The sequence below is a fragment of the Phacochoerus africanus genome, chromosome 2 (genome assembly GCF_016906955.1).
Source record: "Phacochoerus africanus isolate WHEZ1 chromosome 2, ROS_Pafr_v1, whole genome shotgun sequence".
NCBI lineage: Eukaryota > Metazoa > Chordata > Mammalia > Artiodactyla > Suidae > Phacochoerus > Phacochoerus africanus.
In genome coordinates, this window is record NC_062545.1 from 149,753,490 (window position 1) to 149,985,829 (window position 232,340).

The 232,340-nt window shown below is 46.2% G+C and overlaps 2 protein-coding genes across 9 annotated transcripts in view; one reads left to right on the plus strand and one right to left on the minus strand.

The window, feature by feature from the left end:
• The window catches only part of GALR1 (galanin receptor 1), a 16,409-nt gene extending 14,914 nt beyond the window's left edge, over positions 1-1,495 (minus strand). The window contains exon 1 of the mRNA XM_047766918.1: positions 1-1,495. This exon is cut by the window's left edge and continues 177 nt beyond it. Coding sequence (XP_047622874.1) covers positions 1-489 — 489 coding nt within the window. The 5' untranslated portion in view covers positions 490-1,495.
• A 107,921-nt stretch (positions 1,496-109,416) lies between these two features.
• Positions 109,417-226,740, plus strand: MBP (myelin basic protein). 8 transcript variants are annotated; one of them, XM_047766927.1, is made up of 10 exons: positions 109,417-109,581; positions 131,847-131,922; positions 158,607-158,694; positions 190,543-190,979; positions 198,053-198,130; positions 213,842-213,949; positions 215,411-215,446; positions 215,852-215,884; positions 219,842-219,964; positions 225,407-226,740. In XM_047766927.1, the coding sequence occupies exons 2-10, from the start codon at positions 131,872-131,874 to the stop codon at positions 225,449-225,451; spliced, it is 999 nt and encodes a 332-aa protein (XP_047622883.1). In that variant the 5' UTR covers positions 109,417-109,581; positions 131,847-131,871; the 3' UTR covers positions 225,452-226,740. The 8 variants fall into 8 exon arrangements, with proteins under 8 accessions (XP_047622883.1, XP_047622881.1, XP_047622882.1 ...); XM_047766924.1 differs by lacking the exon at positions 198,053-198,130 and adding an exon at positions 120,217-120,296 and having other exon boundaries at positions 109,419-109,581; XM_047766922.1 differs by lacking the exons at positions 109,417-109,581; positions 198,053-198,130 and adding exons at positions 109,724-109,847; positions 120,217-120,296.
• The last annotated feature ends 5,600 nt before the right edge of the window (positions 226,741-232,340 follow it).

A 232,340-nucleotide genomic window follows, 5' to 3' on the forward strand; every position in this document is an offset into this window, starting at 1 on the left:
GGACAATGCCCAGATGAAGCCCACGCCCAGCAGCGCGTTGCGGGACACCCGCAGGGAGGAGGAGCGCCGAGAGTGCACGATGGCCACATAGCGGTCCACCGACATCGCCACCAAGGTGAAGATACTGACCAGCATGGACACTGTGAAGAAGTAGTGGATGAACTTGCAGATGAAGGCTCCCAGAACCCAGGTAGGCAGAGCGTACACCGTAGCCTGGAAGGGGATGCAGAAGAGCAGGTAGGCCAGGTCGGCGATGCTCAGGTTGAGGATGAACAGGTTGGTGGTACTGCGAGGCTTCCCCGGCTTGCTGCGCGCCAGCACGGTGATCACCAGGCTGTTGCCCAGCACGCCGAGTGCGAAGATCAGGCCGAAAACCACCAGCGTGATGAAGTTCTCGACGCCGATGCCAAAAAGCGGCCTGGGCTCCAAGGTCGGGGGTTCGGGCCAGCTCGCGTTCCCCTCGCTGAGGTTCCCGGCCGCCAGCTCCATGGCCCACGGGGTCGCCCAGGGCGCGCAGGGAGAGGTGCGGGCCGGGGAAGGAGGGAGCCGGGAGGGCGCGAGATCCCAGCCTTGGCACGCAGAGCGCGAGTTTCCGAGCCTGAGTCTCCCTGACGGGCACGCGCCCCGGAGCCTGTGCCTAGGGGCACCGTCTTTTTGTACGGAGCCGCCGGAGAGGGGCGCGGGCAGAATCTGGACCTTCTCGACCCGGGCAGCTGTCCCAAGAGGCGGGAATCCCCCTACCCAAGCACCACCGCCCGTTGAGTGGCAACAGAGCCGAGGAGGAGGGACCTGCCCGTGCAGCCCTCGGGGTAGAGAACCCTCTCTGCGCCTTACCGGCTCCGAACCCCTGTAGGTCGTTTCCCTCGTCCCGGGAGTGGCTTCGGGCTGCACCTGTTGCTCTGAGCCGCTGCCTTTCCTCGGCGCTTAGGAGCAGAGCCCCGCGCGCAGCGACGCACCGCGCGGTCGCTGGAGAGGGCTCCCAGCGCCTCCCAACCTGCCGGCGCCTCTCTACCCTCGCAGTTTTTGGCCAACCGGGCCAGCGCAGTCTGCGCACTCGCGGTGATTGGCAGGTTGTGCTGGGGGGTGGGGGGCGGGGGCTCTCCAGTTGCAATTGGGACTTAGTGAGGGCTCGGCCGGACTGAAATACGCGCCGCTTGCGGGGGCTTTCCCATGCCACCGGAAAATGAGGCGCGCTCAGAGACTGGACGGATCCTAAAGGGATGGGTCGCCGCCCACCTCCTCGCTGAGATCAGCTGCGCGCGCTCGCCTCCGCTCGGTGCCGACCTGCCAGCGTCCTGAGAAGGCAGCAGGCTCTTGGTGTGGCACCGCACCGGCACCGGCCCCTGCCCGGGGCCAGGGAAGCCTGGCGCGCTCAGTGTGCGCTGGGCGGGGAGGCCAGTGGCACGCAGGCCTCCCACCCGTCAACACGTCCATCTCTCTCCCTCCTGGGGCGGCGGTCGGGGAGAGTGCTCCCCGCCCCAGGAATCAAGCCCAGGAAATTGGTGATTGGCCCTGGTGCTCCCTGGAGTTTTGTAAAATCCCTAATCCCCACTCCCACCCTGCCCACTGCTAGGGAGGAAATAAACAGGAAAGAAAAACAAGCGGACTGTTTTGAGTCTTCTGGATGAACGTGGATGAGACGTAAGGGGAAGATGTTGTGTTTACATCGCTCAACTTGAGATCATCAGTTTTGACTTGTGTTATCCATCTGAGTGACATAAACAGAAGACTTCTAACATTTGTAAGGTGAAAAGGATGCTTTTAATACCACTGTTGCGAAATGTGGACCGGCCAACAACAACAAAAAGAGCTGTTTTAAGTCTAGATTATAAATATTATCCTTGTATATAATCTCTCTAGTTCCCAACTAGAGAGCTGAACTTGATTCATTCATTTTCTGTGTTTATATGATTTGTTCATTTTCACTTTCAAGAACCTCAGTATGCTTCCAACCTTCTCCAGATGCTGTCTATTAGGCACCAGACACAATGCACATAATGCAGAGATGAACAGGGTACAGCGTTCCCTCCAGCAGGTGTTGTAAGGGAAGTGAGGCAAGGCAGTCTTTGCGCCGCGAAGTTTGGAAAGTAAGAGCTATATAAGCCCTCTATCTTGCTAGTTTTATTATTCCACTTCATTTCCAGAAAGATTTTGATGCAATTTATTGAACACCTACTATGTACCAAGTACTTTACCTGCATCGTTTCATTTAATACTCACAATTCCCTTGCTATATCCACACATAATTCCCAGAGGATGAAACTGAGTTTAAGTAACTTTCTTATCCAAGTACCCTACTAAAGCAAGAATGCCCTTGCCTTTCCTAAGAGGATGCCTGGAAACCTCATTCAGTTGTCTTGTCCCTCAGTGTCACTTTCCTTCCCAAGAGGCTCTCTAACCTATGCATTCAGAGGATAGCTTGTTGGATAGCCTGTTGAATCAAAAGTTGTTTGTCATTAGTTTGGAGAAGAGTTTTCTTATTATGAACTATTTTCAACATAGTTAAAAACAGATATGATGAAACTATATCAAATACTTATATACCCAGCACACAGCATAGAATAATAAAAGAGTAAAAAAATTGAAACCATGTTTATAAACTTCCCCAATCACAACCTCCACCTTCATCTCCACCCCCACCCCCAGGTCCAGGTAACCTATATGAGTCATCTGTCAGTCATTTACTTATACAATTACAGCACATGCATATGTTCTTAAATAATATACTATGGGGTTTTGCCTTATTTTAATATTGTGTGGTTGGTATTATAGTTCCCTTAAGATGTAATCTGCCTGTTATAACTGTGGATATACCAACATTCTTTTTTTCTTACTGGCCTGCTCTACCTTCTGCAATCTTCCTGTGTTCTGTGATTTCCAGGTATTTCTTGGAAACAGAACATAACTGAATTACTTTAAAATACAACTTGATAATCTCTAATTTTTTAACTGGTGAATTTAATCTGTTTACATTTATTGTTGTAATAAGTTATTATTAGTCAATGTGGACTTATTTTTAATGCTTAATTTTATACTATTTGTTTCTTTTCCCTCTCTTTTTTGACTTCTTCAGGATTGAGTCTAAAGATGCAATCACTACTCCCTCTTTTTGGAAGGGAAGGAATGGGGTCTATTTTTATTCTTTTACTAGTTACCCTTTAGCTTCTGCTATGTGCCCAGAATTGTTTTAGGTTCTAAAGATAGAGCAACCAACAAAGCCAAGTCCCTTCCCTCATGGATCTATTTGATCTTTTATTATAGAGAGAAGATATTAACTTAAATAAAGCTATAATACACCATATGGAAAATCCTATGAAGGAGAAGAAGCCAGGAGAAAGGGTGGGATGATCATAGGGTGCAATTATGTAGTATTCAGGAAATAGGTCTGACATTTCAGCAGGAACCTGAAGGAGGTAAAGAAGAATGCCATTTGTCTTAGTCTGTTCAGAATGCTACAACAAAATTCTATAGACCAGGTGGCTTATAAGCAATGGAAATATATTTTTCACAGTTCTGGAAGCTGGAAGTTCAGGGTCCAGGCACCTGCAAATCTGGTGCCTGATTTCTGGTTCTTAGATGGCTGCCTTCTTGCTGTGTTCCCAGATGGAGAAGATTGAGGAAGCTCTAAAGGGTCTCTTTCATAAAGGCACTAATCTCATTCCTGGGGCTCCACCCTAAAACCTAATCACCTGCCAAATTCCTCACCTCCTAAGACCTTCACATGGGGGACAGGATTTCAACATATGAGTGAGGGGGCACACAGACATTCAGGTCGCCTTCTGTACATTGAGGGTAGACCATCCTAGTGAGTGAAAAAGCATCAGGCAGGGACATGCTTGAGGGACAAGTACACGTGGCATGTTTGAAGGACAATCACGCCTGCACTCCTAGTGTGTAAATAGAAATATCTGGGCATTTTATAAGTCATGATGTCAGAAAAGATCATATGGAGAAAGTGGTAGGGATGCTCCCGGACCTTGGAGATCAAGGAAAGAGCCTTGGGGTTTATTCTGACTCAGACGGAAAACCACCAGGGCACTTCTACCTGCATGTTAGGATCATTGCTCCGCTTTCCAGAACAGACTGCAGAAGAACAGAGAAAGAGAAGGAAGATCAGCAAGGAAGTCTGCATAAATCTAGACAACAGGAGGCACCAAGAGTATCAGGAAATTTCAGATTCAGGATATTTGAAAGGTTGAGCCAGCAAGATGTGTGGGTGGGTGGTTTTAAGATGGGAGAGAAGGAGCCAAGAAAGGATGGTCCTAGAGTCTTAGCTGGACATCCAGACAGCCTGGATGGGGGAAATGACATCTGTTGAATCAAGACAAAGAGTGAAAGGAATGGATTTAGAGATGGGGGAAATCTATTAAACTTTAAATGTTTATTAGACATGGCATGGGTTGGTCTTGAGTCAATGGGAGAGATCAGGGCTGGAACATGGGCTTAGAAGTTACTAAAACCTTCATAATTGATAGAAGGTAAAGTCATTTGCTATCATGACCAAACATTATAAACAAGAGGAAGTACAGATCAGTCACCCTTTCTCTTCCCACCTTTCCATTCTCAGTCCTGCTTTGTTGTGCAGTGTTTCAGTCCTTGAATTTCCCCCTTATTAGCCATTATCATGGTTGGGTCACACATCAGTGTCCACCTTATGCAACCAAGTGCTTGCTGATCGACATGTCCACCCTTCTTTGTGCTTTCTTAGGCCTTTGGGGGAGATTGTGTTCCTTCTTCTTGAAGAATATATTTCAACTCTACTAAACTGTTGGTGGGAATGTAAATTGGTACAACCACTATGGAAAACAGTATGGAGGTTCCTCAGAAAACTAAGGATAGAGCTATAATATGATCCAGCAATTTGACTCCTGGGCAGCTCACCAGACAAAACTATAATTCAAAAAGACACATGCATCCCTATGTTCAATGCAGCACTATTTACAATAGGACATGGAAACAACCTAAATGTCCATTGATAGAGAAATGGGTAAAGAAGATGTGGTACATAGATACAATGGAATATTAGCCATAAAAAAGAATGAAATAATGCCTTTTGCAGAAACATAGATGGACCTAGAGATTATCATACTAAGTGAAGTAAGTCAGACAGTGAAGTACAAACATCATGATATTGCTTAAATGTGGAATCTAAGAAAAGGACACAAATGAACTTATTTGCAAACAGAAAGAGGCTCAGAGACTTTTAAAAAATTATTATTACCAAAGGGGAAAGGTTGGGGAAGGGATGGCCTGGGGGTTTGGATAGGCACATGCACACTGAGGTATGTGGAATGATTGGCCAAGGGCAACCTGTTGTACAGCACAGGGAACTCTACCTGATATACTGTGATACTCAGTGTGGGGAAAGAATCTGAAAATGAATGGATGTGTGTGCATGTATAGCTGAATCACTTTGCTATACAGCAGAAATTATCACAACATTGTAAATCAACTATACTTCAATAAAACTTTAAAAAATGAAAAAAGAACAGATTTCAAATTTTCCTTTAGTAGGGGCCAGTGATAAAAATTGCTCGTTTATTCCTAAAGCTGTGGTTAGCTGGTGCTTGTCATGGACTGTTGGTCGGCCAGAGGGACAGCTCTTGGCTCTCAGCACAGCAAAGAAGTTATTTGACCTTCCTCTGGCTTGTATTTCTGCACTTGAGAAGTCAGCTGCCATGTTATTGCCATTGCTTTGTAGCTCACTTGACTGTTTTCTCCATTTTTAGTATCCTCTCTTTATCATCAGTGTTTTTGATGCTTTTCATTTTCTGTCCTTCTTGGGGTTTATTGAGATTTTGAGGCTGGGGATTAATTTTTTCAAGGTCGGCATCCTCGTCCTGGGTTTCAGAGAGACAGGGCCAATGCCTCTTCATTCTCTGCCTTGGTGTCTCTTCATCGCTTTCTTGTCAGTTCAGTTCCTTTCTTGGCCAATTTGTCAGTTTTCCTTAGGCTCCACAATCCTCTCTTCATCTTCTCCCTTGAGTTCTCATAGATATTTTTTTTTCGAATTCACCAGAACTAGTTTTATAAATTGTTTCTTTCTCATCACTCATGTTTCTAATCACTTCTCTATCCTTAGAAATAATAATTACTCAGATGTCTGAAACGTGCTAGTTTTATATTCTGCTGAGAGGTGGCCACAGTCCCCTGCAGCCTCTGCTGAAGCCCTGGGCTCTGTCCCACTCCGTGTACCCTGAATTCCCTTTCTGCTCACACTGGGGCCTCCTCAGGACAGCTGTCTGCTCACTCCCGTCATCTTCACAGGGAGGGTGCAAGCTGACCTAGGGCCCCTGCTCCCCTCCCCACCCCAGGACCAGAGAGGAGCACAGCCCCACCTGCTCTTCCACTACAGTGGCCTCTCTGGGCTGCAGGGTCAGATGACATGATATGACAGTGGCTGTGACACCAGTCCTCTGCCCCCGAGTGAGCCCCAGGTCCTGCCACCCAAGGCTCTCAGCAGGACCTATTCCATTCCATGTGTGGAATTCTTAATCTGACACTGTTGGTACATATTTGGGGTGTGCCTGTCCTGGCAACTGTAAGGTGGTTGCTGTCTTCTAGAGAAAATGCCCTGTGAGGGCATTGTGTAGAAAACCCCTGTTGTGACATGTTTGATCTGCCCAGCATCCCTCACAGGGGTGAGCAGCATCACCTTCACATTCTGTAGTAATCCTGACTGATCCCTCCCACATCCTCATCCCGCGCCAGAAAGAGCACCTGTCCATGCTTGGTGGGTCAAGCAGAGAGATCTACACAGGTGAGAACTGCCTTTCTTGTCTTGGGAAGTGCACCCCTTGAGACCACAGATAACAGCCTAGAGAGGAGCCCTGACCACAGTTCAACAGCTGCTGGATCCAGCCATGTCTAAAGACCAACCAATCACATAACATAATAAACTCCTGTTTTGTTTTGTTGTGTTTTTTTAAGTGAATTTTAGTTCAGTTTCTGCCACAGAAAATGGCCTGAGATAGACTGATTCATGGGAGATGTACATAACAGGGCTCGGCTATTTAGATATTTAGCTTAATTGGAGATGTAAGATCTGTGTTAAAGAGCAGAGGATGTAAAAGCCGATGTACTTTAAATGGGCAGATACTTAAAACCAGTTATTTTTGGTCCATTCTCCAGATTAAAAATTTCCAGTTTTTATATTGTTTAACTTTTTGTTCATTTCTCTTTATTCACATAAGGTAAACATTATATTTACTCTTAGCATTTCTAAGGAAATCAAGCTCAAAAAATAGTGAGGAGCTACTCAACATTTAATTTAGAAGTCACATCTTTGGAGTTCCCATTGTGGTGCAGCAGAAACAAATCCCACTAGTATCCATTAGGACACGAGTTTGATCCCAGGCTTCGCTCAGTGGATTAAGGATCCAGTGCTGCCATGAGCCGTGGTATAGGTTGCAGACGTGGCTCAGATCCCGTGTTACTGTGGCTGTGGCGGAGGCTGGCAGTTGTAGCTCTGATTAGACCCCTGGGAACTTCTATATGCTGCAGGTGCAGCACCCCCCCCAAAAAAAAACCCTCCTTCTAAAGAAATTTTTTCCCCTAATGCATTCCTTCCTTCATTCATTCACTCCCTGAAGGAAACCACTTGAATCAGTGCACAGTCCCTGCACTGGGAATGAATACAGGCCATTTACATGAAGAAGGGATTATGCCATGAAATTAGAAATCAACCATGGGAAAAGGAAAGAGAAAAAACCTACTGCATGGAGACTAAACAACATGCTACTAAAACACCAATGGGTCAATGAGGAAATCAAGAAGGAAATTAAAAACTACCTTGAAACAAATGATAATGAAGACACAACCGCTCAAAATCTATGGGATGCTGCGAAAGCAGTGCTCAGAGGGAAATTTATAGCAATACAGGCCTTTCTCAAAAAAGAAGAAAGATCCCAAATGGACAACTTAACCCTCCACCTAAATGAATTAGAAAAAGAAGAACAGAAAAGGCCTAAAGTCAGCAGAAGGAAGTAAATTATAAAGATCAAAGAAGAAATCAATCAAATAGAGACTCAAAAAACAATAGAGAAAATTAATAAAACCAAGAGCTGGTTCTTTGAAAAGGTAAACAAAATTGACAAACCCCTGGCCAGACTCACTAAAAAGAGGAGAGAAAGAACCCAAATAACCAAAATTAGAAATGAAAAAGGAGCAATCGCAACGGGTACTGTGGAAATACAAAAAACCATAAGAGAATAATATGAACAACTATATGGCAACAAGTTTGACAATCTGGAAGAAATCGACAATCTTCTAGAATCTTACAGCCTGCCAAAACTGAATCAAGTAGAAACAGACCAACTGAACAGACCGATCACTAGAAATGAAATTGAAGAGGTCATAAAATCACTCCCTACAAATAAAAGTCCAGGACCAGATGGCTTCACAGGTGAATTTTATCAAACATATAAAGAGGAACTGGTGCCCATCCTCCTTAAACTCTTTCAAAAGGTTGAAGAAGAAGGAATACTCCCAAAGACATTCTATGATGCCACCATCACCCTCATTCCAAAACCAGACAGAGATACCACCAAAAAGGAAAACGATCGCCCAATATCATTGATAAATACAGATGCAAAAATTCTCAACAAAATCTTAGCCAACCGAATCCAACAACATATCAAAAAAATTATACACCATGACCAGGTAGAGTTCATCCCAGGTTCACAAGGATGGTTCAACATATGCAAATCAATCAGCATCATACACCACATTAACAAAAAAAAAAAAGTCAAAAATCATATGATCATCTCAATAGACGCAGAAAAAGCATTTGACAAAGTCCAACATCCATTCATGATTAAGACCCTCGCCAAAGTCGGTATAGAGGGAACATTCCTGAACATAATCAAAGCCATTTATGATAAACCCACAGCAAATATAATCCTCAATGGGGAAAAACTGAAAGCCTTCTCACTCAAATCTGGAACAAGACAGGGATGCCCACTCTCACCACTGCTCTTCAACATAGTTTTGGAAGTCCTAGCCACAGCAATTAGACAAACAAAAGAAATAAAAGGCATCCATATAGGAAGAGAAGAGATCAAACTGTCACTGTATGCAGATGACATGATACGATACATAGAAAACCCTAAGGATTCAACCCCAAAACTACTTGAACTGATTCATAAATTCAGCAAAGTAGCAGGATATAAGATTAACATTCAGAACTCAGTTGCATTTCTGTATAGCAGCAATGAAATATTAGAAAAGGAATACAAAAATATAATACCTTTTAAAATTGCACCTCACAAAATCAAATACCTCGGAATACACCTGACCAAGGAGGTAAAGGACCTATATGCCGAGAACTATAAAACTTTAATCAAAGAAATCAAAGAAGATATAAAGAAATGGAAAGATATTCCATGTTCCTGGATTGGGAAAATCAATATTGTAAAAATGGCCATACTACCCAAAGCAATCTACAGATTCAATGCAATCCCTATCAAATTACCCAGGACATTTTTCACAGAACTAGAACAAACAATCCAAACATTTATATGGAACCACAAAAGACCCAGAATTGCCAAAGCAATCCTGAGAAACAAAAACCAAGCAGGAGGCATTACTCTCCCAGACTTCAAGAAACACTACAAAGCCACAGTCATCAAAACAGTGTGGTACTGGTATCAAAACAGACAGACAGACCAATGGAACAGAATAGAGAACCCGGAAATAAACCCTGACACCTAGGGTCAATTAATCTTTGACAAGGGAGGCAAGAACATCAAATGGGAAAAAGAAAGTCTATTCAGCAAGCATTGCTGGGAAACCTGGACAGCTGCATGCAAAGCAATGAAACGAGAACACACCCTCACACCATGCACAAAAATCAACTCCAAATGGCTGAAAGACTTCAATATACGACAGGACACCATCAAACTCCTAGAAGAAAACATAGGCAAAACACTCTCTGACATCAACATCATGAATATTTTCTCAGGTCAGTCTCCCAAAGCAATAGAAATTAGAGCAAAAATAAACCCATGGGACCTCATCAAACTGAAAAGCTTTTGCACAGCAAAGGAAACCAAAAAGACAACTTACAGAATGGGAGAAAATAGTTTCAAGTGATGCAACCGACAAGGGCTTAATCTCTAGAATATATAAACAACTTATACAACCCAACAGCAAAAAAGCCAATCAATCAATGGAAAAATGGGCAAAAGACATGAATAGACTGTTCTCCAAAGAAGATATACAGATGGCCAGCAAACACATGAAAAAATGCTCAACATCGCTGATTATAAGAGAAATGCAAATCAAAACTACCATGAGATACCACCTCACACCAGTCAGAATGGCCATCATTCATAAATCCACAAATAACAAGTGCTGGAGGGGCTGTGGAGAAAAGGGAACCCTCCTGCACTGTTGGTGGGAATGTCAACTGGTACAGCCACTATGGAGAACAGTTTGGAGATACCTTAGAAATCTATCCATAGAACTTCCATATGACCCCGCAATCCCACTCTTGGGCATCTATCCGGACAAAACTCTACTTAAAAGAGACATGTGCACCCGCATGTTCATTGCAGCACTATTCACAATAGCCAAGACATGGAAACAACCCAAATGTCCATCAACGGATGATTGGATTCGGAAGAAGTGGTATATGTACACAATGGAATACTACTCAGCCATAAAAAAGAATGACATAATGCCATTTGCAGCAACATGGATGGAGCTAGAGAACCTCATACGGAGTGAAATGAGCCCGAAAGAGAAAGACAAATACCATACGATATCACTCGTATCTGGAATCTAATATCCAGCACAAATGAACATCTCCTCAGAAAAGAAAATCATGGACTTGGAGAAGCGACTTGTGGCTGCCTGATGGGAGGGGGAGGGAGTGGGAGGGATCGGGAGCTTGGGCTTATCAGACACAACTTAGAATAGATTTACAAGGAGATCCTGCTGAATAGCATTGAGAACTTTGTCTAGATACTCATGTTGCAACAGAAGAAAGGCTGGGGGAAAAATGTAATTGTAATGTATACATGTAAGGATAACCTGACCCCCTTGCTGTACAGTGAGAAAATAAAAAAATTTAAAAAAAAGGAGTTCCTGTCGTGGCGCAGTGGTTAACGAATCCGACTAGGAACCATGAGGTTGCGGGTTCGGTCCCTGCCCTCGCTCAGTGGGTTAACGATCCGGCGTTGCCGTGAGCTGTGGTGTAGGTTGCAGACGCGGCTCGGATCCCGTGTTGCTGTGGCTCTGGCGTAGGCCGGTGGCTACAGCTCCGATTCGACCCCTAGCCTGGGAACCTCCATATGCTGTGGGAGCGGCCCAAGAAATAGCAACAACAACAACAAAACAAAACAAAACAAAACAAAACAAAACAAAACAAGAAGGGATTACTCTCCATGGATCTTTTACTAAGAAATATTTCTTACTGAATTGTAATAAATACACACCAAAAAAGTGTGCAAACTATAAACTGACAAATTTTCACAAGTTCTTTAATGAAAGCTGTATTCCTAAGCCTCCTGTGAAATGCAAGTCCAACATGCTAGATGCTGATGGAAAATCAAAGATGAGAAAAGCATGGGCCTTGAAATTAAAGTCATTTGCACGTCTAGAAAATGGCCTGGGTCCTGTGACAGGCAAAACTTAGGTGAGGCGGAAAGCAAAGCATCCTTGAACAATGTCACTGCTACCCTGACACACCCCTTTAACCTCATCAAAAGTGAGCAAAATATTCTTGGAGTTCCCATTATGGCTCAGTGGTTAACAAATCCAACTAGGAACCATGAGGTTGCGGGTTCGATCCCCAGCCTTGCTCAGTGGGTTAAGGATCCGGCGTTGCCATGATCTGTGGTGTGAGTCACAGACATGGCTCAGATCCCGTGTTGCTATGGCTCTGGCATAGGCTAGTGGCTACAGCTCCGATTAGACCCCTAGTCTGGGAACCTCCATATGCCGCAGGAGCGACCCTAGAAAAGGCAAAAAGACAAAAAAAAAAAATAAAAAAAAAAATAATAAGTGAGCAAAATATTCTTGCAATAACTTGGGAGACCATGATGTCATTAGTGAGCTGTCCCTACTCCTGGCTGCTAATGCTCCCGGGGGCAGGGAGTGGGCCAGAGGTCTTTCCAGCATCACTTGATGTGCCCACGATGCCTGTCGCCTGCTGCGGCTCACAGACACTTTCTGGCTAATTATGCTGAGGAAATGCCTCCGAGTCCACTTACATAACTGGAACTCGATGATATCTCACCTTGTTCTTTCTGAAATACACATCTGGCTTCATTATTTTCTTTCTTTAACATCAATTTGCATCCCACTACTTAGAAGGCGTGGTTGGTTTCATTTCTCCAATTCTATCATAAATGTACTCCTTTAGCCCCTCGGTTCCAGGCTACGCTTCTGTTAAAGCAATTGTGGGGAACACAGTCCTTCATTTCACCCCAGCACTGAGGAGAAATGTCCTCCCCTGGCCTGGATTTCCCTCCATTTCTCTAACACCTAACCCAGGATCAGGGGTCGGGAGGTGGCCCTTCTGAGAACACTAAGGACATTTGATCTAATGAAGGCAGATCTGCCTGCCATGGAGACAGTGCAGGGTAACCATTTCTGGAACCATCTAAGCTTTAGAGCATTGCCAAATGTGTAGATGTAGCTGTGGCCACCGACAAAGTGCAGAAGCAGAGGCTACAAAACTTAGGGTTCTGTTAATCATGTAAAGAGGTCGTATCTCAGAGATGTAAGCCCTTGCGTATTTTGTGGTCTCCTGATCCATTTGTTAAATGAATGAAGACAAGCTTTCAAATAGCCCTACTTGGATCTGTGGGCCATGGTTTTATTTTCCTAAGGGACACAGTGGGTAGAAAGAATACGAGATTCAGGGCCACCATGACATGGTTTTCTGGAAAGACGTTTTAGTTGAGAACTTCACCGACAGCCAGCCATCTGCTTAAGTTAAGGAAAATCGTTTCCATCTGCTGTTTTCCTATATAAATGTTTACCTTCAACATTTTAGGACTTACTGCTCATAAAACCAACTTCAGCTGCACAAAAGGTTTTGTGCCCCTGCTTTCACTCAGGTATTGTGAACTTTTCTTATCCCCTCTGCCCAGTTCTGTCATCAATGTGCATTATGTACTCATGGCCCTGTTGTTCTCATGACTTTCAAAATCCTCATCTAGTGGAGATGGTTCCTGAAAAGGACCTGTGTCACTGCTCTCTCTGGTGACAGAGCATGGCCTTGGGTGGGGCTGGGGCATCCCAGAAGGACGACCACACAGGGGTCCCATCTCCGAGCTGCTTTTATTTATTTATTTATTTATTTTTGTCTTTTTGATTTTTCTAGGGCCACTCCCTCCTCATATGGAGGTTCCTAGGCTAGGGGGTCAAATCTGAGCTGCAGCTGCCAGACTACACCACAGCCACAGCAACGCCGGATCCAAGCCCTGTCTATGACCGACACCACAGCTAATGGCAATGCCGGATCCTTAACCCACTGAGCAAGGCCAGGGATTGAACCTGCAACCTCATGGTTCCTAGTTGGATCTGTTAACCACTGAGCCACAAAGGGAACTCCTCTGAGCTGTTTTTAAAGATGAGAAAAGTGAAGACTACCAGTGCAACGTTCACCCCGAAACTTCAGGCCAGCCTGTGGCTGTGTCTCCATGGCCCACCCCTCAGCCCACAACACCTTTAAGACATGGGATCAAATTCTCTCATCTTTTCCAATTAAATTTTGTATTTCTGTTCCTTATTCTACTGTTAGAGTCAGTTTTAGGTTAGTGGTTTATTTAAGTCCCAATCTCAGTTTTTTAAAAATCAGGAAGTTCCCACTGTGGCACAATGGGTTAAGTATCTGGCTTTGCCACAGCTGTGGCTTGGACTCCATTCCTGGCCTGGGACCTTCCATATGTCATGGGTGCCACTGAAAAAAAGAAAAAAAAAATCAAATGACAGTGAAACCTAACAATCCCCATCTAAATATGAGCGTTACTTGGATGAAATTTATTAAATAATAAATTCCTGTTTGGTAAAGCACCCACTAAGGACCTATTACAGTGTTGACTATATCACTGAAAAGATACTTTCTCAGATCTGTTTAAAGCATAGACAAGAATGTATGAAAATTCCAAATTACATATTTAGAAGAGTTCATAAAACACTAAAGAGAAGAAAATGAATTATGGAATCAGAAAAGTCTGGTTTAGAATTTATTTGGACATACCATAGTCCTGCAATATAATTCATAGACATATTCAAAGATATGTCTATGAATGACAGTACTATAAATGATAGTTTTCATCCTTACCTACCTTACCTAGACGATCCTATTTATCTTCAAAACAATTCTAAAAGCTCACTGAGTCTACCCTTTGGATAGCTGAACTTTCCCTAAGCCTTTCTCCATATGTGATGTGGAGACACTTACACTAGAAACTACAGACTATAACCAAGAGACTCACCATGGGGCCGGTCAGAGGACATGGTTAATAAAACACATAAACATTTAACAAGAAATTGTTCTGGTGAACTCTTTTCATCCTGTGTGATGCCAAAATGTGGTCCACATCTGCAGGTTGAAGAGTCGATATTTTTGTTTCCTTCACAAGCACCGGAAAGAGAGGCAAAACCCCAAATTTAGCAAGAGCTATGACTCATTACAGACAAATATTAAGGATGTCAAGTGTAGGCCTATAGTCTTTCACTTTATTGAGACTTTTCCCCCAAACTTCATCTTTCCATCAATCCCACCCCATAACTCATAGAGTTTAGAATGGTATCTTTGAGGGGCGCAAAGGAGCCATAACACTCAGACCTGAAATGGCCAAAGCTTCCTGACCAACAGAGGTTTGTGCTAATGACCCTAGGACAGGACCCCTTCGATAGCTGCGTGAGATCGGAGTCAGCTGTGATGTGCTGGCGAGGAGGCCGAGGAGGGGCTGCCGCTCTGTGAAGGAAGACCCTGTTCATCTTGAGAAAGTACTGATCATGCCAAGGTCTGTGACTGCGAGAACAGAACCACGACTTCTGGCAAAGAGGAGCTTTCCCAACAGGTGACTGCCTGTGGGGACTGCTGGTGAGAGCCTATGAGCCGTCCCCTTTCCCCTCGTCCTATATCACTGATCCGTCCTGACATATTGGCATCTCTAGGGACCTAGTGATGAGGGTCAACATCAAGGTTGCATCTACGGACCACAGACCCAGGGCCTGTCCCACGATGTCAGGGCTCATGAGCATCTTTGCTAATGGAAAGCGAAGACTCTGATGGTCAGCCTATCTGGTTCAGGAGTCTCAGCAGTGGAAAAGCCACTCCTTCCCAGGCTCCCGTGAAAGGTCACAAGCCCCTTCCACAAACCCCGAATTCCCACAGTTTGGTTATGACTGAAATCCACTTGGGCCTTTGACCAGCTTCCAAGGGCTTCCATCTGTCCCCCAGGCCTGGGAGCTGGGACTTAAAGCAGGAGGAGAGGATGAGCGGGAGGCAAGAGCTCTACATCTCACCAAGCCACGCTCCCCCTTCCCTCCTGGGTCCTGAGTGTCCCCACTGCTCTCAGGACTCCGTGCCACCTTGCTGCAAGGCTGTCAACTGCCTCATGCACTGCATCTCCTTGGCATCGCTGACCCTGGCCCCAGCCAGCCTTGCATAGCGGCTACTACTCAACACAAGCCATCAGCATTCAACCCTGGCCCCCATGCACCTGGTTTCCAGCATGCACTGGGGACAATCAGAGCTGTATGTCCCCACTGGGGGAGCACACCTAACTCAGCACATGTGATGTCCATCTGCCCTGCTCACAGAGAGTTGGCCCAAGCAGTCACCTGGGCCAGTTAGAGGAGAGGGCTGGGCCAGGACGTCTCTCCTGCACAGGGGGTGGTGGAGAGCATGACACCCCTGCTTAATAATGCAGCCCCAGGTGCTGTCACTGTGGAAGGTGCAGACTGAGAAAAACCAAACAGAGGCATCTGGGTGAGCCATCCTGCCATCTCACACATGTTATCCATGGATGCGAGCAAGCAGCCCTGTGACACAGAACTTTCTCCAAATCCTGAGCTTGGCCTCCTGACATCCAATACCAGCTCGCTCCTTCTCTGTGTCTGAGTCATGCAGGGCAGTCTGCTCAGGGCAGGGAGGCAATGGGAAGCTCAAAGCTACACACATCAGAGGACCTGATCGTGGGCATGTAACCCTTGCACGGTTGCTTTGTAACAGTGGTTCCAGGCACAGCTTGCTTTGCTGTGCTTCGCCGATGCTGAGTTCTTTACCAACTGGACCTGTGTGGCCGCCCTTCCCTGAGCAAGTCCATCAGCTGCATGTTCCCAGCAGCATTTGTGTCTTTGCGTCACATTTTGGTAATTCTCGAAATAGTTCAAACCTTTTCATTATGATGATGTTTGTTATGGTGATCTGTGATCAGTGCCCTTTGATGTTACTTTTGTAATTGTTTGGGGGGCCATGAACTGTACCCATCCAAGACAGCGAACTTAAAGGGTTAATGCAGTGGGTGTTCTGACTGCTCCACAGACGGGCCTTTGCCCCATCTCTCTCCTTCTCCCCAGGCCTCCCTGTTCCTTGAGACACAATGATATTGATATTAGGACAATTAATAAACTTACAATGGCATCTAAGTGCTCAAGTGGAAGGAAGAGTTGCAGTCCTCTCACTTTAAATCAAAAGCCAGAGATGATTAAGCTCAGTGAGGAAGTTACATCAAAAGGCAAGATAAAAGCAGAAAGCTTGCACCATGGTCAGCCAAGCTGTCAATGCAAAGGGAAAAGTTCCTGAAGGAAATTAAAAGTGCCCCTCCAGTCAACACACAGATGGTAAGGAAACAAACGGCCTTCTTGCCAATGTGGAGAAAGTCTTAGTTGTTTGACTAGAAGAGCAAACCAGACACAACATTCCCTAAGACAAAGCCCAATCCAAAGCAAGGTCCTAACTCTCTTCAACGCTATGAAGGCGGAGTGAGGTAAGGAAGCTGAAGAATGAACGTTTGAAGCCAGTAGAGGTTGTCTTATGAGATTTAAAGAAAGAAGCTGTCACCATAACATAAAGTGCAAAGTGAAGCAGCAAGTGCTGAGGTAGGGGCTACAGCAAGTTACCCAGAAGATCCAGCTATGATAACCATGAACATCACTAAACAACAGATTTTTCCATCTAGATGAAAGATCCTTATATTGGAAGAAGGTGTTACCTAGCACTTTCATAGCTAGAGAGGAGGAGTCAGTCCATGCCTGTCTTCAAAGCTTCCAAGGACAGGCTGACCTTCTTGTTAGGGGCTAATGCAGCCAGTGACTTCAAGTTGAATCCAGTGCTCACTACCCTTCTGAAAATGCTAAAGCCCTTAATGATTACATTCAACTTACTCTGCCCGTGCTCTCTAAGGGGAACAACAAAGCGTGCATGACACACATCTATTTACAATATGGTTTACTGAAACCCACTGTTGAGACCTACGGCTCAGAAAAAAAGATTCCTTTCAAAGTATTACCACTCTTTGACAAGGCACCCGGTCACCCAAGGGCTCTGATGGAGTTGGGCAATGAGATGAATATTGTTGCCATATCTGCTGACATCCACTCTTCAGCCCATGGATCAAGGAGTCATTTCAACTTCAAGTCTAATTGTGTAAGAAATACATTTCCTAAGGCTATACTGCCATAGACTGATTCCTCTGATGGATCTGGGTAAAGTAAGTTGAAAACGTCCCGAAAAGGATTCACTATTCTGGATGCCATTAAGAACGTACATGATGTCTGGGAAGAGGTCCAAATACCAACATTGACAGGAGTTTGGAAGAAGTTGATTCCAACCCTCATGGATGACCATGAGGGTCTTCAAGACTTCAGTGGAGGAAGTAACCGCAGACATGGTAGAAGAAGAAGGGAACTGGAATGATAAGTGGAGTCTGAAGATGGGACTGGGCTTCAATCTCATGATAAAACTTTAACGGATGAGAAGTTGCTTTTTACAGATGAGCAAAGAAAGTGGATCCCTGAGACAGAATCTACTGATGAAGATGCTGTAAAGCTTGTTGAAATGACAAGAAGGATTTAGAACATTACGTACATTTTGTTGGTAAATTAATGGCAGGTTTTGAGAGAACTGAGTCCAATTTGGAAAGGAGTTCTATTACGGGGAAAATGCTATCAAACAGCATTGCAGGCTCTGGAGAAATTGTTCATGACAGGAAAAGAAAACTGACACAGCAAACTTCATTGTCGTCTTATTTTAAGACATTGTCACACCAACCCCAGCCTTCAGCAACCACCACCCTGCTTAGGTAGGAACCAGTAACATCCAGGTAAGACCCTCCACCAGCAAAAATATTATTCATCAAGGGCTCAAGTAATGGCTGACATTTGTAACAATAAAGTATTTTTAAATTATGTACATTGTTTTTTAGACATCGTGTTATTACGCACTTAATAGCCTACAGTGCATACAGTACAGGGAACTTTTATATGCACTGGGAAACCAAAACATTCCTGTAACTCACTTTTTTATGATATTTGCTTTATTGCTGTGGTCTGGAACTGAACCCGCAATATCTCTGAGGTGTGTCTTATTCTCATTGTATGTACACAGTACAATAACTTGCAAAAGAAACTGTGGAAATGTTCATTGTGATGAAGCCATAGAAGCACAGCAGAAAAGAACATGAACTTTGCACTTGGCAGATGTAGATTCAGGCCTCAGCGTACTCATTGACTGCACTGGGATAGCCGACTCAGTTTTTCTAAGCCTCTGTTAATTGACCTGTGTGATAGGTTTGTTTTAATCATTGCAGGAGATAATGCACACGAAACACCTTGTGAGTGGCACCCAGGGCCATCCAGGAGGTCATCAGCAGAGGCAGCCTCTTCCTCAGGATGAGACTGCCACCTTGGACAGTGCTCACAGCTCAATTCAGAGCTGATGCCAGCATCGTGGGTGCAGCAGGAGAACACAGGGGGCCAAGGAAGCCAGTAAGACACAGAGCTCACCTCCTAGGGTCTCCTGCAGAGGATGCACATTGGAACCCAAGTTCAATACCACGACCTGTGAATACAAGGTCCTTGTTTCCAAAGAGAGACTAAAGCCAGAGCCTGAGTGTGAATCAACAAGCCGTAGCTGTAAGATTCCACAGTCATAGAATTAATAGACACACCCCCCCCCTCACTAAGATCAGACAGATCCTGGCCTGCAAGATGTAACAGAAAGAAATTAATTCCTGGAGTTTCTGTCATAGCTCGGTGATTAACAAACCTGACTAGTATCCAAAGGGACATGGGTTCGATCCCTGGGCTTGCTCAGTGGGTTAAGGATCTGGCAGTACCATGAGCTGTGGTGTAGGTCACAGACATGGCTCAGATGCCACATTGCTATGGCTGTGGTACAAGCTGGCAGCTATAGATCTGATTTGACCTCTGGCCTGGGAACCTCCATATGCCACTGATACAGCCCTAAGAAGACAAAAGAAAGAAGGAAAGAAATCAACTGCCTAGGAAATAAGTATGTATGGAGATCTGAGGAAGTTCCTTGAACTTTATACTCAGCATCTGTAGAAAGTTAACTTCACCAAGATAATCCTTAAGTAAGATATTCACCAAGGCAATCCTTCAACCTTACATTTATATTTTTGTTTTTGTTTTGTCTTTTTGTCTTTTCAGGGCCACACCCTTGGCATATGGCAGTTCCCAGGCTAGGGGTCAAATTGGAGCTACAGCTGTGACCTACACCTACACAGCCACAGCAATGCCAGATCTGAGCCATGTCTGCCATAGCTCACAACAACACTGGATCCTTAACCCACTGAGCAAGGTCAGGGATCGAACCCCCAACCTCACGGTTCCTAGTCAGATTCGTTTCTGCTGCACCACAATGGGAACTCCGAATTTGCTTTTTTGTTGTCGTGTTTTGTTTGTTTGTTGTCTTTTTGTCCTTCAACCTTACATTTAAATCCTTAAATCAGAGGTTTCTTGATTTATTGTTTCCAGCTGGTTGCTGAAAATAAGCTCTGCTAAGCATTAACCAGAAAAAGTATCTGTCTACTATCACTAAAACTTCTGGCAATAAACCTGGTGAAAGGTACACTTCAGCCCAACAAAGCATGTCTCACGCATAAAGAAATAGTGATTGCCAGAGCAGAACAAAATTTCTGTCAAATAAGACAGGATTTCTTGGAGTTTTCGTCATGGCGCAGCAGAAACAAATCCGACTAGGAACCATGAGGTTGCAGATTCGATCCCTGACCTTGCTCAGTGGGTTAAGGATCCAGTGTTGCCATGAGCTGTGGTGTAGGTCAAAGATGGGGCTCGGATCCTGCATTGCTGTGGCTGTGGTGTAGGCCAGCAGTTGTAGGTCCAATTAGACCCATAGCCTGGGGACCTCCATATGCCGCAGGTGCAGCCCTGAAAAGACCAAAAAGAAAAAAATGAAGACAGGATTTATTGCCTCTGAAACTGGCCATCACTCAGTATTGCTTGAAATTTTAACTAGTCACTTCATTCATTTGGTTCGAGGCCTTGATTCATTTTTAAATGGATCTGGGAGAGAAAGAACCCGAAGAGGGAGAGAAAGAAAGGATGGGGGGGGGAAATGGCCCTGAATTGTGACCCAAAGTATAAAACAAATATCCTTAAGATTAACTACCTAGAAGTGTGGTGAGTTTATATGCGGTGCTTAGAGCCAGTGACAATTATGCCATCAAAAATTATCTATTATTTTCTACTAATTTATTATATCAAATCCTTTCATTTAGTAAGGTAGTTTAACAATTTCATTGAAAGCCATGGAATGAATCGCTCACGTTTCATGACCTAATGTTCTAATCAGCTTGTTATAATGAAGTTTAACTTAATTAATTGCTGCATATTAATGCGATAATAACCCCTTTCCTTTATGTGTGCAGTGACTTGCCCAATAATGTAACAGGATCACTGGGAATTACACAAAAATGAGTGTCTTCTTGTATTTTGAAAGCAATGGTACATTGGTTCACTCTCTGACCCAGGTATATTCAATTATCTTACCAGGGTGATTTTATAACAGAAAAGCATAAGTAAGAATTGAAAATGGCCCATAACTTTTTGCCCTGATAATCATGCTGACATTCTGTAACAAATGAAAGTAACACGTGCACATGGTTAGAAAATTCAAGTCATGAGGAAAGACGTAAAATTGAATGTACCTAAAACAGGTCAATTCCTGGAGACAGGAAGTAGATTAGAGGTTACCAGGGGCTGGAGAGAGACGGCTGGATAGTTAGTGTCTAACTGGCACAGACTTTCAGTTTGGGATGCCAAAAAAGTTCTGGAAATGGAGAGTGGTGACAGCACAGCATGGCCCATGTGATGAATGTCACTAAATTATACACTTAAAAAACAATTAGAAAGGTAAAATTTATGTTATGTATATTCAAGCAAAACAAAATAAACGTTAAAAGTTGGCAACACATAAAAAGTACCAAAAAATGGATAGAAAAGCCTCCTCCCCTTTAGTCTTTGCTTTTGCCCCCAAGAAAGCACTGAAATGGTTTAAAAATTACCCTTTGAGAAAAAAACATTATGCATATATAAATATACAGCATAAACATATTTTTATTTAAATGAAGGAGGAGATAACATATACAAAAAAAAATCTGGATTTTGGTTCTTTCCCTTAATATTCCTTAAAAATCTTTCACATCAGTGAATGAATATCTACCTATTCTTTTTCTTGCCTGTGTCTTTGCCCATCATATGGATTATCATAATTTATTTCATTAGTCTACTCTAGTCTACTGCCAATGGATATTTAGATTTAGACGCCTTGTTCATACGATGATAGATGTAAGACAAATGATAGATATTTCCAGGTTGCAGTTGTGAGGGTTATTAAATGATACTGATGCCAAGATGGGAACCACTTCCATCTTGACAATGCCAACACTCACTGATTGCTGTTTTGACAGTGAAGATGTTATCACTGTTAAGTGGCTATTTAGCTCCCCAGACAGACTCATATTAAGAAGCAATTGGATCACATTCAAGGCTCCCTCTGGTTCTGCCTCTACTGAACAAGAACTATTTACAGAATGCCTGGCATGTGTCTATCTGTGTCTTCACTTTTGCAACTACAGGATTTAAAATCATAAAGCCCCCACCCAGAAGGGGTATGTGTTCTAAGGCGGGCTGACCCCAGAGGAGCACGTTTGAAGGAGAAGTGCAAACATGTGCCTCCGACATGGTCATAGTACCCTATTGCACTTTGGCCGGGAAAGACTGGGCTTGCTCTAATATCAGCAATGAGTTCAGTTTGCCAATGAACACAGCTTGGACTAGGGGTCATAGAGATGCTGTGACTATTTGACTTATCTCGGAGAAGACACCTCTAAAATAAGCAATGTGTGAAATAAGTCATTTGATCAGAATTGCATGACATAGAATGTTGACTGTTTAGGAAAGGACCATGACAGTAAAATGCTGTCATATCTGAAACCTACTTCTGACCAATTAAAATACATGCACTTTTGAAAAAAGCAGTTAAGTCACTGGGAATAATCAATTGCTCCCAAATATTCTAGAGCTGGGGAAAAGAAACAGAAAAGGGCAACACACAGAATCACCTTCTGAGAGTGACGTTTTTACTGGCTGCATCCTGTAACCAACTTTATTTTTCCAGCTGCTGGATTGAGAAGATATTTCAAAGACATTCATACTATTCAAAGTGTTTAGCAACCTCATTCTGTGATATTAGTCTTAGTCCTGAGGGTATAAGACAATATGTCACTGGAAAAAATAAAATTTTCAACAGGTTGAGTGTAAATCACTTCATCATCAGACCATCACTAAAATGTTTACTACCATATATGGAGAGTCCTGTATCCCAGATTTGGGATAATGCTTTTAAGTTAAATAAAAGGGGTTTATTAATGAATCAAAACCAGGAGTTCCAGTTGTGGCTCAGTGGGTTAAAGATCCAACATACTCTCCATGAGGATGCAGATTCGATCCCTGGCCTCACTCAGTGGGTTAAGGATCTGGTGTTGCCACAAACTGCAGTGTAGGTCACAGATGTGCTTGGGAACTGGTGTTGCTGTAGCTGTGGTGTAGGCCAGCAGCTGCAGCTCCGATTCAACCCCTCGCCTGGGAACTTCCATATGCTAGGGTGCAGCCGTAAAAACAAGCAAAAGAAAACAAAACAAAAAGCCTAAACTATGCAAAGCCAAATCTCAATAATGACAAGAGATCTTGAGCCCTGAAGGTAATGACTCCATACTGTGTTAGTTTCTTGCCCCTCGATTCATTTGTATCTGCTCCCTACTCTTGCCTCCTTCGTTTCTCCTTCATAGATTTTAACAAGCGAGCATTGACAGAAGCAACTGTGGTATCTTTATTTCAGAACAAATTCTGCTGAAATAACTCAGATAAATAAATAACCTAATTAATCTTGACATTCAAGATTTTGTGCTTTCAGTAAAGAGCTAATATTTTCTCAAGTTCTAAGGGACATTCACTTCACTTGCAGCCTCTTAATAAAGTCTCTGCCAAATTGCGACAGAATGCAAAACGTTTCACAACACCAAAATAGAAGACCGACAATCAAATTCATGTCAAAACCTGGCAAGAAATGAAAATAAGCAAAAATAAGCCTAAACATTTCATGACATATCCCTCCTAAATGAAATCACCTAAAAAAATTAAGTGGAGTTGGCAGAGTCTTTATAAATCTCAATACACACTGCTCCTGGCATAAAGAAGCAGAGGTAAAAGACACTCGGAATCTGGACAGTTGTCCCCTGTCCCTTCCCTTAAGCACTGAGCAGCGCTCTACCCAAAATACCCCGTGGGGGCCACTGCTTCCACCAATTAACCCAGTCTTTCTACACCTGGGTACAGCAGATCCCAGACTTAAAAAATCTGGAGAAGAAATGAGGTGAAAGGTGAGACAGAACATGTTAGAAAACAGACAGGAGTCACATTCAAAGGGCAGTTAAGATGTTGGCACCTGGCTCTGAAGTAACTTGTGGACAAGAAGCCTAAGATTTTTAATTGTCACACACGGAGAGTATAAAATACAGAGACATCAGGGCTTGAAAATGCTGTATCTCAGCAAATCTCAGTGGGAACAGCTAAGATAAATTCAGAGGCGGACTGGCAGCTGTGGGGATGAACCCAGAAGGGGGGTGTCCATACGCAGGGAGGGAGACCAGGCACCTGACACAGCCGCTGCCTGCGCGTGCGCGTCTCCACTTGTTGGAGGAGGAAATGTGTAGTGAGATTGAGACACCAGCTGTCCTCTGTGGTATGATTCACACAGTCTTGAAAATCAATCCAGCGTGAATGGTCACCAAAGATGTGTGAAGAAAAGCGGTGACCTGGGAAAGAAGGATCAGTCGACACTGACACAGGGAAAACGGAGATAACTCAGGGAATGGGAAAAAAATAATTACAAAGAGATTCAAGAAGATGTTACATTCACAAAATGAGTTGGATGGAACAATCAGAGAAGAAAAGGGCTATTAGACGTTAAAATACACTGATAACTGTGTAAAATACAGTGGGGGCTGCAAAATAGAGCCAAGGAGGGATTTCAGAGTGAAAGAGGAAATGAAAAACTAAGGAGGAGAAGGGAAAAGGAAAAGAGAAAGTAGGCTCCCTGGGCTCCAGTGTCAGGCTCTAGGCGACCTCAAAAGAGGGAATGGGGGCAAAGAAATTGCCAAGAAATCATGGAAAGGGCCTGTACAGCATATCTGAAAGAGAAAAATTCTTCATCTTGAAAAGGTCCCCTTTTCAAGTAAGATGAAATTTTATTGTATTTATTTATTTATTTATTTTATTACTCAATGAATTTACTACATTTATAGTTGTACGATGATCATCACAATCCAATTTTATAGGATTTCCATCCCACAACCCCAGCACATTCCCCCCACCCACTTATCTTTAGACACATCCTGAGAATTTTGAGATAGAAGGAGAAAATGGCAATTTCCATAGAGAATAAAAGGCTGACCCCAGGCAACCAAGAAAGGGCCTGGTGGAGTTCCCATCATGGCACAGCAGAAACGAATCCAACTAGGAACTATGAGATTGTGGGTTTGATCCCTGGCCTTGCTCAGTGGCTTAAGGATCCAGTGTTGCCACGAGCTGTGGTGTAGGCTGCAGATGTGGCTCGGATCCTGTGTGGCTGTGGCTGTGGTGTATGCTGGCAGCTGTAGCTCTGATTGGACCCCTAGCCTGGGAACCTCCATATTCCATATATATGCTGCAGGTGCAGCCCTAAAAAGCAAAAAAACAAACAAACAAACAAACAAAGGCCTGGCATTGATGGTATAAACCAATAAGCACAGGATACCTTTGTATGGCACAGGGAAATAGAGGTGTTATTTTGTAAGAACTTTAAATGGAATATAATCTATAAAAATATTGAACCACTATGTTGTAAACCTGAAACAAATACAATATTGTAAATCAACTCTACTTCAATAAAAAAAATAAAGTAGTTCAACATAAGATTAACAAAGAAAGCATAGCTTTCTTATGAACTCATTTCTTTGTATATGCCAAGTATCTAGACACAGATGTAAAAAGACAACAGACAACAATGGTGACAGCCCTCTTTAGTATTCCCCCCCACCACCAAATTAATCTGTAATTTCAATGCACGTTCAATCGAAACGTCTTTGGAGTTGTAGGTGAGTGATGGGGGAGCTTGACAAAAACGGTTCTAAACTTCAGCTGGAAGAGTAAATTGTAAGAAAGGCCATGCCTTTTTCTGAAATAAGCCTCATGAGTGATCTCAGTGAGGGCAATGATTCAAGTGGGCTGTCCCTCTTTCAGGAGTCATTCCTACAGAAATAACTAAAGGTCAACGACTTCATAGGAAAGGATGCTCACTGCTGTACTTTGTAACAGTAAGAAAATTGGAGATTATCTAAATGCCTAACCAAATTATGCTGGAAAAAGTAATTATGATACATGCCTTCTATGGCCTTCCATCTGCCCACTGGAAAGGCATACTGAAAAATACTAAGATGACATATCCAAGTCTGTGCTAACAGAGAATGCAGCAAGAAATATACTTAGTAAAAAAAATCTATTTACAAGACAGTATGTATAGCCTGGTCACGTTTTTAAAAACATCTCATATATGAACATAAATATTTCTACATGTTTACAGCCACGTCTGTACGTGAATATGGAAGGACCCAGGCCATCCTCTGGGGAAAGCACGATGGGATCCTCCACATTTTACTAAATAACCGTATACTGTGTGATTTTATTAACTGAGTGGATATTTTGTAATGTTTTAATGAAAAAGAAATGTTCAATTATTCTGTAAGTTTTAAATATTATTCTAGGTACCAATATAATCAATTGCTATTCATTGCCTGCTCTGACAAACAACTCACCAATCCCAGCTGATAAAACGCCCTGAATCTGTAGTTGCCACAACAAAGCCAGCAGAGGATAATTCTGATTTTTCTGAAATATGCCTCTATGACACACAAAAACAGACAGACCATCCGCCGGCTCTTTTTCGATAGTGGTTCTATAGCGCCCCCTTGAGTTCGTTCCAAAGAAATCTCTAGAGAAGCGCAAACAACGTACTGAACCGGGTGGTTACTCATGGCGGGGATGTTTCTAAAAACCAAAAGCCAGCGTCAATCCCCGAAAAACCTTTATCTGTCAAAAGTATTTATCTGAATAGTTAAAATAATATAAAAAATACTTAACTAAGAAGTATACTTTGGAAAGAAGTAGTACTTATTTGACTATGTTGCTCTCGGTACAATCTTGGCACCAAGTAGCTGATGACTCCCTGCGGCTTAAGACTCCAAGCCCTGCTCCTCACAGAGATCATCGCTCTCCCTTGGCCTCCAGTGAACACGCACACCCCTGGCTCTGCCGCGTCCAGTTCCCCTCCTCTCCAGTACAGCGAGAGAACCAGGTTCTGCATCTACAGCCGTCTGCACCACTGCCCTTTATGGTGACACCCCTGCCGTCCACGCCCAGCATCCCGTACACAGCTGGGACGTGGGGTGTCCCCTGAGTCCCCCCTCAGAGGGCCGAGGCCTCCATCAGTGCCTTTGTCGGTGAGGTTGGTGCCATCAGAGTGGGAAGGCTAAGTGGAAGCCTCTGAACATTTCTCCCAATTTGGAAGAACAAATCAAAGATGACACAGGAAGTCATTGCTTTATATGGTCTGCTATGCACAAGTGTCAGGCACCACACTTTACACATCAGCGCCCCCCCGTGTATTAACCAGTGCCCTTTAGAGAAACAGAGTCAGGAGGATGTGGGCACATGTGTATGCTTGTATTTGTGCGTGCACGTGTGTGTGTGTGTGTGTGTGTGTGTGTGTAGATGTAGAGGTAGAAGAATGGAGAGAGAGGAAAAGAGACATGTGCTTTATTTTAGGCACTGGCTCATATAATCTAGGGGCTGACAATTCTAAACTCTGCAGGGCAGGCTGGCAAGCTGGAGAATCAGGGAAAAGCAGACATTGCAGGCAAGTCTGAAGATAGCCGGAGGCAGAATCCCTTCTCCCAGAGCCTCAGCTTTTCCTCTTGAGCTTTCAGGAACTGTGGAACACAATCTGCTTTACTCAAAACTCCCAACTGTTAATCTCAACTTAAAAAATACCTTCACAATAACATATAGATTGGCCTCTGACTAATACCTGGGTACCATGGCCTAGCCAACCTGGCGCATAAAATTAACCATCGAAACTAAAACCACATTCAAATTTCAGTTACTGCGAACAATGAAATGTGAGTAACTGTATGAAGGGCAAATATCACTAATGCTCTTCAGTCCACAAATCACTGCATAAATAAGATGTGCCTTGTGGTCAGCGACCAATCACATTTCTTCTTTCAGTCCCTGTTGGTGATTGGTCACTGTGCATCTGTTGTGGAGGTCACGCACAAACAGCAAAGTGGGCAGAAAAAGCATTTGTCAAAATTAAACCCTCTTTAATGACTGAAAATACATTCAACAAACTAGGAATAAAAGAATTTCCTCAAACTGATAATGAACACTCAGGAAAAACCCACTGCTAACATCATGGGTAATACCGACAGACTGACAAAGGTAAGAATGCAACTCTCACCACTGCTATTCAAAATTGTACTAGAGGGCAACTTGGCAAGAAAAAGAAATTAAAATCCTTCATATTGGATATGATGTGGGCAGGTGTTTCTCCAAAGAAAATGTACAAATGGCCAATAAACACATGAAAAGAGGCTCAATATCACTTGTCAACCGAGACAGCAAATCAAAACCATAGGGTACAAAGTAACACCCACTAGGATGGTTAAAATCAAAAAGACACATGGGGGAGTTCCTGTCGTGGCGCAGTGGAACGAATCAGACTAGGAACCATGAGGTTGTGGGTCCAATTCCTGGCTTCGCTCTGTGGGTTAAGGATCCAGTGTTTCGGCGAGCTGTGGTGTAGGTCACAGACACAGTTCAGATCTGGCATTGCTGTGGCTATGATATAGGCCAGCAGCTACACCTCCGATTCCACCCCTAGCCTGGGAACCTCCATGCTCCACAGGTGCAGCCCTAAAAAGACAAAAACAAACAAACAAACCAAAAATCAAGAGGACATATAGCAACATATCAGAGAGGATGTGGACGAATCTGAATCCTCTTACATCACTGGTGACAAAGTAAGATGTTGCAGCTGCTTTGGGCAGCTCCCCTCAAATGGTTAAACATCAAGTTTCCATGTGATGCAATAATTCCACTCCTAGGTATATACCCAATTAAAAGAAAAGCATACATTCACAGGAAAACTTGTAATTGAATGTTTCTAACAGTAGTATTCATAATAGACAAAAAATGTGGTCTGCCTATACAGTGGGATAGTAGATAGTATTTAAAACAAAACTGAAGATCCTTGAAAACATCATCCTAAGTAAAAGGAGCCAGACACAAGACGTGCATATTGTATAATCCCAGGAGATGTCGGAAGCATATAAGAGTGGCTGGAAGCAATGCACCTGGGACCCAGACCAACAGGAGAGTGAGTCTTGCCGAGGTCAGGAACATTCATTCTCACCTTTAAGCTTGTGGACTTTTCTCCACACTGACTGTGCTTATTTTTATGATACTTTAGATAGACAATGGAAACAACTCCTTTTTAAGGATTTGAAAATTCTGTCTGATTTTCTATTGCCTTAATATTACTAAATCCCCCATTAGTTTGAAGGGCGAACTTGAAAATAACTTGAAGGCAGATCACTGACTCTTTGGAAGGTGGGTCATGGGTAAGAGAGAAAGGAGGCCACAGGCTTTCTCTTTTAAGGACAAGGGGAAAAAAGAATCACCTCCTTGTCTTTGACCTAAATTAAATTTGAGACTGGGGTACCTTTGCTCCTGGTTTCTCTCCCATACCCCACCCCCAAAATGTACCAAGAACTCGAGTAAGACAAATCCTGGCAAACAAGGAAAAGATCCTCCAAAGAGTGTGACATACTTAGGCAGAGGGACAAAGAGCTGAGTCCAACCAGCCAGCCAGAAGCAGAGGAAAGGGTCCCAGAGAGGAGCAGACACAGGCTGAACCAATAAGCTCCAAACAAAACAGACAAATAATTCAGCTAGATTTTTTTGTTCTTTTTTGGCCTCCCTGTGATATACAGAGTTCCCAGGCCAGGGATCAGTTCTAAGCCACAGTTGCCACCTTCACTGTAGCTATACCAGATCCTTTAACCTACTGTGCCAGGCCAGGGCCCGAACCTGCACCTTGATGCTGCAGGGATGCCACTGATACTCCTTACTAGATTTCTATACAGATTTAAAGGCATGAAAGGGGGATTGTTTTTTCTTATTTGATATGCGAAAGATGTGACCTATCCAGCTAGAGTTCAAATTTTAAATAAACATATGAATTGCTTAATAAAGGGCTTGGAAATTTACAATTTCTAGCCTCCAATTCAACTAAATAGTTCAGTTGATTAACTATGTCTTCTTGTCACCATTTGAGGGCCACCTGGTTAACTTGCAAGGGCAGTTAGGGACGCTAGCAGCTTCTATACCCATCTATGCTGGCTCTTACAGAAGTGACCTCAGAGCTCAAGACAGTTCCATGGAAATTCACAGGAAGAGGAAAATTATTTCAGACCCTCCAGCATATGATTGCATATGCTGGCCCATGCTTTTTAAAAAAATCAAGCAACACTCCTTGGCATTCTCAGGAAGCAAGGAAGAAAAAATTGCTGGCTGCCTGCAGAAAAACTTTAATTTGTCTAGCTGCCATAATTGAATTTTTATTCACAGCAGTACGTCGAGAATCATAACGGAATGCACCTAAATTAGGTTAAAATGATATCTTTGAAATGTCATTTGCAAAATTTGCTTGTAATACACAATATTCTCCTGGCCTGGTGGTAAGTGGATTTGGGATGATATGTATCAAAGCGAGTTTCCATTGGAAATTTTTAAGTCTTACCCTCCCTGAGATTCTCCATGTGGGCATGTTGTCCAGGGCATTTATCTCTTCCTTAGTTTTCTTTCTTTTTTATATATTTTGTATTAAAGTATAGTTGATTTATAGTGTTGTGCCAGTTTCTGGTGTACAGCATAGTGACCCAGTCATACGTATTCTCATACTGTCTTCTATCATTTTCCATCACAAGAGACTGGATATAGTTCCTATGCTGAACAGCAGGACTTTATTGCTCTTCCATTCTAAACATAATAGTTTGCATCTGGTAACCCCAAACTCCCAGAACATCCCACTCCTTCCTCCTCCCCCTTGGCAACCACGAGTCTGTTCTCCATGTCTGTGAGTCTGATTCTGTTTTGTAGATAGGATCATTTGTGTCATATTTTAGAGTCCACATATAAGTGTTATCATATGCTTTTTGTCTTTCTCTTTCTGACTTACTTCTCTTAGTATGAGAATCTCTAGTTGCATCCATGTTGCTGCAAATGCCATTATTTCATTCTTCTTTATGGCTGAGTAGTATTCCATTGTGTGTGTGTGTATGTGTGTGTATGTATATATATGTATATATATATATCACATCTTCATCCATTCACAGATTAAGTATTCAAGGAGGAACAGAGCCTAGCAGGTGCAGCTGTGACAAAGCAAGAGTGAGTCCTCTGCAACATGCAGTCTGGGTGGTCCACCTTCAGGAGAGGCCCTTGATTCCAAGAATAAACCTTTTATTAGCCATTGTAGTAGGGTTTTCCAGAGACACAACTAATGTGTGCATGTGTGAGTTTATAAAGAGGCGTGCTCTAAGGCATTGGCTCACACTGTCTATTAAGGAAGCTGGAGGACAAGGAAAGCAGGTGCATTGTTTGAAGGCCTGGGAGCTGGTGGCCTGAGGGCAAGAGATGAACATCCCAGCTCAGCCGGTCAAGCAGAACACATTCCTCTGCCTTTCATCCTAGACAGGCTCTGCACAGACTGGAGGAGGCCTGCCCACCCAGGAAGGACCGTCTGCTAAACCCAAACCCCTATTTCAAATACTAATCTCTCCAGAAACACCTCGCAAGCATACCCAGAAATCATGTTTAACCAGATGTCTGGGCATCCATCCCTTGGCTCAGCCAACCTGACATAAAATGAATTGTCACAACCAATGTTTATTCCCTGGATTCTAAGACAAAGTCCAAGTAAAGAAAATGGGCATCACTGTTCAGAACGACCCACACGAGTATTTCTGTGTGTGGAAAATTGAAAGTGACGGAGTTTGTGAGCTTCTTAACTGTATCCTGCAGTAACCCCCACCACCAGGGCCGCAAATGGAGACCAACACCCCACTAATTCACAGGCAAGGACAGCCCAGGGTTACCCTACACTCAGAACATCTTTAAGTCCTCTTTTGTACTAATGTCAATAGTTACAGGGCCAGATGCCAAGGACCGCAGGCCTCAGAGGCACAAAAAGATGAAGCAGAGACAAAAACACACCTGCTTTGACCTCCACGCAAAGAGACCCAGGTTCTAGGGAGAAGGCCTCCTTGTTGCCTCCGACGGACACCCCGCTACTGGACCACAGGTCACTCCAGGGGCCAGTGATGGGGATTCAACTACTTTTATCTCCTTGAAAATAAATTCAGGGGAGGCCGAGTAGGGAGCCCCACCCCTCCAGCTATCAATGGGCAGAGGAGGTGATGGGAGGTGGGCGGGGGGGGGGTACCCTGCCTGCTTCCACCCACAAGCCAGGGAGCTGGGCTTACCCCATGGCTCAGAAACAAGGAGGCTGAGGGGTGAAAGGCCCACCCTGGGAAGAACTCAGAGAGTGGGGTTGGGGAGAGTGATCCAGAATCGCCCATCAGAAGAGCCAGATAAAAGTAGCTAGGATGGTAAAGAATAATCAACAGACAGGAAAATCCAGGAGTTCCTGTTATGGCTCAGCGGTGACAAACCTGACTCGTATCCATGAGGATGTGGGTTCAATCCCTGGCCTCACTTGGTGGGTTAAGGATCCGGTGTTGCCATGAACTACAGTATAGATCACAGACACAGCTCAGATCCCGAGTTGCTGTGGCTATGGTGTAGGCCGGCTGCTGCAGCTCCAATTTGACCCCTAGCCTAGGAACTTCCATATGCTGCAGGTGCGGCCCTAAAAAACAAAAACAAAAAGCAGACAGGAAAACCAAGATGAGCCAGAGGTGGCACTGCCCAAGAAGGATGCGAGTGGACCATCCTGATGTGTTTCAGCAAGTGGAGAATTGTTTTCACTTGGCACTCATGGCACCTCCCAGGGGTTCACCCCAGCCCCCGGGTTCTGGGGAGGGGAGCAGAGCTAGGCTCTCAGGCATTTCTGGAACACCATGCACAGGTTGAACCAAGCGGATCCTGCCTGTACAACCGTGTCCCACACCCCGTGTTACTGGCCTAAAAGTAACAGATAAGTCACCTGCTTGTCCAGCCAGAACCCAAACAAGTCATCAGCTCCAGAAATGTCCTATCTCATCTCCAGTGAAAGGAAAGGTCAGCAGGGTCAAAGGTGCCGTCACCTACCAGGTTCCCATCTTCATTCCAGGAAGCAAAGAGAAAGCACTTAGAGAAGGAGGTGGATGGTGGCTGGAATTCTCCTAAAACATTAACTTTTTCCTGAAAGAAACAATACATTTGCAAACCAAAATAAAAGGGCAAGTATTATCCAACTGCAGCCCACTGCGTACCTTGTCTACAAATGTTTTCAGTTCTCACCTTTATTTCCTCAGAGAAAAGTTTTTATTATATTATATATTATATACTTACAGCTGCACCTGCAGCATGTGGAAGTTCTCAGGTGAGGGGTCGAGTCAGAGCTGCAGCTGCCAGCCTACATCACAGCCACAGCAACGTGGGATCCGAGCCTCATCTATGACCTACACTGCAGCTCATGGCAACGCCAGATCCTTAACCCACTGAGCGAGGCCAGGGATCCAACCCGCATCCTCATGGATACCATTCGGGTTTATAACCCACTGACCCACAATGGAAGCTCCAGTTTTTATAATTTATATAGGCTTGAGATGAACTTTCATTTATAGAAAAAAGAGCAAAAACTTTAAAAAGGCATTCTCTGAGTATCAGGAAGCTTGGAGAAGCTGCCAAATCGTCCCTAATTACCCACTGTTTATTTTTCTGTTCAGCACCCTGGGGAAACAGGGCTTATATTAAATAATTACTGAGACAGGCTTGCTGAATGCGCGCCCATCATTCCCACGTACATGATGTACTAGGAGAAATTCTCTGCATGTGACTGTGCTTGGTAACATCCTAGCATTGACCTTACGAGAAAATTGTTTCTTAATTCATTTCTTCCCCAAGTTCTTGGTGAGCATCTACACCGGAAAGCCTCTATCAGACTCGACTCCTAGGAGACCATCTATCAGAGGGCACACTGCATAGAGGCAGGATTTTGCCTTGTTCACTCTAATTCATCAGAATCCAGACCGTTGCTGATACAATACTCGGCAAGTGAGAAGCGCCCTATACTGTAAACCCAATAAGGTAGCGTCCAGGGGGCATTTGCCTACTGTGAATGAGACTAAATTTGTAATTTAATTTCAATTTCCAAAAATTTATTTCTTTGTTTTTTAATAACATTTTTATTACTCCATTGAATTTATAGTTGTACAATGATCATCACAACCAATTTTATAGTATTTCCATCCCAAACCCCCAGTGCATCCCCCTACCCCCCAACCTGTCTCATTTGGAAACCTAAGTTTTTCAAAGTCTGTGAGGCAGTATCTGTTCTGCAAAGAAGTTCATTGTGTCCCTTTTTTAGATCCCACATGTAAGTGATAGCATTTGATATTGGTGTCTCACTCTGACTGACTTTGAGCTACGGGGCCACCATCACCCTGGTACCAAAACCAGACAAGGATAACGCAGAAAAAAGAAAATTACAGGCCAATTTCACTTATCTCTTTGTTTTGTTTGTTTGTTTGTTGGCTGTACCCACTGCATGTGGACATTCCAGGGCCAGTGATCAAACCCACGCCACAGCAGTGACCCGAGCCTCAGCTGTGACAACACTGGATCCTTAACCCACTGAGCCAGCAGGGAATTCTGATTTCATTAAATTTAAACAGCCAACTCTGGCTGGTGGCTTTCTGCCTGGACAATGCAGACGTGCCTGATACACAGCCTGCCTGAGCTCCATGAATATCATCGTTAGAACGAAGAGGGAGGTTCTCCTGCCCTCAAGGAGCTTATGGGGAGAGATGGATAATAGTCAAACAGTGACAAAATGAAGCTGCCATTTCATATCTAGCCTTTGAAAAGTGCACGGAGCCATGAAGGAGTGTGACCTGGGGACATGGGGAGGCTGAGGAAGTGCTGTTTGGGGCCAAAGTCAGAGCAGCAGAGGACTAAGCAGAGGGGAAGAGAGAAAGATGGAGAGACAGGGACAAAGGGAGGGAGGGGTGGAGAAAGAGAAGCATCTACACAGGGTGCGGGGGTGGGGGGTGCGCAGGGGCTTCAGAGACACATGTCTGTGGAAAGCCGCACCAACGCGGGGTGGGATAAGCAATCAGGGGGTGGGGGGTCAAGGGGCAGCCCACTCTGAGGGAGATTCCCCAGTGTGTCTCTTCCAGAAGCCACTGCTCACCAAGTTCTCAGTGAGGCACTAAACAGGTGCCTGTGCTGGCCTGACAGAGTGCAGTTCACCGAGGTGGGTGTAGACAATGAGGACCCTGGAGAACTGGTCCCAAAGTCCAGAGACTGACGGAGAAATGACATGCTGGCAAAGAGAGCACATCTGGAGCCATCCTGGTCACCACACCTGTGAAAGGCGAGTACTGGCCCCTGGCGAGTGGAAGTCACTGATGCTGCTGTCAGGACACAGCCCAGGACACCCCCTCAAGTGACCTGCCCCAAACAGTAGCCATACTGCGCCAGAGGGGTGTGATGGCAAGAACCTGTCCCCATCAGCCCTGGGGCGGCTGGTGTCAGGCAGTACTGTGAAGCCTCTGCACATGGCGGATGCAGAGTCGGGAGTGGGCCACACACACACACACACACCCCCACAGTCCCCAAAAATGGGGCCTCCCTGCCCTTCCCTCTGCACCCTAGGACTGGTCACCTTATCCATTTCTCAGGTGATAGTTGGGAATCAGGGTGATGCTTCACTATAGCCACAAGCTCATCAGGACAAGTTTGAGGCCCCCTGCCCAGCCCTGCTTTTAAGAATCTGGAGGAAAGAGGTCCATGGCTTTGTGCAAACTTGACAGATGTGGGTCTCAGTGGTGATGAACCTCCAGCTCAACCAGCACTGCGCCAGACCTGGGCACTTCTAGCACACACAGTAAGACAGGCAGCAACAAGCCACTAACCCATTTCTTCCCAATATAATAAATTCTGATATGTGATTCTGTGATTTTATAATAACCTTTAAAAATTGTGAATCATTATGTTGGCCACCTGAAACATATCATATTGTAAATCAGCTCTATCTCAATTAAAAATAAAATAATCGGGAGTTCCCGTCAAGGCACAGTGGAAACAAATCCAACTAGGAACCATGAGGTTGCGGGTTTGATCCCTGGCCTTGCTCAGTGGGTTAAGGATCCGGCATTGCTGTGGCTGTGGTGTAGGCTGGCAGCTGTAGCTCCAATTGGACCCCTAGCCTGGGAACCTCGATATGCCATGGGTGTGGCCCTAAAAAGCAAAAAATAATAATAATAATAAAATAATCAACATTTATAGCTTGAAAAATGTCAATAAGTGATGTCAATTTGGCAAAGACGCCTCTTGAACAGGCAGACAAAAATTAATTGAAGACAGAGATTTCCATTTGAAAATTAAAAGAAATTCTTTTGGAAGCATCCACATGGACTTAGCCGGCTGAAAGGCACTCTGGGCTCCAGTGGTCAGGTTTGTGATGCTTGTTGTTTTCTCCTTTCATCAGTAAATTTCCTCTGTGAAAATGTACCAGGCCCTTCCAATTTTAGTTTGGCAGAATGAACACATTTATGACTTTTCAGAAATTTTTCCAGTAGAATAAAAACAAGAAAATAAACCTGGAGTTTCATGGCTCATTGGATAATGTACCCAACTAATATCTATGAGGATGCATGTTCAATCCCTGGCCTCGCTCATTGGGTTAAGGATCCAGCATTGCCATGAGCTGAGGTGTAGGTCTCAGATGTGGCTCAGATCTCGCGTTGCTGTGGCTGTGGTTTAGGCTGGCAGCTACAGCTTTGATTCAACCTATAGCCTGGGAACTTCCATATGCCATAGGTGTGGCCCTAAAAAGACAAAAAAAAAAAAAAACCTAGGAGAACATCTGTACTAGCAAATCCTAAAGTATGAAGGCAGACAATGCTGTGCAGAAGTGGAAAAAGACCTGGGAGAGAGAGAAAGGGAAGACTCAGGTGTTTGCAGAGAATTACCCTTAGAAAGGCCTGGAATTCAGAGCACAGATGGTCGCCAGGTAGGACATAGGGTTGAAATAGGTCCCCACCCACTCCCAAAATACTGGAGTCATCACTGCCCTTCTCCCACTTTTCAAAGGTTAGAAAGTAGATTCTCTCAGAGGATCTAACCAGAGAAGAAATTGAACCAGTGCAGAAAAGCGCTCATCTGTAGGCTGGCACACAGCTGATTCCCATTACAAGTATCCCACATACCCTGTTTTGGGACCATTAGAAACACCTTGCTGGGAAGAATTGAAGATGATTTTTTCTTTTCAAAACAGATGGGAAGATATTCAGACCAATGGTTCTTAGTGGGGGCTGGTTTTGTCCTTCCAGAGAAGGGCTGCTACTGGCATCTAGTGTATAGAGCCAAGGGTGCCACTAAACATCCCACAGCACACAGACTCTCCCTATAGCCCGACAAAGGATCATCCAGCCCATATCTCAACAGTGCCATGATTGAGAAGTCCTAGTTTAACCCGATATGCTTTGGAGCCAACTCTCTGATACGTGGGCTAAAATAAAAGCATGCCGTAGAGAAAAAAGCATCATTACCCTGTTGCCATGGGCACTATGTATTTTTATCTGTTTCTGACTCATACTAAAGGCAAAGGCTAAGATGGCATGACTAATTCACCATGAACTCCTTCCTTGTCTGCTTGAGTAATACCTAAAGGCCCAAACAGCCCAATAACCAGAACACGTGGTTGGATGAGCTGATATAGACTCAGTGCTTTAAAATGTCCGACTTGGTAGAACATGCAGAGAGAATGAGTTGGAGAATCTATGGTATTGAAATGTACTCATCATCAGGGAATGTCACCCTAACTCCTTGGCCACGTGGTTCCACCATCTGCTGAGGCCCCCACACCCCAGCCTGCCTCAAAGCCAACACATTCAGTCAGCAAACAAAGAAGAGCAGCTCTCCCAAGTCACATGGGGCCTGCAGAATCTGCCAACATCCAACTTTTGAATTCTGTTGTTACTTTCTTTAAAAGTTAAACACTAATAGCTTCAACGTTGTCTCTAGAGCAAGATAAAATATATCCTATAAGAAATCCTAGAATGAGAAATCTTAATTTTAGAAACTAGAAGCTATAAAATAAATGTTTTTCAAATGAAAATTATGACCAGAAATTTGGTTCAAAAAGAAAGTATAAAAAATGGGGGGAATTATTCTTGTGAATTAAATGAGCTATGAAAAGTTATACTGCAATATCTCAATTATGTAAGGGGTCCTTTTTTCTGCCTATTAATTATGTGTATATAACCTCAATCCAAAATTTTATCCTATATTTTTATAATTGGGCAGGGTGGGGGCAGGAATCAGAACACCTGCGGTGCTCCAAGCTTCACCCATTGCTCTCTGTATTTCTTGAAGAAAGTTACATGTTTCAGCTGGACCCTGAGTTCTTCAAGTGTAAACCTGCGAGTAACCACTAAAGTACTAGGAATGAGGGTCCTTTGCAAAGTGTTATGCAAGTGGTTGTTTATAGCAGCTTTATTTATTTATTTGTCTTTTTCGAGCCGCGCCTGTGGCATATGGAGGTTCCCAGGCTAGGGGTTGAATAGGAGCTGTAGCTGCCGGTCTACACCAGAGCCACAACAACACCAGATCAGAGCCACATCTGCAATCTACACCACAGCTCACGGCAATGCTGGATCCCCAACCCACTGAGCGTGGCCAGGGATTGAACCTGCAATCTCATGGTTCCTAGTCAGATTCATCTCCACTGTGCCACAATGGGAACTCCCCAATAGCAGCTTTATTAATAATTACCAAACCTGGAAACAACCAAGAGGCCTTTCGGTAGGTGGGTGGATAAACTGTGGTCCATTCAGACCATGGAATATTATTCACTGATAAAAAACAAATGAGCTATCAAGCCATGAAGAGACTTGGAGGAAACGGAGTTGCAAGTGACTAAGTGAGAAGCCCACACATTGTAGGATTCTAACTATACCATGTTCCAGAAAATGCAAAATGTGGAAAGATTGTAAAGATCAGTGGTTGCCAAAGCTGGGCAAGGGGTGTGCGGAGGGATGAACAGACTGGGAATAGAGGACTTTTAGGGCAATGGGTGGTACAGCTGGTACCAGCTCATTAGCAAGAGGTGCTCAAGTCACTTACCAACTCCATATCCACAAATTTCCCACGGTGAATTACAGACACCAAGCTGCAGGTCCAGGAAGAACAGAGCCCAGCAAGTGGGAGACACACACAAAAACACACACACACACACACACACACACACACACACACACACACACACACAACTCTATACTCAGGCACACCATATTTAAAGGAGACAATCTTTTTAAAAGCTAGAGGAAAAAATGTCTTATGTATAGAAGAACAAAGATAAGAATTACAGGAGAATTCTTGTCAAGAATTATGCATGTAGGAGTTCCCGTCGTGGCGCAGTGGTTAACGAATCCGACTAGGAACCATGAGGTTGCGGGTTCAGTCCCTGCCCTTGCTCAGTGGGTTAACGATCCGGCGTTGCCGTGAGCTGTGGTGTAGGTTGCAGATGCGGCTCGGATCCCGCGTTGCTGTGGCTCTGACCTAGGCCGGTGGCTATAGCTCCGATTCAACCCCTAGCCTGGGAACCTCCATATGCCGCGGGGAGCGGCCCAAGAAATAGCAACAACAACAACAACAACAAAGACAAAAGACAAAAAAAAAAAAAGAATTATGCATGTAGAAGCATTGGAATGAACTATTTTAAATGTTAGGCTTTCCCTGTGGCACAGAAGGGTGGTGTTGTCACTGCAGCAGCTCTGATCACTGTTGTGGCACAGGTTCAATCCCTTGCCGGGGAACTTACACATGCTATGGATGAGGCCAAAAAAAAAAGGAGAAATAAGGACTTTTCTCAGACAAATAAAAATGGTGGAAATGTTAAAAGAAGTTCTTCAGGCAGAAGGAAGATGATATAGGTCAGAAACACACATATGAAAGAAAAAAATGGGCAGGAGCATCAGAGAAAGAATAAATGAACATAAAATAAAATATTTTATTTTCCTTATTATTAATTGATTTAAAATGCTGATTTAAGATAATTAAAGCATGACTGGATTGGGAAATTATTGTGACACAGTTGAAATAAATGACACAGAGGATGGGAGTGAAGAATTGGGAATACTCTGGCATTAGGAATCTGTGATATACCTGTTATGTGAAGGTGGACTTAGATTAGTTAAAAATACTGGAAACTTTAAGGGAGTAACTAAGAAAGGAAAATTCTTAAAGGAATGCATTTGATATGCTAAGAAAGGAAATCAACAGAATCATATAAAATGCTCATTTAAAACAAGGGAAGGTAGAAAAAGTGACTGGGGCAAAGAAAGAACAAATGCAATGACTAAAAGCAAACAAAATAGATACTAATCCAACTGTATTAATAGTCTCTTTATTTATTTATTTTTTATTTTTTTGTCTTTTGTGTTTTTAAGGTCACATATGAAGTTTCCCAGGCTAGGGGTCTAATCGGAGCCGTGGCCATCGGCCTACACCACAGCCACGGCAACGCCAGATCCAAGCCATATCTATGACCTACACCGCAGCTCACAGCAACAATGGATCCTTAACTCACTGAGCAAGGCCAGGGATTAAACCTGCAACCTCATGGTTCCTAGGTTCCTCATCGTTCCTCGTGGTTCAGATTCGTTAACCACTGCACCACAACACAAACTCCTTAATAGTCTCTTTAAATGTGAATTCTCTGGATATACCGATTAAAAGGGATTGTCTAAGGGAGTTGAAAACATAAGAGCTAACTATCCCTTGTTTATAAAATAAAATAAATTAGACTGTCAAAGACATTAATAGATTTCCAAAGAGCTCAAAAACATCAAAAGTACATCCCAAATGGGATTTGGTAAGTAATTTGTTGATTTATGTACTGTTTGTTCATTGCCTCCTTGCATGACTCTTTGCTTAGGACACAAAGCCCCTTAGGACAGGACTGCTCCTCTCTCTTTACTGTAAGGGGTGACTATGTAAATGAATGTGTGTGATAAAGTTTCAGAGGTTTATGGAAGGTAGGTACAGGGTACAAAGTTCAGAAGGAACCCAGAGATGCCTCGGGCCACTAGGAAGCCACAGAACTGTGATTTCAAGGGTCCCAAACCCTCTTCTTCTGTAACAGCAGGACCAGCTACCCCAGATAAGCAACCTGTGCAGCTCCCTTTCTTGCAGGCTCCTCACCATCCATCCTTTGTCTGTTCTTCCACATTCCCACTGCTCTGTCTTCCTGCTGTGCCATTTTTCAGGCTCTCATAAGCCCTTGCCCAGCATGTGTGACACGTAGCCCCACCCTACCTCTTTATCCACAGTTTCAGTTACCCTTGGTCAACCAAGATCTGAAAACATCACATGGAAAATTCCAGAAACAGTTCTTAAGTTGGACATTGCTAGCCATTCTGAGTAGAGAGACAAAAACTCCAGCTGTCCCACTCCATCCTGCCCAGGACGTGAAACATTTCTCTGTCCAGCTTATCCACACTCTATACACTTGTTACTATGGGAAAAGATATGATGTCTATAGGGTTTGGTAGTGTCTGTGGTTCCGCAGGGGATCTTGGAGCAGATGCCCTGTGGATAAGGGGACTGCTAATAATCTGACTTCATCACTCTGCCTCCAGTCCTACCCAGCCCATATATAGCAGTCAGAGATTTATCTAAAACCCTACATTTATTTCATGGTATAAAATTCTCTATCGGTTCCCCGGAGCCTCTGACGTGCATTTCCAACCCTTTAGTGGCTAAAATTGCCGTCCATCCTGACACAGTCACAACTTCCCATTTGTTGGCACAGCCACCTGCCAGCATTTCCCCCACATAACGCCACCTACATGGACGTTGGGCTTTTGTGTACCCTTGCTGTCACCTGTGCGCTCTCAGTGGGGATTTCTGCACAAGTAGCTGCCAGTAAATACCTGTTGGATGAGAAAATGGATGGATGAGTGAGTGGACCACCTCCCTGGATTTATCCAGCTTGGCCTTTATGCTCACCTACTGTGTGCCAGGGAGCCCAAGTAACCTTCACTCCCGGGACCTGTTCTTTCACCCTCAGGAGCTCTTGGCTTGGCTGCTGTTGGCCTGGAAACCCACCTGACCTCTTTCACTGGACAATGCCCATACCATCCCTCCTGGCTCTGCTTCAATCACAGCTTCTTCGGGGACATTTTCCCACTCACCCTAGGATATAAAATGGCTGAGACTTAGTTGTTTGTTTTCCTATTGTGAACTCAATCCTATATGGCCACTCTTCTTTATTAAGGCATTCTGTTTCACTTTCCTTTTAATATCAAACTTTGTTTTTCAACAACAGAGTGAACTGAACTTTCAGATTTTTTGTGTACTACTGGCTTCATCTTTAGTATTAATTTTTTTATTATAGTTGATTTAAAATGTGCTGTTTCATCTTTATTTTTTTTCTTTTTTATCTTTGTTTTCTGAAATTTTATTTTTATTTTTTACAGAATAAAATACATATATTTAAACACAATTACATTCACACAGATTATTATATCATGGATCTTAAGAAGCAGATTAAGTGACTTCCTCTGGAGAAGCGGAATGGAAGATATGCTGAGACAAAAAGGAAATTTTTTCTATACTTTATCCCATTTTGTGTGGCTTTCATCTTTACTATTTAGTATTGTCTACTACATTTCAATTTTTCTTTAAAAATTAGCATTATATTAAAATTGTGTAAATTATGCAACTAAAATTTATAAAGAAGAAAGCCTTATATACCATTAAATATTTTATATAGCACAATAAAAAGAATAATTTCACTGGTAAGAATAACAAAAATAATATACCCTCTGAAAATAAGTAAAATATAAAATGCATAAATTGGTTAAAAAACAATGTAACTATATAAATATGTCCTCACAATTTGTTACATCTTATTGATTCTTCAACATAGGCATTACACCATTCTAAGTAATGTGATAAACAAGACATTATAGACCTTACATTGTACCATGGAGAGAAATGCTTATTAGTAATACAATTATAGAACTGTATTATTTAATTGTACAGTTGCATTATTTAATTATAATTATCATAGATTCTTTGATGGAGAGGAAATCAGAATCAGAGGTAAGAAGACTTCAGCATTCCAAGAATCATGTCAAATGACCCCCTTCATGGTGGATTATGCACTTATTTACTATGAGATATATTTCTCCTCCGGAGATTCCTTGTTTGTGTATCAGTTGTAGATTTTTGGTTTGCAGTTATTCTAAAGTTTTGATATAAGAGTCTGTATGTATATGAGATTGTTTTAAGTTGTTGATCTCTTAATTGCAAGTTCATCTCCAGTGTCCTGCATTTGTACCCACCTCTTCTCACGATTTCGGATTTGGGTGGCATAATTGTGCATGGATGATTTCGTATCTTTACTGTATGTATACCTTTACTGGTGAGCCTTGTCATTTGTGGAATTTTTGTTCCCTGTGGCTGTCTTGTCTTTTCTGCCTAGAGAAGATCCTTTGGTATTTGTTGTAAGGCTGGTTTAGTGTTGCTGAATTCTCTCAACTTTTGCTTCTCTGTGAAGCTTTTGATTTCTCCTTCAAATCTGAATGAGAGCCTTGCTGGGTAGAGTAATCTTGGTTGGAGGATTTTTCCTTTCATCACGTTAAGTATATCATGCCACTCCCTTCTGGCCTGAAGAGTTTCTGCTGAAAAATCTGCCGATAACCTTATCAGGGTTCCCTTGTATGTTACTTGTTTCTTTTCCCTAGCTGCTTTCAAGATTTTCTCTTGGTCTTTAATTTTGGTTAGTTTGATTAATAAGTGTCTTGGGGTGTTCCTCCTTGGTTTATTTTATATGGTACTCGTTGGGCTTCCTGGATTTGAGTGAGTGGTTCTTTTCCCATGTTAGGGAAGTTTTCAGCTATTATCTCTTGGAATATTTTTTCTGTCCCCTTCTCTCTCCCTTCTCCTTCTGGCACCCGTGTAATACGGATGTTGGTGTGTTTCCCGTTGTCCCAGATTTGCCTGAGACTCTCTTCATTTGTTTTCAAACTTTTTTTCTCCTTTCTGTTCCGCATCCATAATTTCCACCAATCTGTCCTCCACCTCACTTATTCGTTCTTCTACCTCCTGTATTCTGCGGTTAGCTGCTTCTAGTGAATTTTTTATTTCAGTTATTGTATTTTGCATCTCTTCTTGGTTAAGGTTTATGTCTTGTATCTCTTTGGTCAGTGTTTCCTGTAAGTAATCCATCTTTGCCTCCAGTGTATTTCCAATGTCTTGCATCATCTTCAGCATCAACAGTCTAAAGTCTTTTTCCTGGAGGCTGAGAATCTCCTCATCACTTAGCTGTTTTTCTGGGGTTTTTCCTTTCTCCCTCATCTGAGTTATAGTTCTCTGTCTTTTCATTTTTATAGGTTTTTGGTGTGGTGACCTTTTTATAGATAATAGCGTCATAGCCTCTCTTACTTCTGGTGTCTGCCCCCCTTGTGGCTGAAGTCAGTATGGGGGCTTGCTGTAGGCTTCCTGATGGGAGGGGCTGATGCCTGCCCACTGGTAGGTGCAGCTGATTCTAATCCCTCTGGTGGGTGGGGCTTAGTCTCTGGATGGGATTAGAGGCAGCTATGTGCCTGAGGGGTCTTTCGGGAGCCTGTTTACTGAGGGACAGGGCTTTGATCCCACCTGGATTGTTCTTTGCCCTTGGGCTTCTCAGGCTGACTCATGGGTGGGGCCAGATTGTCCCAAAATGGCCACCTCCAGAGAAAGGCAGCTGCTGAATATTCCCAAGAGATTTACCTTCAATGTCCTTCCCTCACAACAAGCCACATTCACCCCTGTTTTCCCAGGATGTCCTCCAATAACTGTAGTCAGGTTTGACCCAGGTTCCTATGGAGACTTGGCTTTGCCCTGGGACCCAGTGCACGTGAAAGTCCATGTGTGCCTTTTAAGAATGCGGTCTCCGTTTCCCCCAGTCCTGTGGAGCCCCTGTACACAAGCCCCACTGGCCTTCAATGCCAGATGCTCCAGGGTCTCTTTCTCCCAGTGCCAGATCCCCACACGTGAGGGTTTGATGTGGGGTTCAGAACCCTCACTCCTGTAGTTGAGTCTCTGTGAACCAGTTAGTTTTCAGTCTGTGGAGCTTCCCACCTGGGAGGTATGGGGTTGTTTATATCGTGAAATCGCCCCTCCTACCTCTTGATGTGTCCTCCTCTTTTTCTTCTGGAGTAGGGTATCTTTTTTAAGGTTTCCAGTCCATTTGGGTGGAGATTGCTTAGTCTTTAGTTGTGAATTTTGTTGTTTTCAGGCGAAAAGTTGTGCTCCAGTCCTTCTATTCTGCCATCTTAATCCTGTCTCCCTGTTTCATCTTACTTTCATCATCAAGCTATTTCGAAGAGGAAAACGGATAAGGTTAACCAGGCCCAGAATTTTAAAAGCTGTTCTTCCTGATTTTATACCATTACAGTAAAATCCTATGTATGTTTTTCTTTTATTAACTTTCAAACCTCAAGGGTCACTTTGGAAATGGCAATCTAAGTAATGACACAACCACCTCACACCAGTCAGAATGGCCAACATTAATAAGTCCACGAATAACAAATTCTGGAGAGGGTGTGGAGTAAAGGGTACCCTCTTACACTGTCGGTGGGAATGTTAATTGGTACAACCACCATGGAAAACAGTATGGTGGCACTTCAGAAAACTAAATATAGAACTACCATATGACATAGAAATCCCACTCTTTTGCATCCAGAATCAAATCCAGACCAAACTCTCCTTGAAAAAGATATATGCACCCACATGTTCATCGCAGCACTATTCACAATAGCCAGTACATGGAAACAACATAAATGTCCATCAACAGGTGAATGGATTAGGAAGATGTGGTATATATACACAATGGAATACTACTTTTTCATAAAAAAGAACAAAATAATGTGATTTTCAGCAACATGGTTGGAACTAGAGACTCTCATCCTGAGTGAAGTAAGTCAGAAAGAGAAAGGCAAATACCATATGATATCACTTATATCTGGAATCTAATATATGGCATAAATTAACCTTTCCACAGAAAAGAAACTCATGGACTTGGAGAACAGGCTTGTAGTTGCCAAGGGGGAGGGGGAGGGAGGGGGAGGGAGAGGGAGGGAAGGGGATGGACTGGGAGTCTGGGGTTAATAGATGCAAACCACTGCAAGTGGAATGGATAAGCAATGCACTGGGAATCATATCTAGTCACTTGTGATGAGCATGATGGAGGATAATGTGAGAAAAAGAATGTATATATGTATGTGTGACTGGGTCACTTTGCTATACAGTAGAAAATTAACAGAACACAGTAAACCAACTATAATGGAAAAAATAAAAATCACTTAAAAATAAATTTTAGGAGTTCCCGTCATGGCGCAGTGGTTAACGAATCCGACTAGGAACGATGAGGTTGCGGGTTCGGTCCCTGCCCTTGATCAGTGGGTTAACGATCCGGCGTTGCCGTGAGCTGTGGTGTAGGTTGCAGACGCGGCTCGGATCCCGCGTTGCTGTGGCTCTGGCCTAGGCCGGTGGCTACAGCTCCGATTCAACCCCTAGCCTGGGAACCTCCATATGCCGCAGGAGCGGCCCAAGAAATAGCAACAACAACAACAACAACAACAATAACAACAACAACAAAAAGACAAATAAATAAATAAATAAATAAATTTTAAAAATTAGCTTCTCCACTAAAAATAAACAAATAAATAAAAACACTCTAAAATTTTTTGAACTAAAAAAATAATAAAATAATAAAGTAACGACACACACACAAGGTGACAGTGGGAGGCCAAGAGGAGAGCCACAAGTTACTTCTAAAGGCTAGGGTTACCACATCAGACCCTGCTGCATTAATTCTCTGCTCTATAGGTGGCGAGTTTCACACCCCATATGAAACTTCCATAAGTGAGCTAATAGGCATGCACTGTCATGACAGGTGAGCTCCAGGTTCATGGGTTTACCCAGCAGCTCTGCCAGAAGGAAGCAAAGCTGATCAGACCCCAGAGCTCCTTGGGAAAGGAGCTTTAGGAGATCAGGCCAAGGCAAGATAAAATAAATGTGTTTTCATCATTGTGGAAGGAATTTTGCATTGCAGCTCCATCTTTCTCCTGGAGGGTTGTGAGGAGTCTTAATGCAGTGAATGAGAGTATTTCTGCAGAGAAATAAAATCCAGCCACGCCAGGAAGATGTTTATGTTCTGATTTCAGAAACCCTTGCTTTGCATATGGTTACCTTCCTCCGTTACCAAGGAAATGAGAAGCTTTGTAGCCCTTCTTCAAAAGCAATGTGAAAACAGTTGTTGAATCAAAAATACACAAAGTCTTCCACCCCCAAATCTCCCAGAATCTGTCCCATAGAAATTATATGGCTAAAACCAAGGACAATTGTATGAGATGTTGATGCATGGTTTATGCTGACAAGAAACTGGAAATAAAAACTGGAAAATAATATCCCTCAGTAAGGGATGGCTGAACAAAGTAAGTTATCCTACCATAAATAATTACCCAACCACAACTAAATGTATTACAACTACATCAGGTTTCCCAGAGAGGTTTCCATAAGATAGTACTAAGTGGGAGAAAAAAAAGCTGTTGAAATGTATGATTAATATGATCATAGAAAACAAAAGCGGCTGCTTCCCTTTTATGTGCACAAACTCACATGTGTGCATGTGTCTGTGTGTGTCTGTATATGCATATGTGACTATGCAGTGTTATATCCATGTAGAAAACAGGCAAAAGATGTGCACAGACATGTCATCAAAGAGCATCTATAAATGGCAGTTAAGCACCTGAAAATGTCTTCAGCATTATTAGTTATCAGGAAAATGCAAATTAAAACTGCAAGGAGATATATGTATACCTCAATAGAACACCTAAAGTTTGAAAAACAATCACAACGTCAAATGCTGATGAGGAAGCAGAGAAACTGGATCACCTGTGTATTGCTGGTGGGTCGGATACTCTATAAAACAGTCTGGAACCTTCTTAGAAAAGTGAAATGCAATTACTATGTGACCAAGTACCTTGGGTATTTATCCCAGAGAAATGAAAACTTGGGTTCACCTGTACACCTGTTCATAGCAGTTTTGTTCATAAAAGGCCCAAACTGAAAACAGTCCCAAGGTATTCTGACAGGCGAGTAGTTAGACTGTCCCATCCCTATGGAGAAGTGCCACTCTTCAATACAGAGATGGACTCTTGATGCAGGCACCAACTGGGATGACCGTCTGGGGAACTACAGTCAATGAAAAAAGCAATCCCAAAAGACTACATGCCGCCTGACTCTGCTCATGTAATATTTCTGGAATGACACAATTTTGGAAATGGAGACCAGATCCATGGTTGGCAGGGGTGGGGATGGGGTGGGGCAGCGGTTGTAATGGCAACACCAAGGATCTTTGGTACCTTGACTATGGCAGGGTGACACAACCACATGAAGCTAACACACATGAAAACCTGGGAAGATTTGAATAAGACTCCCGACTAATGTTCATAAGCTGTTTCTGATTTCTTATAAGAATTTTGAAAAATGTTGTCACTGGGGCAAAGGAGGTAAAGTGCATAGGATCTCTGCATGATTTCTTACAACTGCATAATGATTTCAATAAAAATTTCAAGGGGGAATTCCCGTTTTGGCGCAGTGGAAATGAATCTGACTAATATCCATCAGGATGCAGGTTCGATCTCTGGCCTCACTCAATGGTTTGGGCATCCAGTGTTGCCATGAGCCTTGGTGAAGGCAACAGACTGGGCTCAGATCTGGTATTGCTGTGGCTGTGGCGTAGGCTGGCGGCTGCAGCTCTGATCCAACCCCTGGCCTGGGAACTTCCATGTGCTGTGGATGTGGCCCTTAAAAAAAAAAAAAAAAAAAGGCAATAACAATTTCAAGGAAATCTAAACATAAAAACCACACATTCAATCATCTTAAACCCTTCTGTAAAAGTAAGCTTATGTGTAAGTATATGAATTTTAAAATTAAGTGATTTAAAATGTACAAGGAAACATTTAGAATGGATAAATAAGCAACGAGGTCCTACTGTACAGCACAGGGAACTATATCTAATCTCTTAGGACAGAATATGAAGATAGTAGGAGAAAAAGAATGTGTGTGTGTATACAAACACACATATATATACACATATATATGTATGAAAGAGTCACTATGCTGTACAGCAGAAATTGGTACAACAATCTAAATCAACTATACCCCAGTTTTTAAAGAGTTGTTTTTTAAAAAAGAAAAAGGAGAGAAAACGTGTTTCATCCTTCCTTGTAATGGGCATAGCTACCTCTTTCACTGGCCACTAAATGACTGGGGTTGGGGGGGTTCATTCTCTTGCTACTTTGTCTGGCTGTCCTTGACTCATGACCCCCAGGGCCATACATCATTTAGAGGCCCTGTTGGGGCCAGAATTAGATGCCCTGTATTGGGCCCTGGCCTGCGAGTGACTGGCAACTTCTGCCCACCAGCTCAGATGGAGCTCAGGGTCTGTCAGGGTTTTTGCAAAGATCACATGAGATTGCCTGTGTGAAGCGCACCTGACTGAACAAGGCACTCAAGAACCATCAGTTATTATTTTTAAGTGAAACGATGCACAAGAAGCTCTTAGAGAGCTGGCAGGCAGGCCACTTGACCCTTTGGGGCTGTGGGACACTGGGCCCCCCTGGACATGGCCCCCCAACAACAAAACTCACCAAAATATTCAGCAGAAAGGAGTTATTTCAACATGGAATTTTTTTTTTTTATTGCAGGTCGGAGTTGCTGTCATCACGCAGCAGAAATGAATCCAACTAGGAACCCTGAGGTTGCAGGTTCGATCCCTATCCTTGCTCAGTGGGTTAAGGTTCTGGTGGTACCATGAGCTGTGGTGTAGGTCGCAGAAGTGGCCCAGATCCTGTGTTGCTGTGGCTGTGGTATAGGCCAGCAGCTGTAGCTCTGATTTGACCCCTAGCCTGGGAAACTCCATATGCCTTGGGTGCAGACCTAAAAAGCAAAAAAAAAAAAAAAAAAATATATATATATATATATATATATATATATATATATATATAAAATTGCAAGTCAATTGTCCATTGTTATAAGTAATTTCAAGTGATGCCAACAAATGACACACTACTAGCTCAACTGCAAGACTGCTAAGTAATTAATTTACAAAAATTACTAATATTGAGGTTTCTAAGAGTGGGAGAGCCGCCATCCCAGACTTGCTTGGAACGAAGCTGCTCCCACCCCTACATGGGAGGGCTAAGGCCTGTGGGTGCCTGGGTCTCAGGCCACAGAGACCAGACAGGATGAGGGCTGATCTTTCCAGACTGAGTTAAAAGTCCAGCCAAGATGCTTGAGCTACAAGTTCTTTGGTAGAGGGGATGGCTCTGCTCACATCACCATGGGGAGAGGAAAAAGCCGGTTCCATGACAAAGGTTGAAAACCTTTAAAAAGGTTACTTAATCTGGAGCCATTCCCAGCACCAAGCCACTCAATGAAAACAATTCCTAATAAGAATGGGCAATAGATACCTTTCTAGGGGGCATGTAAATTAAGAAAAATGCTGTGCTAGCACCCTCTTTTTAATGCTACATAGCTTTTAAAGTGTGTAATTGATTGTAAATGTAACTGCAAACCTGCAATTTTAGGATATCTGGGTTTAATTTGTTAAATGATGAGAGTAGAAACTTCAAACCCTAAGAAATATCTACATTAAACTCTTGATTTTAGTTCAAGGAATACCTTTCAAGACTCCTGTATATCCCAATTCATGACTGTGAACATTTGTTCTAAGAGGAAAGACGCATTAGGTGATTGGCAGGGCTCTCTCATCAGCTTAGGGACTTGCTTCTGGGACTTTCATGGTCAAGGCCATTTAAAATTCAAATTGCTATGTGTCTTGAACCTCTAGGGCATTCATTGATAATTAAAACTACAAATAATAAATATGTGAATGCCAAGGGCCTACTGAAACTTGGCACTAAATAGTCAAAATAATTTATCTGGTCCCATTTAATGAGAAAGAAACAAGTGAGCAGGTATACAGCTCAGGATTTTTAAGACTTTGTACTGCTATTGAGACAGAATATTAACTCAAGTGGTCAGTGTAGGAACATGGGCTCCACACATTCTTTTTTTTTTTTTGTCTTTTTGCCTTTTTCTAGGCCACTCCCATGGCATATGGAGGTTCCCAGGCTAGGGGTCTAATCGGAGCTGTAGCCACCAGCCTACACCAGAGACACAGCAACTTGAGATCCGAGCTGCATCTGCACCCTACACCACAGCTCACGGCAACACCAGGTCCTTAACCCACTGAGCAAGGCCAGGGATTGAACCCGCAACCTCATGGTTCCTAGTTGGATTCATTAACCACTGAGCCACGTGGGAACTCCTCCATACATTCTTTTGATATGGATATTGATTAACATTTGTGGCTTAAGGCCTCCAGGGATTAACACCTCCACAGGTCCTGTTTTATTATAGGAAATTCGAATTCCCCACAGACTTTGTTTACTATAGGAAATGTGAATTTCTAGTCCACTCCTCAACTGATAAAAAAGGAATAAGAAGAATGGTGACTTAATCTAAGGAAAGAAAAGGACAAAAAAGCCCATAAAATTTTCAGGATATTTTCAACCCTAAAAGCCCTATTGAACAAGAACCGATCTAAGTAATGGAGCATGGTCAATGGGAGAAAACCACATCTTTCTGGACCCCATGTTGGTACCCACCCCCATCTTTAAGGAATAAAAACCCCTAAAGAACAGTGGAAAAATGGGGGCTCTTCTCCCCCCTCCCAGCAGCCCTGGGAGCTATTTGCTTTTCTTTAATAAAGACTTTGCTTGCTTGCTGCCTGTGCATTCACAGAGTTCATTCTTCAACTGCCATGAACAAGAACCCAGATTCCTGTATCATCTTTCCAGTATCACTACCAACACAGAGGAGGACTTTCTACATTTACAGCTACAACTGACATTCATGTAGAATGCCCTGAGGCATGGAGCGAGTCTAATGTTTCCACTTTTTCCCCACTTACTTAATGTAAGTCATTTGGCTGTAAAAAAAGGTTCTGAAGTGTTTAAGATTGTCAATTCAAAATAGGCAATCTCCAAATTGGAAGAGTTTTATTTCTTTTTTCTAAGTTTGGTAAATTGCTTCAGTTTTGGAGTATTTTTCCCAAACAGAATCCTTAAGAGACCTTGTTGTGTTTCACAGGATCCGCTCTCCCACTAGCTGGGTGGCCTAAGAGAGCCCAGGATAGGGAAGGACGCTTCAGATGGCTAAATCTTCAGAAATTTGGATATCCTGACAACACAGTTCTCCATAATCCATGAGAATAAAGTGAAGCCCAGTTACATAAGCTTACCCAATACAGTAACTTTCCCAGACCATTGGTGTGCCATTCTGAGCCAATCACCACAGTGATTCACTTAACACAAAGGCCAGAAGTACTGCTGGTCCAGGGGTGTTGTGTCTGCAAGTTCAGCCTCTATGGCAGATAAAGGACTCCTGCATTTTCCTAGCCTTCCTAGATTTATACATTTGTCCACAGACAGACAAAATGGGCCCAAAGCCAAGAGGGAATGCCTCCAGAAACTCATTGTAACATAAGGTCTTTTCTATCAAAGGAAATCTTGGTTACTCCATTTTGCTCTGGTTTCAGCTAAAATGCCCCTGCAACCCCTTCCTCTTTACCTCTTTTCCCAGCAACAATTTGTTTCAAGTAGCCAACTGGGAAGAATGTGCACCATGACCTGACCAATGGGAAGGGGACAGGTACATCACCTGCATTAGGGATAAATAGGAGAGGGTCCTTTGTTTGGTGCACACTTTTTGGAGTACCCGTGCCCTTCTGCAGAAGTAAAGAGATTTTTTGACATGTCTCCTTGTCCACGTGTCTCACTTTCTGACACTGATGACCTGAGCCAGAGTTATCTTAATTTCCAACAGACTTGGGGGCTTGTCTAGGATTTGGGGTCCACTGGAGCATGGATTCTCAAGGAGGGGAGATGCGTCCCATGGCCTGTTGCAGTGGCCCTAAATTGAGAAGTCCAAGCCTGTGAACTTCAAACCTGTGGAGGGTTCTTGACAATGCAGGAAATCGTGCGACTGACCAGGCAACTTCCATCAATGGACCAAGGTAGGAAAGATCTTGGGTGGGATCGAGTACCTCCTTGGTGGTTGGGGATGGCGATCGGTAAGCCTCAAAGTGTCTCCGGTGAGACTGGCAGTTTTGGGTGAAACTTGCGATTTCAGGTGAAATCATAAAATCAGAGCATGACCCACAAAAGGTCTCACCTGAGACCAGTGATTTGGGGTGAAATCAGAGGATCAGAACATGATCCTGAAAAATGAAGATCTCGGGTGAGACTGGTGATTTTGGGTGAAATTGGAGGATCAGAACACAATCCTGGGAAATGGGAAGTAAGTCTTCCCAACCCGTACCTCCACTTGGAGGACTGAATGGGGGAGGGGGCCAAATTCCTCCAGACCATCCCTCTGGGATTGATATTAAAGTATTGGGGTGACAATCCAAGGACAAAGGACAAAAAGAAGGGAAGAATGATTAAATATTGTTGTTTTATCTGGACACAGACACCTATTCTCGCCCCATCAATCTTTGGCCAAAGTCAGATCAGATGAGGATTGGGTCTGTCAGCTGCTCATTCAGTTTATCCAGGACAAGGTACTGGGGTCTAAGGAAGAAACTTATTATGCTCCCTTTTGGCGGCAAGAGACTGGTGGTCTTATTTCCCCTCAAAGCATGGGACCAAAAAGGAAATGAAGAGGAAACTCAAGAACATTCTGGGACCTCCTCTCCTCCATGGCACCCCCTTGGCTCGCTGCTGCCACCTTACAATCCCCAAAATGGTGCTGGCCCCCCTCCAGCCACAGCCACCACCACTGTGGCTGCCAGGGGAGTGGGGGAGGGGCGGGGTGCAGAGCCCACCACTCAGGTTCAAGGGCACTGCCGCTGCTGGCAGAATCAGAACAGGAGGGTTAGGCCGCAGGCATAAGCATGCTGCCCCACCCATGAAATCAAGGCCCACAACCTCAACAAAACCAAAGGATATGGCAGGGCCTTATTCCAGACTTATGCAAGAGTTAAAACAATATCAAGAGTTCCCTTCATGGCACAGTGGAAGCGAATCCGACTGGGAACCATGGGGTTTCAGGTTCAGTCCCTAGCCTTGCTCAGTGGGTTAAGAATCCGGTGTTGCTGGGAGCTGTGGTGTAGGTTGCAGTCACGGCTCAGATCCCACATTGCTGTGGCTCTGGTGTAGGCCGGCAGCTGCAGCTCCAATTGGACCTCTGGCCTGGGAACCTCCATGTGCTGCAGTTGCAGCCCTCAAAAGACAAAATAATAAGTAAAAATAAATAAATATATATATATATAAAATAAAGGATTAGAAAGACAAACTATTAGAGAACTTACTAAGAGAGACATAAAAGGTATATGTGAGAAGGAATGAGGAATGGAACTCTATTTTATCCAGGGAAAAGAAGAGTAAATCTGTCTTCTAGCTTGTTTTAAATGGAAAATGGGGGACAAACTAATGAATACAGAACGTGCTGGAAGGTTTGTGGGAAGTAGGCATTGAGAGAAGGGTTATACATCGTCAGGACTCAGTTTAAAATAAGTTTAATTGAGTAAATTAACTTTAAAATTGAAAGGCCAGTAGAAAGAAAATCCCCCTCTTGGAAGAGGCGACACCCCAAATCACTCACGAGAAGCGGTCTTGATGCAAACAGCAAGAGGATTTTTATTCCAAGCGCGCTGGGGCCCACAGTCATACGCCACGCCGGGGTAGAGGACTGCGGCCCCGAGTGTGGAGTCGGGACAGCTTTTATGGGGTTCACAACAAAGCCCGCGCTTTTACAAACTAATCATTTTAAAATATCACAAACCAGTCAATTCAAAACTTCGAGAGCCCGCGCTTTGTGGACCAATTAATTTTAAGTTGTTATGGAGTTACGTGTTTGTGCCTGTCCCTGGGTGGGGGAGACATATTGTCACCAAGATATATTTATCAGGATTTTCAACATTTTGTGGCGCACCCGATCTTACTGGGGTCGGTTAGGGATTAACTTCTCCTCTTTTTATCTTATGCAAGCAGCTTTACAGAAGCCAAACAAACGGTTAGGAACCCTTTTCCCTGTTATCTCAAGCAGTTTCAAGAAGTTTCATGCATAGAGGCACATACTCAGGGGCCTGTTTTTCCCTTTCCACATAGTTTTGTACAGAACAGAAAGCAAGCCCTAAAACAGCAAAAAGTATGATCTTTTACTTATAGGGAACAGGGTCTGGCATTTAGAGCTTCTTATTAACTTCCTGGGTTCTGGGAGGGTCAGGTTGCATTTTCATCCTTTCAAAATAAGGTGGCACAAAACTTGAACTCGGCTTTTCTTTGTTAAGAAAACAAAGTTTCCTTGGAATGCTACTTTGATAACAGATTATATAATATTCTTTTAAGTGATCTGCTGTATTTGCTTTTGAGATCTCTTGTAACTTTGGTTAAGAAAGAAGTATTATCCACAGCAACCTATGATTCTATCTGACCAAATTAAAAAAAATGATTTATTTATAAACTATCAAATTCTAATTAAAATGCTTTTATCTCAGCTAACTTTAAAATGCTTCATGGTATCCTTGAGGAATTCAAAAAAAAAAGAGTTAAATTTACTAAAATTATTTGGAATGTTAAAATACATAGAGAGTATTATAAAATGAGTGATAAACCTCAGACTATATAGATAAATAGATGTTTTTAATATAGATATTCTAGAATTTTAAAGTTTCTGAAATTTGGATATATACTGGTACTATGTTATAATCCTTTTTCTTTCTTTCTCTAGTTATTTCAAATTGATATGTCACAACAGTTACCAAGTTTCATCATCAATTTGCATTGCAATCAGATTTAAAATGTGCCTTAAGTCTTTTGTCACTGTTAGTTAATGGCTTTACTCCAATACCTTTGCAAAAATGTTTCCTTTTCTAGAAGATCTATAGAAAAAACTTTTTTTTAAGAAATACGAGTTTCTGACTTCCAGGCCTTAATGATGAGCTGGGTAAGGGAAAAAAAAAAAATTCTAAAAGGGCAATTGATGATTTCATAAACAGTTAAACAAAAAGAATTGGTTATATTGGACTGTGTGAACAGGTAAATATGGTTATAATTTTGTGGTTTCTATTTAAAATAATGCTGGCTTTTAGTCTGTGTTTTCCAGGTATAAAGAAATTCTCCCCAACAAGCAATTTGGTAAATTATACTTTTGTAAGCAGAACTAAATATTTCTCTCTTCTCTACCTGATTTCTTCAGAGAATGGAAACTCTCAGGTTCCCAGAAGTTTCATCAGATAATTAGGAAGGCCACCTTGTATGTACCCTGTAAAAACCTTAATGTACCTGGGTTTTTTAAAGGGAAGGAATTCACTGAGAACTTTAAGATAAAAATCTTTAAGACAAACCCTTGGCATGACTTTCCTAGCCCTGAGTTGCCTTTTAAAAGCTTAGTCTAAGATTCCTTATAAAGTTCTAGCAAAGCCAATTTAAAAAAAAAATCTATATGATCAATTTTATTCACTTAAATTATCAGGCCAAGGTTGTTGACGCCAGACTTAATTGGCAAATAAATTAGTCTTGGTTTGGCTAATATTTGATAAAAATGAGAGTGGTTTTAGGGAGAAAGAGATGTTTCAATGAAAACTTGCTAAATCTGTTAATCTCATTCTTTTAATCGTGGTCAGTATCACTAAGACTTACTTCCTAGATAGTTCTTTGCTATTATGTTATATTGCTGCAAAGTTGAACTGAGTTTCTAAAAGAACATTCTAAGCGTGTTTCTAAAGTTTATCTCAGTAATCTATTTTTGGATAAAAATCAGATGCCCCAAAACCTGCAACAAGGGGACTATGCATACTAAAAAGGACGTAATATAAAAGGACTATTTCCAAGCTTGTAGAGGAAGACCCCAATCCCTTACTATGGAGTCAGGAGGAGGTACAACAATTTAGGGATTTAAGAGAGGTGCTGACAGGTGCCCCTCTTCTGGCTCAACCATCCTTTTGATAAACCTTTGCATTTATTTGTAAGCATGGGCCAGAGGATGGCTCTAGGGGTCCTCACACAGAAACATGGGAAAAACCACCAGCTGGCAGCCTTCCTTTCCTGTCGCCAGAGGATGGCTGAGTACACATAATTGGTAGCCGTCACTGCCCTACTAACTAAAGGAAACAGAAAAATCACCTTTGGAGGAAGGCTGACTGTGAGTATAAAAACAGGATATGGTGACACAAATGCCTGGTTGAAATGGATAAAATATTCTGTGGACACACTACACAAAGGCAGCTGTTATGCTTGTGCCACAGGGAGACTGGAGGCCCAAGTGGTTCCCTTTCCTCTGGGATGGTCATCAGACCCACAGGGTCTTGAATATGTGAAGGCCCTCCTCCAGGACAAAACAGCTTGAAATAATGACTCCAGTCAGATTGGTCACTGCTATTCCCTGAGGTCAAAAGTTCTGTGGGTCATGGAGTTCCTGTCATGGCTCAGTGGTTAATGAATCCAACTAGGAACCATGAGGTTGCGGGTTCGATCCCTATCCTTGCTCAGTGGGTTAAGGATCCAGCATTGCCATGAGCTGTGGTGTGGGTTGCAGACGTGACTCAGATCCTGCGTTGCTGTGGCTCTGGCGTAGGCCGGTGGCTACGGCTCCGATTCAACCCCTAGCCTAGGAACCTCCATATGCCACAGGAGCAGCCCAAGAAATGGGAAAAAGACCAAAAAAAAAAAGAAATTCTGCGGGTCAGCCCCCGAGAACTGTTCAGCAGCCAAATGAAAACGTCAACTCTAAAACGAGAAGAGATAAAGGTGACTTCCTTAGCCTGACCAGGTGCAGTGAAAGCCAGTCCTACATCACCTCAACAATAAATCCTGTTCCAAGTGCCCCAGGCAGATGTCTCGTGGTATTATGGGAGTCCACTAATGGGCATCCTTCTGGGATATCAAAGTGACATTTGTACTTTGGTGCAATTGGCCATCCCTTTCACCCTGGCATTTAGGCCCCAATCTCAAACTCAGCCAATCCTGCGAAAACAAGACATCACCCCCACAGGGGGTGGTGGTCCTTTGACCCCCAGGTCTATATTGACTCAATAGGTGTTCCAAACAAATTTAAGACAAGAAATCAGGTAGCTGCTGGGTTTGAATCTGCTGTCTTTTGGTGGTCAACCATAAACAAAAATGTTGATTGGATAAACTACATCTTTTACAATTAGCAAAGATTCATTAATTACACTAGAGATGACATTAAAAAAGAAATAGTTGAACAGTTGAACAGCTGGGGCCAACCAGTCAAATGGCATGGGAAAATAGACTTGCTTTAAACATGATGCTGACAAAAAAGGGTGGAGTCTGTGTAATGATTGATATCCAGTGCTGTACATTCATTCCCAACAACACCACCCTAGATGGCACCATCCCCAAGGCCCTACATGGATTAACAACGCTAACAGAGAAGCTTTCAGAGAATTCTAGTATTAATGACCCCTTCACAGACCTTTTAGAAAATTGGTTAAATAAATAAATAAAAGGGGGTTAATAGCTTCAACCTTTACCCCTCAAATTGCTGTAGTTAGTGTCCATGTCTTAGCTGCATGTTGTATAATTCCTTGTGCCAGGGGACTTATTCAAAAATTAATACAAATTGCCCTAAGAAAACAACTGGGACCCTCTCCCCACCAAGCTAATATACTCCTGATAGACACAATAGAGCATGAGAGCCAAACCATGCTCAAAGAGTTTGAAGAAAAGAATATTTGATTTAAAAAAATGAAAGGGGGGAATTGTGGAAAGTAACATAATGTCTTTTCTATCAAAGGAAATCTTGGTTACTCCATTTTGCTCCAGTTTTGGCTGAAACGCCCCTGGAACCCCTTCCTCTTTACCTCTTTTCCCAGCAACAATTTGTTTCAAGTAGCCATATGGGAAGAATGTGCACCATGACCTGACCAATGGGAAGGGGACAGGTACATCACCTGCATTAGGGATAAATAGAGGAGGGTTCTTTGTTCAGCTTGTGTGCTTTTTGGAGTACCCGAGCCCTTCTGCGGAAGTAAAGAGTCTTGTCAAGATTTCTCCTTGTCCATGTGTTGCACTTTCTGACACTGACGACCCAAGCCAGAGTTATCTTAATTTCCAACACACAGCAGCTTCAGTGACAATAGTGAGGAACAACATCTTCATATTTAGTCCCTGGAGCTGTTAATATAAGATAATATCAAATAATGTCAAAGGGACTTTGGGGACAGTTCCCATTGTGGCTCAGCAGTAATGGACCCAGCTAGTATCCATGAGAATATGGGTTTGATCCTTGGCCTTACTCAGTGGGTTAAGGATCTGGCATTGTCATGAGCTGCACTGTAGGCTGCCGATGTGGCTCAGATCCTGCACTGCCATGGCTGTGGCATAGGCCAGCAGCTGTAGCTCTGATTCAGTTCCTAGCCTGGGAACTTCCACATGCCACATGTACAGCCCATAAGGCAAAAAAAAATTTTTTAAAGAAGAAGAAGGGGCCTCTGGGGAGTTTTATTCCTTTCCTCTATGAATGCCAGACCACCATGTGATGACTAGTATTATTTCTCTACCAGCCCACCTGATAAAGCCCAACCTACCAAATGCCATAGCTGATGGTTCATTCTCTTAGCACTATAGGACTAAGCACTGTTCAGGTCAAGGCTTCAACAGAAAATACACACGTTACAGGGGTGTGCCAGGATCACATCTTCCTTGCCATCCACTGTGTGGACTCCACAGGGGCAAAGGGCTGTTAGAAAAGGGGCTGAGGAAAAGCAGGTCTTCATTTGCCCTTCTCAGGATGGTGGGCTCAGCTGTCAGCTTATCCAGAGCATCTGACCCTGCCACTCCAGGCTGGTTAGTAAATACTGACACCATGACTCCTCTTCCTCTAGGAAAGTTGGATTTGACTGAAACACCTAAAGATTCCCAAGGGAAGATGATGATAATGAAAGGATACACTACAGGATTCAAAAGCTTAGCACCCCACCCCCAAACCACCCCATGACTCCAATTTCCATTCAACCAGATTTTCAACTTATGAGAATCTCCTTTCAGCCTTACCAGCTGAGACAATTCAGAGAACAGTATGTAAATTTTATTCCATCCTATACTGCATATTATTTGTGCATTGAATTGTATATTGTGATGATGGGCTAAAATATGGTATATTTTATGGTTTGTTGCTTTAAGATCTGATGCATATCACTTACTACCCTAACACCTATACATCACTGCTTGGGAAAAATGAGCCCTTAAACAATGGGGCTAACTGAGCAGCCTCACTGCAGCAAGAGAAGGGGATCCTCATTGATTTTCTAGAAAGCTAAGCTAGGGATTTGCAAAGCATGAAGCTAGCTAAAAGAAACCACTAACACAGAACTTGTTAAATGGATACTTTGAGGGAGCGATAGAGGAATATCGGCAAGGAATGGCTTCACTTCATTTTTACAAGCCTAGACTAAGGTACTGGTTTATGAAGCCTGGCTGGAAAGGACCACTTAGAAAGCCCAGAAAATATAAGCACATGTGCACCCACCTCCAGCCATGTGTCACCTCAGTGCTCATGGGTTTTGTCCTGATGTTGGGAATGTAACCCCAGAACACACAGATGAGGATGAGGATAAGATCTGCCTGCTGGAGAGAGACAGTGGCCAGCCTCCCCCTGCTGCATATGCTCATCCTGCTATGACGGAGCTGGGTCTGCGCCCTCACCTACCTCATTTCACACAGACACATGCTCTGTGGAGTCAGGCAAATGTCCTAACTGAATTAACACAACACAATCAAATCTCAGTCAACAGATGGGAGGCACATTATTTGTCATGAAACTATTGTCCTTTGCTGCACAGTAATCAGGTTGATGGAGGGCCATCTAAAGAGCACTTGCACTTTTCCAGAAGTATTCACAGAAACAGCACAATTTCTAAGACCTCTGATAATTTTTACAAGTAGAAGTCAATTATAATCCTAAAAGGGCAACCGCATTTCATGTTCCAAAGAAGAAAAATTTAAGAACTCAAAAGAGATTGGAAAGAGGGATTTCAAAGAAGTAGTGTTAATGTTATTAACTGAACTATGTAACTAACATCTATTTCCCTTGAACCTGATCAATCGGCTAATCACTCAGCAAATAGGTGGTAGAGTCATTCCATACACAGGGGAGAGGGTCTTTGTGAGCTTCTGGGTTGACCTCTCCTTCCTCAAAGGAGGAATCTGGGTCACAGAGGAGATGTGTCATTAGCCCACAATCATGAGCCTTCTGCTGGCTGCTGAGCGGTAACAGGCCACCACCTGTAGCAGGATGCTGGTTATACCTTTTAAAGCGAATGCTCATTGAACATGGTTATTTTTAGCTTGAAAATGTCTGTTCATTTAGAAGACGCATTCAATGCCACAGATAACAGCAAGAAATATCTTTAAGAGGAGTTGCAATATATGCATATTTACATATAGGTATTGTGCTCTCATAGATATATTGGGAGTCTTCCCTTCCAAAATTTCATAAAGGAGTCAAAAAACACTGTCACATAACACAGAGCAACCTAAAAATATATATACACAAATCTGTCTGCACAAGATAGTTTATCGTTGAGAAATTATGGTCTCTCTAGCTTGGAAACAGACAAATTCTATGGGAAGCACCTGCAGAAACACAAAGTAATGGAAAGAAGATTAATATTAAGCTGTCACACAATCTTGAGCTCACACAACAGCAGCCCCTTCCATTCCCTCTCAGGGTTAAATGCTCCTTTCTTATGCTCCCCAAGACAAACTAAGTGACCCCACTGCCACAGGTGTTGGGCCAGAGAAAAATGATGATCTTCCTCATTGTGGGATCTTTGGAGTGTCCATGAAGTGTGGCTTGGCCTTAGAGGAAAGCTGCTAATGGCATCCACGTCCTTGGCCAACATTCATGTTAATGATAGAAATGAGCCAAGATGTGATGTAGAAACATTTGAAATTCATTTCGGCTCATCTCTTAATTCCCTGTGTGGTCTTGATTGAGGCAATGGAAGATGATCTCATTAATGGAACATTAGCTCATTAACAGATCAACAGGACTGGATTTTAACATTAAGCATGAAATGACATTGAGAAATGGGAAACGAGTGAGTGGTTTTTTGAATAATAATGACTATTGTTGATATTTAATTATTAATAGTGTTATTGTTACTTTATTTCTATCATTATTATTATTTTCTGAAACTGTCTATTTTGGATTACCCTAATAATCTTCAAGTTCTCATGCCATTTGATATTTTTGTGATTAGTGAGATGTGATAGTGACTGAATAATGGCTTTGCACATAGATTCCTCCAATTCAACTTAGAATCATTTAATCCCATGTCAGATTCAATACTACAGAAGGATTTGCTCTATTCTGTTCTATTTGTTCTATCTGTTTTGCAGGTAATTGAAAAAGAAACTACAGTGGCCATTTTGTGATGGAATTAGATGAACTAAAATACCCTAAAATACTTGGGGTATTTTGATGTATACCCCAAGTAGTTTTAATCAGATTTACAAAGCGTTTCTTCTGGGAGTTCCTGTTGTGGCTCAACAGTAATGAACCTGACTAATATCCATGAGGACGTGGGTTCAATCCCTGGCCTCATTCAGTAGGTTAAGGATCCAGACTTGGTGTGAGCTGCAGTGTAGGTTGCAGATGCAGCTTGGATCCTGCCTTGCTGTAGGCTGACAGCTGCAGCTCCTATTCAGCCACCAGCCTGAGAACTTCCATATGCTGCAGGTGCACCCCTAAAAAGAAAAAAAAATTTTTTTAACTGTAGCACTATTCACAATAGCCAATACCTGGAAGCAACCTAAATATCCGTCAACAGACGAATGGATTAAGAAGATGTGGTATATATACACAATGGAATACTACTCAGCCATAAAAAGAACAAAATAATGCCATTTTCAGCAACATGGATGGAACGAGAGACTCTCATACTAAGTGAAGAAAGTCAGAAAGAGAAAGACAAATACCATATGACATCACTTATATCTGGAATCTAATATATGGCACAAAGAAATCTTTCCACCGGTGGGGGGGGAACTTATGTACTTGGAGAACAGACTTGTGGTTGCCAAGGGGGAGGGGGAATGAGTGGGATGGATTAGGAATCTGGTGTTAATCAATGCAAACTATTGCTTTGGAATGGATAAGTAATGAGATCCTGCTGTGTAGCACAGGGAACTATATCTAGTCACTTACGATGGAGCATGATAATGTGAGAAAAAGAATGTATACATGTATGTGTGACTGGATCACCTTGTTGTACAGTAGAAACTTGACAGAATACTGTAAACTAACTACAATGGGAAAATAAAATCATTTAAAAATTTAAAAAGTAGGTTTTTGATAGAAGAACATCCCTTAAAACGTATGATGAGTCATCCACATGTTATGAAGAGATGGCGGAGGGTGTAGTTGAAGAAGGTCTAGATTCCTGGGAATCAGAAGAGACTGCTGCTAGCACATACCTTGTTTTATAGATGCCATTGCTCTTGTAACTGATGCGTGAGTGTCATTGGACATTCTGTGATGTGCAGAACTTGTGAGGGTGTTTGTTCCATCCTAATATGTCTCTACAGATTCAAAAGCCAGGAGTTTCTTCACTTTGCCATCTGTTAAGCATCTTCCTTTTGGTACATTTAGCTCCAAATAGACAATAAAGTACCTTAGCAATTATTGCCTGTTGTACAAGTCATTAACGACAGACAATAACTAGATTCATAACTGGATTTTTTGGGAAAGTACTGAACATGGATATCTAGCTTTGCGCCTTACCTTGAGGATGATTCGAAAATCTCTAGATCCCTCCTGCACTGGACTTCACCTTGGTCTTTATCGCAATGAGTCATCTGTAGGGAGCTGAGTGTGGAAGCTTCATCAGTAGCTCCCTACAGATGACTCTGGAATGTTTTATAAATTGTGAATTTTAGTAACAGAATGCTCCTCTGTGGTGTCTAGCCAGGATGAAACTGACAGCAGCCACTAACAGCCATCACTGGCTGATGCCCGCTATGAAGAGGGTAGCTGAGAGTCTTGTCAAGGGCTTAGAAGTTTGTTCCTTTCATGTCCTGTGGCTTTCAAGCTGAAAATGAGGACTGTTGAAAAATCACATGCATAGAACACTATAATTAAAATAAATAGAGTAATAAATGATAGGCTGCCTAGATTTTGTATAATTAATTCCCCTTGCTGATCTCTACTATAAATGCAACCAGCAGAGATTTTAAGTGAGCTGAAGCTCTTCACCAATCAATTCAGTACAGTCCCTGTGCTGTGGTGCTTGTGCAAAGTACCCAGCACCCAAGCAGCTGTCATGGTTTCACAGAAATCAGCTGTCACAGAAGCGATGGTTACAAGAGCTAACACGCTGCCCAGAGACAATGGGCCACTCAAAGGCAGCTTCAGTGAAAGATAATCAGACAATTAAACCTAAAATCCTTAACAAGAGGCTTCTTTGAAGTGGGCTTGAAGCTAACGCTGTCATACTTGATAGTTGGAGCCCTCTGCTCAAAGCTCACATCTTGCGATTCTTATTATGAAAATATGCGAACATGGACTAGAATTAGAGGAGTATGCTATTCTAATTAGATGAAAAAACTTGCAGAAATATATGCCCTTCTCTTTTTCCCTCACCTCCACTTTCATTAGCAAAGCCCGTGTCTTCCTAGATGTACCCCAAATCATTCAGGAACCACTCCAGAGTCAAATAACTGGGAAAGGCAAATTATTAATAAGCAGAACATATAAAAGTAGAAGAAGTAGAGAGAAAAGCCCTGGTAAGGGCTGTGGGCATCTGTGCCCAGCCCAGTGGTGTGGAGCAAGTGGGCCCAGCATCAGCCTCCTTGGCCAAGCCAGCTGGATAAGAATCCTGGTAGGAGTGTTGCCAACAGAGATGCAGATCTGGAGGGGCTGAGAAACATCCATTCTTAAGCAGCCAGGATTCCCCACTTAGGGAACCACTACTCTCATTAGCTCCTGTGAATGTTCCTTTGTCCCAAGTTCAGAGTTAAGCTGCAGAAAGAACCTTAGCTTAGACTCAGAAGACACAGGTTCAAGTCCAAACAATGACTCTTTGGGTGAACTTGAGCATGTACTTAACCCCCTAAGCCTCAGTTTCCCCAGAGTAAACCAACACACTATTACACACTGATCTAATTTCCAGGAGAATATCATTACTGTTGCTATGATTAATAATAGAGTGTTAATTAATTTTTCCATTATTGATATTAATTACATTAATAAAATTGGTATTTGTTGAGAACCATGTGCATTACCTCATTAAATTCCCATCACAATCCAATGAACCAAATTCGAGTCGTCCAATTTGTAGGCTAACAGAGGTTAAGTGGCCTGTTTTTAAGATAATTGTGATGAATTTACTATGAAAGTGGAGTATGTCAACTCTGAAGATAAAGGCTGACCTGATTTGATAACATTTTCCCTCAAAGCCATCTGCCTGTATTGGTCCGGTTGTATGTTCAACCAGCAACTTTCTCATCTAATCAGCACCAGTGTTCCTCCAGGAACTGCTGGCCCCACCAAGTGCCTCAAGACCACCAGTTCCCTCAGCCATAGGACCTCCTTTTCTGTCCAAAGGACAACAACACATCACCATGGCAACAGCACATCTCCCAGTTTAGAAGGCTCCACTCCAGGATGTCTAATCTTAATCCTGCAAATGGAAACTCAGCACCATCCCCTTTGGCTTCTGACCTTTGCACTTGGTGAAGCAATAAATTGGGCTGTTTAGTAACAGACTAGCCCTTGTGGGTTATTAGTCCCTCGCTGGCCTCAGTCCCGTCTTTGTCAATCTAGATGATCCCTTTTCAAAGTTACAAGACATAGGGGAAAGCTCCAGATCTACAGGGAGTGAGGACAGCAAACATCCAGGCAGAGGTTCAGACAGGAGGTTCGGACAGGGGTCCTCAACTAGGGGCAACTTCACCCCCAGGGACATTTTACAATGTCTGGAGCCATTGGTAGTTGTCACAACTGGGTGTGTGGTCCTGACCTCAAAGGGGTGGGGCCCAGGTGGGGCAGAAAAACCCGCAGGCTACAGGGCAGCCTCACTGCTGAGAAGGATCCAGACCCAGTGTAGACAGAGCCTGGAGTGAGACGGGGCTTTAGGGTTACTCGAGCCCCTACATGTGCCCTCCCTCTGCACCTGCCTCCCCCCACCCCCCGACATGTGACATGCAGATCAGATGCCCCTCACTGGGCTCCATGGGGCATCTTTGGGGTTCACATCTATATCTTTTGAGAATCCTACCTAATTTCTAGTCCCCACTGACCCAGTATATACTACATAATTGTGTCTGGAATAGGTGTTTTAATAAAAACTGTATTATGTGTACCTCTAAGACAATAATATTGTGAAGAAATCGATCCAATGATAGGTTAACATGGCCATTCCAGGTATAAATGGGAAATCCTAAGGTAAAAATGTCAGTATTTCTATCCCAAAGATAGGAGTCTGAACCCCTCTGTAAGTTTTTTTTTTTTTTTTTTTTTGCTTTTTAGGGCTGCTTCCGAGGTATATGGAAGTTTCCAGGCTAGGTGTTGAATTGGAGCTACAGCTACCAGCCTAAACCACAGCCACAGCAACACAAGATCTCAGCTGTATCTGCAACCTACACCACAGCTCACGGCAACGCTGGATCCCCGACCCACTGAGTGTAGCCAGGGATTGAACCTGCATCCTCAAGGATACTAGTCAGATTTGTTTCCGCTGCACCAGGTTGGGAACTCCCGGCATCATTTTTAATTTAAAAAATATATATATCCTAAAGGGTTATCTTTTCTTTTCTTTTCTTTTCTTTTGGTCTTTTTCTTTTTATGACCACACCTGCAGCATATGGATGTTCTTAAACTAGGAGTTGAATCCAGGCTGCAGCTGTTGGCCTACACCACAGCTCACAGCAACGCCGGATCCTTTTTTTTTTTTCCCGCCCGCGGAAATGCCGGATCCTTAACCCACTGAGTGAGGCCAGAGGTCCAATCCAAGTCCTCATGGATACGAGCCGGGTTCATTACCACTGAGATATGACAGAAAGTCCCATAAAGGGTTAAAATGATAAAAATGAGTCTTAGAGAAAGGAGACAGAGTTAACTTTGCCAAACATTTCATCATCTGGGTACCAGGAGGCCCTTGCGGTTTCCTCAGTACACACCTGGGCACCGCTGTTCTTGCCTGCCTCTTGTTCATCGTCCAGGGAACTGTTCACGGCTCACCCACAGGCCACGGTCATCTGCACACTGTGCTGAAACCAGAATTAAGCATAAAATGTGGTCTCTGCTGCCCTCGGGGAGCGCATGATCAAAATGGGGAAAACAAAGATAGTCATTAAAACCTTATGCTACTGAAAAGTGTTTTCATTTGTTTCATATGGGATGAAAAATATAAACACACTTTAAATCTTGCATCGGCAGGCTTCAGCTAAGCAGAAGTATTGAATGTAACTGCACACATTTGAGAAAATTCTTCTTTATAAACATATTGCTTGTTAAGGTTCAAGAAAATACATCATGGCCTGGATTATTATGCACAAAATGAGAAATTGTAAATGGGTATTCATGCATAAATGCCAATTTATGCCTCTGCCTCTCCATGTAATGATGTTAAGAGAAAATTGCGTGGAAGCAATTAAGTCAGCATGTTTTAAAAATATTTCTTCCAGACATTTATAGGGAGAACCTACATTCTGTATGAGAAAAGTTATTATAGAGCTCTCAAAATTAGCTCACTGATAAATGAAGTTATTAGAAAAGTTTCAAATTGCATTAGTTTGCTTTAGAAGTGCAGACATTTTGCGCAAATCCCAAACCATCCAAAGTCCTGATGCTCACTCATTGGCACAAAACGCCCTTGAAACAAAATCTATTCATATTCTCTAAACCAGGGCACAGCACAACAAAGACGAGTCCCCATTTTTAAAAAATACTCTGTTTGGAGTTCCCTTCGTGGCTCGGTGGTTAACGAACCTGACTAGGATCCATGAGGATACAGGTTCAATTCCTGGCCTCACTCAGTGGGTGAAGGACCCCGCATTGCCGTGAAGTGTGGTGTAGATCTCAGATGCAACTTGAATCCCGTGTTGCTGTGGCTGTGGTGTAGGCCGGCAGCTGTAGCTCCAATTCGACCCCTGGCGTGGGAACTTCCATATGCTGTGGGTGTCGCCCTAAAAAGCAAAAAATAAAACAAACAAAAAAATCTTTGCTTAGTTATGTATCTTCTCTTCAAGAAAAAAATCAATATTTTGAGATGGCTCACAGTAAAACAAGTGTATAATAAGATAGCAAAACAAAACTTTTAGTGTAGAAACAATAAAATAAAATAGTCACCTCTTCCCTCTTCTCTCTAAATTTACTGTTAGTTCTTTAGAGGTGAGATAACATTTTCGAAAGCCTTAAAAGAATTATTTTCAATGGAAATCTAAATTAGGTCCAACTATGAAACATCACTAAGAAGGCAGAAACTTGTTTTAACTAACATTTTAGTGAAAAATAAAATTAATTGGTCAACTCCCCAAAGTACGATTAAGCTAAATAGCCCAGAGGTCCATCGTCTGAGGAAATATAAGCAAAAGATGGTCCATCCCTGCAACAGAATCCAGTTGGACAATAAAAAGGAATGAAGTACCAATTCATGTTACAAGGGAAATGCACTTCAAAAATATCATGTTAAGTAAAAGAGAACAGCCGGAGTTCCCGTCGTGGCGCAGTGGTTGACGAATCTGACTAGGAACCATGAGGTTGCGGGTTCGGTCCCTGCCCTTGATCAGTGGGTTAACGATCCGGCGTTGCCGTGAGCTGTGGTGTAGGTTGCAGACGCGGCTCGGATCCTGCGTTGCTGTGGCTCTGGCGTAGGCCAATGGCTACAGCTCGGGTTAGACCCCTAGCCTGGGAACCTCCATATGCCGCGGGAGCGGCCCAAGAAATAGCAACAACAACAACAAAAAAGACAAAAAGAGAAAAAAAAAAAGAGAGAGAACAGCCACAAAAGATCGCAGATTGTACGATTCCATTTATATGAAAAGTCCAGAAAAGACAACTCCATAGAGGTAGAACATAGATGAGGATTGCCTGGAGCTGGCGGAGGGGAGGGAAAATGAGAGAGTAATTGCTAATAGGTATGGTTTTATTTTGCAGCATAATGAAAATGTTCTGAAATTCAATTACAGAGATGGTAAATATACTAAAAACCACTGAATGGTATACTTCAAAAGATAGACAGTTATAGTATGAAATTATATCTCAATAAAACTTTTTAAAAAATACAGTTAAACTTTAAGGTAGGTTGCAGGGGTGTCTGCAAGCACAGGTAAGGTTTTCCTCGGGCTCTGTCCCCATGCTTGAACAAGTGCTTGTTCAGTCCCCGTACGCTGGCCATATGCCCAAAGAGCACGACAAGGTTCTTTTTAGATAAAAAGTCTTCCCAACCAAATACCACCGCTTTCTCATTCAGAGGAGGGACCTCAGTAGAGCCCCCCACCCCTGCCCCAGCTTCCTATTCTAGGCCACACGACTTCTTCTGCCCATTGATGGAGAAAACGTTCACATACTTAGCTATAGGGAAGCGGTTTGGGCTTAGACATGGTGCAGGCTGATTTCTGTGTGAACTGAAGCAGCTTGACTCATGGCCTGTCAAACACACACAGCACACCTGCCTGCACCATTCAGGGAAAAACTGTCCATTTCTAATAGAAGGATCAATAGATCCCTTCCTATGGCACCCATGTCAACATTCCCTTAGCCTTATCTTAGGAAGGCTAAGATAAGGCTCCCGTGCCAGACACGGGGGTCCTGCTGCTTTGCTGTGTACATCCTAAGTATCTCTCTTTCTCTCTCTCTCTCTTTTTTTTTTTTTGTGTGTGTGTGTGTGTTTTGTGTTTTTAGGGCCGCACCCATGGCATATGGAGGTTCCCAGGCTAAGGGTCGAATCAGAGCCACAGCAATGTAGGATCTGAGCCGTGTCTGCGACCTACACCACAGCTCATAGCAACGCTGGATCCTTAACCCACTGAGCAAGGCCAGGGATCGAACTCAAATCCTCACAGGTGCTAGTCAGTTTTGCTAACCACTGAGCCATGACAGGAACTCCTCTCTCTTTGGAAACCTTGAAGAATGTGCTCTATCACGCTTGATGTTCTCAATTCCATAAAGTATAAGATGGGGTGAAAACCATGCTTCAGTGGAGTCAACCTCAGATCTACTGAGAGTCTGCCTCCTGGGCTATAGTCCTCAGCTTGGCTTGAATAAAACTCTTTTCTAGTCCTTATTATGGATTGGTTATTGATTTTTTGAGTCAGGAGCACCAAGAAGAACAATCCCCAGATTTCTAAAGAATCGTTACCTTAAGAAATTATTGACTTTTCACCAGTAGTGACTTTAAGAAGATCTGTCTATGGCTTCCATGCATTGTTCAGTCTGTCCAACATCCCCAGGTCTGAGATGAGCACCCTCTTTTCCTGGAGCTACTCCCAGTCACATTCTATCTATGACTCCTATGAAAACTGCTGCTCTTATTCTTGACTCTGGTCCCAGGATTATTGGGGGGCGGGGGCAGAACCTGACTCTAGACCAGATAATTACAGCATCTAACCTGGCTAGTAAAAGGGAACTCCATTCCCTGGAATGCCTAGGCTTGGGCTGAGATAGGAAGAGCCCTTTCTATTTTGACTAGCTATACAATGAAAATCTAGAGAACACAGAAGACAGTGAAGAAAATGGGGCCAGAGTGAAGGGGAAGCCAGTATGATGGAGAAGAGGAGGAGATTCCAACAGCACCCAAATTCCTGATCCAAGTGAGCCTTGGGTCCATTTGCATTCCCCATCCTTCTTACAGCTTCACTGGGTCCCATGGCAAAGATGAGCACTTGCAGTATTTCGTTATTTCATTAAATCTCCTTTTCATTTGTCTTGTTCCAGTTGGGTTTCTTTCCCTTGGTAAGAAAAGTTCCAGCAGACAGGAGTTCCCGTCGTGGCGCAGTGGTTAACGAATCTGACTAAGAACCATGAGGTTGCGGGTTCAATCCCTGCCCTTGCTCAGTGGGTTAACGATCCAGCATTGCCGTGAGCTGTGGTGTAGGTTGCAAACGCGGCTCAGATCTTGCGTTGCTGTGGCTCTGGCGTAGGCCAGCGGCTACAGCTCCGAATGGACCCCTAGCCTGGGAACCTCCATATGCCTCGGAAGTGGCCCAAGAAATAGCAAAAAGACAAAAATAAAATAAAATAAAATAAAAAGGGACTCTTCTTAAAAAAAAAAAGAAAAGAAAAGTTCCAGCAGACAGACAATCAAAAATGATTATTTTGGTTGTACTGACATTAATTCATTTAACTATGGCTTACTGAGTGACTGCCTTGTGCTGGATGCTATTCAGGTACTAGGTGTATAATCCAGGAACCAGACAGAAAACGGTCTTACCCTGAGTCATCCGCCTACAGGAAGTGACTCTTGTACCATTCACTCACAGCTGCTCTCTGAGCCCTCATGAGCAAAAAATTCATTCTTTCAGTAGCACTGGTTGAGTCTCTTGAAGCCACTATGTCCATGCTCTTAGTGATGTCATCCAGGTCTTGATGATGTCATCCACAGTCTTGGTAATGTTATTTACTATCTGCTGATGTCATCCATGGTCTTGGTGATGTCATTCATGGTCTTGATGATGTCATTCATTATCTTGATGATTTCATCCACAATCTTGGTGATTTTGTCCCTTGTCTTGGTAACATCATCCATGGTCTTGGGGATGTTATTCACTATCTTGATGATGTCACCCACAGTCTTGGTGATATCACCCATGGTCTTGGTGATGTCATTTATGGTCTTGGTGATGTCATCCACAGCCCTCATCACCCCTCACATTGAGGACATGCAAGGCTAGAGTGTCTCACCAAATTCTCTCAGTGACCATTCAACAGCTTGTCATGAGAGCATTCCAGCCAGCAATGGTCAGCGGTGGGATGAGTCCCTCCAGTTCAAATCAGACCATTAGCTCTCAGTTCACAGGACTTCCTGAGGTACTGCAGAGACACAGCTTCAAGGCAACCTGGAGGCCAGAGATGGCTGTTAGGTTTAGTCTTCAGTGACTTCAGATCAGGTGAAAGTGAGAAAAAAAAAATGAAAAAGGTGTTGGAGGATTGCAACCAGATAGTGAAGAAAGCTGGGAAAACTTCAGATTTGAAAGAGTTGACAATTTAGGTAAGGTAAGAAGAGCTGTTCTGATTTGCAAATAAGTATTAAACCTGTTTTTCCCACACTGAGGCCAATGAAATCCCCATCACACAAGGAAAAGTCTGTATATCCATCAGTTAACTGCAACTTACAAAAATGTAAAATGGTTTAAAGACAATAAACAAAGCTGGAATCTGACAACTCAGAAGGCTGTGCTGTAGAAGATGCACAATCTTCTACAATACAAAATCTCTCTCTACAGCCCTTTGACCAAAAGTAAACTCAAAGAAAGACTCTTCCTGTTTACGAATTAAAGCTAATCTCCTGAGAGTTGGATTAATTTTTTACTTAGGTGCTGCAAGAATGGGAACTTACCATAGGCCTTCTTAATATTGCTTCAATGAGAGTTTTCATACAGAATCTCAGATTGGATTAAAAATCCTCTTGAGGCAAGAAGCCAAGATAAGAACTAGACATCAGAATTCACCTGCAGGAAGATGGTGGGCTAGAAGGACTGGAGCACAACTTTTCGCCTGAAAACAACAAAATTCACAACTAAAGACTGAGCAATCTCCACCCAAATGGACTGGAAACCTTAAAAAAGATACCCTACTCCAGAAGAAAAAGAGGAGGACACATCAAGAGGTAGGAGGGGCGATTTCACGATATAAACAACCCCATACCTCCCAGGTGGGAAGCTCCACAGACTGAAAACTAACTGGTTCACAGAGACTCAACTACAGGAGTGAGGGTTCTGAACCCCACATCAAACCCTCACGTGTGGGGATCTGGCACTGGGAGAAAGAGACCCTGGAGCATCTGGCATTGAAGGCCAGTGGGGCTTGTGTACAGGGGCTCCACAGGACTGGGGGAAACGGAGACCGCATTCTTAAAAGGCACACATGGACTTTCACGTGCACTGGGTCCCAGGGCAAAGCCAAGTCTCCATAGGAACCTGGGTCAAACCTGACTACAGTTATTGGAGGACATCCTGGGAAAACAGGGGTGAATGTGGCTTGTTGTGAGGGAAGGACATTGAAGGTAAATCTCTTGGGAATATTCAGCAGCTGCCTTTCTCTGGAGGTGGCCATTTTGGGACAATCTGGCCCCACCCATGAGTCAGCCTGAGAAGCCCAAGGGCAAAGAACAATCCAGGTGGGATCAAAGCCCTGTCCCTCAGTAAACAGGCTCCCGAAAGACCCCTCAGGCACATAGCTGCCTCTAATCCCATCCAGAGACTAAGCCCCACCCACCAGAGGGATTAGAATCAGCTGCACCTACCAGTGGGCAGGCATCAGCCCCTCCCATCAGGAAGCCTACAGCAAGCCCCCATACTGACTTCAGCCACAAGGGGGGCAGACACCAGAAGTAAGAGAGGCTATGACGCTATTATCTATAAAAAGGTCACCACACCAAAAACCTATAAAAATGAAAAGACAGAGAACTATAACTCAGATGAGGGAGAAAGGAAAAACCCCAGAAAAACAGCTAAGTGATGAGGAGATTCTCAGCCTCCAGGAAAAAGACTTTAGACTGTTGATGCTGAAGATGATGCAAGACATTGGAAATACACTGGAGGCAAAGATGGATTACTTACAGGAAACACTGACCAAAGAGATACAAGACATAAACCTTAACCAAGAAGAGATGCAAAATACAATAACTGAAATAAAAAATTCACTAGAAGCAGCTAACCGCAGAATACAGGAGGTAGAAGAACGAATAAGTGAGGTGGAGGACAGATTGGTGGAAATTATGGATGCGGAACAGAAAGGAGAAAAAAAGTTTGAAAACAAATGAAGAGAGTCTCAGGCAAATCTGGGACAACGGGAAACACACCAACATCCGTATTACACGGGTGCCAGAAGGAGAAGGGAGAGAGAAGGGGACAGAAAAAATATTCCAAGAGATAATAGCTGAAAACTTCCCTAACATGGGAAAAGAACCACTCACTCAAATCCAGGAAGCCCAACGAGTACCATATAAAATAAACCAAGGAGGAACACCCCAAGACACTTATTAATCAAACTAACCAAAATTAAAGACCAAGAGAAAATCTTGAAAGCAGCTAGGGAAAAGAAACAAGTAACATACAAGGGAACCCTGATAAGGTTATCGGCAGATTTTTCAGCAGAAACTCTTCAGGCCAGAAGGGAGTGGCATGATATACTTAACGTGATGAAAGGAAAAATCCTCCAACCAAGATTACTCTACCCAGCAAGGCTCTCATTCAGATTTGAAGGAGAAATCAAAAGCTTCACAGAGAAGCAAAAGTTGAGAGAATTCAGCAACACTAAACCAGCCTTACAACAAATACCAAAGGATCTTCTCTAGGCAGAAAAGACAAGACAGCCACAGGGAACAAAAATTCCACAAATGACAAGGCTCACCAGTAAAGGTATACATACAGTAAAGATACGAAATCATCCATGCACAATTATGCCACCCAAATCCGAAATCGTGAGAAGAGGTGGGTACAAATGCAGGACACTGGAGATGAACTTGCAATTAAGAGATCAACAACTTAAAACAATCTCATATACATACAGACTCTTATATCAAAACTTTAGAATAACTGCAAACCAAAAATCTACAACTGATACACAAACAAGGAATCTCCGGAGGAGAAATATATCTCATAGTAAATAAGTGCATAATCCACCATGAAGGGGGTCATTTGACATGATTCTTGGAATGCTGAAGTCTTCTTACCTCTGATTCTGATTTCCTCTCCATCAAAGAATCTATGATAATTATAATTAAATAATGCAACTGTACAATTAAATAATACAGTTCTATAATTGTATTACTAATAAGCATTTCTCTCCATGGTACAATGTAAGGTCTATAATGTCTTGTTTATCACATTACTTAGAATGGTGTAATGCCTATGTTGAAGAATCAATAAGATGTAACAAATTGTGAGGACATATTTATATAGTTACATTGTTTTTTAACCAATTTATGCATTTTATATTTTACTTATTTTCAGAGGGTATATTATTTTTGTTATTCTTACCAGTGAAATTATTCTTTTTATTGTGCTATATAAAATATTTAATGGTATATAAGGCTTTCTTCTTTATAAATTTTAGTTGCATAATTTACACAATTTTAATATAATGCTAATTTTTAAAGAAAAATTGAAATGTAGTAGACAATACTAAATAGTAAAGATGAAAGCCACACAAAATGGGATAAAGTATAGAAAAAATTTCCTTTTTGTCTCAGCATATCTTCCATTCCGCTTCTCCAGAGGAAGTCACTTAATCTGCTTCTTAAGATCCATGATATAATAATCTGTGTGAATGTAATTGTGTTTAAATATATGTATTTTATTCTGTAAAAAAAAAAAAAAAAAAAAAGAATTCACCTGCAGTACCTGTAGATTTGGGTAAATTCCTTCTTTTCTTGAGATTCCTGAGTCTGCCAAGAAGTGACCACCCTTACCAGCTTGTCCAGCTAAGAGCCCTGTAAGCCAAGGACCAGACAGTTTTTCCTGAAGGAATTTGTAAGCATCAGCCACACAATGTCAACCTTAGCTCCTTAGAATGACTCAGGGTGTATCATTCTCAAATATGACATTCCAGTCCAAGTCTTGATTGCATAACCAGTGGTGCTTCTAATTACGTCCTCTTAACAAGGAAGACAAACTCTTCATGAACTGTGAAAATAACTATATTGGCATGAAATAAGACTCAAGAGGAGGTTCAGATTTCTAGAGGTGTCAGGCAGGAAGAAATAGATGTCATTTAAATGTTTCATTTCAGGGAGTTCTCATTGTGGCACAAGAGAAATAAATCCGACTAGTATCCATGAGGATGCGCGTTTTACCCCTGGCCTCATTCAGTGGGTTAAGAATCTGGCATTGCCATGAGCTGTGGTGTATGTCACAGATGAGACTTGGATCCCGAGTTGCTATGGCTGTGGTGTAGGCTGGCAGCTTTAGCTCCAATTTGACCCCCAGCCTGGGAATTTCCATGTGCCACAGGGTACAAACCTAAAAAGCAAAAAAAAGAGAAAAAAAATATTTCATTTCAGTTTACAGGAGCAGAGCCTACTAAATTGTTAGGAATTACAGGTAGCTTAGAGGAAAGAGAAAGGGAGCTCCTTGTCTACCCTGAAAATAGAGCATGGAAAGCATCAACAACATTCCAAACAAACCCCACGATCATCCTTCTTCAGCTGATTTAGTCCTATGTCATTAATTCTTTTTTGATTCCCTCTCAGATTAACAGTCACATGAAGCCATTTGTTTCCCATCTAAATTTTGGCAATCCTGACTCTCACCCCACTGGTAGGGTCTTAGAACTGTTTCAGTGATGCTGTCAGAAGCCTGGGGCCAGGCAGTAACTGACAGGTAACTGACACAGTGCCATCACTGGGCTCTCTCTTCCTGTGGGTGATGGTGAGCTCTTTTGGGAAAGCATCAGAGGAAAACAAAAATTATCTACAAGTGACAAAAGACTCAAAATGACTGTGCCTCATTTACTACTGCTCATCTTCAAAGTAACAGGTCTGATGAGTTCATTATAAGAATAACCAACTGGCAAGGGATGTAGTTGTTTTTGTGGCTTGCCACACAAGAAAATAAAGTCTGTTCAAATGAGTTTCAGACAACGTATCTATCAACATAATGATTAACAGTATATTCAAAAAGAATGGATATTGCATCTAATTGTATGGACACAATCTTTACAAAGAAAAGTATCCTTAGACATAACCTATATAATCCTGACATACAGCATCATGAATTTGCTAAGGTGATATCAAGATTATCAAGTAAATATTCCATGACCCTGCAGTAGGTCCCCAACCCATGAATACTGAAGCCTGTGCAGCTTAGTGATGCTAACCCAGCTGAAAACCACTGGCCAGGACAATGCTAGGTTCAAGTTGAAGAAGTGAAATTGTGACAAAGCTAACCTTTTCAGTAGTCATCGAAACTATGACTTCTAGCATTACATATGATTGAAACTATGACTTCTAGCATTACATATTTGTCACCAATTTTCAGGCCAGCTGGCCAGGACTCTTGTGGAAGGTGGGGCAGCAGCCATTCCCGGGGCACCTCCCAGACAGCCTGAGATACTGATATATTTGTGTTTACACCACTTTGCCTGTACACATTTCACCTACGGAGGGCTGGGTAACCCTTCTTATTGGCCAGTGCTCACCAGGCAAATCATCAACAGTAACACATCAAATAAGCCTAATTATGCCTGGCACCTCTATTTCCACAAGACGAAGAACAAGTACCCTGTGATTTCCAGGGGCCCTCTGGGAAGTCTCAAGGCAGTGTTAGGTGCCAATGCTATCATTGATGATTTGATTGGGGGCAAGCAAAGTACGAAAAGTTGTCAGGAGACTTAAACACTTGATCAAGATAGGATCGTGGTTTACTAAGAAGCAATACTTGGTGACCCATTTAGCCAAAGTGGCAATAAAGATTTTTAAGAACTTAAAGGAGGTAACATGACTATAAAACCTCTTAGCTCAGAAGTTCCCATCTTGGCTCAGTGATAAAGAAACGGACTAGGATCCATGAGGACGCAGGTTCGATTCCTGGCCTCACTCGGTGGGTTAAGGATCCCCCATTGCTGTGTGCTGTGGTGTAGGATCCTGAGTGGCTGTGGCTGGTGGCTACAGCTCCAATTAGACCCCTACCCTGGGAACCTCCATATGCAGCGGGTGCGGCCTTAAAAAGACAAAAAGACAAACAAAACAAAACACCTTAGCTCTTCCATAAATAAGAAGCCTATGTTTTCTTCCAAAATAAAGGGCATAATACAGTCAGCATAGCCATAGAAGGTTATTCTGGTAAGACACAGACTCTGTTATCTAGGTAGATTACACAGAAGGTGAAGGATAATCTTATTAAGAGCAACTTAATAATCCCAGAAAATTTTTGTCATCTTAACAGAAAACTTAATTTTACTTTTGCATCACTATATTTTATATGAAAATTTTTATTCGTGTATTTTGCTAATAAATATCACAAATAAAACTCAAATTCAGCCAGGTTTGAGCACTACAAATAAAATACCCTTTTAGTGAAATCGCTACACATTTAAACATTTTTTAAGCTTTCTTTCTCTCTCTCTCTCACCCCCCCCTTTTTTTTTTTTTTGGTTTTTGTTTAGGGCTCCCCTCATGGCATATGGAAGTTCCCAGGCTAGCCTAGGGGAACTCCAATTCCTACAGGTCGAATCAGAGCTGCAGCTGCCAGCCTAAGCCACAGCCACAGCAACACTGGATCTGAGCCACGTCTGTGACCTACATCACAGCTCACAGCAACACCGGGTCCTTAACCCACTGATCGAGGCCAGAGATCAATCCCACATCTTCATGGATACTATTTGGGTTTGTTACCACTGAGCTACAACAGGAACTCCCTACAAATTTCCATATTTATATACATTCCTTAAGGTAAATTTTTTTGAAATGGCAAAACGAACACATTTACTAACAAGCCCAAATAGATATAGCCACTCTGAGGGTAGAAAAATAAGTGAAAGTACATAAACTTAAGTTATGGTTAATAATCAACACTTCAATATTCTATTTTACTTATAAATGATATATGTATCCAAAGAATATCTGTTTTCCACATCTTAGAGTATTGATAATAAAAACAAAAATAAACAAATGGGACCTAATCAAACTTAAAAGTTTCTGCACAGCAAAGGAAACCCTAAACAAAACAAAAAGACAACCCACAGAATGGGAGAAAATCTTTGCAAGTGAATCAACTGCCAAGGGATTCATCTCCAAAATTTATAAACACCTTCTGCAGCTCCATACCAAAAAAACAAACAACCCCATCAAAAAATGGGCAGAAGATCTAAACAGATAGTTCTCCAAAGAAGACAAGCAGATGGCCAAGAAACACATGAAAAAGTGTTCAACATCACTCATTATTAGAGAAATGCAAATCAAAACCACTATGAGACACCACCTTACACCAGACAGAATGGCCATCATCAAAAAGTCTACAAACAGTAAGTGCTGGAGAGAGTGTGGAGGAAAAGGAACCCTATTACGCTGTTGGTGGCATTATAAATTGGTGCAACCACTGTGGAAAGCAGTACGGAGATTCTTCACAAAACTAAAAATAGAACTACTATGTTATCCAGCAATCCCACTCCTGGGCATCTATCCAGAGAAAACCACGACTCGCAAAGACATATGGACTCCGATGTTCATTGCGGCAATATTTACAATAGCCAAGACATGGAAACAACCTAAATATCCATTGACAGAGGAGTAGATCAAGAAGATGTGGTACATATACACAATGAAATGTTACTTAGCCATCAAAAGGAACAAAATACCAGCATTTTTAGCAACATAGATGGACCTAGAAATTATCATGCTAAGTGAAGTCAGTCATACAATGAGACACCAACATCAAATGCTTTCGCTGAGAAGTGGAATCTGAAAAAAGGACACAATGAACTTCTTTGCAGAACAGATGCTGACTCATAGACATTGAAAAACTTATGGTCTCCAGAGGAGACATTTTGGGGGATGGGGGGATGTGCTTGGGTTGTGGGATAGAAATCCTGTGAAACTGGGTTGTTACGATCATTATACAACTACAGATGTGATAAACTCACTTGAGTAATTAAAAAAACACAAAGAATATCTGTTAATTAACTCGATTTAGTATCAGCTCAGGGTGTTTAAATTACCCACAAATTTAGACATCACCTTTATGTTAACATAGTTACTATTGAAATAAAGTTTGTCAGAATGACAATTCCATTTTGGTTAAGTGTAAGTTTGCATTTTTCATAATCTTAATCATTTATTAGCAGCAATGCTGGCCTATTCAATAAGTCCTGTATAGGTTTAGGAAGACTATACTTACATTGTACTTAAGTACAATCAGTAGAATCAGAAAGGACACTTAGATTGTACTTAACACTGGTAACTCAGAGAACATAGTTTGTTTTTATTAAAATATATTAAACGAGTCTTGTTTGCCAAAGACCTGTCTAAACATGTGAGCTTGAATTCTTAAAACATGTTCAAATTAGTTTCCAAAAGAATAACTTTTTTTTCAACGTCAAAAGCATTCCAGGTTCAATTTCTTTAATTCCCAGGGATTTTAAAAATTGAATCTGGGGTTAATAGATGCAAACTATGGCATTTGGAATGGATGAGCAATGAGACCCTCCTGTATACCACTGGGAACTCTATCTAGTCACTTGTGATGGAGCGTGATGGCAGATAACATGGGAAAAAGAATGTGTGTATGTATGTGTGACTGGGTCACGTTGCTGTAGAGTAGAAAATTAACAGAACATTGTAAAACCGACTACAATGGAAAAAATAAAAATCATTTTAAAAATCAAATTGAATTTATATCAGCACTTATTTATCTGCAAACCAATCAGGATAGAGTTCCATTAAGAGACTTTATCAACTCGTTTGGTAATATCCTCAGAAAGTAAGAAAATACCAATACTCACACAATAAAAACCGTAGGCCTTTCTGAATTAGACATCTAAGGTGGTAGACACAGAGCAAAGGCCGACAGCTTCAGTTCTAAAGTTGCAACCATGGATCAAGCATGAAGACAGAAAATACAAAATTCACCACTTCCACCGGGCATGAAATTCTTAACTGATTCAAGTATAAAATAGACAAAGAGATCACCAAGTGGTCAGACCATGAAGTGGAATGAATTCAGCATCCACAACCAAGCAAGTACTCAAAGAATCAAGCTGGAATCCACACCAGTCTATGAATGGACGAGGGTCCACCGGACCAGGAGGAAAACTCACCTTCACCGGGAGCCCCAGCAGGAAGAGCACACAGGAGCCTGAGAGCCTTGTCCCCTGGGTGGAGAAATAATCCCAAGACAGGTCCAAACCCTTCAAGTGACAGCACCAACTCTGAAAGACAAAAATGCACCAGTCAGTTGAGGAGATGGTTTTATTCAGGCTGTCATGACAGAGAGAAGAGCAGTAATGAGAGTGGTTTCAAGCAAAGGGAGGATCCCTGAGGTTTTATGAAAGGAGAGAGCCATCAAGGCCCGTGGAGGTCATTCTGGTCCCAGAGTATGTCCTCAGTCACTTCCCACCATCGCAGGGGAGAACAGGGCTCAGGTGAGGTTCAACCTTGTCAAGGCGAAGAAAGCAATTCAATAAGGCTATGCCAACAAAAAATAAGCCAGTCCATCTAAGAAAGAAGTGGAAAATTTTATTCAAGCCAAATTGAGGATAATACCCTGGGCACAGCATCTCAGAAAGCTCAAGACCCCTTCTGCCCGTTGGAAGTCATGGCTCAGTTCCATAAGTTTTTTGAGGCAGAGGGCTGTATATTAAGTGGTGTATTATTGACAGTTTGAACAATCCAGATCTTCAAAGACAAAGCGGTGGGTCCTCATGGTCCCTTAGAAGAGAAAGGAGGAATGTTATCTTTAAGGAGTCATCTTGTTGATGTAGAATGTTGCTCTTTACAGTGGAGCAGATATTTCTGCTAATGGGGAGGCTTGGTTGATGCACAATGAAGACACATGAGGCACAGTGCAGGGAGGGGGGTCAGAGGGCAGAGAAAATGTTTGCTTAAATATTTCTTGTCCTGCTATTAAATAGGAATTTCACAACAGGTACGACTGTCACATCTGGCACCTAGACTTCCTGTTGTGGCTCTGCAGGGTAAGGACCACACAGAGTGTTGGTGAGGATGCAGGTTCAATCCCTAGCCTTGCTCAGTGGATTAAGGACCCGAAGTTGCCAGAAGCTGAGGCATAGGCTGCAGCTACAGCTCTGATTTGACTCCTAGCCTGGGAACTTCCATATGCTGCAAGTGCGGCCATAAAAAGAAAAAAAGAAAAAAAATAATCTGTCACCTGCTGACAGTATTTCAAGGAAGTGAAGACAGAGACATGGAGCAGAGGGAACCTTTGCAGATTTCAACTGTTAGACCAGTTTTGGTTCCAAGGCAGGAGTGAAACCTCCCAGAAATTATCAATTGTACATAATTAATGGTAAATCTGCTTTTCCCTCAGTCTTTTGAAGTCTGGAAATTGAGATGTCCTACTGTCTTTATTTCTAATATTTTAAAATTGGCCTTATGTCATGACTTTCAGGTTTCCAAGTTTATACAATTTATATTCTTCAATTTTTTAACCACTTATTCTGGCCAAAACACTCAGGAACAGACAACAGTCACACAGCACATTATTTAAATGCATTATTTTCTGTCGTGTTTGGATGGGACTTACTTTCTATCATGGGTATTATTGCTAAGCAAAGAACAAGCTTAAAAACTACCCAAAAATCCATACTATGATTCATATTCCTCCTGGCTGCTGACTTTATAAGGAGTTAGAGGATTAAGGAACGTCATTCTGTAGCATTTAAATTTGCATTTTAAGAAGAACTGCCTGAAAAGAGGAAGCATTTTTCTCACACAACCATCATTACACAACAAAAAAAGAAAGTGGTGATCACAATGCCTTGCATTTAAACCCCTCTTTCTTCAGAATTGTACAGTCATGGGAGTTCAGTGGACAGGGACTTTGCAGAGGGAAAATCAAGGTCAACCTATCATTTAAATGATGGGAAATTGAGGCCTAGAAAAAAATGAAGTGACTTTTATGGGTTAACTTTACCTGATAATGACTGGGAATGCCTAAAATAAATGAGCTTCCAAAAAGTCTTTGCTTGAGAAGTCATGTAATTAGGCTGTGAACATTATCACGTTAATTCTGAGTGACAGAGGAAAAAGGTTAGAAACAGGTGAAGATAACAGGTATCCAAGTTACACGGTAGCAAAACAGGAGCTCGGAATTCTTGCCTCTTCTCTAAACGTGGTGACTGAGCTCCACTGCAGTACTGAGGCCTTAACCAGCTTCATGCAAGTGGTTGACTTAAAAAAATATGCACAACCTGAAAGTTGAGAGTTGAGTTTTATTTGGGGCAAATAAAACTAGAGCCTGGGGGAGGGGGGGCAGCATTTCAGAGAGCTCTGCAAAAACGCTCTAAAGAGGCAGGGGGGACGGTCAGTAGAGATGTGATTTTGGTGAAGGGGGAGGTCCATGCAACCAAACACATATTTTACAGAAGGTTGCTGCTGGTCTCATGAAGGTTACTGTTAGTCATCAGGAGCAGACATCAATGTGGAGGATTTTAGTGTTTTTCTAGATACAAGGAGATGCAAGAACTGGGCTCCTAAAATCTTCTCCTGACAATATCAAACTATCTGAAGACTTGTTCTGCCAGGTTTCCCAGAGCACAGAGCACCTCACTCCTGATCTCCACCCTGAGCTCCTTTCAGGGGGTGTTGGGGGTCAGCAGCTGCAGTGGCTCATGATTCAATCCATGTAGAGGCAGATGGCAAGGGCCAGGCTCCAGGTCACAAAATTCACCATTTGGTTTTCTTCAGCCCCACTCTTCTTCGCTTTAGGATGTAAAGAGGTGAGGATGGACAGTTTGCATGTCTGTTAATCACCATTTGGGGACTAGGTGAGAATACAGAATCAAACACTATTTACAGATATCCCTACGTCACAATGATGCTTCTTTAAAAATTGAGAAAGCCTCGCTAAAGGATGTTGGTAAACCCAGCTGCCAGCAAAGGCTTAAATATGGTCAAATATGCAGAAACACCAGCAATCAATCTTTATTTTCAAACTCTTCACCTTCTTCTTTCATTCTGGGAGCCCCAAATAACATATAATAATTATAGGATATTGTTGCTGGAGGCCAGCTCCAGTGGCCAGGGAGTGTACATTTTCCCAAAGAAGATGGACGGACGTCGGCTTTTGCATCGGAGACAGCCTCTTTGTCCCTTCTTTCAGGGTGCTGGACTGCTCAAACTTTATTGACAACAGTGGTTGATTATATAGACAGTTTTTCATTACAGATTACATTGCAGTGTTAAAAGTACGTTGGTTAACTATTACATGGTATAGCAGCTATGCATCCTGTTTTAAGAGCTCTATCTTAGCTAAACTTAGTGAGTACTTTGAAGAGGCCATAAAACATAAGAATTTGGCATTTACAAACTTTGTAGACTGGTGCTTATCTTCAAAGCATTATGGCAGGGAGATAAGTAAGTAAATATAAACCAACTTAATTAAACTAGCTATCACTTAAAAGCTTTTAAAATCAAAGACAAAATTCACAGCTAGGTTTTTTGGATAATATATGGCTAACTTCTATGGACCTCATTAAAATCCTAACTCTAAAGTTTACTATATGACTAGTTAATAGATAAACACTATGTTTTAACTAAGTTGGATTAAAATAGGGGAAAGTCTTTCAGGATGAAATTCTTATTAGTATTGTAACTTTATTAAATCACAAATCACCACAGGAAAATAAGAATGGAAAATAAGAATAATAAGTAAATAATCAGGAAAGACTGAGGAAAACCGAATAACAAATAAAACAAAAGGAAAGACTAGGTCACCAGAGAAACAATCCATGTTCTCCAGTGCAAACATGGAAATTGTTTTCCCAGGAAAGCCCCAATTCTTCCCCATCAACATCAAAATGAGAGCTGTGTAACCTGAGGCCTGCCCTCGGCTTGTATGCTGCAGGCAGGCTTTTATCCTGACCAGAGGCCCACTTTTGGCATGCACCCTTCAGGTGAGTTTTTTATCCTGACCAGAAGCCCACCTTCGGCTTGTACTGTTCAGGTGAGCTCCCTTCCTTGGTTAGGAACCTGCCTTCACCGTTTTTTTGCCATCGGGCAAGGTCCTTGTTTTGAGTCCCTGCATTTTCTCGGCTCCCCGCAGGATATGTGTTTCCCAAGGAGCCAGAGATTTTTAGAAATGAGAAATGGGAGTTCCTCTCGTGGCTCATGGAATCGAATCTGACTGGCATCCATGAGGATGCAGGTTGGATCCCTGGCCTTGCTCAGTGGGTCAAAGATCCGGCGTTGCCATAAGCTGTGGTGTAGGTCGCAGACACGGCTCAGATCCCACATTGCTGTGGCTCTGGAGTAGGCTGGTGGCTACAGCTCCGATTGGACCCTGGCCTGGGAACCTCACTATGTAGTGGGTGCAGCCCTAAAAACACACACAAAAATAATAATAATAATAAATAATAAAAATGAGAAGGAAGGTCATTAAGGAGGTAATCCCACAAGAGGAAAGCTGGATGTTCCTGGGCCTCCAGGAAACAGACTCACAAAAGGACTCAAAAGTCCTGGGGTCCCCATTTCATGAGGTGCTGCTGAGCCTCAAAAGGTACTGAATTTACAAGGTAGGTGGAGAAACTAGCGCAACTTTAAAAATAGGTAAAAAGCATCAAATATCTCTGTATCGAAGAGTATTTTAATTTTTAAAAGTCAACTTTCTCATCCAGGAAAATGGAAGCATTATTCCCCCTACACCCCCACGAATCCTGGATCGGACAGATACACAACAGAAACAAAGAGATTCAGGGCAGAGGAAAGAAGCGAAGAACTGAACTGGTCAGGAACTAAGGAACTGGTGTGAGGCCCCAGATTTCCTTGTCCCCTCGTGTGTTGCAGTCTTTGAACTGAAGAAGCAACAACTGAGAAATAGCAATGGAAGTAGACAAACAACAACAACAGCAGGAGCCTGCTCTATCTGGTCACAGGCAGGAACTGGGCAGTGGGTTAAGGATCTGGCATTGCTGTGAGCTGTGGTGTACGTCACAAACACAGCTCGGATCCCACGTTGCTGTGGTTGTGGCTGGCAGCTGCAGCTCCGATTCAACCCCTAGCTGGGAACCTCCATATGCTGCACCTTTGGCCCTAAAAAAAGCAACAACAACAACAACAACAACAAATCATTCATAAGAGAAAATTCTGATAAATTTGCAACTTCGCCAAAGCTTACTTTTGTTTTGCCAAGACCCTGTTCAGAGGATGAAAAGGCAATGTACGGAATAAGAAAAGTCTTTGCAAACCACATTTCCCACAGAGGAGAAGTATCCAGAATATACTAAAAACCCTCAAAACTCGTCAGTGAATAACTAAACAATCTGAGGGAAACACGGGCAGAAGACATGAATAGGCATTTTCTCCAAGAAGGGGTAAAGATGACAGATAAGGACATGAAGAGATGGTCTTAGAACCACAATGAGAGAGCAATTCACACCTTCCAGAATGGCTAAAAGAGAAAGTGATGCCAGATTCTGGCGAGAGTGCAGGGAGACTGGCTTCCCATCCCTTGTTGATGGGACTGCAAAGTAGTGAAGCCACACTGGACACAATACACATGCAGCTACTGTACAACCAGCAGTTGAACACTTGGAGGTTTAACCCAGAGAAAGGAAGCCTTATGTTCACCCAGAACATAATAATAACCCCAAACTGGGGATTGGCCTATGCACACTGTGGCATATGGAAGGGATGGTCAGTGGGGACCTGCTCTGCCCAATACTCTGTGATAATCTCTATGGAAAAGGGCTGAAAAAGAATGGATGTGAGTACACGTATAACCGAATCACTTTGATGTACAGCAGAAATTAACACAACATTGTAAATCAACTATACTCCAATAAAAATTTTTTTAAATGAAAAAAGAAAATAAATATCACCCGTGGAGGAAAAAATAATAGCCCCAAACTGGAAGGAACCATAACACCTTATAGGGGTGAATGGTTAACACATGGTTGGGTACCAATACCATGGAATGGACTCACCAATAAAAAAAACACACAAACTACTGACACACAACTGCTGGATGGATCTCATCTCCAGAGAGTTGTGTTGAGAGGAAAAAGCCATCCCCAAGATGTTACCTATTATATGATGTTGAGGTGTATATAACATTGCTGCAATGACAAAATTACAGAGATGGAGGACAGCTGAGGGGTTCCCAGGGGTTAGGGGGAGGGTGGGTGTGGCTGTAAAAGGACAGCATGAGGGTCCTTGTGGTGATGGAAATGTTCTGCACCTGCATCGTATCCATGACACTGCCTGGCTGTGGTACTGTCCTATAGTTTTGCAAGATGCTACCACTGGGGGGAAGTGGATACTGGGTGGCTTAGCAGAAATGAATCAGACTAGTATCCATGAGGATGTGGGTTCGATCCCTGGCCTCCCTCAATGGGTTAAGGATCTGGCATTGCTGTGAGTTGTGGTGTAGGTCACAGACAAGGCTCAGATCCCATGTTGCTGTGGCTGTCGTGTAGGCCAGTGGCTACAGCTCTGATTCGACCCCCAGCCTGGGAACCTCCATATACCATTTTGAGTGTTCTTTTTTCTTTTAAAATCAGCCACTTATAAACAAGAAAGCATACATTAATTAAATAAAAATAGTTTTCAAATAGTAGAGTAAGTCATCATATTGTCATTAGCAGCAGCAAAGGAGAGAAGGGGATGGTGATGCAGATGTTCCTGGTGGGGTGAGGGGAGAGCTGTGGTTTTTTTTCCTTAAATGAAAAAAAAAAAAAAAGTGTCCTTTGTGACTCCTGACTTCAAGCAAGAACAAGCAGCCTTCCAAGCCTGTGGGCTGTTCTTCCTCAGCTAAAAACAAACCAGAAAACAAGACAAGCTACGGGGTGGGAAGAGAGCCCTGGAAAAGGAACTACGTAAAGGGGAGAGTATCCCTGATGTTATCAGTGGGGGGAAGTGGATACTGTTATTTCTTACAACTACATCTCCAAAGGAAAAGTTTCCTTTTTTTTTTTCAGTCTTTTTTTTTTTTTGCTATTTCTTTGGGCCGCTCCCACGGCATATGGAGGTTCCCAGGCTAGGGGTCAAATTGGAGCTGTAGCCACCGGCCTACGCCAGAGCCACAGCAACGCAGGATCCGAGCTGCGTCTGCAACCTACACCACAGCTCACGGCAATGCCGGATCATTAACCCACTGAGCAAGGGCAGGGACCGAACCCGCAACCTCATGGTTCCTAGTCGGATTTGTTAACCACTGCGCCACGACGGGAACTCCGGAAAAGTTTCCTTTTAAAAAAAAACTATTATGTCAAAATACCTTGGGTAGCAAATGGCAAAACAAAAGAACTTGAAAATTTCTTGCTGAAAATACTGAGAATGGGTAGCTAAGCTATCATCATAAGATTTACATGTGCACCAGATTTCTCAAGAAATCAAGGGCCATCCTAAGATGCCTGAAATAAAGATAGAACTGGAAAGTGGGGAGGCAAAGCCATGAGCTGATGCTGCAGCTGCCTGGGGGAGGAGGGCATGGGTCTGGATCACCAAAGGGCTCTCAGGGACAGTGAAGTGCAGCTGAGGACTACATGGGGATGGATCCACGGCCACCATGGGCCCTGATGAGACCCAACTGCTGAGAGATTTTTTGTGAACTGAAAGATTTAAGTGAGGAAACCATGCTGAATGAGGTAATGCATGCAGGGACAGGAAATATGACACAGAGACCCACAGACAAGGGGGACTAAATGAGAAGCTCCAGCTGATGTCTTGAATGAACTCCTGTAGCAATATTTGGAAAGAAAAGTTTTACTAGTTCTCCAGGACTGGACAAAGAAATAAATCTTTAGGTGCAAAATTCTCATGAATGGGACAAAGAAAAAAATAAATCCACACACAGATACATCCAAATTTCTGAACACCAAAGCAAACATAAGATCTTAAAAGCAAGTGGTGAGAAAAGGCAGATCATCTAGAAGAGAAAGACATGCTGAGAGCTTAGAGGTCCACATCCAGCCAATGGATGGAAAGTGAGGGATAGTCACATGCTTGTGTTAAGGAGCGTATTTGTCACCTCTGGCTGCTCTGACAAAATACCACTGACTGGGTGGCTTTAAAACAGGAATTTCCATCTCACAGTTTTGGAGGCTGAAAAGTCCAAGACAGAGGTTTCTGGTGAGAGCTCTCTCCTTGGCTTGTAGATACGCTCCTTAGTTAGCCAGTCCTGGGAGTTTACAAATGAGTATAATTTAGGAGGGATCAAACTTTAAAGTGTAAAGATACAGAAACCTGACTGTGAGTAACAAATAACAAAAAGGATATATGAAGAAAATGCTAAATAAAAGAAAGCCAGTAAACTATTAATTTGAAATAAAATGCATTTTAAAGTGGTGTAGCATATGATCTAGCAATCCCACTCTTGAGCATATATCTGGACAAAACTATAATTTGAAAAGACACATGCACCTGTATGTTCATAGCAGTGCTATTCCCAATAGCCAAGACATGGAAACAACATAAATGTCCATTGGCAGAGGAATTGATAAAAAAATATGTACATATATGCAATGGAATATTACTCAGCCATAAAAAATAATGAAATAACGCCATTTTCAGCAAACTGGATGGACCTAGAGATTATTATTATGCTACGTGAAATATGAGAAAAAGATAAATATCATATTTTTCAATATCAAATATTATATGAGGAATATAAAAACAATGATACAAATGAACTTATTTAAAAAACAGAAATAAACCCACAAACTTACAGCTACCAAAGGGAAAGGGGTGGGGGAAATGATAAATTAGGAGGTTGGGGTTAGCATATATATACTAAGTATATAAAACAGATTAAAAAAAAAACAGGGACTTACTGTATAACAAAGAGAACTTTACTCAATATCTTATAATATTCTATAACGAAAAAGAATACAAGTATATGTTAAACTGAATCACTTTGCTGTACATCTGAAACTAACACAACATTATAAATCAACTAAACTTCAATTAAAAGGGGGCAGGGGAATGAAGAAATGTAACATAGTATCTAGATGCAGGTGGAGGTTCTAGAGTGAGGGTGTCCATTGTGTGACCTTGAGCTCATTGCTTGAGTTGACATTCAGAGATTTGGGGAGAATATAAATTTTTGGAGAATACTATTCAACCCAGTAAAAAAACTTCCTGCAAAATAACCAGCCAGCACTCTTCCAAAGTGTCAAGATCAAGAATGAGAAAGACTGGCACACTCACAATTAGAAAAGAGAAGGGCACCAGGGCAGCTAGTTCAGTGTGGGATCCTGGGCTGGATCCTGGCCCAGAAAGGATGTCAGTGGGATAGCCAGGGAAATTTGAACGCGGACAAAAGGGTACTTAATGGCCTTAGTCTCTTGCTTTCCACAATTATACTCTGGTTCTGTAAGTTATTAACATTAGTGACAGGGATATGATAAGTCTTCGAACAATTTAAAACATATAGGTCTAAAATGTCGGGGTTTTTTGTAATGTATTTTAAGCAAAAGTTTTAAAGTTTCGCATGACTGTAGAAGATTGAAACAGTATGACCAAGAAGCTTTCATGTAATAGACATATAAAGAACTCAGTGCCCAATAATTAGAAAGTGCCCAGTAGGAGTTCTCTTCATGGTTCAATGGTCATGAACCCAGCTAGGTTAAGGATCCGGTGTTGCCAGGAGCAATGGTGTAGGTCTCAGATGTGGCTTGGATCTAGTATTGCTGTGGCTATGGTATAGGCCCACAGCTACAGCTCTGATTTAATTCCTAGCTTGGGAACCTCCATATGCCACAGGTGTGGCCCTAAAAAACAAAACAAAAAACACCAAAAAAAGAAAGTGCACAATCCTCTTATAAAGCCAAAAACAGTTACAAAAAGTGCTCATATCCCAGGTTACAAGGCAATTCCCAACAAATCCTCAAGATCTGGTATGAAACAGAATACATCCACCACAAGGCTACCGACAGAAAGGGACCCACAAGCCACCCACTCACATTTAGAAATTTCACATAAACACACACCCACACGCAACAAGGGACAGAGAACAACTCATAAAAGGATTTTTTTTTTTTTTACTATTTTAAATAAACAAAAATGAAATATCACCTTGTGGGATAATGCTAGGAAGGAAGGACCTCCTTTCCTAATTTTCAATGCATGTATTAGGAAAATGACCAACAAAGACAACACTCAGTGTCCCATCAAGAAGACTGATAAAGAACAAAGGAAAAAAAAAAGAAGAAGTTCCACCATGGCTCAGCAGAAAAGAATTCGACTAGGAACCGTGAGGTTGCAGGTTCGATCCCTGGCCTCGCTCAGTGGGTCAAGGATCTGGAGTTGCCATGAATTGTGATGTAGGTCACATATGTGGCTTGGATCTGACATTGCTGTGGCTGTGTCACAGGCCGGGGGCTACAGCTCTAATTAGGCTCCTAGCCTGGGAACCTCCATGTGTTGAGGGTGCGGCCCTAGAAAAGACGAAAAAAAAAAAAAAGAAGAGAAAGAAAGAAAGAAAGAAAGAAAGAAAGAAAGAAGAAAGAGAGAGAGAGAGAGAGAGAGAGAGAGAGGAGAGAGAGAGAGAAAGAAAGAAAGAAAGAAAGAAAGAAAGAAAGAAAGAAAGAAAGAAAGAAAGAAAGAAAGAAAGAAAGAAAGAAAGAAAGCCTCCATGTGTTGAGGGTGCGGCCCTAGAAAAGACGAAAAAAAAAAAAGAAGAAGAAAGAAAGAAAGAAAGAAAGAGAAAGAAAGAAAGAAAGAAAGAAAGAAAGAAAGAAAGAAAGAAAGAAAGAAAGAAAGAAAGAAAGAAAGAAAGAAAAAACAAGGAAACCCATAGAACAAAGACATGCACAGGCATGTTTGCTTTAGCAAACTCTTTATGATTAAGGGGAAGAAATAACCTGCCAGCTCTGAGCAGGCAAAAGGCCGCCAGGGTTTGTTCACATAACTGCAGATATGACAGAATGAATGACAGCTGTGAGTACATTGCAGATGACACTCAAAAGTTAAATGGGAAATGGAAAAGCAAACTGCATAAAGATGCATACCGTCTAATACTATGTATGTGTTTTAGACACAAAATACCTGCAAACGGCAAAATATGTGATTTTTTAATATAAATATAAAAGTACATAGGTTTGCATGGGAGTAGTACACACATGAACTAGAGGAGATTGGTTATTTCTGGGAAGAATGGGAGAAAGAAATGAAAGAGTTTTGAGTTTATAGATGTTAGAAAAAAAGAATAGAGAGATCCGATGTTACTACAGCAGGCAGTATTTTCATCTTCTACCTGTTTCATCTCTGTGGGGACACAGAATATGTATTCTAGTATTTTGTCTCCTTTTCTGTATGTTCAATGGCTTTCATAATTAAAAGTAAACTACTGGGTTAATATTTGTGGTTATCATTTTAAATCTCTTTTGATGATCAGAGCATTATCTTCTACATCCAAAAATGAAATATGCATCTTTGTATGTTGGCTTTGAGCAAAGCTCTTGGAATCCAGCTGAGCTTCAACCGGATATTTGAACTATGATTAGGCTTCCTCCAGCCCTTTCCCCATCTATATGTCACATCCAGTCACCTGCCACTTCTCACCCACTTCTCTGAAAATAAACCTTGAGCCCAAGCCTTTCTCTTCACCCCACCCCTGTGGTCCTCAGTCCCGCATCCCCACCTCAAGCCAATGACACTTAAAAAGCAGTGTCCCCTCTAGTGCTCTCCCTCACTTGCCTGTGGCAGATCTCCCTGGGGCCACCAGAGGCTCTTCATAAAGCGCAAGTGCCAGATCCCTCCTGATGTGGCTGCTGAGGCTCTGGTGGCTTCACAGAGAACTGCTGGTCTCAATAAATTCCCTCTATAATGGGTGTTTTGTTTTGTTTTGTTTTGCTTTTTAGAACCGCACCCATGGCATATGGAAGTTCCCCTGGGCTAGGGGTCGAATCCGAGCTACAGCAATGCAGGATCAGAGCCACATCTGCAACCTACAACCACAGCTCATGACAACGCCGGATCCTTAACCTATTGAGCAAGGCCAGGGATCGAACCTGCATCCTCATACATCCTCGTCGAGTTCGTTACTGCTGAGCCACGAAGGGAACTCCCCCTCTATAATTTTTAATTTTTTGTTTTCTATGCTTTGTTTTCACTCCATCCTGCCAAAGTCTTTTCTGGATGCTTGATGCCTTTGTAATTTTCCTAGTGCTGCTGAAACAAAGTAGCACCAGCCCTGCTGACTGAAACAAGAGAGATGCTTTGTCTCACAGACCCTGAAGCTAGAAGTCCCAAGTCAGCAGATCTGCTGGTGGGGCCAGGGGGTAGTCTAGGGGGGTGTCTGTTACCTCCCTCACTCCACCACACAACCCTCTAGGCTCCACTTCCACCTCCACCTTCCCAGGGCCCCTCCCTCTGCATCTCTGTCCAAAGCCCCCTTCTTACAGGAACACAAGTCATTGGATCAGTGTCCACCCCAGTCTAGCACGATGCCTTCTTAACCTGATGACATTTGCCGAGACCCTATTTAAAAATAAGGTCACAGCCACAGGCACCAGATGTTAGTACATAAAGTATTTTTGTAGGGGCACCATTCAAGCCACAGCATGCCAAAATGACCTCAACTAGTGAAAACAAAGTTAAAAATAAATACACTTTTTGTTCAATTCTGCAGAGGCTCCGCTGGCCTGGGCTGGAATGATTACCTCTCATGTGACATGTGTGGCCTTGTGTGATGTGACCCTGGTCCTCCTCCTGGCACTGGGCACTCCCAGGCTCACTCCCTCCCCCAAGACACAGTCTCCCCCCCCCCCACTCCCAATACCCTCAAAAGGACACTCCTTTTGAGCTTGGGGTAACTCTAAAATCAGGAGAATTTTTTAAACAAATTGGATGGGATTTATACCTACAAAAATGTCATCTTTCACAACTGTCACACTGGGAATTTACACAAACCTTGAGCCATTACATGCTTGGAATACTGCTCAAAACATTGTGAAGCTCCTCCTTTGGAACTGCCTTCAAAAGCAGCCAGTGACAAAATCATATAATTTTTCACTTAAAACAGCATCAATGCTTCATGTACCTTACCTGTCCCTCAAAAAACAAAGATTTGCCACTGAACAAAGATTAGATATCACAAGCGATGAATAATTTTAAAAGAGTAAAATCTCCCCACAAATAAAGAGACAAATGGAACCACTTTTTTCCAATTCATATGACACATGGCTGATTTCCCTAATATAGAATTTCTACAAAGCGTTAAGAAAAAGGTCAATAAACATTTAAAAATGGTTAAAGGCCACCAATGCATAATTCAGGGTGACTTCTCTAACACAGAATTTCTACAAGGCATTAAGAAAAGGCCAACAAACTCAGGGGAAAAAAGTAAAGGCCCCAAACAGGTAACTCATGTAAAAGGAATTAATAGTGTGAAAGGAATCTCAATACACATGTAATGAAAACTGCCCTGAGAATCTGCTTTCACTACTCAGGTCAGTGGTCTGATTACATTGTGGGATGGATGGCAATATTTATCACTCCACAAACCAGCCCCAGACACGGAGGACAGGGAGAGGCTGAGGACAGGGCAGGCTGCATGGTGGGTGGCAGGTGGGTAGATCAGAGAACTCACCAGGATGGGCTCCCCACAGGCTGGCAGCATCTCCAAGTTTATCCAGAGGCCTCATTGGGGTTCAGGCCTGCGCTCAGGCCAGGTGACCTGGACACACATGGCTCTCCAAGCCTGCCTCTTTGAAAGTGGTCCCAGGGCTGGGAGATGGGGACTTGACCAGAACGCACATCCTGGGAGGGGAGAGGGGAGAAGGGAGGGGAGATAGGAGGGGAGATGGGAGCCGGGAGAAGCCGGATGGATGGCCCAGGGCCAGCCAGCAGGTCCACCTGCAGTCACGACCTCTCCATGACCTGATGGCCTCCTGCAATACACACCTCTGACCCAGCAACTACCTCGGAGGTACATTTCTATGTGTGTCAATGACAGAGCAGTGAGGTGTTCCAGAGTTATCTGTTATGAAGGATGGGTGATGACCTACAGGTCTCTCACCATGGGAATGGTAAATAAATTATGCCCCATTCATAAAATCGGATTCCACACAGAGACAGAGAAAGGAGTGTATTCTTCAAGCACTAATATATCACTGAGTGTAAAAGAAAGCAATGTGCAGAAGAGCTTATAAACTATATATCACAGATATAAAATGTATGGAATGACATAGGGTTGGGAGGGGAGAATGAAATGTATGTATAGATACCATATCTGCCTGTCTGTCTGTCTATCTACCCACCTGTTTACATACATACAATATCATATATATATATATATATATATATATATGTAATGTATACAAAAGCAAACATGAGGTCATGGCATCTGTATTTCTAGAAGGATATGCCGGAAACTGATCAGGTCCTATGGACTCGGGACTGAGGATGGATAATGAGAGATTCTGGGTCAGTGTCCAAGAGCCGGTGGACACTGAGCTGTTTGCTGGCAGACACACTTGGCTAATGTTATCTTTTAGGGCCTTAATCCTAGGGCACAGACCATATTTTAGGCAAGCTTTCCAAACAATGAGTTACAAAAGTACTTAAAAATTGTCATAGCTTTTTGTTTTGTTTTGTTTTTTTGTCTTTTTGCCTTTTCTAGGGCCACTCCCTCGGCATATGGAGGGTCCCAGGGTAGGGGTCGAATCGGAGCTGTAGCTGCCTGCCTACGCCAGAGCCACAGCCACGCGGGATCTGAGCTGCGTCTGCAACCTACACCACAGCTCACAGCAACACCGGATCCTTAACCCACTGAGCAAGGCCAGGGATCGAACCTGCAACCTCATGGTTCCTAGTCGGATTCGTTAACCACTGTGCCACGACGGAAACTCCAGTGTCATAGCTTTTTGAATATTACATAATCTCCCTGGGTGACTTCAAAGGTGACATCTATCATTTTTACCTTTTAAAATTGCTCATGTAACTTTAATCTCCACACCATATCAATACATAAGTCACTGACATGGAGAAAGTCGACTTTTCCATTGTTTGTTTGTCTTTTAATCATCAATAGAAGCAATGACTACGGTACTATCTTTCCATTTAGTTGTCATTGTAATAGAATGGACCTCAAAATGATTAGAAATTATAACCACTAAACATGACGTCATGCTTTTTAAGTTATACTCAAAAATTCAGAGATCTTCTATTTGATGCTCCTTTTTTTCGAGATTCCAACTTTTTATGATTTTTCTGTCTCTATTCCAAATTCAGTACTGTAGGCAATACATTCTTACAAATCCTTTTCCAAATATAAAATTACTAAAGTTTTACTCAAATGTTTTATTATTTTAGTCAACGAACATTTATGGAGTGTTTGCAAAATGTTACACAAAATGAACATTCTCATAGCTACTCTCAAAAATAACAATGAAGAAAGAAATGTAAATAAGACTAACAAAAAATTCTAAATAATAACGCAAAATTTTATGGTCTTGGTTATGTAAACACTCTCCCATTCTTTTTTTTTAGGGCTTCTCCCACAGCATACGGAGGTTCCCAGGCTAGGAGTCAAATCAGACCTACAGCTGCCAGCCTGCACCACAGCCAGAGCAAAAGGAAGATCCAGGCCATGTCTGTTACCTATACCATATCTCATGGCAACGTCTGATCCTTAGCCCATCAAGCAAGGCCAGGGATTGAATCCGTGTCCTCACAGACACTAGTCAGGTTGGTTAACCACTGAGCCACAGCGGGAACTCCTCTGTTTTTTTTTTTTCTTTTTTTTAAATTTCCCTATTTCACATGCAATGGGTCTCCAAGCAATTTCTGACTACTTAAGGATTCCTGGGTGCAAGGAATCAGAAAGCCACACAAATCTGTTCAAATAAAACTGAACTTTTTGGCATTCCCATCGTGGCTCAGCAGAAGCGAATCTGACTAGCATCCATGAGGACACAGTTTTGATCCCTGACTTGGCTCAGTGGGTTAAGGATCTGGCATTGCCATGAGCTGTGGTGTAGGTTGAAGATGTGGCCCGGAACCTGTGTTGCTGTGGCTGTAGTAGAGGCCAGTGTCTACAGCTCAGATTCGACCCCTAGCCTGGGAACCTCCATGTGCCTCGGGAGTGGCCCTAAACAAACAAACAAAAAAAACCCCTGAATTTTCTGAGCAGGCAGGAAGGAATTACCCAGAAACAAAGTCTAATACAGCTGGACCCCTGGCAAATGGATATTTCTTGAAAATGGGTCTCCCTTCTCTTTCACTCTGCATCAGGTAGCCTGATAAGACCAAGATATCCAGAAGGGTTACTCCAGAAATTGATGTGTATCCATCATTAATGTAAATATTTAAAAGGTAGTCCATATTTCCCTTGCAAGTATGACCTCATACTGCCTCACTTGCAGCTTCTCAGTAGCTAGCTAGCTGCTATCTTCAGTATAAATCTGACTCCTAACCTTTTTTTTTTTTTCTTTTGGTCTTCTTAAGGACATACCTGCAGCATATGGAGGTTCCCAGGCTAGGGGTCTAATTGGAGCTACAGCTGCTGGTCTACACCACAGCCACAGCAACACCAAGTCCGAGCTGCATCTGTAACCTACACCACAGCTCACGGCAATGCCGGATCCTTAACCCACTGAGCAAGGCCAGGGATCGAACTTGCATCCTTATGGATCCTAGTCAGATTCGTTTCTGCTGGGCCACGACAGGAACTCCACTAAACTTTAACTTTAATAATCTTCCCTCTCCTCATCTATCATCCTTATTCCATAACACTCCCCCAGCCCCCTCCTTACCCGCCCTCAATTTCCAGACCTTTCTACCTCTTGTCATTAAACTGCTAGCACTTTAATGTCCTATACATTATATTGAACTGCTTACTTTTGGTTCCATAAGTGTAGTCAGGTCTATTCTGGATATAACTGGGAAGAAGGAAAAAGATGGCAAGTAGTACAATTCTCTCACTGAACGCCTGCCTGCAGGCCTAGCCGCTCACTGAGAGCTGGTTCACCCCTGAGCTTTCCTCCATCCCCATGAAATCAGATCAGGGAAGATCTGAAACCCATTCATCCCAAATGAAAATACTCCATAGCTTCCATTTCATCTACCTCTCCTAGAGACATTTGCATTTTTTCATGAATCAAAGTTGTAATAATTTTTAAATAAAGTAATGATGCTAGAATTTCCATCATCGGCCAGTAGAAAACTGCTATTATTGGGAAGGCAGGTGAAGACCTTTCAAATGCCTCCTACTGCAAACCATATTCAGCCCTCGTAAAAGGCTGACCTTGGCTGCACTCTGGTTGTCATGAAAGTGTATATTGCACTGATGAATAAACTGAATTTTTCATAAAGCTGGCTCTTATTGCAGCTGCCAAGGCAGGGCTGCACAGCTACCCACCAACACACATCTCAGAATTAATTTCCACAAGAGGCTGGAGATGATTAGATAATTTTTGTCGAACAGCATTTGAAATTGTGCTTTTATCTATCTTCTTTATCATAGTCGACAGAGAACTGATTCCACCCTCCGAGAAAAGAATCATGTGGCATTTGAAGGAAGTTGAGAGGCATACATTAGCACAAAAAACCCATCCTGCCCCATGTGTCAGGCACACTCATCTTAGAAGCCTCAGCAAGTGCTTTGTCTTTCAGCTCTTCCAAATGCTATTTTTTTAAAAGCATCCAGATGTCTATCCTAAAGGCAGTTATTTCCTTAAAGTTCATAAAGAATTGGAGATGAAGGAAAAATACATTTTAACATTTGGATGTTCGTCCCCTGGCAATAGAAGTTAAATGTTAAATTGCACTAAACTCTAAAATCTATCTGCGGACGGCACTGTGTATAACTTTAGTCAGTGACATTAGGAAACCCATGTTAGTCCAAAAAATCTGCACAAATCCTTACGTTTTCTTCTGAGACTTAGTCAGTGCCTCCATAATGGGTGAATATATGTCTCCTTGGCTAGACTAGAGTGTCCAGTTCTATCAAACATGAGCCTAGATGTTTCTACAAAGATATTGATTCATATCTTCAATCAACTGACTTTGAGATCACCCTGGATGATGTGAGTGGGAGTCATCCAACCGGCTAGAAGCCTACAAAGCAAAAACTGAGGTTTACTAGAGAAAAAAGGAATTCTGCCTCCTGATGGCAGCATCACGCTGCCTGGGTCTCCAGTCTGCCAGCCTGCCGTGCAAATTTCAGACTCTGCAGCTCCCACAATCTTGTGACCAGTCCTTGTGGGAAACCTTTTTACAGGTGACAGCTAGATGGGCAGACCATCTCCTACTGGTTCCGTTTCTCTGGAAAAGCCTGAGCAATCCACCATCCTGTGCCAGAATAGTGATGAATGTACGTCCCACATCAGATAGTTTTTGCAAGGGTCAATGCTCTGGGAATATATTTAGGTATGCTATTTTAGTGAAGAGATTATATACTGCCTTAAATCAGCATTTTCAAGCCATCATCCCAGAGTCCTAAACAAACTGCCTAAGAGACTCAAGTGGCCAGAAGAAGCAGGAAGCTGCTTCGACAGGTTCCTTTGTCATTTTCAGATGATCTTGAAAGATCTGGTTCATCACTGCTGATGCTGCATGCTTTGATCAGAGAAATTAGAATCAGGCAAATGGAGTTTATGTACCACAAACCTGACACAAAGGCGCCGGTTAATTTTTACATGCTTTCTGCAGTGTTTATAAGAGGAGTGTGCGCCTCTACTCCACTGGCTTTAGCTTTGCTTTTCTGCCATCATGATTATAACAGACTTGTCTCCTTCGCCCCATTTAGATCATCGCAGTCAGACATACCAGTGAAAGAGCCTCATTTACCCTTCCAAAGAGCATACTTAAGTGGTTACATTCCACGCAGTAGTTTCTCTCTAGCTGATAACGCCTGTGAACATTCTACATGAAAACTGGGAGTTGTAGATGCCTCCGAGGAGAGCAACCCCCATTTCCTAGAAGACAGAGCCACCACCTATCCTCATGTAAAGATAAACTGACACATTCGACAAGTGTTTTCTCTGTCAGCCCCTCACACCTCACTGAGTTCTCACCTTGCTACCTTGTACGATGTGCCATGTTTCAGGATACCATGATTTCTGGGCCTAAATCCACAACATCTATGGTTTTATAAAGCCAGGTTGGGACTCTAGATAATTCACTTGAAATGAATGAAGGGACTTTTCGTTTCAAAAGAATCTGATGTTTTATATTCTCTTTGTAAATGTAGACTTTTGCTGGCTTTGCTCAAAGCTGGGGACAGGTGTGTTTTAATAAACTATGACCTCAGCTTACGCTATGAGCCCCCTGATACCTAATTGATCATTCTAGCAATATTCATTCCATAACCAGCACCACAATCACCACAAGTGCACTGATGTCTTTTCGGAGGGAGCGTTTCACCCAGGACTCCTGGGAAGATTAAGCAGCACAGCCCCTGCCATGCTGTTATTATTATGTCACAAGCAGGAGGCCATGAGGCCAGCACACTTCTTCCAATTTTTTCTTGTGCTTTCAAGAAAAAAATTTTTTTCTCTTTCTTTCTTGCTTGCTTGCTTTCCAGGGCCACACCCGCAGTACACGGAGGCGCGGCTAGGGTTCCAATCCAAGCTACAGCCACTGGCCTGCACTATAGCCACAGCAACATCAGCTCCAAGTCAAGTCTGCAACCCACACCACAGCTCATGGCAACACCAGATCCTCAACCCACTGAGTGAGGCCAAGGATCAAACCCGCAACCTCACAGTTCCCAGTTGGACTCCTTTCCACTGCTCAACTGTGGGAACTCCCATTATCTTATTTAATACTCACCACATCCTATCCTTTTAGCTTACAGCTGAGGATCTGGTCCCCTAAAGAGAGTCTGTGACTTGTCTGCCAGGACCTAATTGACCAGAGGAGTCAGAGCATCACATGACTCCTGGGCAGGGTCTTCCTGGTGTGACCATCCCTCACTCCACAGCCCTGATGCTTATCCAGGCTCTGCCCAGGTGCCTCACCTATTCACGCCCCACTCGAGGGCTCTCTGGAAAGGGGTCTCCTGCCCCGAGGCCTCTTTCCACCCTGTGGGCAGTGGAGGGGGTTCTGCACAGCCATATCTTTATTCTATCAGCTCTAAGGTGTTATTCTAAGAACCAGCTCTATGCCAGCAACACCTGGGAGACAAGCCAGAATAAAGACGGACTGACTAAAGGCAAACACCAGGGGCTTTTCAGTCATAGACTCACATAGAAGAAACTAACCCCACAGTAAGGCCACCAGCAGGTTCCCAAAGAGCACAGAGAACAATGTAGAGACTGAGACCTACTGGTGTGGAGAGATCCGCTTAGGACACTCTGCTAAGTGGAAAGAGCAAAATACAAAGTGGCAGTTACAGCACAATTGGTTTTATAAATAGAGTAAAAATGTCTGAAAGAGAGAATGGGAGTTCCCATTGTGGCACAGCAGAAACAAATGTGACTAGGAACCATGAGATTGAAGGTTCAATCTCTGGCCTAGCTCAGTGAGTTAAGGATACGGCGTCACCGTGAGCTGTGGCATAGGTCACAGATGGGGCTCAGATCTGGCGTTGCTGTGGCTGTGGTGTAGGCCAGCAGCTGTAGCTCCCATTAGACCCCTAGCTTGGGAACCTCCATATGCTGCGGGTGCGGCCCTCAAAAGCAAAAAAATTTTTAAAAATTTAAAAAAAGAGAGAATGCATGAGCATGCACTCTTTGTCCAAGCAATTATTTCTCAGTAGTATAATCTGGAACTTTTTTAAAAAATGTATTTAAAAAATGTATTTCTCTACTATATAATAAAATATATATAATCATATACATGTATATAAGATAACCAACAGGGACCTACTTATATAGCACAGGGAACGCTACTCAATAATCTGTAATAACCCATATGGGAAAGGATTTTGAAAAAGTATGTATATAAGTATGTGCTGTGCTATACACTTGAAACTAACACATTACAAATCAATTATACCCCAATATAATTTTTAAAAGTGTATTTCTGCATTTTCTAACTTTCGACAGTAAATAAGTAGTGCTGAGTGACGCAGTATTGAAAGGCAGTCCATAGTTAATCAGTTCTAATCAGTTGTGGGCAGGTTACTGTTTTATCAACCAATATCAGGCTAAGGCCCCAGGGGGTCAGGGTGTGAGCCTGCAGGGTCCACACTGGGCGCCTGGGGATAAGCGAAATTCTCGTTTGCTATCAAGCTTCTCTTCTCCAGTTGTAAAGCTGCTCCTAGTTTGCAAGGTAATTGTTTTCTGACCGCCTCAGGACGGGCGTCCACCTTCTCCTAAGCTGAGAGCCTACAGAGGCATTGCCACCACCAAGAACTTCCACCAACTCCCAGGCGTGGCACCAGCACTCAGGCCCATTCGTAAGGTAGCATTCGTGGCTATGCAGGTATGGAGAGAAGCAGTCATGGCTATGCAGAGAGAGAGGTACATGAAGAGAGAGAGGGGGGAAGGGGCCAGAAAAGATTTGGAAAGGTAGGCTGGAGCCAGCTAAATTCCCTCACAGAGTGTAAAAAAACATGGCTTCTTTTTAACCAGTGACTGGTCTTGTACTGACCTTCCAGGTTTGTGTGACCTTGAGCAAGTCTGCATAGCAAAAGGGAGGAAGTGCTGTGAGGCTTTCTGCTATTTGGTCCGCAGGTATCAGCAGCATCCTGCCCAGGTGCACCTGGCCAGCCTGAGGGTGCTGTCAGCCCAGCAGAGGCGCCCTCAGCTTACAGAGCAAGGTTTACGAGGCTCCCTGCTATTTCACTGGAAAACCACACAATTTCAAAATCCTCAGTTCTGAATTCACCTGCAAAAAGTATGCAAAATGTCAATGAGAATGCTCTACCTGCTTTAGGGCATAAACCCTTTAAACACTCTCCAGTGTTCATTCACATGGACCCTAGGTATTAAGACTAAGCTACTCTCTTTATCACTCATCTGTATTCATGTTTAACAAGGCCCTTCCCTCAGGGCCTCTCGCAGGCTATGATCTTAATCTGGTGGTGGCCCAGGCCTGTAAAATAATAGTATTTACTTCCTTTTACATATGAAAAATAACAAAGACACACAGCAATCACTTAGTCTTTTCTATGCACCAGGCCCTGTTGAGGCATCTCATAGCATCTCATTTAATCCTCAGGTCAGCTGTAGGGGCAAGGACAGAACCAGTTCACAGATGGAGAAACAAGGCCCGTGGAAACTAAACAACTCACTGGGGTCACAGACGTGCTCACAGAGCAGAGCAATGGCTAAACCGAGGCTGCCTGGTCCCTATGACCATGCTTTTACTGTGAAAAGCCTCTATTCCTTGGGTCATGGTGACAAAAATCATCCTCACATGAGTGTCTGTAAACATGAGTCCCATCTTCCCAGGAAGACTCTCCCTGATCCTGGAGAAGCCTGACGCTCCTTCCCAAACTAACCAGAGTGATTCCAATTCCCTTACAAATATTGCCATTGTCTCAGAGATGATCACACAACCTCAGTCCCCACCAGACTAAAGGCCCAGGCTTTGGTTTGAGGACTGAATTTAAATGAGAGAGCATGAGCTGCCCACAGCCCTTGGGGAAATGAGCCAGTCCTGCCAAGAATGAAATTGCTCTGAAGAAGCAGAGCTGCAAAAGTGGAGAGACCCTCCTCATGTCACTTGAGCTGCCAAATCAAGCCACACCTGAAGGTGGCTTCCTTCTGAACTGTCTAGAAATGCTGTGGAATCCTCTAATTATTTAAGTCAATGTTTATCCTGTTTTTTTTCTTCTTGTGTCCATAAGCAATTTGGTCCAAGGCTAGGATGTTTATTACAAACAACCTTTTAAAGATGGAGTTGGCTGAGTTGAAGACAAAGGAGTGATGGGCTGTTCTTGGCATTTTAAATGTCAGCATATGGCTGAGTTACCCCAGCTGGAGGATGCCCGGCTGTAGGATTAAAGGATGGTAGGAAAACTCCAGATGTGGGAGAGTGTGAAGCACTTGAGAAAAGAGATAAGCTTGCATTGGAACTGGCCACCTTGTGAAAGCGGGGAAGAAACAAACCATGGCTTGTTGGACAGAGAACTTTCTTCCTATGGCATAGAATCCAATTTGTAGGACAGTCTGGCCACCAGGTGGCTTGCAGGTGTCTCAACCCCCACCCCAGGCAGGGGCAGGGAAGTAGGGATTTCAATAAGGGAAGATGGAGGCCGAGAAGTCTGGTGGTTGAGCCATTCCCAGGCAGCTCTTTCTCAGCATTCAGCTTTGTTGTTTTTAAAACCCCTCTTTTGAGGTTATAGGGTCTCAGGAAAATTTAACGTTTTCTCACATTTGAAGTAGAACAGATTGCTTTTTTGTCATGCAAAGCCGATCACATATTATGCCATCAGAGAGATAAAAATCCCTGATAATACCATATAATCCACTCTCAGTTAGATTTATTTTATCAGCCTGGGGCACTGATCTTTCTGCAAATGCAGAAGCAAATTCTATTTTCCCAACCAAATGAACCCTTGACGTCTCTGCTCTTGGTTGCCATAAGAACAGTTATATTTAAACGTTCAGTCCCAGGAGCAGATCCCTGGACTAGCCTTGTCTTCTCCCACTTCCACCAATCAGCAGCAAGTCCTTGAGGCAGCACAGTCAAGAGCTGGAAACAACCTTCATTCAGTGAAAACTCCTGGCGTCCACTTGCCTTGCACAGCTTAGCCAGAAGCTTCAAACACAAAATCCTTCTCTCCTAACTGGTGGTGGTGAGTGTTTTATAAAACATACTTGCAAGTGGCGGCGTCACCTGGAGGCTGATGGGGTTTGTAAAGTGTCACATAACCCCTAGTCTCACTTCACCTGGACTGTGAGGAGTGAAGTCACAGGAACACTAGCTGTGGGGTCTCAGGAGAGACGTACTCGTGCTGCTGAGGAGGGGCCACCTGGAGGGTTTGGGGCCCTAGATTTTCATCAGTGCTTTACCTGCCACAGAGTTGTCAGAGGTGGCTGGTGGGAGCCAATGGAGCCGAAACATTGAGGTCTCTCCGGTACCTGCACCTCACTGCATGTTCATAGTGTTGGGGACATGGCTCAGATCATCACTGTCAAAAAATGAGACACATGAACACGGGGAGATCTCAACAAGGCTCTTTACTTCTGCAGAAAGGCGCAGGTCCTCAAAAAGCACGAGCAAAGAAGAAAAGACCCTCCCTATTTATCCCTAACGCAGGTGATGTACTTGTCCCCTTCCCATTGGTCAGGTCAGGGTGCACATTCTTCCCAGGTGGCTAATTTGAAACGAATTGTTACTGGGAGAAGAGGGAAGGGGAGGGGGGTGTCACAGGAAGACATTTCAGCCGAAACTGGAGCAAAGTGGAGTAACCAAGATTTCCTTTGATATAAAAGACATTATGTTACTTTCCACAATAGTCCCATGTTCAGCTTCTTTAAAATGGCTCCCAGGATCTCCCATCGTGGCTCAGTGGTTAACAAACACAACTAGCATCCATGAGGACTCAAGTTTGATCCCTGGCCTCGCTCAGTGCGTTAAGGATCCAGCATTGCCAGTGAGCTGTGGTGTAGGTTGCAGACGCTGCTTGGATCTGGCATTGCTATAGCTGTGGTGTAGGCCAGTGGCTACAGCTTCACTTAGACCCCTAGCCTGGGATCCTCCATATGCTGCAGGTGTGGCCCTAAAAAGACAAAAAGACCAAAAAAAAAAAAGGCTCCCAAATGGTATAGGTTTTGGGACCCACCAAACTAGGATGCACCCATGTACCCACAAGCACAAAAGAAGGTTCCAAGGAGTCTCTCATGGCCCCGGAGCTGGAGTCTGAGATCCAGCAGAGCAGGGCCTTCCTGCTGCTTCCTGGTTCCAGTGGCCCGGGCTCCCTGATGGTGGCCACAACACTCTGATCCCTGCCTCTGTGCCCTCCCCCCAGCTTCCCCTGTCTCCTTGCTGTGGGGACTCCTGGGGCTTTGGATCAGCCCCTCCACCTCCACAGCCTCATCTTGACATGATCTCACCTGCAAAGACCTAATTTCTGAAAATGGTCCCCTTCACAGGCAGCTGGTCGGGGGGTAGGATATAGTTTTCTGGAAACATAGTCCAAGGCCCAGCAGTGAGTTGTTCTCAGTAGACAGGATGTTTCTTTACCCCTGCAGAAAAGTGGGCAGGTGGAGGCAGGCAGGCCCGAGGCCTGGGCATTGGGAGAGGAGACACCAGGGATTAGTGGCTGCCCTGCCTCACCTCCCAGCACAGCCCTGTTCGACCAGCATTGGCTCCGGGTGCAGCGTGTGTAGTCACCATGGTCTGCCTGCCTCCCACCACACAAGCACCTCCTGGGCACATGCTGCCCACTGCCAGCTACCCCTTCCTAACTCCCTGCACATGGCCATGTCCTGTAGTCCCCAATCCCCTCCCTTGAGAAAGCCTCTTTGCCCATCACCCTCAGAGGCTGCCCCCTCACCACCACCAAGCTGCCCTCTAGGTGCTGGGTGCAGGCTCCTTCCTTATCTGGCTTTTAAGGACACAGCTTATTTAAGTGCATCATGAATGGTTAAAAGAGTGACAAAGGAATGAAATGTTTGGTAAATAAAACTGTTGGTTAGTAAAACGCTATCCCTCCTAGGGCCTAACACGTGGTCATTTACTAGGAGTGTGACAAGTTATGTATGCAGTGGTGCCCACCTCTTACCCCTCAACACCCCGAGGACCCCATCTTTCATTTGTCACTCTGACCAACCTTTCAGCCTCCAGTGAGGCACTGCGAACATCCCAGACCTGGTGGACTGCAGCAACCATGTACCTGTAAACAGAAATTTGGGCAGCTGCCTCCTGCTCCATTTGGCCTAGGGGCTCAGCTGGGGGACCCGCAGGCAAGGATCTCTTCTGAAGGCTGCTGGTGTCTCCTCCAGCTGTCAGAGGCCACTCCTCAGAGGATGGTGGCCAGGATCCGAAGGTGATGGCCCAGGAGAGAAAAGCACACATTCTTGGCTTTCTTACAACCAGGCCCCAGAGGTGCAGGCCTGACACTGCAGCTGGGCAGCCACAGCAGTGCAGGTTCAAGTTCAGGGACACAGAAACCCCCCGCCAGACACTCAAAGTCACAAAGCAAGAAGGACATGGGTACTTGTGGGATGGGAGTGCACTGGGGCCCCTGTGGGAAATGCAACTACCACACAGACCCATAGAGTCTTAGAGAATCTGCTTGTTAGTGCAGAAGACCCCTAAGAGTCAACAGGGATGTTTTCACAAGACATTCATGGTTGAGATCTCACTGGAAAACAGAAACCCAAAAGCAGTTAGAAGGTGGTTATCTATTGAGTACATTTCCATGTCAGATACACTGAACTGAGAATATATTTCTGTAATTCAGGAGTGACTTTGAGCTTATGGAAAGGTGTTTGCTTTTATTTTTATTAACAAAGTCAGGGAGCTGTCATTAAAGAAAAATATTTTATATATGTGGGTACCCTTTGTAGAACAGTTTGTATATAAACAATAACAACCAATTTATGGTAGAAAAATGTGTAAAAGACTCTGATTTTTCCCACACAATCCAAGTCCTACAGATCTCTTTTCCTTTCTCTTTTTTCCCAGATAAAAAGAAGTGAAGTGACAAGTGGCTTTTGTGTGGGTGTATGTGTGTGTGTGTGTGAATGTGTGTGGGGGGGGAGGTTGTGGTCTAGAGGCCTCCCTCAAATATTTTCCTTGTTTACATAATTTTTATGTTGTACATTGTGGAGTTCATGAACCTAATTTCCTTGTAATCATGACCAGTGGAGTCTGTCTAGTTATTAACTGGAATTTTTGGTGAAACAATTAACCCTTAAGAGTGTACAAGTGTGTTGCCTACTTTGCAGCTACCACCAGGGAAAAATTAATGGCAAGGCAAAGATGAAAATGAAGTTCAGATCTTCTCTAAGCAAAACTATAATTACAAAGGTAAATCTCTTGATGAAGAAAAGTTTTAAAAAACTCAAAATGTGTGCAGTCTGGTCTCCTGAAAGGTATTTAAATTAATTTTCTTACTTCCTTTTAGTTTGGGTAATTTTGAGCATAACGAACTGAACCAAAATTTACTGAGTCTGTACCATGCATGAAACTTTGTGATCCTTGCTAGAATATGAAACGCTAAAAGCTGCTGCTTCAGTATTGGAAAGGCAGTGAGAGAGAAGGGAAAGGCCATGTGACTTTCTGAGAAATATCAGAGACAATGAGGCTTGGGTCATTTATTGTTTACTTGTCAAAAGACACCGTTCAATTTTATTCAACGAAATGAGTCTGTCATTTTGCCCATCTTCATGTGAAGTATGACACCACCACCCCCTGCCATGAGAAGCGCCCAGTACTGCTTCCTCTACCCTGGGTCCTGTCCCTGGCCTGGGAGAACTTTCAAAAGCCCACCCATCACTTTATTACATTGTGTTCCTTACTATCGCACATATATTTTCCTTGAAATTCTTATGAATTGAAGGCCATTATATCCCCAAAATATATGCATGGGGGGATTTTATACATACATTAAAAAGAGTCTTAGCTGGAGCTTGGCAAGCCTGACTTTGCAGAGATGGCTCTTGGCAACCGTGAAGCCTCTGCACAGCACAAAGCAGGACAGTCTCTGTAGTTGCTTGGAGCCTGGACTCTCCAGCCTTCCCTAACATCTGCAAGGTAGGAACCCCAGTTACCCCTGGACAAAGCAAAGTGGCATTTGTGGGGAGGAGAAGCAGTGTGTGATGCTAAAACCAGAATCTACATGGGACCAGTTGTTGGCCTGAGCTTTAAGAAATATGGGGGAGGGGGGCAGGTAAGAGTGACTTGGGTCAGGAGCCTTGGAACTTCCCTGTCAGGGTCACTACCCTACTCATCCTGGGGTTCTTCTGAGTCCCTCACTTCCACCTGTCCAGCCTTGGCTGCAAGTGAGCTGAAGGCTCCCAGCAAAAAAGTGGAAACAGACAAACTTCATCTTCAGCAGCCATTCTCCCTCCTGACCCCCCACCTCCAAATCCGGAACCCCCCAGGCCAATCTTCTCAGAGGAAAGGATCAAATAGTGATGTGACAGTGAAGTGAGGTGGACACACTTCTCTTGAATCTCCAGCACTTGAACTTGAACGATAAACCCCCTGGGGTCTGTGAGAGTGTCAGCCCTGAAACCACACTGGGAGGTGGCTCTACTGGCCCCTAAAGCCGGCCCAGGGGACAAGGCTGGGTCTCAAGGGCACCAGACTCCCCCTCCCCCAATGAACAGTGTGGATTCCCAGGGGCTCCTTGGAAAGCTCAGATTCAATCCCCTGACCCCGAATCTAAATTGGTGGTCCCGTCTCTCCCTCCACCTCCTACTTTTCCACCATCAGGATGAGGCCGAAAGTCCAGGGGGAAACGACTCTGTGTAGGTGACTAATGTCCAACACCAGGATCCCTTGGACCAAGAGGATGACACCGACCCCAAGCCGAGGGAGAGATCATTCAGGCCGCAGGACCCAGGTTCGCCCGCTCCTTCTGTGCGTTTTCTGGTCTACTTTGAGGCCTCTTCGCCAGCCTCCTTCGGGAAGCATGCGCTCTCCAGAGGAACCCTACCTGTGAGCGGTGCTGCACCAACGCCACCCTGGTGTTCCCAAGGGGCCAGGTTTTGCGGAGTGCCCTGCACCCCGAGGCGGGGAAGTAGATTCTGGCCAGCGGCCACGGCGGCCGTGGTATGGGGCGTGGAGCCTAAACTACCGCAGTCCCTCCCAGCACGGTCGGGCGGGGTGGTTCGTAGGCTCCGCCACACGCGGAGGCGCAAAGAGCCCGAGTTCAGTCCCGGGCAAACTCCGAGGCCGCCTCCCGCGTGTGCCCGGAGCCCTCGTGGCGGAGGCGTCGGGACGTGGACCTGGCCAGCGGGCGGCAGGTTGGCGGCTGGGCCCGGGGCGGCGTGTTTACCTGGCTCGCAGGCAGCCCGGGAGGCGGGGGAGGGAGGCGGGGCGCTCGGCCCCCGAGCAGCCGCCGTCAGTCGCCTCTGCAGCGCGCCAGCGAGGACGAGCCTCTGGCCCCGGCGGCCCGCGTCCCTGACCCGGAAGGCGGAGTCCTGGGACCCCGCGCTCCTGGGGCCGGGGCGGCGGGAAGGCGGCCTGGATCCCGCGGCGCCCTCGGCCTAGGAGCACCAAGCTCAGCGCGGTGGGTGACTCTTGGGTGGGCAAGCGCCTTTGTCAGCGCCCTCGGAGCGGGGACCCGGGCCCGGGGTTGCCCTGGACGGCGGCGCAGGTGGCGGCAGGTGGCAGCCCAGGGGCCGCCGGGGCGGGGGGTGGGTGCGGGTGTAGACGCGCTCCAGAGCAGCGGGGCTGTCCCGGATGAGTGTCCAGATGTGGGCTCCCGTGGCTGGGGTCTCAAGAGTGTGGGAGGGGGTGGGGGTGGAGTTTCGGAGGGAGGTGACGAAGGTCAAAGATGCCGCCCTGGGCGTTGCGGGGATGGGTGCTGGTGGTGAGCTTTCGAGCAGGCGGGGGATACCCGCAGGCTTAAAGTGCTTCTTAAAGACACACCTGGAGCCGGGCAGACGACCTCACCCTCCCGCCGTTTCCAGACGAAAACCAGTTTCCTTTGAGCGCGGAGGGCGGTGACAGGCTACTCGCCCTGCTTCCGCCTTTGGGAGGCCTGGCCTGGCTGAGCTGCCTGAGCCCACCTGCGCCGGGCGGTACCCCACCTGCGCGCACCTGCGCGCGGCACGATCCCCCTGTCCCGCGTGAAGCCCCTCTGGGCCCGTCGCCGGGTGGGCTGGCTCTGAGGGTGCTGTGTGTGCTGCAAGGTTCTACTGACTCCTAGGTGATTCTAGGTCCTGCGGGATACCGGTGACACCAGCTGCTTTCTCTTAGGGGCTACTTTCTCTCTCCCGTTTGGAAGGCGGAGTGAGATTTGGGAAACCCTTTCAGTTTCTTTGGGACTCAGTGGGACTCCGGTAGGAAATAGGAGTGTTTCGGTTCCCCATCCTCTGTTTTCCAATTGCGGCAATGTGAGAATCAACAGCATGTGTGCAGTTTTTCTCTGCCTCCGTGGAGGGCACGTGCAGCAGCTGGGATGTGTTGGGAGGGGTATAAACATGGTGGGGGGGGGGGCCGCTGGCTGTCCTGACATGGACATGAACACCTGGCCTAGAAAGAGAGTTTTTCCTAGGAAGGGGATTTTAGGGTGCATCCTATTTAAGACCTATGGCTTTTGGAGAAGATTTTTAGCCCACCGGCTCAGGGGGATGTTTTACAGAGTGGCCTGCAAGTTAGGGACCTCCCTAAATTGGGCTCAGGCCTGTACCTCTGCTCCCTGGTAGGCCACATGAGAGTGCTGAGGGCCTCCTGGGACATGGGGACCCAGGTGTGGAGCCAACAGGAGTCAAAGCAGATCTTCAGGAAAGGATGGGCCAAATGACCTGCAAGGGGCAGAAGCCTTACGACCCCGCGGCGTTCCTCCCAGGCCACGGGTGCTCGTTGGTAGCTGCATTTTTTTTTAAGTGGGATAGATCAAAACCTGAAGGGAGGAAATCCAGTTAAAAATTGCCATAAAATGGTTAACAGTAACTCCCTAGGATTTAACTGAGTACCTTTATTAACCAGGGTTGAACAAAAACTGTTTGGTTCAAATGCACCTTAAAAATCTTTCTAAAGTATAGTATTTCTGTCCAAAGAGAAGAGCATTTAGAAAAGTTATTTGTTCTGTGATTGACATGGAATCACTTCAGCCTAGCTTTGGTGGGGGATGGCCTCGACCATGTGCCCTGATGAAAGGCACTTGCTGAAGGTGGAAAAGAGTAGAGACCAGTCTTTTTGGTGATTTTTTTCTATTTCCTTCTGAATTTCTAAATGCTAATTGGAGGTATGTTGAACTTTTAGTTTTCTAGGTTCTTTAAAAAATTGACAACCATTTCTGTACCCAGGTAGCATTTTTGACCACTTACAAATTGCCAGCTGTCTTCTGAAAATGATATTTCACCTGATGAATCATCCTGATGCCAGGGGATACCCTCCTTTGATATAACTACCCTATTATTATCTTCATTTGGTGGGGGGGGCAATGCCTGTGGCATGTGGAAGTTCTTGGGCCAGGGATTGAACCCATGCCGCATCAGTGACAATGCCAAGTCCTAAGCAGCTAAGTCACCAGGGAACTCCTACTCTCATTTTCACTGACTAGGAAACCAAGGCACAGAGACTCACAGGTGCCTACAGGACTAAGTTCCAGGATCCTGCCACCAGCCCCTCTTTGCTGCCCTGCAGACTGACAGGACACCTTGCAAACCTCACAGAGCTGCCTTCGGTTTCTGTCTTTTTAAAATTCCACTGCTCCTGAGTGGCCACACCCAACAAAATATGCTTCCTCTACAGGATGATTGGACTGTCACATCTCTTTTAGTCACCCTGTCCTAACTTCCTCAGTGAAGTTGTCAGTAAGGAGAGTCAGTTTCCTAATTCCTTGGTACGATTTTTAGTAAGTAGTCATTAAGCACTACATAAAGGAGGACACTTCTATTGGTCCCTTGGAGCCACGGAAGGAAGCTTAAATCAGCCTGAGTTGGGGGCCCTAGGAGCTGGATTTAATGCGCAGTAATTGTCAGCAGAGACCCTGATGGTCCTGCTGGGCAGAGAGGCTGGATGAGCAGATTTCCAGTCTCCACCTTAACATGCAGCCACCAGGCTTTAGCCAGAGAGACAGAGCCAGTGGGAGATACACATGAGAGATGGATCGTGAGGAATTAGGGCTGGAGAGGCTGCCCAGGTAGGAGGCTGGAGCTCTCAGGTGTGAGCTGAGGCCTCGTCCAAAGGCAGAACCACTTTCATGTCAATAATTTAAAAATTCATAACTATACATCTGAACTCTGTGAATACCAGAGTAGATGTGAAGCTCTGTTATTTAAAAAAAAAAAAAATAGATGGATGCCTAGAGAATGAAGGTAAACAGACTTAGGTGAGGTATCTGGGATGTATAAAACATTCTCAAATTCAGCAAAACACAACAAACCACCTAGAAGAAAAAGATGTGAGTGACTAGGCTGGTCTAGTAAGACATGAAAAGATGCTTAACCCACTAGTTCTCAGGAAATTGAAAATCACAACATCGATGAGATAATTGTTCATATCCCTCGTGCTGGTGAAAAAAATTAAGTTCTGATTGTATTGAGGGTTGGGGAAGATTTAGAGAAGTGAGAACTCTCTTGATCGTGAGTAGAATGCAAACAGGACCAGACACCTTAGAGAATAAGCCATAAAAGCTGAAGATGGATATTCCCTATGACCTCATGGTTTCACTCCTAAGTGTAGCCTCCAAAGAGAGCCTGGTCTGAGTGCCTAAGGCATATGCAAAGGTTGCTCATGGAAGCAATTAACATTTTTTTTAAAATTTTGAGATAAATGTAGATTCACGTGCAATTGTGAAAAATAATACTGAGTGATCCATATAGTAACGTCTTGCAAAACTCTAGTCCGAATCACAACCGGGAAATTAACACTGAGAACCCATCAAGCATGTTGGGATTTCAGATTTCACCAGCTTATGTGCTCCCATGTGTCTGTGTGTAGTTTTATGTAATTTTCTCACGTGTGTAGAATTGTGCGACCACCCACAGGTAGGACAGTTCCATTACAGGCTGCCCTTTATGGCCACAGCCAACTTCCCCCTTCCCCCTCCCTACACCCTTGGCAACCACTGATCTGTTCCTCATTTTCTATAATTTCATAACTTTTTGAATGCTATATAAAGGGACCCATGCAATATGCACCCTTTTTTGATTAGCTTTTTTCTCTAAATGAAATTCTCCAAGTTCTTGAGTGTATTAGCAGCTCATTCTTTTGTGTCTTGGAATCGATGCTCTGCCCTCCATAGTTTTTTGGTTTTAACCATTCACCCTTTGAGGGTTTCCAGTTTGGGGCTATTTGAGTAAAGCTGTTGTGATCATCCTTATACACGGTTTCTTGTGAACATAGTTTTCATTTCTCTGGGATAAATGCCCAGGAGCTCCATTGCTGAGTCATATCCTGAAAGCATGTTCCATTTTATAAGAAAGTGCCCCACTCTTTTCCGGAATGGCTGGACCATTTTACATCCCCCCAGCAGGTGCGAGTGATCTGGGATCTCCAGGATAGCATCTGGCATTGTCATTGCTTCATTTGAGCTGTTCTAGCAGGTGTGCAAAGATGCTTCAGTGTGATTTTCATCTGCTTTTCCCTCGTGGGCAAAGATGCCAGTCTTTTCACATGTGCGTCTGCCATCTGTATATCCACAGGTGAGCGGCTTGATCTTGTCTTTGCCCGTTTCCTAATTGGATTATTTGGTCTTGTTAATTCCTTGTATGTTCAAGATAACAGTCCCAGTGGTTTGCCGTTAATCTGTCAGTTCAGCTTGTCTTCAGCTTCTCCACAGGGTCTTTTGCAGAGAGAATGTTTTTTATTTCAATGAGATCCAGTTTACTAATTTTTTTCCTTTTATGGTCTGTGAGTGGGTGTAAAAATACAAGAACCCTTCACCTAACCTGAGTCTGGAAGATTTTCTCCTGTTTTTTTTTCCCCTGTACAAGTTTTATATTTATATGCTTTACACTGAAGTCTGTTCTCCATTTTGTGTTAATTTTTGTACAAGGGGAGAGGTTTGGGTAGAGGATTTTGGTTTTGTTTGGGTTTTGTTCCTACTTAGGAGTGTGACATTGGTCCATGGCTGTTTGGTGTAGGCCAGCAGCTGTACCTCCAACTCAACTCCTCTGTATGCTGTGCATGCGGCCCTAAAAAGACAAAAAAGGAAAAAATAATTAAAAAATTAAAAGGATAGAGATTGGAAAGGAAGAAACAATACTTTCCCATTTACAGATGCACGAGTGTCTGCAAGAGGTTAGACTTCCTGTCACAAGAAGTCTAACCCCAACATCTCCTGGACTTAGTGAGGAAGTTCACCAAGGCCTCAGGACACACATCAACACACAAAAGCCTTCTACATTGGTATCTACCAACAACAAACATGTAGAAACTGAAGCTAAAATATGACGCCATTTAAAATGACTCCAAAGCAAAGGACATACTTAGGTATACCCTAAAAACACCCCGCTGAGTCAGAATCTGTGTGCTTAAAAAGACGAAACACCGATGAAAGAAACAAAAGGTCAACCTGTGATCATGGCATGGAAGATCCCACACAGTAAAACTGTTCATTCTCCCCAAGTATGTCTATAGATCTGATGAAATTCCTATCAAAATTCCACCAAGGGTTTTGTAGACACAGACAAGCTTATTCTCAAATGTATGGATTGACGTGGGAGCTCGAACAGCTAACAGGACTTTGACAGGGAAGGAAGAAGTGGGGGGAATTGCTCTCCCTGGTGGTAAGGTTTACCCTCCGGCCACAGTAACGAGGACAGGGTGTCCTTGTGGAGAGACAGACACCTCCGTCAAGGGGACGGACCAGGGAACCCAGAGATAGACGCACACACATATATGGACACAATCTTTGACAAAGAATCTAAAGCAATTCTAGAGAGGAAGGATTATCTTTTCTCTGTTGTTCTCCTGCTTTTGGTTTCACTGGTTTCTGTTCTTTACTAGTTCCTTCCTTCTACTTTCTTCGGATATATTTAGCCTTTTTTATAAAAGTTTCATAGGTTAAACCTCAGATTATTGAGTTGAGACCTTTCTTCCTTTCCATGTCAGCATTTTAGCCCTATAAATTTCCCTCTTGGCACTACCCTGGCTTTGCCCATGTATTTTTTTTTTCCCCAAACTGTTTTAATGTTTATTAAATCAAGATTGAATGTGTCTAAGATCAGGTGAAAAAATGAACAAAATATGGTTAAGGTTCAATGGCTGATGGCTCCTAGTGAGTGAGAGAGCTGAAATTCAAGCCTGAGCTCTGCTTAGGCTCTGCATGGTGTTGGTCAGGTGGCAGCACAGGTCAAAATCAAAGCAATAGCATTGAGTGGAAAACAGCCAAGCTGCACATGAATAAATATAGCATCATTCTGTTTATTGAAAACTTTTAAATACACAAAAGAACACTACATGCTGTGATTACATGCAGATGTAATAAATACAGAAATCATGCAAATCGGGCTGTCTGCCAGCCCCGGGAAGCTGCTTACCTGTGTCAAGGGAGGGAGGGGTTTGTACGAAAGGAAGGGAGTTTGCTTTAATTTGAAACATATTTTAGGATTTTAGACAAAGAAGAGAATATGTCACTTTTTTCAAAGGAAACTAAACCAGCCATGAATCATTTTCTGTACCATTTGTCATAATCAATCATTTATATTACAAATAAGTAAGCCGATGCTTATTTGGGGGCGGGGGAATGACACTAAAGATAATGAAATGATGGGAAAGCTGGGCAGGTGAATAGCCTCAAAGAAGAACCTGGAAATAGGTTGGGGTGAAGTTACTAAAATTAGGTAAAGGCAAGAGAAAGGAAGAAGACAGTCATGTGTAAAAGGAGTACAAGTAGGAAAACTGGAAGTGAAGATAAGTAGACCGACCTCAGCAGAGGCGGTGCCAAGGCTAAGACTGGGGGCGGGGAAGGACACTCAGCCTGGGAATTCAGCATGGAGTCTGCTCCCTTTCTTCCAAGAACCCTTTACATCTGCATAAACTTGGAGGATGGGAGGGAAATCATGCTTTGGGATCCAGCTGTTTTTCCTTCTTTGCTGCCTGGATTTTTCCCGAGTCCCCCGAGTGGATAAGCATGGCCATCAGGCCTGGGTTTTTGTGGGGGTTCTTTGTTTTGTTTTGTTTTGCTTTGCTTTTTTTGTTAATTATTATTATTTTTTGTCTTTTTGCCATTTTCTTGGGCCGCTCTCGCAGCATATGGAGATTCCAAGGCTAGGGGTCGAATCAGAGCTGTAGCCACCAGCCTATGCCAGAGCCATAGCAATGCGGGATCCAAGCCGCGTCTGCAACCTACACCACAGCTCACGGCAACGCCGGATCGTTAACCCACTGAGCAAGGGCAGGGACTGAACCCGCAACCTCATGGTTCCTAGTCAGGTTCGTTAACCACTGCACCACGACGGGAACTCCCTTGTTTTGCTTTGCTTTTTAGGGCCACACCCGCAACATATGGAGGTTCCCAGGCTAGAGGTCCAGGATTTCTGATTAGTCCCCAGTACTTGGTTCAGCCAGCATGGGGACGAGGCCTGGGGCTGTCTGGGGGCCTGGAGGGTGGCCTGCTGTCTACCAGGAGACAGTGACTCAAAAAAGTGAGGTCTGAGACAGGTGTGGGGACGACTGGGCTTGGAAATGTGTTCTGGGACCTCGGGGTACAGGGCGAGCACTACTGGCCGTCGTACGTGTCGCAGACGGAGTGGAGGACGAACTGGGCTTCCACGACCCCAGAGGTCTGCCAAGCCCTGGGAACTCACATTTCCCTGCCGGTAACAGGATGAGGACGTTGCACGATTTGGAGGGTGACTGGGAGGCTGGGGGGACAGACATCACCAGGATCCCCATGGAGCGGGAGGGCCTCCACCTCTTGGGGAAGTGTCTTACCAGGGGCTTTTTGTTTTTTTGTTTTTTTTTTAAAGCCCATTTTAAAAGGGAAGAATAGACATGAGACAATGCGAGGACATAAGCATGTCTCTTAATGGTGATGCGACACATCACATCAGATGCTGGTTTTGAAAAGTGTCAGTCGGTAGCTGGTGAGGGGGTGACACCCTCCAGGGTGTGAGGGAGTTTCTCGGAGGCCCGAAGCTGCGGCTTGTTACAGGAAATGAGTTTCTGTTCAGAGTCCCTTGGCAGCTTTTCTTAAGGATGTGAGGCTTCTCCTTAGTATGTGTTCTAAATTTTAAAACCCAAAAATAGTTGCAAGAGCCATTCAGTATGTGTTACTGAAAGCACAGGTTTTTAATAGCAGTTACGTAAATGGAGCTTTTCTTTGGTTTGTATCTCCCCATTGTTAAGACCATCTAGAAAATAGTGACTGGTGTCGATGATGCTTCTTTTGAAAGAGAGTTGACTTTATTGCATTGTACATCAGGTTTCGTTTTGATTGTTGGCCAGCGTTGGTCAACCCTGACAGGCCCTCAAGCTACACGGGGGAGCGCCAGGCCCAGCCCCACACCTGTAGGCTCTGCAGGCAATACCCAAGCATGGGGGTTCCCAGCTAGTGAGGGCTGAGGCTCAGGGGACCCTGAGGTCTTCCAGACCCACCACCAGCAGCTCTGGCTGGAGTGAGATGTCCCTAAGGTTTTGGCTGGAAAGGCAGGCAGAGCCCCTGGTAGGACATGCCTCCCTGCCATTTGGTTTTCTGAAGTGTGTATTTCAGAGAAGGACCTCGGCAGCAAACTTCCTCTTGTCTCTTGGGAGACGGGACAGGGGTTGGGGAGGGTTTGACTTCCGTCAGAGAGGGTGGGGGGCCCAGTGGCCCCATCCTTGCCCTTGATGTTTTAAGTAACAGAGGGCTCCTGCTGGTCTTGTGCTGATTGCAGAGCTTGCAAGTGTTGGCCCCACCTTTTGGGGTGTCAGGCAACAGAGGATCTCCCTCAGGCCACATCCTGCCCACCCCTGCTGTCATGGCAGCCCTGTGGTCAGAAGCAAAAAGCCAGGTGCAAGGGCAGCCCCTCCAGCAAAGACTGGGTGGACTCCCAGTCCCCCCATATCAGCCACCAGCCCAACCGAGATGAAGTGGGGGGCGGGATACCCAACGCCGGGTCCGGGAAGAAATGATGACTGATGATCCCCCTGGGGTTCTGTCAGCCACCAACATGCATATCGTCCAGGATTCTCATGAAATGCAGAGCCCTAGGCCCCGGTCTCTGGACCCCACACTGAAGTCTTGGGGTCCCTGCCCAGGAATGTATATTGTAACAAACCCCAAGTGATAAGGCCCAATGCTCAGTAAGCAAAGAAAATGGGCTTGAGTCCCCAGGGTGTGTGGTGACCTAGATTTACCTAATTGTACCTGCGCACTTACAGCACAGCTCTCACCCCGTCAAGAAATTCTTCGTATTTCATGATAAACTGACTTTACGTTAGAAAGAATGACTCATGGGAAATAACGTTCTATATTGACAATATGTTCTTATTTCTGTGGTTTATTTTTGACACTCTCTCCATTTAGAGGATTACGTTCCCTCTCCTGCTTTTCCTGGGTGCTGGCATATCTGACAAGGAATATTTCTGGATATTCATCTTCATCCAGTTTCTTGTATAGTTGGAGCCTAGCATTTTTGCTAAACTTACTATGAAAGGAGAAAATCTAGAGCTGTGCTGCCAGCTTCCCAGATAGAGCCAACGTGCAATTGATTTTTTTAAAATTTCCCGATTCTCCAGGATGTGCAGAAGACATGCCTTTCCAGGCACCACATAAAACAGATGCAGCTCTTGCCCCAAAGTACTGCTTCATGTCACTAGGGAACTGGGGGGGGGGGGCGCACAGATAGGTTTCCCAAGACACAGCGTTTGCTAAACACCCTATAGTATGTGCAAGCAAAATGCAGGATCCTGGTGAGGGCGGTGCCTGGCAGAGGGGAGGGGACACAAAAGCTATTAATTCCTTTTTTTTAAATTTGATTTTATTGAAGTGTAGTTGATTTATAATGTTGTACTTGTTTCAGGTGTACAGCAAAATGAATCAGTCATAAAACATCCATTCTTTTTTCCATATAGCTTATTACAAACTATTGAGTAGGTTTGCCTGTGCTCAATAGGCACCTCCCTCCCCCAGTGGCCTGTCTGGGAATTCTCTTGGTTCTTGCTGGAATTTCTGGCTCCATATCACCACCAGTAGTTCCTGGAATTCCTGTTCCCTCACCTTGATTCCAGGATGTCACCTCCCCCACCTGCAGCCCCCCCACCCAACACACAGCTTTTCACAGTAGTGGCTCTGGTCTCGGGTTCTGATCCCATGTAGTTGCAAGAGGTTAAGTGTTCTGTTCCACGCTCAGATTCTGGGAAACCTAAAATAGGTTTTCCCTGTCTCACGTCTCAGTGCAGAGGGGTGGTATTTGCTGCATCCACAGAGGGCAGGTTCCACTAACCCTAATCATCACCATCTATCTAACTGACTTGCACAGCAGAGCCTGAATTTTGCAGAAGTCACTTGCCCCAGTCTGTGCTTCACAATCAGAAGAACGTGGGCCTAATTCCACTCACTGCATTGCCTTAAAAGACCAGCTAAAACAGGAACTTAATGAAATAACGAAAAATGATTCTCATATTTCAGGAGCTAGATTTCTCTTACTTGGGGCTTGGGGGGGTGGCACAGGATGTACTTTGGTTGTTTTTATTTTGTTTTTTTCAGACGTCTGAAAATGTTAATAGCCTTGGAATAGCTGAGACAAGGGATTTATGAAGTGGAATCACAAGTTGCAATCATCTGCCTAGAAACATGAACAAGATAAATTATATTTCAGAGCCAGGCTTAATGCATCTCTAGCCTCCACGCATCATTTTATGCTGCTGTATGGAAGATGCTGTGGTTTTAAAAGGGAGACAGTGATTCTCTTATTCTGTTATTATTGCTGGATGTCAAGACATTTGTGAAGAGAGAAGGAGTTAAACTAGATATGGAAAATTTGTCTTGTTCATTTCAGACAGTGTATGGAGATTGTTATGTGAAGGGGAAGTAGGACATAAAGGTGCCAGCCTGACAGACAGCCATTCTGAAAATGTGGTAAGATGTCGTGTTTACAGCCACATTATATAATAGTCCCAACACCAATGTGTGTGTGTGTGTGTGTGTGTGTGTGTGTGTGTAATATATACATATAAAATATATTTAACTAGACCTTTTTTACATAGCATGAGCAACACCAAAATAAAGCGTGTAATGGGAACTTTAAGTACATTTTAGGAGTTCCCGTCGTGGCTCAGTGGTTAACGAATCCGACTAGGAACCATGAGGTGGCGGGTTCGATCCCTGGCCTTGCTCGGTGGGTTAAGGATTCAGCGTTGCCATGAGCTGTGGTGTGGGTCGCAGACACGGCTCGGATCCCGAGTTGCTGTGGCTCTGGCGTAGGCTGGCGGCTACAGCTCCAATGCGACCCCTAGCCTGGGAACCTCCATATGCCACGGGAGCAGCCCTAGAAAAAGCAAAAAGACAAAAATAACAATAATTTTAAAAAATGCATTTTAATGTAAAGGTAGATAAAAATCTGGACAAAGTTTCACACCATTTTTTTAAGAAACCACATATGTTGGTGAAGGTAGAAAAGTCCCAGATGTCATTCTGTTGGGTTGACGTGATACAGTCATCAGAGAGCCCTAAATCTCTGAGCCTTAAATTCCTTTGCTTTCATGACCCGTGATGAAGAAGCACTTGGAAAACGTACTGAATCCAGAGCTGTGAGCCTGAGCTCTGCCAGTGGAACTGGTTACTTACCACCAGGCCCTTGACCCGAAGCGATTCTGAAGAGTGATGAGTCCAAACTTGGCCACTTCCCCATCCTTCTCTTAGATGAATCTCCATCTGATGCGGGCTTCGTGACTCACCGCAGACGTCCTGGTGACGGAGGCCCCAGGAAGTGGCTGTAAACATGCAGGGAGGAAGGAGAGTGTACGTGTTCATTCACCCCTCAAAGCAGGTGCAGCCCAGACCCAAATCGCACTGTGGGCTTCACGAGAGGAAGAAAAACATCAAGCTGAGGCCTCTGTACAGCGCTCAGCCTGGCGGTCTATTGAGACCCTGGTACATGCAGCACATCTGCACTAATAACCAGGTCGGTAACCAGGTAACCAGGCTGCTGCTCTCCAAGAAGCCAGGCGCTGCATTAGATGCTGCGTGGACTGCCCTGGGTCCAGAGGTTTCTAGTCTGACATTTGGACACAGTAAATCAGTGCTTTGCAAAGGTACTTAATTCATGAAGAGCCCTACCTCCGCCTCCCCGGTTCTATCTATCTGTCGGTGCCGTGTTTCTCAGGCTTGTTGTAACTAGTCATCTGTGTGCTGAGTGCAGACGCCAGCTTATCTGATCACAAGTCTTCCTACATCCAGGATGTGTGCCCTGGCTGCCCTGGAGGGCTGCGTTTGTCCCGAACACTGGGGGCCCACAGGCAAGGCCAAGTGCAGGCCAGACTGCTGGGCTAGCCTCTGTGGACAGGCGATGTCCTGGTGTCTGGTGCCCTGTGTCGGGTGCTCAGGCCTCCCCTCTGCATGCTAATCCTCGGGCTCTGCACCTTTGATGCCTCAGTCCCAAGTGAGGGACTGCCCACTACCTCTGTGCTTGGCACCCACCGTCGGCACCTACTTCCTCAGGGGCAGCAGCAGGGGTGCAACCACACTTCCCCTCTGTGGTGTCCTTGCTTCTTTCTGAGAACAGGGGCTTTTGTTTCCAGGAACCCTGCCCCTAGAGGAGCCCTCCACCCTCCTGGCTCCTGAGCTCTGCTCTTGGGAGCCTGGGCCACTCCACCGGTCCCTTATAATCCTCAGGGCCATGCTGGCCATACCATCCTTCCCAGGTTCACACTCACTCTGGGCAGAGGTGATGTCGAGATTCAGGGACGGAGCTGGTGGTCTCAAAGCCCACCTGTGTTCTGTTTGTGCCTGTATGCACGTGTGTGCATGGGTGTGAGTGTGCACCTGTGTGTTCATGTGTGCACACGTGCATACGTGTGAGTGTATGCCTGTATGTCCATGCATGCTGGATCCAGCTTCTCTGTCCTGCTCCCCTGCTCACTCCGACACCCAGCAGACACCCAGGTAGTGACATTTGTCCTGTCTCCTTTGGACCAGGCCCCCAGCTTCAGGCCCCCAGCCATCTGCGTGTCTAACACAGTACAGCAGCTTCTCTAAACCTTGTCAGGAAAGGCTTGATTTTTAAAGATCTGGGGTGCTATGGGGCAGACGTAGGGGGTCCACACCATCCCTGTGGGAATCAGTGCAGCCCCCCAGGTCCAACCCCTCATTCACCCTGAAGGGCAGAACATGGGCCTTGGGGAGACCAGGTGACCTGTCCGAGGCTACCAGCTGCTTATGGCAGATGAGAGGAGGAAGTCAGTCTTTCTGACCCAGGCTGCCCCTCTCCACCCCTCTCTTTGGTCCTTTAGGTCCATCCTGTGCCGTCTTTGTATGTTCCACACCTCATTTGAATCCTATGATAGGTGTCAAATTAGAAATTATTTCACCACAGATGCTATGCTTTGGAGAATGTGGATGACTCAGACACATCATTACAGTTTCAGCGTGGTCCTGGTATATCAGATAAGCAAGATATTGTGAATAGTCTCTGCCAGGATGTTTTCATTTTTCATTTATTTCCCATAAAAGGTACTTTGGATCATCTTGATTTTGATGGAGAAATAAAATTATAAGGCCTCCACCTCGTGGTAATAAATCACTGCCTTCTGAAAGACACTGACCTTCTTTAGGCCTTAAACATACCATTTAGAAACTAAAGGCCTGCAGACACCATGTGAAAAATTCAGGTTCAAACTGCAAGTGTGTTAGCAGTCTCAGTTCATCCGCCTCAGGCTTTCCTATTTCTTAGGCATCTTCGTGGGGGGTGTGGTCCTGTTTGTCTCTCACACCCCCTTGTTGGGCGCAGGGCTCGGGGGCAGGGGGGTTGTTCCCACTTCACAAGGAGAGGCCAGGGGCTGAGTTGAGGCAAATGCTCAAGGTTGATCGTCCTGTGAGTTGGCCCCTGCACTGCAGCTTCTGGACTGCAGAAAGCCCCCCACTCCCCATGCTGGGCCTGGGGGGTCACTCAGAGCCCCACCCTCAGAAGCAGCCCAGGCCCCCATTGCTTTCCTAGAACAGTGATCAGGTCTGTGAGGTCCAGGGGGTGGGGCAGTAAAGCAGACTCGCTCTTCCAGTTCAGTGTAGCATTTGTTGTTTAGACCCTCAAGGGACCGGCGATGTGACAGGGTGGTCCATGTGGGGCACGTGTGAGGGTGGGCAGGGGCCTGCTGTCACCTGTATTCCTTAAATGAAGTGTGATTTCTAAATGTGCCTCCCCCATTCCAGTCATAAAATGGTCCTGCTTTTCACCTGTGACATGTGCATGTGTGTGTATCTGGGCGGTTGTCGTTTTGGTGGTGCTGGTAGCTGTTTACTGTGTTCTGAACACAGGCTGTTAACAAGAATGTTTTTGGCCTGAGAAATAAAAATGAATTTCTACAGAATCCAGGCATAAACGCTCTGGTCCTGGTGGAGAGAGGAGGCAGATGGGGGATGTGGCTGGGGGCGGGGGTGGGGAGCAGAACAACATACTGAGGGGGTGCCCTTCCTTCTGTTCTGTTCCCTCTTTCGGGCTCTTCTGTCTAATTTCGTGGGTGTGTTTGTTGCTGTCTCGTGTCCGCACTCGGGGTTTTCTTTTAAAGGTCAAAGGAGCAGAGTTACACTGCTTGTCATTCCAAGTCTGTGCCACCACTGCCCAGCTTTTGGGGTGGTGGGGTGGGTCTGATGTCTGCAGGGAGGAGGGGCAGGGTCCAACCCCCCAGGGGGGAACAGGGCTGAGGGTGGCTCTGAGGAAGCCATCCCATCAACAGCTGGGGATGCAGGGTGCTGCAGGGTAACTGGCAGGTTGCTCCTTTTCTGGGGGGAAGTGGGGCCCTCCTGGGGATCAGCCTGCAGCTCTGATTTCGTGTCACATTTAGTGTCCTCAAAGAGGAAATGAGGGTCCTCCTCCGAGTGCTCACATCTCCTCTTCTCTTACCTCATTCAGTTCTTCCATTCCTGGGACCCCGCCTCGCTCCTCCATCCACCTGCATTCTCCTTCCCCTCTGTTCAGGGCACAGAGCAGCCCCTTCTGGCTGGTGCAGATCCACAAGCATCTCTCCCTGACTGTTCATTCTTCTAGAAGGTAGCATTAGGCCACCTGCAAACGCAAACTGTGCTCTTAAGGGCCTGCTGGCTCCTCAGCCAACACTGGTGGTTGGCACATTCCATTCCAAGGGCCCACGAGGCCTCTTTGGCATGTAGCTCACCAGGAACTAGAGGCTGAGGGCCATTTGATCCAGCTAAAGATTAAGTCCAAATTTCGACAGTAATAATAATAGTCAAGTGAAATGACCTTTAAAGCCTGGGAAAAAAGCGATGACTCCATTAATGGTTAATGACAAAGTACATGGAATTTTGAACGTATTGCTTTAGTGATTTTTAAAAAGCAGAGAAAGCAAAAGTTACTACCCTGGTGGGGTTTTTAAATTCTGCTGCCTTAAGTACATATTAGTACTTCTCTTGGCTGGGTTGACTGTGCATGGATTCCAGTGGGTAGGATTTATTTATTTATTTGCTTTTTAGGGCTGTACTTGCGACATATGGAAGTTCCCAGGCTAGGGGTCGAATCGGAGCTGTAGCTGCCAGCCTATGCCACAGCCACAGCAATAGGGGATCCAAGTCACATCTCTGACCTACACCACAGGTCACGTTAGCACCGGATCCTTAACCCACTGAGCAAGGCCAGGGATTGAACTCAGCATCCTCATGGATACTAGTCAGGCTGGTAACCCGCTGAGCCATGATGAGAACTCCCAGTGGGTAGCTTTTTAAATGTTAACTGTGGCTCAGAGCTTCTGAGGTTTGTCACTTGACCTTCCTCTGTGACCCAGGGGGAGCTCGGCCCCTCCACAGAGATGACAGCCCACTGGTGTGTTTACTGTCCATATTCACACCTACACAGCTGCAAATTGGACAGAGAAAAAATGACTCTGAACCACTGCACATGAATAATTGTGCCCAAGACAGATGAGAAAGACAGATCACCTCTGGCTCTCTGCTGAGTATGAAGCAATATATTAATTGAACAGCTTTATTACAAGAGTGTTGAACTTTGACAGTTAAGATGTATGTGGATGATTAGCCTTTCAGGGTCATAATTCACCCCTTATTTGTCTCATTCTGCAGCTGGCACCATATGCAACATCTCATACCATTCTCTAAGGAAGGGAAGAGGAGGTTAGGCTGACCTGTGTTGTTAGGGGCCAGGGCATTTTAGGTCTAATACCTTACTGAACCTGCTACAGCCACACTGCAGGTACTATGACCTCTGATTTTACAGACGAGAAATCAGAAGCCTGGAAAATACATTTGCTAAGCTCTGTAGTGAGCAATTATTGGCAGGTATGGATTTAAAATTCAAATAATTCATTGCCTACACTTTTCACCAGACATTGTTGCAAGATATTGGTTAGGAATTCAGAAAGTCACTGCCATTTTCCCTGTTAAACTGGTATATCCATGTGAGGTGTTTATAAAGAATGAGAGTGTAATTCAGCTGTTTTCTCAAGGCTGCTTCTTAAAGTCCTCTCTTTATTGTGTTGGTTAATGATCTAGAAACAGATGATATCTCAGACCTAACCAGAACACTTTTTTTCCACATAAGACATATTCAGAATGCATATACTATCCAGCTGATCTTTATTTTTACCTAAGATGTATTCTTTTTTTTTTTTTTGGTCTTTTCTAGGGCCTCACCTGCGGCATATGGAGGTTCCCAGGCTAGGGGTCTAATCATAGCTGTTGCCACTGGCCTACACCACAGCTACAGCAATGCCAGATCCGAGCTGCATCTGCGACCTACACCACAGTTCATGACAACACTGGACCCGTAACCCCCTGAGTGAGGCCAGGGATTGAACCCACAACCCCATGGTTCCTAATCGGATTTGTTAACCACTGAGCCATGATGGGAACTCTCAAAAATATATTCTTAAATGTGATATTACACTCATAGCTACATGAGTCTTCTAAACTTGAGTTTCTCAACTGTAAAATGGGAGTAGTGTACAGGGTTGTTCCTATAATGCCATAACTTAGGAGATAAATCACTGTAAAATTAATCTTGTATCTCCACAGAAACGTTAATTTTAGGGTTGCTTTCAGGGAACATGGGCCCCAGGGGAGAAAAAAGCCCTACTGTACAGTCAACAAGATCTCATGATACCAAAGCCAAAAGAACTCTAAATCTGTGAGATTAATACACCCATGACCTTTTCCTAGAGCTCGGGTGGAAATACAACCAGACAGGTTGATTCCTAATGAGCCTAGTGTACCGTGAGTTCCTGTGATGAACTCTGCACATCACGCGTGTGACCTTGCGTTAGCACCCTGACTTTCCTGCAGGCCGCCGCTCAACACTGCCCACGGTGATGGCCTCGTGCTTCAGAGTGTTTGGGCGGGGGCGGGGGCACGTAGGATGCTCTGAGCGATCACAGCTACAGAGCAGCCACCCTGGAGTCTTGAATGCAGGCTTTCTCTCTCTGTTGCAACAGAGGATTTCACAGTAATCCCATTGCTGTGAAAAGTGCACATTCAGACATAGCCAAGGTAGCCTGTTAGTGTCTGCAGCCTCCCCTGTGCCTTGAGTCTTCCTGTGTTTTCTCTTCTCGTGCCCACGCGGTCTAGTCTGGAGCAGCAGGAGTCGCTGCTTCCTGTGAGGGCGGCTGTGGTGGGGCGGGAGGGAGTGTTGCTTCTGGGCTGTGGGTGTCACTGCTGGGCCCCTCAGGCACTGGTGTTCTTTCCCCTTCCTCCTTGGCCTTGGCAGTTTAAGATGGAGTCCACATTGGAAACTCGCGTAAAAGTCTCTGTGGTATGCCTGCGATAGGTGAGGGCTAGCTGGCCAGAAGATGTTCTCAACTGATCACCACCAACCCTGGGACCTGGTGTGAGGGACAGGCAAGACAAAAGCCACCAGCCCTAGAGCCCACCCTGACCCCATCCCTGATGCCAACCCTGACCCCGACCTTGACCAGCCCCTATTTCATTCTCACCACAGCACAGTGAGGGGGCTTTTATTGTTTCTACTTGGTGGGAAACTGAGGTTCAGAAAAGTGGAGTAACTTGCCCTGGGTCACCCAGCAGGAGTCTGGATGGGGCCCCAAGTCTCCCCTCCAGATTACACTCTAAGAGGTAGGGCTTGCAGTAGAAAGGGGTTGGTTGAGTGCCTTCCCCATTCACACACACTCCTGTCCACCCAAGGCGGGTTTTATCCGTGATTCCTTCCCAGTCTCCACACTGAGCTATCTCAGCTGCAGTGCTAGCCTGTTGAAAACAGGGCCAAACCATTGAGTTGCTCTTCAGCAACTCCGGAATATTCACTACCTTTCACTCATGGGCTTTACTTTCCCCCCTTTGATAACACGAAGTATGGATGATCGTGAAGACTGTGTGGAAATTTTCAGTAATCCCAATGGCTGTTTAGAAATCTCATCTGGGGTTGAATTTGGACCTAAGAGGTAAGCGGCAGCCCCATATAACCTACAGTCTTGGGAGTTCCCGTCGTGGCGCAGTGGTTAACGAATCTGACTAGGAACTGTGAGGTTGTGCGTTTGGTCCCTGGCCTTGCTCAGTGGGTTAAGGATCCTGCGTTGCCATGAGCTGTGGTGTAGATTACAGGCGTGGCTCGGATCCCACATAGCTGTGGCTGTGGTGTAGGCCGGCAGCTACAGCTTTGATTAGACCCCCTAGCCTGGGAACCTCCATGTGCTGTGGGAAGCAGCCCTAGAAAAGGCAAAAAGACAAAAAAACAAAACAAAAAACAAACCTAAAGTCTTTCCTGCTCCTGCCCCGCCCTCCACTTCCTCTCCCATCCCATTCCTTTTCTATTCCACAAGAAGCTTCTTAATTTCCCGGAGGTGCTTCCGGGTCAGCCTGGCTCCCAGGCGCCTTCCACATGTTTGCTGGCTGTTCTTCGTCCCTCTCAATTTGATTAATTTCAAAAGTGAAATGAAATCAGGATGACTTCCAAAGTCCAGCTCCTCTGTCTGCAGATGGTTCTTTTCAGCTGATTACGCAGACCAGCTGTCAGGGCAGCCTTCTGTCACCAACCCCTCTCTCTTCCTGGAGCGGGGACAGAGTCAAGACCACTGCCTGTCGTTCACTGCTGGGCTACACCATGCACCTCAAATACTGGCAGTCCCACTCATGAGGTGCCCTAACCTAAGAACTGTCACTTTGTTTTTCTGGCCTCTCTTTTCCTGCCAGTACATAATTGTGCATTTAAAGCTAGAATCTGCCTTCTGGAAATGATGCATATAAAATAGATTCTCTTTCTGTTTATTTGAAACAAGAGGGAAAAGTTTGAATCCCCTCAAAAGTTGGACTTGGACTTTTGTTGTTTCTATCTATTCTGTGTCCAGTAGATGGACACAGAATATTTAATTTATGTGATAACATTTTTTATCTGATATTGATTGAAATATTTCACAGACAGTCCTTCTAAGTATAACCCAAGCTTATGCTTTGAGGCATAACAAAGTTCTGGTCAGGGCACACTGGGTTGGAAAAACATCTCCTCTTCCAGGAGCAGTGCAAGCATCGTATGTTAGGTCAGCTATGCTTCAAAGTCCTGGGTCCAAAAATAGGTCTCCTTTTATCCACAGGCAACCCCCGCCCCCGCCAATATTTACACTTCCCATGCTATTCTGATTTAGGTAACTCCTGAGAGATTTGTTTTCTGGATGGAGGGAACATTGTGTTGGGATTTTCCTAATATCTGCAACAGTGATGACTGAGAGGGTGAGGGGGAGATGGAGAAGGGGTTGGAGGATGCTGAGCTTGAGGGACTGCCCAGGTGAGATCAGCGATGGTAGAACATAGATGGTTCTTCATGTCAGGGCTGGAAAAACCCCAAAAGTCCAAACCGTCAACTTGAAAAGAAGTTAACCACTTTGCCTGTGTTTAGCTTTGAATATGCCAATTCTTTTTGTGTGTGTGTAGGTAACTATTTAATTACAGATATATTATATATATATATAAATTATGTATACTGTATATAAATATTGAAATATAGATAATTTATAAAGTTTGTTAGTTTCAGGTATACAACCCAGTGATTCAGTTATATATATTTATCTTTTTTTAATTTTGCTTTTTAGGGCCCCACCCGCAGCATATGGAAGTTCCCATCCTAGGGGGTCTAATCGGAGCTACAGCTGCCAGCCACAGCCACAGCAACTTCAGATCCAATATATATATATACAATAGCATGTATCTGTTAATCCCAACCTCCTACTTTACCCCCCACCATCGACTACACCAATTCTTTTTTCTTTTTCTTTTTCTTTTTCTTTTTTTGTCTTTTGTCTTTATAGGGCCACACCTGGAGGTTCCCAGGCTAGGGGTCTAATTGGAGCTATAGCCATAAGAACACCAGATCCAAGCCACGTCTGCAACCTACACCACAGCTCCCAGCAATGCTGGATCCTTAACCCACTCGGCAAGGCCAGGGATTGCACCCACAACCTCATGGTTCCCAGTCAGATCCGTTAAACACTAAGCCACGACGGGAACTCCTCATTTCTTATTTCTTAAACAGGGAGATGGATCCAGGAATGTTTGATGTGCCGTTACTCTGTGTTACATTCGTAGTGCCAGTTACCAATACTTCTTAGAACCCAGAATAGGATCACAGAGAGGTGGAACTTCAGAATGACCCCCACTCCACTCCCACTGTTCAGACCAACGTCCTGTCTTTGCCTTTTTTTGTGCATTCTTACAAACAAACTACCAATATGCCCCAAGCCTGCATTTTCCCTGAGAGGTTAACCCTCCAGAGGTGTTTTCAGGATAGTTCAGGCAAATAAATCAGAAAGGTGGATGATAGAATTGCATCAAAGGCTAATGTTAGCTGCAAAGGTCATCTTGGATTTTTATTCTTTTTTTTTCTTTTTTATTAGAGTTGATTTACAATGTTGTTGCCAATTTCTGCTGTACAGCAGAGTGACCCATTCATACATATATGTACATTCCCTTTCTTATGTAAGTTTCCGTCATGGTCTATCCCAAGAGATTGGATATTGTTCCTTGTGCTGTACAGCAGGACCTCACTGCTTATCCATTCTAAATGTCAGTGCGCATCTACCAACCCCGAACTCCCCATCCCTCACCTTGCATTATTAAAAGCGTACATCTTAAAATACCGGTTTCTTCCTTCTGATGTCGTGACACAGGAGGTGTGCACATGGTTCTTCTCAGTCAGCAATGTTTTTGGCGCCGCTAGAACCATGTCTTGGATCTGCCAGAGCACATCACCCTACCTTGACCTAAGTCCTTTGAAGCACAACACTTTTTGAGGTCTCCCTCCCCTTGGGGTTCTTGCAGCCCCATTACCACCTGCCCTGGCTCCTACTTAAGAAACACGGAGGCAGGAAGGGTTTGCACTCCTCAGGTGCTTGGGAGTGTGCTCTCCACCCAGTGACAACTCGCCATACCCCACATCCTGGAAGGTGATGCTATAAGACGCCACTTCCTTTCTCGCCGTGCTGCCTGGGGGAGGGCCGTCGCATCCTTCATAGTCACTAAGGAGATACCCGGTGATACTGGAGACTTTGGGAAGATTCAGATACCAGGCAGCTCCCTCTTTGCCAGAGAGTGTCTATGTGGGAACAAAGCTTGCCTTTCACTCAGGCATATGTGATATTTTAGAAATCCTTCCTATTTTTTGAAGGCAATTCATTTTCTTACCGCTCGTTCAAGCAAAGCTGTTCCCTGTTCAACAGGGAGCTGGTCCTAACACATTCTTTTGAAAAGAATAGATCATGGATGATTACATTTTGCAACTGTCCTTAAAGATTAGTCACCTGCGGCCAGGCGGCTGGTCTAAGTGATGGTAGAGGTGGCCCTGGTGGATCATGCAGGTCCAGGGATGCAAGTGGGAATGGGGGTCTGGGTGGAGTGGGTTTGGCTAAATTCTCGTTTTATGTCTTTCTGGGGAAAACAAGTAATGAATTTGCTGCTAAAGTTTGGGTTGGAAAATACAGATAAGGAACGTGTCTTTTTTATCCAACTTTATCTTCCCACAAATTCTGCAGATTCTTGGGATGCCTGTCTGATAAGCAGCGGTGGTTGGGTCTTGCTGTTTCTGTGCTCACACAATTCTGGAAGCAGTGAGCCTGTTATCTTTATTTTTAGGCATGTCCACACTTTTCCGCATCTCTCTTCCTCTCATGATGTTACCTGGACATGAGGTGTAACCCCTTATTCATCCAGACTTGTGTAGAGTCTGTGAGGTCTCAGGAGATGCGCTGACCTTCATTATAGATGAGGAAACACGGACAGCACTCGAGGTTGGGCCGCCGTCCTGCTTTCTGGCCTTTTGCCGGGGATCAGAAGACACTGGCGCTCACTGGTGAGGCCGTGGGCGCCTCCTGAGATCGGGGGCCTTCATTTTCTTTTCTCAGAAATGTGTAGAGTATGTGGAACAGGATTGCTGCTCTGATCGAAAACCCATGTAGAAAACTCTGAAAACCCCCATTTTAAGACTAATGCCCTGTCTTTCTCTTTCAGCGTCTGAAGACCCTGTCGGCTAAGGATGGGGAACCATGCAGCGAAGCGAGAGTTAAGTGCAGAGAAGGGAAATAAGGTAAGAAAATCTTCAAAAGCACAAGCCCTCCTCCTCATGTATCCTGTGGCTGCCAGGTTCTGGCTGCAGCTATTGGCTTGTTATCCTCCCATCTTAGAAACTTCTAGGGCTTAGAACATGTGTCCTCAGCACACAGACCAAGACCCGAATTCCTCAGCCAGGACCCCAGACCTCCTGTAGTCTCACTGTGACTGGCTTGTCCAGAAGCATCTGCCCCCACATCCTTTCTACACCTTTACCATAGGGTGTTTGGAAAATACAGGTGAGCAAACAGGAAAAGTACAAATGATCCGAGTCCCTCCAGCTATTCAGATGCATCTTCTGCGTGTTTCTGGCTTCAAATTTGCCATTTTCCACAGACATCAGCCTCCCCGTGTGCTCATGGCTCTGCATCACCTCTCACTGCCCCCAGGGGACAAGGCTCTCAGCTGTGTCCCCCAGGCCACTCAAACAGATGGCGCATCCCAAGGGCCACCTGCTGGCCCCCCCTCTGTCCACCAAGAAATCATTTCAGATCATGAGGAAATAAGCCTGATCTGTGTGCAAATACACCCCAGTTTGTAGGAGGAAAGTTTGATTAGTCCATTTCTTTGGTTAACTCATGATAAATGACAGTTCACTGGAATGTCTTGATGCTGAAGCTAGAAGCCCCCACCACCCCATCCTCACACAGAAGTGCAGGAGTGAATTACAATAAATCGGAGCCCCAGGACCTCTTTGCCAAGGTTCTGTGGTACAGGTTTTATTTATAATCATGAACTTTGCAGTTCATGATCCCTCTCTGATCTCTACTTAGACTCAATTTCTGTATCAGCCAAGTGGGCAATTTTCCATAATTTGTTTTCAAGCCATCCGTGTAAAGTAAATAAGTGATTGCTTGCTGTCTTTGTTCACATTTTATCTTAAAAGTGTTTTAAACACTTGAGAGAAAACATTGTTTTATCTAAAATAGTGTCATGTTGTTTCTGTGCTAATGATTCCTGACTCAAGGTCAACCAGAAGGGATTTACATGTTTGTAATGTTATTGATTTGGAATTCTCCCCTCCCTTTGAAAGGGGGGTGAATTTTATAAATGTGTAAATGATTCTGGTGAACACTGAATGGGAAATCGCATGTCATTTTGCATAGCTCACACATGAGCTGTAGTTCTGATAATCTCCTTGTTAAGATAAACGTAATTCTGAATGTGTTTGGTGACATAAAGACCGTGGGTCTGGGCAGTGTCTGCACCAGGAGGAAATCGTCTCAGCTGAAAATGAAAGTGGAAAAGAGCGCCATCCTGTTAGGACGGGGTGTTTTAAGGCACAGGGCGACTGATTTGCAACTCCGCTTCTAAAAACCTCTCTGTGGCTTTCAGGCTCTTTCCTGTCGATGAACATCGTAAAACACCCAAACCTATTTCTCATTTGTTTATTTTTACCCAAGTCAGGTTGTTAGCAACAGTAAAGCCCATACTTAGGCTTTTGTGTTCTGAAATCCAATTCTAACTTCCTGATGATTTAAAACAAATAAATGGAGCGTTTAAGATCAGTTGTTCCTATAGGCAGGTGTACACGTAAGGGCTCTTTCCTTCCTTCCTTCCTTTCTTTTTCTTTCTTTCTTTCTTTCTCTCTCTCTTTCTTTCTTTCAATTTATTGAAGTATAGTTGACTTGCAATGCTGTGTTAGTTTCTGGTGTCTGGCTCTTTAAATTTTTTGTAACCTGATAGAAACTATCTGAAGCCTTCTAGAGGGAGAGCTCTGTGGTGTTACAAAGAGTTTAAACTTAAACCAAAAAAAGAGTGACATGGTCTTCCCCTGCTCTTTACCAATCTGGGTGTTTCTATTGTCATTCTAGGAGTTTTTGGTTTTTGTTTTTTGTTTCACTGAGGAGAGAGTTGACAGAAAGTGTTTGTCTCTCCCCGGGAGCTGGTTGTTGACCTGTTAGCAGGGAGGGAAGGTGCAGGGAGCAGTCATCCACACAGCCCCCCAGCTCTGGCCTCTTTCCTTCCCCCTCTGCTCCCCACTCACATCTCCTCCACCATCAGCCCTTCCTTTGCTGCCTTCCTGGGACCTGGAGCCCCTCGGCAGGTGTGGAAGGCAGTGGTCCTAAGTCCCGACTTCTTGCTCGGCCAGTGCCCCCTTCTCAGCCAGGCTGGGGGAGGAGCTGCGGTCACTCCCCACCAGGAATACAGGGCCCCAGCTCAGGTCTTTCCCCATGACACCCACTGTTTGCCCCCTGGCTCTCTGTCCTCTTGAAGAAGAGGCTTTAGGAGGGAAGAGGGATCACATGGCAGAAGAGGTGGCCCTGCAGTTTCCCTGAGGGGTGAAAAAACCGAGTTGCTGCTCCAGCCTCTCATGTTGATACATAACAAGCCCAGGGGGCAGGGTGGTCCAGGCGGCTATGTGGTTGTGAGCCCATCCTGGTGGCCCTGTCAGAGAGCAGAGTGTGTACAGCGAATCTGGTCCACGAGGGAGACAGAAAGCATCCGGGGAGGTTCTTCTGCTCAGAGATGAAGAGACCTCTCAGCCTTTGATCCGTGTCCTGGCGGATTTGGTTCCAGAAAGCCCCAGGTCACTGATTCTCCAGCCCTTGGTCAGGTGATACATTTCCACGAGGTCCTTTGGAAGAACTGGGGAAGGACATGTCCCTGCTGCCGTGTCCAGAGGAACACATGGTTCTCAGTAGCCCCGCCTGCAGAGGCTCCAGCAGGAGAACCGGTTCCACGAGCTAGAAATAGAGCCCCCGCCCCAGGTGGGCTGTGCCTGTGCAGTCCTTGGAACAGGTGGCCATGGTGCAGGTGGACCAGACAGACTCCTGGCTCCACTGGCCCCCGGGGGGCAGTGGTCATTCCCTCTTGTCTGCTCAGGAAAGGAGCTGGATCAGCCAAACCTAGGACGGGGACCACCAGTGATGGAGGCTGCTCTGGCCCTTTATTTCTAGCCTCGCTCTGACTGCTAGCAGCCTCTGTCCTGTGGGTTTGCTCTTTGTGGTTTTCTGATGATTCCATGTCAGATAAACCAGCTGCTCTGTGGATACTGACGTTCTCACTGCCGTGCCCCAGGTGTTCCCGCCGAGGTTGTGTGGCTGCTGTGACCATGCACCACAACCCAAATGGCTTCACGATAGACACTTTTTCGCTCTCCATCCTGGAGCCTGGATGTCTGAGGTCAAGGTGTCAGCAGGGTGGGTCCCTCCGGAGGCATCTCTCCTGGGTGTACAGATGGCCGTCTCCTCCCGTGTCCTCACAGGGTCGCCCCTCTGTGTGTGTCTGTGTCCTGCTCTCTTCTTTTGAGGACACCAGTCCTTACTACAATGTTTGAAAATCTAACAATCATAATTTGGACAGCCTGCTTCTCACCTGTGGGTGGTGCAGAAAAAGCTCACCTCTATACCCATCTCTGAACATCTGGCTCACGGATATTCTCCAAAGGTGCCCAATTTCTAGAGTTTTCTATTTAATTAGCATAAGAAAAGATACCACGCTGAAAAACCAAGTCTGAGAGCTTTTGCAGAACTTAGATTCATGTCTGAATTTCACAATAATTTGTTTTTGTTTGGCATCTCCAGTTAAACAGATGAGCTACTTAAGCTGCTCTTCAAAGCCCAATGCTTGCTGGCTGCCTCTGCCTCTCCTGGGGCAATCACGCCCCTGGGGAAGCCATTCTCGAATTTAATCATCAAACCCACTCTCTGATGAGACTTGGAGACACCGTGCGAACGTCACTGGGAGAAGTGAGAGTTTGCTTTGCAGATACACACAGAGGCACGGAGCAGCTCAGCCCTTCCCACCATGGAGATGAGACATGTAGATTTGATGGGAAAATACATTTCCTTCTGAACAAATGCCATCCAGTCATGGAGCAGGCTTCTCCCCCCACCAGGGTTAATCCTCATTTTGTTCCCCATCATCCCATCCCTGGTGTGGAGTGTTCAGGAAGCCCTGTTCCTGCCACACCAGCCTCAGGAATAAGAAATCCTTCTACCTAAAGCATCAGTAGCTGCCAGTTCTTTTCCACGTGGAAATTAAATGCCTGGAGGGCTCTGCTCACAGACACGTGTGTCCTCCACCCCCACCAGGGCCCAGGGCTGCTGCTGGGGTCCTGAGTGCACAGCCCATGGGGGTGTCCAGTGCGCCCCACACACAGCCAGCTCCAGACCAGGTGCCTTGGGTTCCCCTGAGGGCCCCAGCCCAGGGCAGGTGTGGTCCATTCCCGAGCTCAGGAGAACTGCACAGGTGAGCCCTGCTCCCTCCTGTGGTTCTTTGTTAGAACCCACTGCTGTCAGCATGGCTACTTCACAGGACGGGAAGAGGGTTTGCTAAGAAACCACTTCCATCCGGTCACCCAGACCCATGAGATGGAGCTGTGGTGCCTCTGAGCTGGGAATTCAACTGAAACAATACTGATATGATATGGGGTGTTGGCAGTTGCTAGACCCACACACACATAATTCTACTGTCTTGGGCACATCACATAAACAGTTTTTTTTCTGGAGAACTCAAGGAGTTCTTAAGTTAATCAAATAGTATATGTTTAACAGTTTAGGGGGCTGAAAAGTAGAAGGAATTTCCCTTCAGACACTTACCAAGCTAGTCTGACCCTCAGATACACAGAAAAACTAAGGCATCATCTAGTAAAGTCTTAGATTTCAAGGTGCAGGCACACTTTCTCTTGTACCTGTCTCCAGCAATCTCAGAGGCCTTTCCCACTCTTCTTCTCTCTCTTCCCATCCCCATCTCTCTCTCTCTCTCTCTCCCATCTCCCTGTCTCTGTTTCCATCTCTCACACACCCCCACAGAGAATTCCTCTACACCTCAATTGGAGAACTTTAAGCTGTCTTCAGGTGGTAGGTGGTAGCTGTACCAATAGCTGCCACCTTGTTTCCTCGCTCTGCAGACCCCCTGCCACCACAGCTCCTCTGGTAGGACCACCTGCCCTGTGTCCCTGCCATCCAATGGGACAGTCACAGACACAGATGGCTGAGAAGCATGTGAAATGTGGTTGGTACGACTGAAGGACCAAACCTGTAACATAGCTTATTTGTAAATAATTTAAAGAGCTCTGTGTTTCGGGGGTGTCAGTGAATTCCTGCTGGATTGCTTCAGGTGTCTAGTTCCAAGGTCTCCAGACCCTGCCAAGTAGGCACCAGCTCCTTTTTGTCAATGACAAAAATTGGGGTCTTCACCTCAAAGTCACACGAGTTCCTACAAAAGCGAACATCAATGTCAGAGGGTAAAGTCCTGTGAAAATACCAGAGGCAGGTGGACAGCATGGTGGGCTGTGGGCTCAGCAGACTGAGGGGCTGCTCACAGGCCCTCCTTAACCCCGGGGGAATCTCACAGCACCTGTTGACTAACCTCTCCCTCCGACGTGGGCCACCTGCTCACAGCACCTGCCACAGAAGGTCAGAAACACGCAGTGAAAGCAGCAGCCACTTCTGTAACCACTTCTGCATTTCATGCATGCATCCTGACTTGCCTCCAGAATGTCAGTGAGCTCCTGAAAAGACAAATAAAAGAGTGTAGAAAATGCCTGCTTTTCAAGATGCTTTCGGAGATCTGTGAGGTGTCAACCACCTCTGGTCACAGGTGTGGGATCTCAAGATGGGATCTTCATCTGAATTCAGGATGAGCCGCAAGAACATAAAGTTATACACCCCCTTCCAGGTTGGTTTGTAAAACCGAGGGGTTTAAGAACCCAGGGCTGCCTCTGAAGCGGGGGTGTGGGGGGCGGGTGCAGGCTCCGTCCTGCCAGCCAGCATCTGTGCCCCACGGGAGCACTGCAGTCCCGGGGGGGATGGTGACGAATTCCAGTTCCAGATGTAGCCCTTCTCAGGGACACAAGAGCACAGCCCTGCTAAGCTTTTCCTTGACAGCAGGTCCTTGAATGTGTTGAATCAGCCAGGACTTTGCTCTTGACATTCAGGGACTAAAGAGAAAAACTCTCATTACAATTTTCTGCAGAAAACATGACCCTAGAGGTTGATTCTGATTTTTAAGGAGTGTGAGTGGGCATCTTTTTCCCTCCGATAAACTGAGAACATTCACACCTTTGTCAGCCAGGCGGCAGCAGGCCTCCCAAGCCCAGATGTGACTGTTAGACATAAGGTGTAATTAGCAAGCAAACCACCCCCTCACCAACCCTTAATAAAAATAATGGGGCAATTATGCAGTGATGCCCCAGGCAACATAAAAGTAGCTGGCAGGCAGCACACCAGCCCATGACTTATGAACTTGGCCACTCCCTCCTCCCCGGCTTTACTGCACCCCGTCCCTGGCCACAGGTCCAGCCCCCAGTCAGTGCCTGGGGCCCCTTCCTGGCTCACACCTGTTTCCTTAACATTCAGGGACAGCCAAGCCAAGGCCTAGAGACCTTGGGGCTGAGGCTGAGGTTGGGAGGGGCCCCCAGCCATCTCCGGGGACCCGGAGGCCTCCGGCTTAGAGGTTAGGACTCCTGTGAGATGTACATCTTCTGGGTTTTTCACCCAATTATAGAGCTTATTCGGGTTGGGACTTAGTTTGCAAACTTTGTTTTTATCAGAAACTGACCAAATCTGCAAGCAGCTGACTCTGGACCATAAAAGTCATTAAATATAAGTGAACTGTTTAGCACTGGTCGTTACGTATAAATGACACGACAGTAAAGTCATTTCCTGGGTAACACTACAGCAACAGCAGAATATGTCCCCGAGCGGATGCCTTTTGGATGTTCAGCTGCCCACAAACAAACCTCCATCCTCTCCATCATGTTCTTGCGCCTCAGGCAGCTGATCACGTGGAATCAGAAGCTGCTGTCCCGGGGATGGACCTGTTCATCATCATGTTTTCAGCTGGACTCATAAATCCTTCCTTCCTTGTTCCTCCTCCGTCCCTGTGATAGCCCCTAATACCTCTGTCCTGGCGTCTGTAACGCTAAACCATCTTATGAGAGTTGACAGGCCGGGGTGGGGGGGCAGTCAGAGAGGTTGGCCTTCCATCCAAAACCTGCACAGAACTAGCAGAGGCAGCGCTGATGTCATTGCATAGGGTGTGGGGGTGTGGGTGTGGTTTTTTGGTTTGTTTGTTTGTTTGTTTTAAAAGTTGTGACAATATTTGAGCTTGCAATGGATATACTCGGGGAAATGGTTTTCAGGCTCAGTTTGGGATTTACCCTGGGCTGAGAACATAATTCCACCAGCGGCATGCATCACAGATGTGCTTTTGTGAATTCTTAGTGACTGGGATGAAGTGTTAGATGGCACCTCTCCTTTCGAGAGGGTGACTGAGTTAGACCTCCTCGCAGCACCGTCGGTGGTCCGGGTTGATGGTCTGGGGGAAAGTTTGGATGGAAGATAGTTTTCACCTCCAAACAGTGGTTTTTAGGGCTCCTGCTCACTGTGCTCTCAGGAGGCTCCCTGAGCTGACATTTCTTATCCGTGCCAGGTAATTTCAGAAAGGCCACTGTGTAATTTTATCTTTGAAGACAGGTTTATTTCAGACTCTGGCAGTGAAAAGCATGTCCTTTCATGTGAAAACTCTGTTTGCTTTGTTGTTAAGGAAGAACTAGTTTCATATTTAATAAAACCCTTAAATGACATGAAACCTAAAAATTCAGGCTTCAAAATGATACTTCCTTTCTTTTCTCATTACTTTGGCCGTGTGGCAATAAAACTGTTTCAATTTGGAAGTGAGACATTTTGTGAGCTGGAATACACTTGTGAATGTTTTCTTTCTGTGTTGGTGAGTGTGTGTTTGTCTGTGCGTGGCATTTCCCTCACCCGCCAGCCCCCCATACTGCAAAATGCCCAGGACAGCTGTGTGAACACCTCAGCCTCAGCCCAGGCTCCAAGTTTTAGTAGTTCTACCAGCCCACCCTCCTAACTGAGATCTGGTGCCTTCGTTAGTTTAATTATACAGGTAAACAAAAGTCTACACCAAATAGGTAATTGTTTCTGTGGCTTTTGGTCCTTGCAAAACAGACTGTTATTTAATGTCCTAAGTTGTGCTTTAGCAAAGTCATATATGACCAAACACAAGTTCCTGTCGTGGCTCAGCTATAGCAAACCGGTCATAGTATCCTTGAGGATGTGTGTTCGATCCCTGGCCTTGCTCAGTGGGTTAAGGATCCGGCGTTGCTGGGAACTGTGGTGTAGGTCACAGATGCGGCTCGGACCCCACATTGCTATGGCTGTGGCTGTGATGTAGGCCGGCAGATGTAGCTCTGATTCGACCCCTGGCCTGGGAACTTCCACATGCCACAGGTGAGGCTCTAGAAGCCAAAACAAACAACAAACAAACACAAGCCATACAGCCATGAATAAGGCAACTTGGTAATTACATTAATTACCCCGTGATGACTGAGGGTGACTGCAAGACAGGCTGTCACATGGGCTGTTCACACTGTCCTTCTCAGACTTGTGTTTAAGTCACGTAACAAAATACCAACATCTTGAAATTTAAAAGTCAAGGGCGGAGTTCCCGTCGTGGCGCAGTGGTTAACCAATCCGACTAGGAACCATGAGGTTGCGGGTTCGTTCCCTGCCCTTGCTTAGTGGGTTAACGATCCGGTGTTGCCGTGAGCTGCGGTGTAGGTTGCAGACGCGGCTCCGATCCCGCGTTGCTGTGGCTCTGGCACAGGCCGGTGGCCATGGCTCCGACTGGACCCCTAGCCTGGGAACCTCCATATGCCGAGGGAGCGGCCCAAGAAATGGCAAAAAGATAAATAAATAAATAAATAAATAAATAAATAAATAAATAAATAAAAGTCAAGGGCAAGTTTAAACATTGTTTTCAAGTGTGTCGGTAGGAATGTACCTCTTTGGGAACTCAGTCTGAGGCCTAACCTTGCTGGGACAGTCCGACACTGCCCCACCCACCCTGCACGGCCCAGCCTAGCCACTGTCCTCCTGCCCACTTCCTCTGCCTGCGCTGCCTGGCCCATCTTCCAGCTGCACTGTGTTACTCTCCTGGAGCTGCACTCCTGCCCCAGCTGTCAGGCTCATTTTATTTCTCTGGCTGGCTTTGCCTTCCCAACCTAGAAGGCAATCCCTGTGGGATCCAGGACTACCCACCAATGACTACACCACCGGGGGCTGCAGGGTCCAATACAGCCATAGCGTCAGCAGATACCACCAGGTGTTTGCTCAGTGCATGGCGTCCAAGTTGGTCTGGGTAGCAAACGTCAGTCCACACTGGGGCCATTACCTCTGCTGGAAATACCTGCAGGGAAGGAGGCTGCTTTTTCAAATGCATCCCCCGCAAATCGCCTCCTTTAAGTAAAAACCAAAGCCACCCAGAGCCAACTTGTTAATGTACAGTCACATCCCATTGCACCTCCTTCTCCAGGATGCAGGTGTCTCCCAGGAACCAGAAGCCCAGGAAAACGTCTTAGTAATAGGAAGTCAAAGCCAGTTCCACAGGTCATGTCTGCTCACCAGGGCCCTTTGGCGGTGACTCTGCCCACGCCAAGCCCATGTTTGAAGTGGAGAGACAGATGATAGACGAATCAGCATGCACGTAGGTGATTCAGATGGTGGTTGGGCTTAGAAGACATTCGCAGGGTTGGGGGCAGGGCTGAGGGCAGGGCAGGGGTAAGGGCCGTCATATTGAGGCAACATCGAGCAAAGGCCAGGAAAGTGAAGACAGGCTCTCTGGGGGCAGAACATCACAGGAAGGCATCCTTGGTGCATCGGGAGATGGTAGGAGGCCACGTGCGATGCCAGAGGGGCAGGGAAAGGCCTAGAGCCGTTATGAAGTCAGGAACTATCCTTCTGAGAAATGACCATACCTGGCCCAGGTACCTGGTAGGTGCCTTGAGGAAGGTCACATAACAGTTACCTGTGAAGCGAGAGCCAATAGGATTTACTCTTGAACCAGATGTCAGAGAGAGAAAGGGAGTGAAGGGCAAGTGGAGGGTTGGGGCCTGGCCACCAGTGTGCACCTGTGTACAGGTGAGTGCACCTGTGTACAGGTGAGGACACAAGGTGAGGGACGCCTGGGCAGAGGAATGGGTGAAAATCACTGTGAGTTTGAGGTGCCCCTTGGGTGTGCACCTCACAAGGAAACGCAAACACATTCCTTTCAGATCAGTTAAGGAAACAGGTTTAGAGAAGTGTCCAAGGCTGAGCCCCAGACCCAAACATTTGGGACCTGGAAGGTGACGGGCACTTGCCAGCGAGACCAAGATGCTTCAGCTGTGAGGTGGGAGGATGGACGTGAGTTATCAGGTCCGGGAGGGAGTGTTAGAAGCATTTCACGGGTCCAGTCAGGAAAGGACAGAGGCTGGTCCACTGGATGGATCAGCCTGGGGGTCATTGCTGCCCTGAGCTAGAGATGCTCTGGCGGCCTGATGGCAGCGAGACCCGACTGGTACAAGCTCCAGAGAGAATGGGACAAGGGCACGAGCCTCCTTGAAAAGCTGTGTGGTAACGAGGAGCTGGGCAGGGAGCATGGCTGGCAGGGGCGTGGAATCCAATCGCAGCTGTTCTGCTTTTTTAGGGGAGGATGTTTATTTTTATTTTAAATTTTATTGAGGTATGGTTCGTTTACAATGTTGTATTAGGTTCAGGTTCTGCTTTTGACCTTGGAGCACATTGGTCAACTGATGCCAATGGTACCATGATAGGGACCAGTCACCAAGGGTAGGGGGAGCCGCCTGCTCTGCTAAATGTGGTTTTGCTTGGAAAAGGAGGAAAGTGGCTCATCTCAGCCTCGAGCTTTAAGATCTGATGCCCAGGTTTGCACCCTCGCTTCCAGCAGCAAAGGCCCCTTGACCAGTGGAGACAGACAGTAGGACAGCCAGATTCCCACCCAGGAAGCCCTGCCTTGGGTTCAACTACTGCAGGAAAGTCGCAGCTCATGTTTCAGGTCACTTGCTGAGGCCTGGAAGTGCGGGCCGTGATGTTGTGTCTAGAAGGAAACTCCTGGCTGTAAAGTGGACGCCAGAGACCCAGCCAAGGCAGCCGCCCCAGCAATGTGAGACTGACCCTGAGCTGCAGGTGGATGTGTCCAGGGTTGGGCATAAGGGCTGGGGGCCTGGACTGATCTTACAGTTATCAGCTGCTGGTGTGTTTCAGGCAGGTGCTGCAGCTAGACTCTAGAAGCTGCATCCGTGCTCTCAGGCCATGAGGAAATTATTCCTGGGAGGCACAGTGAGGTGGTAATGTCCACCCTGAAAAATAGTGCAGCTTCCAAGAGCATCACACATGAAGTGGCCTAAAGCAACACAAACTCATTTTCTCACAGTTCTGAAGGCTGGAAGTCCAAAATCAGGTGTTGGCTGGGCTGGGCTCCCTCCGAAAACTCCAGAGAAGGGTTCTTCCTGCCTCTTCCAGCTGGTGGTGGGGACCTTCCCATAGAACTTCTTCTTTTGGCCATTCTGTTCTACTCTGTGACAAATTGATCTTTTTTTTTTTTTTTTTAAGGGCCACACCGTGGCATATGGAAGTTCCCCTGGCTAGGGGTCAAGTCAGAGCTACAGCTGCTGGCCTACACCACAGATCATAGCAATGCTAGGCCCTTTAACCCACTGATCAAGGCCAAGGATCCAGCCCGCATTCTTGTGGATACTAGTCGGATTCGTTACCACTGAGCCACAATGGGAACTCCCAAGTTTAGTCTTTTTAAAAGAGGTTTATTGCATTGTTTTGCAAAGTGAAATATGACATGGTATTTGTAGCATATTCCAGGAGTTCGTAACACTGTTTTTTGATGAGCCGTGGTGTTTTTTTTTTTTTTTTTTGGTTGCCCCTGTGGCATATGGAAGTTCTCAGGCCCAGGATCGAATCCAAGCCAAAGCTGCGACCTACGCTGCAGCTGTGGCAACGCCAGATCCTTAACCCGCTGCCCTGGGTTGGGGATCGAACCCATGCCTCAGCAGTGACCAAGAGGCTGCAGGATCCTTAACCTGCTGCACCATAGCGGGATCTCCTGATGAGCAATTCTTAATACAGAGACTCTTCTCATTCCGTTGTTCGAATACAGAATATTTAGTTACTCTCTTTAGGAACAATATGTCTTTTGCCTTTCCTGCCAACTCTTCAGTGTTTAAAAGAAAATCAATCTTTGGTTTTGTTTTCGTTCTTGAGCATGTGATCATGCCCTAAAAACTAGGAAACCGAGTGTGATTGTTTTACGTCGTGGTTCCTATGGTGCTTAAACTAAAAGCATTGTTTCCTGAATAACACAGAGAAATCGTTTGATCTGCATCTTTCCCGGACAACTTAGTTACCACGTAACCCGTAAGAATGAGTTACTTACTCAATAGGGATAATTTTCAAAAATACTTTTTCTTTTTCTTTCTTTCTTTGCTTTTTAGGGCCACACCTGTGCCATAGGGAGGTTCCCAGGCTAGGGGTCAAATTGGAGCCACAGCTGCCAGCCTACACCACAGCCACAACAACACAGGATCTGAGCCACGTCTGCAACCTACACCACATCTCATGGCAATGCCGGATCCTTAACCCACTGAGTGAGGCTAGGGATGGAACCTGAAACCTCATGGCTCCTGGTTGGATTTGTTTCAGCTGCACCATGACGGGAACTCCTCAGAATGCTTTTGTTATCCTCCTGTATAGCACAGGGAACTATATCTAGTCACTTGTGATGGAACATGATGGAGGATAATGTGAGAAAAAGAATATGTATATATATGACTGCGTCAAAAAAAAAACCAATTCAAATGTCGTCTATAAATAAGGGTTAAAGAATTTTCCCTGGCCTAACCTCAAAGATCAAGACTGTAAACAAAAGTCAACATAGCTTTCCTGTGATGTGAGTCTGTTTCTACAATAAAATTCCTAGATTAATTGAAATAAAATACTTCTGTCTTCTCCTAACTATACTCTGACTTGATTTTATTTTAAATTATGAAACAAGAGAAAGTCTGCAGGAGTTCCTATTGCAGCTCAGTGGGTTAAGAACCCAAAATAGTCTCGGTAAGAATGCAGGTTCCATAAGGATCCAAGGTTGCTGCGAGCTGTGGTGTAGGTCACAGATGTGACTCAGATCCCGAGCTGCTGTGGCTGTGGCCTAGGTCAGCAGCTGCAGCTCTATTTCGACCCCTAGTCCAGGAGCTTCCACATGTGGCAGGTGCAGCTGTACAAAGAAAAAAAAAGACAGTCTGTGGCCTGAAAAACAACATTTCCCCTATTGGGCCTTTGCAGAGAATGTCACGTCCACACTCTTGACAGAGTGAGGAATTGTTCGTGTTGATCTTGGTGATTGGTGTCTGTCAGCACTGTATGTATGAAATTCTTGAGAATCACTTCATTTCTCAGTCAAGTTCAGGTGACTCATCCTGGTGTTGAATGGGTGGAAACCAGCTTTGGCCTGATTGTTTCTCCAGGTCTTGGAGCGAATTCGAGCAGGTTTTCTGTTCTGGTGGTTCACCCCAGTGGTCATAGGGATACAGAACTCAGCTTTGAAGAAGGGCACCTGCAGAGGCAAGAGGTTATTCTCTTTTGTGTTATGAGTTTGTTCCTTTAGAACAAGGGAACCAGAACGCAGGTACATAAACAGCGTGGTGTCCATCAGTGACCAGGGCAGCTGAGACCCAGATGCTGGTACAGTCATTACAGTCATTATGAACTGATTCAGTTTTCAGAATAAGCCCATGAGACAGACGGAATCCTTATGCCCACCTTACAGTGAAGGAGGAAACAAAGAACGTGAAAGAGATTGGCAGAGCCAAGGTATATGTTCAGAACAACGGTCACAGTCTGATCTATCAATGCGTTTGTCCTTTGAGCTAAGATATATTTTCAAATATTAGACTTTCACCCTTGACCCTGTCCACACCACAGGAAGCAATTAAATACCCATGTGTAGGCATACGGTGATAATGCTCAGAGAAATTAAGTAGGAGAGGTTTTTATTATATAATATTATAGAAAATGTATTCACCTTCAAATTAAGAAAAGCAGAGTTTTCCATTGCCTTATTCTGTTTTCAGCAATGTAGAATATCCTTTCGAACTGAGTCGATGCCCTTCTGTGAATTAGCTTGAAGTGCATTTTAATTAAACTTTCAATTTGCTCAACCATCAGACGCTTTCAGTAAAAGGACTGCACTGAATAAAGCCTGTCTTGCTCTCTCCCCCATCCCTGCAGCCATCCTTCTGCCCTGACCTGCTTATTCCATGTAACCAGCTGACAGAGCAATAGCTTCGAGGAATGAATAGCAGGATATCTGTGTCCCTAAAATAGCAGTTAGAATATCCACTTACATAACAGGCCTCCATAAACAGTTTCACTGTGACACTAGTTAATACTTACCTTGCTGTGACTTCTACAAGCCAGTGTTTAAATAAAGTTGTGAGCGTGTTTCTTTGCATTCATTATTTAAAAAACACTGCGATCTTTTTTTAATATTTTTATTTTATTTTATTGTCTTTTTGCCATTTCTTGGGCCGCTCCATGGCATATGGAGGTTCCCAGGCTAGGGGTCGAATCGGAGCTGTAGCCACCAGCCTACACCACAGCCACAGCAATGCGGGATCCAAGCTGCGTCTTCGACCTACACCACAGCTCATGGCAACAATGGATCCTTAACCCACTGAGCAAGGCCAGGGATGGAACCCACAACCTCATGGCTCCTAGTCGGATTCGTTAAGCACTGCGCCACGACGGGAACTCCCAAAAGAACACTGCAATCTTAATTACACTACAAAATGGTCTTCCAGGGAGTGTGGCTTTGAAACTTAAGTAGTCAGAGGACCATCTCCTAATCCAAGATAATGACTTCATAGGTACCACAAACATCTAGTTCCAGATACCTTTTAGTAAAGCTATGTCACTTCCTCTTGGCTATCTGCAAACTAAGCATTTATGATTGTTTAGATATCTTTATTCAGATGTGATTCATATACCATATTATTCACCCACATAACAGATAACAATTCGGGGCTTTTTAAAGTGTAGTCATAGCTATGTGGGAACAACACAACATTTGACTTTCTGCATTTCATTCAGAACATTTCATCCCCTCAGAAAGGAACTTAAACTTTTGACCTGTCACCTCCCTTCCCAGGTTCCCAGCCCCCACCCCCAAGCAACCTTCAATTTGCTTTCTGTCTCTGGATCTCCCAATTCTGGACATTCCCTATATGAATGTAATCATATCATATGTGGCCTTTTCTTTTTTTTTTAATTTTTATTTTTTTTTGTCTTTTTGTCTTTTTAGGGCTGCACCCACTACATAGTGAGGCTCCCAGGCTAGGGGTCTAATCGGAGCTGTAGCCGCCAGCCCACACCACAGCCACAGCAACGGCAGATCCGAACTTCGTCTGCCACCTACACCACAGCTCACGGCAGCACCGGATCCTTAACCCACTGAGCGAGGCCCGAGATCAAACCCACAACCTCACGGTTCCTAGTTGGATTCATTTCCGCTGTGCTACAATGGGAACTCCTTCTTTTCTTTATTTTTGTCTTTTTAGGGCCGAACCCACTGCATATGGAAGTTCCCAGGCTAGGGATGGAATCGAAGCTGCAGCTGTTGGCCTACACCACAGCTACAACAATGCCAGATCCTAGCCGAATTTTCGACCTATGCTAGAGCTCACAGGAATGCCGAATCTTTAACCCACTGATCGAGGCTAGGGATGGAACCCCATCCTCATGTGTATTAGTTGGGTTATAGCTGAGCCACAATGGGAACTCCGTATGTGGCCTTTTCTGTCCAGTTTCTTTCACGTACTATGTTTTCAATGTTTGTCCATGTTGAGCCTGTGTTAGTGCACCATTCCTTTTCAAGACCAAATAACCCTTTGCATGATGTACCACATTTTGTGTATCCATTTATTCACTGATGGGCAGTTGGGTTATTTTCATCACTGGGCTATTATAAATAATACTGCTGTAAAGAAAAACTCATGGAGTTCCCATCATGGTGCAGCGGAAACGAATCTGATTAGGAACCATGAGGTTGCGGGTTCGATCCTTGTCCTCGATCAGTGGGTTGAGGATCTGGTGTTGCCGTGAGCTGCCGTGTGCAGATTCAGCTCAGATCTGATGTGGCTGTGACTGTGGCTGATGGCTACAGCTCCGATTAGACCCCTAACCTGGGAACCTCCATATGCTGGGTGTGGCCCTAAAATAAAAGACAAAAAGAAAAAAACCTCACGGACAAGTTTTTATGTGAACATATGTTATCATTCCTCTTAGCAGATGAGGATCATCTGCTAAGTCAAATGGTGACTTAGTGCTTGAGGGACCATCAAACTCTTTTTCACAGTGGTTGTACCATTTTATTAGCATGTAGGAGGGTTTTGATATCTCCACATCCTCACCTGCAATTACAGTTGTCAGTCTTTTTTTTTTTTTGTCTTTTTGCTATTTCTTGGGCCGCTCCGCAGCATATGGAGGTTCCCAGGCTAGGGGTCTAATCGGAGCTGTGGCCGCCAGCCTATGCCAGAGCCACAGCAACGCAGGATCCGAGCCGCGTCTGCAACCTACACCACAGCTCACGGCAACGCCGGATCCTTAACCCACTGAGCAAGGGCAGGGACCAAACCCGCAACCTCATGGTTCCTAGTCGGATTTGTTAACCACTGCGCCACGACGGGAACTCCAGTCTTTTTGATTGTATTCATTCTAGTGTGTATGAAGCCATATCATGTGGTTTTGATTTGCACTTCCTTAGTGGATAGTGATGTTGAGCATCTTTTTTATGTGCTTCTTGGCCATTTGTATGCCTTCTTTCTAGAAATGTCTATTCAGATCCTTTACCCATTTTTTAAAAATGGGTGGTTTTTCTTTTTGTTGTTGAGTTCTAGGAACTCTTTGTATATTCCAGACACTAGACTCTTTCTTTTTTTTTTTTTTTTTGGTCTTTTTGCCATTTCTTGGGCTGCTCCCATGGCATATGGAGGTTCCCAGGCTAGGGGTCTAATCAGAGCTGTAGCTGCCAGCCTACGCCAGAGCCACAGCAATGCGGGATCCAAGCCACGTCTGCAACCTACACCACAGCTCACGGCAACGCCGGATCATTAACCCACTGAGCAAGGGCAGAGATCGAACCTGCAACCTCATGGTTCCTAGTCGGATTTGTTAACCACTGCGCCATGACGGGAACTCCCCAGACACTAGACTCTTATCAGATAAATGATTTCCAAAAATTTACTCCCATTCTTTGGATTGTTGTCTCACTCTCTTGATGGTACTGTTTGCAGCACAGAAGTTTTAAACTTTGACAAAGTCTGGTTTATCCATTATTTCTTTCATTGCTTGTGCTTTTAATGTCACATCTAAGAAACCATTACTTAGGCAACATTTGCTTTAATGACTAAACTGAATCTAATTCTCACCTTTGGTCTCTAATCCTTGTCATGTGGTCCCTGCTCTCAGATTTCCCTTTAAAAGTAGGATTTTGATGATTCAAAATGTAGCTTTATGAAAAACTTATCACCATGATTTTAGGAAATAGATTCATGGTTTCTACTCCCTCTGTTTTTTCTCTTCATCTAGACCAGAGGTTCTCAACCATGGCCCCCTCTCCCCTCAGGACACTGGGCAATGTCTGGAAACACTTCTTGTTGTCACAGCTGCAGAGGCTCCTTGCATCTCATGGGTAGAAGCCAAAGAGGCAGCTAAGCACCCCCCCAAGGAGGCTTATCCAGCTCCCAATACCAGGAATGCCTCCCTAGAAACCCTGGTCTAGACGGTCTAAAGTCACCCTTTGCATGAATACCCCCATCCAGCTTTGATTCTGCATAAAAAGAGTCATGCCTTTGAGATGAGCCAGTTTATATGACCCTGGTTTTCATTTTTCTTCATATTCTTTACTTTGATCCCATCAGCTTTCAGTGTTTTGCTAGTATCTTATATTACTTGTCCAAATCCAGCCTCGAGCAAGAATAAGACGATGAGTCTTGTTTATTTTAAGAAACAAGCCCCAATTGTGGGATGGAAATCCTATAAAATTGGATTGTGATGATCATTGTACAACTATAAATGTAATAAATTCATTGAGTAATAAAAAAAATTAAGAAAAAAAATTAAGAAATGAACCCCAAACACTGAGTAATAAGTGCCAAGTAATAAGAAGTATTTTATTATATCTCTCACACACACAATACACGCTTACCCACACATACACAGGCACATACACACAAGCACACACAGGTACATGTACACACGCTCGATTTTTCTGGTGCTGATACTTTTAATACTATGGTTTCAAACAAAGTTTATCAACAGATTTAAATAACAAGAACATATAGGAGGATTTTTTTTTCCTGTTTTATTTATGTATTTGTTTTTCGGGTGCACTCATAGCATGTGGAAGTTCCTGGGCCAGAGATGGAACCTGTGCTACAGGAGTGACCACACCCGGTCCTTAACCACTGGGCCACCAGGGAACCCCAGGGAGGATTTCCCCCCACATAAAACACCAGTAGGATGGATGCTCACTCCACACAAAGTGGCTGCACTCTAGGCTGAGCGTCTGGCTGGCCAGGGTTCTCTCATCGCTTCTCCTCTTCTATTTCGGTGGCGGCTGAGATTTACTTGGGGAACGATGCCGTAGGAATGTAAGCTAAATGTGTACATGGCTGGCCTGTACACACCCAAATTGATTCTGGTGTGAAAGGAATGTTTTACTTCTCTTCTTCTTCTTTTTTTTTTAATGGCCACACCCACTGCATATAGGTATTTCTGGGCCAGGAATGGAATCCAAGCCGCAACTGTGGCAACACCAGATCTGCCAGATCCTTTAACCCACTGTGCAGGGCCAGGGATCCAACCTGCACCTCTGCAACCATCCAAGCCTCTGTAGTAGGGTTCTTAACCCACTGCTCCACAGCAGGAGCTCCAGGAAGGTTTTGCTTCTTAAAAGAAAGAGAGTTCTCCGTAGAGAGATTCCACAGTTCTTGAGAACGCAGTGTTGCTGGAAGGTCCAATCTCCCAGTGGCTCATCTCTCTGCTGGCAGAGCCACGTTCCCGAAAGGCCAATAAACGAGGGCCCTGACAACCCCAGCGCCTGAGTACATGCTGCTGCAGGAAGTCCTGGGTGGGGCCAGGAGCTCAGGGGCGACCGAGGGCGGCCCTCCTGGAACCCAGCCACCCAGGATGCCATGCATCGGGTTCCCGTCAGGGCACCCTGCCTCCGCAAGACAACCCGCCTTCTGATGCTGGCACTGGGTTGACATCTCCAGGGAGAAATGAGTGGGAAGGAGGCCTGTGTCACAAAGTGTGTGTCACCTCAGCGGCTCCAGCAGAAGCTGCATGAAGATGCTTGCTTGTTGCCATCACTTTCTGTCACTTGCTCAGAATCATCACCCCAGAATTACACGAAACCTCTTTACCTTCCTCTGATGAAACCAGAATATTAAAAATATCCTCAATTCACAGGAATTGCCTGATCAGGCAGTGAGAAAACTCTGAGTTCTACATTCATTTCATCCTCAAGCAGACAAAGCAGAGGGAACTTCAGTTGTTTTCCCAAAGTTACCTGTCTTGCAAGTGGGAGAGCTGAATTGAAGTCTGGGAAATGGGCCTCAGAGACCCAATCTTCAGCTTTTGTGCAAATAGCGACTTGGGGAATTCCCATCATGGCTCAATGGTAGGGAACCCAACTAGTGTCCCCGAGGACTTGGTTTTGATCCCTGGTCTCACTCAGTGGGTTAAGGATCTGGCGTTGTTGTGTCTGTGGTGTAGGCAGGCAGCTGCAGATCCAATTCTACTCCTAGCCTGGGAACTTCCATATGCCTCAGGTGCAGCCCTAAAAGTAAAAAAAAAAAAAAAAAGAAAGAAAGAAAAAAGGAGTTCTCGCGGCGCAATAAAAACGAATCCGACTAGGAACTATGAGGTTGCTGGTTCGATCCCTGGCCTCGTTCAGTGAGTTAAGAATCCAATGTTGCCGTGAGCTGTGCTGTAGGTCGCAGATGTGGCTTGGATCCTGTGTTGCTATGGCTGTGGTGTAGGCCAGCAGCTGTAGCTCCGATTCAATCCCTCTCCTGGGAACCTCCATATGCTGCGGGTGCGGCCCTAAAAAGCCAAAAAAAAAAAAAGTCAAATAGCAACTTGGTACAACAGCCTATGTACGTCACTAATTCTATGCCCTCAAACTATTTTCAGCAAATGTCTGGGTGGATGAAATCTATCGGCTAAAGTGAATATGGCAAAAGGTAAAGGAAAACCAATGTCTGTCCTTTAGTAACGTCTCCTCCATGGTGACCTAAGGTCAAAGATACGAGTGTTTCCCTGAGAAGCACAGGCCAAACTCACATAGGACCTAGGTGAGGGTTATAGGGCTGGGCGGGGACTGGTATCCACATCACTGTGCATTCAGTCAGCCCGTGTTCTGTAAGGCGAGGCCATGAGGCTGAAACGTGTGTGCAAAGTGTGATGAAGGAGCGTGGTCCTGGAGAAACTGTGATGAAATCCCCGCTGCGTCTCTCTTTTTCTCCTTTCAAGATAACACCAGTCAAGCATAAGATGCAGAAGGAACATGTGCCAACCCTTGCCATTTAGCTTGCTAAGTAGCCTAGGAATTAAACAATGTGACTTGCTCTGTACTGTTCCTCTTCACATCCTCAGCTCCTGCTCCAAGGTTCACATGGGACTCGGTGAGGGAGTGGAAACAGACCTGAGGACATAGAACCAGACCCTCCCTGTGTCTATATCTGTGATGCTCTGCTTGTTTTATGGCATCTCATGAAATGTCTTTTTTGGGTTGCACCTGTGGCATATGAGGGTTCCCAGGCTAGGGGTTCTAATCAGAGCTATAGCCACTTGCGTAGACCACAGCCACAGCATGCAAGATCCAAGCCATGTCTGTGACCTATACCACAGCTCAAGGCTACACTGGATCCTTAACCCACTGAGCGAGGCCCGGGATTGAACCCGTGTCCTCACAGATGCTAGTCAGATTTGTTTCCTCTGAGCCACAAAGGGAACTCCTCTTTTTTTTTTTTTTTTTTAAGTGTTGCAAATTTCTCAGAATCAATTCTCACTTCTTTTTTTAGGCAGACGGTGCTGAACTGTGTCTCAAAGTCTAGCATGTAACTGGGTTTTCAGTTTAAAAACTTGTGCCACTTTGTAAATGTTTCAACACCTTTCCTCTCCTGAGATGTATTTTTCAATTTGAATCAGAACTTTTGTAACCTTTTTACATTTTTTTAAAAATATGACCGTGGTGGTTTTTTGTTTGTTTTTTTTAACTCTCCCAGAGCTTTCTTGTTATTTTTCAGAAATTTCTACAGTGAGTAGAAACTTCTCCTCTGGGTCATTCCTCCTAAAATTGCTACCTCAAGTCTTTTAAAAAGGCAAAGCTGATTAAAAGCATTTTCAGGAGTTTCCGCTGTGGCTCAGCTCAGCGGGTTAAGAACCCAACACAGTGTCTGTGAGGATGAGGGTTCAATCCCTGGCCTCACTCAGTGGGTCAGGTATCCAGCGTTGCTGTGAGCTGTGGTGTAGGTCACAGATGCGGCTCAGATCTGAGTTTCTATGACTATGACATAGGCTGGCAGCTGCAGCTTCAATTCAACCCCTAGCCTGGGAACCTCCATATGCCACAGATACAGGTGTAAAAAGAAAAAACAATTCACCTGTAATCGTGTGTGACTGTATATGCGTGTAAATAGCTATACTAAGTAGAAGAAAATCTCTAAAAATGGCAGCAGTGCACCTGAACGGCGGGTCTGATGCCAGATGATTGACAAGATGGTTAGAAAACACCTCCTAGCTGCTCAGGTGAGACCTTGAAGATAAACGCCGATGCTACAGCTGTGTCCTGGCAGGTAGACAAAGGCTCGGCTGGTTTCACCTCGCTTTCATCCTTTGCTTCTCCAGCTCGCTCACGTGTTCCCAGGGTCCCTTCTCCCCTCCCCCGCCTGGCACACGGTCTGGCACAGCCCCGCACTGACCCCCAGGAAAGCTTCGCTGTGTAAAGTTTAGAAGGCAAGGCCAGTTGAGGTGTTTTTCCCCAGGTTTTATTCACAGAACAAGTGAAACCTTTGTGGTTTCTAATAGATCAGGAGACTGGAAAGTCCTTGGTACCAAAATACACATTTTTTTTCTTTCTCCATTTTTCACTGGATGTGTTATACCCACAGCTGTTTGTACCACACACCCACACACAAAGGGGCATGTCATTATTTCCTGTAGCCTCTGCTACAAAGTTCCCCAAACTGGTACTAAAAACCTCAGGAGTCTACTGTCATGCTGTCTGCTGGCTAGGAGTCCAGAATGAGGGCGTCGGCAGGGGTGGATCCTTCTGAGGGTGGGAGGTGGGAGGTGGGGAGAATCTGTGCAACCTCTCCCGCCACCCCCGCTGAACCTGGAGCTTCCTGCAGTCTTGGGCCTTCCTGGCTTGTCACCCCAGCCTCCGTTCCCGTTGTCACCTGGCCTCTCGTGTGTATCTGAGTCCCCATGTCTCACTTTCCTCTTCTTCCAAGAGGCTCATACACCCACTGTCAAGGGAAGTGGACCCCTGCTGGTCTTAACTAGTTACATCTGCACTGACCCTCATTTCCAAATAAGATCAGCATTCCCAGGTACCAGGGGTAGGGCGTGGTCCAAGCTTTGAAGGAACTCAATTTAACCCATGTCAGGGAGTGGAGTTTGGTGTGAACTGCAGAGTTTGAGGCCACTGAGGAATAAGAAGTTTCCTTCCACGGGCTGCTCAGCCACTATGGTGAAGTCATCCAATCAGGAGACAGAGGCCCTAGAAACAAATGAGTTTTGTTTAAAAAACCAAAAACTCGGAGTTTCCACTGTGGTGCTGTGGGTTAAGAATCCTGCTGAAGAGGTGTGGGTTCAATCCCTGGCCCAGCACAGTGGGTTAAAGGATTTGGCTTTGCAGCTTGGACTCAATCCTTGGCCCAGGAACTTCCTTATGCCATGGGCACATCCATTAAAAACAACAACAACAATAAAAGAAAAAATAAACCTCTCCCCAAGGCTATTTTAAGTCTGGGAATCTTGGTTTTGGCCTAATTAGACCTCTTTCAAATCTAACAGAAGCATCTCCTCACTCAGAACAAGAACTTTTCTGATGCAGCAGGCGCTCCCTCTGGCTTTGACGGACCTAAACCTGAGCAGTGACTGGATATGCTGCCCGCTGTTGGGGGCACTCTGAGCACCTGTGCTTGCATGACAGGTGTGACCCCTAACCCTGTCAGGAGGAGAAGTTTGAAAGTCCATGTTCCCTTAGGAACTGCAAGAAACATCCAGTCCTTCATTTAAAGACTTTTATAAGCCATCCCAACAGTGGAGACCAGGAAATCCCATCCCCTGCTTTCCCATTGAAGTCAACGCCTTGGTCGGCTCAGCTGCCTGGAGACCAAGCAGGAGACAAGACCCTCCTCACTGCAAAGGAGTGGACGGGGCCAGGGCTTCCCTCCACTTCCAGAAAATGACAGGGGACGCCAGACTCTAGGGGCTTCGCCCATTTCACAGACAATGCATTGTCCAAAAGATGTTTTAATGACACAGAAATGGACTTTTCTTACCCAAAAAATTAAGTGTTAGAAGTGTGACAAATGCCTTAAATTATGACTGCTGTGCTGATGTTGTTGACAGAGGAATCTCACTTCTACTTAGAAATATTTTAAAATTGACATGGAGTTTGGCTTGTATTTTCTCCTAAAAGTCACTGGGAAAAGTAAGTGGATTCTTACATATTCAGGCTTGGGGGAGGGAAAACTGGCCCAAACATTATGAAGAAATCACAGTGGCTTGAAATGTATGGAGACACTTGCAGTGCAGCACAATTTGCCAGGACGCACAGGGACAAGGCCACCCTGGGAGGTTCCAGGTTATGGGCCTGACCCCCTTGTGTGTCTGAGCATTCTAGGACCTTTTATCATTTACTGGAAGCTCTTATTTCTTTCTCATGAAAATTCCATTATCTCTGACACACATCACCTCGATTGTGTTTGTGTTGCTTGAGGACATTTTGCTTATCGAAATCGTGTTACTCATAAGGATGATTTTTATATTCGTGGATTAGTGACAGTGTCAGATCTCAGAAACAAGCTTTTCATTTGGGCAGAAATTAGTCAGTAAACTTCCCAGGGCAACATGTACTTTCCACACACCCATGTGTGCACCACAGTGTGGAAGAGAGATGTTTACTCCTGCAGAGGTTGGTACTGAGAGGAGAAGATGGGAGGAGGTGGGGTGTGCGGTTCTGCCTGTATCTCTGCTCGGGGCTGCTCGGGGACCGCTTTCATGACAGGCTGTTCTGTTGCTAGAGCACAGAAGGCTGCATAAGGCATGGGTGTGAGAGCAGCGTCTCCTCACCACGCGGCCACGCCAGCCTCAGCAACGGAAAGGGGAAAGCTGTGGGACCACGTTAGCCACCTCCACTCACTGGGAGCCAAGCGATTTGCTTTAAAGATCAAACTTTTAGTCTGAACCTGAAACACCATCATCTCTGACATTCAACATTATTTCACTGCCAGTTCTAATAGGAAGGGGCTGAGGATCTATAAGAGATGTTAAAACATGAAAAACATCCACAGTACCTTACCAGGGTAGCTAACTTGTATTTAATTAATTACTTCAGTAATACTTATTATTCCATAAAGGATATGATGTTGATGTCAGCATAGAAGGGAGATGGGAAATGTATAGTTGATGAAAGGCTCTATCAAGAGATCTTTTCAGTTCCAAGTTCTATTCTCCTCTAAAATTAGAGAGACATGAAAAAAATATATGTTAAGCCACCTTTGGCTCCCTCTGCTGAAACAGAAATTAGCCATTTTAAACTGGGTTTTTGTTTGGTTGGTTGGTTTTGTTTTTTTGCTTTTTTTGCTTTCGTGGAAATGCCAGATTCTTAACCCACTGATTGAGGCTAGGGATAGAACCCGAATTCTCGTGGATACTAGTCGGGTTTGCTTCTGCTGAGCCACAACGAGAACTCCCTAAACTATTCTTAGACAACATAAAATTGAAGTTGTCTTTCCAGCCCTTGCTGGGTGCCAAGCACTGTGCTAGGTTTGGGGATAGAAAGATTTATCAGGCACGGACCCCTTTCTTGAAAAGTTTGCAGTATAGTGGGGAAACAAAGGGAGAAACAGACAGGGCTTTGTGACCGAATCTGCAGTAGAGGCCAGCTGGGGTCTACAGGAAGGGTGCACACAGGAAGGGGGCTGAGATCAGGGAAGCCACAGGGATGGAGTGACATCAGGGTTTCCAGAGGCTCTGCCCTCTGCCTGTACCCCCAGGTTAGGAGAAGAAGTGCCATCCAGGCTGAGAGACAGGTCTGAAAAGAAGTGATGCAAAGTAAGTTTGGAGGCCAGCACGTGAGGTGGGGCAAGTGTGTCAAAGAGGCAGCCCCTCCTGTGCCATTCGGCCCAAGGCCACGTTGGGCACCGGCTTTAAAAGATTAAGGCTTGATTCATTCACCTCCCGAGATGCATCTTGTCTGACCTGAGTAAGCAAACAAGAATGAAAAGCAGCGCGTCAGCCATGCTGAAAACGAGTCAGCAGGTCCCAGGCCCTTGGCCGAGCCCAGTCCCCTCGGAGAACGGCCAAGGCCTAGGTCTCTGCAGACTAGTGGTGGTGAGGGCAGTGCGGTGTGTATGGGTGGACACAATCCCCAGGACCTCCAGGGAAGGGACAAACAGAACAGAGTCCAGAGTGTGATGGCATTTCTCTAAAGACCAAAAGGAGGAAGAAGGCTATGAACTGGGGCAGGTGCCCAAATGCACCCGTGTCCTGAAAGGACACAGATGCTGGAAGCACTTTCACAGGGAGGTGGTCGGGCAGGGGGTGCCTGGGGAGCCCCGTTATTTGCACCATGACCCATTCGGCACCTTTGAATTTGGGGTCAAGTGCAAGCAATCCATGTAAAAATAATGAAAGAAAATTGATTTTAAAATAGGAAGAAACTGGAGTTCCCGTCATGGCACAGCGGAAACAAATACGACTAGGAAACTTGAGGTTGCGGGTTTGATCCCTGGCCTCACTCAGTGGGATGAGGATCCGGCGTTGCCGTGAGCTGTGGTGTAGGTCGCCGATGCAGCTCGGATCTGGCGTTGCTGTGGCTGTGGCTAAGACTGGCAGCTGTAGCTCTGATTAGACCCCAGGCTGGGAACCTCCATATGCCATGGGTGTGGCCCTAAAAAGACAAAAAAAAAAAGAAAGAAAGAAACGAATGACATATACGCTCTACACTTAAAATTTTAAACTCAGAATGCACACCCTGGGCCTCTGTAAAAGAGCAAAAAGGAGTTAGGATGGAGTGAAAGAACTCGGCATCTGAGGGCACAGATTCCTCAAGGGCCAACAGAGGTGGGTGCCTGGTCCAGGGCTGTGGCCAAAGGCGATAGCACCCTCCCTGCCCCTGAAGACCAGCTCTCCCCCTGCTGTCCTGCCCAGGAAGGCTGTTGGCAGCAGAGTTGGAATTCGGGGTGGGGGGCAGGTTCAGTGTCAGCTCCATCGAAGGTTTTCACTCAAAGCCCCAAAGGATCACCAAGTGGGCACACTTCTGAAATTCGGGGCTGATATTTACCTTGTTTGTTTTAATGGTTTCAATGTCTTTTGTATGAAAATACATCCAGGGAGCAGGAGAATGCTTGTAGGCTCAGGCAGAGAAACCAAGCCAGCATTCAGAAGCCTCCACAGAAAACCTGCCTGCATGGAGATCCATCTCGTACCTTGAGGACAATATAAGGATGTGATTATCGGCTCTGAATTGTGTCAGGAGAGAACTGCATTAAAGTATTTTGTGGGTAAAACACTAGGTTAAAAAAGGGCTTTGTGTTGTTTTTTCCAGGATAGTGAAGGCTACAGAGGAGAATCTGAAAAAAAGAAAAGGCTGCGTGACCTTTCCCAGGAAGCCTCAGAGGACAGTGACGTGTTTGGTATGTAACATAACAAATCAGAAGCGTGATTTCCCTTGAGAATCATGTGCAGACACACTCCCATTCAAAGAAAGCCTTGACTGTTTAACTGCACGAGTGATCTAGGAACCTGTTCTCAGTATAAAACGCAGATGCTCTAGGAACATGAACGTGGGGCCAGGCCCCCTCCATCAGCCTCTTGAGAACATCTGTACATTCTCCCACCACTGACCACCGCGGCCACCCCTGGTATCTCTCCCCATTTAGTTTTCGTTTTTGTTTTCCATGCCTTTTTGTACACAGAGACAGGAGATTTTGCAGATTTTTCCTGGCTTTCTGCTATTTCTGTAATCATCTATTTGATCATTTAAATGCGGGCGTTGGAAGACCCTGTGGTGCCTGTAAAAAATCACCAATGAGGAAGGAAACGGTCCCAGAGCCTAGATACTGTGATTATTTCATTACAAGAGGTGACTCAGGAGGTGTTGGGAAATAAGTGCTTTTTGTAAAAGTTTACTTTTCGTTGTCCCGGGGACAGAAGTTGCTTCCCACTCTGGAGTGAGTGGGCCACTCCCATTGATTCTGCGTCAGCGCCATTGGGTCCCACCTCTGCTACCTGACAGGGACCTTGGATGACTAGACCATAACCCAGGCCAGATGGGGACTCGGGGTCTGCCCATGAGCTCTGTGCACCACGTATTTCTGGGGTGTGAGGCCTGGAGGCCAGCCCTGAGCACTAGTGAGTTTATCAGAGGAGAGGGACCAGTTTTCTGGCTGCTAAGATAAGCCCAGCCTGCCAGTCTGTCCCTCCAGGAAACAGGCCTCTCCACCACCTGCCCAGCCTGGTCTCTACTTGGTTCTGGAAAGGGTTTCTTTACACTTCACGTTTCAGGTGGGAAAACTCACCCCAATGTTTTGTTCCTGATTTACCTGCTCTTTCTGAAAACACCTTGCCTTCTCTATTCATCCATCCCACTTAGGCAGGTGTGCTCGGTTACAGGAGTTCCGCTGCCCACTTTTTCAGTATCTTAAGCCTCCATGAAAATCAGCGTAACCCAAAGGCCCACAGAGGATTCATAGAAGCTCAGTGGATGAAAATCAGGTGGGCGAGCACGAAAGGAACTCACGACTCTTTCCCTCTTTCTACCTGCTTCCCGTGGATTTCCATAGGGATTTTCTTGGGGCCGGAACACAGTCCAGTGCCTCTGGGTAGTGGGCCTTCCACGCCTTAGGAACAGAGGAAGAAGAAGAGGGCAGCGCCCTGGCTCAGAGAACACATGTGGTCTTCAGAATAGAGAGGGAGGCCCAGTCTGTGAATTTGAATGGAAGGCCTGAGTGTCTATGACTTTAAGATTAAATCTGCCCCAGAGTTCCCATTGTGGCTCAGCAGATTAAGAATGCAATTTGGAGTTCCCGCAATGGCTCAGTGGTTAACGAATCCAACTAGGAACCATGAGGTTTCGGGTTCGATCCCTGGCCTTGCTCAGTGGGTTAAGGATCCAGCATTGCCGTGAGCTGTGGCGTAGGTTACAGACGTGGCTGGGATCCTGTGTTGCTGTGGCTGTGGCATAGGCCAGCAGCTACAGCTCCGATTAGACCCCTAGCCTGAGAACCTCCATATGCCACAGAAGTGGCCCTAGAAATGACAAAAAGACAAAAGGACGAAAAAAAAAAAAAGAATGTGACTAATATCTATGAGGACGAGGGGTCGATCCCTGCGCTCGCTCAGTGGGTTCAAATATCCAGCATTTGCCATGAGCTGACACTGCTGAGTCACAGCACAGGGGAAGTGTGACCATGAGTGGGGGTGGCCAGGATGCCTTCTGGATGCCATTGATCTGTGCTCTGCAATGAGCTTTAGTGTAGGATTTGGCGTTGCTGTGGCTGTGGTGTTGGCTGGCCGCTGCAACTGTGATTCAGCTCCTAACCTGGGAACTTCTGTATGTTGCAGGTGCAACCATAAAAATTTTTTTAAAAAAAGAAAGATTAAATCTGCCTCTAAACTTCTAAAAGAAAGGTGTCTTTAGTCCCATATTCCAAGTACACTTGTATATAAACATGTAAAAGAAAATGACAAAATAGAAATGTCTACTTTTAGGTTCTATATATGAATAGGAGTAAGTTTTAGATTTTTTTTTTACTAAACTTACTTGTTTTTAAAGCAAGCATCATCTTTATGATTATTCTCCAGGTTAACTGCCTTTAGGATTATTCATAACAATGTCAGCCATTCTTTCTTTCACCATCAGATACACACACACACTGTATGTGTGTGTGTGTGTGTGTGTGTGTGTGTGTGTACGTGTATATATATGCGTGTATATAACACTTCTATGATATAACATGAAAAAGATCTATTGTAAGCTTTTTCCTTAAATTATCAACATTGTATAATTCCTGAAGTACTTTCAAAGGCAGCCCTCTTTAACCTTCTCAATCAGATATTCAATTTGGAGGATTTTTTTTATTAGCTAGAGTTGAATTCAAAAACCAATGGAAATGCAAAATTTCAATCATGTCACAGAGTTACATTTGTCTTTTATGCCACGAGCCAACTTCTGCCTGTCGAGTCTTTGTGGCTTCACAGGGCCTTGATCACTAAGAGAGGCTCAGATACCTGCTGAGCAAAGGTACCTCTCACGTGCCAAGCTCTCAGCCCATCGGCGTGATCAGGGGGCAGTTCCCTAGTCGGCACCTTCAGGGCGTGTCCAGCTGACACTGCTGAGTCACAGCACAGGGGAAGTGTGACCATGAGTGAGGGTGGCCAGGACGCCTCCTGGATGCCACTGATCTGTGCTCTGTAATCCTGACTCATACAGACACAGGGCCATGAGCCAGCAGGCATCTGCCTTTGAACTGCATAACCTCGCACTCCTCGTGCTTTCCTGGGGCCCAGAGCCACCCGGTCTAGAGGTGCAGAGTGATGAGGAGAAATGAAGGGAACATAATCTTGGCTATCAATCTAGACTGTGTAATCTTGGAGGAAATATATGAGAATTCTTTTAAAATTCTCAAGTGTTACAGGAATGTCACTTAGTAAAATCAGCAGCCCCCTCCCTCTTTACAAAAAAGTCTTTTCCTGGCTGGACAGAAATGGAAAAGTATAAGAAGAAACCACGCTTTCGTGATTAAGTCATCAGCGGCCATTTGATGATGCTCCTCGTGTCATTTTGTCCCTGTTTTGGGAGAATCGGGGTGTCTGTAGGACACATGGACCCAGGGTCTTGGTGGTAGTCAGAGGGCTGCTTTGTGAGAGTTCTGCTGGGGGTCCCAAGTGGGGACTGAACTGGAGCATTTGGGGAGCTCAAGGTCACCCTGACCGCAGCACAGGTGCCCGAGTCTCTGGCTCACTCACTGCCTGCCTGAAACCCTGAGTTGCACAACTCAAACCAGGGAAGTCTCCCCATGTCTGGTGGAGGCCAGAAGCAGTTGCTTAGCAACACACTCAGATGTTTTATTTACTTTTTCATTTCATGGGAAGTTTTCACAGAAGGAGGATTCATTAGAGCACACTTGTAAATCTCTTCCTATCTTTTCTTTTCTGGCCACAGGCAATCATACTCCGGACTGGCTACCCAGTTAGCCAAAGAGGAAAAAAATATTTTAGGCCTCGGGCTTTGGGAAACCAGGGTGTTTGGCAACTGGATAGTTACTGAGCTTCTTTTGAGCTTCACACCCACACCCACACCCTCGGCACAAGGTATCCTTGTCACTGGAAATCCAGTCAGGATAGAGGGCGAAGTTCACCCACCACCCTGCAGAGCTGGTCACAGGGCTGAAACAAGGGCAGGTAATTCAGCTGAGGTGAGTGGAAGCCTTAGGTCTTCCTAATTATACCCACAAAGGAGGGAGTCTCCAAAAGAGGGCACTCCACTCTTTCCAGAGCAGCTGTGCTTCCTTCCAGGTGTGACCCACATCTCAAAAGTCAGGACAGAGGTACAAGGACCTGTCACCTTGGATGAACACTGGTACAATTCCACGGGGTCATAGGGTCATGGGAACATGACCTTGATGCTTCATGTCACACTTTACATGCCTAAGCCATGTGTGCATTGAAGGGAAGGGCAAAATCTTGTGGAAAATTACTAGTTCATTGCTCAAACAGTGGAGCTAGAATTGGCCATGGTTCATGTTAACGGGGAAAATATTCATAGTAGGAACATTTAAGTATACGTATAACACATAAAGTGTAATATATGTTAGATACACAATGCATATTATATAATATATATTTGAGTAGATAGAAATATATATATGTGTATATGTATGCCTTGCTCATAAGGCTTGAGTTAGCTTACAATAAGACACACAGGAAACAATAAAATATAAAACAACATCAAGTGTAGATGAGGTAAAGTAAGGCTGCACGTACATCTGTCAACATTTCAACAATGGCTGTAGGTGAACTTGACCTTTAACTGGAGCCTCCCAGCAGCCTGGTGGAAAGTGAACTCTCTTCGGCTTCTCTTTTACATGGGCTTGGGGAGCACAGCCACTCCCTCCATGTCAGCTGTGTGGTTTAGGGATGTACTTGCTTATCTTTCTGTGATGTGGTTTGCTCTCAAGCATGAAGGGCTGATGGCAGACCTGCCCGTGAGTAACAAACAAGCTGACACACGTGGGCTCACAGGACCCTGCCATCAGCCACAGTGAGTGTTGGCTGTTGCCGTCAGACACTTGTCTGCGTGCTCCTCCAGGGAAGCAAAGACACAGTTAACAAACTGCAAGAACTTTTCCCTGTTCCAATTTTTATCACAGATGATCACATGGTGGCCAGTGACCTCGAGGTATTTTTTTAGCAAATTAGTGATTTATTCCACATGCAAATGGTAATAAACTGGATAATAAGCTTCCTTACAGCTCAGCCCATTCAAGGCCCACATCCCCACCTATGACCTTGTGTGCCTTTCCCGCCACAGCCAAGGCAGCATGGTGTCCTGTGGCTCCAGCTCCAGGGCAGGCTCCCCTTCGTGGTGGGAGGGCCTCTGAGAACGCGTGCAGCCTCAGATAACGCGGCCAAGTCAGAAGGAGACTCTCTGCCAGGACAGATATTTCCCCCGAGAATTCTCACATTAGCCTTTAAAAAAAAAAAAAAAAAAGTTGGATTTTTTTGTTTCCAAGACACTTCCTGGAGGGAGTCTCTTTGAGATGCTATTTCAGGTAATATTTAAAATATTCCAGGAGTTCCCGTTGTGGCTCAGTGGTTAACAAATCTGACTAGGAACCATGAGGTTGCGGGTTCGGTCCCTGCCCTTGCTCAGTGGGTTAAGGATCCAGCGTTGCCGTGAGCTGTGGTGTAGGTCACAGACGCGGCTCGGATCCCGCGTTGCTGTGGCTCTGGCGTGGGCCGGCGGCTACAGCTCCGGTTAGACCCCTAGCCTGGGAACCTCCATATGCCGCGGGAGCGGCCCAAAGAAATGGCAAAAAGACAAAAAGATTAAAAAAAATGAAAAAATAAAATAAAATAAAATAAAATATTCCGATACCTGGATTGAGTTACAAAATGCAAAATGCTGTTTCCACTCAGTAAGGACCACAGGCAACTTCGTCTTTCCTTGCAGACCCCTCTTTAACTGTCCCTCCCAAATATAATCAGCTTCCTTCAAAAAGGATTGTTGCACAACTTTTCCTGAGAATATTTGACAGCTGCCTTAATTTATTGCTAATTATTACTCGATTGCTGCCTGAGGCCTGTTATTCACATCTAGACATGTGAAAGGATCAACATTGTGTGAGTGGGGTGGAGAAAAAAGCCACAGAGTCAAAACCACAAGTCGAGGAGTTCCTGTTGTGGCTCAGTGATAACGAACCCAACCAACTAGGATCTGTGAGGTTCAATCCCTGGCCTCATTCAGTGGGTTAAGGACCCGATGTTGCTGGGAGCTGTGGTGTAGGTCACAGACACAGCTTGGATCCCACGTTGCTGTGGCTGTGGTGTAGGCTGGCACAGCTCCGATTGGACCCCTAGCCTGGGAACCTCCATATGCTGCAGGTGGGGTTCCCCCCCCCAAAAAAAAACACAGGTCGAAAGCTTTAAGGAATATTAGAAATCATCTTGTCCTCCCCCTCATTATGTAGGAGAGGGTTTGACTGCCAGGACAGTTAAGACGAGTCCCCGGACACAAAGGCAAGATTGCAGCCTGGGGCCCCTGGCCCTCCTCTGAGCCCCCTCCCCGCCCCAGGAGAACAGTGGCTTGTCCTGGATGGTCCTTGGAGAACAGAAGCAGCTCTCATTTGCTAAATATGTCAAAACAGTAAAACGTCATAACATATCATTACTTCTCTGTGTATTTGAGTGAATATTAGCAAGATTTTGTGTCTTTAAAGTATGTATCTGCCTGTTTGCACGGCCTGGTTGTAGTTCCCAGGCAGTCCTCCGGGGGCGCACTCTTCCCACTTGCAGAATGTATGGGTTTGTCAGAGGTGCTCCCACAGTGAGGGAGCCGTGTTTAGTGTCAGTGGGATGCCCGTTCTGCTCCGCAGCCTCTACCAGCAGCTGCTGGACAGGTGTCTTGGCATCTAGATTATTTTGTTTCTTGAATTAGGCCATATCATCTAGTAGCTGGTGTGTGGACCCAGACCTCTGGGCCGGGTACTCAGCCTTTCCCTGCTTCCTGGCCCCCCATGTGGATGGGGATCCTGAACCACTGAGCCCTGCACCCTCCTCAGGAATAAACTGAGTTAGATGAGGGCAGAGGCCAGAGGCAGTGCTGCTGAGCAGAGGCAGGAGGCACTCTCTGCCCCCTAGGCGGGGAGGCGGAGGAGGCTGCCCAGGATGCTGCCTCCCCGACCCCCCACAGGTCAGCCCCTCAAATGAAGCCCATTGTGACCTCTAATTGTGTGCATATATAAATGACATTTGATTACATGTGCAGTATTTAAATTGTATGTGTGTGTGCATGCGTGTGTTTGCGCACATGTGTGTTGGTTTCCTCGTTTTCTAGATTTTCTGCTCTGAGGCTCATTTTCCTAAAGATGAAATCCACCATCACAGGAAAATAGTGGAAGAGCAGGGAGCACCTGGTGGTAACTTGCCAATGTCTCCAGGGATCTGAGTGCTAACTGTCTCCCTTGAGGACATGGTGGAACATGTGGCCAGGGTGTTTCTCTGCCTGGAGGGCTGGTTACCACCGCCCAGCACCTGAACATGTCATGTCATGTGGTCCCAGCCACCATCAAGGTTCACCCAGATTCCTTCAGGAGCCCCTGCTTCCATCCCTACCCCTCTGTTCTCAACGCCCCACTCAGAGCCCTCCCAGCCTCCCCACACCCCTACAGTCTGTGGGGCCTGCAGGCCAGCGCCTCTCTGATGCATACCCCCTCAGCCCTCCCTACCTGCTTTCTGTCCCTGGAGCACAGGTCCTGGTCATGCTGTGCACTCCCAGGACACTCCTCCCCAGACACTTGCACCCTGGTGACCTTGGAAGAGAGCTGCCTTAGGACAGGTGGGCTGCTCCATCCTCTCAGACAAACTCCCAGCTCTCAGAGCTCCTTGTCATAACTTTACCCATGTCACAGCCCAGCTGGGGCGGGCAGGAGGCTCCTTGTCAGCAGTGACTCAGAGGCCTGGGCTGCTGCCATTTGGGGGCAGAGAGCCAGTGGCACATCCCCCAGGGGGACAGCGTTCATCACTTCCACTGAGGTTCCACCAGCCAGAAGTAGCCCTGGGATCCTGTCACATGACCGGGTCTGGCTATGAGGGGCCCAGAGGAGGGGAGCAGAGGTGGGGTAAGCACCACCACCTGCTGTGGCTCTCGGCTCACTTGCATCTTGGGTTCTATCTGCCACCCCCACCCCCCCTCACCATGGAGGGCGAGCTCCAGGAGGTGAGCAGGGATCCCTGCCTGCTGCTCACTGGGGGCCTGGGCCTTCCTCATGGGCTCGGTCCACATCTGCCGATGACAGAGTGGTCAGTGGGATCCCACCCTGCTGCAGCCCTCCCCCTCCTCTCACTAAGACACCTTTGCAGACTGCTAATTTCCACCAAAAATGCCCCCCAGATGGAGTGTCCTGAATCCTGAGGCTCTTTACTCCAGCCTCTGCTCTGGGCTGCTGAGCAAGTCATGAACCTATGTGGGCCTGGACGTGCCGAAGAGCCTGGGGCCTGAGGGGCTGCTCCGTGTTTCTTCGGGTAACTGAGCACATCCCAGGGGACTGGGAATTTCCAAGACCGGAATGAGGGCTGTGGTCCAGCGAGGCTCAGCCCAGGAGGAAGTGATGCTCCCAGCGTTCAGTGGGCTGGTGGGGGCGTCCAGCAGGGTCGGCACTGGGAGTCGGGGCTCCAGAGGCCTGCAGGGGCCTCCTGAGTGCTTCCCCCCATGGGTCCTGGCCTTCAAAATAGAATGTGCTGCTAAGAGTCACTTGAGGCCAACAGAGTCACAATAGGACAACGAAACAATTTCCAGAACAAAAGGGGAACACAGGCTGTACAAGGGCACAAAGAACCGCTGTGATGGGCTTGGCGGGTGGACGGCCCCATGTCCTAGCTGAAACCGGGCACTCAGACTTCCCTTTGCGCCCCTCGTGGACCTTCCCCTTACCCACTGCTGTGTTGTTGATAACCCAGCCTGGGGGTCTCGGCCCCCAACCACGAAGCACCCATATTTGGTTTCCATCAGGAAAGTTACCAGCTCCAGTGTCCACTTCATGCCATCCTGAAGTTGTAATGTGACCTTGGGAGCTATGGTGTATGGCCAGATCACTGCCTTCTCCAATGCCCGGGCCAGTGGTCTCTGCGTCACCCCGCCCCCCGGAAACCTGAGGATGCTCCCCATGGAGGAGACAGGGCCAGTAGGCCTCTCCTAGCCCCTGCCTCTCGGCACTGAAAGGATTAAGTGAAAATCCGGCCCTTGGTTCAGCCCAGGCTCCATATCCTGTGTCACCAACCCAGGGGTCTGACACAGCCCCACAGCGGATCCTGCAGGTGACCTCATGGTCCCTGAGCTGTGGTGATGGTAGCAGATGGGCTTTTAAAATGGGCCCTGGGTGTGACACAGTGCTGGCAGGTACAATGTTGTCATTAGAGGGGGGAAAAGGCAGTGAGAGGTGTTCACTTCATCTGCCTGCATGTGAACACTAAGTAAACTGGTATAATTTAGGTGCATGAAAATTGGAATGTTTTCTTACTAGACTTTTTGCATCCAGGCCATTTTTATTTCAGAGCTACAATATGATCATTTTTCAAATGATATAAAATTTACACAGGAAGGCTCTCCTCTACCTTCATTCCTATCTGTCTGACAGCAGGGACCCCATCTAGATAGTTGAATTTTATATGCCATCTTAATTAATTTGAAAATTACATCTAGCTGACATATTGTATTTAAGTTCCTTTTTAAAAAAAAAAAAAAGTCAATTTTTTTTCTCTTTTTCTGGAATCTTTTTAAGAACCAAAGAAGCTATAGACCAGTGTTAAAACCAGAGGTCCCATGACTGTATGAAGTTATGGGACCTGTATGAACATATGATTTGTCACAGTGGGGGGCAGGGTGCCAAGTGCCTCCCTACAGGGGATAACTCAATGTGGCCGCTGCCCTGATGCTTTATGGTCTCTAGCAGGATCCTGGCAAGTGGCATCTGTCCTTCTGAACACAAATGCAGCTCCGTCCACAGAGAAGTGGAATCAGACTCACACACTTACCCTCATTAACATAAACACACTCAGTGTCTCCCACAGTCAGTCATGCACACGAAGGACAGGACAGAAGGAGGGAGAGGGGGTAGTACCACCTCCGAGTCAGGCGGGGGTGGGGGGTCCCTGCCTGGCTGCAGACTCAGGGTGGGAACCTGGGACCACTCATCTATGAAGAAGCTCAATGACAGCTGTGCCCAGGGAGTGTCCTTGGCAGCATCTTCCTGATAGTTTCCTTGCCGGAAGCTGTTTGCAGGAAGAGGAAAGGGCTGTGCCCTTTCAGGAAATGAGGAGGAGAGCTGTCTTCCAAGACTGGGCTTTGGGGAGCCTGTAAAAGGGACTGGGAACCCCTTCTGTGGAATGGAGGGTTTGGGGACCCCACCAGGACTCCTTTCTTGGCCTCATTTCCCATCCTTGCTCTTCTGGTCCCTGGGGGTCTGCCTTGTGGTTTGGGGGATGCTGTTGAGTCCTCAGCATCATTCTCACTCACCTTCACTGACACTGAATTGAAGACATAAACACCTGAAATTATGGAGGGTGGGAAGCTGGGCTCGGGCAGCAGGAGAATAAAATGAGACCTTTCCCTCCCAGGAGGGAGTGGGGGCATAGGTCTGATTCTGACCTTGATGTCAGAGACAGGGGTGCTCAGGCCCTCTGCAGTAAAGGGTGTGACCTGGCCCCAGAGGCCCTTTTGCCAAATCCCATAGTCTTCCACGTTTGCTCTTTAAAGGTTTAGACACCTGGCACTTTGACTCAGAGCTGGCCCTTGAAATGCTATGTAAAACTCGTGTAAATTCTTCACAGGTGGGAATTTCTAAGCCATTCAAATACGAGCTTTAAGTTCTAGAGGAGCTGGGGTCCAGGACCAAGAAGGCTGCTTGTGAACAGACACTAAAACAACAGCAGCTGCTGGGCTCCAGCAAAGCTCAGAGAGGGGACCATCTGGAGGTTGACATTTAATGTAAAGAGAATGTAATTTTTGTGTTTCAGACCCTACCTAGTATCTTCAGAATCATTTTAAAAATAGCTACACTTTTAAAGTCTCTCTAATTTTTGCAAATGCTCCTCTGTGCAGTGCAGTCCTTGAGGTGGGAGAGTGTTCTCTGCCAGATCCGTCTCCATGAGTCAGGAACTCACAGGTCTGGAAATGTCTCCTTGGAACGATGGTGACTTTAGGACGTGTCGGTTCTTTATTTTTTAATTCTTATTTTTGTCTTTTTAGGGCTGCACCCACAGCATGTGGAAGTTCCCAGGCTAGGGGTCAGATCAGAGCTACAGCTGCCGGCCTACGCCACAGCCACAGCAACAAGGGATCTGAGCCACAACTGCATCCTACACCACAGCTCATGGCAACGCTGGATCCTTAACCCACTGAGCAAGGCCAGGGATCCAACCCGCATCCTCATGGATACTAGTTGGATTCGTTTCTGCTGAGCCACAACAGGAACTCCTAGGACGTGTAACTTCTGGAGCTCAGGGAGCAGCAGGAAGATAGGGAGATGGTTGCTCAGTGAAAACCTGTTGTTGTTGCTGTTACTCCACTAAGAACATCAACAATGACAAACCCGGTAGTTAGCAAAAGAGTAAAAGAGCCCTTGTTTCCATGGCTACACGAACGGGCTCCTTTGGTCGCTAGGTAACCAGCAACAGTACCTTTCTTACATCCCAGGCCCCGTTAGAGCCGCCTCAGATGGCTTTTCCTGTAAACTTGTAGGAACTTCAGGAGACAGAAATCGAAGCCATTGCTTAGGGTTTGAACAGAGGCCAGACTACTGCACTCTCACCACAGTCTTCAGCTTCGTAACACATAGTACAGGGGCTGCTTTATTATTTTGAAGTAAGAATTGCTCGTTCTGCATTTTTCAGCCTCACCCACAGTATATGGAAGTTCCCAGGCCAGGGATCAAATCCAAGCCACAGCTTCGACTTGCAGCACAGCTGCGGCAATGCCAGATCCTTAGCGTACTGTGCCACAGTGGGAACTCTGTGCAGATGTTTATTGAGCCATGTCTGTGCACCAGGCGTGGTCTCAGCGCATAACGGCAGCAGTGAACAAAACAGAAAACCCGCCTTCGTGGACATGACTTTTGAGCCAGCTTCAAATCCTGACTCTACTGCTTAACGTGTGTGTGGGTTTTGTTTTGCTCCCTTGAGGCTCGGTATTCACAGCTGTAAAATGGGGATCATGATGCCTATGGTCCAGTGATGGGGAGATGGAGTCAGATATAAGTGAGAGACCTCACGCAGGCACGCATAAGGATGAAGGTCCCTTTTCCCCCTTTCCTTCTTCTCCCCGGTATTGCACCCTCACTTCCTTAAACGTGAACCAGACAGTTTCCCAGGATACTGTTCCTGTCTCTTCTTTGCCACTGTATCTTCCCAGACTCTGTGGAGGTGGGAAGAACAAAGGACTCTTCCAGGTGAACGAAGCTGTGAAGCAGTTGGAGGAGCCTAGGGTGTGGCTTCCATCAGCATCTTATCCAGGGACCAAGTCCCCTGGGGAATTTATATGAATAGAAGGAGCACTTGTGCAAGTGCAGAGTTAGAGGCTCTCAAAGGAGAAGAGAAGGTCTTTAATTCTGAACTTAACGGCTGGCATATTTCTTACCGACATTTCTTCATGGTCACATTTTAGGAAATGAATGTTTAGACTTCTAGCTTTTCAGCTAATTGTTTTCATTAGCACTATAATTTCGATTTTTGCACGGAATTTTCCTCTAAGGAGTGATAGATCTAATTCTTCTAGAACGTTAAAACATGCAGTGTTAATGGTGATGCTCTGATAGGTACATGATCACCGATTAATTCTATGGCATTGGGAATTAAACACGTCTTTGCTTCTCCCAACTGCCTTAAAAATAGGGTCCTATATATCCCCACCTTTTGACTTCTGCTTGGTTGAAAACTTCCAGTGAAGCAACAAAACAACAAAATGAAGCCTTCCTTGATCACAGCTTTATTGAAATATGATTTACACCCTATAAAGTTCACTGGTCCTAAGTGTACAAATTCATGGCTTTTAGTATTTTCAGAGTTGTGTGGCCCTCACTATAATCTAATTTTAGAGCATTTTTTTCACCCCAACAGGAAAACTTATCCCACCGTTAGTGCTGCTCCATCCACCCCAAGCCCACCCACCTCCAGCTCCCGCCAGCCACCAACGTATGTTCTGGTTCCACAGTCACACGTGGCCCTCAGTGGCTAGCGTCTCTGACTGACTACAGTGCTTTCGGTCCACCCGTGTTGTAGTCTGTCAGCACTTCATTCCTTCATACGGAAGGTCCACGTCGTCTTTGTCCAGCCATCGGCTGCTGGACGTGTGCATTGCTTTCACACCCTGGCCACTGCAAGTGGCACTGCCAGGACCCTGGGGGTCAGGGCTTTTTTGGGCAGATGCCGGCCAGGGTGACAGTATTTTGCCTGTTTTGTTGAGCTCCGGGGAGCAAAGCTATTTGTTTAGACTTACATTTTCTGTCTGTTCTTTGCATTGGGGTGATAAACACCATCCCCCGGAGTTGGAATCCACTCTAGTGCTTGATTCACTAGATCCGTGGCATGGTCAGGCATGCAGGCAGCTAGATTATGGGAGACCCTTGGTATTTCATTGCATTGGAGATTTCTTTTCCTGCCTCCCAAACCGTTACAGTCACTGGGTTATCATCACTCAAACCCTTGCCCACTTTCCAATTTAATTTCCTCAAGCCCACACTCACCTACACTAAAACAACCCTCCCTCCACCTTCCAGAAGCTGCCTCTCCCTAAACAGAAGGGAGGGCAGGAGTGCTAAAAATAGGCCCCCCATCTGGAAGGGGCCCTGGAATAAGACCAATGTCACTGAAAGTCTTGGGGGACAGTGGTCTGTGGCCCCCAGCCTTCCCGGGCATGTGTGGAGGGTCTGCTCCAGCCCCATAGCCACTCTGCTCAGATTCCTTACACTGAGGATGGCTGGGTGTTAGGGAGGACGCAAAGGCAAGGGTTTGATGGGGTGACCTGCTCTCCAGGCCCAGCTCGTGCTCCTCTGACCTTCGTCCTGAGTCGTCTGTGCACCAGGATGCACTTAAATTCATGGCAGAAAGGGGCCAGTGAGCTAAAGTGCTCTAACAGAATTGCCTCTTTGCCTGTGCGGAAGTAAGTTTCCATTTCTGTGAATGTCCCCAAAAAGCTGTAATGCCAGCCTCCCTGGCAAACATCTCCCACGTTCCTAAGACATGAAGGGACCTGGGTTTTCATGTTACCACTACAGAGCATGATGGTTAACAGACTCGCGCCCGCACGCGTGCACGTGTGCATGCACACACACACACACACATTATCATGTATAGTTAACTTGCAGTGAGGTCTAGCAGTTTGAATGTGTAAATCATTAAGTATCTTGTATCCTCAGTTATTAGTTTACATCCATGAAACCCTCTCCCCCCTGCATCCCCCTAACACAAATGTCAGACCACTTACGGGCTGGCCACCGACCCACACTACAAGTTCACGGCTGAATTTTTCAAACAGTGCTTACTGCCCCATATGCTCTTAGTGATTTAGAGAGGTTGCTTTTATTTCTTGCCCTTGGGGGCTGGGAGTGGTTCTCCTTTTTCCTTTGTGTTGCCTACTTGCTGTTATTCAAGCAATTTCACTGTTAACTAGCACTTTTTCTAATAAAAAGAAAAAGAGATTAAACTCATAATAGTAATTTTTAAACTTTGAAATTGGCTTTGCTACAGAAGGTGAAATGTACTGAATAGTGTGGGATTTGGGGATGGTTTATCCCAACGATCCCAGCCCCTGCCAGTAACATCCTAATCTGGTTTCCAGAATTGACTCTGGAGGTCGACTGCGGTGACAAAGGTGCTTTCCTTAGGAAACCTGTCATTTAAATGTCTCTGCCGGTGGCTGTTCTCAAGCAAATCTGCTGATTTGCTTTAGTCAGATATTGTTGAAACTGATCAATGAATTCAGTAATCAGAGTTGCATTGTCAGTGTCTGTAATATTTACATGGAGATTAGAGGGGCCAGGGCAGTGCCTTCTACCTATTTGATGCTCTCAAAGGCTGCTTTGTTACCCATTGTCATCATTGTTGTCCAGCCAATGCAGTGTTTCTAATGGGAGTATTAAGGGGAAAGAATCAGATTAACTCCAGACACAGGACCTGATTACTTAGAAAGTAAATCTCGATCATGGTAGATCAAGATCATATTCATCCATTTCTCAGCATATCTGGAGGTATCCTGTTAAAAAGGGCAGTCTTTAACCATGGATGCATATGGGCACATTACACACACACACACACACACACACACTGACAACAGTAACCAAGAACACTACCACCATCCTTAACCATTGTTGTTAAGGAAATAGATATTTCCACTTCCTAGAAGTAAATTTATTTAAAAAGAAAATTACAACTAATGTTGTAAACTAATGTTTCTCTTCTAAGTTAGGTTGAACTTGATTTTCGGGTTTCAGATCTGATTTTGTCTATTCACACAGCAGATAGTCCCCGGGTGCCCTCAGGTATAAATAACAAGGACCTGGGGTGCTGCAGGCTGATGGGGAGGTGGGCGCAACCTGGGACTGTCCTGAGCAAGGGGACACAGCCTCCGAGCTGACCCTGGAATGCAGACCAGCCTGACTGTTGCCAGGTGTCTCCCCAGGGCAGCTGGGGCCGGTAGGCAGGGGCCAGTGGGTTGGGGGCTGCACTGCTGGGTTGCACAGGTGCAAGGTGGACCTGCCAATTGGGGTTCCATAGAGAGGGGAGTTTGAATGCAATTTTAGTTTGGTCTCTGGCCCGTCAGCAGTGAGCAAACGCCAAGGGTCCTGGGCACGGCTCACTGTGCCTCATCCTGGAGGAGCTAAGAAGCCTGGAGGAGCAGCACATCCCAGGCATGGGGGTGCCGTGATGGCCCTCAGCCTCAGCTCCCAAACCTACCTTTCCTAAGGCCCTCTGGCAGCGGCCCAGCCCATGTGATGTCAAGTGACTCAGGACCACCACCCAAGACCTTCCTTCCTCCCTGCATCCTCCAGCCACCCGTGTGCCTGGACATCAGCCCAGCTCAGGAAGGCAGTGGTCCCGCAGCTTCTGCAGGGCCCTGGGTAGGCAGCAGGTCCTGAGGCCATCATGGGCAGGTAGACAAGGTGCGCACCCTAAAACCCTTCAGTCACCTCGACTTGAGACTGGTTGGCATAGCCAGCAAAGTCAGCATTTAAAGGTCAGCCTGGGGAGTTCCCATCATGGCGCAGTGGGAAATGAATCCAACCATAAGGTTGCAGGTTCGATCCCTGGCCTCGCTGAGTGGGTTGAGGATCCAGCATTGCCGTGAGCTGTGGTGTAGGTCACAGATGTGGCTTGAATCTGGTGTTGTGGCTATAGCTCCGAATAGACCCCCAGCCTGGGAACCTCCACATGCCGCAGGTGTGGCCCTAAAAAAGTAAATAAATAAATAAATAAATATCAGCCCGGGCTGCCAGCATCCAGGGAGTGGACTCACCTCCTGAAGAATGTGGGATTTGCAGGGGAGGAGGTCAAAAGCAGCAGTCAGATTCAGAGGTAGGGACACACTTGTTGTGAGCAGGCTGCTAAGTCCAGAGCAGGTGTTAGGGTTTAGAAAGGTCACGTGTGGTTGCTGGGACAGGATGGAGCTGGGAGACCTTGGGAGCTGGGCTGGTTGGCACATGAGATTCTCGCCCCCAATGCTTGGGTGTAAGGGCGGTCCCCGTGAATCAGGGGCTGAGACAAATGTGGACACGTCAGCCTCCATGGCATCTCCATCCCTTCACTCCACTCCGAATCCTCTAGGGAAGTGTTCAGATAAATAATAGTCCTCACATCTCAACACAAGCCGTGCCCATGCGTTACAGAGTAGCCATAGGGATTAAAAGCTTTGTTCCCAGAGTTCCTATTGTGGCTCAGTGGAAACGAATCCATGAGGACACAGGTTCGATCCCTGGCCTCGATCAGTGGGTTAAGGATTCGGCGTTTCTGTGAGCTGTGGTGTAGACCAGCAGCTGCAGCTCTGATTTGACCCCTAGCCTGGAAACCTTTATATGCTGCAGGTGCAGCCCTAAAAAAAAAAAAAAAAAGCTTTGTCCCCAATCACTGCTTTCTAAGGATGCACATCATGTGCTGCATTTGGACATTTGTAGAAATTCAGGCCAGAAGGACCTTTGGAACCCACTCCAGACCTGCTGTAAGCAATGCTGCCTGGGATCCCAGGCCTGGGCCAGGCCAAGACCACCTCCAGCAGGGGTGAGAGGCCAGCTCCAGCCCTTGGCAGGTTCCATCATGCCCCTCAGGTTCCTCAGGACCCACAACCCCTTGGAATAGCCCAGGACTAACTGTGCCAAATTATCTCTCTGATAAAAATTCAAACTGTTACAGTGAGATTTAAGATCAGGTTTTTAACTTTGCAGAACTGTAATACTCACACATCCATACGTGTGTGTGCATTTATTTTCATGATATTGAAATGTTGACTTTCTACATACGATCATTTCCTTGTGAAATTATCAGTTTAATTGATGTTCATGCAATAAACACAAAAGTGGATTATTATAAGCACCCATTGTGATTCGGTTAGAAATTTTACAAATCAGTCTTTTAACATATCTACCTCCACTGCATGAGTAAATAAGGAATATTTTTCATTTCTTCAGTCAGAAACCTTATAAAGTGGAAATGGTGTCTGATTATATGATCATGATAAATTGTCCCAAAACAATCTCTGAAATAGAAAATAAACCGAAAAACCATTAAAATATTAGCATGCTCTTTACTAAAACAATATATATCTTGGAACAGTAAAAGCAGCAGATAGAGAGAATTTACCTGACACCATTTTTATAACTGATATCTTGGAATGTTTCCTGTATTGCCATCTATCTAATTGTTATGTTGCCTTTTCTTAATCTGAAAAAAAAATCATGTTTTATGGCCCGAGGGTTTTTTAAGTATTTCACTGAATATTTCTTCACTTGCAGAGATGTCAAGTTATTTTTATCCTTAAAAAAGAGCAGTGGCTAACACTGGCTGGTACGGGACTGGCACTGTGTGGGCACTTTCTCAGTGCTGGGAGGCCGCTTGTGTGAAAAGCAGACATTGTGTGAAGAGTCCTGTCCTGCCGCTAGACATTTGACACCATTGTTCCTGCGGCTTCCAGGGACAGAAAGTGCTGCGGGACATATCTATCTGCCACTGTGCCCAAGAAAGGTCTAAAAATAACACCCTCGTTTAGGAAAATGCCCCACAGCAAACGGATCGATCATTTGTTACCTTGTGAGCTATGGACTATGCGGGTCCCACAAAAAGAGTCAATATCAAAGGTGACTGTTGCAAGTTTTCCCAGGTAAACGGTGAAAGCGTTCTCATTCTCTGAATACTCATAAAATGGTGTAAATGTTTTTAGCAGTGTGTGGGTTAAACATGGGGTTCTCTCTCAGCTTAGAGGAGAGACGCCAGTCAAAGCTGGGTGGTCGTGGATCCTTTTCGTTAATGACAGCAAATACCCAAGCAAAGCAACCCATGTCAAATGTCAGAACTTCTCCAAGGACTGAGGTTTCTAGAACATGTGCCTTTGGCTGAAAGAATAAGAAAACACATCACTTTCTGCACATGTACCTCTCTTCCTCTCTTTAATTCCTGACAATTGCAGGTAAATATTGGCTATTCATATTCAAAAGAAATTCCAGAAATGGTCACAGAAAATGACAATCCTGTCTGTTTGGTTGTGAACTCGCAGCATTTTTGTGTCTTTGCATCTGCAGGCTGACTTGGTTGTTGTAGTGCCATGGTTAGTAGAAATTTCACATTATTTACTGATTACAAATAGATAACCAGTAAATAATGTGGGGTCTGTTGCACTAATGTTCGGCTTTCTGCAAGTCTTTCATTGGTCATTCTTCCAAAAGAAACAATCTTAGATCATCTGATTATTTAGCAAGCAAACCTCAGAATTGAAAGAGAAGAAGAAAGAAAGATAATCAGAGAAAATTCTAAAGTTGAATCCCGAATAATGTTCAGGACAATTGTGAAGGGTGGGATGGATGCATATCCATATAGGCAACTGGTTTTTATCCTTTATAAGTAATTTTGCATAAACAAATAAACTCCTCAGTGATCAGCGCTCTTGCCTGTTCTAAGAGTGAAAGTCAAGTGCAAGAGCAGTTTGTACACGTGCAGACAAAAGATTGTGAGTGACAGGTGTTCTCAGACATCAGAAGTTCTGGGTACGGAAGTGTCATGTGAGGCCTTTATTTGGTGGCTATGAAGGTGCTGCCAGTTCACCTGCAAGTTTCCTTCTGGCCTTTTTTTTTGGCTCTGGCTCCTTAATGATGAAGAATAGCACTTCCCATTACCTGTTCATGCTCCTGCCTGCTTTGAGAGTTTCTTTGTCTAAGAAACAGCTCTCATCTCCCACCCGGTCCATTCAGATTACACCAAGCTCTTCGCTCTATTCACAGTTACCTTCTGAGTTGGGGTTCTTGCTTCTCAGCCCCTGGGTCCTTGCCAGAGGTTCTTGAATGACCTGGGGTGTCAACTAAGTGTAAATTATCCCAAAGGGCTGCCTCCCTTTAGGCCAGCAGATAGACCCATCTTCTCATTTGAAAACAATTCTCATTAATCTCATTCATGAAATGAAAACTAAATGTGTTTTTGAAAACTACCTTACATGTCAAGCCACAGAGCTTCAAAGCCACAAAGCACTGTAGGTACAAAAATGAGTTATGTAATCCCTGTCAGCCCTCAAAACTCTGCTTCTCCTGCGGTTGTGTTGCACTGACCATCAGGTCTGCATCCTGTTAAGCCTGCACTGACTAGTTACTCTTGTTCTTGGAGCTTAAACCTGCTTCATAGCTCACAGAGGTCAACACACGTTTCTTGTAAAGGGGCAAGTGGTTAATGTTTCAGGTCTTGCAGGCCCTACAGTCTCTGTCAGGCTTACTCAGCTCTGCCTTTGGAGCCCTAAAGGAGCCCGGGAGCACCCAGGATGGGGCTCGGGGCAGCGAAGGGCACCCACAGGTGCCGCTTCCTCCTCGCTGCCCACTGTCTCTGGGCGTGATTGTCTTTCCTGAAATCTTCCAGTGAGGAAACTCCAGGCTGATCAGGGGCCCCTTCTCCAAGGCTCCCTCCACAAGCACACTGCCGCTCTCTCTCCTGCTAACTGTGGCCCTGGGCTTCTGTCCCACCCCCAGCCTGCCCCAGATTTCTGAGCAATTGATCTGGGGGGTGGAGGCTGTGAAAGCACCCCAATTATTAATGTGCAGCCAAGACGGGGGGCCACTGTCCCAGCCCTCATGGGCTCCCTTTACCCAGCAGACATTTCTGGGCACCTGTCACATGCTGGTGCAGCTTCTAGAACTCGAGGTGCCCTGTGACCCAAGTTCCCAAGACAGCTGTTAACACACCGGCCACTGCCTGGCCGCGAGGTCCCTGTCAGTGGGTCTGACACACAGGCCACTGTCCAGCCCCCAGGGGATGTGCACTTCTGGCAGGTTCCCAGGTGATGCTGCTGCTGTTCTTCGAAGCCTCATGGGACCTGCAGCCCTGTCATGCTGACCCCAGCCCAAGCCTTTCTGCTGGTCCCTGGCACCCCTTCTTCTCAGCAGAACTTTCTGTAAATGTAAATTGGAGTATTCTGCTTCTGGATTTAAAAAGCCCCTCTGTGGCATCTCGTGCTTTTAGGATAAAGTATGCGAAGGGCCACTCATCTGGAGGCCTATCCAAATGGTGGGTAGAGACTCACTCTTGTCCCCCAGCCCTGCCTACCCAGACCCTCACATTCCCTTTCACTCTGTGGTGCTGCTGGACCCCATGGAGCTCAATAAAAGCAAATGCACACTTCACATGACCTTCAGCCCCCAGTGAGCCCGCACCCGCCCTGCTCGCACCAGCATCCAGCCCTGGATCGGCTCTCTCCCTGGAGCCCCAGCCCCTCCCATTGGGCAAACCCCTTCCCGCCCCAGGGACGGGAAGCTTCCCAGCTGAGGCCCCTAGGGACATCCTTCCTTCCTGCAGAACTACATGTGAGGATTGTGGGCTCTTCTTTTCATTTCCATCCTCCTGTCTGCAGGCCAGGGGTGGCGGGGGGTGGGGGGGAGGCGGATGCGGCAGGACTGTGTCTGTGTGTCCACCATCTACCCCACGTCCTCCCCAGACACACAGTGGGTATGTGCTCACTTCTGTGACTGTGGAACCAATTACCACACATTTAGCAGCTTGAAACCAAGCCTACCCATGAGCCCTAGTCAGTGGTAAGAAGTCTGGGCAGGCCTCCCAGTTTTCTGCACCCACATCAAGGTGTCAGCCAGGCCGGGCCCTTACCTGGAGGCTCCAGGGAGATCCACCTCTAGGCTCACACAGGTTGTTGGCAGAATTCAATTCTGAGCCATTCTGGGGCTCAGCCAGGGTCACCTCAGGTCCTAGAGACCACCCTCCAGGCCCTGCATGGAGTCCTGTTTTTGAAACAACGGTGCCCGCATCCTTCCCCCACATGGATGACAATCTCCCTGACCTTGGCTTCTGCTGCCAGTTGGAGAAAACTCTGCCTTCTAGAGGCCCCTGTGGTTGGTTAAACCTCCCCAGTTGACGTCCCTTTTGCCATGAGACAGAACATAACCATGAATATGATGAGGTACCAATGATACTTCATCATATTCACAGGTTCCTCACACTCAGAGAGGTGGGCATTGTACAGGGCTGAATTCTGGGGGCCCATTCTTAGAATTCTTCCCACGTAGGTATGAAGTGAGTGTCGGCTGGGTAAATGGATAGAGGTATGGATGGGTGGGCTGATGTGTTGGTGGGTAGGTGGATGGGTGGGTGGATTGATAGATGGGTGGGTGGATGGATAGATGGATGGGTGGCTAGGTGGATGGGTGGGCAAAAGCATGAATGGGTGAGTGGATGGCTGGGTGGATAGATGAATGGGTGGGTAGGTGGGTAGATGGGTGAATGAGTGGGTAGATGAACTTATGGCTGGATAGGTGGGTTGATGGGTGGATGGGAAATGTGTGGGATCTTACGCAAGGTATTCCCAGACTAGTTTTATAAACGTCAGAATAACAGCAACCATAGCAAAAGCCCCCACTTAGCATTCACTGTGTGCCCCACTTAAGAGCGTCTTATTACATGCACCTCCAGTGCTCAGCAGAACAATGACATAAAGGAACTCCTCATATTTGCTCAGTCTTGCAGATGAGGCACCCAAGGCATTAAGAGATTGAATCACATGTTCAAGGGCACATGGTTGGCGTAGAACCAAGAACCGAAGTCTATGGGTTCTGACTCACAGGCTCTGGTCCTGCAGCCCAAATTCAGCTTTCCTCCTCCAGCGTGTTGAGCACCACTGTGTAAAACTGGCTTAGAGGTAGGCGCACATTTTTCAGCCTATTTACTCCCCACTGAAAAGCAATTTGCAGTGGCACCTGAGATGTAGTACCTGGGATGTGGTACCTGAGATGTGGTACCTGGGATGCCACTTTTTCTGGGAGCCCTGTGGCCTCTCTGGGTCTGCAGCAAGTTTCTCTGAGAATCAGGGGCTGCAGGAGCAGCAAAGCCATGAGAATGTTGGGCTGGCTTTGGAATCTCACTATCCTGACACCAACGTGTAGGGGAGGCCAGGCGTGTGGCCTGTCACCACGGTGGTGCCGGGGAGAAATGCAGCCCCGCGAGGCAGATGCACAGCCCGTCCTGCACCTGCTCTGGCTCTGCACGGGGCTGCCTTGCCCAGGACCCCATCCCACTGTGGGAGGGTTTGAGGGGTGAGTTATTTAGAGCAAATACAAACTCTATGTTCTGGGGACACAAAGGAGGCATTCGTGTGTGATGGGCGGGTGGGTAGGACCTATTTGTGGAGAGGTTTTAAAGAAAGCTCTGCGCAGAGCCTGCGGGCGGCCGCATGCCTCTCATAGATGCTGAATTTCTGCCCCAGCAAACCCGCAGGCCACAACCATGGGCCTTTTTGTTTCTTTGCCCTCCATGGTGACCTCAGGCCAGCGTGCCAGGGGTAGAAGCATTCCACTGAAAAGGAGGGGGCTCTTAGCACAGGCCCACACTGGCAAATTCCAGGCTCCCCGGGTCAGTTCCTCTGCAGAGAGCAGCCAGGACACAGCAGAGACTTTCAGGTGCCACCCTGCTCAGGGGGGTGGCCCAGGGAGCCATGTGCTCGTAAGAAGCGCTTCCTTTTGCCCTTCACCCCTCTGCACCACATGCCTGTCCCCGTCATTTTAACTTGAGGTTCTGTCCAAGGCCCCAGGCTCGCATCCTGGTTGAAGGCAGCCCCTTGAGGACAGGAGCTGAGCACTTGGGCACAAGCCCTTGTCCCCAGCCCGACTGTGAATAGACAGAGCCCGCAGGCCACTCTCTGCAGCCAACTCCTGGCTTCCTCCAAAGGCCATTTCAGGGAGAAAGGATGCCAGACTGGGGTTTAATCCCAGCCCAGCAGACCACATGCCTGGCAGCCAGTGGGGTGCCATGGAAGGAGCTGACAGTCCACAGTCAAGCAGGTGCCTCCTTGTGTCACATGAGAGGGGACAAGACCTTCTTTTGTGGGATAACATAGCAGCATGCCCTGCATTAAGAACCTCACTTCGAGGAAAGTAACCTGGAAATGTGACCCTTTTCATACCATCAACCCAAAATGAGAATCTGGCCAGGACTCAGGTCTATCAGAAGAAACAACATCTGCCTTCTTTTTCCATGGCTTCCCTGGAATCCGCAGAAGGAGGCTGAGGTCCTGGGTAGTCACTGATGGGTTGGGAGGGGACGAGCGGATGGGCAGGCGAGGGTGGACAGGAGGCTATGCGCAGTTACCGCTGGTCCGCAAAGCCACCTCTGGTGAAAATCCTGCGACAGCGGGTCCAAAGCATCTTCCCACCAGCAGAAGCCAGTGGAGAATCTATTCTCTTCAGTGTTGTCTGTTTCAGTTTCGAGATCTGAACTTCTGCCTGTTTTTTTCTGGGCTTTAGGAAACCGAATCACCTTCTCTTATTTTTTTGGTGTTTTTTGTTTTTTGTCTTGGAAATGGGATCTCTTCTACAGTGGGCTGGAGCTTTGGACAACTTTTCTGCAGTTCTTACAAGCATCTCTGTATATCCATTAAGGTGCCCTTGACCCTAAAGAACAGCATGTGACTTCAGATTTCTTCTCTCCTTCTCACCTGCCCCAAAGGACTTGACCTTGTCCCATCCACTTGTCTCAGTGAGAGAGGGCCTGAAACGGCATCAATTGTGTGAATCTACATTGTACCATGGCTTTGATGGTCTCAATAATCTGTAAGATAGTATTTGATGGAGAAAATATGGAAGTATGAAAGAAAGCATTAGTCGAAAAACAGCAAATTGAAGATCAAATAACTAACAATTTGCTCTGTTTTGCAGATTCCACAGTGATAGTTCCTTTCCTCTATTCCATGCAGCTGCTTTAAGTCAGAAATGAAGGCTTCATCCAAACGGTTGTGAAAGCAGTGTGTTTTGGTGCCTTTGGGTCTATGGGTATATTTTTTGTTTGTTTGTTTGTTTTGTTTGTTTTGTTTTGTTTTTGTCTTTTGTCTTTTTTGTTGTTGCTATTTCTTGGGCCGCTCCCGCGGCATATGGAGGTTCCCAGGCTAGGGGTTGAATCGGAGCTGTAGCCACCAGCCTACGCCAGAGCCACAGCAACGCGGGATCCGAGCCGCGTCTGCAACCTACACCACAGCTCACGGCAACGCCGGATCATTAACCCACTGAGCAAGGGCAGGGACCGAACCCGCCACCTCATGGTTCCTAGTTGGATTCATTAACCACTGCGCCACGACGGGAACTCCTATGAGTATATTTTTGGATGATACATCCTAAAGGGACAGTAGGCTGGGAAACCAGATTGCAAATCACTTTAGGCGAAAATCCTCAATGGGCCTGACCATAGAGCTCTCAGCTGCTCTGAACTCTGCCTTTTCTGTGTTCAGACCAAAGTACTCAAGGTCCCCAGAGCCTGGCTCTGGACGGCGACCGCCCCAGGCAGAGCCCTTCCTGCAGGGTCACTGCGGGCTCTATCTCTGGGTGACTGCTGCCTTGGGCACCACAGGACTTTACGACAGGGAACGTGGAAGATAAAGGCTGAGACGGCGGGTCCCCATGACCTTGGTGGGGCTCCTGACCATGGCCTGAGCTTCTAGGAGTCCTGGTGCCAGCAGCTTGGACGTTGACTGTATGACCCCAACACTTCTTGGACAATCGTCTACACTGTAAAGGAGAACCAGGGGAAGATTCGGGGCTCCCACGGGGTGTCACAGGAGATTGCGTCCGGGTGCACTGTGTGTGTCAGACCCACCAGGAGGAGGGGGTGGGGACAGTAACGTGGCAATCCGTGACTTTGAGCCAGGAGAAAATCCGTGATGGGGGCAGACCTCGCACATCAGCTCAGTTGTGACTTCGGTTTGGGGGTGGCTTTTTTTTTTTTTCTGTAATTTCATGGGAACTTAAGACACTCAACTAAAATTATAGTCTGGTCTGTAGACCGAATTAGATATGCCACCAAAAACAGCTATTTTTAACACCCAGGTTAAAATGTAGGTAAAAACAATGAGTCTGATCCCATAAAATGAGTAAACGTGTTATTTTCTATCAAAATACCTGACGGATGTCATGTGAGGGGGGAAAGCACGTATATTATAAATACTAAAGCCCTTCAGTGGGATATTTTTAGAAGTCACTGGCAACATGAGAGCTGTGGGTTCAGAGTCTAGGCAGCATCGTGTTCAGGGTTTGGGACCTCGGCACAGGGCACAGGGCGGGAGAGTCTGTTGGAACCGTGGGGCTTCCTCCTGTGTGACAGCCCTGCCCTTCCCAGGAGGCCACTGGTGAGGAACCCACAGCCTCCAGCAGGTGGGCCTGGAAGGCTGTGGATAGAGGTGGCCTCTTGGCAGGAGGGTCTAAAGTGACCTAAGTGCTCTCTACAGCCCTTCATTCTGGGACGGTGCCCCTGTTCTCTGGGCAAAAGTCCCCCTGCCCTCAGTGGAACATGGGCTGATACACAATCATTCCTTGTCCCCCCTTAGTGTCTCAGCAGCCCAAACAAAAGCTTCCAGAGATGTCTAGATAAATGAAATCCCACCCCTCATTTTTGCTCTCTTTCTGGTCCCAAGTCTGGGAATGATGTGTATAAATAAAATAAACCGACCGAGGTGATTGGTGGTGAGCTGAGCCACCACCGCACATTTTTAAAGTTTACTTCTTGGCAAACCCTCTAATTAGCTGAGTGATGAACATTTTTATGGTTTCCAGTCTCCTTAAAGATCTGATCGGCCATGAATATGAAATTTGATTAAACTTCCCTGATGAAATTACACTTGGGTATCCCTCAGGTCTTATGTTTCAGGTTCTCCTCATAGGAAAAAACATTAAGTGAATTGTGGTGAAAAGAAGCCACTATGGCTTCCATGGTGTTCATGGAAGATTTTCATTTTGTAGTTAAATGTAATTAATAGAGTGACTCGCGCTCACAGGGGTGATTTCTGTATTATGTGTTATCCGGTTTGAGGGCTGCTCTGAGGAACCGCATAAATACTTTCTATTCGCGTTGACCTGAGATCCTGTGGCCATTGGATAAAGGCGCCAACTCAGAGGATGAAGCCCATGCCCTCACTGACTGCTGACCGCCCCACTGGACCCAGGATGTCACGAGCCCGGCTCCCCACGTGGTGGGAACAGAGCCACCCACCCAGGTCAGCCCAAGGCTGGGAAAGGCCCTGGGCTCAAGGTAGACAAGCACTATCCCAGGAGAGGAGACCAGTGCCACCTTGGACAAGAGCTGGGGCTCCAGTAACACCGAGGGTGGGAAACGCCCGAGCACCACAGGTTCAAGGCCTTCGGCACCTTTGAGGCTGAGCTTCCCTCGTAGTTACTGCGCACTTGAGCTTGGCCAGGAGTGTCATGGAGCATGTACCCTGCTGTGTTAAAGGGCAGACCTAGTCATTTGGAGAATGAATAACTCTCTGCCCACTCCACCCTGCCTGTTTTTTTGTTTTTGTTTTGTTTTGTTTTGTTTTTTTAAGCAGAATCGGGGGCCATCCTATGCATTCTAACTTTTTGGTTCCGGGCTGTGCCTGGGCATGTGTATTTTTTCTCATGAGTGTGCGCATGCATGCACACATACACACACGTGATTTTGATGAAAATTAGGGATGGAAGATGATTTCCATGGAGGTGACGGAAAAGAGCATATGATATACGGTCTAGGTAAAAATGTCCTATTTCAGTAGAGAACAGCATTCAATTTGTCATCATCATTTATCCTAGATGATCTTGTATGAATGTGTGTCATTTTCTGGTTATAGCACAATGATAGGTACGTGGCAGTTTTCTCGACAAGCATGAAGTCACTGTACTCAGAGCTTTTACATCATTACATAAAAGGTTGACATTATGGTTGATTCTTTGTCGGAATTTCAAGGGCTTTTCAGGATTCCTGGCTCAGCCTTTTGGGGTGTTTAACAGTCATTAACACATTCTGCCAAGGACAGCGGATGTAGTGAATTGGGACGAGCTAGTTCTGTGGGCAGGAGGTACGGGGGCCGGGGTGGTGGTGGGGGGGGGGTGGGGCGCGGTGGTGGCAAGGTAGCCCCTCCCACCCTTCGGCGTGAGGGTGCAGCCAGGGCTCTGCTGCAGGTGGGGGACTGGCTTTCCAGAAAGTTGCTCCATCTCCCCTGTTCAGTCCCTGTCTGTTAAACCAAAATGTTTCAGCCATCAATTATCTGCAGTTACATGTGACCACGAGAGGCAAAACCTAGCGAGAGTCAAAGCCAGGTGGGGCTGGCGCAGGCCCACGTGAGGCGTCTGGAGCTGAGGATGACCTCAGGGTTGCAGAAGGTGGACCAGCAGCTTGGGACCTGGAATGAACATCGCTTCCTCCACTCTTGCATCACTTTTCTATGTCTGAGTTTCCTCAGAGTAAAAGGACGCATGAAATCACCAGCTTCGTGAGGTTGCTGGTAATGCACACAGAACATGCAGTCAGCACTCAGCAGGGACTCTTCCCTCCTGGACTGTCCCCGAAAGCTGCCTTTATGGGAGGGGTGGCCCCCAGGGAGATACCTGGCATGCCAGGTCCCAGCATGTGCTGCGGAAGGGACCCCAAGGTACCGAGGACAAGCATGTGACTGCACCCTCCCACTCATAACCACAGACACCATGGGCAGCTGGGCCATGGGCCAGGGCAGTGACGGGTGGAGGTCAAGGTCAGCCTCCAGGGCCCTGCTAGGTGATGCCCTACCGGCCACTAGCCCTTGCGAGCCTGGACCCTGGGCACGTTGCAACCACAGTACTTTCTCTGCCATCCTCCTGGTCTGATTTACTCCAAGCTCCAAGAGAGCTCAGGTGGACCTAACAGCCTGTGAGGTCAGCCTTACTCGACGGCTGTGTGCAGCGTGAGCCCGTTGCCCCAGCATCCAGTGTCCAAGCTCGGTTTTGGACTTGGTGAAAGGCAGGGCGGGAATGCTGAGTTCTTTAATCTGGAACCTCAGAGCCATGCTGACTGGTTACATTTAGAATATTACTGAACCTCTACATTGCTGGAAAGAATTCCATTATGCAAACAAACCCGTTTCTGAGCCAGGGCTCTTTAGACACTGGGTCCAGAGCCTTTCAGGATTGAAGGGGACTCTCTCTTAAGGATGAGAACATGACAAACAGCAGCTACACTGCCAGCAGTAAGTTCTAGCAAAGACGAGTGTGGGATTCGGTTTCTGCTGTTTCCTCATTGAGTCAACAGTCCAGGAAACAGCAGTGCATCTGGAGTGAAACTGAGCTCCCAGTGTTGGCCAGCGCCCTGGGGAAGGCAGGGGACAAATCCGTCACGGTCCCCGCCCTTGGGAACAACATGCCAGCTAGAGAGAGAAATTTAGGGAGACCTGAGGCGGTCACTCAGGTTCCCTAGAAGCAGCTGACCACACAGAAGCTACATTCAGAGAATCATGGTCCAGCTGCCTGGGGCAGGCACCCCAGTGCATATCCCACCTAAGTTCTCTGGCATCATCTCTCCATCATTAGATGTAGGTGGGGATTTTTAAAGAAGGTTTCTTGCAATTTCCTGAAGGATGGGAACAATCATAGAGTATTGCAAGTGCTTCAACTGGTGGAGCCAGCTCAAGGCCTCTCAAACTGTGTACTAATTGCCCTGCTCCAGAGTTAGAGTCTAAATAAAAACTGCACTGGGCTTTAATTTGAGTAAAGCTGGTATTAATTGACACATTAAAACTGCACTTGTCCTTACCCCAAATGCTGCAGAGCCACAGATTTTCCTTTCTCCCTTGGCTCCTTGTGTCTTGGGAGAAGCTACTTTCAAGACACAAACGGCCTTCTCTGTGCATCACAAATAACCATATTCAGGGACACAAAGGCCAACTGTTGTAAAAATATTAGTATTCAGATGCGCCTGCATTTCGTTAATGCATTTAATCATGTACAATACAGCGATTGTTTCCCCTTCATATTTGCATGAATTCATACTAGCCACAGCATCTAAGGCACAGCTAGAAAATCAGACTCTTTCTGCTGCAACCTGTAAATTAACGTTACATCCCTGCAAACATCTACAGCTCTGCACCGGTCACAGCATTCCCCATGCTGCTTCTGCACCTTGCCACGATGCACTGAGAGATCTGACATGTGATAAATATTGGAGTTCTCATGTGGTTGACTTGATCAGTGGTCGTCAAATTGTGCTAGATTCTAAAGGCCTGTGGCGTGGCTGGTGTTAGGTACCCCCACTTAGGAGCAGGATTGAGACCCCAGGATCCCAGGGTCTGGCTCTTTGCCTGGTGCTTGGTCTCCAGCAAACATTTATGCTAGCCACTGGGAGTAAGTTATTCTTCTATGGAAACATAGGTCAGTGTATTGACTGCATGATGCGTGTCATTCCTGGACAGTCTTCTGGACTCCTGCGATTTTGCTGAAAGAGTGAAAAACCATTTGGCTTTTGTTATCTATGTATTTGTGAAAGTAGGTGCACTATGAAAACGTCCACAGAGACATACAAACAAGGAAACAAAGCTCCTTGCAGTCATCCCCCATACTGGCTGTCCCTTCCTGCCACCTCAGGACGGGACCTTGACTCTGCACCCTCTCTCTCCTTTGGACCACAGCCCCTCCCACCAAGGTCCTCCTGCACCTATGCCCATCTGCAAGCTGAGCCTTCTTCTAACTCTAGTCCCACCCACACCTCCTTCCTTGGCTGGCTGAGGCCGCTTTCTGAAAAAAGGCCATCTCTCCCCCTGGAAGCTCTTGCAGTCTGGCTGGCCTGTCTCTTTTACCATCCCCCCCATGCACCCTTCCCCATCACCCCCTCCCTTCCCCCATCACTCCCCTCACCTCTACCCCAACCTACCCCCTCACCCTTACCCCCTCCTCCCCATCTGCTCCCCTCCCCCATCATCCCCACCCCCACTTCCCATCATTCTTCCTCCCCCTCCCCCACCCCCTCCTCCCTGCCGTCCATTGCTCCTGCCCCTCACCATCCCCCACTAGCCAGCTCCCTCTCACCCTAGGCCTTGCACCAGCTCCCTCAGGCTCCAGGCCTTTCTGCCTCTCCCTGGAGAACCAGCCAGGGTTCTTCGGGAGGAGCCTTGTCCTGGGTGTCCCACTCCTCAGAGCACGCCCACCACCCCTCTCCAGTCCACACATGGCCCACACTCTCCTGTTACCCAGATGTCCCCTCAAAGGACTTTCCTGATGCCCCTCATTCTGCTTTCCTTTCTTAACATTACCTGACATGAAATTACACATTGTGTCTATTTCCTGTGGCTGCCACAATGAATGACCACAAACTGGGGGACTTAAAACAACAAGATATCTTTTCTCACAGTTTTAGGGGCCAGAGTCCACACTCAGGAGTGGGCAGGGCCGTGTCCTCCCCAAAGGCTCTGGGGCAGGGTCTGCCCAGGTCTCCCCACCCCTGCCTCGAGGTCCCAGCAACCCCTGTCTTGTAGACACATCAGGCCACCGTTAGCTTCCATCAACACATGGCCTTTTTTCTGTGTGTCTCTGTCTGCGTCCAGAACCCCTCTTCTTACAAGGACACTGGTCATTGGGTTAGGGACCACCCTACCAGTGTGACCCCTTCTTAACTTGATTATATCCGCAAAAGACCTAATCTCCAAATAAGTCCACATTCATAGGGACTGGGGCTTAGGATGTGGACACATCATTTGGGGGGACACTATTCATAAGTGAATATTCATTATGACCCATAATGTTTGTTTTTAACTGTGTTCATGCGACAAAGACTACATCTTATTCACCCAGCACAGCACATTACACTTGCTAGGTGCGTGGCTGGAGGGCAGGGGTGGATGGATGGGTGGGTAGATAAGTGGCTGGAGGAGTGGATGGATGGATGGATGAATAAGTGGATGGATAAGTGGATGGCTGGAAGGAAGGATGGATGGATGGATGGATGTTGGTAAATGTCAGTGAACAGACTGTTGGGTGGCTAGATGGATGGATGATATTATAGGACAGTGTGAGGAAACCCACATTTTCCATAGACAGGTAATAAACTTTGGAGAGGAAACTATGACATTCATTTATACCTACCTTGTAACTGAGAGCAAGATGGATGCATTGCCATTCTTGAGAGCAATGCTGCATATTGTTGTAAAAAGCTAAGGGATGGAGGTATGTAACATGAAATACCCCATTCCCACTTAAACTTTCTGATTGCTGCTACTTACAGAGGAGAGGCCAAATCAAAATGTCTTGAATAAGCAGTTCTCTCATGCAACAGGCCTCTTGTGAAATCTGGAAACCAAAGAATTTGAAACGCCCCACTTCTTTAAGGCATGAATTGCAAAAGTCGTGGGAAGTCGCATTTATACCAAGAATGCTAAAAATACCTGTTGTCAAATAAATGCTCCCAACACACTTAGCTTTTGCACCATTAGCCATTTAGATGATAAATGTCCCACAAAGGTGCCTGCGAGGCTCCCAGGGCAGCAAAGGGAGATTGTGTGCACAGCTGTGCTGGCTCAGGAAGGCCTGGTGCCAAATCTGAGCACCTGAGGCAATTCCCAGGGCCTCTGAGACCAGAGCTGCCCCCAGGATGCTCAGGCCAGGGTGGGGTCCACCCAAGGCAGTGGGGAGCTGCATGGAGCACCATGGCGCCTGCTCATTCTGTGGATTTTGTAGGAGATGGCCTGTCCACCGGCCTGGGAAGAAAGCGGCATTGTCCGCGCCCCGCTTTGCACAGCCGTATTCATATCTCACTGTTGTTTGCAGGAGAGGCAGATGTGGAGCAGAACAATGGGACCCCCTTGCAGGACACAGCGGTGACAGACTCCAAGTGCACAGCGAACCCAAAGAATGCCTGGCCGGACGCCAACCCAGCTGACCCCGGGGGCCGCCCCCACTTGATCCGCCTCTTTTCCCGAGATGCCCCAGGGAGGGAGGACAACACCTTCAAAGACAGGCCCTCAGAGTCAGACGAGCTGCAGACCATCCAAGAAGACAGTGCAGCTGCTCCCGAGGGCCTGGATGTGATGGCGTCACAGAAGAGACCCTCCCAGAGGCACGGATCAAAGTACCTGGCCTCCGCGAGCACCATGGACCACGCCAGGCACGGCTTCCTCCCCAGGCACAGAGACACTGGCATCCTCGACTCCCTCGGCCGCTTCTTTGGCACTGACAGGGGTGCACCCAAGCGGGGCTCGGGCAAGGTGAGCTCTGAGGAATAGAGAGCGTACAGGTGGTGCGTCCCCTGCGGTGTAAATGGAAAAAGAAGGGAGTCCACAGGTGAACCAGCCATTACAGGAGGTGCTGGCGCAACATCTCTGCTGTCTGGGGAAATGTGCTGTCCTTACTGGGGATGCTTATGGCCTTTGGGAGGGGCCCAGGGCTCTGCCTGTGATGCTTCCACGTAGCTCACCCCCTTTCCCCTGCTTGCAAGGAAGGTGGTTGGAATGTGGCTCGGGAAGGGATGTGGGGGCTGCAGAAAGAGCACCGTGGGCTGGGGTCCTCTGTGTCTTCTGCTTGGGGGCTCTATGGCTGATTTTGCTTCTTTGGGGTTCAGTGTTGGGATATGCCTGTTTTCTCTTGGACCCAGTGCTGCTGGCTTCATGTTCCATTACAACAATAATGTGATTGAGGACTTTGGAACAAACCCGAAATTTTAATGCGCCTGGAGCAGGCGTTCTCTTGTCTGAGTTGTTTAGGGGAAGCGGATGGGGGGATGAATGGGTGTGTCTATGAATCAAAACTGTATTATTTTGTTCTGTCATTAATTTGAATATAGAATTTGTGAAGTCCCATTATTTAAATGTTCTGTAGATAAAAACATACCGGTAGAGAAAAATGCTCCTATTGTGGTCCGGTTTGCAGCAGTGGCTTCTGGACTTGACTGTGAATAGAACATCTGTGGCTGATGTTTCACTGGAAGGCTAATCCCCAAGTGGCTATCCCGTAGCAAGTACATAGTATGCATGGCATCTGCTTTGTCGTGTATTGGATAGCTGGGTAATCTGGGAAGGGCTGCATTGGATAGCTGGGTAATCTGGGAAGGGCTGAGGTTTTTCCAAAAAGCCCCTGGCTTTTTGTGTGTGCTTACAAAAGCCCTGAGATGAAGCTTTGCTTCTGGCTGCCCCAGTGCTTCTTCTGAAGAGGCTTCGGAACGAAAAAGCCTTTTGAGTAAAGGATGGGGCAGAGCATGTTGTGGTGGGAGTTGGGGAGTTTCTGGAATTTGCTTTGGTCTCTAACTACAATTCCTGAAATGATTAATGATCCTGAAGTTGTTGAAGATAAACCAAGACTTAAGCTCCACCTTTGGGACCGTGTTAAGGCGAGTTGAGGTTTTGGCAGGGCAAGTCCCTGATACCTGCTGGGGTCACATGATGCTTGGAGGCCTTCTTGGGAATAACACTCAGTGTTCCTTCTATGCTTATACAACCCATGTTCCGACTGGTTCCTTTGGCATCCTGTACTTTGGAGCAGTCTTGCCTCACCTTGAAATGTGGGTCATCTGACCTGCTTCTAATGCTACTTTCAATCCCAGATGCTTTTTAAAGCACAGCTATCAAAGCACATGGTATTCTGGCTGCTGAATCACGTCTTGCCATGATGCAAAGCACCCTGTGTGCATGCACTGTTGCTAGTTTTGAAACCTGAAACTATTCTGCATATCTCAAAGAGCAGGAAAATATATATTTAAACTCTACAGGAGAGACTAAATAGCTGGATAGCACATGTTATAAAACAGGGTTCATTTCGGTGGTAATGGTATAAGTTCAAATAAAATTGTGAAAGCATTTATGTCAGTCATTGTGAACTTATCTCAAGATGAATATATATTCTACCTACATGTTTTTCTTCTTTTAGGTAAAATTATAGCCTTTATTGCATTAAGTCTTATGTTTTTCAACATTTTCAAGGAAAAGAGTCCAGCCTCAGAGATAGGCATCCACTTTGTGAAAATGCTGCTAGATAATTAAGGATCCAGGGAAATCAAAATACTGTCACGGGGTTTTAAAAAATAAAAACCAATTTTAAATAATTGTTTTAGGGCTTTCAAAGGATCAGTTCTGTTCAGTACTGATTGCTGAATAAAGACGACTTAATAATGAACAGCCTTGCCCTTTGATGCCGAAGAAATTCATTGGTATTTGAATGTAAAATCATAGGCAGAGCTGCTTATTGCAAACACAGAGGACGGATACATTTCTGTGGAAATTCTTTGCTGGAAATATGCAGTGCAGATTTCTGGCAACATTTGTTCAGCTCATCTGTATTTCACTGTGGACTCTTTGCTTTCAAACACTGGAGGTGTGAGAGTAATACACTCTACACCCAGTGATACACCCACATGGCCTAGAAGTCTGGGGTATCTGTTGGTGTGGGTTTGTTTTTTGGTTTCGATTTTATCTTCGCTTTGCTCTGTTTATAAAGCAGGAGAGCCCTCGGTTTATTAGATGCTAGGAAGATCCTTTGCATATAAGCTGGAGAAAATAAGTGAACTGAAAGGCCTGCTTATTGTCCAGAAAAGCTCATTTCCAGGTTTTCCACTTCTACAATTATTTCTAAGATGCCCAGGATGCTAAAGGCCACCCGAGGCCTGAGTGGTGGCCCCCTCAGGCCAGCTGGCCTGTGTTCTGGGGCAGCAGTTACTCTGCTCAGCTGTCCAGACAAGGTTTCTCAGGGTCTAATCGTGTGAGAACGAACGAAGCCCTTGTCTCCTGAAAAGGGGGCTGTTTGTAGCCTGTTCCTCCCACCCCCACCACAGGGCCTATGGACCCAGCCCAGGGCTCAGCAGCAGCCCCACCCCACCCCACTCCACTCCGCCCTCCGAATGTACCACCACTCCTACCCTTGGTGTGGCCAAGCATTGACATTCAAGGAAAGCACATATAAATTCCTTGAGGAGGCATATTCTTTCGAGAGCCATGAATGAAAAGAGCATTCACAGAGACCATGCGCCTTTGTTGCCAGAGGAAAGAAAGACAGTGTTGTTGCCTTTAAGGAACAGGTTTCTAAGCCCTTGGACAGTGCAGCCCTGTGAGGGCCAAGACCCCGCTGCCCTGGTCAGTGGTAAAAGGGGGGAGGTGTCTTCAGCTCCCCTCCTCCTCCTCCTCCCACCGTCAGACCTGCCCTGCCAGCTGCCTTCCTGGGCAACTGTATCCTCAGGCTTGACCCCAAACCATGACAGATTAGCTTGGAAAACAACTCCAGTGGACTCAGGGGCATGACCAATACCCAGACAGCGCCCAGGTAGGGATGTGAGGAGAAGGGCCTGCATCACCTTCCTCCACATCAGCCCCCTTTTCTAGAGGTGTTTTAAAGCAAGTTCTTGTACTGATGATTATGCCTGTTTTTCTCTATTGACTTCACAGTCAAAGCCGCATTTATAACCTGCTCATCTCGGCACCCGCCGTCAGCATTCAGTATTGCTTCTGTGTCTCTAATTTTGATTGTGTGGGATAAGAACCATTTATGTTATTTAGTGCTATGGGGTAGAAGCCGTCTTGGAAATTAATCACAAGGTTCTGTGTCCTGACGTTTTTCCATTGCGTTTTAATTTCGCGTAACACATTTCAGTTCTACAGTAACTTAACTCATTGTTAACGTGATAGCCTAATTTTACAGATATATTCTGTAAGCCCCTGGGGAGGGTGACATTTGGAGGTGACAAGGAGGACACAGTAGGAATCGTCTAAGTGGGGCGCCCCGCTCCACATGAGCCTATCCTCGAAGTCGGGGGACTGCAGAGCCACACTCGCTTGTTTCAGCTAAGAGTGTACCTGCTCGCAACAGTGCAGCGATGCACACAGAACCAAGGTGGATCTACGAAGCAATGGCCCCGCCACTCGGTACATCACTTTGCCTGGAGAAAATCCCAGTGTGCTGGGCATGTTTGCTTTTGCACCCAAACAAACATTCATTGAAATTTCCTCCAGGAATTCCTTCTGAAGTATCATTACCGTGATCAGTTATTGATCAGTGATCCCCCTGGCTCAGCTCCCGGCGCTTGGCTGTGTCCTCCTGTGGTCTCCATGCCCTCAGTGTCCGCTGTTTTCAAGTCAGGCAGGATTCAATGAGAATGTTATGCCCTGTGCTGGTGGCGATTTTGCTGCGTCCTCTGTATAAGTGAAACATTTGTAAATTATGTCGATGTATTTAATGGTGTTTGCCTTCTGGTGATTGTATTCCAATTTGATTTTGTGATGAACTTTTCCTTTTTATATATTTCTTCCTTTGGATGCCTTTATTAAACATTTTAACAGACTGAGGGTGGCATACTAATTGCACGTGAGTTTTGTAAGTTGTCTTCTTTGGTGTCCCTCCCTTACTAAGCACAGTGTGTAATGGGTATTTTCGTGGCCTCCTGAAAGAGCAATCAACAGGTGAGTCTGTGGGCCAGAGCGCCCCACTTCTGCACAGCTTCTCATGCACCCGCCTTTATCCACAGACATTTTAGTCTTTTCTCTCCACTGGCTGTTGGGGATCCTGGTCTTTCTGTTGGGACTGTTCTCGTTCTGCCTGATGTTTTTAGTGTTTCTCACAAAGTACTGTCCTGCACCTGTTGGTGGAAATAATGCTATTCTCCTCTGTGTCTGGGACACAGGACTCCCAGGAGCATTTATTGAGTGACTGAGCACAGAAAAGATGCCCCCCCCCCCCCCGCCAGGGATCCCTGGGATGGTAGATACTGGGGGGTCATAGAAACACTGGAGAATCTGAAAGTAGAGGCAGATTAGACTGGCTCTCCTAAGGGTGACAGTGAGTATGTAAGGTTGAGGGTAAGCTCGGGGTCCTTGGAAACTAGAAATTAGTGCAAAGACATGGAATGAGTTTTGAGTTGTCTTCCATTCGTCTGCCACCAGGCCCTGGTCCTAACTCATCGCCTTTCAACCTCACTTCCGTTTTATGTTTCTTTCCTTCATCATTGATTTTCCTTTTGGTAAAAGGAATAAGCAATGCTTACTGGTAGATGGAGCTCAGCTTGTCAGCCAAGGGGCTATCACATCATCAGGGGAAAAGCACTGGCTAGATCTCTAGTGGAACCACTAAGGCATGGATTTAGCATTCCAGAACTGGAGAATTTCTTCTTGCACTCTGGTTTAACACAGTATCTTAGGGCTTTTCCATTACATGCATCACCACACTCTTAATGCTCGAAAGTCATCCTACTTCATTAGAGATAGTGAAAGGCGGGAGGAGGGGGACATGATTTCCGCAAGAGGCCTTCCTGCCTTTTCTCCTCCAGCCGTGCTGATGCTCCCCTTTCTTCTCCTGGAGCAGGTCTCCCACCTGGACAGGGTGGAGAACCTCCCTCTGCTCGCACACAGTCAGAGAGAGCTGTCCTCCCTCCTCCTGGCCCCGGGGGAGGGGCCAGCTGCCAGGCAGGTGTCTGGTAAGCCAGTCACGGCCCAGGGGGCTCCCCATCCCCGTGCAAGCTGCGTGGCCAGCACCCAGAAAGCTGGTGTGGGGGTAAAGAGAGCTTGATGCCAGCCCCCAGAGCTGCCTGAACATGTTGCAAAGAGATGACCTCTTCATTAAGAAGGGATGCTGGCTTAAGTAGGGGGCAAATTACTAGAAAAGTCTTCTTGGCCTTTTGACCAAGTGTACGTGTGGACTTGCCCACTCGCCACTTTTGAGGGGATTCCCCCTCCACGGGGTCAGCAGGGTTCAGGCAGAGAATCCACAGGCTTATCTACTGAGACACACTTCTGAGTAAATACCCGGGTGTCTTACTGATTTAAGGGCCCAGTATCATATGTCAAAGTCACCAATTCTCCTTGCTAGTGTAACTACCGAGACACACGGTCACCACAGATTTGCCTCTGGAAACCCTAGTGTGTTCCCTTTACAGTATTTTTAGAATGCATTACTGTTTTCTGTATCACAACTCCTACTTATTCCCATGCCTAACTGGCTGTTAACCTGTTTTTTCAAAATCCATTTCCTTTGTAGCCAATCTAAGGCATCTCTTAAAACCTATTAAAACCTATTACACTGATTTCATCTCTTGACTACAATGAAGGGCTCTCTCTCTCTCTCTTTTTCTCCCTCTCATTTTGCTGTGGACAGTCAGAAGAGGGGGACTCCCTGCAGGTCCATTACCTTGGGCCTATAATAATATTCCCTCTAGCACATCACTCAAATTTGGTTGATTCGGCAGGTACTGTCTTGGAGCTAACAGCATAGGGCAAACACACTCAATTAGGAGCAAATACTAGAATGTTAATCTCCTAAATGTCACCAACAGCAAAGAGGAGTGTCCATGAGAAATTGTAACTCCATACAACTATAAATGTAATAAATTCATTGAGTAATAAAAATAAATAAATAGGGAGTTCCCGTCGTGGCTCAGTGGTTAACGAATCCGACTAGGAACCATGAGGTTGCAGGTTCGGTCCCTGCCCTTGCTCAGTGGGTTAAGGATCCGGCGTTGCTGTGAGCTGTGGTGTAGGTCACAGACGCGGCTCGGATCCTGCATTGCTGTGGCTGTGGCATAGGCCGGCGGCTGCAGCTCCAATTAGACCCCTAGCCTGGGAACCTCCACATGCCACAGGTGTGGCCCTAAAAAGCAAAAATAAATAAATAAATAAATAAATAAAATGTTTAGCACTAACAGCAAAAAAAAAAAAAAAGAAAGAAAGAAAGAAATTGTAACTCCAAGTGGCCGGCTGGTGTGACTTTGAACACTGTTGCTCTCAAATGATGCCTTTTACTCTGGAGCAAACCACGGGGGCCCAGCCGTGACCGCGCAGTCAGCCCCTCAGAGCAGGAATGGTTTCTACTTGGAAACCCAGTGCAGATGCCAACACACTTGCTCTACAAGAAAAAAGCAAAATAAAAATCCACAGATAAAACATTTTCTGCTGCGGACTTGAGACTTCTGTCCTTTTCCGTGGGCTAGGAAGATGCTGTTTTTCCCTGCTGTCTTGGGAATCTTACATTTTTAAGAAAATTCAGTCACAGCATTAGCCACATGTCCCCAGAATAGACCCTAAAGGGAAGCCATGTTCTCTAGACTTTTCTCTTGTTCCTTCATCCTGACATCCTTCCTTTCATCCTCAGGGTTGTCCTTGGGGGGCCATCCCTGCTGTCTTCTCTCTCCTTGCTCTCTCTCTCTCTCGACCCCACGGCCTCTGGCTGGTCCACCTCCCTGGGAGGCACTGCCCTCATCCTCTAATCTTCATCCCTGCTCACCCTCCTCACTGCCCAGCCTGGCTGGAGGATGTGGGGGTCCTGCCCACACTGCCCGCATGGACTCATGGCCACTCTGTCCCTCTGGCAGGTCCCGTGGCTCAAGCAGAGCAGGAGCCCTCTGCCCCCTCATGCCCGCAGCCGGCCAGGGCTGTGCAACATGTATCAGGTAAGACCAGCACCGGCCCTGCCCAGCTCCTCCTCAAGGCCCCAGCTACAGCCCAGCCCACCTGCCACCCCGGTCAGTGCAGGTGCCACCAGGGTCTTCACTCTCAAGCCAGGAGGCTTTAAAAGTCATGTTTGTCAAACAGCCAGGGCAGCTCCTGAGCAGAAGCAAGAAAAGGAACCATGCAAAGATAGAGAGCAGGATCCTCACCAGGGATGTGGGGGCCTCAATTCTCCAAGTGGGGGTCCTGCATGGATGGGGCAGGGGCCCGGGCAGGGGCAAGGCCGCAGGAGCAAACCTGGCTCTGGAGAGGTGGCCTGCGACCCAGGCCTTGACCTGCCTGGCGTCCTGTCTCCTTTGCAAACCAGTACCTAACAGACAGGAGCACTCACCAAATACTAGTTGAAATAAGTCTTCTGGATATGAGTCCAACTGAGCTTCCCGGGGTGGAGGTTGTGTCCCAGGATCTGCCCTCTGACCCTACTGCTAGGAGCTTGTAGGGACTGTTGGCAACCAGGTGCACAACAGGAAGAGGGGGGATGACCCTAGGGGTTTGAGGGTGTGATCCAGCCAGAGACAGATTCTGCTCTTGGGAGTGGGGGCCGCCCTGTATGGACTCCCATCTGTGACTCCCGCTATAGGCGCTGGGCTCGGGCCCCACCCTCCTAACCCAGGGACCCCTGTGCTGAACATGAAGTAGGAGGGCCATCCTGATGCCTGACTGAGCCCCGAGGGTCAGTGGAGGGGGCCCGGGAATCCTGACTGGGGGAGGGGTTGGGGAGCAGGGGACAAGGCAGGCAGGAGGGGCACCCCCCACTAAGACCTGGGAACCAGGGCAGGACTAGCTGTCACCCCCATGTGATGGTGACTGCAGGACCCCAGGACTTCGGCTTTTCCCAGAGGAGGAGCTGGTCTGTAAGAAATAAAGGGTGTGCTGTCGGCTCCCGGATGCCAGTCCAGGGGACGCCGGCCAGCCGATACAGGGCACTGTCATGGGGCCCGGACTTGTGGGCAGGGCCTGGGCTGCTGTCTGTATGGGAAGGACTTGTTCGCCAAGCCCCCTGGGAGTCGGGAGGGGGGGTGGCACATCCCCCCATGGAGGACAGGAGAGGTTGGAGGAATGCTGTCCCAGAGTCCATGTTTGTCTGTGACCGTGTCTCAGCTTGGTCTTTGTGCTCACCCTGTGTCCTTCTTATAAGAGCAAACGCTCCTGACCCCAGAAACTGGGGAGGACCCTGTCCCCCTGGGGCCCAGCCTGGCCTCAGCTGGTGGGAAGAAGCCAGGGCTGGCTAAATGCCTTCCCAGGAGTGCAAGGAGGGCAGGGCGTAGGCTGGCTGACATCCCACGGGGGGAACAAGGGTGGGGGCAGAGGCCCCAAAGGGACCAACATGCACCTTCCACCCCGAAGCACTCTTGGACCCGCATTCCCTCCACCACGGGGACACGTTGCTGTCGGAGAGCAGACCCGATTCACTGAGACGCAGAGAATTTGCCAAAAGTCCCTTTGTGGCACAGAGGGAGCAGGCAGGGGGAGAGGCCAGAGTTTGGTGTTCAGGGATATTAAGAAACTTGCAACAGAAAGTCTTTTGGTGGGAAAAAAGCAGGAGCCCTGTCCTCCACATCTCCATCCCAGACAGACACGGCCTACTTTTACAGACCAGCCAAAAAGGCACAAGTGTTCCGTACGCAGCCGCCACGTGGGGCAAGTCCCAAGAGGGGGACACCTGTGTCCTCCAGGAACAGGCCTTTGCCTCTGTTGTTTGTTCACTTACAGACACCCTGGTCTGGTGTTTGGGTGGGCTTGCCAGAACACACACTGCAGGAGACCAAATGTGTAATGGTTCTAGGTGCGTGTGTGTGTGGGTGTGTGTGGACAGTATTTACATGTCTCTCCAGTGCAGAGAAGACAAAGGTGGACGGAGTTGACATCAAAGGGTCCCCTCGTACCCAGCTTCTCACAGCCCCTGCACAGGTGCACAGTGCTTCCAGGAGGCAGGGCGGGGGAGGGGGGTTGGGGACACACTGAGGGGGCACAGAGGAAGCAGCCAGTCTGAGAGCTGGGCTTCCCTCCTGCCAATGGAGCACCACCAGCTGCAGCCTAGGCTCCCACGCGGAGTAGAGAATAAGCTGCTCTTCCCTCTCTGAGAAGAGCCCTCTCCATTATTTTCGGTGTCTTCCTCCAGCATGTTGGCTCTTTATTATTTCAAGAAAGAGGCTGTGTTTACTGGGCAATGGAGGTAATGGCACCAGCCACAGGGAAAGGACTCAAGGGCCAGGCTTCCCTGAATGGTTTTAAAATACACCCATCCTACAGAGGTCCTGCAGCAAAGGCCCCTTGAAATAGGCATGTGGAGGAGACAGAGCCACTGGGTGAGGCCACGGCTAAACAAATGACTCAGGGCTGGGGGTGGTGGGGTTGGGCCGAGTAACTCGGGACCTAAAACCTCCACCTTCCTTCCCTGGGTGTGGAAACTCAAAGTCGAGGAGCAGTGCCAGGCCAGCATGCTGCTCCTGGACCTTCTTGGACCCTCCTCCTCCTTCTGTCTGTGTCTTTGCATAAACACACCATGAAAGGAGGAGAAAACCCCACCCGCCATGAGTCCAGGTAACAGGCCACAGAACAAACAGGCTCGGCACTGGGATGGCTCTTCAGAACCTGGCTCCCTGCAAGGAATCCTGATTCCAGGAGACACGGCCCTTCTTAGTTCTGAGGCAGGGTTGACTTTGAGGGCTGTTACAAGACTGTGGGATCAGGTAGAGGGGAGCCCAAGTGCACAAATGAAATTGTATCTGAGGACTCAAAGCAAGTTGGAGCAGCTTGAGTTCCAAGGGAGAAACCAAGAGCAAAATAAACAGAGATGGCAGCTCCGTGGGAAGACAGACAGAGCTGTCTCCATTGGCTCTGCATGGCTGGGCCTCTGGAAACAGCCATCACCCAGAGCACGTGGTGCCTGCGAATGGAAGGGGCTGGAAAGGCACCCAGAGCCAGGGAGCAAATGCTTTGCCCAGGTACCCAAGGCCCCGCACCTGCACGCCGGGGCCTGGAGATTCAGGGAAAATGGCAGGGGGAAAGCCCCTGATGCCGTTCCCGTCAGTTCCCGTACTGGATTCCTTTAAAGCCCCTCTGCCGGCACCTTGCAGCCCCTGCCCAGGAGTGGTCCTCGCAGCCTGGAGAGGACTCTGTCCAGCCACCTGGCTGCACGGTGCACCCAGAGGCTTGCCCGGAGCTGTCCTCCCTGCTCTGAACCTGCCACCAACCAGCATTCCCAGGGCAATGGAAGGTTACCAAGTCAGAGCCTCAGCTCCTAGAAAAGCACTGAGTAAGAATGGAAACAAATGTGGATCTGATTCTGCAGCTCAGCGCCCTGTACCTGCTCTGAGCCTCCTTCCTTCCTGCAAAGCCACAGCAACAGCTAAAGGAACCCTCTGTCTGGCTGAAGCCCCAGGGCCCATGGTGCTGAAGAGAACCAGGAGGCAGAGCCCCAGCCCTGGCCAGCAGGGAGCCTCAAGCCCACCTCCCGCAGAGCCCAGGAGCCACAGAGCACAGGCCCTGGGAGGCCACATCCTACCCGTAGCTGCGGCCTTGGGACTGAGGGTTTCTGCTCTCTGGCCTGTTTCTTGGCCAGAAAGTACAAGTGTCAGAGTTTGACTGCAAGCGTCTCCACTGGCCTTTTCTTCAAATCTCAGGAACTTTCGTAACCGTGCAGATGGCCGACGTGCTGGGGTGACCCTCATGCCTCAGGCTGTAGGATCTTGTTCTGCTCATGAGAAGCACAGCCCCAGCCCCCAGGAATCCCTCACACAAGGGTCGGGGGGCAGCTTCCAGAGGCTTCCTTCCTGCTTCATCGTCAGGTTTTCTGCATCCATGTCCTTCTGATTTCCAAGTATATGGCTGTGGCCAGAACTGGGTGATCCTGATGGGCCCTGGAGGTCTAGCTGTGGGGACACAGAACAGATCAAGTTCTGGCCTCCCCTGGGGCCAGGCCGGTGTTCTATTCTGCCGGCCGAGGGGCTGCTTCCCATGGCGGCAGCACGAGGCCCTCAGCCTTCACTTGCTGGAAAGCCTGTGGCCGCTTGGCTTCTCCTTCCAAAATAGATCTTCCTGACTGTGCATCCCTTAAACTATGCACCATCATGCTGCACAAGGAGACATGGAACTCCAAGCCAGCAAAGTCATCCTGGGGGTTGTTTGCTTTGCACCTCTGTTGAGGTCTTAGCTTGATGTTCTTGCTGGAAAGTCTTTCACATACTTTGGACACATTGAGGTCTTTAAAAATGGGTGCCTGGGAGCCAGGAAAGAAGTGGAGAGGTTAAGGCCAACATCCAACCCTGCCTCCCGCCATTGCAGAAGGTGATAGACAGAAACTTCCAGACCCACATTCAAGAGCCTCACTCTCGGCACCAGCCCTGAGCTTGGGAAAGAGCAGTGAGCCCTTCCTGCAGTAAAGATGTGTCTGTGTGTCTTTGTGAGCTCTCCAGGCTTCCTGGGCCGAGGAAGGAGGGGCTGCCTCAGACAAGTGAGAGCTGCCTGGCCATGGAAATTGTGGATGGATCTTCACAGAGGCCACTGTGCAGGTTGGCCTGGGCGGGTGCATCAGCCAGAGGATGGGCTGCCAAGAGGAAAAGACATCCTCACCACCCTGACAGAAGCTTCCAGCTCCGGCCTCACTACCCACTGGGAAGCCAGGCCTCAGAGGCCCCCCCATCGGAAGTTCAAGCCCCTTTGAAAAACACACAGCCTTCCTTCAGTGTTCACTGAAGGAACAGACCCAAGGGCTGTGACATGTGACACTGACTTCCTGTCTTCTTGTGCCCAGGGTGATCTCATGCCTGCATCCCAGGAGATTTCAGTTGGTCCTTGCCAGGAGGCCTCTGACACCAAGCCGAGGGCATCAAACCCATTTGTCTGAGAAGGCCGGGATCCTGGGTCTCCTCATTTCAGATGAAACATGGCAAAGGAAAGCAGAAGCCAACCTTCCCCTGGCTGCCCACAGCCTTCAGCTGGACAATTTGCTCAGGGAGGAAACTCTCCAACTTGAAAACCTGTCCAGGCTGAAACAAGCACCAGAAACAGCCCTGACACACAGGCTGCCCCGCCAACCACCACTATGCCCCACCAGCCTTCTCCATTTCCGGTAGCTGAGAAGAAATGCATTGCTAGAACAGTCACCAGGTCACCTAAAATCTTCACCCAAGTCAAAGGTCTGCCTGCGAATCGCTCCCGTGATTGAGAAAATCCTGCTGCTGACATTGCACAGCTTTCTCTAAAGAAGGGAAAGGCCTCGGGCTTTAATTAAAATCATTCGAGTCAATGATTCAGAAGCAATGGTCTTCGACTTGCCAAGGGCAAAAACACAGAGCAGATTGCATATACCATTCAGACACAAGGCAGTTCTCTCCAGATTGCGAAATCCAAATGCCGGGACCTTGCCAGAAAAACTCTAGCATTAACTCCCAAGGCACATTAGAAGCTGTTTGACCAGAAACAGAGCAACTACTTCCTCTGAAAAACAAATAAGCAAACCTAGGAGCGTGGCCAAAAGACCCAAGAGAATCTCCTCGTCCAGCAATTTCTGGGAATGGCCAGAGGTTGGGGGTCGGACGCCGTGTTATCAGCACCAGCTCTGCAAGGGAGAAGCAGCATAGCTCTGACAGTTTCCAGCCAGGTGTACCACTTCTGCTGCAAGCCGGTGACATCTGGGACACCTGTTGTAGTCCGTAACATTAATTTTATTGGCATCTAGTTCAGTACCTGGGCCAGAGTTGCCACTGAGGGCGGGAGGAAAGCTCTCAACCTTTCTTTCCAAAGCCTGGCTCTTCAGCATAAGCTCTGCTACTGCTTCTGTCAGGAAGCCCATCAGGAGGCCAAATCACTTCCACAAGATTTCTAAGGATGGAAAGGATCTTTATAAGCCATGAAAGAAGCGTGAAGCAAGGGGAAAAGGGCAGAAAACGTCTATCCGTTTCCTAGTGAACTGTGTTTCATCATTCTTAAATACCAAGAAAACAATATAGAAGCCCATTTAGTTTTATAACCACTTTCACAAGAAAAAAACCATTTTCCTGATCCAGGTCTTACTCTGTTGAGGGTACCTTATCACCGGCAATTCAGTAAAAGGGAGACCGTTTTACAGTCTTTAACCAAATAGGTTAAAGGGATGAACCGCTTAGCTGCCTGGATCCAACTTTCCTGAGAATCCCACAAAATCAAAGATTTCTCGGGGGGCGGGGGGAGGGCACGTGGGGGAGGAAAAATGCAAATTGCTTTACTCCACCTCTCTCTAGACCGCTGGGGAAACCATCTAATGAAGGCGCTTTGTGGATGTGTGCACAGTTCTGTGGTGTCAAACCTGCAAACTGGAGAATTAAGTATTGGAGATGCATGTGCTTGTGGGAAGGCTGGTGGGCTGGTGGTTGGAGGCTTTTAATCACATGAACAAAAGGGAACATTTTAGCGGGTACAGTATGCCTGGGTTGAGGAAAACCTCTTCCACTAAAAGGGGGAGCAGACTGGCTTCCCCCATTCCTCTGTCTTAATTACATGGAACTGCATCCTTCAAAGGAACAGAGAAACTGAAAAATATCCTCTCTAACCAGCCTTGCTTTTGTCCTTTCCAACTATTGCTGTTTTCAAGAGAAATCGAAGCTCATTTTCTAGTGAAGAGCAGCTCTGCAGCTTTCCCTGTTCTCCAGGTATTGACATCTCTACCTGACACCACCTACAGACGTTTTAATACTATCTTCTTTCATCTGAGCACATTGTGACTTCTAGGACATCACACCTTCACAACTCAACGGGAAGTAAGTCTGCAATCTCCAAAAGAGAGAAACAGCTTCTTAAGTCCACGCCTCTCCTTCCCTTCTGTCACGTGGGTGGCCCATGATCTCTCCAGCGGCTGCGAGTTTCAGGTTCAGAGCCTCCCTACTCATCCATGTCAAATCCACCAGTGGACACACTGAGCAACATTTCTGGTCTAGGATCAGGGTAAGAATAACAATGTGTCCGCCCTGTGTTTTCAAAGCAAGTTGAATCATTTTCTTTGCTCCTTTGTCCATTGGATCCTGCTGGGCCCAGGGAGAAAGGTGCTTTCCAGCTGTGGGCCAGGCCCAGAGCACCACAGCGTGGGGTTGCCTGAAGCTCCAGGCCCAGGGTGGACAGAGGGTTAAGATGAAAAGAATCTTGCGTGAGGACACCTGCATTGGTGACCTCCATGAAAACATGATGTTCAAAAGGACAGAGGTTTCCAAACAGCAGCTCCACCCAGAGTTCATGTCTGTTCACATCACGTGGAAAAGATGGCACAGATGTTACCAACACGAGTTATCAGATACACCCTGTATGGGAAGGACAAGTTTCCTAGCACACAGTCAGACAGAGCAAAAGTGGAGAACAGGACAGGCTTCTTGTCGAAGAGAGTTGGTCCTATAACAGGCCTGGGGTCTGCTGTGTAATCACTATAAGCCATGAGTCTACCCCTGGCTGAGCCTATTGCATTTATTTATTCACGCGTGTGTACCTAATGGTTTAGTATTATTTTCTTGGCTCCTCCTTTGCACCCACCCAACATCATTCTTCCAGAGGAGAGAGGCAAGCTAACTAAAGCCTGAACAGAGAGAGGGGAGGAGCCCAGCCTTGTTGGGTCCAAGAGGGAGCACGCAGGTGCGTCTCAGGTGCAGCCCCAGGAGTGGTGGATAGAGTGGGGATGCACCCCAGAGCCATGGATTCACTCTGATTTCCGTCATTGCCATTCTGACAGTGGATTCAGGAAAGAGTTTAAATTCCTCTCTCTCATACGAGAAATAATAAAGCAAGCACTAGAAATCTTTTTTCCCTCGATAAGCACAAACACACAGGCACGGTGAATATTAATTATTTCAAGATGCAGCATTTTCTCCTGCGAGGGAATGACTCCATCAATTTGTCTCTAATCAAATACAAATGCAAATAATGGTGCAGACAAATGCTTCATCCCTATTTTCATAAAGCAGCCGCTGCAGTCAAGGGAATGAATCTTTACCCAATCTGATAACCACTGATCTTCAGAGGTGCCGGGCGGAAATTTATCTCCTGTTATTACTTGCAAGTGCAAGAACTCCCAGCTCTCCAACAAATTGGAAAACCATTAAAAAAATCCTCCCCAGTATCCGGAGCTAGGCTGTGAAAGCCAAGTGCGTGAGCTCCCCATGCTGGTGAAGGACATTATTGCAAGTGGAGGGAAAATAAACTAATCATAATTTTTCAAAAAAAGTACAATGAAGCAGGCTAAAGGAAAAGCAGTTCACGTTAGAAATTACTGGAGTGGATGTCCTTTCTCTCATGGCCTTCCTCCCATGGTGTTTAATTTTTTAGCATAATGTTTTGTCATCAAGAAGTTTGTTATTGTTTTGTTAACCGTGACGCAAAAAAAAAAAAAAAAAAAAAAGGAAAGAAAACAAGCAGCGTGTCGGTTCCAGGTTACACTGAGCCTTCTGTGATTGCATTCCCAGGCTGCGTGCAGAAAGCCGGGCCTCTAGGTGGTGCATTAGGTAGGAGCAAAAGTCATCCTTAAGGGGTGGGATTTCTTCTGGAATCCCTAAATAATAAGTACTGTTTTTCTAAACAACTGAAAAGTTTTCCTTTTTAAAAAACTGGACCATTTTTTCTAATTTGTCCCAAGTATTCAGCTCCCTGTATTTTAGAGACACCATGATAAAATTCCTGACCTCGTTGTGTGATGGGTGGGGGTCCCCGTCTCCAGACCCTTTGTCTCATCTGACTCCTCCTGGTCAGAGGGGTGACCACCACCTGCCCCTCTTGTTTATTAGCTCTTATTTCACAGTTTGACGAACCTTGGGCCTCCTCCTGTGCCTTTTATTTACCTACAAAGTAAATGAGCTACTTTGAACAGGACTGACATGGACAAAGACACCAGTCTCAGCGAATAATGGAAAGGTTGAGAGTTTTGGCTTTTCCATCCCTGGTAAGCACATCAGGGTGCTTCCTTAGAGAATTACTGACTCTTTCTGTTTAGGGATCTGGGGCTGGGGCTGGAGGGGGATCGTTCAAGGGAAGCTTATGTGTCACAGACTCTGGGGACAGAGGCTAGGGATGCAGAGAGGCTGAGGAGGGCGACAGAGGCAGGGGACTGGCCGAGGCTCCAAGGGTTCCAGCAGCTCCCTTCCCCACTGGACTGTGAGGCCCACAGGTCACTCTACTGCCTGAGGGCCTCGGCCTACATGTCTTCCCACTTCCCCTGCCTCCTGCTCCCTCCCAGCCCCAGAAGATTTCCTCCAGGACAGTAACCAAGTGCCCACTCCCCACAAATTGTGACATAGAACAAATAAACAGAACCTCACCAGGCCTGCCAGGGGCTGCCCCGCTGCCTGGGTGACAAAGGTTGGCCCTGCTCTGACTGTGAACGAGTGTCCAGGGCAGAGACTGAGGCACGGCCGGAGCAGGGCCTCTTTCCCAGAGCAGGGCCAGGCCCTCTACCCGGCTCCCCACAAGCAGGGTGTGGACCCCTTTCCTCCGTGCAGACTGGCCTTCAAATTGGCCTTAGAGTCATGGCTGCCCCTGTTCGTTCAAAGAAAAAGGGATGCTCTTCACACTGTGGGAGGAGGAAGCTGGGAGCCTGGTGCTTCCCATGCTGCCTGCCCAAGGCCAGACCAGTCAGCATGGCAGGGCCTCGTCAGACCAGGTGATTGGGCACAAGAGCTAAGGGTCGAAACAGCCCATATCCATCAATGGATGAACAAGACGTGCTTTAAGCAGGCTCTGCCCTTTTAAAAAAGAAGGAAACTCTGACACCAGCCACAGCCTGGGTGTGTGAAGAGCATCCATTTGGCGCCCAGTGTCAGTTTGGGAAGATGGAGAAGTTCAGGAGACAGATGCTGCCATGCACAGCAGTGTGTGTGCTTAGGGCCACTGGGCTATGCCCTTAAAAGCAGTTGAAATGGGGACTTCCTGTCATGGCTCAGTGGTAACAAGCCCAGCTTGTATCCATGAGGGTGCAGGTTTGATTCCTGGTCTCACTCAGTGGGTTAAGGATCCAGCATTGCCGTGAGCAGTGGTGTCGGTGGCAGATGTGGCTCAGATCTGGTGTTGCTGTGGCCGTGGCGTAGGCCGGCAGCTACAGCTCCAATTGGACCCCTAGTTTGGGAACTTCCATACGGCACCTACGGCCCTAAAAAGATTTAAAAAAAAAAAAAAAAGGTGGATGAAATGGTAAATTTCACCTAGGTATGTTTTACTACAAAAAAAGAAAAGAAAATTAAGGGTGACTCTGATACAGCGCTCCCATCCCTTGCCATTGTGTAAGGCAGTTGTCGCCATTACAACCACCACAGAACTTTCTGGTGATACATAAATAAACAGACTAAATACCTGCCCCGGAGTCTTAGGAAACACCCTGATATGGAAACCTCACTAGAGAACTATCTTTCTTTCCTTGCGGCCACTCAGACATGGCCTCTCAGTAAAAGTTTAAAGCTAAGGATTTTCTCTGTGGATCTGTTTCAACACTGTGGTTTTACACGTGAGGATCAGAAGCCCCAGAGCTTGGCTGGCTCAGCCCACAGGGGTTTTGGAGTCTGGACCGGAGCTCCCACGATCTTCCTAGGAAACCACAGCAGAAAGAGGGTTTCTTCATTTTTTTGTCCACTTGTATTTGCTGAGCCAAACTGCCAGAAACTTTAGGGATCATGTCGAAGTTTTTCTATTTTCCTCCAAAAGGTGAAGACATGGAGACCTAAGATGCTCACAGAAAACAGGAAAGGACCATCTGATGCCAAATGAGGTATTACAGCCAAAGCACCATATTGTGCAGAACCCTTAGCCAGGGTAACTCCGCAAGCAAAAGTCAGAGGTGGAAATGAGATACATGCCCTTAGGGAGATGGCTGGACTCAGTACACACCTTCTCCAACTGGGAAATTTGTTGAATGACCTAATGTTTCCATTACCAACTTTTAGCCAAATAATGATAGAACACATTAAATGGCCTTATTTTATTTTATAAATTGACACACAGTAAAATTGGCTTGTTTGTGGTGTGCAGTTCGGTGAATTTTCACACGTATAGTTTCATGTGGCTGCTACCACCTTAAGGCTACATCACCCCCAAATCTCCCTCTCTCTTCACCCCACATTCTCCCCCCCCCATTCCTGCCCCTGACACCCACTGCTCTGGTCACCCTCCCAACAATTTAGTCTTTTGAAGAACGTCATGTGTATGAGATATAGGATGAAATCTTTTTGGAATAGCTTCTTTCACTCAGTACAATGCCTTGGAGATGCTTTTCATTTGTTTAGGGTATCAAAATTCTGTTCCCTTTCACTGTTGTGTAGTATTCCACCATATGGATGTACCACAGACCATCTATCCCTTCACTTAGTGACAAATATTTGTGTTGTTTGCAGAGTTAGTGATTATGAGTTGAGCTGCTATAAACATTGATGTACAGGCTTTTGCGTGATCATAAGTTTTCAATGAAGATTTGATGACTTCCATCAAGACTGGAGACAAATATACTTATTATAAAAATCACTTCCAAAAGTATGTAATTTTTCTTTTATCATTCAAAGCAGGGGGTGGGATTGCTGGGTCATATGTGAAGCACATGTTTAACTTTATGAGAAACCGTCAAATTGCTTTACACAGTGAGTGTACCATTTTGTCTTCTTAGCTGCAATGCATGAGATTTCCAGGTGCTCCACAGCCTAGTCAGCACTTAGTATTGTCAGTATTCTTTATTTTAGCCATTCCAATAGTTGTGAAGTGGTGTCTCCTGATGGTTTTGATTTGCATCATACTAGTGGATAATGATGTTGGGCATCTTTTCATGTGCTTATTTGCCTTCTGCTCATCTTCTGCAGTGAAGTTTTTAGTCAAGTGTTTTGTAAAATTTTTAACTGGGTTTTTTTAACCATTGATTTTTGAGAGTTTTTTGCATATTATGGCTTCAAGTCCTTTGTCATATATGTGATTGCTACTATTTTCTCAGTCTATAACTTGTTTTTTCATTCCCTTAAAAGTGTCTTTTGAGAGTCCCTGTTGTGGCTCAGCAGATTAAGAACCCAACTAGTATCCATGAGGATGTAGGTTCAATCTCTGGCCTCAGCCATCGGCTATGGTTCCACTTTGACCCCTAGCCTGGGAACTTCCATATGCCACCAGAGCAGCACTAAAAAGACAAAAAAAAAGAAAGAAAGAAAGAAAGAAAGAAAGAAAGAAAGAAAGAAAGAAAGAAAGAAAGAAAGAAAGAAAGAAAGAAAGAAAGAAAATAGTGTTTTTTGGAAAAAAAAAAAGTTTAAATATTGATTAGGTCCAACTTATCAATTTTTCTGGATTATGCTTTTGGTGTCAGGTCTATAAATGTATTGGCTACCCCAAGTCATGAAGATTGTCTCCTATATTATCTTCTAAAATGTTTTGGTTTTATATGATAAACAGAGATCTATGAGCCACTTGGGGTTAATTTTTGTGTGGGGTGTGACTTTGGATTGAGGTTCATGCTTTTTGATATGGATTCCAATTGTTCCAATGCTATCTGTTGAAAAGACCCTTCCTCCACTGAATTGTCAAAAACCACTTTGTTCTATTTGTGCGTGTCTATTTTTGGACTCTACCGTGTTCCACTGAACCATGTAGCTACCCCTCCTCCATTAGCACACTGCCTTGATTCCTGCAGCTACCTAGGAAATCCTAAATTCCACTGATATAATCCCTCTGGCTTTATTTGTCTTTTTTTACTGTTGTCTGTTTTAGTTCCATATAGTTTTAGGGTTAATTTTCTTATAGTTAAACAAAATCCTGCTGGGATTTTGTTTGGAGGTACATTAAATCGGTGGGTTAGTCTGGGCACAGTTGCCATCTTTACCATGTTGAGTCTGCTGACCATGAATATAGTATGTCTGTCTCTCCACTTATTTAAGTCTTTGATTTTCTTCCACCAGTGTCTTCTGGTATTTAGCATAAATATCCTCTTCATGCTTTGATTCATCTATAATTAATGTTTTATTTCTCTCATGCTATTATATGTGGCAATGTTTTTTAAATTTGGAGTTTTTAAACTGTTCTTTGCTCATATATAGAAATATGATTGACTAAATGTCCTTTCAGCAGCAGATGGTTACAACTCCAACAATACATTTACAACTATGCAACCACATCAAACCCTCTGTGACAATTTATGGCCAAAATTCTAAGTCAAACCCCTAATTCAGTCACCCTTCAATGCACATATTACAAAATAATTGTATGATTCCATGATGATTGTTCTGTTTACTTAAGATCTATTCCATGTCTGGGGCCCTGTATTAGAAATTATCCAAACAGTCTACATGTTAATTCAACAGTTAATGCTTATTGCACGCTCAGGTCTGTGCTGAGGGCCATAAATATACCAATAGCCTTTTTCATGAACAGTTCTGACCCCAGATTTCGAAGAGGTACCAAGTTCATGTGTTCCTTTAAAAATTTAAATGACCTCTCCCTCAAAAGATTGGTGAGCAATGTAGTCATTAATAAAAAGCACCAAAATATATACTTTTCCTTTAGCATTCAAAGCTGGTACCCGTGATTCACGTATGAAACATTATCATCTACACAATACTTCATTAACTATGTCACAGCATAAATAAGTTTACTACTATGAGGTTCACATGATATGACTGGACACTCATTTATTTAAAAACCTCTTCTAAAGTTTAAGAAACTTTTCTAGTTTAATCACAGAATGGGTCAATTAAAGTAATGATGTTTCTGTGATCAAAAGGGTAAACACCAAAGTAAGAGTAAGTTGTACTAAATTCTGAGCTGTTTTAATTATTTTTGTCCATCAGGATGGTATCTGATAACTTCATATAGCAGATACGTTGGACACGTAAAGATATTTTTCTTAAAGTACATAACTTAAACAGCTTCCCAGCTCATCTGTTTGCTTTCTTAATGCTTAATTTACACTCTCCTTCATTGGAGAAGAATGTGTACATTCGGCCAGTGGAGACTGAATCTGACTGGTCAGTGAATTCAGAAAGGCGCTGGGTGAGAGACAAGGGACACAAGGAGAACCAGAGTATTAACATTCTTGCAACCTCATCAGAGAGAACAGGTTTGAGTGAGAAGGATGGTTGCTTCAATACTCACTGAAATGCTCTGGCTCTTGCACCTGTGGCTGACATCTTCAAGTTCAAATGCCCGTGGAGTCTGCTTCTGCCCATGCCATGTGCCCGCAGCATAACTTAATTACCCGTGCTTCACTGTCTATTATTTATCAGATGGTATCTGATAAATAACTTCACTTCTCCCAGCCCAGTGGAGAAGGATGCGCAGCATGAGGCTGTGATGGCGGCGGGTGGGGGTGGGGGGCAGGGGGGTGCACAGGGGGGAGAAGGCTGGGAGGGGCAGGGAGCAAAAGAGAGGATCAGGTAGGCTTGGCTCCAGTGGAGACCCCCAGAAGGAAGGACTTTGAACTGGAAGGGTGAGCAGGGTACTGAAAGTCACAGGGAAGTAGGAGGCCACGAGGGCAGGTGGACACCTCACGTGGACACCTCATTCAAAGGACTTCGAGGGGCCAAGACAAGGTCTCAGAAAGTGGGGAAAACCTGGACAGGCCATGCATGGTGTCAGACCTGGGGGGCCTCCCAGCCAGAGGAAAGAGGTTCTGTTTCGTGAAGTGGAGGTGGGAGTGGCTGTGACGGGAAGGAGAGAACAAAAGCACAATTTGCCTATGAACCTGGGCTGGAAGGGAGGAGCCAGAACTTCACTGTCAGAGTGTGGGGCAGGGGACAAATGCAAGGACTAAAGAAAAACCCACAAGGTTTGTGAACTGAGTCAATATGGAAATAGAGCAGATGAAAAGTCCAGGGTGACTGCAGGGTTTCAGACCTTGTGGTTGGATGTAGCATGTCCATCAGCTAGGGACAGTCATAGGCATTAGCAGTAACTAGTATGGGGACAAGGCGCCTGTAATTAGTGCAAGAATAGTGCACCTATAACTAGAACCAAGGACACTGTACCTGTAACTAGTACCAGGAACTATGCACCTCTAACTAGTACCAGAGACACTGTACCTATAAATAACTCCAACGAAAACCCAGTTGGGGGGGTGCAAGTACCACCCGTGAAACTAAGCCCATTAAATGCATTCAATTCCTGAGCAGCAACAGTGTCTTCTGAATGAGTGGGGTCCTTTGGAACCAAAGACACCGAGCTGGTGACAGAGGCTGTGTTCACTGGACTTCTTGCTTTTAACTGATGGGCTTTCACAGAATTCACATAGACAGGGCCTATGAAGAACTCCTCTGGCCTTCCAGACGTATCCTGCTCCCCTCACTGCGCATGCTTGCTCTGCCCACACTCTAGGCGGTAGGTGGGGATGCAGGGAGCATGCAGCGTTGCTCTGCAAGGGCTCAGGTGCTTGCCTCTCCTTCTGAGCCACTTGCTGCTCTGTTGGTGCCTCTGCAGGTAGAACCTGCATCCGGGGCAGTGGGATGCTCTCTCCCAGGCTTGGGCTTGCTGATGGGCAGGATCCTTTAGGGGCACTTGAGTTGGACGGTCAGCCGAGGACACAATGGGACTGTGGGGACGGCACTCCCTGGTCCCCCACCCACCTCAGTGCATCTCAGGACAGCAGCCTCTTGTACCAGGTTTGTCCTGGTTCCAAACGAGTCCAGATCCAGGCTGAGGGCGGGGGGAGGCGGCCTGGCCTGAGAACACCATGCCCTTTCTTTCAGGATGGACACCACGCGGCCAGGACCACCCACTACGGCTCCCTGCCCCAGAAGGCACAGCACGGCCGGTCCCAGGATGAAAACCCTGTAGTGCATTTCTTCAAGAACATCGTGAGTGTGCCTTTCCTGCGGTGCCTGGCAGGCTGGGGGGTCAAGGTGGGGGGGTAAGAGGGCCCCCGGCCCTGCTCCCAGGTCACGGCTCTGAGTCTGTCTCCAAGTGACACTGAGTTCTGATCCATGGGGCTCTGAGTCTGTCCCCAGGTGATGCCTCCCTCCTTCCCAGGGCGAGGCTGGCCTCAAGAGCTCAGACCAGCACTTGGTCCCAAGGTGGAAAGTGACCTTTGTGTGTTACCAGAGAAGTCACTCCTTCTTAGACTGAACTACTGTGAGATGCATGGTTTAAGAGTACAAGTTTACAGACTCTGGAGACAGGATGCAGGTCGGGGGCATGGGGCACTTGGACTTGGGGGCAGTGAAGCTCTCTGGAGGACACTGCGATGGCTGATACACTCATACATTTGTCAGAATCCATAGATGTATAGCACAGGGTGAAGTACGTTTGTCAGAATCCATAGATGTATAGCACAGGGTGAAGCCCTATGTTAACCGTGGGCTTTAGTGGATAATGGCACATCAGCCACAAACAGACCACAAGAAAGCCAGGGTGGTAACAGGGGAACCGAGCTCAAGCAGAGGGGTCATGAGGATTATCTGCAGTTTCTGCACAATTTTTTCTAGAAGCCTGAAATGCCTCTAAAAAACAAAGTCTTTTTTTTTTTCTTTTTGTCTTTTTGCCTTTTCTAGGGCTGCTCCCGCAGCATGTAAAGGTTTCCAGGCTAGGGGTGGAATCGGAGCTGTAGCCACCAGCCTACACCGGAGCCACAGCAACTCGGGATCCGAGCCGAGTCTGTGACCTACAATACAGCTCACGGCAACGCTGGATCCTTAACCCACTGAGCAAGGGCCAGGGATCGAACCGCAACCTCATGGTTCCTAGTCGGATTTGTTAACCACTGCGCCACGATGGGAACTCCTAAAAAACAAAGTCTTAAAGACAAAAGCAAAATCAAAGGCTCTAATTGTAAACTTTCTGTGCAGCCAACATTAAATTTGATATGGTCACGTTGATGAGGGAGTTTTAGGAGTCACACCCTGAGGGCATTCCTTTCGAGGCTCCGAGTCTCAGACATTTTACTGCCAACTCCAGAAAGGACCGAGGGGACCGTCACAGTCTCCATCCATGTGGGATGGGTGTGTCACAGGAGGTAGAGTGTGTTTGCCATCCTCTCACACACTTTCTGCATGTTCCCGAAGACCTGAGTGGCTCTGGAGACTTTCAACTTCTCAAATCCTCTATTTCTCACTCAACTAGGACAGGACAGGGAGCCAGGCAGGGACTGAGTGGGTGACTTCTTACAGCGATAGATCCTAGACGCTCTAGGCAAACAGGAGCTAGCTGGGACCTAGCAACAAGGGGGGGGGGGTGTCTCACCAGGAGGGTCAGGGCTGCTCTCAAGGAGGGGACCCCCCCCACCAGTTCACCAGGCTCACCACTCTCCTGTGTCTTTGCAGGTGACGCCTCGCACACCTCCCCCATCGCAAGGGAAGGTAAGACCTCTGAATGCTTCGAGTCAGTGTCACTTTATTTATAGACCTTCCCAGAAACCCCTAAATGTACCAAAAAGGGCTGGACTCATCCCAAATGACGAAATGACTTCCTCCCCCAGTGTTTTCCACGTGGATCTCACAAGAACAGTCTGACACGTGCATGGCATCCCTTCCCACCGGCAGGTGCACAGACAGCATGCATCATTCCTGCTCTTTCCCCTCAAACCTGATCAGCAATCTCTGGGCAGCTCCAGGTGGCCACGGCCACCCACGGGGACATGGTACACGTGACAAAAGCTCTTTGCATCTCAGCACTGTGTTGTTTTGATTGTGTCTCCTGTTTTATTGAAAGATTTTTCCCTGCACTGGCCTCCATGTCACTCTTTCTTTCTTTTCCTCACACAGGGGCGAGGACTGTCCCTCAGCAGATTTAGCTGGGTAGGTGACAAACGCATGTCCATCCCGCTGCCTCTGCTTCCCTCCTCACAGGCACTCGACTTTTCTGTTCTGCTCTGTTTCAGTTGCTCATGGGCCCACTTTCTTCCCCATCTCACCAGCTGGCCCGCGGCTGGTGCTCCCTCCTGCACTGTCCCCTCTCTGCTTCCCTGCCCCCACCCCCCCGCCCCCGCCCCGGGCAACACCAAAAGCTCCTCCCAGGAGATGGGGTGACTCCACGTTTGAGGAAATGCCTGGTTTCCTGTCAAAGCAACAGATGAGAAAAGCTAGTCATGTGGTCCCCAACAGCCAGCCCTCCCCTCAGAGGCTGACATTTCCTTGAGGAAAAATGAGGCCACAGACAAGGGCAAAAGACACTAAATGCAGTTATTCGGTTTACAATAACCCACATTACCTGAAAGAGTTCTGTGTCGATTTAGTAAAACTGAAAGCTTAGCTACCAAGCCAGCTAGGAAAACTTTTCTAGGAATTTCTGAGAACAACGTGTCCATGAAGACTTTAAACAGCCGATTTGTTGAATTTCCAGTAAAATTTGGTGTCTGAGCCACCTTAAACTGCCTACCTGTACTTTAACCAATTCTATTGCCCATAGTTACTAGTAAGTATCAGATATGGTTCTTACTTTATAAAATTTCCAGAATAAAAATAGAACCACTAACGTATAGGCCAGGAACTGTGTCTGTCATAGAGACACAGCATCTTTATAGAGATGCACCCTCCAATATCCTTGGAATCAGAAGGTCCTTACTCTCTGGAGCAGAGCCTATGTGTACTTGATGGTCAATTAATAATCATTAAAAATAGGAGTACCCATCTTGACTTAGTGGTTAATGAACCCAACTAGTATCCATCAGGTTGCGGGTTCAATCCCTGGGCTCGCTCAGTGGTTTAAGGATCCAGCATTGCTGTGAGCGATGGTGTGGGTCACAGACATGGCTTGGATCCCCCGTTGCTGTGGCTGTGGTGTAGGCCAGCAGTTACAGCTCCGACTCAACCCCTAGCCTGGGAACCTCTATATGCCACAGGTGCGGCCCTAAAAAGAAAAAAAAATCATTAAAAATATATTTTAAAAAATTTTAATATAAAAAAAGATTCATAGAATGAATGAATTTAGAAAAAAAGAAAAAGAAAGAAGGAAGGAAGGGAAGGAGGCGGTGGGGGGGGAGAAGGGGGAGGACAGGGGAGGGGAAAGGGAAGGGGGAGGGGGAGGGAGGAGAGAGGAAGGGAGAGGAAGAGAGCCGCCCCCAGAGAAAAGGCAGAAGAAAGATTCCATGAACTGCTCCAACACATCATTACACTGGATTACGTACTGAGATATTTGCTGGAACATTTTGTCCAAATATTCCTGAGCCTTTTTCTGATCTAATGGGTTTGCTAAAAGGTGACAAACCTGTGGGACATTGACACAGTCCAGCACTCACAGCCAATTAATTACTGACTTTCTTTGCCAGCAGGTGACAAAGATGATATTGAAGAATGAAATCCATTTTTGACCCAGAAATCTTATTTTCATAATCGCCTGACCAAGCCTTCTAGGCATGGACCCAGGGCACAGTCATCATTGACTGGGCAGCGAGGGGAGGGTTGAGAGATGCTTTTCCTCCAGTCCTTAAAGGCCACCTCAGCCTCAGCAGCTAACAGCCCGGCCTTTGCCTGCTTCTCCTTCGTTTCTCCACTTGGGGTCCCACTAATCCCTCTGAAATTTCTCTTTTTCCCAAAGCAAAATCCTTCTCTGTGTCCCGTGAGCTAGTGTCTGTTTCCTAGAACTGCAGGACCGTCTGCCCGTTTGGAGTTTCTGAAACTGCCACCAGTTTTCTAAACTATGGTGTATGTTTTCTGGTAAATTCTAGGTTGCTCAAAGATAGAAGTGACTGAGAATTTGAAAGGAGAACAGTTAAACAGATTACTAATCTGAAAGCCAATCTTTGAATTTAATTCTCAGAAGCTCTTTACTTTTGGAGAAAAACAACGGAGTAAGAGAATGGCTTAGCACTTGCTCGGAAAAGCGTGGATTTCCACCATCTCACGTCTGTCCTTTGGCACAGCCCTCTTTACCTGTCACCTGTCCCTCCATGTGCCACCACGGAGGGACCATGTCCGTGGGAGCCCCTAGGGTTCAAGGGCAGCTCTGGGTTCATGTCATATGCAGTCCTGCATCTTCCCTGCTCCATCCCTTACGCACGTGATAACCCCTGAAACAAAACCTTCACATGACAGTAGCTGCCTCTGAGTGGCCAGTGTCTGGGGGTTGGGGTGATGGAGGGGCAGTGTCATGACAGATGGCCCTGGTCCAGCCTCAGTCCAAACCTGAGATAGGTGAACTACTGAACTAGAAGAATTTTGAAACTTCTTCGTTTTCTTTTTAGGGCCACACCCACAGCATAAGGAAGTTCCCAGGCTAGAGGTTGAATCAGAGCTGTAACTGCTGGCCTACGCAGGATCTAAGCCACATCTACGACCTACACCACAGCTCATGGCAATGCTGGATCCTTAACTCACTGAGTGAGTCCAGGGATTGAACTTGCATCCTCATGGTTGCTACTCAGGTTCGTAACCCACTTGAGCCACAGTGGGAACTCTGAATCCTGAACCTTCTAGAACCCATTTCCAACACCTCTAAACTAGAGCGATGGGTTCGATGGTTTCTTGAACCCTAAAACACACTCGGGAAACTTAAAAGGACTGTGGGCTGAGGCAAAGGGGTCTGGGGTTTGGATCAGGAGACGGTTTTACTTTGTTTCTAGAATTCTCTGGAGTGGCACATGTAAAGAGCCTCCCGCCTCTTGCTGGCAAAATGTAAAATGAGTCTCGGAGCATAGAGATCCATGAGGTCCTGTGCTGATGCCTTGAGCTGCCTGTTCAGCCCCTGACGGACATGGCACCCACAGCTGGACACGTTCTACCCCCAATGCTTACATCCGTCATGACTGAACACCTGGACTTTCCCCTGTTCCTCTCTCTTGTTCATAGTACAAGATCCCCTCTGAAGCTAAAGGATATTAGAACGCAAGCTGGTCCTAGAGACACACAGGTTTTTACATTTCGGTGATCACTGCCATTGCCATGTGCCGTAAAGGCAGCTCTCTTCATCTTCCCTGAAGTGAGCGGGGGCTTCTGGCGTAGCTGGAGGCAGGGGTGGGGGCTGCCGGTCTGTCTGGGAGGCCATCTTCCTTAATCCTGGCAAGCTCGGAAGTTCAGAGCTACAAGCTCCATCATCAGAGCAGAGCATCCATTATCCCCATTTTATGCAAGAGGAGGCTGAAACTCAGAGAGGTTCTGACACTTGTCTGAGGTCACACAGCCTGGGAGTGGTGGAGACCTGCCAAGTTGCTGGCTCTGGGGCTACGCTTTGGTGCGCAGCCTGGGCGACATGGCTTCTCAGCTGGGACCTGCCCCCTTCCCTCTATCATGACTGGCTCCCAGCCCAGGGCTCCAGGAAGAACCCTGGCACCAGGCTACCATCCACATTCAGGACTCCCACACCAAGGCCAGGGGAGCTGGTCCTGTCTGTCCTCAGGAGAGGCTCCAGGCCAAGGAACTGGGAGTTTGGTCTTTGCATGTTGGAAGGTATGAGCCTCACATTTCACCAAGTGCAAAGGCTGCTGGTGTCTCCAGGCAGCAGGTGAGAGCCAACGGTTTGAAGGGCCAAAGGAGACCCAGGGCGGGGCACTTGGCTTCCCTTGGGGACCAGGCTTTGCACACACTCTCCCAGCATGTCTGGGGCTCCCCTTCCTCTGGGCATGTTGTGGGCCAAAGTTCTTGACCTTGTTTTGAGAGATGTTGGCTAATCTGCTGTTGAAACCCACACAGCGTGGAGAGGGGAAGTGGCTGCTGCAGGGGAGGTTTGATCTTCCAGAGGTGGCTGCCCAGGTTGGGCCAGCATGATGGGCACGGGGCATCACTTGGGCACCGACTGAGAGGTGCCCTCTTTTCTTGCAGGGCGCCGAGGGCCAGAAGCCGGGATTCGGCTACGGAGGCAGAGCTCCTGACTACAAACCGGCTCACAAGGGACTCAAGGGGGCCCAGGACGCCCAGGGCACACTTTCCAAAATCTTCAAGCTGGTAACGTACCTTCCCAATGGGGGAGGGTCCAGGGCAGCCTCTAGTTTGTCCACCAGCTGCTTCTTAGCCGGTCCTCCTCCAAGTTGTTCAGAGCAAGCATTTCTCCAGGCACTGCCAGAGCAGTCACTGTGCCAGGTCACAGGCCCAGGCCCCCTCAGGGAGCTTGAGGACAAGGGGGCTACAGCTGGGCCCTGGCAGGGGCAAGATCAGGAGGCTTCATTGTCCGGGGAACCAGCAGGGGCTAAGGTGCCATGAGGGTGGTTGTCAGGCGAGAGACCCCCGGAACCACAGTCAGTTAACACAGATGTTGGAGCCACACAGAACCAGGTCTGCCACCTTTCAGCCAAGTGACCTTGGCCACTGACCTCCCGGAAGCTCGGTAACTTATGGACAGACACCACTGTGATGGTGGAGGGCCTACAGGGCAATTTGCAAGTCGCCCCATGCAGTTACCCACGGCACAGGCCATCACTGCTACTAACAAGACAGCCTCTCTCAGAAAACCCTGAAACTCAGAAGGCAGCTCTGATCCACGACAGGGCCCGCATCACCCCCAGCCTGAGCTGGAATGGAAGAGAGAAGGGAAGGTTCTGGACTCAGAGTGGGGCAGATGGCTGCTTACTCCCGGCCCCCCAGGCAGAGCTCAGAGGGGTCAGCAGTGACCACACCAGGTCTCGCAGGCCCCTCCCTCCCAGGAGCCTCGGGGATGGGTCTTTCCAGGGAGAAGCGGGTGAGGGGGGGTGGATCCCCATGATCCAGAGGTTTCTTCTAACAGAGGCCAAGCTTCCCTGTAGGAAAGGGAACATCTGCAGATGGATGGGCCTGGAGCCAGGGTGGCTGAGGGCTGGCCAGGTCCTTGCCTCCTGGCTGCACGATGGCAGGGCCCAGGCACCGGGACGGGACTTGAGAAGATATGGCAGGGATCCCGAGGGTCTGCGGTGGCTCCATGTCTGCCTCATGCTGACATTCAGGGCCAACCCACTTCTGCCCCTTCTGGGCCATAACTAATTCCAGATCGGCCCTCATGTCCGAGGGGCCTGTTTGACCTCCATTCATTCTAGAGCTTTCCCTGAACTGCAGGGGTCCCAGATAGGTCCTGGGCTGGTAGCAGCTCCTTGTAGGAAGGAAAGACCCCAGTCCTGGAGGCCAGATGCACCCAGGGCTCAGGGAAAGGGCTTTGGGGCTGTGCAAAGGCCTCCAACGAACACAGGGACCCATGTGCTCCCGGCCATCCTTGAGTGGCTCCCCTCAACCCCCGCACTGGGGCTGCATGTTCAGGTGTCCCCAGCACAGCCTGCCTGGGGCCCTGCCATCAGCGGTTCTGCAGTACTGCTCACAGGGCTTGCTGGGTACCTGCCAGCTGAAAGAGCTGCTGTTGTTGTTGCCGTGAGGGCGACAAAAAGCGTGAATGCAGTGGGGCAGGCGGGGGACAGGCTGCACGTGAACATGCCCCTCTGTGTCCCAGGGGCAAGTACAACCCCAGGGAGGTGGCCAGACAAGAACTGGCTGAGCCGGTGGCAGGTGGCAAAGACGCAAAGAGGTGAGGGGCTGGCCTGGCCCAGTCTCCCGCCTGACGGAAGATGGGGTGGCCTGGCTGGGTTCCAGGAGGGAGACACTGTGGGGAGCAGGGCCAGGAGGGGCTGGAGAGGGTCCCCGTGCCCTTCCTGAGGGCTCTGACCTGGCCCTAAATGGGACGTCACCAAGGTCTAGAACATGTGCGATGTATAGTTTAATGCTAGAAGACCATCTGGCAGAAATGACTGGATTTTGCATTCCGTGGACCAGATAGTAAGAAAGAGGTGCCTGGATTTCTGGAGGGCCCCCACACCTCCTGGGGACTAGATGGCTGAGCTGAATATCCAGCAATGTATCGGCTTCTCAGACACAGAGCTGGAAGAGCTTGGGAGCTGGGAGGACCTCAAGGAGCCACAGTGAGCTTCTGCATGGCTGGGGCCCTCCCCAGGAAGATTCACGGCTCCGGGAAGTCACGTCCATCCCTGCGTCCATCCCCACACAGCCCCATGGGACAAACGTCACTAAATCCATGTCCTCAGTTACCTTCTCCTTAGAGCAACAGCCCAGCTGCCACCTTCACCGACTCCTCATCCAAATAAGGCCATCGTTTCCCGCTGATGTCTGGCTATGGCCACAGTCATGAATAGGTACAAGGGCTCTGGTCAGGTCCTTTTCAGCCAGAAGAAATGTCCTAGAGAAGACAGATGCTAACGAGGAAAGTTCCAGAGCAGCATTTGGGAGAACAAACCACGGGAGATTTCATTTTTATCTTTCCTGAGTGAAAGACGAGCATTCCTGCAGGATGCTGCCACAGATAAAAGAAAGCCCTGGGCAGCAGGACAGGAGTTATCTGCTCAGCTCCCCACCATTGGACGTCCTGCATCCACAAGTACCGCTGGGATTGGCATCGCAGGCCAACATCCAGGTTCTGCCCCATGTCCTCAGGCAAGGCCTCACTGGTAGAGGAGTGAGTGTCCACGGCCTCCTGCTCTAGGTGTCTCTAGACAGGTGTGTCCCCTGGGAACACGGCCAATGGCACAGCGGGAGGCTTGACTTAACGTGAGATGACCCTGCTGTACCAGGCAAGGCTGAGTCCCCTGGAGACTGGACAGCCTGTGTGCCCTGTGGGCAGGGCTCAGTCTCCACCAGCAAAAGGTGATGACCCCTCCGCCCTGGTCACCTCTGACCTCTGACCTGAGGGAAGGTGCTTCCTACTGGGCTCACTAATACACTGAGATTTTACAACTGATGATGGAACCATTTGGTTGGTAACCCAAATACTCATGGATTCAGTCACCTAGTCTTTCACTCCATGTCGAATCCCATGTGTGGTGTGAGCAGCTAGGACAGACCTGGAAGGTGCTGGACGCTCACGGGAGACTCAGCTTTGAGGAACTCAGTCTCTTCAGGAAAAACCTTAAACATGTGAAAGGAGTGGTGAGCAACCCATTGCAAAGTTGGTTTATGTCAAGTAAATGGGAGCAGGACCCACTCTTCAAAATGCCCCTTCTGAGGCAACCTGGGGAAGGAAATAAACTCCACCCCAAATGACACCCACACGGCAGAGAGCACCAGGACACATCGCCTCGAGACACGAGGCCACAGATTATGGAGGGGCCCAAACCCCGAATGGCATCCAAACAGCAGTGTCTCCACTGGGGACCCCAGATCTGGCCAGGAGGTTGCCTGTGATGCCCAGATCATTTCTGGTCCCCCAAGACTTCCAGATCAGACTGTCCAGGGTGGAACCCAGATGTCTGCCGTCATGACGACTTCCCACCTCATCAGAGGGGCCAGATCCTATCCCGGCTCCCATCCCAGCTCCCCTTCAGCTGACTGACTTCAGGGAAATCACTCAACCTCTCTGAGCTTCAGCTCCTTTGACTTGGAATTGGGGAAGCAAAGAGTACCTCCCTCCAGGTTGCCTTCCTCTTTCATCAGAGGAAAAGGATGTCAGGGATTCAGCTCACAGATTGAGATTTGCAATACACTGTAGGTGCAATAATGGAAATCCACCCCACAAGTCTGCCGTTTCTGCTTTCAAAGGAGCCCCAGGAAGTTAAATGGCATCTCACGTGAGCTGTCAGCCAAGGACATGGGGAAACTAATCCATTGCAGCACAGATGCACTTTATTCAGTGAAGCAGTAGTTCTGTTCCTGTTCAGGAAAAAAATCACGCTGTCAGAGGAGCCCTAAAAGGCCTCACGGGAGCCCTAAATTTCCTGAATTAACTTGGAAATTCCAGGAAAAGGTGAGGCCAGTGCAGATTTGCTCGGGGCTTCTCCCGACTGCTGCTCTGAGGGCTGAGTGAGCCAGGACCAGCCAGAAGTTCCTGTTGTGTCGAAGCAGGTCAAGATCCTGAATTGTCCCTGTGACAGCTCGGGTCCCATCCCCAGCTCAGCACAGTGCGTTGAGGATCTGGCATTGCCACAGCTGAGGCGTAGGTTGCAGCTATGACTTGGATTCTATCCCTGGCCTGGGAACTTCCAAACAGAAAAAGAAATCAAGACAGCCCGAGTCCCCACGGAAGGGCTTAGCCCCGAGTCCCCACGGAAGGGCTTAGCCCCGAGGCAGGGTGGGGAAGTCCCTTTCCTGGGAGGTAGTGGCTCTGGGTGATTCCTGGTACCTTCCAAGGCTAGAATTCCATAAACGTTCTCATTTGTGAAATGAAGTTCCTGGAGTCAGTTGTTTAGCAACATAGAGATTTTTTTTGGCAAAAGCAAAACCCCAAGAAATCACACCGTCATCTCTCTGTGTGGACTGTGTTAGCTGTAAGGCCCTGGGGTCTTATTCCTGGGTAGTGGGGGCCGGAGGGTAGCAGAGGGCAGTCAGGGCCCATCCATTACCTGGTAAAGAGCCTGATTCATGTCCATCTTGCTTTCTGGGGCTCAAGGTCTCCAGGGAATCTTTCAGAGGTGAATTTTTCATTCATAACCTAAGGAAAAAGGGAAATCCGAAAAGAAATAGACTAAAATTTGAATGAGAATTTGAATGCAATTTTTTTTTAAAGTGTCCTTCTCTTGAGTTAATACAAATGACATCTGGAGTGACAAATGCACTCTTCTCAGCACCAGCACCCAGCCCACACCCCTTGATGTGTCCACCTCCACCACTGCCAACTCTTTTTTAAATTTCAAATTGTGTTTGTCCCGAAGACATCACTTGATGTTTTTTGTTTGTTTTGTTTTGCTTTGCTTTTTAGGGTTGCACCTGTGGCATATGGAGGTTCCCAGGCTAGGGAGCTGAATCGGAGCTACAGCTGCCGGCCTATACCAGAGCCACAGCAACGCCGGATCTGAGCCGTGTCTGTGATCTACACCACAGCTCATGGCAACGCCAGCTCCTTAACCCACTGAGAGAGGCCAGGGATCAAACCCGCATCCTCGTGGATACTAGTCAGATTCGTTTCCAACTGAGCCACGAGGGGAACTCCCCACTTGATGTTTTTTGAAGATTCTGCAGTCAGGGTTTGTGGACAGCCCCCCTCCCCCCCAGGATGCTGGTTTTCTTGGTGACACAGAAGAGGGCTCACTGACTGGCTGAGCAGTGGCTTCTTTGTGGTGGCCAAAGCAAGGGCGTGCTCACCAACACAAAACCCTCCCCAAGGGAGAGGTTTCCCACCATTGGTGTTCATGGGCAGCTGCCCTCAGAGCGAAGGAAACGAGGACTCATTCAAAGCCTCACGGTGTATCCATGGAGCTCTTTGTCCCAGAAGTGCATGTTCTCACACAAGGCACCTGCTCTGTGGCCTCTCCGTCCTACAGCCCCTGGGTGCTCAGTGAGCAGTGGAATCAAAAGATCAGCCCTGGGTGGAATCATTTCCAGCAGCAGCCTCGGTGGGAGGAGGCCCCACGACCTGGGACCCTGGACATAGGCAGGTGGGGTGACGGTCGGTCCCTCCCCCTAACTCTCTGCTTCTTCTTCCAGGGAGGACGGGACAGCCGCTCCGGGTCCCCCATGGCCAGACGTTGACGCTCCTTCCTCTCAGGATCCTTCCCGGCTTCTAACACGTTAACCGCGTAGATTCCCTAGTATAGCGCGTGCCCCTAACGCCTGGTGACGACGCCCAGCGGGCTCCACTCGGAGGAAACGCTCCACCGTCGCCCTACCTCGGAGACAGTGACATCCCCTCCCTGCTCGCCCTCATCCTGAGATGGCTTCGGTGGGGACATTGCTGTGGGAACATTGCCGGGGGACACTGCTGTGGGTTGGCCCGTGCAGGGCATAGAGATGGTGTGGCTCCGAGCTTCCTTTGGTTTCTTTCGTGCCTCCTCCCTCTCACCCGCTAAAGTGTTTAATCTTCCTAACAGGGTCGGGCCGTCGGAGAGGCTTGGCGGCGGGAGCTTTGGTATGTGACATGTGGGCGGGCAGCGGGAGAGGCCGCGGTGGCCGTGGCTCACCACCCCCAGCTCAGCCGAGAGGGGATGCGGGGGCAGACTCGGGCCCAGTGGGGCTGCGGACAGGAAACAGGGTCTTCTTGGAAATTGGGCCGGCAGAGCGGGCCCCAGGGCAGCCTCCTCGACGCCCTGTGTCCTGAGGGCCCTGCCGGGAGTGTGGGGAGATGGCTCAACTCAGAACGGATGGCAGGGGTTTGGCTCAGCCTCGCGGTGGCATGGTGGTCACCGCGAGCGCAAAGGTAACAGGTGGCGTGCTCAGCGGTGGTGCTCACGGCAAATACTAACCTTTGGTGGAAAGATAACTGTCCTTTCCGCTTGCCTCCTAGAAATCCCCTGACCAATACACTCACCTTCCTGGGCCGCTGCCGGCCCGGTGGGCGACCCGGCCACGTGAGGACAGGAGAGTCCCTCTGAAATCACACTTTTTCCTAATGTGGGCTGACACTTTGCAGCTCCCCCTCCTTAACCTACTGATGCCCGCCTTTTGATTTTAGCGTCTCTTTCTTTTCTAAACCTCCAAGAGCCCTACACTGGCGTCACCCACCCCCAGAACAAAGATGAGAAATAGCCAACATAATACCCGAGCGTATCTCTTTAATCCCGGTCTAATTCTGAAGGTTTCACGTGGGTTTAATATAACGTCTATTAATGTAGAGCCTCAATGATGAGAGGGTAAGAAATAAGAGAAATACATTTTCAGAAACAAACCCTCTGAATTGCTTGACACACACTTTGCATCGTGGAGCAGATCGCTGATGGAGTGATCTCTCACGCTGCCCCCAAACAGCCAGAGCTGTGCGGATGGGCCTGGCGGAAATACGCCCTGTTCTTGAAGTTGAAATAAAATAAACACTGTTAATGGTATTGGCCTGCCGTCTTATGTCACTTTCATTGTCTGTAGACCATGAGCCCATGTAAAATAGTGCTGAGGGGAGGCGTCCTATGGTCACAGCACAGAGCTGCCTGTCGGCCCCTGTGCCAGGAGGTGAACTATCAGACGGTTTGCGTATCAATGAGAAAGTGGGATAGAGGTCGTTGTTAGGGCACCAAGTCTCTGACTTACAAGGAAAATAACTTTGGAGTTCCCGTTATAGCTCAGTGGTTAACGACCCTGACTAGCATCCATGAGGATGCAGGTTTGATCCCTGGCCTCCCTCAGTGGGTTAATGATCCAGCGTTGCTGTGAGCTGTGGTATAGTTTGCAGACGCTGCTTGGATCCCGCGTGGCTGTGGCTGGCAGTTATTGCTCCAATTTGACCCCTAGCTTGGGAACCTGCATATGTTGTGGGAGGCCCTAAAAAGAAAAAAGGCAAAAAAAAAAGCCCACAAGGAAAATAACTTTTAAGTTCTGTTTAAACAATCTTTTAAAGTATATTTTATTGTGTTATCGGTGTAAGCGCCTTGTTAAGGTGAACTAAAGCATCTTTGACAAATCACTTTTTTTCACTCAGAGACATTGATAACAATGAGTGACTTTGGACATGTTATGTATCGTTGCTTCTGCTTACAAGAATTCTCTTTCAAAAAGATAAAGTGAAATCTTCTTTTGCTTTGCTTTTAACAAACCACTGGCTCCTGTCTCAGTAGCCACCCTGAGTCACTCAGGAATCCCAGCATGGGAAGGACCCCCCACCCCCCTTCCCGTGGATGGTGGAATGACACCAGTTCAGGGATCATCCAGGCTCAGGTGGGCTACTTCCCACCCGACAGTAAAAGCTCAGTAGCCTGAGCTCCCTGCCCCAGTGGCGTAGATCGATGCCAAGCCCATGCTGCCTCCTGAGCTGAGCCCCTTCAAACTTAGGATTTAGAAAATCATGCAAAGACATCACATTTTTACCAAGCAAGTCTACTTTAATGTGACATGCCCAGAAAATGCATCAAATGCTAAACCAAGGGTGTGTCCTAAGGTCCTCAGCAGTCACCGTGACAATGAGATATTGAAAGAAAACCATGCAGACCAGGAAGTGGCCCGTGGGAGGGGTGTTCTCACTGAACATGCACCCGGAGGACTGCATCACTGCCCGAAGCTGAAGCACGGTAATTTGCCAGGCAGAGCCCCAAGGGAAGGGCTACTGGAGCCCCAGACTCTCAGCCAGAAGCCCTCATCATGCCTGCCTTGAGGACCATCACCAGCAGGCCCAGGGGGGTGTGAGGGTCTGTGGAACTAGGCTTGTCCCATCAGAAGAGGAAACCACATCTTCCAAAGTGTGCACAGCCACCTCCAGGCCACTCAGACTAGCTGAGAGGGGTCTGCAGCCTCCCATCGTCCAGTCGGGCGGAGGAGGGTCTGGGGAGCTCAGGGGAGGGTGGAGACCAGGAGCAAAGAGGGGACAGCGGCGAGGGCGAGAGTGCAGCACGTGGGGCTGGGTTTATAAGTTGGGTGTGGGAGTTCCCATCGTGGCCCAGTGGTTAATGAACTCGACTAGGATCCACAAGGATGGATAAATAAATCGGCTGTGCACTTTAAATAGGAGTTGGGATTTGTGAGGAGAGAACTGGGGCCTGAGGAAAACCGTGAAAGTCTTCTTGCAGCAATTAGGAACAAGAGGGCGAGGTCTTTAATTAAACCTTGGTGCTGTATTAAGTCAGCTAGGGTTGCCCTAACACTACATCACAGAAATGTGAATGTGGGGTTCCCACTGTAGCACAGCAGGTTAAGGATCTGGCCCTGTCTCTGCAGTGGCTCAGGATGCTCAGGATTAGATCCCAGCCCAGAAACTTCCATATGCTGCAGATGCAATAAAAAAAAAAAAAAAAGGAAAGCAGGAGGAGTTCCCACCGTGGCTCAGCAGAAATGAATCCGACTAGAAACCATCAGGTTGCAGGTTTGAGTCCTAGCCTCGCTCAGTGGGTTAAGGATCCGGCACTGCCACGAGTTGTGGTGTAGGTGGCAGATGTGGCTCGGATCTGGTGGTGCTGTGGCTGTGGTGTAGGCCGGCAGCTGTAGCTCCAATTCCACCCCTAGCCTGGAAACCTCCACATGCCACAGGTGCATCCGTAAAACAATAAAAAAGCTAAAAAGAAAGAGAGAGAGAGAGAGAGAAAAAAAAGAAAGAGAGAAAGAGAGAAAGAGAGGAAGGAAGGAAGGAAGGGAGGAAGGAAGGAAGAAAGAAGGAAAGATAGATTATCGTCTGAGGGTTCTGGAGCCTGGAAGGCCAAGGCCAAAGTGCAGGCAGGGCTGGGATCCCAGAAGGCCGCTCTCCTTGACCTGCGATGCTGCCTTCCTGCATGCCCCGGTGGCCTCTCCTCTGGGCACAAAACACACTGCTGGTGTCTCTTCTTCTTATAAGGGCACCAGTCCCACTGGATTCAGACCTCACCCTTAAGATATCACTTAAATTGTAACTACCTCCTCAAAGTTCTGTCTCCAAATACAGTCTCACTGGGAATTTGGTGAGGGGACAGGTATGGTTCAGACCATGGTGCGTGTAGATTTCTCTCCTTCAGCAACAAGGGTTTCCTAAACCCCCATTAGGAATGTGTTTCAGACTGTGGGACTTTGCAGCAGAATACACTTCCTTTCTCTCCCCAAAGGTAACACGACGTGAAGCATCTCAGCACATTTTCTACTATGATTCTCTACTGTAAACAGCAAACCATCAGGAATTCTTAAGCAGTGTGACACTAAGAGCTGAGGGGACATAGCTCCCTGAGGCTGTGTGACTGGCTCACCACCGTGCTGTCCTCTGATGGACAACACTGGGACACCTGCTTCTGAGAGCATCTGACCAGAAGCAGAATCGATTCTCTGACTTTTGAGAAACATGCTGATTTCTACTGCGGCTTTCATTTGCCTCCCAGACAGTGTTGACTTGTCTCCAGTGGGAAGTGAAGGCACCTCCACTCACAGCCTCCCTTCAGCTCAGCCTCCCACTACTGTGAAACGCCACATGTTTACCTGCTCCCCAATCCTACAAACTCCTGGAATTCATTACTCAGTCAAGACTTCTGAGAACACATAAAATAACCGGTCCACCAACAGTATGCAGACTTGCCAGGGCCTTTCAGCTATTCAAACCCCATGGGGCTGAATTTATTGCAAATTCAGCATGGTATTTTGTTACCCCATGCTAAAAATGTTAACACACAAAAATGTCTGCCTATGGCTATAACTTACCCCAAACCCAAATAAGTAAATATATAGGAGTTTTAAAATAACATAAAAACTATATTTATTAATCTCAAAGCCAACACAGTGGCTTTGGCATAACTATCCATTTCTAATACAAAACTGGACTAGATAAATATCATCCAATGTATAAATAGACCATGAGACAACTTTGAAGATTAAAAAAGGGATTTTTCTGTAAATTAAAAGAAAAAGAGTAACCTTGAAATGTTCTTTAATGGTGAATCAAGAATGAATCACTATGTCATCTTAGAATTTGTCAGATTACGAATCTTGATTTAATACAAAAGCCTTCATGCTATGGAGCGTTACACTTAAAAACTATTAAATAGGAAAATCTTTTATGATGACCGCCTATTGCTCCTGCCACTTAATCCTTATTTTTTAGTGCTTTAAATACTTTATTAGTCATCATGGAAAAAACTACCACGGCACTTCGGTGTATGGGGTGGGGGGAGGTGGGGAGTGTGGCTCATCTGGGATTTGGGGGGGTGAGGGGCTCCAAGCAGCCAAACGTGACAGAAATGTCACCAAGTCAGAGGATGCAGCCTTAAAAGGGCTATGCGGGGCTTCTAACCTTACAGAAATATTTGCCCCCACATTTTGAACAATGAAGAAGATGCAACTAGGTTTTCAAAAGCTAGTCTTCATTTACAATTAGGTAAAGACTCAGAGGCCCCCAACAATATGTAGGCACTTTTGCAATTCTTTTCTAAAAACTCCAAAATGCCTACATTACATGAATAGAGAGTTAAGTGGGAAAAAGAAAAGTCAAAAAGTATCCATTGCATCATTGCATCTCTGCCTCCCTTTATACAACAGACTTTAGTATGATCAATCCTTGGATTAACTTTATGGGGGGAGTGGGCTGGATGGGCACAGAATTGACTTTGAAATAAACAGCAGAAAAAAATTGTGCGAGAAGCAGGCATGAGGTATCTCTAAAAATAATAACCAGAAAGCAGTTCTATATATCCATACATTTGAAAAAATCATGTTACTTACATAAATTTGAGTGGCTATCTTTTAATGTTAAAAATGCGTATCTTCATGCGTTACGAATATTCTGCAAAGAGGATGGGAAGAGAAATGTGCCTCCTTTTTAAACTCCTGTCCCTGTACTGAGGCATGCATCTCTTGCACGTAAACACTGGAATTCCTGGACACCTCAAGTTCACATCTCCTTAAAGATGGTAATGGGCAGTGATCCCAGAAAAACCGTTCTGAAGAAACACTTGCTAGTTAGATACTGAAAGTGGATGAGCTGGACACTCAGTGGAGCAGTGGGAGCAGCTCCTGGGTCAGGTTTTCCTTGTTCCATTGGTTAATTGCAGTCAGAGGATCAAGATCTGGTGGTGGGGCTGCTTCTACTGAGCTGCCAGGCCAAGGACTGAGCTCCACTCACCCGGCCAGGCACCAGGTGGCACAGGGGCAGAAGAGGGCAGGACAGGGCGTGGGAGCACACGCTTCAGGAAAGCAGTCTCCGTGTTCCTCTACCGATGTCATGACAACACGAGCACATCTGCCACCTGCAGTGGGTGGGACTCCACATACCGGCCCTCCCACTCCCTCGGCTTCACGTGAACCACCCGGGGGGAGGTCCAGGGTCTGTGGACAGGTAACCCTTGCAGCTTTTTGAAGAGCTTCACGGTTGCTTTACTGTAGAGGACAGTTAAAGACAGTTGGGCACTTTCTAAATGACCAGGATATTGTTAAATGTGGCCCACGGTGAAGATAACGGAGGACACGTCAAGCTAATACAGGTAGTGGGCCTACTGTCAAACCACATCGGGATGTTTAAAGTTGGAAGCTCTTCAAATAGACCCTGCAAGAGTTAAGCATTCATTGTCTGCATGTCACAGAGGTAAAGGAAAATATTAAGTTCTTTTCTGTGAAAACGTATCTGAAACTTGAGATGAAGCCATGATTCATGTGCCGAACTATTTCATATCACATGTTAAAAGAAAAAAAAATTAATCACATTGCCTAACTTCATTTTTTATTTATTGTTATTCCAAAGCAGATATGCTATGATGAGATATTTTAAAAAATACAATTATCTATCCTCAAAACCCTGGTTATGCAGGAGACTAGAAATCTCTTGTCAGAAGACTTTTTATCAACCAGTAAAGTATAAAGATCAGCATGTACTCCACTCCACCAAAAGTTCAAGTGAAATTATGTCTTTACAAAACTTTAGTTTTCGAGGAATGTTTTGCAAAGAAGCAGCGTTTATAATTAGGAAGTAAATCAAAATAATACATTAATGTCCTGTGTTTGCCTGATAATAAATTGAGAAAACTCACAAACTGGATTATTGGAAGGTTGTTTTTTT

Excerpts from the sequence above, each read along its gene's own strand:
- MBP (XM_047766927.1), top strand. The coding sequence starts at position 131,872 with ATGGGGAACCATGCAGCGAAGCGAGAGTTAAGTGCAGAGAAGGGAAAT. Across the intron at positions 158,695-190,542 it reads AGAGGACAGTGACGTGTTTG|GAGAGGCAGATGTGGAGCAG; the intron begins GTATGTAACATA and ends TGTTGTTTGCAG. Across the intron at positions 198,131-213,841 it reads GGCTGTGCAACATGTATCAG|GATGGACACCACGCGGCCAG; the intron begins GTAAGACCAGCA and ends CCTTTCTTTCAG.